We start from the raw sequence: 243793 nt of genomic DNA, 5'->3' as shown, positions 1-243793 counted from the left end.
ATTTTTATGGAACTTCTTTTATCCTGGACCTGGAAGAACCCTTGACCCCAAGCAAGCTCATGCCATCCCCCTGTACCCAGCTCCACTTGTTTGTGAAACAAAGCTGTGTCCCATTGGTTCTCCTGTTTGGTCTACCTTAGTAATTTGGACATCCTCAACAAAACGAACAGTAAGTATGGAAAATTCAAGTCCATGTCAAGTTCATGTCAACGGGAAGAGAAAGTGTCTCATCAGTTTGATACCTGCTACGTGAAGGTGTTAGAGAAGATTTGCATCAATAAGATTTCTTTTTCTGGTCTATTGTGGTTACTTGTGAGTTTAGACTATTCAGACATCTATGAGGGCTGTGATAAGAGAAGGAGAAGGTTTTAGAGATGTTAAGTTTGCCTATACTTTCACAATTTAAAACACTCTAAACGCAGTTACTCCTGCTACAGAACCTGCTGCCTTCTGGTGGTGTCTAATAATCTTAGGCCCCTCCTCAATTCAGAGATGGTCTTTGCCTTTTCACGTAAATGGCCTCCTTGACTCCGCCCTCAAACCAGCATTCCTCCCTGTCCAGGATGTGTACATCCTCATCATTGAAAGAGTGTCCACTGGCCTGTAGGTGTGAATAGACTGCAGAGTCCTGGCCTGTCGAGGTAGCTCTTCTGTGTTGTGCCATCCGCTTCGCCAGAGGTTGTTTGGTTTCCCCGATGTATAAATCCTGGCAATCCTCCTGGTACTTAACAGCGTACACTATGTTACTCTGTTTGTGTCGGGGGACCCGATCCTTAGGGTGGACCAATTTTTGGTGCAGCGTGTTTTGGGGTTTAAAAGCCACAGAGACCCGGTGTTTAGAAAAAACGCATCTCAACTGCTCCGATACTCCTGACACATATGGGATCACTACAGGTTTTCGCTTGGGCAGCGGTTGTCCTTCTCTCCTGGATTGGCCGGAGCTTTCTTTAGGTGCCTTTCCCGCTTTGACAAAAGTCCAGCTGGGATAACCACATTCACTCAGGGCCTTCTTGATGTGCTGTTTATCTGTATCCCTGGCCGCTGTGTCAGTGGGGATGGTGTTCGCTCTGTGTTGTAGCGTCCTGATGACACCCAGTTTGTGCTCCAGTGGATGATGAGTCAAACCTTGGATACTGATCCGTATGTGTAGGTTTACGGTACACGTCAGCTTTTAGATGTACCGCTATTACTGATGGAAATCTCACAGTCTAAGAAGGCTAACCTGCCACTTTTCATGTCCTCCCTGCTGAATTTGATGTGTCTCCTTATCTTTCCTCATGTGGTGCATTTTCCATTGTCTTATGTAGTCTGGAAGATGAGTGGATGGTGGGGTGGGTGCAGTTTTCTCTGTGGTGGGGTTGGGTGGACTGTCCCGGACTCTGTGGGGCCGGGAGGCGCTGCTGCACTGGGCCCCGGTCTGGATGGGCCTGGGCCCCCTTTCCCTGGCGGGTCACGGAGTGTGGGAGTGCCTACTGGGGTCAGCGGGGGAGCTGGCCCCAGGGAGGGGTTACCTGCCCCTCCCTCCCTTCCCTCCCCATCTCCAGCTGCCTCTCTCTTCCCGCTCCACCACAACCACCCACACATGCAGGGCCTTGGAGTAGGGGTATGTCACCAGGGTGCAGAGGAGGCTACCCCCCCCTCTGTCCCCTTCTGGCTGCCTCTGCCTCAATTTTATCCCACAACTTAGACATTCACATTATTCACACTCTCATTACACATACATATAGGATCTTGGGGGTGGGCACAATCACGGAGTCCAAATTACCATCAGGGTGTACACCTCACCCCTGGAGTCGTTGCCCACCTCTCAATTTTAAATACACTTAGACATTGAGGGCTAGCAGGAGGGACCATGCGCTTACCTGCTGCTCCTTGGCAGGTAGCTCCATGCCCTCCTGGGTTTTAATTGCACCTTAGAACACACATGCATCAACACTACAATGAGCGGGTGGAGGGAGGTTTGGAGTCTTCTCCCACCCCCATTCTCTGCGGCCTGCTGGAGCGGGAGGGCTAGGTGGAGTTGGCTGTCCGACTGCGGTCTGGAGTGTGGGGCCTCCCTGCTGCTACGGAGTCGGGGTGGTCTGCCTCTCCCCACCGCAGGGAAAAGGGTAACGCCACCTGGGTCTGGGTGCAGTTCCCCCCTCCAGGGGCAAGGGTACCTAGACCCGGTTTGTAGAGTACGCTTGGGGAGTGTGATCGTGTGTACAGCGTCTCTTTATGTCTGTCTCCACGTTGGTTGAGTGTGGAGTGAGTGCATATGAGAGCATGAGGGGGGGAATGGATGTTTGTGTCTGTGTGTGCCTGTATGTCTGTGTCTATATGTCAGGCTGGGTATCAGACGCCACCTCTCTGGGGACACCTCAGGCCCTCCAAGGTTTGGAGGCCTATCTCCACCTACCACCACTTCCCCTGCCAGTGGCGGACTCCCTCAGGTGTCGGTGCGTTGGTGGTTCTTTGTGTCTGGGGGTGGGCGTCCAGGTACACACCGGCTCACTCCTTGGTGGCCGCTTATCGGGGCCTGGAGCCTGGGGCTCGCTCGGGCCCCTTCGGGGGTGGGGTGCCCCCGGCCTCTCGGCCTGGGGCTCGGTCACTCAGGCACAGCTGGCGGCCGGCGGAGCTCACGGGCGCGTCACTGCAACTCCCCCTGGCTTCTGCTCCGCGGCTGCTGAGTGAGCCCTCATCTGGGACTCTCCTCAGCTCTTACTGGGACAGTGGCGCGGCTGCCCCTCTGTTGGTCTTCCATGGTTTCTTGTGTTCTGGGGGCCTCTGGATGTCTGGAGTTTTGATCTCCTCCATACCTGCTTCACACCCTGGAGGACGGGGCTGTGGCCCCCCCACACTCCCTAGCAGATCGTTACATGGAGAAACCTTTGGAATACAAGCGCGCTGATCCACACAGGTGTGCACACGGGTGTTCACTGCTCGTAGACCCAAATTACACCTTTCTTGGCTACTACTTCGAAGCACATCTGTCCTGCGTGCTGCACAACAACATTGAATATTTAGTATTTACTGCTGTTTACACTTAGCTAGATTAATGCGATGGTGTTGTGTTTAGTATGTTGCTTTGTTTTTTGTTTTTTGTTTGTCTTTTTTTGCTTGTTTTCTATTCTTCTCTCAACAGGTGATCCAGGAGATTTTTATTTTTTTTCTCCCCCCCTTTCTCACTGTCCCTCTCCCCTTCTGTTTTTCCTTTCCTTCCTCTTTCTTTCTCCCTTTCCTATCTCTCACTCATGTCTGTCCCGTCTGTAACATCTGAAAATAAAATATAATAAATAATAAAAACAAAGATCGACCAAATGGACCAATACGGCAATGCCACGATGATCCATTTGGCAAAGTAAATCCATTGGGTATCCTTGTTGGTCTTCAGACAACAATTCTGATGGCTAAAGAACCAAATGGGACAGGCGGAAAAAATAAATAAATGTATGTATGGTTGGAGGGTAAGATGGCGCCGCCCTTGTGTGCAATAGGTTGGCAGCCTTAACATGAAATTTCCCCTTGTGGGACTAATAAAGGTATATCAATCAGTCAATCAATCAACTAGGGAAGCAGATGCAATTTCGGTTGCCAAAGCAATATGTAAGAATATCATCCCAGAACACGGGATTCCGGAGACTATTTATAGTGATGATGGTCCACACTTTATAAATGAAGTGATTGGATTAATGGCACAGCATCTAGGGATAACACTAAAACATCATTGTTCATATCAGCCACAAAGTGCAGGGTTGGTAGAGAGAACTAATGGCACAGTAAAGCTAAGACTTAGGAAGTCAATGGAAGAGACAGGCAGGACATGGTTAGACTGTATAGAACTAGTTAAGATGTACATTACTCCAACAGAGAACGGTCTGACTCTTTGAGATTATATATGGTAGAGCATTTAGAGTTCTAGAGATTGGATGTTGATAAGGCCATGGAGAGGAAGTGCTCCGTTCTTACTGCAGGTTTTCATAGAAAGTATAGAGAATAACACCCTCCCTCCTACTCTTACTCAGGGTCTCATAACACTAATTCCAAAGCCAAACAAAGACTTACTTCTTATTGATAATTGGAGACCCATCTGTCTGCCCAATAATGACTATGGGATTATGGCTTTAGTACTTGATAACAGAATAACATCTGTTCGGGTAACAAAAAAAAAAAATTAACTGCAACCTTCCGTGTGGTCAACAACAGACACACATTATGTCCCTATCGTGGACCACGGCCAATCAGAGATAGTCAGGGGCGGGACCTCTCTGATTGGCCGTGGTCCAGTTGAAAGTACAGGTGGAAGAGAGAGGTGAGTAGCTTGAATAAAGCAATATCCATCCATCCATCCATTCGCTTCTGTTTCTCCTTTTCAGGGTCGCGGGGGGCACTGGAGCCTATCCCAACTGTCATAGGGCGAGAGGTGGGGTACACCCTGGACAGGTCGCCAGTCTGTCGCAGGGCCAACAATCATTCGCGCTCACATTCACACCTAATGGCAATTTGGATTTTTCCAATTACAGTTTTTTTTTATTGGTTTGGCGCAGTTTTCACAAGCAATTGGTACATTTTCAAAACTCTTAGTACTTATATCACAACAGATCATCAAAAGTGCACGTTTTTCAAACATTTCAGCATATTTCCAATTGTGTCAGTACAATACACATAATGACAAAATATCCTTTTCACTACACAAAATAAGTGTTTCATCTAAATAAATGTTTTGTTCACAGTTACTGCCTTTCATAATGTTATCACTATCAAATTTTTGATTTGCACCTCTTATTATTCAGTTTAATACATTTGTCTATCATTTAATTCAACTGATCTTAATGTTTAATCAATGAATCCTTCATTATGTCCATGGATTTTCAACTTGACTGATTGTTGTCTGGTCATTTGTAAGTTACACATTGCTGCAAGAGCTTTCAATCTAGAAATACTAATTGCTAATTGTTTCCCCCTGATGATCACAATTAGTTACCATATAAGTAGAACTGTGTTTGAGACTTTGCACTGTTCAAATATGGAGCAGGATAGACTCGTAGTGAGAGGAAACCTTCATTGAAGAGGTGGTGGTGGTGCTCCTCAACAGAGAGGTGGTCTTCAGAGAAATGTAGGCAGAAGACAACGCACCATCATCTCTAATGAAGTCCGGGCCATCATTGTTGACCATGTGGTTAACAGAGGCTTTACCATGGCTGAGGCTGCCAGGTTGGTACAGCCTAATTTACAAAGGTCAACTGTCAGCTCTATCATCAGAACTTTTCGCCAAGAAAACTGATATGTTTGCTATAGCAACTTCACTTCTAAAATATAGTACTCTATTGTATAGATGAACAACATGTAATTGTCAGTTTACAGTAATGTAATTTGTAATACTTCAATATTCACAGTATATGATTGTCCTCAGAATTAACAGGAGACAACCTGGTGGTGGTCGCCCACGTGTTTTGACTGACCAGCAGGAGTTGGCTGTGGTGGAAATGGTCAGGGCAAGGAATGACATACGGCTGTCGGAAATCAAACAGGCTATTGAGAACAACAATGACACCTTTGCCAATGTGCCATCAATTAGCCTTCCAACGATTGCCCGGCTTTTGAAGAAGCACCAGGTTTCCATGAAACAAATTTACTTGGTTCCTTTTGAGAGGAACTATGTCCGGGTGAAACAATTGCGTTCAGAATATATTCAGGTACAACACTAAACTGGCATGCAATTACTGTAACAGTACTGACAACTATTAGTTGTAAAAAAAAAAAACTAACTAAATTATCATTTTAGAGGGTGATGGAGCTGGACGCTGCTGTGAATCATCACAAGTATATTTTTGTTGATGAGGCCGGTTTCAATCTGGCAAAAACTAGACGCAGAGGACGTAACCTTATTGGACAAAGGGCTACCATCCAAGTCCCTGGACAACCTGGAGGAAACATCTCAATGGGTGCAGCTATATCTGAAGATGGTGTGGTAGGCTGTAGACCAGTTCTAGGGTCATACAACACTGAACACCTGATAGTTTTTTTTTAAATGAACTGGAGCAGGCCTGTCAGGGAGAAGACATTGTCTATGTTGTTGTGTGGGACAATGTCAGCTTCCACCATGCACAGCTGGTTCAGGAATGGTTTCAAACACATCCTCGCTTCATGACACTCTATCTTCCACCATATTCCCCTTTCCTCAACCCAATTGAGGAATTCTTCTCTACATGGAGGTGGAAGGTGTATGATCGCCATCCCCATGAGCATGTCTCCCTTCTTCAAGCCATGTGTGAAGCTTGTGGTGATATAACTGCTGGGCAAAGTCAAGCCTGGATTCGTCATGCCAGGAAATTTTTCCCACGGTGCCTGAACAACGAAGACATCCACTGTGATGTTGATGAAAATTTATGGCCCAATGTTAATGACCGGCTTGATTAATTGTGTAAAAGTGATAAAAATAAAATAAAAAATATATTGTGCTTATGTAAATGACTTGTTGTTTTTTCTCCCTTTTTCGTGTGTGTGTATGTGTATGTTTTTTTTTTTTGGTTTTTTTTTTGTTTTTTTTGGTTATGCCTGAACATAAGTGTAATATTTGCTGTGTAAAGTTTTACAGTTCAGTTACACTCATTCATCACCAAGGACAATTTGAAACGCTTACCTTGTATTATTTGCTCCTGAATGAAATGATTGGTAAAAGTACTACGTTGAAAAAAGATCTTACTGTTTTGTTTGGGTGAGTAAAGCAAATGTTCTCAGAATATATCACAATGACCATATGTTCTGCAACAATGATTAAGTGGAATGAAAATATGTGCAAATACAATGAACCCATGACATCAGATTTGAAAGAATGACTAGTGGTGTTACAAATGTGATCAAATGTGAGTTTTGTACTGAGAGATTTGAAAATGCACACTTTAGTTGTGAAAATAGTACCAAACCAATTTAAAAAAACTGTAACCTATCCCCACAAGCTGCATGTCTTTGGACGGTGGGAGGAAGCCGGAGTACCCAGAAGGAACCCACATAAACACGGGGAGAACATGCAAACTCCACACAGAAAGACCCCGGTGATGTTGGAATTGAACTCAGGACCTTCTTGCTGTGCAGCAACAGTGCTAACCACCGTGCTGCCTAAAGCGATATCGATTCATTACATCCTGAATTGACTTTTAAATATAACTGTGTTTTGCCAGAAATGGCATATTCTCAGATTAAAGCTCACAAAACTATTTCAACAACCAACAAACAGTAAATGAGAGCAGGTACACGGATTCCACACAAAGACATAAACACAGAGCGGACGCATCAGAATCAGCTTTGTCTTTCTCCGCTTTCTCACCCGACGGCCCGCAGACCGAAACGCTGTCAGAGATCAGCGATTCTGATGCGTCGGGTCCGCTCTGTATTTACATCTTTTTGCACTGATTCTGAGCTGCAGGTTTGGTCTCTCTCCAACGAAAATTCACTGAGCCAGCAGCAAAAGAAGCAGCAAACTGCGCTTCACATTGATCAATGTCGTCATGCGTTTTGCTGTTTTGCCTCCACGACTATTAAAATCACACTTCATGCACAGCTAGCTCTCTCTCTCTCTCTGTACTTCAAGAACAGCTTTCCGTGTCAAATCTCTGTTTTCTGCATTATTCATTCGCTTATTACCCACCAGTCTACTGTTGTTCACAGCGCTGTTTTTTTCTTTTCTTTTTCTTTTTTCACTTAAACGACCTCGGACAAGAAAGCCTATTTTTTCTGTTGTTCAATAGTGAAGAAATTTAAACTTTATATGCAGAGCATTGCAGAATATTTTTAAGGTTATCTGCTATAAAAAGTCAGGCCAGAAAAATCTCCTTCATGTTTTTCTGTGTTTTATTCTCAGTTACTTTCACACAAAGGCATCTGCTGTGATGTTCACAATTCTGATGAAGATTCTGATTTTTTGCTTCTTTTTTCATAAATGACTCATCATCATCTTTGTTCAGATGCAAGAAGAATCATATAGAAATGAAAAAGGTATAAATCTTCTGACCGAACCTGCTGAGACTGTGTGAGGTCCTGAGGCTAAGAGTAAGGATTTATCCACAGGAGAGCTGCGTTCTTACAAACCATCCCACTGTGTAAACCTGACATCTGTGGAACAGCTGAGCTGTATGATGTGTACAAGGACACAAAACATTATTTACCATCAGATCCCGAGCCCTCCATGTGTTAATCAAGACACTGCTGCTGTGCTACATCCATAAATAATGAATAAATTAGGAGCTGAAGCTAAAAGGACAGTTTATTTGTACCATCTTCATGTGAATACATTCAAGAACATCACAAATGAAGAAACATTAAAAACTTCCACACTACATGAAGCAAGAAAAATAGTTTTTCTTTCAGGTGATTTCAGAAAAAACAGAAACATCAAACACCTCCAAGACTCTCTTTGAAAGAACTAAAAACCTTTATTCTCATGGTCCAATCATGAGTGAACTCCCCGATGAAGCCTTGTGTGCTAAAACATGTCAGAGTTTAAAGGTTAAACATGAGTTTCCAAAACGTTTTGCTGGAGAACAATGAACTATTTGACTGAGTTTCAATTATTTACAGACGAGCAAAACCAGGACAGAGAAAAAAGGACAAAACTGACTCAGTAAAACGACAGAAAATAAGATCCCATGTAAATCTGTATTATGTAGAAGTTCAGCCCAGCAACCAGTTCAGTTCAACACAAGTTTAAATGATTCTATCTGAACTCTGTGGAGCCTGATCTCAAGCTTTTTGAGTCTGACACTGAAACCAGAGGATCTTTCTGTCTCTTCAGATTCACTGTGATCCAGTGATGGGAGTGATTTCAGCCCTGAGTGATCACGCTGATGTTTGCACAGAGCAGACAATGAGGTGAATGTTTTGGCACATTGGTAACAGTGAAACAGTTTATTAGTAACGTGGGATCGTTTGTGTTCGGAGTATGAACTGAGATTCCTGAAGCTCTTGTCACACTGGTCACAGCTGTAGTTTCCTTTCACGTGTGTACGTTCATGAGAGTTACGACCATATGAACGTGAGAAGCTTTTGTCACAGTGTCTGCACTTGTATGGTTTCTCTCCTGTGTGGACTCGTTTGTGTGTTTTAAGTTCCCATGCAGTGGTGAAGGATGACCCACACTGATCACAGAGGTGCTTTTTAACCCCACTGTGAATCAGTTCATGCTTTTTTAAGTTACGTGATGTGGTGAAGCTTCTCCCACATTCTTTGCAGTATTTCAGTTTATCTCCAGTGTGTCTATGTTGATGTATTTTTAGGGTGTCTCGTCGACTGAAAGTTTTTCCACAAAGGTCACAATGAAAGTCTTTCCCACCACCACAGTGATGACAGGGTTGAGAACTGGATCCATCTGTGTCGCTCTGCTTCTAAACAAAGACACAAAGACAGTGTAAGTCAGTCCTTCAACATTTTTATCCTGAACGTCGCCTGAAATAAAGAGCATCTCTGCAGACGTCCAATTACATTTGACTGTTTCAGTTAACACACTCAGTTTACTTGGCTGCAATAACTACAATACTACCACCATAATACTACAGTAATACTAAAATCATAACTGACATGAAAATCTGAATAATCACTCAGAGCTGCTTCTCCATGCAGTAGAATTGCTAACATGCTAACACAGTTTAATGAGCAGAGTTGTTCCAAACAGTCAGGCTAAAATGACAAGATAACAATATAAATACATACCTCACAGTAACTGCACTTGTAGAGTCTCTTTCTGGTGTGGATCTGTTGGTGTCCTCTCAGGTAATGTGGAGATTTAAAAGTCTTCTCACACAGGTCACATTTATAAGGTCGTCCCTCAGTGTGGGTAAACATGTGTTTTCGTAAGTTTGCGTCTGTTGTAAACTGTTTGCCACACTGTTCACAGCAGTACACATCATGTCTGGTGTGAATGCGTAGATGTATATTTCGGTGCCCTCTCTGGCTGAAAGTTTTTCCACAGATGTCACAGCTGTACGCCTTAATTCCAGAGTGGCTAACTAGATGACTCTTTAAGCTACCACTGTGAGTAAAAGCTCTGCCACACTGATCACAGCTGTACGCTTTAACTCCACTGTGGATGAGTTGGTGTGATTTTAGGTGACCCTTCATGGAAAAAGACTTTCCACACAAGTCACAGCTGAACAGTCTCTCTCCAGTGTGGATGACCTGATGCTGTTTCAGTGAACCCTTCAAAGCAAAACCCCTCCCACACTCGTCACAGGTGTGTTTTTTCTCTCTCTTTCTTGGTTGAGGTTTGTCGGCCTCCTGAGAGCGCTGACTTCTCGCTCCATGTTGGTCCTGCAGTGACAGAGATACAAACAGAGGCAGTGAGTGAAATGCAGTCGTGGAACAAACTCAACCTTCAAACTCCCTCCATTAACACTAGTTTTAAACCTGAAGGTGGAGTGTGGCACCAAACACCTTAAAGGTCTCTTATCCCCACCTGCTGGTAGTTCTGCAAAGAGTGAACTACCACTGGCAAAATTTAGCAGTCTTCGCAAACTTCAAAAAGCAAATGGCCTAGATCTTGGTTCCACTTGCCTCTTACCCGTGACTTCAATTTCAAATTCAGGATCTGACACAGACTGATTCATGTCCTACACAGTTCTTACAAGTTCATAGAAATTTCTGTTCAATTAGAACCAAGCATTTGAGTTGATGGTTGTAATTTTTATACAATGTTGTAATTTGTGTTTCAACAATTTTTTGATTAATGTTTTGTTTCCGTTACAATATTATACTTTAATGTATAGTATTGTAACGGAAACAAAACAGGAAACAAAACATCAATCAAAAAATTGCTCTTTTTTATTTGGCCTACTTAAATTTATTTTGGGCTACCAAAAACTGAAGAGTCTCTGCCCAAAGGGCTACCAGGGATTTTGAAATTTTGCGAGCCCTGGACCCATTTCTGTAATATACTTACATATCTATATTATTGCTAATATATATTGTAATATATCTATATCACTAAAGCACTTCTGGATGGATGCAAACTGCATTTCGTTGCCCTGTACCTGTGACATGTGCAATGACAATAAAGTTTAATTCTATTCTATTCTATTCAAATATTTTATAGTTCAGCAACACTCATCAATCTAATAAACTTAAACCTGCACCATCCTTCCTATTCTGGGATTTTAAAGAGTACTTATCAGAAATATTAAACAACCTAACTAATAGAGTTGCCAACTCCCAGCAAAAATCTCCCAGAACCACCCCCGCCCTCCACCTCATGATGCTTAATTGACATAATCAACTTTAATTTAATGCACGTGTAAATCAAATGCACAGAAATAATCAATTATGTTTCTACAATAATTAAATAGATTCACCATCTTTCTTCAACAGAATTGCACAATGCACAGATGGTACCTTCCCAAAGGAAAAAGGGCTATAGCTTACCAGTAGTGATGGGATTTCTGGCTCTTTTTAGAGAACCGGCTCTTTCGGCTCGGCTCACTAAAAAGAGCCAGCTCTTTCAGCTCCGAACCGGATAATTAATTATTAACAATAATATAAAATTATGCAGAAAAGGAGCTACTAATGTAAAAAAAAAAGTGGTTTTATTTATATATGTTTATATATAAATATATACGGTTGCCCCTAGAGACAAAGCATGTACAAACTCCAAAACACATTTCTAGTGTTAACTGAACTCCCAAAACAGAGCTACCTAGATCACTTAAATGACACAATTGAAAGCATATGTGTATTGTTTGTGTATTTATACACAAGCACTCATATATGGTAAATGGCCTGCATTTGTATAGCGCTTTACTCAGTCCCTAAGGACCCCAAAGCGCTTTACACTACATTCAGTCATTCACCCATTCACACACACATTCACACACTGGCAATGGCAAGCTACGTTGTAGCCACAGCTGCCCTGGGGCGCACTGACAAATAATTAAAAACAAAAAAGTTCATTTACCTGTTACCTGTCGCTGGCTTGTGTAGCCACTAGGTAACAAAAGCTCAACACTGTGCCTAGCATCCTGGAGCACTTCTGTTGTGTTTTGTACGTGCTTCTGAGTTTGTATGTGCTATGGAGTTTTTACGTGTTTTGGAGTTTGTACGCGCTTCAGGGTTTGTACGTGTTTTGAAGTTTGTGCGTGCTTTGTCTCTAGGGGTCATGGTAAATATACTTTTATTTATTCACTCCACATAAAATGTAATAAATAAATCATATAATACAAAAACCAACTATTCACAGTTCAACTTTTAACTATTTAAATTTTCAGGTTTTTCCTTTTAAATTTTTTTAAAGTGAAACAACACAAAACACTGCAAACCACAACACAATTAAATATACATTAAAATATGAAAACAGAAAGAACATGCATATTCTCTGTCATATGGGCCTGCATGAATAAACTTTCTGAATCCTTTACCATCTGCAACTGAAAATAGTTGTGGATGATCACTATACCTTTCTAATGTGATGTTGTTGTCCCTGGCTCTCTCTCTCCCTCCCACTCTGTTCCTGTGCTATTGCCAGTGTGACTACCGCTCCTCCCCCCTCTGCCCAGTGCAAAGCACAAGGCTCACGTGCGGAGTGAAGCGTAAAAAAGTGCGAGAGAGGGTGAGAGAAAGAAAAAAAAAAAACCACGGCTCGCGTCGTTCACGTCAAAGATCCGGCTCTAAGAGCCATTTCGTTCGCGACCGACCCATCACTACTTACCAGGGTGTAAATTAGACTTAATAATTACTATATACAGTAATGGATTTCTATACAATTAATCAGATGACCACTTTGGTTGTAAGATTCAGATAATTATTTATTAAAAGTTAGTCCTTTAAATGAAATAACAAAGAAAAGTATTTTTTGTGCCTCCCTTTTCTTGTTAATGCCATACCTGCCCCCTGGAAAAGCTTTGCTAGAGCCACCCCTGCACAGTTACCAGCTGTCAACTACTTAGAAAACATGAGAGAAGAAGAGGCAGCTACAGCTTAAGGACACAGACTAACTCCAGAGTCTTTTTCCCCCATTCTAGCTGAAGTACGGGACAAATCGCTTCCTTTTCACCTCAGTATGGAAGAGATTAAGATTAAAAATGCAGCGGCTTGGAAGCATGTAGTGAGGCTCCAAATGCTCCACCAGTTCGCCGACAGGTCTCGCAGACAACAGCCGCTCTATCGAGTGACACATACTTCTCTGATAAGCAAAGCTGGGTTACGCGAAGTAGCGCATTTTGTGAGGCGAGGATCGGTCTGTTTTTAATTAGTATAGTATGAACATCTAATCTAGACGCCTTATTCTGGACTAACTGAAGTCTGTTAATATCTGTCTTAACAAACTTCAGACTTCAGTTAGTCTGAAGTTTGAAGTAAACAAAGTGCGTTTCTGAGATACCGACAAGGCCTCCCTTGCAAGTAAATTGATCGATTGCTGTTGCCTTGTTTTTCTTTCATGGGAATAAGTCCTGGAGACAGCGGGGTCTGAGTTTAGACCCAACAGGTTCAGTGAAGAAAAATGTCTGATTGTAACCTGAGGGGTTTTTTTACAATAAGAAAAAGGCACCAAACATCAAACCAATTTAATCCTAAACAGTAACACATGAACGTAGAGCAGGGCGATATGACCAAAAATATTAACAGTGCAAATGCAAATTCCTCGGAGCAAATGTCGGCCAATTTCCACTGGAAATGCCTTTTGGTTAAACTGTCAGCAAGGAATTTGCATTTGCACTGTTAAATTTTTATATAACTTTAATGCACATAAAAAACAGCTGTTTGTTTAAATGAAAATACATTGATGGGTTTTTTTTAATAAAGTTGTGGAGTTGTAAAGTATTTTGTCTCGCGTCACTTGTATCGTCAGTCATATTGTTATCGCACATTTTCAAATGTATATCGTGATAAATATTTTTGGTCATATCGCCCTGCTCTGTCTGTCACCTTCTGTGTTGAGCTCATTGTTTTCTCTGTAGTGGCTGAGCTGAGTCCAAGTAGCTGAAAATGTTCCTCTGCTGCTCCGTCAGACTCTTCTCCTCCTGCTGATCAGCTGGGACACAAAGCAGATCTTTGTTAGGCTCCACACTGCACTGAAGAGTCAAAGTGTCTCATATGTTCATCTCACAAGTAAAAGAACACATTTTTGCTTCCCGAGGTGGGCAACTTATTGGAAACAAACACAAAAGGTTTGAGCACCAATACAAAATTTAGCAGTATAGCAGGAGAGACTGAGGCCTGTTATTAGAATCAAATGCCCAGTGGGCCGACACACCAATACACACACACACACACACACACACACACACACACACACACACACATATATATATATATATATATATATATATATATATATATATATATATATATATATATATATATATATATATATATATATATATATATATATATATCCACACACATATATATATATGTGTGTGGATAGATAGATAGATAGATAGATAGATAGATAGATAGATAGATAGATAGATAGATAGATAGATAGATAGATAGATAGATAGATAGATCCCTTTTGAATGTTGGCAAGTATGTGTATGTGGTGTTAAATAGGCCTATACTACTGTGCTGTGATGTCGCTCGTAAGGGTGAAACTCGTTGTGAAACGCTTGAGAACCACTGCTACAGAACAATGGAGTTTTCCGTTATATGGTAACACCTGCAACTCACGTGACGCCCAGAATTGTACAATACTGATGCTCGAGAGCGCGCGTGTGATGCAAGTATGTGTAGAGTGTTGAGCGCGTGATCAGTGGTGAGAAAAACAACTCATGAAACTTGACCTTTTCTATACTCGTGGCTCACTAACATACCTTATCAACTTCAGCCACTTCCTCTTCTCTCTCTTTTCACAAGGAAACCAGTAAAATGACAGATTAGACTGTTGTTTTGAGCCAGATTGGTTAAAACAACGAGGAACACAGCATTGCGGCATATTGAACACGGGAGCGTTTAGGCCCGGAAGTAGGATTCATCGCATCATCACTGAACTACCGGATACTGATGCTTGAGAGCGCGTGTGATGCAAGTATGTGTAGAGTGTTGAGCGCGTGATCAGTGGTGAGAAAAACAACTCACAAAACTTAACCTTTCTATACTCGTGGCTCACTTGCACTTCTAATCTATTCGTTTGCACACTTACACACACACACCCAGCTGCGGTTTCCTGTTTTGCTACACTCTGGAGAGCCTCGCCTTTAACGGTTTCCTCTCACAGAGAGCAACAGAAAACTTCATTCGGAAAACTTCGAAAAACTCAAGATTGACTGAACTCAGTTCAAAGTTACCTTGACACTAACCTGTAGATGTGAGAGGTAGTGATGGTCCGCTTGAAGCTGACACTCCGGTGCGTGTGTCAGAAAGATTAACTGCTTCAGAAGCACCGTGTCGAGGCTTGATTCGTTTGGCCAGAGTCACGTGATTAGTGACGTCTGAAGCTTCATTTAGAACGTACTTTTTTTTTTAAAGTTTGACGAGCATCTTGACTTTTGGTCTTTGGATATTAACAGTCCTGGGTATGTGACTCCTTGTTTAACAGAAATGTTACAGATAGCATTTGCAGTGCAGTCTTTAATTGCTAGCAATTCACATTTTTTTAGATTTAGACATAAACCAGATGCCTCAGAGAAATCACTAATAACACTAAGGGCTGGACGGATTTGATTTGCATTCTTCAAGAAGAGTGGTGTCATCAGCTAGCTGGCTGATGATGAGCTCCTTATCAGCTATGGTGATTCCTTGTAAAACAGGTCAAATCTTGGGGTGGAGTCTTAATCATTTTATTGCCCAACGGATTTACTTTACCAAATTGACCATCCCAGCCTTGCCGTAATGGTCCATTTGATTCACCTTTTATTGTTTATTTTATTTTCACTTACTGAATACGGGACAGACTTGACTGGGGGAAAGAAGGGGAGAAAGAAAGAGGGAAAGAGAAACAGCTGAGAAGAGGGACGGGGGAGAAGGGCAAAAGACAAAAACCAACAGAATGGGCAGGAAAAAAAAAGACAAAAAATGCATATATCAATCACCTGGATCACCTGCTGAGAAAGAAAAAAGAAAACAAGCAGAAGAGAACAAGAGTAATAGAATAAACAACATCACAATGATATATGGGAATATGACAGTAAATACTAAATATTAAACATTATTGTGCAGCTCATAAGATCAACAGAACACAGTGTGCTTTGAGGTAGAAGCCAAAAAGGGTGTAGTTTGTGGGTGTGATCACCCGTGTGTACACCTGTGAGCATGGACGCGCTTGTTTTTTTTTTAAAAGGTTCCTTCATGTAATGATCTGCTAGAGGGTGTGGGGGGGCCACAGCCCCGTCATCCAGGGCATGAAGCAGGTATGGAGGAGATCAAAACTCCAGACATCCAGAGGCCCCCAGAACACAATAGACCAAGGAAGACTAACAGAGGGGCAGCCGCGCCACTGTCCCAGAAAGAGCTGAGGAGAGTCCCAGATGAGGGCTCACTCAGCAGCCGCGGAGCAGAAGCCAGGGGGAGTTGCAGTGACGCGCCCGTGAGCTCCGCCGGCAGCCAGCCGTGCCTGAGTGACCGAGCCCCAGGCCGAGAGGCCGGGGGCACCCCACCTCCGAAGTGGCCCGAGTGAGCCCCAGGCTCCAGGCCCCGATAAGCGGCCACCAAGGAGTGAGCCGGTGTGTACCTGGACGCCCATCCCCGGACACAAAGAACCACCAACGCACCGATGTCTGAGGGAGTCCGCCACTGGCAGGGGAAGTGGTGGTAGGGGGAGATAGGCCTCCAAACCTTGGAGGGCCTGAGATGTCCCCAGAGAGGTGGCGCCTGATACCCAACCTGACATATAGACACAGACATACAGGCACACACAGATACAAACATCCATTCCCACCCTCATGCTCTCATATGCACTTACTCCACACTCAACCAACGTGGAGACAGACATGAAGAGACGCTGTACACACGATCACACTCCCCAAGCGTACTCTACAAACCGGGTCTAGGTACCCTTGCCCCTGGAGGGGGGAACTGCACCCAGACCCAGGTGGTGTGACCCTTTTCCCTGCGGTGGGGAGAGGCAGACCGCCCCGACTCCGCAGCAGCAGGAAGGCCCCACACTCCAGACCGCAGTCGGACGGCCAACTCCTCCTACTAGCCCTCCCGCTCCAGCAGGTCGCAGAGAATGGGGGTGAGAGAAGACTCCAAACCTCCCTCCACCCGCTCATTGTAGTGTTGATGCATGTGTGTTCTAAGGTGCATTTAAAACCCAGGAGGGCATGGAGCTACCTGGGGCAGCCACTGACAGCTGCAGCAGACCTGACCCTGGCCTCCAAAACCTGAGACATTTGTGCTTGTGATTTGTGCGGCTTTTCTGAGTTTTGTATATAGTGTGTATATTAGCTTTCATTGTACATAGCACATTGTAAATAGCACTGCAACAGAAGGGGTGAGCTGCCGTATTGTTTTTCCTTGCACTGTTTTCTCCTGTTTATTTCAGTTAGGGAGTTAGGTGTAGCGCTTGTCTTTTGTTTGATGTTTGATTTCACATAGGGTTTTAGATAGCACCTCCTCCTGACTTAGCTTGTTTTGTTTGTTATTTTGGCCTTTGTTCACCCTGGAGCTTCATTTTTGCAGTGTAGATAATAAAACACGATTCACTAAGGAATTGGTTTCCCTCTGTGTATGGTTTTGGGGACCAGGGCGGGGCAGTTTTTTCAAACTTATGTTGCGTTCCTATACCGCTAGACTGGGGCGTAACAGGGGGGGTAGCCTCCTCTGCACCCTGGTGACATACCCCTACTCCAAGGTCCTGCATGTGTGGGTGGTTGTGGTGGAGCGGGAAGAGGGAGGCAGCTGGAGATGGGGAGGGAAGGGAAGGGTGGAGTCTTAATCATTTTAATTGAGCTATTGCCATTCGTGTACAAGGTTTTGAAGCTTTACAGAAAAATTATCTAAAGCCAAATTTTTTCAAAGATTGGAAAATAAATTGATGTTCAATTGTATCAAAAGCCTTTTAAAAATCCAGGAAGAGAATGAAGCTATTGTCAGATACCAAATCAGAGTAATCAAGTAGATCCAAAACCAGTCTAATGTTATGAGAAATGTATCTATTTCTCATTAAGCCTGATTGTGTCTCATCGATAATTGTGTCCAAGAACTCTTTAATTCTGTTAGCAAGTACTAAAGCCATAATCTCATAGTCATTATTGAGCAGACAGATGGGTCTCCAATTATCAATAAGAAGTAAGTCTTTGTTTGGCTTTGGAATAAGTGTTATGAGACCCTGAGTAGGAGGGAGGGTGTTATTCTCCATACTTTCTATGAAAACCTGCAGTAAGAACGGAGCACTTCCTCTCCATGGCCTTATCAACATCCAATCTCCAGACTTCAGACTCTGCTCCTGAGGAGAAACAGAATCATCTGGCAGATCATTTGTTGTCATGACTTCTTTACTTTTAAACATTTTGAGCATCCAATCTGCTAATGTGCTCTCTCTTCTGTGTTTCTATCATCACTACAGAAGACTAAAACTCTAAATGCTCTACCATATATAATCTCAAAGCTCACAGCTTTACTGTGCCGTTAGTTCTCTCTACCAACCCTGCACTTTGTGGCTGATATGAAAAATGATGTTTTAGTGTTATCCCTAGATGCTGTGCCATTAATCCAATCACTTCATTTACAAAGTGTGGACCATCATCACTATAAATAGTCTCCGGAATCCCGTGTTCTGGGATGATATTCTTACATATTGCTTTGGCAACCGAAATGGCATCTGCTTCCCTAGTTGATTGATTGATTGATTGATTGATTGATTGATATACCTTTATTAGTCCCACAAGGGGAAATTTCATGTTAAGGCTGCCAACCTATTGCACGCAAGGGCGGCGCCATCTTACCCTCTAACCATACATACATTACACAAAAACATCACATGGTGAAGACAGGTCAGAGAGGTATAACAATGGAAAATGCACCACACGAGGAAGGATAAGGAGAAAAAAATAACTCCCCCCAGACTGAGCTCCAACAGGGAGATCAGTTTGAGAACAGAAAAAAAACACCTCTGCACATGAAAAAACTCTTAATACGCCAAAGAAACACATGGCAAGCAACAGGAGTGGGTAAAGGGTGAGAGACAGACAGTGTAGACGGTACATCCGGGCCTGCAGCCTATGCGCTGGTCTCCTTGATTCAACGTCAGCATCGGAAGGGAATGTGGATCAGGGAAATTATTTTACTGCTATTGTTAAATAATCATCATCATTACCATTGCATTAATAATATAATTTACAGTATTGATATTGCATTCAGATGTTTAAACAGTGTGTGTGTCTTTCAGAAAGACTAAGTTGCAGGCAGGAGTTGACAGGAAGTTGCAGAGAGTTTGCAGAAGTGAAAGCAGAGTTATTCTGAGGAGCAGGTTAGACGAGGCTATTTGAATTATTAGGTTATTCAAATTGTCTGTTATACTTTTATATTCTTTTATTAAGCTTTTAGTAGAGGTTCTTGATTAAAACATTTATTCAACATAGTACATATAGTTTCAGTTAGGTTATTACACATAAGGATGAGCCTCTGGTCTGGTAAAAGGTCAGAAGTGCAACGGGTGAGATGAGAGAGCATTTGAGGACGACATAGACACACACACTCAGTTAGAGAGAATCATTTATAGGTGGAAGTTTAATCATGTTTTGCTTGGGGTTGCAAAAAGAGCAGTTTGTCGCAGAACTGCTGCTGAGGTGTCAAGATGACAAGCGAGCATCAGAATCAGAATCAGAATCAGAAACTTTATTGTCATTGTCATGAGACCAACGAAATTAAGAATGGTCCCCGATCATTGCATCATCCCTAGCAATATCAAAATATAAATAAAACAATAAAATTCAATAAATAAAATAGATAGAATACTTAAAATACTAATAAGATATAACAGTAAAACATTCACATACATTCCCACACACATGCTTCAGACCGTGCATAGATTAACACAAGAGTGGCGTGATGGACATTTTTTTGTAGTATTCAGATGTGTTATTGCAGTTGGATAACAGCTGTGTTTGAGTCTATTAGTCCTTGCTCTGATTGCCCTGTACCGTCTGCCTGAGGGCAACAGTTCGAACAGGGAGTGGCCAGGATGTGAGGTGTCTTTTATGATGTTTTGGGCCTTTTTAAAACAGTGGGCGTTGTGTAGAACTTCCAGTGTGGGCAGTGACAGGATGTACCTGCCATGAAGACGAAGACAACGTTCTTTTAAACTGTGTTAAAAGTCATTGTGGTTTTCATTTGACGTATGTATATATTCTGTCTGTGACGTAAGAAGGGGCGTCATTAATTCAAACCCTGATGCTATAAAAATCTGTGTATGCTTTGATTAAGTCGAAGATCAATCCCTGTCTGCGAACATAGTGGTCTTCCCACGCGTGTATTCATTAAAATCAGTTGTTTGACCAAGATCTTCTGGACCAATGGTTGTTTGTACTCTCCTTCCTCAATTATGTGAACCTTAACAGGAATAAGCGTCGAAGGCGTTTGGAGGGGGAGGGGGGATGAGTGTATATCTGCATGTGTGTATATGTCTGTGTGCGTGTGTGTGTATGTCCAGAGTTCAGCTGAGACAGTGTCCTTCGCTCTGCCAGGCTAAGTAAACAGTCTTCCAGCCAACCCAGGTGGCCTTGCACAGAATGGGAAGAACCCACTACCCACTTTGAAAAGGGCACACTATCACTAGACAATACTTATAGTTATTACAGTTGGACAGCTCTATACAATCCATGTGAATAACTTGAAATGGGTGACTGGGTCAGGGGAATTTCCCTCTCTTAGGTCTCAAATTACCTCGAGAATTGCGCTTGCAACATATCATACATGACCTGCAAAATTTTTCAAAGGTATTAAATCCTAGAGTATGAAAATGTTTCACTACTGCTGCCCACGGCCCATGGCTCAAAATAGCAGCAGTCCTATACAAATTCTATGGCAGTATTGGTTTATCGCACAGACAATAACACCATCCTGCAAGCTCGCTCCTTCTGTAAGCCACAACCGTTTTTCCTGCAGTAGGTGAATAGGCCTGCATGTCCGCCAGTGCATCTTGTATAATAGGCGATGTCTGTTGATGTTGCACTGCTAAAATGTGAACACCATGTGCTCCTAAAGCTGCCTCTTTTGCGATCTTATCTGCAAAAGCATTCCCTAATGCAACTGGATCTGCACATTTAGAAATGGCATTTCTACTGGGCAATATTTTTGCTTCCAGCAGATTTTGCAGGAGTTTGTTGTGTTGTACAGGCTTTCCTATAGAGGCTGTCACACCTCGTCTCACCCACTGCACTACAAAGAAATGTAATGTAGCAAATGCATATTGGCTATCAGTGTATATTGTCTCTCTGTAGCTTTACACCCTTCCGTTAAAGCTAGCATCTCTGCTGCTTAAGCAAATATGAAACATGCTAGTTGTCTTGCACAGATAATTTTCTCACTATCTACTTCAGTAAAACCTGTTTTAGCCTGTCCCTCTGCTGTTGTAAAGCTCGAACCATCAACAAAGCAAACCATTCCCTCATCAAGTGGCACATCTGTTAAGTCATCCCTCGGCTTACACTCCACGTGCTCTCTACACTCATGAGAAGTGCCCTCCTCTTTCATTGGCAAAAGAGTTGATGGATTCAGAATTGTGCACCATTTTATGGTTATGTGTGGTTGTAAGAGTAACAGTAACATTAAAGACAAGTGTCTTGCAGCTGACAGAAATTTAATTTTAGTCTGCAGTAGTAGACATCTACCTCGTGTGGAACTAACAGTGTCAAAAGGGGAAATAAACTATTTCCTGAAACATTGTACAGCTTAAGCTGCTGCAGATACTGATCTCACGCATGGAGGCAAAGCACAAGACTCCTTATGGTTGTTTGCTGTGCAAAGACTCCTCTCGATGATCTCCTGGAAGCCCAGTAGCACAGTTCTCTGCGCGATGTGGACTTGACATGGACTTGAATTTTCCATACTTACTGTTCGTTTTGTGGAGGATGTCCAAATTACTAAGGTAGACCAAACAGGAGAACCAGTGGGACACAGCTTTGTTTCACAAACAAGTGGAGCTGGGTACAGGGGGATGGCATGAGCTTGCTTGGGGTCAAGGGTTCTTCCAGGTCCAGGATAAAAGAAGTTCCATAAAAATTCTTATCCAGTCTAATTCATGCTCCTCAAAGTCTATCGATTTATTGGATTGTGAACATTAGAGTTCAGAGGGTTTCAGGGCTGCTGGGCATTCATAGAGAACAAAATATTTCATCTATACTAATGAAATTTATTTTTTAATATTTGTCACATAGAGCATTGCACAGTGCTGACATGATACACAAGTCCCCCCCAAATAGGTCCACTTGCAGGGTTGTTGTTGGTTGTTGCTGTGTGTCTGTTGTGCTCCTGCTGTCCTCTATATATCACAATGAGTACCACCTCATAAAATATATGGCTCTTGAAGTACCGCCCTTATTGCCGACATTAAAGTACAGTAGTTTAGGCCTATTTAACACCATATACAGTTTACTTGAAACAATTTCATTTCATATATGAATGTTATTCATTTTAACGGTCAGAATGTGACAGGGGTTTAATAATAACAACTGTACTGCATTAAAACTCCACAGCAGGTGGGATATCCAGTCTTTTTTTTTTGCCTGTCCCATTTGGTTCTTTAGCCGTCAGCATTGTTGTCTGAAGATCAACAAGGATACCCAATGGATTCATTTTGCCAAATGGATCATCGTGGCATTGCCGTATTGGTCCATTTGATCGACCTTTGTTTTTATTATTTATTATATTTTATTTTCAGATGTTACAGACGGGACAGACATGAGTGAGGGATAGGAAAGGGAGAAAGAAAGAGGAAGGAAAAGAAAAACAGAAGGGGAGAGGGACAGTGAGAAAGGGGAAAAAAATCTCCTGGATCACCTGTTGAGGGAGAAAGAATAGAAAACAAGCAAAAAACAAACAAACAAAGCAACATACCAAACACAACACCATCGCATTAATCTAGCTAAGTGTAAACAGCAGTAAATACCAAATATTGAATGTTGTTGTGCAGCACGCAGGACAGACAGCGCACAATGTGCTTTGAAGTAGCAGCCAAGAAAGGTGTAATTTAAGTCTACGAGCAGTGAACACCCGTGTGCAAACCTGTGTGGATCAGCGCGCTTGTATTCAAATGGTCTCCCCATGTAATGGTCTGCAAGAGGATGTAGAGAGCCATAGCCCTGTCCCCCAGGGCATGAAGGCAAGGAGGAGATCCAGGCCCCAGACATCCAGAAGCCCAAGTAGGACCACCGCAGGGGCATCCGTGCCACCCTCATGGGAAGGGCTGTGGATCCTCAGACGAGGGGTCACCCAGTAGCCACCGAGCAGAAGCTAGAGGGGGCTGCACCGGCGTGCCCACCGGCTCTGCCGGGGGCCAGCTGTGCCAGAGTGAACCAAGTCGCAGGCCCAGAGGCCGGAGGCCCGAGGGCCCCCCGCGCCCCGGAAGAGGCCTGACTGAGCAACAGGCGCCAGGCCCCGCCAAGTAGCCACCGGGAGTGAGCTGGTACATACTGTACCTGAGCGCCCAGCCCCAGACACCAAGAACCACCAATGCACCGACCCCTGAGGGCATCAGTCACCGGCAGGGAGTGTGGTGAGGGGAGATAGGCCTCCACACTTTGGAGGGCCTGGGAGTTCCCAGAGAGGTGGAGTCTAAGACCCAAACTGACATATAGACACAGACAAACAGGCACACACAGACACAAACATGCATTCCCACCCTCATGCGCACATATACAAACACTCAGCACTAACCTAACGTAAGGATTGACATAAATGGACATGTACACACAATCACACTCCCCAAACATACTCTATACCCCGGGTCCAGGTACCCTCGCCCCCAGAGGGGGAAACGGCACCCAGACCCAAGAGATGTTACCCTTCCCCCCGGGGTGGAGGCAAGCAGACCGTCCCAGGCTCCGCAGCAGCAGGGAGGCCAATTGGACAGCCAACATCTCCTCCCAGCTCCCCCGCCCCGATGGCTACCCCAAGGTGGGTGTATCACCATATACAGTTTACCTGAAACAATTTCATTTCATATATGAATGTTGTTCATTTTAACGGTCAGACTGTGACAGGGGTTTAATAATAACAACTGTGCTGCATTAAAACTCCACAGCAGGTGGGATATCCAGTCTTTAAGTGATGACCTGATGAAACTTGCTTCTGGGTCCAAACTACATTTATAAAGGCTGCTGTGTTTTTAACATGGTTTAATGCTTTGTATTAGGCAATAGTTTTCGACTCACCAACGGTATCTCCCGGGCCATCAGCGTGACAGCGCCGTGCCGTCTTTGCAGTTTTAAGGCTCAGGGAAACGCTCTTTAGCGGCCACGACCGCTGGCAAAAAGGAAAGGCTACTCTTTATAAAAAGGCAACCCTCATCACACTTTCTGACCAATCATAACAGCCCATTTCACACACATCTTTAAATCATCCTCTGCCGAGCAGCCTCTGAACCATGAAAAAACTTTCCTGAACTTTACACTGGTGTATAGTGTTACACAGCATGGTGTTTCACTGTGAGTCTGAAGTTTTGATCATAGTAAACCTGCATAACTCCTGTTGTTTTTTTAAATATAGAAAATAGAAGCATAGGTGGGAATAAAAAAAAAAACACCCCCTCCCAAAAAACCCAAAAAACCCAAAACTCATCTGTTATGAAAAAATTGTATAGTGTGTATAGTGCGGTGCTGCCTTCAACATCCTCCTTTTATTATCTCACACTGTAGAGACTGTAATAAAAACACAGGGAACAGACTTGGTTTTTAGAGAGAAGTTTGGCAAACAAGGAAAACTGAGAACATTTTTTTTAATTTCCATTACTTCACTTTTGTTTCATAGCAGCCACAGGATGGCACCAGAGTCCAGTTAAAAAAACAAAGTTTAAAATCTGTTTTTCTTCACACCCCTTCACGCTCTTCTTTTTGTTTACATCCAAAATGTAATTTACGGTTCCCACAGTTCCCAGGGACAAACAAATCTAACTAAAATCTGCAATGATGAATGAGCAGAGAACCCAACCCCAAATCCTCCAATCATGTACACCTGACACCAGAGCGGTGACAATGAACAGACCAACCAAGTATTTTTTGTCTTTTTTTCACGGATTAGAGCTGAAAGAAGAAATTCTTCTTGCTGGGAGCCATTTTCAGAAGCAGATTACATACTGCACTAAAGATTTCTTGCAGGCAGAAGGCTGGATTAACTCAAAATAAACTACACTGCATGTGTTCATTGTAATAAGACAACGTGACTACTGACTGAGCCCATTGACACAGACTGCCTAAACAAATAGTCCGTGTTTATTTCCAAGAAACCTTTTGACATAACCTCAAAAAAAGCGTGAGCTGGCAGGGGACTCCATAATTGGTCATAATGGCTCAGACTGTGGAGGCAATAGTAGATACGAAGAGTCAGCCATGCTGTTCAGCACAGAACTTACGGAGCACCAAAACTGCACACATTCCCTTTATCATGATGGCTTGTTTGCAATTTATTTAAAATACGTTTTGAGTTAAAGTTTACGTTTCTGAGTTAACCTCGGCTACACCTGACCGTGTAAAATCTGACATTAAAAATCTGAAATTAATCTGATGTTACAGATTATTTTTCAAAAATGATTATCTAATAATTATCTAATAGAGGCAGTGTCTTTTAGCTTGGTTACATCTCTTGGATGAATGGATGACAGGGTGCTACAGCAGAGGCTTTCATCTGATTAATGCCAGATATTCATGATTTTATGCAGGGTTTAATTTTTACTGAAAGAATGTTAAATATCTAAATCCAGCTTTGTGGGTCTTGGTGCTGTCACTGTGCAATGTGGACTGTGCAGCTATGCAGGAGTTTCCTAAAGTGTTGCTTCTATAGCTCTGACACATAGTATAACGTGGAGTATTTGCACACTGTTATAATGATTATTTCTTTGTATCTCTGCAGTGTTTTATGATAAAATAAAAATCAAGTGGAAAACACTTGAAATTGATCCAGTGGTTTGTGGTTAAAAAAAAAAAAGCAGTTTTATAAGCTGAGGTTGTCCATTTTCTGACTTTCTTTATATTCTGATAGTTTGTAACAATCTGAAGTGCAAGAAGAATTGTGAAGTAATTTTAAAATATTGTTCCTAATTTAGGAACAACAACACCTGCTTCCATGTCTTGCATTAATATTTTAATAACTTCTCTGCTTATTGACAATTGTTCCTCAGATCATTATCTCTATTTGTACGATACGACGAAGGGAAAAACAGGGTACCCTTTTGAAAGTCTTTTAACATTTATTGTATTATTTATTTTTGCAAAATAGATGCATTATACTCTGTGCTTTTTCAAAGACAATGACACTTGGGCTTCAAATGAAAGCACTGGGGTGTAACATTATTGGAGACTATGAAGATATTAACAAACTGTAAAGATATGAGTATATGTGTGTTTCGATATCTATATATAAATTTGGATTCACAGAAATGCGTGAAAGCAGTGGAATAAAGGAATAAAAAGATTTCAGATGATTAATTCAGGGGGTGCGTCTAGACATCCATCCATTTTAATATAAGTTAAAATAGAGTCATGAAAGACTCAAATGCAACGTCAAGAATAAAACACAGTGAGACATGGTCAAAGAAAGACACTGTATAAGAAGTCCCACGATATGAGCAAATGTATGTAAGGAGATACTGTAGCAGGAAGGCAGCTTCACATCTTCGCCATGTTCGCGATGACTGGAATGAAAAAACAGACAAACAAGAGCTTTAAGCTTTTCTGCAAATACTTTTCATGTGTTTGTGTTTGCACGTATCTTTTATCTTCTTTACTGTCAGACAGTTAAACACCAGCGAGGCTGCAGCTGAAAGAACAAACGAGAAATGTCTTTTAAACATTACTTTAATGAAATGCTCAATCATGATGAATCAGATTCTCCCGCGTCTTAAGAAAGTAAAAATAAACTAAAAGTAAACTTACTGAAAGTAAAAAACAAAGGGTGAAAACTGACGTATGTGGATAAATCTGGTATATTTACACGATGAATTCAATACACATTCATATCTGACTCTGCTGCTTTGTCAACAGCAGCTGTGTTGCTTCCAGTCAGTATCACGTGCTGAGCTCTTGTGCCCTCCTCCTCCTTTGCATCTTTTCAACATTTTCATGTACAAAAATGGTGATGCACAAAATCTGCCATAAAAATCCTCACACAACAATATTGTTTTTTGCTTCTTTTTTCATAAATGACTCATCATCATCATCTTTGTTTAGATGCAAGAAGAATCATATAGAAATGAAAGAGGTATAAATCTTCTGACCGAATCTGCTGGGACTGTGTGAGGTCCTGAGGCTAAGAGTAAGGATTTATCCACAGGAGAGCTGTTTTGCTGGAGAACAATGAACTATTTGACTGAGTTTCAATTATTTACAGACGAGCAAAACCAGGACAGAGAAAAAAGGACAAAACTGACTCAGTAAAACGACAGAAAATAAGATCCCATGTAAATCTGTATTATGTAGAAGTTCAGCCCAGCAACCAGTTCAGTTCAACACAAGTTTAAATGATTCTATCTGAACTCTGTGGAGCCTGATCTCAAGCTTTTTGAGTCTGACACTGAAACCAGAGGATCTTTCTGTCTCTTCAGATTCACTGTGATCCAGTGATGGGAGTGATTTCAGCCCTGAGTGATCACGCTGATGTTTGCACAGAGCAGACAATGAGGTGAATGTTTGGGCACATTGGTAACAGTGAAACAGTTTATTAGTAACGTGGGATCGTTTGTGTTCGGAGTATGAACTGAGATTCCTGAAGCTCTTGTCACACTGGTCACAGCTGTAGTTTCCTTCCATGTGTGTACGTTCATGATAGTTACAACCAGATGAATCTGAGAAGCTTTTGTCACAGTGTCTGCACTTGTATGGTTTCTCTCCTGTGTGGACTCGTTTGTGTCTTTTAAGCTCCCATGCAGTGGTGAAGGATGACCCACACTGATCACAGAGGTGCTTTTTAACTCCACTGTGAATCAGTTCATGTCGTTTTAAGTGATGTGATGTGGTGAAGCTTCTCCCACATTCTTTGCAGTATTTCAGTTCTTCTCCAGTGTGTCTACGTTGATGTGTTTTTAGGGCGTCTCGTCGACTGAAAGTTTTTCCACAAAGGTCACAACGAAAGTCTTTCCCACCACCACGGTGATGACAGGGTTGAGAACTGGATCCATCTGTGTGGCTCTGCTTCTAAACAAAGACACAAAGACAGTGTAAGTTAGTCCTTCAACATTTTTATCCTGAACGTCGCCTGAAATAAAGAGCATCTCTGCAGACGTCCAATTACATTTGACTCAGTTTAACACACTCAGTTTACTGGGCTGCAATAACTACAATACTACCACCATAATACTACAGTAATACTAAAATCATAACTGACATGAAAATCTGAATAATCACTCAGAGCTGCTTTTCCATGCAGTAGAATTGCTAACATGCTAACACAGTTTAATGAGCAGAGTTGTTCCAAACAGTCAGGCTAAAATGACAAGATAACAATATAAATACATACCTCACAGTAACTGCACTTGTAGAGTCTCTTTCTGGTGTGGATCTGTTGGTGTCCTCTCAGGTAATGTGGAGATTTAAAAGTCTTCTCACACAGGTCACATTTATAAGGTCGTCCCTCAGTGTGGATAAACATGTGTTGTTGTAACTGTGCGTCTGTAGCAAAGTATTTGCCACACTGTTCACAGCAGTACACATCATGTCTGGTGTGAATGCGTAGGTGTCTATTTCGGCTCCCTCTCTGGCTGAAAGTTTTCCCACAGATGTCACAGCTGTATGCCTTAATTCCAGAGTGGGTAACTAGATGCCTCTGTAAGCTCCTACTGCAATTAAAAGCTCTGCCACACTGATCACAGCTGTACGCTTTAACTCCACTGTGGATGAGTTGGTGGTGTTTTAGGGAACTCTTCAAGGAAAAAGACTTTCCACACAAGTCACAGCTGAACGCTTTAACTCCAGTGTGGATGACCTGATGCTGTTTTAGTGAAGCCCTCACAGTAAAATCCTTCCCACACTCGTCACAGCTGTATGTTTTCTCTCTCTTTCTTCTGTGAGGTTTGTCGGCCTCCTGAGAGCGCTGACTTCTGGCTCCATGTTGGTCCTGCAGTGACAGAGATACAAACAGGCAGTGAGTGAAATGCAGTCGTGGAACAAACTCAACCTTCAAACTCTCTCTATTAACACTAGTTTTAAGCCTAGGGCTGCTCGATTATGGCAAAAATGATAATCACGATTATTTTCACTGAAATTGAGATCTCGATTATTTGACGATATTTATTTAACCCTTTAAGACCTACTATAGAACCAAGTCCGCCAGAGCTTATATTATTTTTTTACATGTTGTAGTGCCAATTGTGGGAGAATTTCAAGTTGCTATACAACTGTTATAGCCCATATTTTAATAATATGTATGAATTAAGTCCATAGTAACTACATTAATTGCAAAACAGTGCAATAAACTACAAAAAAAATTGAAAATCGTTTTTGTTTTTTTTACATATATTTCTACTTGGAGAAATTTAAGAGGTTTATCCCTCAAAACTTTAAATACAAAAAAGTTGCAAAAAATAGTTTACAACAACAAGAAATTTATTTTGAGTGTCTTCATAGTTTTATTTTGGAGATACAGCAATTTTTATATACTGCAGGAAAAACGAAAAAACAATCCTATGATGCAAATTTGCAAAGAAAACAGCAGGTGCATCAAAACAAACTATTGTCTTGTGTAGTCTGGAAGATGAGTGGATGGTGGGGTGGGAGCAGTTTTCTCTGTGGTGGGGTTGGGTGGACTGTCCCGGGCTCTGTGGGGCCGGGCGGCGCTGCTGCACTGGGCCCCGGTCTGGATGGGCCTGGGCCCCCTTTCCCTGGCGGGTCACGGAGTATGGGGGTGCCTACTGGGGTCACCGGGGGAGCTGGCCCCAGGGGGGGGGTCACTTGCCCCTCCCTTCCTTCCCTCCCCATCTCCCCCTCTTCCCGCTCCACCACAGCCACCCACACATGCAGGGCCTTAGAGTAGGGGTATGTCACCAGGGTGCAGAGGAGGCTACCCCCCCCCCCCCCCCCCTCTGTCCCCTTCTGGCTGCCTCTGCCTCAATTTTATCCACAACTTAGACATTCACATTACTCACACTCTCATTACACATACATATAGGATCTTGGGGGTGGGCACGATACACGGAATCCAAGTTACCATCAGGGTGTACACCTCACCCCTGGCGTCGTTGCCCACCTCTCAATTTTAAATACACGTAGACATTGAGGGCTAGCAGGAGGGACTATGTGCTTACCTGCTGCTCTCTGGCAGGTAGCTCCATGCCCTCCTGGGTTTTAAATGCACCTTAGAACACACATGCATCAACACTACATATGAGCGGGTGGAGGGAGGTTTTGGAGTCTTCTCTCACCCCCATTCTCTGCGACCTGCTGGAGCGGGGGGGCTAGGAGGAGGAGTTGGCCGTCCGACTGCGGTCTGGAGTGTGGGGCCTCCCTGCTGCTGCGGAGTCGGGCGGTCTGCCTCTCCCCACCGCAGGCAAAAGGGTAACACCACCTGGGTCTGGGTGCAGTTCCCCCCTCCAGGGGCAAGGGTACCTAGACCCGGTTCGTAGAGTACGCTTGGGGAGTGTGATCGTGTGTACAACGTCTCTTTATGTCTGTCTCCACGTTGGTTGAGTGTGGAGTAAGTGCATATGAGAGCATGAGGGTGGGAATGGATGTTTGTATCTGTGTGTGCCTGTATGTCTGTGTCTATATGTCAGGTTGGGTATCAGACGCCACCTCTCTGGGGACATCTCAGGCCCTCCAAGGTTTGGAGGCCTATCTCCACCCACCACCACTTCCGTTGCCAGTGGCGGACTCCCTCAGACATCGGTGTGTTGGTGGTTCTTTGTGTCTGGGGATGGGCTTCCAGGTACACACCGGCTCACTCCTTGGCGGCCGCTTATCGGGCCTGGATCGTGGGGCTCGGTCACTCAGGCGCGGCTGGCTGCCGGCGGAGCTCACGGGCGCGTCACTGCAACTCCCCCTGGCTTCTGCTCCGCGGCTGCTGAGTGAGCCCTCATCTGGGACTCTCCTCAGCTCTTTCTGGGACAGTGGCGCGGCTGCCCCTCTGTTGGTCTTCCTTGGTCTCTTGTGTTCTGGGGGCCTCTGGATGTCTGGAGTTTTGATCTCCTCCATACCTGCTTCATGCCCTGGAGGACGGGGCTGTGGCCCCCCCACACCCTCTAGCAGATCATTACATGACGGAACCTTTAAAAAAACCAAAAAAAACAAGCGCGTCCATGCTCACAAGTGTACACACGGGTGATCACACCCACAAACTACACCCTTTTTGGCTCCTACCTCAAAGCACACTGTGTTCTGTTGATCTTATGTGCTGCACAATAATGTTTAACATTTAGTATTTACTGTCATATTCCCATATATCATTGTGATGTTGTTTATTCTATTACTCTTGTTCTCTTCTGCTTGTTTTCTTTTTTCTTTCTCAACAGGTGAACCAGGTGATTGATATATGCATTTTTTCTTCTTTTTCTGCCCATTCTGTTGGTTTTTGTTTTTTGCCCTTCTCCCCCGTCCCTCTTCTCAGCTGTTTCTCTTTCCCTCTTTCTTTCTCCCCTTCTTTCCTCCAGTCAAGTCTGTCCCGTATTCAGCAAGTGAAAATAAAATAAACAATAAAAGGCGAATCAAATGGACCATTATGGCAAGGCTGGGATGGTCAATTTGGTAAAGTAAATCCGTTGGGCATCTTTCTCTGCCTTTAGACAATAATTCTGATGGCAAAAGAGCCAAACGGGACAGGCACAAAAAATAAAATAAACTATTTCCAGCAGTGCAATTCGAGTTCTAAGAATCCCAGAAACTATTCAGAAAAGTCAAACATGACTTATAAAAACACCAGTATAGGCTTTTAAGGCGTACAAGTAAAAAACTACATTTTCCACGAAAATGACGTCACTTCCGGTTTCGGCCAGGAAATGGCGGACATGCGATAGTTCGCGCTGACGTCTGTTTCACTGTGGGAAGTGTTACGAACAGCTGATCCGATCGGCAAAGCGTGTTTCTGGAATATTATGTTTTTGTTCCTTCAAGCGCTTTTTATGCAATTTTTGCAAAGCTTTATGTGGGAGGAAACCGTGACCCAGGACAAGCTGATGGCATAAGATGTAAGTACAACTCCTCTGGTTTCATATGCAAAAAAAAATATATATATTGCGCTAGCTTACACGGTTCAGGTTCTACAGGGATTTAAAAATAGTTACACAAAACAGAGCGTGCTGCTCTGACCGGCTTTAAAGGGTTAACAATAACAATGTATTGAATAATGACTCTTAATCAGCGGTCTCCAACCTTTTTTGCGCCACGGACCGGTTTATGCCCGACAATATTTTCACGGACCGGCCATTAAGGTTACGCGGATAAATACAACAAAATAAAACTAGTACCGGTACCGAAAAACAGAAGATTTATTCATAACACATGTGAAAAGACCCAGGAAAACCGAGTTAACGCTGAAAACCGATAAAAACCCTGAAAACCATACATTTCACACATGAGCCTCAACTCTCGCGGCCCGGTACCAAACGACTCACGGACCGGTACCGATCCAAGGCCCGGGGGTTGGGGACCGCTGCTCTTAATTGTTGTGATGAGTGTTCGAAATGCAGAGAGGTGCGCTGGATTTGCTACACGGAGCAGCGCGAGAGTAAAGCATGAGGGAGGGGCTAATAATCGGCTCAGTCATTTTTAATGATTGTTGAAAGCCCAGATCGTAATCGTGATTAAAATTCGATTAATTGAGCAGCCCTATTTAAACCTGAAGGTGGAGTGTGGCACCAAACACCTTAAAGGTCTTTTATCCCCACCTACTGGTAGTTCTAACACATTACATTCAACCTGGTGTTAAAAATAATTCATGACTGTTTAAACACTAAAATCATTCCCATCCCTCCTGATTGTACACACACACACACACACACACACACACACACACACACACACACACACACAGAGTTGTTGTTTCTAATGCATATTTCTATGATTTTTATAGATTTCTACATAATTATTCAGTGATAATAAATCCTGTTTGTTTATTTGTTTATTCAAAAGGAACCCCATTAGCTTCCACAACAGATGTTGCTCATCTTCCGTCAAATACAATCACATAAAATATTATACAATAAAGTGGATTCAAGATATCCACATAATTTGCCTCTTACATCCACAGTGACGTTTCACAATTAAAATATAAGCAATCAATAATAAAAAATAATAATAATAATAACAATATCAATAACATTGAGGCACATTACACAAATTTCAAAAACAAATCATCTCTTACAATATTTACAACAACTAAAAGTTCTGTAAATCAGCTTTTAATAATAATAATGGATACTTTATTGATCCCCATGAGGAAATTACTTGTTTTTCTCTGCATTTGACCCATTCACTCAGTGAAGCAGTGGGCAGCCCACTAAGCAGGCGCCCGGGGAGCAGTGTGTAGGGACGGTACCTTGCTCAGGGGTACCTCAGGGTAGCCGTTAAGTGGATTCGAACCGCCGACCTTCCGATCATGGGGAGACCACTTTACTGAGCTATCCCTGCCCCCTTTAAATGTTCATTGAAGTTTTGAATAGTTACTAATTCTCTAATTTTATGAGGCAATTTATTCCACCTGAAAGTTGCTCTAAATATAACAGTTTTACAAAAAGTTACTTTTAACTCGAGGATTTGCTAAATTGTAGTTTGTTGAACATCGTGTAATATCATTATGTATTTCATCTGGATACTGCAGCTGAGCAGAAATAAATGTGGCGTGTTTAACAGAATTGCTTTCTTTATAACTACAAGTAAGCCATAGAATATTTTAGCCTGTACAGGAAGCCAAGAAAGCTGATAATGCATTTTATCGATATTCGTATTAGAGATGGCACGATGCCACTTTTTAATGTCCAATACTGATTCCGATATCATATGGATATCTGCCGATACCGATATGAATCCGATATAGCGTTTTTTGTAATCAATAAAACTGTTTTTAAATAAATATCTTGCTGCATTTTGTAAAAGTTCATACTCAAGTTTTAAAAACAAGACACTAAAGCTATTCCGTTATACCAAATGAGCCCTTTCCTCTACTCCCTCTTCACCCACGACTGCAGACCTGCCGATGGTTCTAACACCATCATTAAGTTTGCAGATGACACCACGGTGATTGGCCTCATCAGTGACAACGATGAGGCCGTCTACAGGGAGGAGGTGGATCGTCTGGCTGAGTGGTACGACACAAACAACCTGCTGCTTAACAGTGAGAAGACCAAGGAGCTCATCGTGGACTACAGGAGGAATGCTGACCCACATCCACCCATCTACATTAAGGGGACAGCTGTGGAGCGTGTGAGCAGCTTCAAGTTTCTGGGAGTCCACATCTCCGAGGATCTCATCTGGACGACCTGAACTGCTCTGCCTCGGACCGGAAGGCGTTGCAGAGGGTCGTGAAAACTGCGCAGCGCATCGCCGGAGCACCACTTCCTGCCATAAAGGACATCTACAGGAAGCGGTGTCTGAAAAGGGCTGGGACAATCATCAAAGACCCCAGTCAACCATCACGTGGACTCTTCACCCTCCTGCCCTCTGGGAGGCGCTACAGGAGCCTCCGGACTAAGACCACCAGGAACCGGAACAGCTTCTTCCCCACAGCTGTCAGACTCCTGAACTCTGCCTCCTGACATCTGACCCACGTTAAACTCATGGACTGAACCACCACTCACAACCACTAGCACTTTATATAGCCTCTGTAGAAATTATCCACATATCTCACTTATCTTAACTGCACCACTGCATAATTCTGTATAAATAATCATTCTGTAAAATACGATAATTTTTAATTCTACAACTGTTTATAACTTGCATATTTCCCATTTCTGTATAGTTTTTTTTTTATTTCATGTTCTGTATAGTTTTTCATATTTATATCCTGTTCATAGCTTGTACTCACCACAGCCTGTACATACTTATAGTTATAGCATATTCATAACTTACTTTATACCGTGTACATTATAACATACCATAATAGACCCATTTCTGTAATATACTTACATATCTATATTATTGCTAATATATATTGTAATATATCTATATCATGGCTAAAGCACTTCTGGATGGAAGCAAACTGCATTTCGTTGCCCTGTACCTGTGACATGTGCAATGACAATAAAGTTTAATTCTATTCTATTCAAATATTTTATAGTTCAGCAACACACATCAATCTAATAAACTTAAACCTGCACCATCCTTCCTATTCTGGTATTATAAAGAGTACTTAGGTTGTTTAATATTTCTGCTGACTAATAGAGTTGCCAACTCCCAGCAAAAATCTCCCAGAACCACCCCCGCCCTCCACCTCATGATGCTTAATCAATGTAATCAACTTTGATTTAATGCACGTGTAAATCAAATGCACAGAAATAATCAATTATGTTTCTACAATAATTAAATAGATTCACCATCTTTCTTCAACAGAATTGCAGACTGCACAGATGGTACCTTCCCAAAGGAAGAAGGACTATAGCTTACCAGGGTGTAAATTAGACTTAATAGTTACCATATACAGTAATGGATTTCTATACATTTAATCAGATGACCACTTTGGTTGTAAGATTCAGATAATTATTTATTAAAAGTTAGTCCTTTAAATGAAATAACAAAGAAAAGTATTTTTTGTGCCTCCCTTTTCTTGTTAATGGCCTACCTGCCCCCTGGCAAAGCTTTGCTAGAGCCGCCCCTGCACAGTTACCAGCTGTCAGCTACTTAGAAAACATGAGAGAAGAAGAGGCAGCTGCAGCTTAAGGACACAGACTAACTCCAGAGTCTTTTCCCCCGATTCTAGCTGAAGTACGGGACAAATCGCTTCCTTTTCACCTCAGTATGGAAGAGATTAAGATTAAAAATGCTGCGGTTTGGAAGCATGTAGTGAGGCTCCAAATGCTCCACCAGTTCCCTGACAGGTCTCGCAGACAACAGCCGCTCTATCGAGTGACACATACTTCTCTGACAAGCAAAGTTGGGTTAAGCGAAGTAGCGCGTTTTGTGAGGTGAGGATCGGTCCGTCTTTAATTAGTATAGTATGAACATCTAATCTAGACGCCTTATTCTGGACTAACTGAAGTCTGTTAATATCTGTCTTAGCAGACTTCAGACTTCAGTTAGTCTGAAGTACCGACGAGGCCTCCCTTGCAAGTAAATCGATCGATCGCTGTTGCCTTGTTTTTCTTTCATGGGAATAAGTCCTGGAGACAGCGGGGTCTGAGTTTAGACCCAACAGGTTCAGTGAAGAAAAATGTCTGATTGTAACCTGAGGGTTTTTTTTACATTAAGAAAAAGGCACCAAACATCAAACCAATTTAAGCCTAAACAGTAACACATGAACGTAGAGCAGGGCGATATGACCAAAAATATTAACAGTGCAAATGCAAATTCCTCGGAGCAAATGTCGGCCAATTTCCACTGGAAATGCCTTTTGGTTAAACTGTCAGCAAGGAATTTGCATTTGCACTGTTAAATTTTTATATAACTTCAATACACATAAAAAAACAGCTGTTTGTTTAAGTGAAAATACATTGATGGGACTTTTAATAAAGTTGTGGAGTTGTAAAGTATTTTGTCTCGCGTGAAGTATATCATTATCGCAAATTTTCAAATGTATATCGTGATAAATATTTTCGGTCATATCGCCCTGCTCTGTCTGTCACCTTCTGTGTTGAGCTCATTGTTTTCTCTGTAGTGGCTGAGCTGAGTCCAAGTAGCTGAAAATGTTCCTCTGCTGCTCCGTCAGACTCTTCTCCTCCTGCTGATCAGCTGGGACACAAAGCAGATCTTTGTTAGGCTCCACACTGCACTGAAGAGTCAAAGTGTCTCATATGTTCATCTGACAAGTTAAAAGAACACATTTTTGCTTCCCGAGGTGGGCAACTTATTGGAAACAAACACAAAAGGTTTGAGCACTGATACAAAATTTAGCAGTATAGCAGGAGAGACTGAGGCCTGTTATTAGAATCAAATGCCCAGTGGGCCGACACACACACACACACACACACACACACACACACACACACACATATATATATATATTAGGGGTGCAACGATATTCGTATCGATATTGAACCGTTCGATACAGTGCTTTCGGTTCGGTACGCATATGTATCGAACAATACAACATTTGTAATTTATTGTATCAACTTTCCTTCTGACGATGCTGTCTGTGTTGAGCGCTCAGTGAATCTGTGTTCGACTACTCCGCCTAGGCTGCACTGTCGAGCGCAGATCCACTGAGCGCTCAACACAGACAGCATAGTCAGAAGGAAGAGCGCAGGGCAAGCTAGCGAGACAGAAGTTAAGCTCTCCTTGCAACAGGCAAATTGAACGTCATTCAGATCTGGCGTTTGGAATTATTTTGGTTTTCATGTGACGTATGACCCTGAAGGTAAGCGAGTCATGGACTAAAGTAAAACAGTATGTTGGATGTGCCATGCAATGCTCAATTACATTGGTGTGAACTAGTGTGTTAGCGCAGTTAGCTCGTTAACGTGTTGGCCGTCTAGCCCCATGCACGGAGTGATCGGCGGTAGCTCGTTAACGGAGATTTGCCGTGTTGTGGCGTTAAGGTAATTTCAACGAGATTAACCTGAAAGCACTAGCGGGAACACAACGAATATGACTGCACATTTACGCCGACATCATCCTAGTGCAAAGACAAGTGGAAGCAGAAAAAAAACAAGCAAGCATGCTACTAACTTTAGCCGAGTCATTTAGACAGCTGTTAGCACATGATTCTCCTTATGCTGCTGAGAATATAGCCCAGAAGAAGCGGATAGTATAGCTTTTATTTTGGAAAGAGACATTTCTCTAGCTAGCCCGACGTCCCGGAGCTAGCGATTTTTTCAGTCGGGCTACCAAAATCTTTCTCTTCCCTGCCCGTCGGGCTATTGTAGGAAAAATATATGTCAATGCTTTTGCATTCTTTCAGAAATGTAGCTGGGTAATTATGTCATTGGCATCGGTGAGCCACTGTCAATATGTGACATATTGAAGTCGCGTTTGAATTTGCGCTTGTTTTTTTGCTTTCACTTTGCAATCCTGCGAACTGTGTATAGAGAGCGACAGCACTGATCTGTGAGTGATGATAATTTGTGCACCAATTCCTCTGACATCGTCTTATTAATCGTTAGCTTACTATGCAAACATGACGCAGCAAGCTTAAACATGTGAGAGGTTGATCGCGCAGAGAATCGCTGAGCTTATGTGAGTGCGTGTGTAAAAGCATTTCAGTTCTGCTGAGCCAAATAAGACAGGTCAGGGTGAAGAAGTGACAGCCAAAGAAAAGCTTACCACAAAACGGAGAAGTTATGACAAATCAGACTATAAGGCAAAAAGAAAGTGCAGCTTTATGGTTTCATGGACAAAAGAATTTCTGTGGCTGCAATATGACGAGCTAAATAACCAGGGCTGCACATAAGTGGTCCGCAGGTGCGCATTCGCTGTCAAAATAAAAAACACGCACAAGGGTTAGGGTTAAATTTAAAAACTGTACTTTTGAGTTAAAATATATATTTATAATTTTAATAAATGACAAATTAAAAATGCATGAACATTTTTTGTATCGAAAAAATATCGAACCGTGACACCAAAGTATCGAACCGAACCGTGAATTTTGTGTATCGTTGCACCCCTAATATATATATATATATATATATATATATATATATATATACACACACACACACACATACACACACATATACATACATATACAACAACAACAACAATCTTTATTTATAGAGCACATTTAAAAGCCTTGGGCATACCAAAGTGCTTTACATAAAACAATAAAAAATAAAACAGTTCACACATTAACATCAAATACATAAAGGTAACGAATTATGTTCACAGATAAAAGCCACCAATAAGAGTAAACTGCAGCACATAGGTTATAGTAAGGTAAGACTGTACCACCATGATAAAAGACAGCAATAATGGAAAGATAGCAGAGAATTTAATACAATAGGTCAATAGGTCACTGCAAGCAAGCCAGCATTTAACTGGTAGAAAAGGCAAGTTTAAAAAGATATGTTTTTAGCTGTGATTTAAAAGAATGAATAGAATCAGACGCCCGGATGCCAATCGGGAGATTGTTCCACAGCTCCGGTGCAACTAGAGCAAACGATCGATCACCTCTAGATTTCAGTCGAGATCTGGGCTGAACCAACAGTAACTGTGAGGATGACCTTAAAGCCCTAGCAGGAGCATATGGATTTAAAAGTTCCTTAAGATAGCTTGGTGCAGTGTTATTGGTAATTTTAAAAGTAAACAACAAAATTTTAAATTGAATACGATATTTGACAGGCAACCAGTGCAGATTAGCAAGGACAGGAGTAATGTGGGCAAACTTCTTGGTTTTAGTCAGAATGCGTGCTGCAGCATTCTGAACTGTCTGTAATCTATGTAAAAGGGAAGAGTGGAGACCACAATAGAGTGAATTACAGTAATCTAGCCTTGACGTTACAAAGGCGTGGATGAGCTTTTCTAGGTCTTTATACGGGATATAGTGCCTGGCCTTAGAAATAAGGCGAAGCTGGTAAAAACTGGATCTGACAACAGCAGACACTTGTTTATCAAGTGTAAATGAGCTGTCAAATAAGACACCCAGATTCCTAACAGTGTCAGAGAAAGAACTAGTGAGAAAACCAAAGGCATCCCGAAGTTTGGCTACATACATACATACATACATACATACATACACACACACACACACACACACACACATATATATATATACATACATATACATATATGCGCCCTTATGCGCCAAGGGCTCAGAGAAGAGCTCGAGAGGATGTGGAGGGTGAAGGTAAAGGTGGTCCCCGTGGTAATCGGAGCACTAGGTGCGGTGACTCCCAAGCTAGGCGAGTGGCTCCAGCAGATCCCGGGAATAACATCGGAGATCTCTGTCCAGAAGAGCGCAGTCCTGGGAACAGCTAAGATACTGTGCAGGACCCTCAAGCTCCCAGGCCTCTGGTAGAGGACCCGAGCTTGAAGGATAAACCGCCCGCAGGGGCGTGCTGGGTGTTATACACACATACATATATATACATACATATACATATACATATATATACACATACATACATACATATATACACACACACACACATGTATGTGTGTGTATGTGCATATTGGTCGGCCTACATATATATGCATGTGTGTTTGTATGTGTATAGATAGATAGATAGATAGATCCCTTTTGATTGTTGGCAAGTATGTGTATGTGGTGTTAAATAGGCCTATACTACTGTGCTGTGATGTCGCTCGTAAGGGTGAAACTCATTGTGAAACGTTTGAGAACCACTGCTACAGAACAATGGAGATTTCCGTTATATGGTAACACCCTCAAATCACGTGATGCCCAGAATTGTACAATACCGATGCTCGAGAGCGCGCGTGTGATGCAAGTATGTGTAGAGTGTTGAGCGCGTGATCAGTGGTGAGAAAAACAACTCACGAAACTTGACCTTTCTATACTCGTGGCTCACTTGCACTTCTAATCTATTCGTTTGCACACTTACACACACCCAGCTGCTGTTTCCTGTTTTGCTACACTCTGGAGAGCCTCGCCTTTAACGGTCTCCTCTCACAGAGAGCAACAGAAAACTTCATTCAGAAAACTTCGAAAAACTCGAGATTGACTGAACTCAGTTCAAAGTTACCTTGACACTTACCTTTAGATGTGAGAGGTAGCGATGGTCCGCTTGAAGCTGACGCTCCGGTGCGTGTGTCAGAAAAATCAACACGCTGCTTCAGAAACACTGTGTCGAGGCTTGATTCGTTTGGCCAGAGTGACGTGATTAGTGACGTCTGAAGCTTCATTTAGAACGTACCTTTTTTTTTTTTTTTTTTTTTTACGTTTGACGAGCATCTTGACTTTTGGTCTTTGGATCAAGGGCGTAGATTTGGCATGGACGGAAGGGACGCGTCCCCACCAATATCCAGCGATTATTGAATTGTCCCCACCAATAATTTGATCTCTTCGAGTAAAGAAAAACAAACCCGATAGTAAGTAAAAACGATCTGTCAGCGTCTTATTCAGTGAGTGGAGCAGAAAGAGTTAAATTACGTTCTCTACCGGAGTCCTACGTCATGTGACAAATATGGCCAATGTGATTGGCTGTGCCTTTCAGGGAGCTGTGTTTAGTTTCAGCAGCTGCAAACCTCCGCTGCGAGGCTCAGAGGAGGATGGCAGCAAAAAGGAAGAACCTGGATATAAGAAATTGTTTTTCAAAGAAACCTGTAAGTCACATAAAGTCAAGTTCACTCATATAATGTGTCCGTCACAATAACGTTACAGGCTATGCTAGGACATACATGCCAACACTCACGATTTTTCCGGGGAATCCCGAATTTCAGTGCCCCTCCCGAAAATCTCCCGGGGCGACCATTCTCCCGATTTTCCACCCGGACAACAAAACTGAAAACCATATCCCAGACTGGCCCAGCCAATTCCAGTTTCCAACAATGGCTACTATTACTGCAGCTACTTAGTTTTAATATTACTCTTATTACTCTTTCTGGGTCGCAAAATAAACTTTTAACACATTTTCAGGCGAGAATGTAGCTGTGTAAACGTCAAATAACTTAAACATGTTATTGTTTGGCCTTTTTCTGTGTTTTATTTGTTGGTGAGTAAATGGTTTTGGCTGAGATTAAAGTTATTAGATTAAATTAGATTAAATAAAACTTTATTAATCCCTCAGGAGAATTCCTCCAGGGTTCTCACACAGCTGAATAAACTGCTGTGTGAAAACAGCAGTTTATTCGACCATCTACACCAGCGTCCGGTTATATTTTAGACAGCAAGGAGCAGACGGCAGGTGACGTAATTCTGAAGGCTAGACCGTCCAATTTCACAGTCGCTCATTTCCGGTCTAGCCGGCTTTCAGAGGACCTGGCCCACTTAGACCACAAAGGCCGGGTTCTCAGGTGGACGCAGCCTCTGAATTTGGACACCCCCGGCCTGTTTCCGGCCGGACAATAATAACGGTGACATTTAAGTTATTTTATCCGATAAATAAACACTGTAAGATTCAAGTTTTTACAGCTGTAATTTTAAACAGTTTAAAAGCATGTAGAATAGCATATGCAGGCAAGTATATTTCTCCTTTTTTTTTTTTATCAAGAAGCAAAAACAAAAAGGAAAAAATAAGAAACGGGGCAGGGGTCGATGGTCGAATCATCCGTCCCCACCAATGCCACAACCAAATCTACACCCTTGCAAAGGCCTTTTAAAACTCTAGGAAGAGAATGAAGCTATTGTCAGATACCAAATCAGAGTAATCAAGTAGATCCAAAACCAGTCTAATGTTATGAGAAATGTATCTATTTCTCATAAAGCCTGATTGTGTCTCATCGATAATTGTGTCCAAGAACTCTTTAATTCTGTTAGCAAGTACTAAAGCCATAATCTCATAGTCATTATTGAGCAGACAGATGGGTCTCCAATTATCAATAAGAAGTAAGTCTTTGTTTGGCTTTGGAATAAGTGTTATGAGACCCTGAGTAAGAGTAGGAGGGAGGTTTTTATTCTCTATACTTTTTTTTTTCTTTTTTTTGTGTCCCGTTTGGATCTATAGCCATCAGAATTGTTGTCTTGAGGCCAAGAAAGATGCCAAGCGGATTTATTTTACCAAGTGGATCATCATGGCCTTGCCATATTGGTCCATTTGATTGACCTTTATTATAATTATGAATTTATTTTATTTTCGGTTGCTACAAACGAGACAGACATGACTGTGGGATAGGACAGGGGGAAAGAATGAAAGAAAGAGAGGGAGAGAAAGAAAACCAAAGGGGAGAAGAGAGGGTGAGAAGGGGGGGAAGAGAGAAAAAAAACAAAAAAAAAAACAAAAAAAAAAACAAAAAACAAACAAAACTCCTGGGTCACCTGTATGGACAAAAAAAAAACCAGAAGAGAAAGCAAACAGCAAAGAGCAACATAATAAAAAAAAACAGCACCATCACAATAAACTAGCTAGCAGTAGATATCAATAGTTACTAAATAATAAACGATATTGTGCAGCACGCAAGATAGACAGCGCACAGTGTGCTTTGAGGCAGCAGCCAAGAAAGCTGTAGTCCGCGTCTGTGAATACCCATGTGTACACCTGTGTGGATCAGCATGCTTGTATTCCAAAGGTTCCTTCATGTAATGATCTGCTAGGGAGTGTGGGGAGCCACAGCCCTGTCCTCTATGGTATCAAGCAGGTATGGAGGAGATCAAAACTCCAGACATCCAGAGGCCCCCAGAACACAAGAGACCAAGGAAGACCCACAGAGGGGCAGCCGCGCCACTGTTCCAGTAAGAGCTGAGGAGAGTCCCAGATGAGGGCTCACTCAGCAGCCGCGGAGCAGAAGCCAGGGGGAGTTGCAGTGACGCGCCCGTGAGCTCCGCCGGCAGCCAGCTGTGCCTGAGTGACCGAGCCCCAGGCCGAGAGGCCGGGGGCACCCCACCTCCGAAGTGGCTCGTGCGAGCCCCAGGCTCCAGGTTTCGATAAGCGGCCGCCAAGGAGTGAGCCGGTGTGTACCTGGACGCCCATCCCCAGACACAAAGAACCACCAACGCACCGATACCTGAGGGAGTCCGCCACCGGCAGGGGAAGTAATGGTGGGTGGAGATAGGCCTCCAAACCTTGGAGGGCCTGAGATGTCCCCAGAGATACTTTCTATACTTTCTATGAAAACCTGCAGTAAGAACGGAGCACTTCGTCTCCATGGCCTTATCAACATCCAATCTCCAGACTTCAGACTCTGCTCCTGAGGAGAAACAGAATCATCTGGCAGATCATTTGTTCTCATGACTTTTTTACTTTTAAACATTTTGAGCATCCAATCTGCTAATGTGCTCTCTCTTCTGTGTTTCTATCATTACTACAGAAGACTAAAACTCTAAATGCTCTACCATATATAATCTCAAAGCTCACAGCTTTACTGTGCCGTTAGTTCTCTCTACCAACCCTGCACTGTGGCTGATATGAACAATGATGTTTTAGTGTTATCCCTAGATGCTGTGCCATTAATCCAATCACTTCATTTACAACGTGTGGACCATCATCACTATAAATAGTCTCCGGAATCCCGTGTTCTGGGATGATATTCTTACATATTGCTTTGGCAACCGAAATGGCATCTGCTTCCCTAGTTGATTGATTGATTGACTGATTGATTGATATACCTTTATTAGTCCCACAAGGGGAAATTTCATGTTATGGCTGCCGACCTGCAAGGGCGTCGCCATCTTACCCTCCAACCATACATACATTACACAAAAACATCACATGGTGAAGACAGGTCAGAGAGGTATAACAATGGAAGATGCACCACACGAGGAAGGATAAGGAGAAAAAAATAACTCCCCCCAGACTGAGCTTCAACAGGGAGATCAGTTTAAGAACAGAAAAAAAAAAAAAACACCTCTGCACATGAAAAAACTCTTAATACACCAAAGAAACACGTGACAAGCAACAGGAGTGGGTAAAGGGTGAGAGACAGTCAGTGTAGACAGTACATCCGGGCCTGCAGCCTATGCGCTGGTCTCCTTGATTCACCGTCAGCATCGGAAGGGAATAAGTGTTGAAGGCGTTTGGAGGGGGAGGGGGGATGAGTGTACATCTGCATGTGTGTATATGTCTGTGTGTGTGTGTGTGTGTGTGTATGTCCAGACTTCAGCTGAGACAGTGTCCTTCGCCCTGCCAGGCTAAGTAAACAGTCTTCCAGTCAACCCAGGTGGCCTTGCATAGAATGGGAAAAACCCACTACCCACTTTGCAAAAGGGCAAAAGAAACCTTTTGACATAATCTCAAAAAAAGCGTGAGCTGGCAGGGGACTCCATAATTGGTCATAATGGCTCATTACCTGTGTGGACTCAGACTGTGGAGGCAATAGTAGATACGAAGAGTCAGCCATGCTGTTCAGCACAGAACTTACGGAGCACCAAAACTGCACACATTCCCTTTATCATGATGGCTCGTTTGAAATTTATTTAAAATACGTTTTGAGTTAAAGTTAAAGTTTCTGAGTTAAACTCAGCTACACCTGACCGTGTAAAATCTGACATTAAAAATCTGAAATTAATCTGATGTTACAGATTATTTTTCAAAAATGATTATCTAATAATTATCTAATAGAGGCAGTATCTTGGTTACATCTCTTGGATGAATGGATGACAGGGTGCTACAGCAGAGGCTTTCATCTGATTAATGCCAGATATTCATGAACTCATGCAGGATTTAATTTTTACTGAAAGAATGTTAAATATCCAAATCCAGCTGTGTGGGTCTTTGTGCTGTCACTGTGCAATGTGGACTGTGCACCCCGAAGTTATGCAGGAGTTTCTTAAAGTGTCGCTTCAGAGACATCTGAAGCTTGGACACAGTATAATGTGGAGCAGTTGCACACTGTTATAATGATTATTTCTTTGCATCTCTGCAGTGTTTTATGATAAAATAAAAATCAAGTGCAAAACCCTTGAAATTGATCCAGTGGTTTGTGGTTAAAAAATTACGGAGCCCCCCAGGGGACATGGGAGAAAAAAAAAATTAGGGAGAAAAAAAAAAATTAAGAGGGACTTTTGCGAGAGCTCGCAAAAGTATTGCGAGATCTCGCAAAACTTTCTCGCGAAAGTTGAATTCCAACAATGGCGGCAGCTACTTAGTTGTAATATTGCTCTTTCTGGGTCACAAAATACACTTTTAAGATATTTTGAGGCGTGAATGTAGTTGTGTAAACGTCAGATACCTGCTCGGTTTACAAGACATCACATATTTGCAAAAGTGCTCCGACGTTTTTGGAGATCTGACACCCACTAGCTCGAAGCTAACGGGAGGTCGAGACCTACTACAGCCGGGAGGAACACCGCTTTCCTGGCAAATCGTGCCTCGACCTCCCGGTCGGCTTCGAGCTGGCGGCCTCCGAAGAATGCGGCTAAAACTTTTGCGAGCTCTCGCAATACTTTTGCGAGAGCTCGCAAAAGTCCGTCTTAATTTTTATTTTTTTCTCCCTAATTTTTTTTTTTCCTCCCTAATTTTTTTTCTCCCATGTCCCCTGCGGGGCTCCGTAAAAAATAGCAGTTTTATAAGCTGAGGTTGTCCATTTTCTGACTTTCTTTACATTCTGATAGTTTGTAACAATCTGAAGTGCAAGAAGAATTGTGAAGTAATTTTAAAATATTGTTCCTAATTTGGGAACAACACCACCTGCTTCCATGTCTTGCATTAATATTTTAATAACTTCTCTGCTTATTGACAATTGTTCCTCAGATAATTATATTATCTCTATTTGTACGATACGATGAAGGAAAAACAGGGTACCTCTTTGAAAGTGTTGAAACACTTATGTAATTATTTATTTTTGCAAAATAGATGCATTATACTCTGTGCTTTTTCAAAGACAATGACACTTGGGGTTCAAATGAAAACATTGGGGTGTAACATTAATGAAATGCTCAATCATGATGAAACAGATTCTCCTGCGTCTTCAGAAAGTAAAAATAAACTAAAAGTAAACTTACTGAAAGTAAAAAAAAGGGTGAAAACTGACGTATGTGGATAAATCTGGTATATTTACACGATGAATTCAATACACATTCATATCTGACTCTGCTGCTTTGTCAACAGCAGCTGTGTTGCTTCCAGTCAGTATCACGTGCTGAGTTCTTGTGCCCTCCTCCTCCTTTGCATCCTTTCAACATTTTCATTTACAAAAATGTTGATGCACAAAATCTGCCATAAAAATCCTCATAAAACAATATTGTTTTTTGCTTCTTTTTTCATAAATGACTCATCATCATAATCATCTTTGTTTAGAAGCAAGAAGAATCATATAGAAATGAAAAAGGGATAAATCTTCTGACCGAACCTGCTGGGACTGTGTGAGGTCCTGAGGCTAAGAGTAAAGATTTATCCACAGGAGAGCTGCGTTCTTACAAACCATCCCACTGTGTAAACCTGACATCTGTGGAACAGCTGAGCTGTATGATGTGTACAAGGACACAAAACATTATTTACCATCAGATCCCGAGCCCTCCATGTGTTAATCAAAAAACTGCTGCTGTGCTACATCCATAAATAATGAATAAATTAGGAGCTAAAGCTAAAAGGACAGTTTATTTGTACCATCTTCATGTCAACACATTCAAGAACATCACAGATGAAGAAACATTAAAAAACTTCCACACTACATAAAGCAAGAAAAATGTTTTTTCTTTCAGGTGGTTTCAGAAAAAACAGAAACATCAAACACCTCCAAGACTCTCTTTGAAAGAACTAAAAACCTTTATTCTCATGGTCCAATCATGAGTGAACTCCCCGATGAAGCCTTGTGTGCTAAAACATGTCAGAGTTTTAAAGGTTAAACATGAGTTTCCAAAACGTTTTGCTGGAGAACAATGAACTATTTGACTGAGTTTCAATTATTTACAGACGAGCAAAAGCAGGACAGAGAAAAAAGGACAAAACTGACTCAGTAAAACGACAGAAAATAAGATCCCATGTAAATCTGTATTATGTAGAAGTTCAGCCCAGCAACCAGTTCAGTTCAACACAAGTTTAAATGATTCTATCTGAACTCTGTGGAGCCTGATCTCAAGCTTTTTGAGTCTGACACTGAAACCAGAGGATCTTTCTGTCTCTGCAGATTCACTGTGATCCAGTGATGGGAGTGATTTCAGCCCTGAGTGATCACGCTGATGTTTGCACAGAGCAGACAATGAGGTGAATGTTTTGGCACATTGGTAACAGTGAAACAGTTTATTAGTAACGTGGGATCGTTTGTGTGTGGAGTATGAACTGAGATTCCTGAAGCTCTTGTCACACTGGTCACAGCTGTAGTTTCCTTCCATGTGTGTACGTTCATGATTGTTACGACTACCTGAATCTGAGAAGCTTCTGTCACAGTGTCTGCACTTGTATGGTTTCTCTCCTGTGTGGACTCGTTTGTGTGATTTAAGCCCCCATGCAGTGGTGAAGGATGACCCACACTGATCACAGAGGTGCTTTTTAACCCCACTGTGAATCAGTTCATGTTGTTTTAACTCACTTGGTGTGGTGAAGCTTCTCCCACATTCTTTGCAGTATTTCAGTTTGTCTCCAGTGTGTCTACGTTGATGTGTTTTTAGGTTCTTTTGCTGACTGAATGTTTTTCCACAGACGTCACAATGAAAGTCTTTCCCACCACCACAGTGATGACAGGGTTGAGAACTGGATCCATCTGTGTCGCTCTGCTTCTAAACAAAGACACAAAGACAGTGTAAGTCAGTCCTTCAACATTTTTATCCTGAACGTCGCCTGAAATAAAGAGCATCTCTGCAGACGTCCAATTACATTTTATTGTAAACTGAAAGGCACGGACGTTTTCATTAATGAGCATCTGACACGAAAAAACGCAGACAACGCGAGGAAGGCAAGGCAACTGAAGAAGAACAGTAAAATACAACATACATGGGTAACAAACTGTAAGATTTTCATTAAGCTAAACGGGACACCAGAAGAGGCAAAAGTACTGATAGTGAGGAACATGGAGGATCTGGACAAGTATAACTGACACCAATGTATCAATTACACCAGGAAATGACATGGACACGTTGAAATTAGTTCTTCAACAGAAAGTAATTGATCTAGATTGTGAATATAAGGAGCATAATATAATAGATCCAGAAATAGATTCTGAAAGTAACTTTCTCTCTTCTTTTGTTAAAAATTGTAATTATTTCACTCAGGAACAATATGAAAAAGAAATTAACCTAGACGGGAAGCTCTCATTAATTCACTTTAACAGCAGAAGTATGTACTGTAATTTTGATTTCATTAAGGACTATTTGCAACAATTTTCTCGCCCCTTTAGTGTTATAGCCATCACTGAAACTTGGTTCAATGTCGATAAAGGAATAGATTTTTGTTTGAATGGATATGATTTAAAATACATGAATAGATTAAATAAGGCGGGCGGCGGGGTTGCTATATATGTTCATAACTCTATAAAATATAATGTTGTAACAACTATGTCTATGGCTATTGATGGAATTTTGGAATGTTTGACTATTGAGAAATGTTATAATAAGTTGCATATATCGGACACCCAGTTCAAGTATTGACACTTTTAATGAATGGATAGAAAAAACGTTTGCTTCGGTGAACCAAAAATTACTATTTATCTGTGGTGATTTTAACATTGATTTGCTAAATCCAAAAGGTTAAAAGCCATTGATGACTTTACTGACACAATGTACAGCTTATCACTATATCCAACAATAACAAAGCCAAGCAGAATAACATTACATAGCGCCACTATTATTGACAACATTTTTACTAATGTCATGGATTTCCAAACTAATAGTGGCCTGCTTGTCTGTGATATAACTGACCACTTACCAGTTTTTACTTTGTGTGACTGTGATTTAAAAAAAATAGATACCAAGATCATGATAGCAAAGCGAACAATAAATGAAGAAGCAATTCATGCCTTCAATTTCGATTTAGCACAACAAGATTGGAGTTCGGTGTATGAAGAGTCAGATGTGGACAAGGCTTATGATAATTTTCTAGATATTTTTACTATGTGGTACAATAAACATTGTCCTGTAAACGAACACATGACAAAGAAAAAAAAGATAAAAAGTCCTTGGCTCACAAAAGGAATTATTAATGCTTGCAAAAAGAAAAACAATCTGTATAAACAGTTTATCAAAGTAAAAACAAAAGAAGTGGAACAAAGATATAAAGCATATAGAAATAAATTGACTGATATTATAAGAACGAGCAAACCACTTTATTATAGAAGAAGATTATATGAAAATAAAAACAATATAAAAGGAACTTGGGATGTGTTAAACAACTTAATTAAACAAGGATCTTCTGGAACATCATATCCTGAATATTTTACTGATGCAAATGGTGAAAATCACAACATGAGTAATATTGTCGATGGGTTCAATAAATTCTTCATAAATGTTGGCCCCGAACTAGCAGCGGACATCCCGTGTCATAAAATTGAAAACAACAGTAATATAAAATCAAATCCCTTTTCACTGTTCCTCTCAGCTACAAATGAGCAAGAAGTAATAAATATCACATTAAAATGTAAAAGTAAGTCTTCAATGGATTATCATGACATAAATATGTCTGTAGTTAAACAGGTTATTCTGAATATTGCTAGTCCCTTAACATATATCTGTAATTTATCATTTCAGTCCGGTTGTTTTCCAAAAAAAATGAAAATTGCGAAAGTAATACCACTATATAAAAGTAATGACAAACACAGTTTTACCAATTATAGGCCTATTTCTCTACTGCCTCAATTCTCAAAAATTCTAGAAAAACTTTTTAATTCAAGATTAGAAAAATTCCTTGAAAAACATCAAATAATAAATGTTGGTCAGTATGGTTTCAGAACGCAAAGAACCACTTCAATGGCGATAATTGAGGCAGTAGAAGAAATTACTGATACACTGGATAAAAATAAATATGCAGTTGGTATTTTTGTTGATCTCAAAAAGGCCTTCGACACAATCAATCACTCAATTTTACTGGATAAATTGGAAAGATATGGTATTCGAGGGAAAGCTGGTAACTGGTTAAAAAGTTACCTAACAGGTCGGGAACAATATGTTAGCATAGGGCATTACCATTCAGAGAAACTTGGTATTACATGTGGTGTTCCCCAAGGGTCAGTGTTGGGACCAAAACTTTTCAATGTATACATAAATGATATTTTTGATGTTTCTCAAGTACTTAAACTCATACTGTTCGCAGATGACACCAACATATTTTTCAGTAGCGATGATTATACTGATCTTGTAATGACCGTAAACAGGGAGCTAAAATTAATTTAAAAAATGGATGGATATAAATAAATTATCATTAAATATAAATAAAACTAAAGCAATGTTTTTTGGTAATTTAAAATATAATATAGAATTACCAATTATCATTGAAGGTGTACCAATTGATAATGTGAGTGAAAACAAATTTTTGGGAGTTATAATTGATAATAAAATTTCATGGAAACCCCACGTCAGACACATAAAAACCAAAATTTCTAGAAGCCTCGCAGTTTTGAAGAAAGTGAAACAATTCCTTGATAAAGATGCACTTCGTACTCTGTACTGTACCCTGGTTCTTCCATATCTTACATATTGTGTGGAAGTGTGGGGAAATACATATAAAAATACAACTAATCCATTAGTCACAGTACAGAAACGAGCACTGCGTATTATTCACAAGGCTGGTTATCTAGATCATACTCACAAACTCTTTCTTCAGGTAAAGTTACTTAAATTCCAGGATCTGGTTAATTACAATACATCCATAATTTTGTATAAAGCTTTTACTAAACTTTTACCGGCAAATTTACAAACTAGATTTGAAATTCGAGAAAAGGTTTATAATGTTAGAGGATTTGGAGAATTCAAATTACCCAGAACTCGAACAACCCGTAAAGGCTTTTGTGTGTCTGTATGTGGTGTGAAAATCTGGAACAGTCTGAGTTTACAATTGAAACAATGCAAAAATATTCATAGATTTAAATTTCTCTACAAAAAGTTGGTCTGGTCACAGTATACTCAATGATGGTTTTTAGTGTGCTCTGTAATGTCTGTCCTCTTACCATTGGTGGTATGGATTCCAAAAAAAAATAAATAAATAAAGTGTGCGTATGTATGTACATATATGTACTTGTGTGTGTAGATATATATGTATGTATATGTATGTGTGTTTGTTACTTGTATTATTACTGCCTGTTACCTGTGGTAATGCAATTTATAATTTATATATTCTGTATTCAGTTATGAAGGCTCTAATTGTTGGTTGCGAGCTGCCGCTTAGATGCTTGTATGTGCCCGGGGCTGTTGATGGGTCTGTATGCAATGATGGGCGTAGCTGCGGGAAGTTTGTTTTTTTTTGTTGATGAGTGAGTATAGGGGTGGGATTTAATAAGTTTTCTTCGTCCCACTCCTTTTTCAGGCAATTTTTGTTTTTTGTTTTGTGTATTTTATGTTCAATATAGGTATTTGTTGTGCCTGAAAATGAATAAATAAATGAAATGAATGAAATTGTTTCAGTTAACACACTCAGTTTACTGGGCTGCAATAACTACAATACTACCACCATAATACTACAGTAATACTAAAATCATAACTGACATGAAAATCTGAATAATCACTCAGAGCTGCTTTTCCATGCAGTAGAATTGCTAACATGCTAACACAGTTTAATGAGCAGAGTTGTTCCAAACAGTCAGGCTAAAATGACAAGATAACAATATAAATACATACCTCACAGTAACTGCACTTGTAGAGTCTCTTTCTGGTGTGGATCTGTTGGTGTTGTCTCAGGTAACGTGGAGCTTTAAAAGACTTCTCACACAGGTCACATTTATAAGGTCTCTCCTCAGTGTGGGTAAACATGTGTTTTTGTAACTGTGCGTCTGTTATAAACTCTTTGCCACACTGTTCACAGCAGTAAACATCATGTCCGGTGTGAATGCGTACGTGTGTATTTCGGTACCCTCTCTGGCTGAAAGTTTTTCCACAGATGTCACAGCTGTATGCCTTAATTCCAGAGTGGGTAACTAGATGGCTCTGTAAGTGGCCACTTTGAGTAAAAGCTCTGCCACACTGATCACAGCTGTACGCTTTAACTCCACTGTGGATGAGTTGGTGTGTTTTTAGAGCACGCTTCCAGGAAAAAGACTTTCCACACAAGTCACAGCTGAACGGTCTCTCTCCAGTGTGGATGACCTGATGACGTTTTAGTTCAGCCTTCCTAGTAAAATCCTTCCCACACTCGTCACAGGTGTGTCTTTTCTCTCTCTTTCTTCTGTGAGGTTTGTCGGCCTCCTGAGAGCGCTGACTTCTCGCTCCATGTTGGTCCTGACAAAGATACAAACAGAGGCAGTGAGTGAAATGCAGTTGTGGAACAAACTGAACCTTCAAACTCCCTCCATTAACCCTTTAAGACCTACCATAGAACCAAGTCCGTCAGAGCTTATATTATATTTTTACATGCTGTGGAGCCATTTTTGGGAGCATTTCAAGTTGCTATACATCAATACAACCATTATAGCCCAAACTTTAATATTATGTCTGCATTAGGTGCATAGTAATTACATAAATTGCAAAAAAGTGCAATAAACTACAAAAAAATTGAAAATCGTTTTTGTTTTTTTAACATGTATTTCTAGTTAGAGAAATTTAAGAGGCTTATCCCTCAAAACTGTAAATACAAAAAAGTTGCACAAACTAGTTTCCCACCACAGGAAATTTATTTTGAGTGTCTTCATAGTTTTATTTTTGAAATACACCAATTTTTATATACTGCAGGAAAAACGAAAATAAATATTATAGTGCAAATTTGCAAAATAACAGCATATGCATCAAAATAAACTATTTCCAGCAGTGCAATATGAGTCCTAAGCATCCCAGAAACGACACAGAAAGTCATAAACTCAAACATAACTTTTTAAAACACAAGTATAGGGTCATAAGGCCCCGATCGTAAAAAACTACATTTCCGCAAAATGACGTCATTTCCGGTTTCGGGCAGGTCATGCGGTCATGTGATAGTTCGCGCTGATGGACGTAGGAAGTGTTACAAACAGCTGATCGGATCGGCGAAGCGTGTTTCTGGAATATCATGTTTTTGTTGCTGCAAGTGATTTTTATGCAGTTTTTGCAAAGCTATATGTGGAAGGAAACTGTGACCTAGGACAAGCTGATGGCATAAGAAGTAAGTACAACTCCTCCAGTTTCATATGCAAAAAAAATGATTGCGCTAGCTTACGTGGTTGCAGAGCTACTGGGATTTAAAAATAGTTACGCAAAACCGAGCGTGCCCGCTCCGATCGGCTGTAAAGGGTTAACACTAGTTTTAAACCTGAAGGTGGAGTGTGGCACCAAACACCTTAAAGGTCTCTTATCCCCACCTGCTGGTAGTTCTAACACATTACATCCAACCTGGTGTTAAAAATAATTCATGACTGTTAAAACACTAAAATCAAGCCCATCCCTCCTGATTGTATACACACACACACACACACACACACACACACACACACACACACACACACACACACACGCTGTTTCTAACACATATTTCTATAATTTTTATAGTTCTATACATAATTATTCAGTGATAATAAATCCTATGTTTGTTTATTTGTTTATTCAAAAAGAACCCCATTAGCTTCCACAACAGATGTTGCTCGTCTTCCATCAAATACAATCACATAAAATATTATACAATAAAGTGGATTCAAAATATCCACATAATTTGGCTCTTACATCCACAGTGAGGTTTCACAATTAAAATATAAGCAATCAATAACTACAACAACAACAACAACAACAACAACAACAACAACAACAACAACACTGAGGCACATTACAGAAATTTCAAAAACAAATCTCTTACAATATTGCAACAACTAAAAGTTCTGTAAATCAGCTTTTAAATGTTCATTGAAGTTTTGAATAGTTACTAATTCTCTAATTTTAAAAGGCAATATATTCCACATAAAAGTTGCTCTAAATATAACAGTTTTACAAAAAGTTACTTTTAACTCGAGGATTTACTAAATTGCAGTTTGTTGAAAATCGTATAATATCATTATGTATTTCATCTGGATACTGCAGCTGAGCAGAATAAATGTGGCGTGTTTAACAGAATTGCGTTCTTTATAACTACAAGTAAGCCATAGAATATTTTAGCCTGTACAGGAAGCCAAGAAAGTTGATAATGCATTTCATATGTACATTGCTCACCGCAATGTACATATAGAGATGGCACGATGCCACTTTTTAATGTCCAATACCAATTCCGATATCATATGGATATCTGCCGATACCGATATGAATCCGATATAGCGTTTTTTGTAATCAATAAAACTGTTTTTTAAATAAATATCTTGCTGCATTTGTGACGCCCACAAGTGTATGGTCACAATTGTAATTTTTTTGTGAATTGTTTTTGATGTAAAAGACCTGATTTTATGGTGGTATTGCACTTTTCATTTAGAGTTATGGACAATGTAATTGCGTGGCATTGCCACAAGGGGGAGATAGTGGTGAGTGCGATAGGCCGTTGCAACGTGTCTCTGCCTCAGACGAGGAAGAGCCTGCAGACCGAACGCAACTGATGTCTCCTGTCTCTGCTTTTCTGTTAAAAAAAACAGGTTAGTAGTTTAAGTTTGCTCACCGCAATGTACATATAAAGGCAAGAAACCTTTTTCCTGTCTTAGTTTAAAGACTGCGAATGTTGTGAGAGAGTGTGTTTTCACCGATGGAGAGAAAGCTAACTATACCGCCATTTGTAATGGCAGCTGCCATTTCACTCGTAGTCTAAATAGGCAGCTGGTCTTATTACCTGTTTTATTTTGTGACAAACGCAGCTCTTAAGACACTTCTTTTATCCTGACATTATTGGAAGTTACAGTTGATTAGGACCTACCCAGTTCTTATGTGTCAAATGTAAATAGTCTGATGTATACTGTTTGTGGATGATTGTGAACTGTTTGTGAGCAATGGAAGAATATTTTTGTTTATTGGTTACAAATGTAATATATTGTTTGAATCTGTTAAAGTATAAGAAAAGTATGAAGGCGACATAAGTGGGTTAACTCATTCACTGCCATTGACGTCTATAGACGTCAATTGAAAAACCCTGGCAGTGGGGAGTTGCCTGATTTGAAAATGGCTGGCAGTGAATGAGTTAATTGCAGTGTTAGTGGTGCTGCACAGAAATGTTTTTGATGCTGAACAGCAGCAGAATTGGTTACAGATTTATTGTAAATAAGGACGTTCATATACAATTATTATTTTGTAAGTTTATTCTTGTGAGAGTGCAAGGTAACCAAAAGGGTTTGAGCTATGGACCTAATTGAATGTTTGTGATGTTAAAAGAGAAATGTGTGTGTCTAAATGAAAAGAAAAGAACGTTGTTAAATTCTGTTAATAAACCAGACGAGGAAGAGCCTGCAGACCGAACGCAGCTGATGTCTCCTGTCTCTGCTTTTCTGTTAAAAAAAACAGTTTAAAAACAAACCCCATCGAAGGCGTGTAACACATTTTGTATAAGTTCATACTCAAGTTTTAAAAACAAGACACTAAAGCTATTCCGTTATACCAAATGAGCCCTTTCCTCTACTCCCTGTTCACCCACGACTGCAGACCTGCCGATGGTTCTAACACCATCATTAAGTTTGCAGATGACACCACGGTGATTGGCCTCATCAGTGACAACGATGAGGCCGTCTACAGGGAGGAGGTGGATGGTCTGGCTGAGTGGTGCGACACAAACAACCTGCTGCTTAACACCGAGAAGACCAAGGAGCTCATCGTGGACTACAGGAGCAATGCTGACCCACATCCACCCATCTACATTAAGGGGACGGCTGTGGAGCGTGTGAGCAGCTTCAAGTTTCTGGGAGTCCACATCTCCGAGGATCTCATCTGGACGACCAACTGCTCCAAGCTGGTCAAGAAGGCTCACCAGCACCTCTTCTTCTTGAGGACTCTGAGGAAGAACCACCTGTCCTCAGACATCCTGGTGAACTTTTATCGCTGCACCATTGAGAGCATCCTGACCAACTGTATAACAGTCTGGTACGGGAACTGCTCTGCCTCGGACCGGAAGGCAGAGGTTGCATTGCAGAGGGTTGTGAAAACTGCCCAGTCACCCATCACATTGACTCTTCACCCTCCTGCCCTCTGGGAGGTGCTACAGGAGCCTCCGGACTAAGACCACCAGGAACCGGAACAGCTTCTTCCCCACAGCTGTCAGACTCCTGAACTCTGCCTCCTGACATCTGACCCACGTTAACTCATGGACTGAACATACACACACCCACAACCACCTACACACACACACACACACACACAAAATGGACAACTGTACCCTCAAACACACAATAATAACATGGACTGAACCACCACTCACAACCACTTGCACTTTATACAGCCTCTGTAGAAATTATCCACATATCTCACTTATCTTAACTGCACCACTGTATAAATAATCATTCTGTAAAATACGATAATTTTTAATTCAACAACTGTTTATAACTTGCATATTTCCCATTTCTGTATAGCTGTATATCTCATATTTCTGTATAGTTTTTCATATTTATATCCTGTTCATAGCTTGTACTCACTACAGCCTGTACATACTTATAGTTATAGCATATTCATAACATACTTCATACCGTGTACATTATAACATACCATAATAGACCCATTTCTGTAATACACTTACATATCTATACTATTGCTAATATATATTGTAATATATCTATATCATGGCTAAAGCACTTCTGGATGGAAGCAAACTGCATTTCGTTGCCCTGTACCTGTGCATGTGCAATGACAATAAAGTTGAATTCTATTCTATTCAAATATTTTATAGTTCAGCAACACACGTCAATCTAATAAACTTAAACCTGCACCATCCTTCCTATTCTAGTATTATAAAGAGTACTCATCAGAAATATTAAACAACCTAACTAATAGAGTTGCCAACTCCCAGCAAAAATCTCCTAGAACCACCCCCGCCCTCATGATGCTTAATCGACATAATCAACTTTAATTTAATGCACGTGTACATCAAATGCACAGAAATAATCAATCATGTTTCCACAATAATTACCACATTTCCCGGACTACAATGTGCACCTGAATATTAGCCGCACAAGCTAGAATCAGGGGAAAATCCTGTTTCGCACATACATTAGCCGCACCTGACTAAAAGCCGCAGGTGTTTCAATGTTGACTTATCATATGTAAGAGAATATGCACAAAGGGAATTGTCAGGAAAGAGATGGCTGTTTGGAGACACACCCTGTGAGGAGAAATTTGTTAGAAGGCAAAGAAACTCACATCTCAGATATCTATTTTTACATGCGCATGGGCGCTCACAGTCTGATCTGCTCTACGCCAACGTGTGTACAACAGATGTGACACAGAAAAACCGCCCAGGGCTTTCAGAGCATCCTTTATTTATACTTCAAGTGAGCTTTCAAGGAAGTAGGAGTGGCATGTTCAGAATACAAAAAACATTTCCATAAAAGGAGAGAAAGACTGTTAACTTGTCTGTTAACACAGGAGGTAGTATCGTATGTCACCGCATTCTTCTACACATATGGCTTCACTCTCTTTTCCTGTGGTGGTTCCAATTCACAAGCTCTTCTTCCTTTAAATGAAGCTACAACTAAACATAATTCACAAAATTAAAAATCTTTCATCACACCCCTTTTATTAATATTTTGAAAAACAAGTTATGGTACATATTTGCATAACTTTTTAGGTATATGTACAAGTAGCGGTAATTACAAGTACGAAACATGTACTGTGCTTCATAAATGAGTAACAAATGTAGTACATAACAATAACCTACAGCACACCAGAAACATCGATTCAGCCTACCTTTTAGGCTCAGGTGCAGTGACACGGCTTTAACTAGAGCTGGGCGATAGAACGATAACGATATGTATCGCGATATAACTTTTACTCGATAGAGAAATTAAACTATCGCGATAGACCTCGCCGCTCTTGTCCTCTTAAAAAAAAAAAGAAAAAAAAAAGTCAGCCAATCCAAATTAAGTAGCGTAGAGCCGAACCAATCACAGCCGCAGCGTCACGTCGCGTGACTTGTTACGTACAGCACAAGTGCCAAGCCGCACGTGTGTTTGTTTGGGAAGCAGCCAGCGGGTAATGGAGCCAGCGGGTAATGGAGGAAATGAGTGTGCCGACTAGAAAAATCAACCGAGCGTGACCGAAGGTTACCGAGGAGAAAACAGATGATGGTTCCAATGCCGGAGAGATTGTCAAACGGAAGAGCCATAGAAGTTCCGTAGTGTGAAGGTATTTCGGCTATTTCAAGTCTGACAAAAAACAGAGTAGCGTGCACTGTAAATTGTGCCGAAAGCAAGTCTGGAAATACAATAAACTGGTGCATGCGTCACACTGTGCGCCACGTTATTGTTTCGGTGAAATGAATTTCTACAATACTGTTACTGTTAATTCTACTCTCTGCAGTGTTTAAATGCTTACATATACACACAGTTACTGTCCCTCCACACATACGACTCGGTTCTGCTTCTATGCCCCAGCTTTGTTTACTTTTTCCCACCGAGGCTTCTAGACTTCTGATTGGCCAACATTTCTGCACGGTTAGGAATCTAGCTCCACCTGCTGCTTTGGCATGTTCATAGCAGCGTTTTCCTTCATTTCTGCCTTTATGTGTGGACGGGATTATTTTTTAAAATGAAAACGGAAAATCTCCGTTTTCAAAAATACCCGTGTACGTGTGGACGTAGCCTCAGTCTCTGACTGGAAGCGCTAATTCGTCATTCGGCTTTTGTCAGACTAAAGTAACTGTTAAAACTGTTTGAAAAGCTAAGCTATACAACAAGGAGAGATTGAGAATTTCCTTTTAGTTCTCAGTTTATTTGATATTGACAAAGGTTAGTCAGTTTTGTCTGTTCTTCTGTAAAACAAACTAGGATTTATTTTTAGAATTAATATTTTGTTTCTAAGTGGAATTGACAATTTAGTCTGTTTCGTTTGTTCTATTTTGAAACTTAAATGCTTTAGCGGCTGCCTTTTGTGTAGTTTGCAATATTTGCCTTTATTTATCTGAAAAAGTCTCATGTTCCTTAAGTACATCTACCCTGTTGAACTTATTATGGGAAATAAATATTTAAATAAAAACAAGCTGCTGATTATTTCACATTTTACTTGTGAGCAACGGCACATTTAAATCTTACAAATATAGTTATTTGGCTTATATCGTGATATATATCGTTATCGCCTGAAATGAAAAAAACATATCGTGATATGAAAAAATCTTATATCGCCCAGCTCTAGCTTTAACAAGAAGAAAAGTCAGTCATTCACCATCTTTCTCTTCTTCCTGCGCACTAAAACCACCAAAGTCCTCTTCTCCAGTGTCGGAAACGAACAGGTTCATGATGGTTTCATCATCCACTCTCCGCTTCTCTCCTTCGTTGTCACTTTCAAAACCAAACAAATCCTCGTTGTCAGTGTCGAACACCCTCTGAAGGGCCGTGGCGGTGTCCTCCTCTCCATCATGCAGCAGTCCAGCCCTTCGAAATCCGTTGGTGATCATGGATGTTTTCACACTTTTCCACGCTGTCAGAATCCACTGGTGGAGTTGGGCATAACTTGCTTTTCGCAAGTTTATCGCCGCTCATCATCCACGCCTCCCGCTGAAGGCGTAGCGCTACTTTGAAGTTTGTTTTTCGCGCTACTTCTTACGGCACTACGTTGCCTGGCGGATGGACATGTGACCAACATACCACTCTTGAACCCCGATCCTTCCGCCAGGCAACGTAGTGCCGTACAAAAGCAGAAGAAACAAAACAAATCATCTTACGATATCACAAAAATCATGGACAATCCTTAGAAAAGCCGCACCTGACTAAAAGCCGCAGGGTTCAAAGCTTGTGCAAAAAGTAGCAGGTAGTAGCCCGACAATTACGGTAAATAGATTCACCATCTTTCTTCAACAGAATTGCAAACTGCACAGATGGTACCTTCCCAAAGGAAAAAGGACTATAGCTTACAAGGGTGTAAATTAGACTTAATAGTTACCATATACAGTAATGGATTTCTATACATTTAATCAGATGACCACTTTGGTTGTAAGATTCAGATAATTATTTATTAAAAGTTAGTCCTTTAAATGAAATAACAAAGAAAAGTATTTTTTGTGCCTCCCTTTACTTGTTAATGCCCTACCTGCCCCCTGGCAAAGCTTTGCTAGAGCCGCCCCTGCACAGTTACCAGCTGTCAGCTACTTAGAAAACATGAGAGAAGAAGAGGCAGCTGCAGGACACAGACTAACTCCAGAGTCTTTTTTTCCCCCATTCTAGCTGAAGTACGGGACAAATCACTTCCTTTTCGCCTCAGTATGGAAGAGATTAAGATTAAAAATGCAGCGGCTTGGAAGCATGTAGTGAGGCTCCAAATGCTCCACCAGTTCGCCGACAGGTCTCGCAGACAACAGCCGCTCTATCGAGTGACACATACTTCTCTGATAAGCAAAGCTGGGTTCCGCCAAGTAGCGCATTTTGTGAGGCGAAGATCGGTCCATTTTTAATTAGTATAGTATGGCCATCTAATCTGGACGCCTTATTCTGGACTAACTAAAGTCTGTTAAGATCTGTCTTATTAGCTGCTGACCAAATGATTGAACAATACTCCAGATGAGACATTACTAGTGCATTAATGACATCTTTCATAATTTTTTTTTTTTTTTTGTGTGTCCCGTTTGGATTTTTAGCCATCAGAATTGTTGTCTTAAGGCCAAGAAAGATGCCAAGCGGATTTATTTTACCAAGTGGATCATCATGGCCTTGCCATATTGGTCCATTTGATTGACCTTTATTATAATTATGAATTTATTTTATTTTCAGTTGCTACAAACGGGACAGACATGACTGTGGGATAGGCCAGGGAGAAAGAATGAAAGAAAGAGAGGGAGGGAAAGAAAACCAAAGGGAAGAGGAGACGGTGAGAAGGGGGGGGGGGGGGGGGGGGGGGGGGGAAAGAAAAAAAAAAACAAACAAAAAAGAACAAAACACCTGGATCACCTGTATGGAGAAAAAAAAACAGAAGAGAAAGCAAACAACAAAGAGCAACTTAATAAATAAAATAAAAAAAGCACCATCACAATAAACTAGCTAGCAGTAGATATCAGTAGATACTAAATAATAAACGATATTGTGCAGCACGCAAGATAGACAGCGCACAATGTGCTTTGAGGCAGCAGCCAAGAAAGCTGTAGTCCGCGTCTGTGAATACCCATGTGTACACCTGTGTGGATCAGCATGCTTGCATTCCAAAGGTTTCTCCATGTAACGATCTGCTAGGGAGTGTGGGGAGCCACAGCCCTGTCCTCTATGGTATGAAGCAGGTATGGAGGAGATCAAAACTCCAGACATCCAGAGGCCCCCAGAACACAAGAGACCAAGGAAGACCAACAGAGGGGCAGCCGCGCCACTGTCCCAGTAAGAGCTGAGGAGAGTCCCAGATGAGGGCTCACTCAGCAGCCGCGGAGCAGAAGTCAGGGGGAGTTGCAGTGACGTGCCCGTGAGCTCCGCCGGCAGCCAGCTGTGCCTGAGTGACCGAGCCCCAGGCCGAGAGGCCGGGGGCACCCCACCTCCGAAGTGGCCCGAGCGAGCCCCAGGCTCCAGGCCCCGACAAGCGACCGCCAAGGAGTGAGCCGGTGTGTACCCGGACGCCCATCCCCGGACACAAAGAACCACCAACGCACCGACACCTGAGGGAGTCCGCCACTGGCAGGGGAAGTGGTGGTGGGTGGAGATAGGCCTCCAAACCTTGGAGGGCCTGAGATGTCCCCAGAGAGGTGGCGTCTGATACCCAACCTGACATATAGACACAGACATACAGGCACACACAGACACAAACATCCATTCCCACCCTCATGCTCTCATATGCACTCACTCCACACTCAACCAACGTGGAGACAGACATAAAGAGACATACACACGATCACACTCCCCAAGCGTACTCTACCGACCGGGTCTAGATACCCTTGCCCCTGGAGGGGGGAACTGCACCCAGACCCAGGTGTTGTTACCCTTTTCCCTGCGGTGGGGAGAGGCAGACCGCCCCGACTCCGCAGCAGCAGGGACCACACTCCAGACCGCAGTCGGACGGCCAACTCCTCCTCCCAGCCCCCCCGCTCCAGCAGGCCGCAGAGAATGGGGGTGTGCGAAGACTCCAAACCTCCCTCCAGCCGTTCATTGTAGTGTTGATGCATGTGTGTTCTAAGGTGCAACTCCAGATGAGACATTACTAGTGCATTAATGACATCTTTCATAATTGAAGAAGTGATACAGAAAGAGCATTTCATAGCCATAGCTATGCCTTGTCTCGTTTTCTTAAAAACAGAGTCGATGTGCTGAGACTAGGGCTGCCACAAACGATTATTTTGATAGTCGACTAGTCACCGATTATTTTTGCGATTAGTCGACTAATCAGATCATCATCCATTGAACGTAAAAGTACAGCTTATTGCACCAGCAGCATCTGCTCTTATATAACTATCATTAGCTTACAGCTTTAAGTGTTTAAGGTCTGTGCTAACTAAAAATAAAGACAAGATGATAGTTAATTGAATTTTAATTAAATGTGCCGATTGTTTCGGTGGAGTTTAATAAACTCAGCTGATTTACTCAGGAACAAATAAAATACTGAAAAAAGCCAAACAATAACATTTTTAAGTTATCTAAGTGACTTGTATATGTTTAACCTGAGTAGGGCGGTGGGTTTGAAAACGATTTGCCGGGAGTCCGGTGTTCTCACGGCTCTAGTTAGCCTTGCCCCCGCCTAGCTATCGAGCTAGTGGGTAACAGATGTCTCTGAAAACGTCGGAGCGCTTTTGAAAATATGTGGTGTCTTGATAAACTGAGCAGATATTTGAGGTTTACACAGCTAAATTCTCGCCTGAAAATATGTTAAACGTTTATTTTGTGACCCAGAAAGAATAATAAGAGTAATATTAAAACTAACTAGCTGCCGCCATTGTTGACAACTGCGCTGGGCCGCGCTATGAATTCTGGGACAGAGCTTCCTCTTCTTCGGGGTTTAACGGCAGCTGGCATCCTTGTACATGCAGTGCTGCCATCTTCTGTTTCAGTCCGTTATTACACTCTTAAATCCTGCTACTTATTCCTGCTTTTGGGATCTTACAAAGCTTCAAACGACGCGTCGACTATTAAATCAGTCGTCGACGATTTTGATAGTCGACCTAATCGTGACTAGTCGACTAATCGTGGCAGCCCTAGCTGAGACCATGAAAGGTGGTGATTTATGGTAACGCCGAGTAGTTTCATCTGGGTGACGTGTTCTAACACTGGCTATGGAAAGACTCAGTTGTGGGCTGTTGACTAATCTGCTTCTAATTAACATAGATTTGGATTTAGATACATTTAAAATCATGTTGTTTTTACTTATCCAGTCAAACACATTCAGCAAATTTTGTTGTGACACGCTGATCAAATCAGAGTTGTCACTGGTTGAATAAAACAAGGTGGAATCTTTGGCATACCCAAGATAAACCCAAGACATATTGCAGATCGTCAGTGAAAACTGAGTAGAGAAGTGAGGCAACCTTTCATCAAGCACAGAGCAGCTGATGAAAATCAATAACATTTTAGTTTATCAATCAAAAGATCAAAATCTATCCAAGAATACCACTTTCCCAACATCTAGATGTTTATACCATATATTATCTGTCATATGAATTAGAGCTGAGCTGGTAAAATGACCAGCTTGGCTCTGTTAAAGTGAATTGTTAAATGTTGTCATTTTTATGCTACCATCTCTACATTGTTTTAACTCTGTGGTGAAAGGAATTTATTTGTCCCCCTCCCCAGCTTCTCGAGGTTCGGGGGGGGGGGGCCTAATGACATTTTAAGTGCCTTTCTGAGATACCGACGAGGCCTCACTTGCAAGTAAATCGATCGATCGCTGTTGCCTTGTTTTTCTTTCACGGGAATAAGTCCTGGAGACAGCGGGGTCTGAGTTTAGACCCAACAGGTTCAGTGAAGACAAATGTCTGATTGTAACCTGAGGACTTTTTACATTAAGAAAAAGGCAGCAAACATCAAACCAATTTAAACCTAAACAGTAACACATGAACGTAGAGCAGGGCGATATGACCAAAAATATTAACAGTGCAAATGCAAATTCCTCGGAGCAAATGTCGGCCAATTTCCACTGGAAATGCCTTTTGGTTAAATTGTCAGCAAGGAATTTGCATTTGCACTGTTAAATTGTTTTATAACTTCAATACACATAAAAAACAGCTGCTTGTTTAAGTGAAAATACATTGATGGGCTTTTTAATAAAGTTGTGGAGTTGTAAAGTATTTTGTCTCGTGTCAATTATATCGTCAGTTATATCATTATCGTAAATTTTCAAATGTATATCGTGATAAATATTTTCGGTCATATCGCCCTGCTCTGTCTGTCACCTTCTGTGTTGAGCTCATTGTTTCCTCTGTAGTGGCTGAGCTGAGTCCAAGTAGCTGAAAATGTTCCTCTGCTGCTCCGTCAGACTCTTCTCCTCCTGCTGATCACCTGGGACACAAAACAGATCTTTGTTAGGCTCCACACTGCACTGAAGAGTCAAAGTGTCTCATATGTTCACCTGACAAGTAAAAGAACACATTTTTGCTTCCCGAGGTGGGCAACTTATTGGAAACAAACACAAAAGGTTTGAGCACCGATACAAAATTTAGCAGTATAGCAGGAGAGACTGAGGCCTGTTATTAGACTCAAATGCCCAGTGGGCCGACACACCAATATACACATACACACGTGTTATATGGGAACACCCTCAAATCACGTGATGCCCAGAATTGTACAATACTGATGCTTGAGAGCGCGCGTGTGATCATAGCTGGACTGGCCATCGGTTATACCGGGAGATGGGAGAGCTGACTTTATGTCATCCATGAGGGATGCATTTGACATATGTTTCACATATTATAGCTCAACAAGTTACTTATAGCAATTCAAATACGAGCAATCAGTTTTTGGCACAACACCGGCTATTGCAGTTAATAATACAACAGCTTCTTGCCATTTTTGTGTTTCTTTTTATCGCTGTGTAACTGAGTTCAATTGAAAGCCTGCATGCGATAGTACCTCTTGCCACAAGTTCCCAGAATCCTTTGCGGTTTTACCCCTGAATGACGTCACATTTTTGGTGGGCCGGTCTCTAGTCAAAATGCTCGGGCCGATTTTTTGGACCAGTCCAGCCCTGCGTGTGATGCAAGTATGTGTAGTGTTGAGCGCGTGATCAGTGGTGAGAAAAACAACTCACGGAACTTAACCTTTCTATACTCGTGGCTCACTTACGTTTCTAAACAGGGACGTGCAGAGAGGTTTAAAGGGGCGGGTGCTCAAAGTTAAAAAGGGGCACATTGAACCATGCTGAATAACAACAACACACATTCATCAAGAATCTAATATGGGAAGGGCAGGGCTGTGTTGATCTGAGACATTAAAAAGTCCACAGGAGAGATGGTAGCTGATTAAACAAGTGTCATGAGATAATAACAAAATGCAAAGATTGGTGACAGCGCTTGGAACCATAAGGCAACAAAAAACTGTGACATAAACTCGGCTCTGCCTGTGAATCACTCTTTGCTTCTCTTCTTCCTTCCTTCCCATCATTTCATATATCACTCTCCACTTGCTGTCTATCTGAGAACAAGGCACAACTTGCTATTGCAATAAACTATAATCTAATTATCCACACCTAACAACTCTTGCACTTAATCTGTAATAAAATGATGACAGAAAAATGTTATAGCACTGCCTTTAGTAGCCTCATACAGCTCCTACTGTTTCCTCCTCATGTCCTTACCAGCCATGTCTGCACAATGTTATATCATGAGTAATATTTTTTTAAATCCAGCTAAATAAAACACACACATGCACACACAGTGACATTTTAGACCTTCTTCAGAATACTGTATATACTATGGGCATCCTTACATTATTATTTATTACTAGAGCTACAATCAGAATCAGAATCAGAATCAGAATACTTTATTGATCCCTGGGGGAAATTATTTTTTGTTACAGTGCTCCATTTTAAACCAACATTAAGACAAGACAGACAATACGCTAACTAAGAATAGTACAATATATACATATATATACATACATACATACATAAGTCACTTATAAATAAATATTTGGAAAAGAAACATGTGTAGTTGTAGCAGCAAACAGTGTGTTAAGTGGATGCGTTGTACAGGGAGATGGCCACAGGCAGGAATGATTTCCTGTGTCGTTCAGTGGTGCTTTTCGGTAATCTCAGTCTCTCACTGAACGAGCTCCTGTGACTGACCAACATGTCATGGAGTGGGTGGGAGGTGTTATCCAACATTGTCTTTATCTTGGACAGCATCCGCCTCTCCGACACCACCTTGAGGGAGTCCAGCTCCATCCCCACAACATTGCTGGCCTTACGGATCAGTTTATTAAGTCTGTTGGCATCTGCGACCCTCAGCCTGCTCCCCCAGCATGCAACAGCATAGAGGATCGCACTGGCCACCACAGACTCATAGAAAATCCTCAGCATTTTCTGGCAGATGTTGAAGGACCTCAGTCGCCTCAAAAAATAGAGACGACTCTGGCCCTTCCTGTAAAGTGCTGTGGTGTTTTTAGCCCAGTCCAGTTTATTGTCAATGTGTACTCCAAGGTATTTATAGTCCTCCACAATGTCAACACTGACCCCCTGGATTGAAACAGGGGTCAAGTGTTTCCTGGTCTTCCTGAAGTCCACGATCAATAATAAAGCAATGAGGAGGGGGAAGTAATAAATATGAAATAATGTATTTATGATGATTCCATTTGTTTCACTATCCACTCTGTGCAGGGCAAAGCTTATTACATGTTTAAACTGTAGAGATACAATCATTTTACTGCTGTAAAATCCAACTTTTGTCTTATTTAAAATATAAATCTAATATAATCTGCTTCTTAATGTATGTTCTTTAAAATACAGCGTGTGTTTTTTAATATATTATAATTATAATAATTATTATGTGGACATTCATATTAGATCGTTTTTTAGTGAAATATAATCCCTCCAGAAAGGCAGGAAATGCCCAGAAACTTACTTTAAAACTAAATATGTTCCCTAAAACGGTGACAGAGCTACAGACCCATGACAGCCTTACACAGGTAGCCAGCAGCTATGACCAGCACTACTTGTGGAGTTAATAAAAGGACAGGTAATGTTTGTCGCGCTGTTGCACACACAGCACGCTCGTTTGTTTCAGTTAGTCAGTTGCAACAAGACAGCTTACCAACGTGTACGTAATAAGCTAATACTCCTGGGTGCTACACACTACAGTGTACGCTGTACACCTACTTACTGGTTTTGTCGCATCAGTCTGTGTCTCTGAGTTAACTTGTGTTTCTCCTACAGCTCCGGACCGCAAAAAATGCGCGTGCTCTTTGTGAGCTCGTTCCCGGCTCGTAACCAGCGCGTTCTGCCGTCGAGGGCGATCATTGGTTAAATGTGATCATGTGACTGATGCAAGCCAGATCCTTTTATTTAGCAAAACTATGATTAATAGTTAAATATTATTGTTGAGGGGCACAGACAGGACTCCACACGCACACACACACATAAAATAAATAAATAAATAAATAAATAAATAAATAAATAAATAAAATTTAAAAGTTGCCTCAACAAAAGGGCACTTTGGGCACTCATCAGGAAAGGGGCGGGTGCTCAAGCCCCTCTAGCCCCCCCCCCTCTGCACGTCCCTGTTTCTAAACTATTCGTTTGCACAGTTACACACACCCAGCAGCTGTTTCCTGTTTTGCTACACTCTGGAGAGCCCCGCCTTTAACGGTCTCCTCTCACAGAGAGCAACAGAAAGCGTCATTCAGAAAACTTCGAAAAACTCGAGATTGACTGAACTCAGTTCAAAGTTACCTTGGCACTTACCTTTAGATTAGTGATGTGTCCTGTGTGTCGAAGCTTCGAATCATGCGTCGGGTAATCGCGGGGGCGTTTTTCTGAAGCGCGTATCGAGGATCGAGGCGTGCTTTGATTACGTATGCAGTGACGTTCGAGGCCTCGCGGGCAGTCCGTACCACGTGACTGATTCAGGGACTGGTTCACCGGTTCGCGCCAGATTCGAAATAACATGGGCAGGAAAACAGCTGATTCCCCATCACACCGTGTTGTGGAATTGGATTACGTACGTGCTACATAGTTACTTGTGCATTTCTTCTTCGATGGAACCAGCAAGGAAGAGATGTTTTTTTTTATTTTGTCTCTCCTAATAAAGTATGCACACAGTAATAAATATCACAAATGATAAACACCAAAATATAAATAAACAACACTACACATCCTATAATCTGATTTCTCTTTTAGTTTATTAAAAAGTGAAGCACCAAACACTAGTTTGTGTCATTATCCAGATGTACATAAGGTTTACACATCATTATAATCAAAGTGCCCGCTTCACTTGAATTGTCCACTTGATGGCGCAGTAGAGCAAATGAATCATCACAATGCTTCGAACCATGAGTCGACCAATTGGATGGAAAGCTTCAGTTCATCATGAGGCTTCATCTCACCATCACTACTTTAGATGTGAGAGGTAGCGATGGTCCGCTTGAAGCTGACGCTCCGGTGCGTGTGTCAGAAAAATCAACACGCTGCTTCAGAAGCACTGTGTCGAGGCTTGATTCGTTTGGCCAGAGTCACGTGATTAGTGACGTCTGAAGATTCATTTAGAATGTACCTTTTTTTTTTTTTTTAAGTTTGACGAGCATCTTGACTTTTGGTCTTTGGATCAAGGGCGTAGATTTGGCATGGACGGAAGGGACGCGTCCCCACCAATATCCAGCGATTATTGAATTGTCCCCACCAATAATTTGATCTCTTCGAGTAAAGAAAAACAAACCCGATAGTAAGTAAAAACGATCTGTCAGCGTCTTATTCAGTGAGTGGAGCAGAAAGAGTTAAATTACGTTCTCTACCGGAGTCCTACGTCATGTGACAAATATGGCCAATGTGATTGGCTGTGCCTTTCAGGGAGCTGTGTTTAGTTTCAGCAGCTGCAAACCTCCGCTGCGAGGCTCAGAGGAGGATGGCAGCAAAAAGGAAGAACCTGGATATAAGAAATTGTTTTTCAAAGAAACCTGTAAGTCACATAAAGTCAAGTTCACTCATATAATGTGTCCGTCACAATAACGTTACAGGCTATGCTAGGACATACATGCCAACACTCACGATTTTTCCGGGGAATCCCGAATTTCAGTGCCCCTCCCGAAAATCTCCCGGGGCGACCATTCTCCCGATTTTCCACCCGGACAACAAAACTGAAAACCATATCCCAGACTGGCCCAGCCAATTCCAGTTTCCAACAATGGCTACTATTACTGCAGCTACTTAGTTTTAATATTACTCTTATTACTCTTTCTGGGTCGCAAAATAAACTTTTAACACATTTTCAGGCGAGAATGTAGCTGTGTAAACGTCAAATAACTTAAACATGTTATTGTTTGGCCTTTTTCTGTGTTTTATTTGTTGGTGAGTAAATGATTTTGGCTGAGATTAAAGTTATTAGATTAAATTAGATTAAATAAAACTTTATTAATCCCTCAGGAGAATTCCTCCAGGGTTCTCACACAGCTGAATAAACTGCTGTGTGAAAACAGCAGTTTATTCGACCATCTACGCCAGCGTCCGGTTATATTTTAGACAGCAAGGAGCAGACGGCAGGTGACGTAATTCTGAAGGCTAGACCGTCCAATTTCACAGTCGCTCATTTCCGGTCTACCCGGCTTTCGGAGGACCCGGCCCACTTAGACCACAAAGGCCGGGTTCTCAGGTGGACGCGGACAATAATAACGGTGACATTTAACTTATTTTATCTGATAAATAAACACTGTAAGATTCAAGTTTTTTGTATGTACATGTATACACCCCCCCCCCCAAAGCCCCTTTGAATGTCTCCCTAATTCTGAGGTCTCAAGGTTGGCAAGTAGGTGCTAGGCTTGGCCCACAGCAGTCGAAATTGTATGTAACCATGAGTAATGTGATGCCATGTCCACCAGGAGAGACTGGAGAGTATAGATGTAAAACAAATATGCCACCAGTTCATTCCAGCTAACGAGAGGAGCAGGCATGTGTTTGTTGTGTGGGGCATGTAGTCCATGTCTGTTGCTGTAACAGTAGTTCATGTTTAGAATAAAACATCTCAGCCCCCTATCTGATAGAGGGCAGTAGTGCCTAAAATGTTGCATAATGTTGCTGAGAGATCTTTTAATTTGTGGTAATCTTAGACGAGTAGTTTTATGGACAAAAACCACCAGATCTTTCAGTGTTCCCTTAGTGCTAATGTGTCAGAGATGTTGGTGTACTATAACTGAAGTAATGTTGTTAAGTCCTTAAAGTCATATTCTTTTATTGTCATGACTGTATTTGAAGCTATTTTTACTTTTGTATGATACCTGATTTATATGATATTTGGCTGAAGTAAACTAAAGCCTGAAATACTTAGTCAGTCATTTGTTTAATAGTAATTTAACATTATATAATTCACATATAAAACTATGAATTGTAATTTTAAACAGTTTAAAAGCATGTAGAATAGCATATGTAGGCAAGTATATTTCTCCTTTTTTTTTATCAAGAAGCAAAAACAAAAAGGAAAAAATAAGAAACGGGGCAGGGGTCGATGGTCGAATCATCCGTCCCCACCAATGCCACAACCAAATCTACACCCTTGCAAAGGCCTTTTAAAACTCCAGGAAGAGAATGAAGCTATTGTCAGATACCAAATCAGAGTAATCAAGTAGATCCAAAACCAGTCTAATGTTATGAGAAATGTATCTATTTCTCATTAAGCCTGATTGTGTCTCATCGATAATTGTGTCCAAGAACTCTTTAATTCTGTTAGCAAGTACTAAAGCCATAATCTCATAGTCATTATTGAGCAGACAGATGGGTCTCCAATTATCAATAAGAAGTAAGTCTTTGTTTGGCTTTGGAAAAAGTGTTATGAGACCCTGAGTAAGAGTAGGAGGGAGGTTGTTATTCTCTATACTTTTTTTTTTCTTTTTTTTGTGTCCCGTTTGGATCTATAGCCATCAGAATTGTTGTCTTGAGGCCAAGAAAGATGCCAAGCGGATTTATTTTACCAAGTGGATCATCATGGCCTTGCCATATTGGTCCATTTGATTGACCTTTATTATAATTATGAATTTATTTTATTTTCGGTTGCTACAAACGAGACAGACATGACTGTGGGATAGGACAGGGGGAAAGAATGAAAGAAAGAGAGGGAGAGAAAGAAAACCAAAGGGGAGAAGAGAGGGTGAGAAGGGGGGGAAGAGAGAAAAAAAACAAAAAAAACAAAAAAAAAAACAAAAAACAAACAAAACTCCTGGGTCACCTGTATGGACAAAAAAAAAACAGAAGAGAAAGCAAACAGCAAAGAGCAACATAATAAAAAAAAACAGCACCATCACAATAAACTAGCTAGCAGTAGATATCAATAGTTACTAAATAATAAACAATATTGTGCAGCACGCAAGATAGACAGCGCACAGTGTGCTTTGAGGCAGCAGCCAAGAAAGCTGTAGTCCGCGTCTGTGAATACCCGTGTGTACACCTGTGTGGATCAGCATGCTTGTATTCCAAAGGTTTCTCCATGTAATGATCTGCTAGGGAGTGTGGGGAGCCACAGCCCTGTCCTCTATGGTATCAAGCAGGTATGGAGGAGATCAAAACTCCAGACATCCAGAGGCCCCCAGAACACAAGAGACCAAGGAAGACCCACAGAGGGGCAGCCGCGCCACTGTCCCAGTAAGAGCTGAGGAGAGTCCCGGATGAGGGCTCACTCAGCAGCCGCGGAGCAGAAGCCAGGGGGAGTTGCAGTGACGCGCCCGTGAGCTCCGCCAGCAGCCAGCTGTGCCTGAGTGACCGAGCCCCAGGTCGAGAGGCCGGGGGCACCCCACCTCCGAAGTGGCCCGTGCGAGCCCCAGGCTCCAGGTTTCGATAAGCGGCCGCCAAGGAGTGAGCCGGTGTGTACCTGGACGCCCATCCCCAGACACAAAGAACCACCAACGCACCGATACCTGAGGGAGTCCGCCACCGGCAGGGGAAGTGGTGGTGGGTGGAGATAGGCCTCCAAACCTTGGAGGGCCTGAGATGTCCCCAGAGATACTTTCTATGAAAACCTGCAGTAAGAACGGAGCACTTCCTCTCCATGGCCTTATCAACATCCAATCTCCAGACTTCAGACTCTGCTCCTGAGGAGAAACAGAATCATCTGGCAGATCATTTGTTCTCATGACTTTTTTACTTTTAAACATTTTGAGCATCCAATCTGCTAATGTGCTCTCTCTTCTGTGTTTCTATCATTACTACAGAAGACTAAAACTCTAAATGCTCTACCATATATAATCTCAAAGCTCACAGCTTTACTGTGCCGTTAGTTCTCTCTACCAACCCTGCACTGTGGCTGATATGAACAATGATGTTTTAGTGTTATCCCTAGATGCTGTGCCATTAATCCAATCACTTCATTTACAACGTGTGGACCATCATCACTATAAATAGTCTCCGGAATCCCGTGTTCTGGGATGATATTCTTACATATTGCTTTGGCAACCGAAATGGCATCTGCTTCCCTAGTTGATTGATTGATTGACTGATTGATTGATATACCTTTATTAGTCCCACAAGGGGAAATTTCATGTTATGGCTGCCGACCTGCAAGGGCGTCGCCATCTTACCCTCCAACCATACATACATTACACAAAAACATCACATGGTGAAGACAGGTCAGAGAGGTATAACAATGGAAGATGCACCACACGAGGAAGGATAAGGAGAAAAAAATAACTCCCCCCAGACTGAGCTTCAACAGGGAGATCAGTTTAAGAACAGAAAAAAAAACACCTCTGCACATGAAAAAACTCTTAATACACCAAAGAAACACGTGACAAGCAACAGGAGTGGGTAAAGGGTGAGAGACAGTCAGTGTAGACAGTACATCCGGGCCTGCAGCCTATGCGCTGGTCTCCTTGATTCACCGTCAGCATCGGAAGGGAATAAGTGTTGAAGGCGTTTGGAGGGGGAGGGGGGATGAGTGTACATCTGCATGTGTGTATATGTCTGTGTGTGTGTGTGTGTGTGTATGTCCAGACTTCAGCTGAGACAGTGTCCTTCGCCCTGCCAGGCTAAGTAAACAGTCTTCCAGTCAACCCAGGTGGCCTTGCATAGAATGGGAAAAACCCACTACCCACTTTGCAAAAGGGCAAAAGAAACCTTTTGACATAATCTCAAAAAAAGCATGAGCTGGCAGGGGACTCCATAATTGGTCATAATGGCTCATTACCTGTGTGGACTCAGACTGTGGAGGCAATAGTAGATACGAAGAGTCAGCCATGCTGTTCAGCACAGAACTTACGGAGCACCAAAACTGCACACATTCCCTTTATCATGATGGCTCGTTTGAAATTTATTTAAAATACGTTTTGAGTTCAAGTTTAAGTTTCTGAGTTAAACTCAGCTACACCTGACCGTGTAAAATCTGACATTAAAAATCTGAAATTAATCTGATGTTAAAGATTATTTTTCAAAAATGATTATCTAATAATTATCTAATAGAGGCAGTATCTTGGTTACATCTCTTGGATGAATGGATGACAGGGTGCTACAGCAGAGGCTTTCATATGATTAATGCCAGATATTCATGAACTCATGCAGGATTTAATTTTTACTGAAAGAATGTTAAATATCCAAATCCAGCTGTGTGGGTCTTTGTGCTGTCACTGTGAAATGTGGACTGTGCACCCCGAAGTTATGCAGGAGTTTCTTAAAGTGTCGCTTCAGAGACGTCTGAAGCTTGGACACAGTATAATGTGGAGCAGTTGCACACTGTTATAATGATTATTTCTTTGCATCTCTGCAGTGTTTTATGATAAAATAAAAATCAAGTGCAAAACCCTTGAAATTGATCCAGTGGTTTGTGGTTAAAAAATTACGGAGCCCCCCAGGGGACATGGGAGAAAAAAAAAATTAGGGAGAAAAAAAAAAAATTAAGACGGACTTTTGCGAGATCTCGCAAAAGTATTGCGAGATCTCGCAAAACTTTCTCGCGAAAGTTGAATTCCAACAATGGCGGCAGCTACTTAGTTGTAATATTGCTCTTTCTGGGTCACAAAATACACTTTTAAGATATTTTGAGGCGTGAATGTAGTTGTGTAAACGTCAGATACCTGCTCGGTTTACAAGACATCACATATTTGCAAAAGTGCTCCGACGTTTTTGGAGATCTGACACCCACTAGCTCGAAGCTAACGGGAGGTCGAGACCTACTACAGCCGGGAGGAACACCGCTTTCCCGGCAAATCGTGCCTCGACCTCCCGGTCGGCTTCGAGCTGGCGGCCTCCGAAGAATGCGGCTAAAACTTTTGCGAGCTCTCGCAATACTTTTGTGAGAGCTCGCAAAAGTCCGTCTTAATTTTTATTTTTTTCTCCCTAATTTTTTTTTTTCCTCCCTAATTTTTTTTCTCCCATGTCCCCTGCGGGGCTCCGTAAAAAATAGCAGTTTTATAAGCTGAGGTTGTCCATTTTCTGACTTTCTTTACATTCTGATAGTTTGTAACAATCTGAAGTGCAAGAAGAATTGTGAAGTAATTTTAAAATATTGTTCCTAATTTGGGAACAACACCACCTGCTTCCATGTCTTGCATTAATATTTTAATAACTTCTCTGCTTATTGACAATTGTTCCTCAGATAATTATATTATCTCTATTTGTACGATACGACGAAGGAAAAACAGGGTACCTCTTTGAAAGTGTTGAAACACTTATGTAATTATTTATTTTTGCAAAATAGATGCATTATACTCTGTGCTTTTTCAAAGACAATGACACTTGGGGTTCAAATGAAAACATTGGGGTGTAACATTAATGAAATGCTCAATCATGATGAAACAGATTCTCCTGCGTCTTCAGAAAGTAAAAATAAACTAAAAGTAAACTTACTGAAAGTAAAAAAAAGGGTGAAAACTGACGTATGTGGATAAATCTGGTATATTTACACGATGAATTCAATACACATTCATATCTGACTCTGCTGCTTTGTCAACAGCAGCTGTGTTGCTTCCAGTCAGTATCACGTGCTGAGTTCTTGTGCCCTCCTCCTCCTTTGCATCCTTTTAACATTTTCATTTACAAAAATGTTGATGCACAAAATCTGCCATAAAAATCCTCATAAAACAATATTGTTTTTTGCTTCTTTTTTCATAAATGACTCATCATAATCATCTTTGTTTAGAAGCAAGAAGAATCATATAGAAATGAAAAAGGGATAAATCTTCTGACCGAACCTGCTGGGACTGTGTGAGGTCCTGAGGCTAAGAGTAAGGATTTATCCACAGGAGAGCTGCGTTCTTACAAACCATCCCACTGTGTAAACCTGACATCTGTGGAACAGCTGAGCTGTATGATGTGTACAAGGACACAAAACATTATTTACCATCAGATCCCGAGCCCTCCATGTGTTAATCAAGAAACTGCTGCTGTGCTACATCCATAAATAATGAATAAATTAGGAGCTAAAGCTAAAAGGACAGTTTATTTGTACCATCTTCATGTCAACACATTCAAGAACATCACAGATGAAGAAACATTAAAAACTTCCACACTACATAAAGCGAGAAAAATGGTTTTTCTTTCAGGTGGTTTCAGAAAAAACAGAAACATCAAACACCTCCAAGACTCTCTTTGAAAGAACTAAAAACCTTTATTCTCATGGTCCAATCATGAGTGAACTCCCCGATGAAGCCTTGTGTGCTAAAACATGTCAGAGTTTTAAAGGTTAAACATGAGTTTCCAAAACGTTTTGCTGGAGAACAATGAACTATTTGACTGAGTTTCAATTATTTACAGACGAGCAAAAGCAGGACAGAGAAAAAAGGACAAAACTGACTCAGTAAAACGACAGAAAATAAGATCCCATGTAAATCTGTATTATGTAGAAGTTCAGCCCAGCAACCAGTTCAGTTCAACACAAGTTTAAATGATTCTATCTGAACTCTGTGGAGCCTGATCTCAAGCTTTTTGAGTCTGACACTGAAACCAGAGGATCTTTCTGTCTCTGCAGATTCACTGTGATCCAGTGATGGGAGTGATTTCAGCCCTGAGTGATCACGCTGATGTTTGCACAGAGCAGACAATGAGGTGAATGTTTTGGCACATTGGTAACAGTGAAACAGTTTATTAGTAACGTGGGATCGTTTGTGTGTGGAGTATGAACTGAGATTCCTGAAGCTCTTGTCACACTGGTCACAGCTGTAGTTTCCTTCCATGTGTGTACGTTCATGCTTGTTACGACTACATGAATCTGAGAAGCTTCTGTCACAGTGTCTGCACTTGTATGGTTTCTCTCCTGTGTGGACTCGTTTGTGTCTTTTAAGCTTACATGCAGTGGTGAAGGATGACCCACACTGATCACAGAGGTGCTTTTTAACCCCACTGTGAATCAGTTCATGTTGTTTTAACTCAGTTGATGTGGGGAAGCTTCTCCCACATTCTTTGCAGTATTTCAGTTTGTCTCCAGTGTGTCTACGTTGATGTGTTTTAAGGGTGTGTTGGTGACTGAAAGTTTTTCCACAGAGGTCACAACGAAAGTCTTTCCCACCACCACAGTGATGACAGGGTTGAGAACTGGATCCATCTGTGTCGCTCTGCTTCTAAACACAGACACAAAGACAGTGTAAGTCAGTCCTTCAACACTTTTATCCTGAACGTCGCCTGAAATAAAGAGCATCTCTGCAGACGTCCAATTACATTTGACTGTTTCAGTTAACACACTCAGTTTACTGGGCTGCAATAACTACAATACTACCACCATAATACTACAGTAATACTAAAATCATAACTGACATGAAAATCTGAATAATCACTCAGAGCTGCTTTTCCATGCAGTAGAATTGCTAACATGCTAACACAGTTTAATGAGCAGAGTTGTTCCAAACAGTCAGGCTAAAATGACAAGATAACAATATAAATACATACCTCACAGTAACTGCACTTGTAGAGTCTCTTTCTGGTGTGGATCTGTTGGTGTTTTCTCAGGTAATGTGGAGATTTAAAAGTCTTCTCACACAGGTCACATTTATAAGGTCGTCCCTCAGTGTGGGTAAACATGTGTTGTTGTAACTGTGTGTCTGTTATAAACTCTTTGCCACACTGTTCACAGCAGTACACATCATGTCTGGTGTGAATGCGTAGGTGTATATTTCGGTGCCCTCTCTGGCTGAAAGTTTTTCCACAGATGTCACAGCTGTATGCCTTAATTCCAGAGTGGGTAACTAGATGACTCTGTAAGTTGCTACTGCGATTAAAAGCTCTGCCACACTGATCACAGCTGTACGCTTTAACTCCACTGTGGATGAGTTGGTGTCTTTTTAGGGAACGCTTCCTGGAAAAAGACTTTCCACACAAGTCACAGCTGAACGGTCTCTCTCCAGTGTGGATGACCTGATGCTGTTTTAGATGACACTTGGAAATAAACTCCATCCCACACTCGTCACAGGTGTGTTTTTTCTCTCTCTTTCTTCTGTGAGGTTTGTCGGCCTCCTGAGAGCGCTGACTTCTGGCTCCATGTTGGTCCTGCAGTGACAGAGATACAAACAGAGGCAGTGAGTGAAATGCAGTCGTGGAACAAACTCAACCTTCAAACTCCCTCCATTAACACTAGTTTTAAACCTGAAGGTGGAGTGTGGCACCAAACACCTTAAAGGTCTCTTATCCCCACCTGCTGGTAGTTCTAACACATTACATCCAACCTGCTGTTAAAAATAATTCATGATTGTTTAAACACTAAAATCAAGCCCATCCCTCCTGATTGTACACACACACACACACACACACACACACACACACACACACACACACACACACACACACACACAAATTATTCAGTGATAATAAATCCTATGTTTGTTTATTCAAAAAGAACCCCATTAGCTTCCACAACAGATGTTGCTCGTCTTCCATCAAATACAATCACATAAAATATTATACAATAAAGTGGAATCAAGATATCCACATAATTTGGCTCTTACATCCACAGTGAGGTTTCACAATTAAAATATAAGCAATCAATAATAATAATAATAATAATAATATTATCAATAACACTGAGGCACATTACAGAAATTTCAAAAACAAATCATCTCTTACAATATTTACAACAACTAAAAGTTCTGTAAATCGGCTTTTAAATGTTCATTGAAGTTTTGAATAGTTGCTAATTCTCTAATTTTATAAGGCAATTTATTCCACCTGAAAGTTGCTCTAAATATAACAGTTTTACAAAAAGTTACTTTTAACTCGAGGATTTACTAAATTGCAGTTTGTTGAAAATCGTATAATATCATTATGTATTTCATGTGGATACAGCAGCTGAGCAAAAATAAATGTGGCGTGTTTAACAGAATTGCGTTCTTTATAACTACAAGTAAGCCATAGAATATTTTAGCCTGTACAGGAAGCCAAGAAAGCTGATAATGCATTTTATCGATATTCGTATTAGAGATGGCATGATGCCACTTTTTAATGTCCAATACCGATATCATATGGATATCTGCCGATACGAATCCGATAGCGTTTTTTGTAATCAATAAAACAGTTTTTTAAATAAATATCTTGCTGCATTTTGTATAAGTCAGTGGTTCTTAACCTGGGTTCGATCGAACCCTAGGGGTTCGGTGAGTCGGTCTCAGGGGTTCGGCAGAGCCTCCACTGCGGAGGTCGCAGAGGTCCAGCCACGCCCGAATTATCGTGTAAATTTGTGATGACACGCCCCCTTCTGGCCATCACTGGCTGCAGACGATCATGCTACACTGCTTGGCCAATAAGGGCTGCGGGGAATGTAGCGCGCGCAGTAGTCAACATGTGAATGTCGTGGTAGTACTTCACGTGATTTTTTTTTTTAACATTTTAATCCATACTAACTATGTCGGGCAAAAAAAGAAAGTGGTTGGACGAATATGTACAATATGGATTTACATGTATCACGGAACGTGATGGGAGTGAGCGTCCTATCTGCATGATTTGCAACGCCAAGTTGAGCAACTCTAGTCTCGCACCGGCAAAACTAAAGGAACACTTCTTGAAGCTGCATGGAGACGGGGAATACAAGAACACAACACTTGCTGAATTCAAGGTGAAGAGAGCCAGATTCGATGAAAGGCCCACTCTGCCTGCTCTTGGATTTGTACCTGTTAACAAACCGATCCTCACAGCATCGTACGAAGTTGCTTACCTGATCGCAAAGCAGGGCAAGCCACACACCATTGGTGAAACACTCGTGAAACCAGATGGCAAATCTGATACTCGGAACAGCGGCCGAAGGTAAATTATCACAAATTCCTCTTTCAAATGACACCGTCAGCGACAGAATAGAAGACATGAGTAAAGACATCTTGGCTCAAGTAGTCGCAGATCTGATTTCAAGCCCGGCAAAATTCAGCCTTCAGCTCGATGAGAGCACAGACGTTGCTAATCTAAGCCAGCTTACTGTTTTTGTGCGCTATGTGAAAGATGACATGATAAAAGAAGATTTTTTATTTTGTAAGCCTCTTACAACAACAACTAAGGCAGCCGATGTGAAGAAGCTTGTGGATGACTTCTTCGGAGACAACAATCTTTCATGGGACATGGTTTCTGCAGTTTGTACAGACGGAGCTCCCGTCATGCTGGGAAGAAACTCTGGTTTTGGTGCGCTAGTAAAAGCCGATGCACCACACATCATTGTGACTCATTGTATTTTGCACAGGCATGCATTGGCAACAAAAACCTTGCCTCCAAAAATGGCAGAAGTATTAAAAACAGTGGTGGAATGTGTGAACTATGTGCGAAATAGTGCTCTGAGGCACCGCATCTTCAGTGAGCTGTGTAAAGAAATGGGCTCTGAATTCGAGGTACTTCTGTACCATTCTAATGTTCGGTGGTTATCCCGGGGACAGGTGCTGAATCGTGTTTTTGCCATGCGTGTGGAATTAGCCCTGTTTTTGCAAGAGCACCAACACTGTCATGCAGATTGCTTCAAAAATCCTGAGTTCATTCTCATTTTAGCGTACATGGCTGATATATTCGCAGCTCTCAATCATCTCAATCAGCAGATGCAGGGTGGTGGAGTCAATATCATAGAAGCGGAAGAACACCTGAAGGCTTTTCAAAAAAAGCTAACGTTATGGAAACGACGAACAGAGAACAACAACTTTGCAAACTTCCCCCTTCTGGACAACTGTGTAAGTAAGGTCGAAGATGTGTCTGGAATCGGAGATGTTTCTGTATCCACGGAACTGAAGCAAACAATTGCAACGCACTTAGATGAGCTTGCAAAGTCTCTCGACAGATATTTCCCTACAAGAGAGTCATATCCAGCATGGGTGAGACAGCTGTTCACGTTTGCTGTTGAGACAGCAGATGTCAATGATGAATACCTTGACGAAATCATTGAAATTCAGCAGAGCCAGGTTCAACAGCAACTCTTCAGAACAACAACACTCTCAACGTTTTGGTGTCGACAAATGGACGAGTATCCAGTTATTGCTAAGAAAGCCGTGGATTTTTTTATACCATTTGTTACAACATATCTTTGCGAGCAATCCTTTTCGACGATGCTGGACATAAAAACGAAGAAAAGGAACAGACTTTTCTGTGAAAATGACATGAGACTGGCACTTGCCAAGGTGAAGCCACGCATATCTGAACTGGTCTCTCAAAGGCAACAGCAGAAGTCACACTGATTTGCAGGTATGTAATTTGTTGTAAGTTCATGCATTGTGTTGGTTTTGTTCTTTGAACAAGGTGATGTTCATGTACGGCTCATTTTGTGCACCAGTAAAAAAACATATCTATGTCTTGAATTTGAAAAAAAAAAAAAAAATTTCACTAAAGAGGGGTTCGGTGAATGCGCATATGAAACTGGTGGGGTTCGGTACCTCCAACAAGGATAAGAACCACTGGTATAAGTTCATACTCAAGTTTTAAAAACAAGACACTAAAGCTATTCCGTTATACCAAATGAGCCCTTTCCTCTACTCCCTCTTCACCCACGACTGCAGACCTGCCAATGGTTCTAACAACATCATTAAGTTTGCAGATGACACCACGGTGATTGGCCTCATCAGTGACAACGATGAGGCCGTCTACAGGGAGGAGGTGGATCGTCTGGCTGAGTGGTGCGACACAAACAACCTGATGCTTAACACCGAGAAGACCAAGGAGCTCATCGTGGACTACAGGAGCAATGCTGACCCACATCCACCCATCTACATTAAGGGGACGGCTGTGGAGCGTGTGAGCAGCTTCAAGTTCCTGGGAGTCCACATCTCCTAGGATCTCATCTGGACGACCAACTGCTCCAAGCTGGTCAAGAAGGCTCACCAGTGCCTCTTCTTCTTGAGGACTCTGAGGAAGAACCACCTGTCCTCAGACATCCTGGTGAACTTTTATCGCTGCACCATCGAGAGCATCCTGATCAACTGTATAACAGTCTGGTACGGGAACTGCTCTGCCTCGGACCGGAAGGCGTTGCAGAGGGTTGTGAAAACTGCCCAGCGCATCGCCGGAGCACCACTTCCTGCCATAAAGGACATCTATAGGAAGCGGTGTCTGAAAAGGGCTGGGAAAATCATCAAAGACCCCAGTCACCCATCACATGGACTCTTCACCCTCCTGCCCTCTGGGAGGCGCTACAGGAGCCTCCGGACTAAGACCACCAGGAACCGGAACAGCTTCTTCCCCACAGCTGTCAGACTCCTGAACTCTGCCTCCTGACAGCTGACCCACGTTAAACTCACGGACTGAACACACACACACACACACACACACACACACACACACACACAATGGACAACTGTACCCTCAAACACACAATAATAACATGGACTGAACCACTACTCACAACCACTAGCACTTTATACAGCCTCTGTAGAAATTATCCACATATCTCACTTATCTTAACTGCACCACTGTATAAATAATCATTCTGTAAAATACGATAATTTTTAATTCTACAACTGTTTATAACTTGCATATTTCCCATTTCTGTATAGCTGTATATCTCATATTTCTGTATAGTTTTTCATATTTATATTCTGTTCATAGCTTGTACTCACTACAGCCTGTACATACTTATAGCATATTCATAACATACTTCATACTGTGTACATTATAACATTCCATAATAGACCCATTTCTGTAATATACTTACATATCTATATTATTGCTAATATATATTGTAATATATCTATATCATGGCTAAAGCACTTCTGGATGGAAGCAAACTGCATTTCGTTGCCCTGTACCTGTGCATGTGCAATGACAATAAAGTTGAATTCTATTCTATTCAAATATTTTATAGTTCAGCAACACACATCAATCTAATAAACTTAAACCTGCACCATCCTTCCTATTCTAGTATTATAAAGAGTACTTAGGTTGTTTAATATTTCTGCTGACTAATAGAGTTGCCAACTCCCAGAAAAAATCTCCCACAACCACCCCCACCCTCCACCTCATGATGCTTAATCAATGTAATCAACTTTAATTTAATGCACGTGTACATCAAATGCACAGAAATAATCAATTATGTTTCTACAATAATTAAATAGATTCACCATCTTTCTTCAACAGAATTGCAGACTGCACAGATGATACCTTCCCAAAGGAAAAAGGACTTTAGCTTACCAGGGTGTAAATTAGACTTAATAGTTACCATATACAGTAATGAATTTCTATACATTTAATCAGATGACCACTTTGGTTGTAAGATTCAGATAATTATTTATTAAAAGTTAGTCCTTTAAATGAAATAACAAAGAAAAGTATTTTTTGTGCCTCCCTTTACTTGTTAATGCCCTACCTGCCCCCTGGCAAAGCTTTGCTAGAGCCGCCCCTGCACAGTTACCAGCTGTCAGCTACTTAGAAAACATGAGAGAAGAAGAGGCAGCTGCAGCTTAAGGACACAGACTAACTCCAGAGTCTTTTTTCCCCCCCCATTCTAGCTGAAGTACGGGACAAATCGCTTCCTTTTCGCCTCAGTATGGAAGAGATTAAGATTAAAAATGCAGCGGTTTGGAAGCATGTAGTGAGGCTCCAAATGCTCCACCAGTTCCCTGACAGGTCTCGCAGACAACAGCCGCTCTATCGAGTGACACATACTTCTCTGATAAGCAAAGCTGGGTTATACCAAGTAGGGCACTTTGTGAGGTGAGGATTGGTCCATTTTTAATTAGTATAGTATGAACATTAATCTGGACGCCTTATTGTGGACTAACTGAAGTCTGTTAAGATCTGTCTTATTAGCTGCTGACCAAATGATTGAACAATACTCCAGATGAGACATTACTAGTGCATTAATGACATCTTTCATAATTGAAGAAGTGATACAGAAAGAGCATTTCATAGCCATAGCTATGCCTTGTCCCGTTTTCTTAAAAACAATCGATGTGCTGAGACCATGAAAGGTGGTGATTTATGGTAACGCCGAGTAGTTTCATCTGGGTGACGTGTTCTAACACTGGCTATGGAAAGACTCAGTTGTGGGCTGTTGACTAATCTGCTTCTAATTAACATAGATTTGGATTTAGACACATTTAAAATCATGTTGTTTTTATTTATCCAGTCAAACACATTCAGCAAATTTTGTTGTGACACGCTGATCAGTTCAGAGTTGTCACTGGCTGAATAAAACATGGTGGAATCATTGGCATACCCAAGATTAAGCCAAGACATATTGCAGATCGTTAGTGAAAACTGAGTAGAGAAGTGAGGCAACCTTTCATCAAGCACAGAGCAGCTGATGAAAATCAATAACATTTTAGTTTATCAATCAAAAGATCTAAATTTATCAAATCAAATGCAGCACTGAAGTCCAAGAATACCACTTTCCCATCATCTAGATGTTTATACCATAAATTATCTGTCATATGAATTAGAGCTGAGCTGGTAAAATGACCAGCTTGGTTCTGTTAAAGTGAATTGTTAAATGTTGTCATTTCCATGCTACCATCTCTACATTGTTTTAACTCTGTGGTGAAAGGAATTTCTTTGTCCCCCTCCCCAGCCTCTCGAGGTTCTGGGGGGGGGGGGGGGGGGTGCTAATGAGATTGCCTCACCTGCAAGTAAATCGATCGATCGCTGTTGTCTTGTTTTTCTTTCACGGGAATAAGTCCTGGAGACAGCGGGGTCTGAGTTTAAGTTTGTCTGTAACCTGAGGGTTTTTTTACATTAAGAAAAAGGCACCAAACTAGAGATGGACCGATCCGATATTACGTATCGGTCCGATACTGACCTAAATTACTGGATCGGATATCGGAGAGAAATAAAAAATGTAATCCGATCCATTGAATATCAAAAAAGCACCTCACAAAACTTGTGACACGTAACTCTGCTCATAACCGTAGGGCGTCGGAGCAGTGTGTTCACGTGATAGAGTGGCTGTGTGTATTTGTAGCCTCAAACCAGCATTTCATCTCCGATGAAGTTATCCCAGAGAGAAGTAAAGCAAGTGTGTAAGTTCCACTCTGAATGTTTGTAAAGCATTCCCACGTTAAGCTTAACAACAGAGCGAGTGCCTCTTCTTGCTGCTACTTCAATCGTGAAACTGCTTAATGATCAGCTGATCGGCTTTGCTGTCGTGAGTCCGTCTCTCTTGTTTGTTTTTGGCCCACTTTGCACCAGAAAGAGGAAACCAGCGGCTGAACAACAGCAGCACGTTTAACCTTGATAAGCTGTTGTTGAATTTATTTAATATTAATTTCTACACCAGGATCTTTTTCTACGTAGCTGACGGCTGGTAACAGTGCAGGGGCGGATCTGGCAAAGTTTAGCCAGGGGGGGCGATAGGGCATGAACAGGGAAAAGGGGGCACAAAGACATACTTTTCTTTCTTATTCTATTTTAAAATGTCTAGCTTTTAATTATCTGAATCTTACACCCAAAGTTTTAATCTGATGTAAAATATATAGAAGTCCATTACTGTATATAGTAACTATTAAGTCTAATATACCCTAGTAAGCTATACTACTTTTTCCTTTGGGAAGATACCATCTGTGCAGTCTGCAATTCTGTTGAAGAAAGATGTTGAATCTATTTAATTATTCTTGAAAAATAATTTATTTCTGTGCATTTTTTTTCCACACTGCATCAAATTAAAGTTGATTACGTTGATTAAGCATCATGAGGTGGGGTGTGGTTCCCTATTTTTTTTTTTGCTGGGAGTTTGCAACCCTATTAGTTAGGTTGCTTAATATTTCTGCTACCGTATTTTCACGACCATAAGGCGCACTTAAAAGTCTTAGATTTTCTTCAAAAAGTACGGCGCGCCCTATAGCGCAGTGCGCCCTGTGTGTTGTAATGAGGACGTAGTAGAGAACACCATGAGAACGCTAAAGGGTGAAGTGTGGCCGAGTTGGAGGAAAGACTCGAGCGGTGGATCATCGAGCAAAGAACGAGCGGGAGAAGCGTTTCGACGGTCACCATTCGGCTAAAAGCAGTTTCACTAGCTGAAGAGATGAACATTGAACATTTCCAAGGAGGTCCGTCTTGGTGCTTTCGTTTTATGAAACGGTGCCATTTTTCCATCAGGACCAGGACTACGGTAGTGCAGCAACTTCCAGCGGATTATAAGGAAAAGCTGGCCATCTTCCGCTCCTACTGCAGCAAACACATCGGCGACAAAAACATCCAGCCCAGCCACATCACTAACATGGACGAGGTCCCGCTCACTTTTGACATCCCGGTGAGTCACACTGTGGAGAAGCAGGGGACCAGCACGGTAGCGATACGCACAACGGGGCACGAAAAGTCTTCTTTCACTGTTGTGCTTAGCTGCCATGCTAATGGACAGAAACTGCCGCCTATGGTGATTTTTAAGCGAAAGACTTTGCCTAAAGGGAAGTTTCCAGCAGGAATCATCATTAAGGCAAATGAAAAGGGCTGGATGGATGAGGAAATGATGAAAGACTGGCTGAGGGAGGTGTATGTAAGGAGACCAGGTGGTTTTTTCCACGCATCACCATCGCTGTTGATCTGTGACTCTATGCGTGCCCATCTCACAGCCGATGTGAAAAAACTAGTGAAACAAATGAACTGTGAGCTTGCTGTCATTCCGGGAGGCCTGACAAAGGAACTCCAACCGCTGGACATCGGTGTGAACCGCCCGTTCAAAGTAAGGCTGCGAGCGGCCTGGGAGCGATGGATGACCGGTGGAGACCACAGTTTCACTAAGAGTGGAAGGCAGCGCCGGGCGAGTTACGCCACAATTTGCCAATGGATTGTAGATGCTTGGGCTAACATGTCTGCTGGCACTGTTGTTCGAGCTTTCGCAAAAGCCGGCATCATTTCCGAGGAGCCGCACGGCACGGAAAGTGACTCTGACAGTGAAGAAAGTGAACTTGGCATGTTTGATGGAGATTTAGCGCAGCTGTTCAATTCAGACACAGAGGATGAGGACTTCGATGGGTTCGATTGATGATAAAAATGTGAGTACCAAACTTTGTTTTGCTCCTGCTTTATTTTTAAATACGCACACTTGTATGCTTGTGTGTTGTTGATGATGACGATTACCAGTAATAAAAATGTGAGTAAGGTACCGAACTCAGGTTTGCTCCCGCTTTATTTTTAAATACGCATACGGTACTTGTATGCGCCCTATGATCCAGTGTGCCTTATGTGTGTGTTAAATACAGTAATGGCACACATAACTGAGACTGCGCCTTTTAGTACAGTGCGTCTTATGGTCGTGAAAATACGGTAAGTACTATTTAAAATACCAGAATAGGAAGGATGGAGTAGGTTTAAGTTAATAGATTGATCAGTTTTGCTGAACTATGAAATATTTTGGGTGCAGTGTATTTTTTACATACAGGTATAACAGAATAGCTTTAGTGTTGTTGTTTATTTAAACTTGAGTATGAACTTATACAAAATGCAGCAAGATATTAAAAAAACAGTTTTATTGATTAAAAAACACTATATCGCATTCATATCGGTATCGGCAGATATCCAAATTTATAATAACGGTATCAGTATCGGACATAAAAAAGTGGTATCGTGCCATCTCTACACCAAACATCAAACCAATTTAAGCCTAAACAGTAACACATGAAAGTAGAGCAGGGCGATATGACCAAAAATATTAACAGTGCAAATGCAAATTCCTCGGAGCAAATGTCGGCCAATTTCCACTGGAAATACGTTTTGGTTAAACTGTCAGCAAGGAATTTGCATTTGCACTGTTAAATTTTTATATAACTTCAATACACATAAAAACCAGCTGTTTGTTTAAGTGAAAATACATTGATGGGATTTTTTGCACTAATAAAGTTGTGGAGTTGTAAAGTATTTTGTCTCGCGTCAATTAGAGCTGGGCGATAGAACGATAACGATATGTATCGCGATATAACTTTTACTCGATAGAGAAATTAAGCTATCGCGATAGACCTCGCCGCTCTTGTCCTCTAAAGACAAAAAAAAAAAAAAAAAAGGTCAGCCAATCCAAATTAAGTAGCGCAGAGCCGAACCAATCACAGCCGCAGCGTCACGTCGCGTGACTTGTTACGTACAGCACAAGTGCCACGCCGCACGTGTGTTTGTTTGGGAAGCAGCCAGCGGGTAATGGAGCCAGCGGGTAATGGAGGAAATGAGTGTGCCGACTAGAAAAATCAACCGAGCGTGACCGAAGAGAAAACAGATGATGGTTCCAATGCTGGAGAGATTGTTGAACGGAAGAGCCATAGAAGTTCCGTAGTGTGAAGGTATTTCGGCTATTTCAAGTCTGACAAAAAACAGAGTAGCGTGCACTGTAAATTGTGCCGAAAGCAAGTCTGGAAATACAATAAACTGGTGCATGCGTCACACTGTGCGCCACGTTATTGTTTCGGTGAAATGAATTTCTACAATACTGTTACTGTTAATTCTACTCTCTGCAGTGTTTAAATGCTTACATATACACACAGTTACTGTCCGTCCACACATACGACTCGGTTCTGCTTCTATGCCCCAGCTTTGTTTACTTTTTCCCACCGAGGCTTCTAGACTTCTGATTGGCCAACATTTCTGCACGGTTAGGAATCTAGCTCCACCTGCTGCTTTGGCATGTTCATAGCAGCGTTTTCCTTCATTTCTCCCTTTATGTGCGGACGGGATTATTTTTTAAAACGAAAACGGAAAATCTCCGTTTTCACAAATACCCGTGTACGTGTGGACGTAGCCTCAGTCTCTGACTGGAAGCGCTAATTCGTCATTCGGCTTTTGTCAGACTAAAGTAACTGTTAAAACTGTTTGAAAAGCTCAGCTATACAACAAGGAGAGATTGAGAATTTCCTTTTAGTTCTCAGTTTATTTGATATTGACAAAAGTTAGTCAGTTTTGTCTGTTCTTCTGTAAAACAAACTAAGATTTATTTTTAGAATTAATATTTTGTTTCTAAGTGGAATTGACAATTTAGTCTGTTTCGTTTGTTCTATTTTGAAACTTAAACGCTTTAGCGGCTGCCTTTTGTGTAGTTTGCAATATTTGCCTTTATTTATCTGAAAAAGTCTCATGTTCCTTAAGTACATCTACCCTGTTGAACTTCATCCATCCATTCGCGTCCGCTTAATGGATGAACTTATTATGGGAAATAAATATTTAAATAAAAACAAGCTGCTGATTATTTCACATTTTACTTGTGAGCAACGGCACATTTAAATCTTACAAATATAGTTATTTGGCTTATATCGTGATAGATATCGTTATCGCCTGAAATGAAAAAAACATATCGTGATATGAAAAAATCTCATATCGCCCAGCTCTAGCGTCAATTATATCGTCAGTTATATCATTATCGCAAATTTTCAAATGTATATCATGATAAATATTTTTGGTCATATCGCCCTGCTCTGTCTGTCACCTTCTGTGTTGAGCTCATTGTTTCCTCTGTAGTGGCTGAGCTGAGTCCAAGTAGCTGAAAATGTTCCTCTGCTGCTCCGTCAGACTCTTCTCCTCCTGCTGATCAGCTGGGACACAAAACAGATCTTTGTTAGGCTCCACACTGCACTGAAGAGTCAAAGTGTCTCATATGTTCATCTGACAAGTTAAAAGAACACATTTTTGGCAACTTATTGGAAACAAACACAAAAGGTTTGCGCACCGATACAAAATTTAGCAGTATATATATTTATTTATTAGGGGTGCAGCAATACACAAAATTCACGGTTCAGTTCGGTTCGATACTTTGGTGTCACGGTTCGATATTTTTTCGATACCAAAAAAAAAATGTTCATGCCTTTTTAATTTGTCATTTATTAAATTTTCACGGCACATTCTACACCACATCTCTGCGCGTTCATCATTTGTTTGAAGCCAGCTCACCTCCTGCAACTACTTTTCCGAGAATACGCGCTTCTTTTGTGGTTCGGACTTCTGACATTTCTTTGGAGGTGGAGGAACATCACAGTAATTGCTTAAAGGAGCTTCTTCAACATCTGTAAGAGTTCTAAACAAATGTCTAACGATTAATAAGACGATGCCAGAGGAATTGGTGCGCAAATTATCATCACTCACCAATCAGTACTGTCGCTCTCTATACACAGTTCACGCGATTGCAAAGTGAAAGCAAAAAAAACAAGCGCAAATTCAAACGCGATTTCAATATGTCACATATTGACAGTGGCTCACCGATGCCAATGACATAATTACCCAGCTACATTTCCGAAAGAATGCAAAAGCATTGACATATATTTTTCCTTCCTACAATAGCCGGACGGGCAGGGAAGAGATAGATTTTGGTAGCCCGACTGGAAAAATCGCTAGCCCCGGGACGTCGGGCTAGCGATTTTGCGAGCCCTGTATCTGATTGAGGAATCACTCATCTTTGGAAAAGAGAGTTTATTACAGAGAAATGGCTCTTTCCAAAATAAAAGCTATACTATACGCTTCTTCTGGGCTATATTCTCAGCAGCATATTAAACATACCAGGTCCCCATAAGGAGGATCATGTGCTAACGGCTGTCTAAATGACTCGGGTAAAGTTAGTAGCGTGCTTGTTGTTTTTGTCTGCTTCCACTTGTCTTTGCACTAGGATGATGTTGGCGTAAATGTGCAGTCATATTCGTTGTGTTCCCACTAGTGCTGTCAGCGTTAATCTTGTTGAAATGACGTTAACGCCACAACACGGCAAATCTCCCTTAACGAGCTACCGCGGATCGCCCCATGCGTGGGGCTGGACGGTGTTCCAGATCTACTGGCGTTTAGATCAACTGGCGTTAGTCGAACAGATGTGTGGCAGTCTTGCGCTTCAGGAGCTGCTACCGACAAACAAGCAAAAAAACGCCAAATGTGTCATCTGTGACACTTGTGAGGTTATCTCAAACACACTCCGTCAGTCGTGATGCTGTTGAACAACAAAATGTTTAAAAATGTGGCGAGTTTACCTGGTGATATCCTCATTCGCGACGCGATTGCGAAAACAGCAAACAATTAACACCACGCCGACGTTGTTCACAGGAGAGCAAGAGTAAACGATCGGGAGACTCTTGTCGTCGTTATCGTTCCCCTCGCACCGTTTATTTCTCCGAATTCAGCGTTTTTGCTTCACAACTACAGCGAGCAGTTTACTTTGTGCACTATGATGGACTCGAGTCAACCGGCGCCACCTCTGGCCAAGTGCCACAGCCGACAGCCAGATCAACCTGTGACACACATCTGCACCACGTTTGAATTCGTGTCATGCACAACACATTTGTACCTTTCAATTGTGTCTGTTTGTGCGTCATGCAAATAAACCTTTGAAAAGAATGAAATGACACTAATATTTCACTAGTGTTGTAACATCACATGTCGTTAGCGTAGTCTGCCTGTGTCTTTTCTCTGTGAACAAACATTTTAGAGTTGGCTGTTATATACAGTCTGTATAAGTGTGGTTAATCTAATAAACATTTGTAAGGAGATGGCAGTTACTGTGAATGTACAGCAGGTGATTAGTAATAAACAGTCAGACAATGACTCTGACAATCTCATTCAGTCTTGCAGATCGAATGCACCTTCTGTGGAAAGTGGTACCACACAGTGTGTGTGGACTTCCCCTGTGCAGAAGGCGACTACAAATGTTGTGGGTGCTAAATAAACAGAAAGAATTGATCCCTGTTGTCTTTGCTTACTGATTGTTTTTAGCGTTGACAATCCACATTGCTGGCATTGCATCTTTCAACATGTTTGTGGGTAGATCTGGATGTACCAGGGGTAAGTGCAGCCACTCAGCCTCTACTTAATGTGATCCTAGAAACAGGTGCAGATGTGTCACAAGTTAATCTAGTAGTAGGCTGTGGTACTTGGCCACAGGTGGCAGCAGTGGACTGACCTCCATTTGAAACTGCTCCAGCTGCTGTGTGATAGTGGATCTGCTACAAATTGAAGATCATAAGCAAGTTTTGGAAATCAACCCTTGTATTATGTTGAAGAACAAACAATTGACATTGATTTTGTTGTGGGTCATTCTGACCCATACTGTGTAAATCCACTCAGGATTATCCAAAAACTGCAATAAAACAATAGCAACTTTATTTTCCATCAGATAAACATGTAGAACACAGACATACAACAGTTAGACTTTCCATAAGTATTTTAGGAACAATTTGGTTTTTCGTTCTTACAAACACATTTCTTTTGAACTTGCCCAAATTCTCAGTTTTTCAATGCTCAACATTTTCTATTTTGTCTACATGATGGACAGAATGTAACTGTGTGCTTTCTGCAGATGTACTTCTTGCATTTCTTACAAAAAGTGCTTGTTTTCAAACAGGAACCTTCCTAACTAAGATTTAAAACAAAAGATTTCTACGTCTCCTCCAGTCTCACAAACAGATGACAAACCAAGCGACACACCTGAGTCACTGACTTTCTTAAATCCACTCACTCTCACTGGCTGTTTATTACTAATCACTGTAACTGCTGTGAATTCACAGTAACTGCCATCTCCTTACAAATCTTCATTAGATTAACCACACTTATACAGACTGTATATAACTACCAACTCTCCAGCCATGTTGATGGATTGCCTATATTGGCTGGAAATACAGGGAGTGCAGAATTATTATTCAAGTTGTATTTTTGAGGAATAATTTTATTATTGAACAACAACCATGTTCTCAATGAACCCAAAAAACTCATTAATATCAAAGCTGAATGTTTTTGGAAGTAGTTTTTAGTTTGTTTTTAGTTTTAGCTATTTTAGGGGGATATCTGTGTGTGCAGGTGACTATTACTGTGCATAATTATTAGGCAACTTAACAAAAAACAAATATATACCCATTTCAATTATTTATTTTTACCAGTGACACCAATATAACATCTCCACATTCACAAATATACATTTCTGACATTCAAAAACAAAACAAAAACAAATCAGTGACCAATATAGCCACCTTTCTTTGCAAGGACACTCAAAAGCCTGCCATCCATGGATTCTGTCAGTGTTTTGATCTGTTCACCATCAACATTGCGTGCAGCAGCAACCACAGCCTCCCAGACACTGTTCAGAGAGGTGTACTGTTTTCCCTCCTTGTAAATCTCACATTTGATGATGGACCACAGGTTCTCAATGGGGTTCAGATCAGGTGAACAAGGTGGCCATGTCATTAGTTTTTCTTCTTTTATACCCTTTCTTGCCAGCCACGCTGTGGAGTACTTGGACGCGTGTGATGGAGCATTGTCCTGCATGAAAATCATGTTTTTCTTGAAGGATGCAGACTTCTTCCTGTACCACTGCTTGAAGAAGGTGTCTTCCAGAAACTGGCAGTAGGACTGGGAGTTGAGCTTGACTCCATCCTCAAGCCGAAAAGGCCCCACAAGCTCATCTTTGATGATACCAGCCCAAACCAGTACTCCACCTCCACCTTGCTGGCGTCTGAGTCGGCCTGGAGCTCTCTGCCCTTTACCAATCCAGCCACGGGCCCATCCATCTGGCCCATCAAGACTCACTCTCATTTCATCAGTCCATAAAACCTTAGAAAAACCAGTCTTGAGATATTTCTTGGCCCAGTCTTGACGTTTCAGCTTGTGTGTCTTGTTCAGTGGTGGTCGTCTTTCAGCCTTTCTTACCTTGGCCATGTCTCTGAGTATTGCACACCTTGTGCTTTTGGGCACTCCAGTGATGTTGCAGCTCTGAAATATGGCCAAACTGGTGGCAAGTGGCATCTTGGCAGCTGCACGCTTGACTTTTCTCAGTTCATGGGCAGTTATTTTGCGCCTTGGTTTTTCCACACGCTTCTTGCGACCCTGTTGACTATTTTGACTGAAACGCTTGATTGTTCGATGATCACGCTTCAGAAGCTTTGCAATTTTGAGACTGCTGCATCCCTCTGCAAGATATCTCACTATTTTTGACTTTTCTGAGCCTGTCAAGTCCTTCTTTTGACCCATTTTGCCAAAGGAAAGGACGTTGCCTAATAATTATGCACACCTGATATAGGGTGTTGATGTCATTAGACCACACCCCTTCTCATTACAGAGATGCACATCACCTAATATGCTTAATTGGTAGTAGGCTTTCGAGCCTATACAGCTTGGAGTAAGACAACATGCATGAAGAGGATGATGTGGACAAAATACTCATTTGCCTAATAATTCTGCACTCCCTGTATTCATTTCCAGGGAAAAGACACAGACAGACGATGCTAACAGGATGTGATGTGACAACACTAATGAAATATTGATGTGTCATATTTGTCCAAGGCGTATTTCACTGTTATGGAAAAAGAGAATATTAAAATCATGATGACCAAGTGGTGATTTCTATGACTTTGTGTATATAATTTGGAATTTTTTACCACTGTAGGCCAATAAGGAATATATGATATCATTTCATTCTTTTCAAAGGTTTATTTGCATGACGCACAAACAGACACAAAGGTACAAATGTGTTGTGCATGACACGAATTCAAACGTGCTGCAGATGTGTGTCACAGGTTGATCTGGCTGTCGGCTGTGGCACTTGGCCAGAGGTGGCGCTGGTTGACTCGACTCCATGTTAGTGCACAAAGTAAACTGGTCGCTTTAGCTGTGAAGCAAAAACGCTGAATTCGGAGAAATAAACCGTGCGAGGGGAACGATAACGACGACAAGAGTCTCCCGATCGTTTACTCTTGCTGTCCTGTGAACAACATCGGCGTGGTGTTACTTGTTTGCTGTTTTCGCGATCGCGTCGCGAATGAGGATATCACCAGGTAAACTCGCCACATTTTTAAACATTTTGTTGTTCAACAGCATCACGACTGACGGAGTGTGTTTGAGATAACCTCACAAGTGTCACAGATGACACATTTGGCGTTTTTTGCTGGTCTGTCGGTAGCAGCTCCTGAAACGCAAGACTGCCACACATCTGTTCGACCAACGCCAGTTGATCTAAACGCCAGTAGATCTGGAACACCGTCCAACACGTTAACGAGCTAACTGCTAACACACTAGCTCCCACCCATGTAATTGAGCATTGCTGGCACATCCGACATACTGTTTTACTTTAGTCCATGACGCGCTTACCTTCAGGGTCATACGTCACATGAAAAACAAAATAGTTCCAAACGCCAGATCTGAATCAGGGTGAGGGAGGTTCAATTTCCCGTGTTGAAAGGAGAGCTTAACTTCTGCCTAGCTAGCTTGCCCTGCGCTCAGTGAATCTGCGTTCGACTACTCCGCCTAGGCTGCACTGTCGAGCGCAGAGCCCCTGAGCGCTCAACACAGAGAGCATCGTCAGAAGGAAAGTTGATAAAATAAATTAAAAATTTTGTATTGATCGATATATATATATATATATATATATATATATATATATATATATATATATATATATATATATATATATATATATATATATATATATATTATAATATAATATAATATAATATACACAAGTCCCCCCAAAATAGGTCCACTTGCAGGGTTGTTGTTGGTTGTTGCTGTGTGTCTGTTCTGCTCCTGCTGTCGTCTATCACAATGAGTACCACCTCATAAAATATATGGCTCTTGAAGTACAGCCCTAATTTCCGACATTAAAGTACAGTAGTTTAGGCCTATTTAACACCATATACAGTTTACCTGAAACAATTTCATTTCATATATGAATGTTATTCATTTTAACGGTCAGAATGTGACAGGGGTTAAATAATAACAACTGTACTGCATTAAAACTCCACAGCAGGTGGGATATCCAGTCTTTAAGTGATGACCTGATGAAACTTGCTTCCAGGTCCAAACTACATTTATAAAGGCTGCTGTGTTTTTAACATTTTTTAATGCTTTGTATTTTTTTCTATTTTACAGTGGCTTGCAAAAGTATTCGGCCCCCTTGAACTTTCCCACATTTTGTCACATTACAGCCACAAACATGAATCAATTTTATTGGAATTCCACGTGAAAGACCAACACAACGTGGTGTAGACGTGAGACGTGGAAGGAAAATCATACATGATTCCAAACATATTTTACAAATAAATAACTGCAAAGTGGTCCAAACTGCATTTATAAAGGCTGTTGTGTTTTTAACATGGTTTAATGCTTTGTATTTTTTTTCTATTTCATATGAACAAACCCCTCCTGGCATTCTCCTGGCTACTGGGAGTTTCGGCATCCAGGCAATAGTTTTCGACTCACCCACGGTATCTCCCGGGCCATCAGCGTGACAGCGCCATGCCGTCTTTGCAGTTTTAAAGCTCAGGGAAACGCTCTATAGCGGTCATGACCGCTGGCAAAAAGGAAAAGCTACTCTTTATAAAAAGGCAACCCTCATCACATTTTCTGACCCATCATAACAGCCCATTTCACACACGTCTTTAAATCATCCTCTGCCGAGCAGCCTCTGAACCATGAAGAAACTTTCCTGAACTTTACACTGGTGTATAGTGTTACACAGCATGATGTTTCACTGTGAGTCTGAAGTTTTGATCATAGTAAACCTGCATAACTCCTGTTGTTTTTTTAAATATAGAAAATAGAAGCATAGGTGGTAACTTGTAATTGGCTAAAAATCTCTTAGCCTACTGGTGAGAGGGGTGTTGCTACCTGTTACCGTAATTGTCGGGCTATAAGCCGCTACTTTTTGCACAAGCTTTGAACCCTGTGGCTTTTAGTCAGGTGTGGCTTTTCTATGGATTGTCCATGATTTTTGTCATATCGTAAGACGATTTGTTTTGTTTGTTCCGCTGTTGTACGGCACTACGTTGCCTGGCGGAAGGGCATGTGATCAGACACACAGTATCGGGGTTCAAGAGTGGTATGTTGGTCACATGTCCATCCGCCAGGCAACATAGTGCCGTACAAGAAGCGCGAAAAACAAACTTCAAAGTAGCGCTACGCGTTCAGCGGGAGGCGTGGATGATGTGCGGCGATAAACTTGCGAAAAGCAAGTTATGCCCAACTCCACCGGTGGAATCTGACAGCGTGGAAAAGTGTGAAAACATCCATGATCACCAACGGATTTCGAAGGGCTGGACTGCTGCATGATGGAGAGGAGGACACCGCCACGGCCCTTCAGAGGGTGTTCGACTCTGACACTGACAACGAAGGAAAGAAGCTGAGAGTGGATGACTAAGCCACCCTGAGCCTGTTCGTTTCCGACACTGGAGAAGAGGACTTTGGTGGTTTTAGTGCGCAGGAAGATGGTGGTGAATGACTGACTTTTCTTCTTGTTAAAGCCGTGTCACTGCACCTGAGCCTAAAAGGTAGTCCGAATCTATTTTTCTGGTGTGCTGTAGGTTATTGTTATGTACTACATTTGTTACTCATTTATGAAGCGCAGTACATGTTTCGTACTTGTAATTACCGCTACTTTTACATATACCTAAAAAGTTGTGCAAATATGTACCCATAACTTGTTTTTCAAAATATTAATAAAAGGGGTGTGTCTCCAAACAGCCATCTCTTTCCTGACATTTCGCTTTGTGCATATTCTCTTACATATGATAAGTCAACATTGAAACACCTGCGGCTTTTAGTCAGGTGCGGCTAATGTATGTACAAAACAGGATTTTCCCCTGATTTTAGCTTGTGCAGCTAATATTCAGGTGCGCTTTGTAGTCCGGGAAATACGGTAGTTCTTTCAGGCAATGTTGAAATTTCCACATTCTGACGCTTCAAATGCCTCAGGAGCTGTCCGCTCAGTGCAGCAACTGTTAATATAGAGCGTTATTAAATTTATTGCTAATGCAATCATATCGCACATTGACTTCTGAGGAAATTTTAGATTGCACTCGTCATCAAAAAGGTTGCCTACCCCTGCTGTAGAGGAAGGTGAGTAACAATTAACCAACTTGAAAGAAGTGTCGTTAAAGTGAAATCATTTATTACACAAACAAATAAAGGTTCACCAGCAGTCCAGGGCTGGTGGATGTCGTCAAATCAAAGAAAAGAAAGTGAACTCCAGTTCTTCTATTAGAACATGTGTGACATTTTGTGTGTGTCTGGTGAGCATTCAAAATATTGGAAAATATTTGCTCAATAATACTAAGATTTATTCTTATATTGTTTTTTACAGGTAAAAATTGTTTTGCAGAAATGCATAAAAAAACAGAAATAAAGTGACATAAGAGCAAGAAAAAAAGAAAATAAAGCCAGAACTCCAATGATGGATTAAAAATATTTGGTACAATGAAAAACTGATGTCAACACAGAGATTAAATACAGGGCTTCTCCACAGATTAGACTACACAATAATCTGCAAATGTAAAGAACATTTCTTAGAAAGTTATGCTAAGAAATGCTTTGGTTTAAATAAGCCTTTAAAAGTGATTGAAACACTGGAAATTTTGAGCTAGACCGTCACTGAGTAGCTTCTCTGACTTTTCGCTAAACAGGAAGTGACCTCTGCCCTTACCTTAAACTTATTAAATTAATTGATTATTTCCCTAAATGTCAAATCAACAGTATGCTAATCCTTTATAAAAACAGGAATATCAAATGCGTTATTTACACTTATGAAGTCTCTTAATGGCATTAGCTTTACAAGAGCTCTGCCTATTGGTGAAACAGAGACACTAGCGTTTCCACAGCTGTGTGTGTGTATACATACATACATACATACATATATATATGTATATATATATATATGTCTTGTGCTGCGACCACAAGACACTGATTTAGTAAAAGGACTAGATGTTTAATCCCTGATAATGCATTGCTTTGAATTGAGAGAATCTTGAAGGATTGCTGTTATGAGGAAAGGCAGCCCAGAAACTCCATCAGCAGCTTTTGGTTTTTTACCCAAGCTAATCTGCCGTTGTTTCTTCCTTGGTAAGGCTGAGACACCCTCATCCAAGGAGACCCTGCCAGGGTTGATCAGGCCCCGGAGTGTTTCACTGGTTTATGTTAAATTGTTATTTCTCTTCTTCTTTCTTCTGTTTAGTTTTCTACAGTTTACTTTCTTCTGTCCACTCACTGCACTTACTTAGTACTTAGTTCCTCCTACGCCGGGCGGCGCATTGGGCAGCTAGTGATCTCCATCGATGTCGGTCAGCAGCAACTGCTTCAGCTTCGTCCCAGGTAATATCGACAGTTCTCAGATCGTCCATGAATGTTCGACGCCATGTGGTCTTTGGTCGGCCTTGCTTTCGCTTGCCAGTGCGTGGACGCCATGTCATGGCAATCTTAGCTGGGCGATGAGGGGGTAGGCGTAAAATATGGCCCGCAAAGCGGAAGCGCCTTTCTGCAACAACATCGGCTAATGGGAGGGTGCCTGCTCTTCGCAGGACCTCCTCATTTGTTATTCGGTCCCAGTAGGAAATTCTCAGGATTCGCCGCAGGCCACGTTGTTGAAGAACGTTCAGGTGTAGAATAATTGCACTTGTTGAGCGCCAGGTTTCACTAGCGTAAAGTGCAGTAGGGAAGACAATAGAGTTCAGTAGTCTGATCTTGACCCTAACATTCAGGGAGGTCGAGTTCCAAATAGGTTGGAGACGTCGCAGGACACCAACTGCCTTCCCTACTCTGGTGTCGACATCCCGATCAGAGACCCCGTCATTCGAGATGATGCTGCCAAGATATGTAAAATTCTCCACCTCTTCAGCTCTTCTTCTTTTCTTCTTCTTCCACTCACTGTTTAACATTTATGGAGCCTCACTTCTTCAAAGGGATAGAAAAGTTGATAGAGAGAAGTAAGACAAATTGGACAAGATAGCAGAGAGGAGAGCCGGAAGGGGGGCGCCTGATCTGGCTTCCCACTCCTCCCCACCGGATCGGGCTGTTCGCTCTACCTCCCCACTGCCTCCCAGAAAAGGAGAGAAGAGCAGAATATTTACTTTTCTCGCGCAGTTAGCTGACTGCCTTAGCTGCTCAAGTGATGTCAGCCCTTTTTAACCATAGCCAGTGACTGGTCCTCTCAGCAGTGTTAGCTAGTTCTCTTATAGCCTGCCTGTTTTTCGCAGGTAAAATTTGTTTTGCATAAATGCATAAAAAGCAGAAATAAATGCCTGTCGTCTGATCCAAATCTCTCTAAGGAGTTTTGCTGTTGTGCTGGCAGCAAAGCCCCTGCACTCATCTTCCACCGGGCGTACATTGATCTTCTGATCTGTCCTCTGCTCAGCTGCCAAGTTTAGCTTTAACACCCCACTCACACAATGTACATTCTAAGATTTCGAACTGCAAATTTCCAGATTGTTTTATTTGATTTCATTTATATAATGTATATAACTCACTCACTTACTGCACATAATGTCCTTTTTCTATATATTCACTCACTGTATATAATGTTCTCTCTGTTTTTGTGCACAGTCCTGGAGCATATCAGGTCACATTTCAATGTGTGTTGTACTTGTATAACTACGCATGTGACAAATAAACAATGTTGAATCTTGAATATATATATATATATTTCGTTTTGCTACTCGGGCCCAATAATGTTCTTTGTGGGCTGCATGAACTTTTTAAAAGTCTACTCAGTGAGCATCATCTACTAAAACACTAGTGGAATGCAATAGGCAATGTGTGTGACTATTTGTGAGAGTCTGGTGGGCACTGAAACAACAGAAGAAAAAAAATTGCTCAATAATACCAAAGTTTATTTTTGTATTACCACATTGCACTTCACATAAACACATGATGCACAGAAAGAGATTCACAAATAAGACAAAAAAAAGGACAAATAAAACCTGAACGCCAATGATCAATTAAAAAACAATGAAGTCAACAGCATGAATAAAATACAGGTTTATGCCACAGGTTAGAGTAAAAATTAATCGACAAATGCAAAAAAGAAAGTTTTAAGACAGTCAGGCTGAGAAAGCGCTCTGGTTTGAATAATCCTTTAAAGGTGATGGAAATACTGGAAATACTGATGCAGCAGACAGACTTCACACCTTCTTCATTTTGGCAGTGACTACAGAGGAAAAACAGACAAGCAGCAGCTTCAGTTTTTTTCTGTAAATACTTTGCATTTATTTCTGTGTGTTTCTTTTTAGCACGACTTACGATCTTTGACCCACTGAGCGTCTGGATCAGCACAAAGTTGTTTCCTATCTTTTGTGTTAAAACTGGAAATAAAAGACAGAAAATTATAGAGATTGTATATGTTTGTATGTAGGACAACGTGTGCTGACTTACATTATAGCCTTCACACAGCTTCCGCTTGCAGCCTGCTCACGATATGTTTCCCCCACCACCTCAGCAGTCTTATTGCCTTTGGTGATGTCAACGCAGCACGGTGGTTTCAGTCCAGGATGACGATGACGAGTACCTGGGAGATAAAAGGTTAAAAAGAGATTTTTCTTACTAGGGAGAAGTATAATTAGAAGGAAAATAAAAGTTAGATCTAGTTTTAAAATATGAAGCTCCTTACATCACTAAACAGAAGATGACTTTTAAAATGTGACCTGAAATTATGTTACAGTGCACAGGCATTTTTTGTGCAAATCAATCATCAAGTTTAACAAATCAATGTTCTCAACACAATTTGGGGCCCTCGATTACTTTTTGGGCAATTCTGGCATTATGTTAATTAAGTGAAAGGTGAAAAATATTTTCTCGTAGCTGCAAGATATTATCTTATACTCTCTCTGTGTCTCTCTCATTTTCTGCTTTCATGCCTTATGCAATGAGTCACAATGTATGCACCCCTCCAAAAACCCACTGAAATGATGACTTTGCTAAAAACTAAAATGAAGCAGTGAGATGTAGTTACAGAGTGAATTTGTTTGAAGGAAACCACTGCACCAACTGTGCTACACTAATAAGTTGGCAGTTATGATAGTTTAAGTGTCAACATATGCCTGGCATGCAACGCAGCGTGAGACATAACCCCATAAGTGACAGAAAACAAAAGTAGAAAACATAAATAGTACAAACATTGTTAATGGTAAGCAGTATAGCGGGAATGGATATGGTGTGGCTGTCAGTCAGTCCAGCAATCGAACACAAAAGTCAGGTGAATGTCGTGCTTATAAAATAAAAATCTCCAAGACTTCTTCTAAATGTCGATGTAAAGGACGCCTTTAAAATGCTATCACTGACTAATGAAACTTAGCCCAGAAAACAGCTTCCAGGGTGTCTGGAGCTTTGTGGGTAGAAGTCAAGTAAATGCTGGAAAACACATGTGCAATTATAGACTGAGCAGATACCAGAATATGACTGATGTAAAGGTTTGTGGTCTTTACACAGTGGTCCTGCCCAATAAAACACCAAAATGTCAGAAGTGAACCTTATTTGCAAACAGGCAGCAGCCATTGTTGGAGATATTCATTGCTGTGATCAAATGATCTATTTTATCTCTTTTTTTCCTCATTTTTCTTTATAAAAGTAAGAGCACAGTTACCTTCAGAGGAGTGGCAGCACACACACACCGAGAGCAGGAGGAGAGTGATGGAGAGGATCTTCACAGTCATTTTCACCGGCGGTCTGGCTCACTGATCAAGTTGAAACTATACGCTGACCAATGCTTGGTTATTTATTGGTAAGTGCAGGAACACATGCAGGCACAACTGATGAGGTGTGATTATAGGTCTGTGTATTTGTGTGCAGGGTGTGGCATATCACGCATATCTCAGTATTTCAACCTATAGACACCTCACTGAGAGCTTTCTGACAAACAGCCTCACATACACGAAGTTCACAGATACTCAGATATGGTGTAGAGCCTGATGATTGATATCAACAGTCATGAGTAATGAATCTAAATCACCCACTGACTTTTGTTTGTCAGTGACTCATGATGCCCCTTAACAGTCTTGATACACATGGATGCTTATTTTTTCTTATAAATTCCCACGACTTAAACTTTTTCTTGTAATTTCACATAAATTGTTTAAGGTTTCTTGTTTGCATCAAGCTGTTTTACTACTGGAAACACAAAAGAACTCACTCTTAATGTTTATTTTATTTATGTTAACTTTTGGCAGATGATCAGATAAGTTTCACACTCTGCTCTGCAGGAAATGTGTGGCAGAAATGTGATCATGTCGACTGTCTTTATCTTCCAACACACACGCAAAGATCAACAGTTTCTAACACAGACTAAATACATCACATGAAAAATGGTTTGTGTATGCATTGCTAATTTCCAGAGGTGGGACCAAGTCATTGTTTTGCAAGTCTCAAGTAAGTCTCAAGTCTTTATCCTCAAGTCTCAAGTCAAGCCTCAAGTAATGTCAGGCAAGTCAGAGTCGAGTCTCAAGTCACTGGTGTAAAAGTCCGAGTCAAGTCTCAAGTCTGAAACTTTGAATTTCAAGTCCTTTCGAGTCTTTAAAAAAAAAAAAAAAAAAAGCATGTTGCAGTTATGCTAAATGTAAATATTAGACCATGTAATTTTAAAATCTGTGTTTTTCTCAACACATGACAAAATAGTGAACTTAGAAAATATACACAAATTGTGAAATTGCACCTCTTTAAAATGCAGCTCAATTAAACCTAGCTCCAAGAATAATTTTCACCGACAGTTCTGAGATAAGCTGCATGTTATTCTTGGATGCGGTTGTAGGACTGGCTTTAAAATCACATGACAAAAATATCATACATATTAAAAAAAACTGCATCACCAACATAGCCTGGACAACATTTGCTAGTTAGATGAAGTCAGCTATCTCATTGTAGCATATTTATATGCATATTTATAATCATACGGTTCTTGGAGTGAGTGCATACACTCGTGAAGTTTAGTAACTTCAGGTCACTGCAACAAGCCCAGGTACAGTTTACCGACGGATGGGTACAGGACCTTGAAATGCACCGTGTAGAACGAAAGACCATCGTACATATCATAAGTTTACCAGTCTCACAAATCGTCTTCATAAATACACATTCGTTAACAGTTTATTAATATAACCTTTGAGCTCAACGGTAATTAATTAGTAGTGGAAATAATTTCTGGTTCGCATCACAGAAATGTAGCAGTGACAACAATATTGGATGCTGTAATCGTACTGGGCAATTAGTGATACAAAAAACCTGTTTTATCCTGTGAATAAAAGTATATGTTTTTGTCAATGTACCATAATAACAGAAATGAAACGCAATATTGTGTCAGGACAATTCACTATTTATGCACAATAAATAAAGGAGCATAGCGCGACAATTTCTGTTCAGCGCCAGACTTGCTTGTAACCTATATCTGTCACGGCTCAACGGCACGAGGGAACAGGGATGGACACAGGCGCAGAAACCAACCCGGAAGCGAGGTGACAGAAAACAAATGATTTATTTCCGCCCACAGGTAAACAAAGGTGAAACACAAAGCGACGCCACCACACTAGTGGCGCGTAGGATTCGTCGGTGATAATGAGGGCGACCTAGACACCTCTAGGAGACGGCTGAACAGCGGGGACAGCGGGGAGGTAGAAACAGGACTAGGTAGGGGCCGGGGGCACTGGAACAAGAGGAGATCACGATCAGAGGGATCCAGCAGACAACCAATAATCCTCCGCAGTTGAATTGAATTGCCTTACTTGGTTTCAGATGGAGGGGACAGGTGGAGCGGAAAACCCGGAAGCGGTCGAGGCGTGGGGAGGCAGGCAGGTGAGCGGTGGGCCGGCAGGCCACGTTGTGTAAGCAGCTGGCGGCCCAGGTCCAGGAGGACGGGAGCGAGGGGAACAAGATCTCCACTCCGGGTGCTATCGCTGAGGACAAGAAAAGACAGGTCAGTCATCACACGGCGTTAAGACAAGGTTTAGGATGCTCCACTGAACTAACATGGGAATAGCAGATACTCAGGCGATGAGTGGTTGAGAGCGCAGGTCTGATATACCGCTGGCACGATTGCTCACAGGTGGTCAGCCAGGGAGGGGCAACCGGACTCCGCCTAAAGGAGGAGGAGCCGCTGTCTGAGACCTGCAGGTGCCCAACCAGACCATGACAATATCACCAATTATGTTAAGAAAAATGACGCATTAACTACAACAGCAGACTGACCTTTGTATAAATGCTTGGAGCAGACTAACCTGTGAGCTGGAGGGTTCTGGGACGTTATATTTGATCTTTGAATGGCTGCAATCCAGGCCACCCGTCGCGTCTTTGTTACTTCGGAAACATGGCTCGAACAATTTCTCTTCAACGACGTAATCCGATAACAACCGATCTCTTTACCCGTCGGCTTCCCGTAGCTGTCATGTGACCGGCTATTGCAGTTAATAATACAACAGCTTCTTGACATTTTTGCGTTTCTTTTTATTGCTGTATAACTGATTTTAATTGAAAGCCTGCGTGCGCTAGTACCGCTTGCCATGAGTTCCCAGAATCCTTTGCGGTTCTACCCCTGAATGACGTCACATTTTCAATCTCTATATAACATGCATGTTAAATTTTATATTTGGGGTAAAATATCAAGTCTTTTCAAGTAAACCGGTTCAAGTCCAATTCAAGTCCCAAGTCATTGGTGTAAAAGTCCAAGTCAAGTCACAAGTCTTAGAACATTTTTTCAAGTCAAGTCTAAAGTCATAAAATTAATGACTCGAGTCTGACTCGAGTCTGTAAAATTATGATATTATTTTATGCCATGTTAGACCCCGAAATAAAGATTGTGAATTATTATGTAGTTTAAGTTGGCATTATTCTCCTGAATTAGAAGAAGGTGATAATTATTGCAGTATTTAAACTGATTTGCATTGCATTAGACTGCTGATTTATTGTGAATGAATGATATTGTTTATGATGCATTATACTGTTGAGTTATAAGGAATACTGTTCGCAGAAAGTCATCGCCTTATTTGTCTGATTAGAAGAGAATAGAACATGCTGGAGTTTTCTGCCCCATCTCAGCACGAGCAGATAAACAGGGAGCCAAGGTCGTAGCTTAGGCGCCGTGTGAGAGAAAGAATGTGAATGTTTAGGCTTTTATGATAAGATGGGAGAACCAGAGGCTATAAGAGTTTGAGCAATGCTCCACCACTTTGAGATTTGAGGCTGTCTGCATCAGTGTCCATCTCCCACGTGTGTGATCATTAAATCATCGTTTGACTCAACCCGACCGGACCAGTGTTGTTATTGTGGTTTTTCTCTTGTCTCCATCCCCAATATTTTGAACCTTAACATTTTGGGGGCTCGTCCTGTGGTATTGGGGTGGAATTTAAAAGTTTGGACGGTCCGAGGTTGTCGAACGGACAGGCACGAGCCAGTGGTCTGATTTGAGTGGACAAAAGCCGGCTTATCTAAAGGTAAGGCACTACCTGTTGAATTATTTCCAAAATGTGCCAAATTGGATATGACTAAATTAAAGTCTACTCACTGAAATTACTGGTAGAGTGTCTGTTTTGATTTTGATGAGAATCACCGTGTGTTATGCAGTTAAAGTTGCTTAAGAGTATTTAATGAAGTTGAGGAAATATGAAACTGTTCCAGAAGTAACAGAGAATGTTGGGTTTGAGTCCCTGGATAGTGAGCTGAAGGCTCAGGTAGTTTAGTAGGGAAATTAGGACAAACTGTTCCAGAAGTAACAGAGACTGGTTAATAGTTTTACAAATTAGGTCAGAAACTGTTCCAGAAGTAACAGAGACTGTTTAATTGGTCGTAAAAAAGTTATCTTTCTTCGGTTGGACCCGTTATGGTAAAATTTCTCAAAATCGGTTAGGTGAAAATTATTATAGGACGGCACCAGAAGTTGCTAAGAAGCACATAGCCCGGGGGTTACGCCCCCTCCTAGTCGTGGACGCGCGGCTTTGACCTGTCGGCGAACAGGGTTAGTTCAGTTTGGGTTATCTGTGGGGTACAGGGCATCCTGAAATAAGCTAGGAGTTACCGAGTCTCCTCACCGTTTTAAACGGTGTCATGTGCTTGTTTGGATACTGTTAAATTGAGTTAGGGATTTTAGAAATTAGGTCAGAAACTGTTCCAGAAGTAACAGATACTGTTTAATTGATTACAAAAAAGTTAACTTTCTTCGGTTGGACCCGTTATGGTTAAATTTGTCGAAATTGTTTAGGTTCTTTAGAAATCAGGCCATAGGCTGTTCTGGAGGAAACAGATACTGGTTAATTGATTACTCGTTATTTTAAATTTGTCGAAATTTCTTAGGTGCTCAATCTGTTAGGCCTGTCAGTGATTGTAAATACAAGACGTCTTTTGTAATATAAAATAATAGAGTTTTGCCTGAGCTTGGTGTGAGACTGTGTGTGACGTGCAGCTGCGGCGCTGAGGGCTATTTTTAGACTGTGTGTGAACATGCAAATGAGCTGTGAACTACACAGAGGACTTTTGCTTCCTGTTTAGTGTGTTTTGTGGGATTTGCAAATAATGATACAAGCTTGTAATAAAAACGCTGATTTTGTTGATTATAATATTATAAATAAGGATTTGAATGACTACGCTGAATGTTTGATGTTCGGCTGGATTTTAATATAGAAGAGATAAATTGTGTTTGAGTAAGACCGGCACTTCAGTCGGCAGAGTGTGATTGTGATGAAAATGATATTAAATAAATCTCTTAGTGTGTTGATACAGGTGGCTACGGGCCTGGACCACCCGGCCCCATGAGCAAACAAAAAGTTAAGTTAACCCACCTACAAACGCACATACACGCAATGAAGAAACAGCTTACACCCATGAACATGTGAAGATTTTCCAGCAAGTTTAAAGCAGTGAAGCTTAACATACACCCGCCGTTACACAATAAAGTTTATCCACTACTAATGAATAAACTCTCTGGGTTGCAGGACAACATCTTAACTTCAAAAAAAACCAAAAAAAACCCACTGGTCTGACAAACCAGTGAAGATATGACAAATTTAGTGGTTAGAAAAGTCAAATTGTGACAAGTTTTCTGCCGATTGATAAATATAGGTGATTACTGAATGAAAGAAAATTCCATTTTGAACTTTAAATACAATCTTAAGAATTTTAAAATGTACCTGTGTCGTCCTGTCAGCTTGGTGGGTTATGAGAGGATTATATGGAGAGAAAAAAAAAAAAAAAAAAAAAAAAAAGGGGGAGTGAAGGCTGACACAGGGCCTGGCCCCGGTGTTTCTCCCCTCTCTGACTGATATAGCCAATACAACATCATTAGTTTTGTTTTGTTTTGTTTTTGTTTTGTTTTTTTTGTTTTTTTTCTCTTTATGTTTGATTACAGGTAGGGAAGCCGAGGCTGACCTGGACGCCTGCTCTCCCCTCCACCATCGTTGCTCACTCCTCCACCATCTTTGAAGTGACCCTGACCAAATGCTACAGCAGCTGGACCTATAACAACAGCTTGAAAATGTCAACAGTGCTGCAGGAAAACGATATCAGGCTGCGGAGATGGAGAGTGTTAAATCCAAGGCCCGTTTCACTACACGGGGAGATTTCCGTCAGTCTCTCTTCTTAAATGAGAAGATTGAGAAAGGTCCGGCTCCCACCAATGACTTTGACCACCTGCTATAGAGGAACTATCGAGAGCATACTGAGCAGCTGTATCACTGTCTGGTTCGGGAACAGCAACATGCCGGACAGACGAGCTCTACAGAGGGTTATGCGAGCAGCTGAGCGCACCATCCGCTCCGAACACCTTGACCTGCACTCAATCCACAGCAGGCAGTGCCTGATCGGACACACCCCTCTCACACACTCTTCACATTCTTGCCATATGGAAAAAGACAGCTTCAGCGGACAGAGCTGTGACGACACGCCCATTAAGCCCGGAGGAAAAGTGAGGCCGAGCAAAACAATGCTGACCTTAACAACTCTGCATTAAAACTGTGCAGGACAGTGACGGACCAACACTGATGATCGGGCAGCAAAACAGGGCGTGCCACAGACAAAGGAAAACTGAGGACAGGAGGCACCTCAGAATGGAGAAAAACACCAGGAGAAAATAAGCTGAAGGCACAGGGGTCGGGGCTCAGACAGGAGCTGACCTCTGGGAAGAGCCGAACAGCAGAACCACAGAAGGTCCAAGGGAAACATCAATGGACTTTAATCTGATTTCTACGGAAAAGACTCTGAGGTTTCTGCCCTCAATAAGACCTCGAGGCATCAGAGCAGAAACTGAGCATGGCCCAGGAGGAGCTAGCTGAAAATCGAACCCATCAGGCTTGGAGTCCAAGACACCGGACTTGAAATCAGGCCGGAGCATCCTGGAGCTAGATGAGCAGTGTGATTTGTCCGGTCTGCTATGGAGCAAACGTTAGGGGGATGGCTTCCTGTCGCCTCTGCCGTCCTCCGATCGCTCAGCGTCCTGGGCTGCCCAGCTCCGGACTGAACGCTCGGGCCGAGACACCCAAACAACCATGGACTCCATTCCCCTGGAATGGGACCACGACTACGACCTGAGCCGTGGGCTTGAAAGTGCAAGCAGGGATCCCAGAGAGCCTTGAGGCCTGTGTTAAACTAACAGAACAAAGATTAAGGTCTTCCACTGGGGAGGTGGAAGCTGCAGACTCTCCTATACACCTTCTGGATGTCAGCCGTTCCACCTGCAAACAAACGGACAGCAGTCGCACTTCTGCAAGCAACAAACGGACATCCAGACAATTGAGCTGCGTATCAAAACCCTGAAGGAAGACCGAAGCAAAAGGGTCAAGTTAAGGAGGAGCGAAATAAGGAGAAGATGCTGGACACTGGAGAAAAGGACTGCCTCAATTGGGGCCAGAACCAGTATGGACAGAACTCTGAGCAGCAGCACCAATGGATGCAAACAGACTGAAAAGGAGGAGGGCAGGACCCAGGGCACGCTTCAGGCCGTGGTTTACCCAGAACACTACAACAGGAAAGTGATGAACACAAACACCCACACAAACACACACATCTACATGCACCGACTCAGAGTGAAAAGAAACATACATATGAACATATGCACTCGTTGATTGAGGGAGAAATGACACACACACACACACAAATTAAAATGTTGATTCAATGAACTGAGAAGTGATCCACACACACACACGCTGATGCAATGAAGAATGCTTTACTAACAAATGCTGCACACAAACATCCAAATACGGAGTTGGTTACAACAGCAAGAACTGATTGATTATTTATTGCTTAAATGTATTTCATGCCACGCAGAGGGCATTTGTGTAGATTTAGAGGACATGGTCTGAAGCACTTTGATAATGAAAACAATGTCTGTGCGTGATGTCTGTTTATGGCTCAAAGCCTCCACTGAATTGTTTACTGTGCTTCACACAGTCTAACAAGGAGCAGTGGTACAGAGCGAAAATGATGAATGAATGGTGTGAGTTTTATTTCGAAGAGATTATGAAAAGGTTGTGTTGATTCAACTTAGTTGTTTACGTTTTTGCCAAAGTAAAGAGTTGGTGTGTAACTAGTGTCCACTATTGAGTCAAGTAAATCCAACATGTTTTGTTGGTGCAAAAAGGAGTTTTGGTTGATCTTTGGGTTTTGTTTGATACTAGGTTGATTCTATCAGTGAGGTTTGGATTGTTTTCTTTCTCTGAGAGAGAAAAGGATGGTTTTATGCTTGGGCATGTTTGTAATGGGCCCCAGTATCTGTTATTATATGAGTGTTTAATTGGTTACGTCTGTGTTTGCTTTCGTTACAGTGCACTGAGATAAGAACATCTGAGAGGTGTGATCCACCGGTGGTGATATTTTGGTATTTTGTGAGCTCCTGATTTAACAAATCGGCTCCTTAATCCAGGCCTGAGAGAGTGAATTTTAAAGTGCTATAAAATATTCTTACTGAAAACAGTCGCGAAGTATTTTTCTCCATGATTATAATGGGCTGAGGAGAAAAGTCCTGATCCTAAAAGGATTGCAGCGAGTCAATCCAGTCCAAGAAAAAGCAATAAATAAGGAATTGTTTCCTTTAAAATGATGACGTCATCTTGCTGGTGAAGGAGCCTCGAATAGGTTGCGCGTGAGACTCCATTATCAGCAATATCTGGTATGAATGTGTGTGGATGTATGTATGTGACTGGACTGTTATGGACTGACGACTAAAAGCTTTAACTGACTTGGTACTGAGACAAAGACGGTACCGACTTTAGGATTAGTAAATGTCCACAGACAGTTCACCCAGCCTGTAAAAGAAGGGTGGATGTTTTGTCTTGCTTTGTTTTGTTTTTGCAAGAGCAGAAGGTTGACAGAGACTGAGGGGGGAGGCTGTAGCTTCACAGGAGTGTGAACTGCGGATTTAACCCTTGGGTTGCCAAGTTGGAGTTACTGATGCTTACATAAAAAATTGTGTTTTAGTAGCTGTGTTTCGATTAGGGTACCATTATAAAATGGTTGGGAATGTTAAATGCTAAAATGAAGAAAAGGTTTGAATTCACTTATGACTGAACATGTTATTAGTATTAATCATAGTGGGTCACTGTAAAGAGTCAAGTAACTTTTATAGAGGAAAGAAAGAAAAAAAAAAAGAAAAAACCCTCTACCGAGGCCTATAAATAACAGGGAATGATAGACTTGCCACACGCAAAATAGAGATAATGTAATGATAAATACTGGTCCCCGCCTTTTGGGTGACATCTTGAAATAGTCAGCAATTTAAAAGTAAGATAGAACCGACAGGGGTGGTGCTGCACAAGAATGAGAGTAAGATAAAGTAAAATATTGTGTTTAGCTTTGAGAAGTTTAAAGTAAAATGTACCATTACACTCAGAGGATCAATATGAAGTTTGATATATGCTAATTTTGAGTGAAGTACATGACTGGTGACTGTTCTGTCCTGAGCTTTTGTTTTTACAGCACCCGCTTGACCACACCAACAGTTTTTCGCCACCGAAAAGGAGTACTTGTAGAGAATAGAGAATGGGGAGGAAAATCACCAAAACTGGGAAAGGTAAGCCCCAAAGGGGGTGATAACACCATAACTTTCACTTATGGTCAAATTCTTAAAATTTGACCCCGAACTTGAAAAATTCTTCAAATATTTAGAGACAAAGTAGGTTGAAATAAAATATAAAGTTATAAACCACAAAAGGATGAAGCAAATGAATTGATAAGATGGTGAATCGATACGCAGTAAGCTGTCGATCACGTTGATTATGTTTATTCTAGTGAGCAGAGCAGGATTATTATTACTAAAGAATACAAATGAAATAGCAAAAACTAGAAGTGGAAAAACATTTGTGCTAACGGAAATAAAATCAAAATAAGAAAAGTGTTTACAAAACTAATTAAAATCAATTGGATTTATAGCAAAATGTGTGTAGCACCATTGTTGTGTGTATGCCCTACGATAGTCAAGTCATTTAAACTTTACATAGTGCACAAGGGGAGTTCATTGATCACTACTGTGAAACTAATAAGATTTAGGAGCTATGTAAGAAACTTACAGGTTCCACTGAAATTTTTATAAGCAGGATATTAAAACTTATTTATATAACAATATCAAAAATGTAGATCAGGGACCAACTTAGAAGTCACTGACACTTGACTAGCTGTAAACCATTGGTTTAGGAATAAGTGATTGCACTGGGCTTTCTATTACACAAAAGTCAACTCATTTATGATATCTGAGGAAGTATTGTGATTTAATTTGGAGACACAAAGGAACATTTGGCACTTCCCACATCTCACATATGTTTACTGTTGCACCCAACCATTCCACAACTGAAATGCCTGTGACTCCTAATTATTTCAGGCAAACGGAGCGAACCATATTCTGTTATAATCCCATCTGATTGGGGCTTTTATTCTTGACGTTTGGAGAGAGCTCTTCATTACTAGTACTAGTCAGGTTTTGTTCACATGTTTGTTCCAGGTCTCTCAGTCAAGAGGAGTTTGAACTCCAAATATGGTGAAGTCTTTTCGCACATTGAGATCACTAATAACTCTTAGCAAAAATGTGATCTTGTAGAAACAATCAGGTGACATGGAGTCAGTTATAAGTGCGACTCTCAGTTTTACTTTATTGGAAAATATTTTTGCATTTTATCCATATTTGTTTTTAACAAAAATCAAAATTCCACATTCTCCTGCATATCAGTTTTGAACCAGATAGGACGACAGATTGTGGCCCTGTGTTTTCCTCCATTACACCTGCCACTGCATCTCGATAATCTTTGTGTTGTTCCTCCTGGGGTGTCACTCTCCCCTATCTGGCTCACATGACTCTTACCTTTTGAAAAATTATGTTTGAATCTCGCTATTCGGTCAAGAATTCTCTATGCCCTTGTTAAAGAGTTGTCTACTAGGAAAAAGTGAAATGAATATAAGTATAAAGTCCCGACGTGCACTACAGTATAAATTAATAGGTTAGGCATGTTCTCCGTGAAATTAAATAAGCTTAAAATAAATAAATAAAAATAATAAAATAAAACTCTGAGTTTAACAAAATGTTTCAAATGAAAATATCAGGTCTATCTCTCTGGCTTTCATAAAATGTAAAAAGGGTGGGAAAAAACAATTGGTAAGACCACCACCCCACACATGTGATATTATTTAAAGGTACGGTTGTCCTCTTTAAGAAACATCAGGACTTAGAAGAGTGGTAAGTAGAGTATGAGAGCTACAAGTGAACACTAAATGTACACTATGGTGTGTTAAAATAAATTAGAGGGCCGTCAGGGGGTTATGAGGGACATTTATAAAGCAAAAATCCCACAAATCTTGAAATGCACTTGAAAAGCTCACACACGAAGGTTAGCTTAGCTGACCTTGAAGAGCTCATCAGGGGGAGCATACTCCCCCTCCTTGAAGAGCTCCCCCATTCAACCCACATCACCGGAAAACAGCTAACACCAGATAAGGCAGCGTGGTGCAGCCCGAGACAACAGGATTGGAACATCTAAATAATTGTGCGAGCACCTTCAAAAGGTTTGTCGATTGACCAAAATTATGAACACGCAGTGCAGCAGGAGTTAATAGTCTTAATACCCAGGGATAAGCAGGGGAGCATGGCTGATGTGTTGAAACTGGAATTTTGTGACACTTAGTTTTGGCAAAATACAACTAAAATTATAACTGGCACTAATCAACGTTAACCTGAAACTGAGGATTTTCGGACAATATAAATTAGACTAAACTAGCAAAGACTTGGTAAACATTGATTACACCTGGTACAAACATCAGGACTGATGACTATTGTAAATCTGGAGTCGAAACTAAAATAAAAAATAAGAACTAATGAAAATAGTAAAACGATTTGAACCCTGGTGTGGAGTTTTGCAACTCTGACCAGGAAGCAATATAAAATGGATTGTTGGAACAGTTGGCGTTAAAGTCTCTTTTGGCACTCCAGTCTACGATGGCATTGAACATCTTTAGCCGTTGAACATCTTTAGGGCGGAAAAGGGTTGGTGTGACCAACGGGTGGTTTGGCTTGTTGTAAGTATATTTTGAGATCAGGTGGCTCTGGATAGACCAGTTACCAGGTCTTGGAAAGAGGACAGACTCATTAAATGAGAAGAAGGAAGTTCCTGGGATTGAAGATCCTCTGGGTGAGTGGTTGATTGAAAACATTCATAAAATAAAAGCTATCTGTTGTTATTGATTGGTAATAGATTGATAATTGGCCACATTTACGGCTGTGTTGACTTGTTGTGGACGTAGTCTGCCTCATGTTTGAGCACTCTGACTAAACAGGTTGAAAATAGACACATTAGATGAGAAGAGTATGCAGCGCCACCCTGTCAGACCCCAGTGACGATGGAGCTCAGTGATGAATCAGGTGAGCTGCATTTATGGCTGTATCATGGCAGAGTTTCCCCTGCTGTGGTCAGTGAAGAAAAATCAGGAGAATGTCAAATTTAAGAGAGCCATCTATAAACGTTTATGTGTCAGGTTGAATGGGACAAAAGGGGGTGTTTTACTGTTGTTTTAATATCAGCATTTTATTGTTGTATGAGACTTATGCAACGAGCATTTATAGAAGCTTTTGACCGTATTCTAACATTTGTGTCCCTGTGATTGTTATAACCTCTGATTAGTCTTTTATTTACAGGTGTTAGGATATTGATTTAATTTTTCTTTGCAGGGGTAATCATGATAATTTATATACATATGGCAGTTTGTTGCTCATTATAGAGTTGCGCTCAAGTTAATAAGGGTCAAAAGCTACAGTCAGCGCGAGGTCTGACTGATCTATGGTGTGGAGTGACTTCGAGCATGGAGGGCTGCACGCGCTTACATAACACTAAGATCATGTTATTCTTTGTGATTTTTATTCAATTATGTCTTTTGCTAGGTATAAGTAGTGGCAGTTAATTAGACGATATTCATTAAAATATTAAAAATACTTGAGTCAGAACATTGCACGCAGATCAACTTAATATTCTGGGTAACGTGGTGCCTGCCTCACCTTTTCTTTTAATGTTCTAGTTCTGTTGATTTGACACATTGGAATGTGTCAAAAAAGGGGGGGGGGGGGGGGAGTTGGGTTTCAACATCAAACAAGGATTGTTTGAACATTTTTATAACTTGATTTGTGTCTTTAATAACTTAGGAATGGTAAAGCTTAAGCTAATGGTGGCCCGAGAAGTTTACGGTCTTTTGTAGAGAATCAGTGAGAAGCATAAATCATTATTTATTTATCATTATTTCCATCCACTAGAAGGTCAGTAGATAATAACATTAGATTATTAGGGCTAGGAAGGGGGTGTTTTGGTTTTCTGTCTCTTACAGAGAAAGGAACAGACACCAGACGAGGCCACAGAGATACGAGGGTCCTTCGCAGCAGAGACAGATACAGTGACTGCCGAGACACCAACTGGGTCCAAGGGTCATGGCGTTTGGGCTCCAGCTAGTCACTTCAAAAGGATGAATCCCATAAATACAGCAATAACCATGAAGGGGTTGACGGAAATCCGGAAACACCAGACCAACGAGGTTCGAGAGGCTCTTGGGCAAAAGGGGGACGCCTTCCTGTTCTTTTCTGGAGGATACACGGGAGACACAGGACCCGAGGATACACAGATCGTTGTTTGAAATAGGGGCAGAATAATCCCCTGATCTGTGTCACGACTGAAGGGTTGTCTAACCCCTGAGGTTGAAGTAAGAAGAACAGAGGATCACGCAACTGGACGACACTGGTAGCTGCAGCAATAAAATAAAGGTTAAGAGCTCTTCGGACAGAGGTTCTAGTCTACGTCTGAATGGTATAAGGGAACACCAAATAAAGCTGTGGGAGAACAGGGGAGTGTCATCTGGACCTGCTATCCTTGTAGTAATAGTTTGTCTTGCACCTGACTTGCGCAAACACAGAGGTCATCTTACATATGGTTTGCCCGTCAGGGGGACAAAGGACCTCAGGAGTGAGAAGAGATGAACCCGGCCACACTGGGCTACAGGGTGTTTGTGAGCTCATTAGAATAATGAGCTCATCAGGGGGAATATTGGAAAATATTTGCTCAATAATACTAAGATTTATTCTTATATTGTTTTTTACAGGTAAAAATTGTTTTGCAGAAATGCATAAAAAAACAGAAATAAAGTGACATAAGAGCAAGAAAAAAAGAAAATAAAGCCAGAACTCCAATGATGGATTAAAAATATTTGGTACAATGAAAAACTGATGTCAACACAGAGATTAAATACAGGGCTTCTCCACAGATTAGACTACACAATAATCTGCAAATGTAAAGAACATTTCTTAGAAAGTTATGCTAAGAAATGCTTTGGTTTAAATAAGCCTTTAAAAGTGATTGAAACACTGGAAATTTTGAGCTAGACCGTCACTGAGTAGCTTCTCTGACTTTTCGCTAAACAGGAAGTGACCTCTGCCCTTACCTTAAACTTATTAAATTAATTGATTATTTCCCTAAATGTCAAATCAACAGTATGCATTAATGGCATTAGCTTTACAAGAGCTCTGCCTATTGGTGAAACAGAGACACTAGCGTTTCCACAGCTGTGTGTGTGTATACATACATACATACATACATACATACATACATACATATATATATGTATATATATATATATATGTCTTGTGCTGCGACCACAAGACACTGATTTAGTAAAAGGACTAGATGTTTAATCCCTGATAATGCATTGCTTTGAATTGAGAGAATCTTGAAGGATTGCTGTTATGAGGAAAGGCAGCCCAGAAACTCCATCAGCAGCTTTTGGTTTTTTACCCAAGCTAATCTGCCGTTGTTTCTTCCTTGGTAAGGCTGAGACACCCTCATCCAAGGAGACCCTGCCAGGGTTGATCAGGCCCCGGAGTGTTTCACTGGTTTATGTTAAATTGTTATTTCTCTTCTTCTTTCTTCTGTTTAGTTTTCTACAGTTTACTTTCTTCTGTCCACTCACTGCACTTACTTAGTACTTAGTTCCTCCTACGCCGGGCGGCGCATTGGGCAGCTAGTGATCTCCATCGATGTCGGTCAGCAGCAACTGCTTCAGCTTCGTCCCAGGTAATATCGACAGTTCTCAGATCGTCCATGAATGTTCGACGCCATGTGGTCTTTGGTCGGCCTTGCTTTCGCTTGCCAGTGCGTGGACGCCATGTCATGGCAATCTTAGCTGGGCAATGAGGGGGTAGGCGTAAAATATGGCCCGCAAAGCGGAAGCGCCTTTCTGCAACAACATCGGCTAATGGGAGGGTGCCTGCTCTTCGCAGGACCTCCTCATTTGTTATTCGGTCCCGGTAGGAAATTCTCAGGATTCGCCGCAGGCCACGTTGTTGAAGAACGTTCAGGTGTAGAATAATTGCACTTGTTGAGCGCCAGGTTTCACTAGCGTAAAGTGCAGTAGGGAAGACAATAGAGTTCAGTAGTCTGATCTTGACCCTAACATTCAGGGAGGTCGAGTTCCAAATAGGTTGGAGACGTCGCAGGACACCAACTGCCTTCCCTACTCTGGTGTCGACATCCCGATCAGAGACCCCGTCATTCGAGATGATGCTGCCAAGATATGTAAAATTCTCCACCTCTTCAGCTCTTCTTCTTTTCTTCTTCTTCCACTCACTGTTTAACATTTATGGAGCCTCACTTCTTCAAAGGGATAGAAAAGTTGATAGAGAGAAGTAAGACAAATTGGACAAGATAGCAGAGAGGAGAGCCGGAAGGGGGGCGCCTGATCTGGCTTCCCACTCCTCCCCACCGGATCGGGCTGTTCGCTCTACCTCCCCACTGCCTCCCAGAAAAGGAGAGAAGAGCAGAATATTTACTTTTCTCGCGCGGTTAGCTGACTGCCTTAGCTGCTCAAGTGATGTCAGCCCTTTTTAACCATAGCCAGTGACTGGTCCTCTCAGCAGTGTTAGCTAGTTCTCTTATAGCCTGCCTGTTTTTCGCAGGTAAAATTTGTTTTGCATAAATGCATAAAAAGCAGAAATAAATGCCTGTCGTCTGATCCAAATCTCTCTAAGGAGTTTTGCTGTTGTGCTGGCAGCAAAGCCCCTGCACTCATCTTCCACCGGGCGTACATTGATCTTCTGATCTGTCCTCTGCTCAGCTGCCAAGTTTAGCTTTAACACCCCACTCACACAATGTACATTCTAAGATTTCGAACTGCAAATTTCCAGATTGTTTTATTTGATTTCATTTATATAATGTATATAACTCACTCACTTACTGCACATAATGTCCTTTTTCTATATATTCACTCACTGTATATAATGTTCTCTCTGTTTTTGTGCACAGTCCTGGAGCATATCAGGTCACATTTCAATGTGTGTTGTACTTGTATAACTACGCATGTGACAAATAAACAATGTTGAATCTTGAATATATATATATATTTCGTTTTGCTACTCGGGCCCAATAATGTTCTTTGTGGGCTGCATGAACTTTTTAAAAGTCTACTCAGTGAGCATCATCTACTAAAACACTAGTGGAATGCAATAGGCAATGTGTGTGACTATTTGTGAGAGTCTGGTGGGCACTGAAACAACAGAAGAAAAAAAATTGCTCAATAATACCAAAGTTTATTTTTGTATTACCACATTGCACTTCACATAAACACATGATGCACAGAAAGAGATTCACAAATAAGACAAAAAAAAGGACAAATAAAACCTGAACGCCAATGATCAATTAAAAAACAATGAAGTCAACAGCATGAATAAAATACAGGTTTATGCCACAGGTTAGAGTAAAAATTAATCGACAAATGCAAAAAAGAAAGTTTTAAGACAGTCAGGCTGAGAAAGCGCTCTGGTTTGAATAATCCTTTAAAGGTGATGGAAATACTGGAAATACTGATGCAGCAGACAGACTTCACACCTTCTTCATTTTGGCAGTGACTACAGAGGAAAAACAGACAAGCAGCAGCTTCAGTTTTTTTCTGTAAATACTTTGCATTTATTTCTGTGTGTTTCTTTTTAGCACGACTTACGATCTTTGACCCACTGAGCGTCTGGATCAGCACAAAGTTGTTTCCTATCTTTTGTGTTAAAACTGGAAATAAAAGACAGAAAATTATAGAGATTGTATATGTTTGTATGTAGGACAACGTGTGCTGACTTACATTATAGCCTTCACACAGCTTCCGCTTGCAGCCTGCTCACGATATGTTTCCCCCACCACCTCAGCAGTCTTATTGCCTTTGGTGATGTCAACGCAGCACGGTGGTTTCAGTCCAGGATGACGATGACGAGTACCTGGGAGATAAAAGGTTAAAAAGAGATTTTTCTTACTAGGGAGAAGTATAATTAGAAGGAAAATAAAAGTTAGATCTAGTTTTAAAATATGAAGCTCCTTACATCACTAAACAGAAGATGACTTTTAAAATGTGACCTGAAATTATGTTACAGTGCACAGGCATTTTTTGTGCAAATCAATCATCAAGTTTAACAAATCAATGTTCTCAACACAATTTGGGGCCCTCGATTACTTTTTGGGCAATTCTGGCATTATGTTAATTAAGTGAAAGGTGAAAAATATTTTCTCGTAGCTGCAAGATATTATCTTATACTCTCTCTGTGTCTCTCTCATTTTCTGCTTTCATGCCTTATGCAATGAGTCACAATGTATGCACCCCTCCAAAAACCCACTGAAATGATGACTTTGCTAAAAACTAAAATGAAGCAGTGAGATGTAGTTACAGAGTGAATTTGTTTGAAGGAAACCACTGCACCAACTGTGCTACACTAATAAGTTGGCAGTTATGATAGTTTAAGTGTCAACATATGCCTGGCATGCAACGCAGCGTGAGACATAACCCCATAAGTGACAGAAAACAAAAGTAGAAAACATAAATAGTACAAACATTGTTAATGGTAAGCAGTATAGCGGGAATGGATATGGTGTGGCTGTCAATCAGTCCAGCAATCGAACACAAAAGTCAGGTGAATGTCGTGCTTATAAAATAAAAATCTCCAAGACTTCTTCTAAATGTCGATGTAAAGGACGCCTTTAAAATGCTATCACTGACTAATGAAACTTAGCCCAGAAAACAGCTTCCAGGGTGTCTGGAGCTTTGTGGGTTGAAGTCAAGTAAATGCTGGAAAACACATGTGCAATTATAGACTGAGCAGATACCAGAATATGACTGATGTAAAGGTTTGTGGTCTTTACACAGTGGTCCTGCCCAATAAAACACCAAAATGTCAGAAGTGAACCTTATTCGCAAACAGGCAGCAGCCATTGTTGGAGATATTCATTGCTGTGATCAAATGATCTATTTTATCTCTTTTTTTCCTCATTTTTCTTTATAAAAGTAAGAGCACAGTTACCTTCAGAGGAGTGGCAGCACACACACACCGAGAGCAGGAGGAGAGTGATGGAGAGGATCTTCACAGTCATTTTCACCGGCGGTCTGGCTCACTGATCAAGTTGAAACTATACGCTGACCAATGCTTGGTTATTTATTGGTAAGTGCAGGAACACATGCAGGCACAACTGATGAGGTGTGATTATAGGTTTGTGTATTTGTGTGCAGGGTGTGGCATATCACGCATATCTCAGTATTTCAACCTATAGACACCTCACTGAGAGCTTTCTGACAAACAGCCTCACATACACGAAGTTCACAGATACTCAGATATGGTGTAGAGCCTGATGATTGATATCAACAGTCATGAGTAATGAATCTAAATCACCCACTGACTTTTGTTTGTCAGTGACTCATGATGCCCCTTAACAGTCTTGATACACATGGATGCTTATTTTTTCTTATAAATTCCCACGACTTAAACTTTTTCTTGTAATTTCACATAAATTGTTTAAGGTTTCTTGTTTGCATCAAGCTGTTTTACTACTGGAAACACAAAAGAACTCACTCTTAATGTTTATTTTATTTATGTTAACTTTTGGCAGATGATCAGATAAGTTTCACACTCTGCTCTGCAGGAAATGTGTGGCAGAAATGTGATCATGTCGACTGTCTTTATCTTCCAACACACACGCAAAGATCAACAGTTTCTAACACAGACTAAATACATCACATGAAAAATGGTTTGTGTATGCATTGCTAATTTCCAGAGGTGGGACCAAGTCATTGTTTTGCAAGTCTCAAGTAAGTCTCAAGTCTTTATCCTCAAGTCTCAAGTCAAGCCTCAAGTAATGTCAGGCAAGTCAGAGTCGAGTCTCAAGTCACTGGTGTAAAAGTCCGAGTCAAGTCTCAAGTCTGAAACTTTGAATTTCAAGTCCTTTCGAGTCTTTAAAAAAAAAAAAAAAAAAGCATGTTGCAGTTATGCTAAATGTAAATATTAGACCATGTAATTTTAAAATCTGTGTTTTTCTCAACACATGACAAAATAGTGAACTTAGAAAATATACATAAATTGTGAAATTGCACCTCTTTAAAATGCAGCTCAATTAAACCTAGCTCCAAGAATAGTTTTCACCGACAGTTCTGAGATAAGCTGCATGTTATTCTTGGATGCGGTTGTAGGACCAGCTTTAAAATCGCATGACAAAAATATCATACATATTAAAAAAAACTGCATCACCAACGTAGCCTGGACAACATTTGCTAGTTAGATGAAGTCAGCTATCTCATCGTAGCATATTTATATGCATATTTATAATCATACGGTTCTTGGAGTGAGTGCATACACTCGTGAAGTTTAGTAACTTCAGGTCACTGCAACAAGCCCAGGTACAGTTTACCGACGGATGGGTACAGGACCTTGAAATGCACCGTGTAGAACAAAAGACCATCGTACATATCATAAGTTTACCAGTCTCACAAATCGTCTTCATAAATACACATTCGTTAACAGTTTATTAATAGGACCTTTGAGCTCAACGGTAATTAATTAGTAGTGGAAATAATTTCTGGTTCGCATCACAGAAATGTAGCAGTGACAACAATATTGGATGCTGTAATCGTACTGGGCAATTAGTGATACAAAAAACCTGTTTTATCCTGTGAATAAAAGTATATGTTTTTGTCAATGTACCATAATAACAGAAGCGAAACGCAATATTGTGTCAGGACAATTCACTATTTATGCACAATAAATAAAGGAGCATAGCGCGACAATTTCTGTTCAGCGCCAGACTTGCTTGTAACCTATATCTGTCACGGCTCAACGGCACGAGGGAACAGGGATGGACACAGGCGCAGAAACCAACCCGGAAGCGAGGTGACAGAAAACAAATGATTTATTTCCGCCCACAGGTAAACAAAGGTGAAACACAAAGCGACGCCACCACACTAGTGGCGCGTAGGATTCGTCGGTGATAATGAGGGCGACCTAGACACCTCTAGGAGACGGCTGAACAGCGGGGACAGCGGGGAGGTAGAAACAGGACTAGGTAGGGGCCGGGGGCACTGGAACAAGAGGAGATCACGATCAGAGGGATCCAGCAGACAACCAATAATCCTCCGCAGTTGAATTGAATTGCCTTACTTGGTTTCAGATGGAGGGGACAGGTGGAGCGGAAAACCCGGAAGCGGTCGAGGCGTGGGGAGGCAGGCAGGTGAGCGGTGGGCCGGCAGGCCACGTTGTGTAAGCAGCTGGCGGCCCAGGTCCAGGAGGACGGGAGCGAGGGGAACAAGATCTCCACTCCGGGTGCTATCGCTGAGGACAAGAAAAGACAGGTCAGTCATCACACGGCGTTAAGACAAGGTTTAGGATGCTCCACTGAACTAACATGGGAATAGCAGATACTCAGGCGATGAGTGGTTGAGAGCGCAGGTCTGATATACCGCTGGCACGATTGCTCACAGGTGGTCAGCCAGGGAGGGGCAACCGGACTCCGCCTAAAGGAGGAGGAGCCGCTGTCTGAGACCTGCAGGTGCCCAACCAGACCATGACAATATCACCAATTATGTTAAGAAAAATGACGCATTAACTACAACAGCAGACTGACCTTTGTATAAATGCTTGGAGCAGACTAACCTGTGAGCTGGAGTGTTCTGGGACGTTATATTTGGTCTTTGAATGGCTGCAATCCAGGCCACCCGTCGCGTCTTTGTTACTTCGGAAACATGGCTCGAACAATTTCTCTTCAACGACGTAATCCGATAACAACCGATCTCTTTACCCGTCGGCTTCCCGTAGCTGTCATGTGACCGGCTATTGCAGTTAATAATACAACAGCTTCTTGACATTTTTGCGTTTCTTTTTATTGCTGTATAACTGATTTTAATTGAAAGCCTGCGTGCGCTAGTACCGCTTGCCATGAGTTCCCAGAATCCTTTGCGGTTCTACCCCTGAATGACGTCACATTTTCAATCTCTATATAATATGCATGTTAAATTTTATATTTGGGGTAAAATATCAAGTCTTTTCAAGTAAACCGGTTCAAGTCCAATTCAAGTCCCAAGTCATTGGTGTAAAAGTCCAAGTCAAGTCACAAGTCTTAGAACATTTTTTCAAGTCAAGTCTAAAGTCATAAAATTAATGACTCGAGTCTGACTCGAGTCTGTAAAATTATGATATTATTTTATGCCATGTTAGACCCCGAAATAAAGATTGTGAATTATTATGTAGTTTAAGTTGGCATTATTCTCCTGAATTAGAAGAAGGTGATAATTATTGCAGTATTTAAACTGATTTGCATTGCATTAGACTGCTGATTTATTGTGAATGAATGATATTGTTTATGATGCATTATACTGTTGAGTTATAAGGAATACTGTTCGCAGAAAGTCATCGCCTTATTTGTCTGATTAGAAGAGAATAGAACATGCTGGAGTTTTCTGCCCCATCTCAGCACGAGCAGATAAACAGGGAGCCAAGGTCGTAGCTTAGGCGCCGTGTGAGAGAAAGAATGTGAATGTTTAGGCTTTTATGATAAGATGGGAGAACCAGAGGCTATAAGAGTTTGAGCAATGCTCCACCACTTTGAGATTTGAGGCTGTCTGCATCAGTGTCCATCTCCCACGTGTGTGATCATTAAATCATCGTTTGACTCAACCCGACCGGACCAGTGTTGTTATTGTGGTTTTTCTCTTGTCTCCATCCCCAATATTTTGAACCTTAACATTTTGGGGGCTCGTCCTGTGGTATTGGGGTGGAATTTAAAAGTTTGGACGGTCCGAGGTTGTCGAACGGACAGGCACGAGCCAGTGGTCTGATTTGAGTGGACAAAAGCCGGCTTATCTAAAGGTAAGGCACTACCTGTTGAATTATTTCCAAAATGTGCCAAATTGGATATGACTAAATTAAAGTCTACTCACTGAAATTACTGGTAGAGTGTCTGTTTTGATTTTGATGAGAATCACCGTGTGTTATGCAGTTAAAGTTGCTTAAGAGTATTTAATGAAGTTGAAGAAATATGAAACTGTTCCAGAAGTAACAGAGAATGTTGGGTTTGAGTCCCTGGATAGTGAGCTGAAGGCTCAGGTAGTTTAGTAGGGAAATTAGGACAAACTGTTCCAGAAGTAACAGAGACTGTTTAATTGGTCGTAAAAAAGTTATCTTTCTTCGGTTGGACCCGTTATGGTAAAATTTCTCAAAATCGGTTAGGTGAAAATTATTATAGGACGGCACCAGAAGTTGCTAAGAAGCACATAGCCCGGGGGTTACGCCCCCTCCTAGTCGTGGACGCGCGGCTTTGACCTGTCGGCGAACAGGGTTAGTTCAGTTTGGCTTATCTGTGGGGTACAGGGCATCCTGAAATAAGCTAGGAGTTACCGAGTCTCCTCACCGTTTTAAACGGTGTCATGTGCTTGTTTGGATACTGTTAAATTGAGTTAGGGATTTTAGAAATTAGGTCAGAAACTGTTCCAGAAGTAACAGATACTGTTTAATTGATTACAAAAAAGTTAACTTTCTTCGGTTGGACCCGTTATGGTTAAATTTGTCGAAATTGTTTAGGTTCTTTAGAAATCAGGCCATAGGCTGTTCTGGAGGAAACAGATACTGGTTAATTGATTACTCGTTATTTTAAATTTGTCGAAATTTCTTAGGTGCTCAATCTGTTAGGCCTGTCAGTGATTGTAAATACAAGACGTCTTTTGTAATATAAAATAATAGAGTTTTGCCTGAGCTTGGTGTGAGACTGTGTGTGACGTGCAGCTGCGGCGCTGAGGGCTATTTTTAGACTGTGTGTGAACATGCAAATGAGCTGTGAACTACACAGAGGACTTTTGCTTCCTGTTTAGTGTGTTTTGTGGGATTTGCAAATAATGATACAAGCTTGTAATAAAAACGCTGATTTTGTTGATTATAATATTATAAATAAGGATTTGAATGACTACGCTGAATGTTTGATGTTCGGCTGGATTTTAATATAGAAGAGATAAATTGTGTTTGAGTAAGACCGGCACTTCAGTCGGCAGAGTGTGATTGTGATGAAAATGATATTAAATAAATCTCTTAGTGTGTTGATACAGGTGGCTACGGGCCTGGACCACCCGGCCCCATGAGCAAACAAAAAGTTAAGTTAACCCACCTACAAACGCACATACACGCAATGAAGAAACAGCTTACACCCATGAACATGTGAAGATTTTCCAGCAAGTTTAAAGCAGTGAAGCTTAACATACACCCGCCGTTACACAATAAAGTTTATCCACTACTAATGAATAAACTCTCTGGGTTGCAGGACAACATCTTAACTTCAAAAAAAACCAAAAAAAAACCACTGGTCTGACAAACCAGTGAAGATATGACAAATTTAGTGGTTAGAAAAGTCAAATTGTGACAAGTTTTCTGCCGATTGATAAATATAGGTGATTACTGAATGAAAGAAAATTCCATTTTGAACTTTAAATACAATCTTAAGAATTTTAAAATGTACCTGTGTCGTCCTGTCAGCTTGGTGGGTTATGAGAGGATTATATGGAGAGAAAAAAAAAAAAAAAAAAAAAAAAGGGGGAGTGAAGGCTGACACAGGGCCTGGCCCCGGTGTTTCTCCCCTCTCTGACTGATATAGCCAATACAACATCATTAGTTTTGTTTTGTTTTGTTTTTGTTTTGTTTTTTTTGTTTTTTTTCTCTTTATGTTTGATTACAGGTAGGGAAGCCGAGGCTGACCTGGACGCCTGCTCTCCCCTCCACCATCGTTGCTCACTCCTCCACCATCTTTGAAGTGACCCTGACCAAATGCTACAGCAGCTGGACCTATAACAACAGCTTGAAAATGTCAACAGTGCTGCAGGAAAACGATATCAGGCTGCGGAGATGGAGAGTGTTAAATCCAAGGCCCGTTTCACTACACGGGGAGATTTCCGTCAGTCTCTCTTCTTAAATGAGAAGATTGAGAAAGGTCCGGCTCCCACCAATGACTTTGACCACCTGCTATAGAGGAACTATCGAGAGCATACTGAGCAGCTGTATCACTGTCTGGTTCGGGAACAGCAACATGCCGGACAGACGAGCTCTACAGAGGGTTATGCGAGCAGCTGAGCGCACCATCCGCTCCGAACACCTTGACCTGCACTCAATCCACAGCAGGCAGTGCCTGATCGGACACACCCCTCTCACACACTCTTCACATTCTTGCCATATGGAAAAAGACAGCTTCAGCGGACAGAGCTGTGACGACACGCCCATTAAGCCCGGAGGAAAAGTGAGGCCGAGCAAAACAATGCTGACCTTAACAACTCTGCATTAAAACTGTGCAGGACAGTGACGGACCAACACTGATGATCGGGCAGCAAAACAGGGCGTGCCACAGACAAAGGAAAACTGAGGACAGGAGGCACCTCAGAATGGAGAAAAACCTGGCTGCCCCTGGGTGGGTCCGGGATGGGCGTGAGGTTCTGGGGGCGCTCCGTCTCTGGGCTGGGGCCCGGGCCGGGCCTCGGGGGCTTGGGTCCTGGTTGGTGTGTTGCCGGGGTTGTGGGCGGGTGGGTGCATGGGGGCCCGGCCCTGGAGCAGGGTGCCGCCGGTGCGTCGAGCCGCCTGGGGGGCTCTTCAACTGGTGGGGGGGATGGTCACATCTTGCAGGAGCTTTCTTCTCTTCAGGAACTCTCTGCAGGAGGGGGAGATACAGGAGAGGTGGAGGAAGATCTCAGCCTGGGCGTTTACCGTCTTATGTAGTCTGGAAGATGTGTGGATGGTGGGGTGGGTGCAGTTTTCTCTGTGGTGGGGTTGGGTGGACTGTCCAGGGCTCTGTGGAGCCGGGGGGCGCTACTGCACTGGGCCCCGGTCTGATGGGCCTGGGCCCCCCTTCCCTGGCGGGTCGCGGAGGGTGGGAGTGCCTACTGGGGTCAGCGGGGGAGCTGGCCCCAGGGAGGGGTTACCTGCCCCTCCCTTCCTTCCCTCCCCATCTCCAGCTGCCTCCCTCTTCCCGCTCCTCCACAACCACCCACACATGCAGGGCCTTGGAGTGGGGGTATGTCACCAGGGTGCAGAGGAGGCTACCCCCCCCCCCCCCCCCCCCCCCCGGTCCCCTTCTGGCTGCCTCTGCCTCAATTTTATCCCACAACTTAGACATTCACATTATTCACACTCTCATTACACATACATATAGGATCTTGGGGGTGGGCACAATCACGGAGTCCAAATTACCATCAGGGTGTATACCTCACCCCTGACGTCGTTGCCCACCTCTCAATTTTAAATACACTTAGTCATTGAGGGCTAGCAGGAGGGACTATGCGCTTACCTGCTGCTCCTTGGCAGGTAGCTCCATGCCCTCCTGGGTTTTAATTGCACCTTAGAACACATATGCATCAACACTACAATGAGCGGGTGGAGGGAGGTTTGGAGTCTTCTCCCACCCCCATTCTCTGCGGCCTGCTGGAGCGGGAGGGCTAGTAGGAGGAGTTGGCCGTCCGACTGCGGTCTGGGGTGTGGGGCCTCCCTGCTGCTGCGGAGTCGGGGTGGTCTGCCTCTCCCCACCGCAGGGAAAAGGGTAACACCACCTGGGTCTGGGTGCAATTCCCCCCTCCAGGGGCAAGGGTACCTAGACCCGGTTTGTAGAGTACGCTTGGGGAGTGTGATTGTGTGTACAACGTCTCTTTATGTCTGTCTCCACGTTGGTTGAGTGTGGAGTGAGTGCATATGAGAGCATGAGGGTGGGAATGGATGTTTGTGTCTGTGTGTGCCTGTATGTCTGTGTCTATATGTCAGGTTGGGTATCAGACGCCACCTCTCTGGGGACACCTCAGGCCCTCCAAGGTTTGGAGGCCTATCTCCACCCACCACCACTTCCCCTGCCGGTGGCGGACTCCCTCAGGTGTCGGTGTGTTGGTGGTTCTTTGTGTCTGGGGGTGGGCGTCCGGGTACACACCGGCTCACTCCTTGGCGGCCGCTTGTCGGGGCCTGGGGCCTGGGGCTCGCTCGGGCCCCTTTGGAGGTGGGGTGCCCCCGGCCTCTCGGCCTGGGGCTCGGTCACTCAGGCACAGCTGGGGGCCGGCGGAGCTCACGGGCGCGTCACTGCAACTCCCCCTGACTTCTGCTCCGCGGCTGCTGGGCGAGCCCTCATCTGGGACTCTCCTCAGCTCTTACTGGAACAGTGGCGCGGTTGCCCCTCTGTTGGTCTTCCTTGGTCTCTTGTGTTCTGGGGGCCTCTGGATGTCTGGAGTTTTGATCTCCTCCATACCCGCTTCACACCCTGGAGGACGGGGCTGTGGCCCCCCCACACTCCCTAGCAGATCATTACATGGAGAAACCTTTGGAATGCAAGCATGCTGATCCACACAGGTATGCACACATGGGTATTCACAGACGCGGACTAAAGCTTTCTTGGCTGCTGCCTCAAAGCACACTGTGCGCTGTCTATCTTGCGTGCTGCACAATATCGTTTATTATTTAGTAAATATTGATATCTATGACTAGCTAGTTTATTGTGATGGTGCTTTGTTTTCTCTATTATTATGTTGCTCTTTGTTGTTTGCTGTCTCCTCTGTTTGTTTTTTTTGTTTGTTTTTTTTTTTTTTCTCCATACAGGTGACCCAGGAGTTCTTTTTTTTTTTCTCTCTCTTCCCCCCCCTTCTCACCGTCTCTTCTCCCCTTTGGTTTTCTTTCTTTCTCTCCCCCTCTTTCTCTCATTCATTCCCCCTGTCCTATTTATTAAAAAAAAAAAAAAAAAAATGACAAAGGATGAACTGAAGCTCTGCCATCACGTAATGTCGCATACTGCTGTTTCTGATGTCATTTAAGAAAAAAAAGAAAAAAAAAAAAAAGAAAAAAAAAAGAATGGAGAAAAACACCAGGAGAAAATAAGCTGAAGGCACAGGGGTCGGGGCTCAGACAGGAGCTGACCTCTGGGAAGAGCCGAACAGCAGAACCACAGAAGGTCCAAGGGAAACATCAATGGACTTTAATCTGATTTCTACGGAAAAGACTCTGAGGTTTCTGCCCTCAATAAGACCTCGAGGCATCAGAGCAGAAACTGAGCATGGCCCAGGAGGAGCTAGCTGAAAATCGAACCCATCAGGCTTGGAGTCCAAGACACCGGACTTGAAATCAGGCCGGAGCATCCTGGAGCTAGATGAGCAGTGTGATTTGTCCGGTCTGCTATGGAGCAAACGTTAGGGGGATGGCTTCCTGTCGCCTCTGCCGTCCTCCGATCGCTCAGCGTCCTGGGCTGCCCAGCTCCGGACTGAACGCTCGGGCCGAGACACCCAAACAACCATGGACTCCATTCCCCTGGAATGGGACCACGACTACGACCTGAGCCGTGGGCTTGAAAGTGCAAGCAGGGATCCCAGAGAGCCTTGAGGCCTGTGTTAAACTAACAGAACAAAGATTGAGGTCTTCCACTGGGGAGGTGGAAGCTGCAGACTCTCCTATACACCTTCTGGATGTCAGCCGTTCCACCTGCAAACAAACGGACAGCAGTCGCACTTCTGCAAGCAACAAACGGACATCCAGACAATTGAGCTGCGTATCAAAACCCTGAAGGAAGACCGAAGCAAAAGGGTCAAGTTAAGGAGGAGCGAAATAAGGAGAAGATGCTGGACACTGGAGAAAAGGACTGCCTCAATTGGGGCCAGAACCAGTATGGACAGAACTCTGAGCAGCAGCACCAATGGATGCAAACAGACTGAAAAGGAGGAGGGCAGGACCCAGGGCACGCTTCAGGCCGTGGTTTACCCAGAACACTACAACAGGAAAGTGATGAACACAAACACCCACACAAACACACACATCTACATGCACCGACTCAGAGTGAAAAGAAACATACATATGAACATATGCACTCGTTGATTGAGGGAGAAATGACACACACACACACACAAATTAAAATGTTGATTCAATGAACTGAGAAGTGATCCACACACACACACGCTGATGCAATGAAGAATGCTTTACTAACAAATGCTGCACACAAACATCCAAATACGGAGTTGGTTACAACAGCAAGAACTGATTGATTATTTATTGCTTAAATGTATTTCATGCCACGCAGAGGGCATTTGTGTAGATTTAGAGGACATGGTCTGAAGCACTTTGATAATGAAAACAATGTCTGTGCGTGATGTCTGTTTATGGCTCAAAGCCTCCACTGAATTGTTTACTGTGCTTCACACAGTCTAACAAGGAGCAGTGGTACAGAGCGAAAATGATGAATGAATGGTGTGAGTTTTATTTCGAAGAGATTATGAAAAGGTTGTGTTGATTCAACTTAGTTGTTTACGTTTTTGCCAAAGTAAAGAGTTGGTGTGTAACTAGTGTCCACTATTGAGTCAAGTAAATCCAACATGTTTTGTTGGTGCAAAAAGGAGTTTTGGTTGATCTTTGGGTTTTGTTTGATACTAGGTTGATTCTATCAGTGAGGTTTGGATTGTTTTCTTTCTCTGAGAGAGAAAAGGATGGTTTTATGCTTGGGCATGTTTGTAATGGGCCCCAGTATCTGTTATTATATGAGTGTTTAATTGGTTACGTCTGTGTTTGCTTTCGTTACAGTGCACTGAGATAAGAACATCTGAGAGGTGTGATCCACCGGTGGTGATATTTTGGTATTTTGTGAGCTCCTGATTTAACAAATCGGCTCCTTAATCCAGGCCTGAGAGAGTGAATTTTAAAGTGCTATAAAATATTCTTACTGAAAACAGTCGCGAAGTATTTTTCTCCATGATTATAATGGGCTGAGGAGAAAAGTCCTGATCCTAAAAGGATTGCAGCGAGTCAATCCAGTCCAAGAAAAAGCAATAAATAAGGAATTGTTTCCTTTAAAATGATGACGTCATCTTGCTGGTGAAGGAGCCTCGAATAGGTTGCGCGTGAGACTCCATTATCAGCAATATCTGGTATGAATGTGTGTGGATGTATGCATGTGACTGGACTGTTATGGACTGACGACTAAAAGCTTTAACTGACTTGGTACTGAGACAAAGACGGTACCGACTTTAGGATTAGTAAATGTCCACAGACAGTTCACCCAGCCTGTAAAAGAAGGGTGGATGTTTTGTCTTGCTTTGTTTTGTTTTTGCAAGAGCAGAAGGTTGACAGAGACTGAGGGGGGAGGCTGTAGCTTCACAGGAGTGTGAACTGCGGATTTAACCCTTGGGTTGCCAAGTTGGAGTTACTGATGCTTACATAAAAAATTGTGTTTTAGTAGCTGTGTTTCGATTAGGGTACCATTATAAAATGGTTGGGAATGTTAAATGCTAAAATGAAGAAAAGGTTTGAATTCACTTATGACTGAACATGTTATTAGTATTAATCATAGTGGGTCACTGTAAAGAGTCAAATAACTTTTATAGAGGAAAGAAAGAAAAAAAAAAAGAAAAAACCCTCTACCGAGGCCTATAAATAACAGGGAATGATAGACTTGCCACACGCAAAATAGAGATAATGTAATGATAAATACTGGTCCCCGCCTTTTGGGTGACATCTTGAAATAGTCAGCAATTTAAAAGTAAGATAGAACCGACAGGGGTGGTGCTGCACAAGAACGAGAGTAAGATAAAGTAAAATATTGTGTTTAGCTTTGAGAAGTTTAAAGTAAAATGTACCATTACACTCAGAGGATCAATATGAAGTTTGATATATGCTAATTTTGAGTGAAGTACATGACTGGTGACTGTTCTGTCCTGAGCTTTTGTTTTTACAGCACCCGCTTGACCACACCAACAGTTTTTCGCCACCGAAAAGGAGTACTTGTAGAGAATAGAGAATGGGGAGGAAAATCACCAAAACTGGGAAAGGTAAGCCCCAAAGGGGGTGATAACACCATAACTTTCACTTATGGTCAAATTCTTAAAATTTGACCCTGAACTTGAAAAATTCTTCAAATATTTAGAGACAAAGTAGGTTGAAATAAAATATAAAGTTATAAACCACAAAAGGATGAAGCAAATGAATTGATAAGATGGTGAATCGATACGCAGTAAGCTGTCGATCACGTTGATTATGTTTATTCTAGTGAGCAGAGCAGGATTATTATTACTAAAGAATACAAATGAAATAGCAAAAACTAGAAGTGGAAAAACATTTGTGCTAACGGAAATAAAATCAAAATAAGAAAAGTGTTTACAAAACTAATTAAAATCAATTGGATTTATAGCAAAATGTGTGTAGCACCATTGTTGTGTGTATGCCCTACGATAGTCAAGTCATTTAAACTTTACATAGTGCACAAGGGGAGTTCATTGATCACTACTGTGAAACTAATAAGATTTAGGAGCTATGTAAGAAACTTACAGGTTCCACTGAAATTTTTATAAGCAGGATATTAAAACTTATTTATATAACAATATCAAAAATGTAGATCAGGGACCAACTTAGAAGTCACTGACACTTGACTAGCTGTAAACCATTGGTTTAGGAATAAGTGATTGCACTGGGCTTTCTATTACACAAAAGTCAACTCATTTATGATATCTGAGGAAGTATTGTGATTTAATTTGGAGACACAAAGGAACATTTGGCACTTCCCACATCTCACATATGTTTACTGTTGCACCCAACCATTCCACAACTGAAATGCCTGTGACTCCTAATTATTTCAGGCAAACGGAGCGAACCATATTCTGTTATAATCCCATCTGATTGGGGCTTTTATTCTTGACGTTTGGAGAGAGCTCTTCATTACTAGTACTAGTCAGGTTTTGTTCACATGTTTGTTCCAGGTCTCTCAGTCAAGAGGAGTTTGAACTCCAAATATGGTGAAGTCTTTTCGCACATTGAGATCACTAATAACTCTTAGCAAAAATGTGATCTTGTAGAAACAATCAGGTGACATGGAGTCAGTTATAAGTGCGACTCTCAGTTTTACTTTATTGGAAAATATTTTTGCATTTTATCCATATTTGTTTTTAACAAAAATCAAAATTCCACATTCTCCTGCATATCAGTTTTGAACCAGATAGGACGACAGATTGTGGCCCTGTGTTTTCCTCCATTACACCTGCCACTGCATCTCGATAATCTTTGTGTTGTTCCTCCTGGGGTGTCACTCTCCCCTATCTGGCTCACATGACTCTTACCTTTTGAAAAATTATGTTTGAATCTCGCTATTCGGTCAAGAATTCTCTATGCCCTTGTTAAAGAGTTGTCTACTAGGAAAAAGTGAAATGAATATAAGTATAAAGTCCCGACGTGCACTACAGTATAAATTAATAGGTTAGGCATGTTCTCCGTGAAATTAAATAAGCTTAAAATAAATAAATAAAAATAATAAAATAAAACTCTGAGTTTAACAAAATGTTTCAAATGAAAATATCAGGTCTATCTCTCTGGCTTTCATAAAATGTAAAAAGGGTGGGAAAAAACAATTGGTAAGACCACCACCCCACACATGTGATATTATTTAAAGGTACGGTTGTCCTCTTTAAGAAACATCAGGACTTAGAAGAGTGGTAAGTAGAGTATGAGAGCTACAAGTGAACACTAAATGTACACTATGGTGTGTTAAAATAAATTAGAGGGCCGTCAGGGGGTTATGAGGGACATTTATAAAGCAAAAATCCCACAAATCTTGAAATGCACTTGAAAAGCTCACACACGAAGGTTAGCTTAGCTGACCTTGAAGAGCTCATCAGGGGGAGCATACTCCCCCTCCTTGAAGAGCTCCCCCATTCAACCCACATCACCGGAAAACAGCTAACACCAGATAAGGCAGCGTGGTGCAGCCCGAGACAACAGGATTGGAACATCTAAATAATTGTGCGAGCACCTTCAAAAGGTTTGTCGATTGACCAAAATTATGAACACGCAGTGCAGCAGGAGTTAATAGTCTTAATACCCAGGGATAAGCAGGGGAGCATGGCTGATGTGTTGAAACTGGAATTTTGTGACACTTAGTTTTGGCAAAATACAACTAAAATTATAACTGGCACTAATCAACGTTAACCTGAAACTGAGGATTTTCGGACAATATAAATTAGACTAAACTAGCAAAGACTTGGTAAACATTGATTACACCTGGTACAAACATCAGGACTGATGACTATTGTAAATCTGGAGTCGAAACTAAAATAAAAAATAAGAACTAATGAAAATAGTAAAACGATTTGAACCCTGGTGTGGAGTTTTGCAACTCTGACCAGGAAGCAATATAAAATGGATTGTTGGAACAGTTGGCGTTAAAGTCTCTTTCGGCACTCCAGTCTACGATGGCATTGAACATCTTTAGCCGTTGAACATCTTTAGGGCGGAAAAGGGTTGGTGTGACCAACGGGTGGTTTGGCTTGTTGTAAGTATATTTTGAGATCAGGTGGCTCTGGATAGACCAGTTACCAGGTCTTGGAAAGAGGACAGACTCATTAAATGAGAAGAAGGAAGTTCCTGGGATTGAAGATCCTCTGGGTGAGTGGTTGATTGAAAACATTCATAAAATAAAAGCTATCTGTTGTTATTGATTGGTAATAGATTGATAATTGGCCACATTTACGGCTGTGTTGACTTGTTGTGGACGTAGTCTGCCTCATGTTTGAGCACTCTGACTAAACAGGTTGAAAATAGACACATTAGATGAGAAGAGTATGCAGCGCCACCCTGTCAGACCCCAGTGACGATGGAGCTCAGTGATGAATCAGGTGAGCTGCATTTATGGCTGTATCATGGCAGAGTTTCCCCTGCTGTGGTCAGTGAAGAAAAATCAGGAGAATGTCAAATTTAAGAGAGCCATCTATAAACGTTTATGTGTCAGGTTGAATGGGACAAAAGGGGGTGTTTTACTGTTGTTTTAATATCAGCATTTTATTGTTGTATGAGACTTATGCAACGAGCATTTATAGAAGCTTTTGACCGTATTCTAACATTTGTGTCCCTGTGATTGTTATAACCTCTGATTAGTCTTTTATTTACAGGTGTTAGGATATTGATTTAATTTTTCTTTGCAGGGGTAATCATGATAATTTATATACATATGGCAGTTTGTTGCTCATTATAGAGTTGCGCTCAAGTTAATAAGGGTCAAAAGCTACAGTCAGCGCGAGGTCTGACTGATCTATGGTGTGGAGTGACTTCGAGCATGGAGGGCTGCACGCGCTTACATAACACTAAGATCATGTTATTCTTTGTGATTTTTATTCAATTATGTCTTTTGCTAGGTATAAGTAGTGGCAGTTAATTAGACGATATTCATTAAAATATTAAAAATACTTGAGTCAGAACATTGCACGCAGATCAACTTAATATTCTGGGTAACGTGGTGCCTGCCTCACCTTTTCTTTTAATGTTCTAGTTCTGTTGATTTGACACATTGGAATGTGTCAAAAAAGGGGGGGGGGGAGTTGGGTTTCAACATCAAACAAGGATTGTTTGAACATTTTTATAACTTGATTTGTGTCTTTAATAACTTAGGAATGGTAAAGCTTAAGCTAATGGTGGCCCGAGAAGTTTACGGTCTTTTGTAGAGAATCAGTGAGAAGCATAAATCATTATTTATTTATCATTATTTCCATCCACTAGAAGGTCAGTAGATAATAACATTAGATTATTAGGGCTAGGAAGGGGGTGTTTTGGTTTTCTGTCTCTTACAGAGAAAGGAACAGACACCAGACGAGGCCACAGAGATACGAGGGTCCTTCGCAGCAGAGACAGATACAGTGACTGCCGAGACACCAACTGGGTCCAAGGGTCATGGCGTTTGGGCTCCAGCTAGTCACTTCAAAAGGATGAATCCCATAAATACAGCAATAACCATGAAGGGGTTGACGGAAATCCGGAAACACCAGACCAACGAGGTTCGAGAGGCTCTTGGGCAAAAGGGGGACGCCTTCCTGTTCTTTTCTGGAGGATACACGGGAGACACAGGACCCGAGGATACACAGATCGTTGTTTGAAATAGGGGCAGAATAATCCCCTGATCTGTGTCACGACTGAAGGGTTGTCTAACCCCTGAGGTTGAAGTAAGAAGAACAGAGGATCACGCAACTGGACGACACTGGTAGCTGCAGCAATAAAATAAAGGTTAAGAGCTCTTCGGACAGAGGTTCTAGTCTACGTCTGAATGGTATAAGGGAACACCAAATAAAGCTGTGGGAGAACAGGGGAGTGTCATCTGGACCTGCTATCCTTGTAGTAATAGTTTGTCTTGCACCTGACTTGCGCAAACACAGAGGTCATCTTACATATGGTTTGCCCGTCAGGGGGACAAAGGACCTCAGGAGTGAGAAGAGATGAACCCGGCCACACTGGGCTACAGGGTGTTTGTGAGCTCATTAGAATAATGAGCTCATCAGGGGGAATTGTAAAATTATGATATTATTTTATGCCATGTTAGACCCCGAAATAAAGATTGTGAATTATTATGTAGTTTAAGTTGGCATTATTCTCCTGAATTAGAAGAAGGTGATAATTATTGCAGTATTTAAACTGATTTGCATTGCATTAGACTGCTGATTTATTGTGAATGAATGATATTGTTTATGATGCATTATACTGTTGAGTTATAAGGAATACTGTTCGCAGAAAGTCATCGCCTTATTTGTCTGATTAGAAGAGAACAGAACATGCTGGAGTTTTCTGCCCCATCTCAGCACGAGCAGATAAACAGGGAGCCAAGGTCGTAGCTTAGGCGCCGTGTGAGAGAAAGAATGTGAATGTTTAGGCTTTTATGATAAGATGGGAGAACCAGAGGCTATAAGAGTTTGAGCAATGCTCCACCACTTTGAGATTTGAGGCTGTCTGCATCAGTGTCCATCTCCCACGTGTGTGATCATTAAATCATCGTTTGACTCAACCCGACCGGACCAGTGTTGTTATTGTGGTTTTTCTCTTGTCTCCATCCCCAATATTTTGAACCTTAACAAGTCCAAGTCATGTGACTCGAGTCCACACCTCTGCTAATTTCCCCCCTCATAGCCGCATTAGCTATCCCATTTCTTTTATTCAGACTTAAATATACATAAAGCATAAACTTTCCGACAGATGGCCTCATATTTGACTCTAAAATACTGTTCCTGTGGTTGCTGTGCTCTATTTGTGCTCACCTGCTGTGTTTAGTTTCAATAGATGTGATGCTGTGCATTATAGCTAAAAACTGTCTTCTCTGGTCTCATTGGTTCAAAGTTCCAGAAGTGTTTATTGCAGAAAGTCAAGGCACCTTTGGTGAAGGTGGATCTTGGCCAGGTCTCCCTTGAAAAAGAAGATTTTAATCTCTTCCTGGTTAAATAAAGGTTAAAATAAAATAAAAAAAAGTCCCCTCACCAAACACATTACTCTATTCCATTTTTCAGTAACATAACATGTTTTTGTACTACATTCAGTAATAGTAAAATACAGACTAAGTGCCCATGTATAGATCATTTCCCCCTCATAGCTGTATTAGTTGTCCCATTAGGATGCTGTTATTTATTGGCTGCTTTGACTGACAGATATCCTCTCAGCAGATGTCTGATAGGCCTCATCTGCACTAACTGAACTTGTCCTCTCACCATGGTTGTTCTGTTGGTGCCTTTTTAGAGCATTTTGAATGTAAATCCCTGACAAGAACAGCAAACCCTCATCCCTGAACGATTATCGGCCAGTTGCACTGACCTTGGTAGTAATGAATGTATTTGAGAGGCTGCTGAAGAAAATCATCTCCTCCTCCATCCCAGACACCACAGATCCGCTCCAGTTCGCCTACCGATCCAACAGATCCACTGAGGACGCCATCGCCCACGTCCTGCACACCACCCTCAGCCACGTGGACAAGAAACGGGGTAACTATGTGAGAATGCTGTTTGTTGATTACAATTCAGCATTTAACACAATAGTGCCCTGCAGACTGTTCACAAAGCTGAGGGATCTGGGACTCAACAGCCGTCTGTGTGTATGGGTGTTGGACTTCCCCACTGGCAGAACTCAGGTGGTGAGGGTGGGTAGATGCGTCTCTAACAGCACCTCAGGGATGTGTCCTCTCGCCACTGCTCTACTCCCTCTACACTTCAGACTGTGTGGCCACCCTTGGTTCCAAGACCATTGTGAAGTTTGCTGACGACACAGTGGTGTTGTGCGTCATCTCCAACAACGATGAGGCGTCCTACATGGATAAAGTGAAGAATCTGGCATCATGGTGCCAGGACAACCACCTCCAGCTGAATGTTGGCAAGACCAAGGAGCTGGTGGTGGACTTCAGAAGGAGTCAGCACAGAGACTACAAGCCCATTATCATCAATGGAGCTCCAGTGGAGAGGGTGCAGTCCTTCAAGTATCTCAGTGTCCACATCTCCTCAGCGCCTGTAACACCTACAACAACTGAGGAAGATCAGAGTCTCTCCAAAGATCCTCAGGATTTTCTATACAGGCGCTGTGGAGAGCATGCTCACACAGAACATCACATCCTGGTTTGGGAACAGCTGTGTGAAGGACCAAAAAGCTCTTCAGAGAGTGATCCGTACAGCAGAACGCTGCTGCAGGATTGCTCTCCCCCCGCTTCAGGACACCTACACCAGGAGATGCCGGACTAGAGCAGCGCAGATACTGAATGACCCGTCCCATCCTGGCAACAAACTGTTCCAACTTCTGCAATCTGGTAGAAGGTTCTGCATCATCCAGGCAAGGACAGAGAGACTCAAGAGGAGCTTCTATCCCCAAGCCATCTGGGACCTACCCCCCACCTGCATTACTAAACAGTGATTTTGTTTGTGAGAGTGTCTCATGACAATGACATAAGTGTGTGTGACATCAGTGGCAGCAACAGACGTGTGCAGATCAACAATGAATAATATGGAGTGCGGAAGAGGGTACGACTATGCAGCATTTAAAGTAGAAGTACTGACATTACTTTGAGCTTGATTCCATAAAAAGTGACAAAAACAATAGTGTCCCCTGTACACTCTTTCTACAGCAAAAAATTAAACTTCAAATCTGAGCAAGCACCTAGCATGCTTCCACAGGAATGTGAAATTCACAGAGAAACCCCCCGATCCTCCCACTGACATGACCACTGCAGCACCAGGCAAACCTCTGCTGGCTCCACTCCTGCTAAACAGGTGACAATAGATTTAAGAACAAAAGGATTTATTGCTGCTTAATCTTAGATTTTATTTATTTTCTGCTGCGTTTTACTTGCATCTATGAAAAACTCAGTGTAAACACAAAAAATTATTTTATATATGTTGGAATATGCAGAAAATAGGTTTAAATGTTAAACAAATTTCTTCAAGTCAGAGACTGCTGCATATAATTTAATTTTTGCTTGATGCAATTTGCATAAAGTTAAAACTAATAAAATCAATTTTAAAAAGAGACTTTTTCATTTGATTCAATTTTACATGATCCATTATGCATAAAAAATAGAAATGGGCTGTATGTATTTATTACATATTCAGGTTGTGTGTCATGTTTTTACAAAGTCAAAGTTATAAAGTAACACTTTACTTTCTTGGAGAAGTAATCAGTAATTAGTAACGAATTACTTTTTTCAAGTTAAAAAAAACCACTAAACCAAACCACACAGTATTTGTTGTAATTCAATTAATTGAAAAGTTTCTGTTTTTCAGTGTGGATTTGTTTTGCCTGGTACTAGTGAGCCTGTGGGCCACTAAAGTGCGTTTTAGTTCTTGCTTGTGTTTTCCCTCTCTTTAGATTTGTGTTGTGTTTTCTTTTTCTTTTGATATTGATCTAGCGATGTTGCTCTCTCTTTGTGTTAAGAATAAAGTTTACAATTTAACAATTTCTGCTTTATTCATTCTTCCTCCTCACACACTCCCCTACATTTCCATCTCATGGATGTAACAGGAATCATATAAGCAGAAAAAAAGGAATAAAAGATAATTCCTAGCTTAAAATAACATAAGAACTCAATGGGTCCATCTAAATTTCAGCGTTAAGCATCACTTTCAAATAAAGTCATACATGACTTAAATCCGACATCAAGAATTTCCTCTTCAGTAAGAAGAGGGTGATGTAACCTTAAAAATTTAAAGTGCAAATATTAAAAAATTCATAAGTATAAGTGACTATGAGCAGATCCTGATGTGGCAGAAGAGCTGCAATGTTTCAGCCTTTGTGGGAAACTCCCTGGTCATGTTGCCAATGACTTGAGAGGAAAGAGACACGAAGAGGAGTTTCAGTTCATCTCCACAAATATTTGTTTTATATGTGTGTGTATCTGTGTTTGAATAACTTACGGTCCTTGACCCACTGAGTGTCTGGATCAGCACAAAGTTGTTCATATTCTGTATTCAAACTGGAAATAAGAGACAGAAAATTATAGAGAGAACTGAAAAGGTCTGATTAGAAGGAAAATCAAAGTTAACTCCAAGTTTAAAATGTGATGAAACTCCTTACATCACAAAACAAAACAAATGTTACTTGAAACTATGTGACAGTGAGCGAGCCTTTTTCGTGCTTCACTCTGTAAAATTTTACAGTTTGACAGATAATGAAAAAATGACTTTCAGTGATCAAAGTGCATGAAGCAATCAACAAGTAACAGTATGTTTGTTGTACTGTCTTCCACCCCTCAGCCCAATAGGTATTATTGTATCTTTAATTCACAAGTCAAAACATCTTTAGGTCACTTCTGCTGTGATTTGATGTTATATAAATAAAACTAGATTATATTGAAAGTTAACAATGTTTAATCATACAAGGCAGTGCTCTAGAGTGCGACCAGTTTGGTCCCAAATGCGACCTTATTTCTCAATAGTGCGACTAAAAAAAATCCTAGGTTGCACCGGTGAGACCAGCCATTCGAGTAAAAAAAAAAGTCGATAACAATAACACATTATGCCCATATTGTGATCTAAACCAATCAGAGATAGTCAAGGGCGGGACCTCTATGATGCCCATGCCCAAGGTAACATGTTCAGATATTGAGATATTTTAAGTTTAAATTTCAGCTGAGGCACTTTAAGCACAAGAACGTTTTCATATTTTTCGTCGTGCGTCCACACTGAAACAGATGAAAACGCTTACGTTCCAGTCCTGCGCATGCGCAAAAGCGAGTGAGAATTAAAAAATTTGAAGAAAAGCTAGCTGGAGCATGTACAAACTGATATTCATCCTTTTTAGGGCTGTCAAAATTGAGAGCAATCAAAACGACCGCTGTATAATGCACTTTGCTATCTTTGTTTATTTGGTCACATGACTGCATCACATGACTAAAATATGTATTTGTTTTATAAAGTCTGCGTTTTTGTGTGTCCACACTGCGACTGCACAGCTGCAGTTTGAAATGTATGCGTTTTCAAAAATGCTGCGTTTTCAAACGAACACCCATTAGTGTGGACCTAGCCTTAAATATAGTGTATAAAACAGTTTGTGTATTGTCACAAATGATGGATTTAAATCACACGTCGATTATTGTTTTTCCATTTTAACTAACTGTGACTGTTTATCTCTTGCAGTTGTGCATTAGGCCTCAAGTGCAAAACAATAGTGACTCATGATGTCTCTTAACGATCCTGATGCACATCTATTCACATTTGCATCATTTTTTGATGTTTGGCTGCTTATTTTTCATCCATAAATCCCCACATCTTAAACTTTCGCTTGTAATTTAAGCCATTAAACTCCCACTGAAAACTAAAGCAGTGAGACGCTCCCACTTTTATTTCATTTAGGTGCATTTTTGGCAGATGGTAACTTTCACACTCTGCTCTGGAGGAACTGTTTTATACAAATGTAATTGTGTTGACTGTTTAATCTTCCAATACACACATGCAAAGATCAACATTTCTAATGCAGACTAAAAGTGGTTTGGGTATGCACTTCTAATTTCTCAGTTGAGGTGTTTGTGCTCATATGCTGTAATTGGTTTTCACCAAATGTGGTGTTGTGTATTATCACCAAACATCCCTACTTTGGTATACAGCTTTTTGAGGAATACAGACATGGTGATTACTTTTATTTTTTATCACACAAAGCATATGCGTATGATGGAAAAAAGAGAAAAACTCAATGAAGTTGCTAACATAACTTGGGCTCTTTGCAAGCATCTGCACAGACAGCATGCTAACACAAAGCTAGCTAAGAAGTTGTGAGCATGCTAGCTGCTGATCTTCAACAGGTAAGAAAGGCAGTGATGAACAGTCAGTCGTGCAGCCTTGGGTTCTGCCTGTTCATACTCCTAGAAGTAACTTAACTTTCTTTTGTGTTGTCAGCTTTGTGTTCATAAGTAAATAAACAAACAATAATATGTGAGTCCTCATCAGGGTAGGGATTGGTGCTGGTGTGTGGAACTGTAGGCTAAGTTAGGTTTATATTGTTAACTGGTTATTAAGTGAAACTTTGTGTTATTACCTCATCTATTACTACTTCATACAAATCTTTGTGACTTTTTATTCACTGGAATAATGAGAGGTTGTTTAAAGTCACATTTCCTGGGGTGCAGTTCCCCTGGTAGTGGTGTTGCTGTCTTTCCCATTTTCTCATTTTTCTTGCACCAAGAGGAATGTTTAGTGCACATACCTGCCTTAAAAAGTCAATGAAAGTCTCTCAACATAATCAGACTAAATTTTTGTGAAACTTGCTTTTCTTCTTTCTTCGTATTTTACTTGTTCCCACAAAATTTTATTCAGTTTTTGCTAAGGTTGCATTCTTTATCTGATGAGTGACGAGTTTATATTACTTCCTGTTTAAATTACACTTCAAGAAATAGTCAAACCAAAGATAAGACAGCCACAAAAAATTATTTCCTGTTTATTTAGTAGGAAATGGGTTTGAGAGACATGTTTCTTAATTTGATGGTGTGAGTGTCTAACTCCCCAGTATGACTGCTAAATGACAGAATAATTGTAAATATTTCTATAAGTATATTTATGATTGTCATATTAATAAAAACATTTACTTGATTACTCCCAAGAGAAAGTAATCTGATAGACTACTTGTTACATTACTTTTACTCTGTAAAATGTCCTGAAATGCACATCATATAATTAGCATTTAACTATATAAACCTAAAGCTGGTCCCACATACCAACACAAATTTTATTAAAGACACACATATGATGTTTCTCTTAGCATTTAGGTATGAACACAAAGGAAATGGACTACTCACTGGTTCTCTACAAGAACGGGTTCTCGATTCCCATCCCTGTACCTCGGATACTGTACCTGTCTCCGCCCAACTGCACATTTCTTTGTGTTGACCATGAGCCCCCCCTACCTCAGGGACTCCAGCACTGTAGTCTGTTGCACATGCACTGTGGATGATGGGAAAATCCAGATATGTTGTGGTATATGCAGCATGCAAATGCACAACCCTATCCATGAGGTGCAAGAAAGTAGCTGGGGCCGCCAGTCCAAGTCACTCCATCTCAGGACCTGTCTGGAGCACACTTAACCCAAATAAATGTGCATAATACTGGATTATTGAGCTCAACTGAAAGCACCAAGGAAATCAGATTCTGGGAATGCATAAGGAGATTTTGTGTGAGTCTGGTGTATATTCAAGCAACAGCTAGAACAAGTAGCCCCTCCCTTCCTTCCCTCCCCATCCCCAACTGCCTCCCTTTACCCGTTCTACCACAACGACGCACTCGTGTAGGGCCGTGGGATGCAGGTGTGTCACCAGGGTGCAGGAGAGGCATCACCCCTCTGTCCCCTTCTGGCCTCAATTTATTCCACAACCTAAACATCCACATTACTCACACTTTCATAACACATACATATAGGCAGTATTGGGACTAACGCGTTATTAAGTAATGGGTTACAGTAACTACGTTATTATTGTGGTAACGAGCACGGTAACTTGTTATGCCAAAATGAGGAACGCTGTCATGGTCCCCGTGCCTGCCTGGCTGGCCCTGTGTGGCTGCATGTGTGTTGCTTTTGTCTCTCTCCTCTCTCTCTCTACTTGCTGCCTGGGCGGAGCTCATTATGGGCTCCCGCCCCTGGCCTTCACCACCTGTGGCTCCTCACCTTGTTTGCTCTTGCTACTTAAGGCAGTGACTGAGAACACCTCGCCGCTGGACTATTGAGTAACGCTCGTCAGTGCTACTTTAGCCTAAGCCAGTTTTGAGCTCTCTTCGTGAAAGTTTTCCGTGTTAATTCCTGATCTCTGTATACAGATTCTTCGTGCTCGGTTTGGAAGTTTGGACACCGAAGCCTGTTCGTGAGAGTGGTGTGTGTGAGGAAAGGACCTTTCCAAGTGCATTGTTCTGTTCGTGTGGAGCGGAGCAAGACAGGACACTTCCAGATTCTTCCTTGTACCCCTGGGAACCTTGGCCCCCTTCACCTGTATATAGAGCACCGGGAGTGTGTAAATAAAATTCAGTTTTCTGTGTTTTCAGTCTGCGCCGAGTCCTCCCTGTTCCCTCGTGACAAACGCGTTAATCGTTACTGGTATTTAGATAGGCTCTTTATTCGTTACTTCGTGTGGTGGCTATCATGGAGCTTCCACAGATTCAGTAACATTAGCAAGTGGTGGAGGCCAGCAGGTGGATGAGGGAAAGGGGAGGCAGGAGGAAAAGAGACCCGAGGCGGCCGTCGGTTCGAGTGTGAACTGAACTTCAGGTAAGAAGTTATGACCTGCAGTCTACCTGGGTCAGATATAAACCAAGTTTAGGGGTAGTTTATTTTCGTTATGCTGACTTTTTCGTACTGGCTACTAGCTAGCATGACTGAGTTTGTATACAGCTGGGTGGGTGCTATGATGTTACTGATGTTGAATTTTATTTTGTTCATAACGTTAATTATTATTAATTCTTCTCTTTTGGCTCTCAGCGAAGGCGGTTGCACTTTTCTCCTCTCCTGCCCTTATCTTCCCTGCTTAGCTTCTTATGTCCTTGTCTTGTCTTGTCTTGTGTTTTTACTTAGGGCCACCTGGGTTGGCTGGAAGACTGTTTACTTAGCCTGGCGGGGCGGAGGACACTGTCTCAGCTGAACTCTGGACACACACACACACACACACACACACACACACACACACACACACACACACACACATACACACATACACTGATATGCACACACTGATACCCCCTCCCTTTCCAAATGCCTTCAATGCTTGTGCCCTAAGATGGCAGTCGACTGGACCAGCGCAGACATGCTGCAGGACCGGATGCGCTGTCTACACCGGCTCTCTCTTACCCTTTACCCGCCCCTGTTGCTTGTCTTGTGTTTCTATGGTGTATTGATAGTCATGTGCTTTTTGTGCTGAGGTGTTTTTTCTGTTATCAAACTGTTCTCCCACTAGGAGCTCAGTCTGAGTGGAGTTTTTTTTCTCCTCCTCTTACCTCATGTTATGTATTTTCGTTGTTTTTTTCCTATCAGCCTACCTTTCTGACATGTCTCCCCAATGTGATGTTTGTGTAAAGTTGGTCAGAAGGTTCCTTTGTAAGTGCACATGCGCCATTAGCGTGCTGCCTGCTGTAACCCTAATTTCCTTCGGGATTAATAAAGTATTCTGATTCTGATTCTGAAGCTGATTAGAATTGCCAGCCATCCCATAAAAAACGCAATCGTTCCGTATTCAGAGAAAATATTACGCGTTTCGTATTGAGGTGAAAAGGAACACAGTTTGTCCCGGACTTCAGCTAGAATGGAAAAAGACACAAAGCTGGATTTATTCTGCGTCTTTATGCTGTCAGCTGTTTCTTCTTCTCTCATTCTCCCCCCTCCCTCTCCTTTTTCTACTTCAATCATGAAACTGATCAATGATCAGCTGATCGGCTTTTCTCTCTTGTTTGTTTATCGCCCACTTTGCGCCAGAAAGAGGAAACCAGCGGATGTCGCGCTAAACAACAGCAGCACGTTTAAGCTTGATCAGCTGTTGTTTAAATTTATTTTATGTTAATTTCTAGTATCAGCCGATGTTTGCTGGAGCCACAGCTGTAAAAGCTGCTGGTCGGTTTGGATATCTGGTGAGAGGGAAACATGAAGATGAAACCAGGAGATGTCCTTACTGAATCATCAGAGCTGAACAGGTGATGGAGAAACAGGTTTACCTTTGAGGTGACATGAATGAGTTGAGGGGAAGTTATGAACTGTTTCTGAGAGACAAATAACACCAGGATCCTTTTCTAAGTAGCTGACAGCTGGTAACTGTGCAGGGGCGGGTCTAGCAAAGTGTTGCCAGGGGGCCAGGTAGGGCATTAACAGGGAGAGGGGGGCACAAAGAAATACTTTTCTTTCTTATTCTCATTTAAAATATTTAGCTTTTAAAAAATAATTATCTGAATCTTACAACAAGCGACTGATAGATTTATATATATATACCATCAAAACAGCCCTCTGGGCGACACCTCCGCTGCATTTCCTGCAGGACTGAGAGGAGGAGAGCCATATTTGTCCCCAAAGCCACTCTGCTTTTTAACTCCAGCCAATAAGACCATTTCCCACACCAGAAACATAAACTACTCTACACTCTTTTTATATACCGTAATTGTCGGGCTATAAGCCGCTACTTTTTGCACAAGCTTTGAACCCTGCGGCTTTTAGTCAGGTGCGGCTTTTCTAAGGATTGTCCTTGAGCGGATTTGTTTTGTTTGTTCCACTGTTGTACGGCACTACGTTGCCTGGCGGAAGGATCGGGGTTCAAGAGTGGTATGTTGGTCACATGTCCATCCGCCAGGCAACGTAGTGCCGTACGAAGTAGCGCGAAAAGCAAACTTCAAAGTAGCGCTACGCGTTCAGCGGGAGGTGTGGATGACGAGCGGCGATAAACTTGCGAAAAGCAAGTTATGCCCAACTCCACCGGTGGATTCTGACAGCGTGGAAAAGTGTGAAAACATCCACGATCACCAACGGATTTCGAAGGGCTGGACTGCTGCATGATGGAGAGGAGGACACCGCCATGGCCCTTCTGAGGGTGTTCGACTCTGACACTGACAAAGAGGATTTGTTTGGTTGGTTTTGAAAGTGACAACGAAGGAGAGAAGCGGAGAGTGGATGACGAAGCCATCCTGTTCGTTTCCGACACTGGAGAAGAGGACTTTGGTGGTTTTAGTGCGCAGGAAGATGGTGGTGAATGACTGACTTTTCTTCTTGTTAAAGCCGTGTCACTGCACCTGAGCCTAAAAGGTAGGCCGAATCTATTTTTCTGGTGTGCTGTAGGTTATTATGTACTACATTTGTTACTCATTTATGAAGCACAGTACATGTTTCGTACTTGTAATTACCGCTACTTGTACATATACCTAAAAAGTTATGCAAATATGCACCCATAACTTGTTTTTCAAAATATTAATAAAAGTGATGTCTCCAAACAGCCATCTCTTTCCTGACAATTCTCTTTGTGCATATTCTCTTACATATGATGAGTCAACATTGAAACACCTGCGGCTTTTAGTCAGGTGCGGCTAAGGTATGTACAAAACAGGATTTTCCCCTGATTTTAGCTTGTGCGGCTAATATTCAGGTGCGCTCTGTAGTCCGGGAAATACGGTATTCACTTTTAGTCACTACAGTTATTTGTTCACTTATTCAGTCACTTTAATTTTAAAACGGTGTATATACTGTATAATTTAAGTATTTTTTATCTCTTATTACCTGTTTATGCCCTGACCTTATTTTTAATGTCATGCTGCTCTGTTGTATCTTAATTGCCCCTTGGGGATAAATAAAGTTTCTTTGATTCTGATTCTGATTAACATAAATAATGAATAAAAAAATACAAAGACTCTCAAGTCCTAACTAATAATTGCAATAACAAGAACTCTTCTTCAATACACTCGGCGCTTCACACACATGCCCGAAAAACTAACTGGCTATGGCTGTGGCTGCTCCATCTGGGGCAAGTGCACAGAAAGTTTTCCACACCCCACAAACGCTGCGGCTCTTCCGTCGTCCTTTATTGGTTACGTCCACATCGGGAGCCAGTTACACCAGGCCGATCCTTCCGTCCACCAAACCAGCTGAGCCCCTGCACAGGTGAATTGGGCTATATGGCGATATGAATAATATACAAATATCTTACTTGAAACCCACTCTCAGCATGATGTTGGTGGTTTGAAAATATTAAAGTCTCACTGATAAGGGGTGGATGCACACTGAACTACACAGACCTATAAAAAATAGCATTAGCCCTGCCTTCGGATGTTCCTGCACTTAGCAATAAATAACCACAAACCCCTCCAAATGCTAAATACTATCCAAGTAATAGCACCTGTTTTTACAGGAATCGGCAATGTCGGGACTGCATGGCTTAAGCTGGTACATCTATGATGTGACACAAGGCAGTAGCCTTCACCACAAGGACTGGTTTGTTAACCATACCACCAGAAGGGCTGACATGTGGTGGTTTTGCAGTGATTGAAAGCAAAGAGCTAAACTCTCCCCTGTATGGAAAAGAATCTGTGCTGTAGTTTACCTGATGTTCACCCTCCCAAACTTCAAGCAACTAACAACTGCATGTTAGTTCTTTGATGGCCTTGCAGAGTAGAATGACTTCAGATATGTTACTGACAAAAAAGTTTTGTGTCATCTGTTATGACCTAGGTCATGTGTTGTTTGAGTTCCTCACACCTGAGGGTGGTGCTGTTCTTTCTCTGTGTTGTTTGCGCTTGTGTAAGCTGCAGGTGGAGGCTGAACATTGGTGGAAAACTAAATGAGGCTATAAATTGGGACCCGTCCAGACCAGCAGCCCGACCAACTTCCAGCTTCCAAGCAAGTTGGGTATTTAGCCCTGTGTCTTATAGTGTGCTGTGTGAGCAAGTTTCTGTGATGAGGAGAGCTTGGTTGCCTGGTATATATCTTGCTGTCTGCTAAAATTCTAAAATTCGACTTCATTTTCTTATATGGAGATATCTCAGGGATAGAATATGCAGTTAAACAAAATGAAACTGATAGAAAGGTGAGTTTATAAGTAGCTCTGCTGTGGTTGGAGCAGTTGGGTTAGGAAGGCAGCCTGAGAAGGTCCAGCCATCTCCAGGAGGGGGCTGCGTAAGCTAATTATAACAAAAACGATTAACCAAAGGAAGGGGCCCAGCAGCTTTGGGCTGTAACACCCCTCAGTTTAAATGTTCGATCCCATGATCTTCAACATGAGTCCCAGAGGAAGAGTCTGCACAACAAAAATTCCAGGTCTTCTGTCACAGACCTGCCCATGGCCGTTCATGCTACATCAAAGTAGTTAAGAAGCAGACAAACATTTAAAGAAAAGACTACTATAGAAATTTCTTTTTCACAATGGGTCCAGAGGAACAAAAAAAGAGAAAAAAATAAGATATTTTCTGTGAAATAACAAAACTTTTCTGTCTGGAGAATTGTGCTGATACATTTTATTGATTAACTAAAGGAGTATTTCTTTAACATACTGGCAAACTGAGATGAAGTTTTTCATTGTGCTTTTTTCATATAATAAGATTTTTCACTGGGCCGACCCACTTATGTTCATCGTGGGCCGCATGAACTTGGGTAAAAGTTTTATAAAAAACCTGGACAGTGTTGCTCAGCGAGCATCCTCAGTTGAAACACAAGTGGAATGCAATAGGCGATTCAAACAACAGCAGGAAAATATTTGCTCAATAATACAAAAGTTTATTTTTGTATTGTTTTTCACAGCCACATTGTGCTTCACATAAACACATAATGCACAGAAAGAGATTCACAAATAAGAAAAAAAAACACAAAAAACAAAAGACAAATAAAACCTGATCAATTAATGTTTTAAAACAGTCAGGCTGAGAAAGCGCTCTGGTTTGAATAAGCCTTCAAAGGTGATGAAAATACTGATGCAGCAGACAGACTTCACACCTTCCTCATTTTGGCAGTGACTAGAGAGGAAAAACAGACAAGCAGCAGCTTCAGTTTTTCTCTGTAAATACTTTGCATTTATTTCTGTGTGTTTCTTTTAGCACGACTTACGATCTTTGACCCACTGAGCTTTTGGATCAGCACAAAGTTGTCCCTTTTTTGTGTTAAAACTGGAAATAAAAGACAGAAAATTATAGAGATTGTATATGTTTGTATGTAGGACAACAAGTGCTGACTTACATTATAGCCTTCACACAGTGTCCTCTTGCAGCCTGCTCATGATATGTTTCTCCCACCACCTCAGCAGTCCTATTGTCTTTGTCGACGCCAACGCAGCACGGGCGGTTTCTTCCAGGTCCACGGACTCGAGTATCTGAGAGATAAAAGGTTAAAAACTGATTTGTCTTACATCACTAAACAGAAGATGACTTTTAATATGTGACCTGAAATTATGTTACAGTGCACAGGCATTTTTTTGTCCAAATCAATCAACAAGTAAGTGGAACAAATCAATGTTCTCATCACTTGGGGACCCTCAAGCACTTTTTAGGCAGTTTTGGCATTATGTTAATTAACTTTGATTTTTATAGTCGTTGGGATTCAAAGAAAAAATGAATGAAAACCAATCCAACTTTGGCCCAGAATTAAGTTTAGCTGTTGCAGGGCTCTTGCACAGATTTTAAAGAATGTTTCTGTCTTGAAATGTCTCTGATTAAAAAAGCATATTACATACTCCTATTTGTGCAGCATGTGGATATTTCTTAAAGAAACTCCGGCTAGCCTGCCCATGCTCCACAGCATACCTATGAAATAGCTGCATAGACATGAAATCAGTGATGGTTTGATCAGAACGCGTCTCCAAGCAGCCTGAAGCTGGACAGATAGTCTCGATATGATAGAGAAAGGTGGATTACGTTGAAATATCCACACGCCGTGACCAAAGGGGAGTCATACGTCTTACATATCGAATATGTAACTGAGTGGAGACAGTCTTGGTATGATAGAGAACATATTCTCAATGTTCTTATGTTAATAACAGACGGTACGTCACTGTTTGCTTTGTGCTGTTATCAGGATCACTCAGAAAGTTTCCATAAATATATTTTAACAGAGGCGAGACTTGATCCAACATTTGGAGATATCATCTGGAATCTGGTTCCTGGAATTTTGCAAGGATGAATTTTTACTTATATTTATTTTCTTAACCAAATTGAATCAAATAGAAATATGAACGGTTGGGAAACATTGTCTTTATGTTCTGAAGATGAAATCTGCTGTACCAAACAAATCCAAACTGATTCTGCCTTAAATTGCTTTTTTTGTTATTATTTGCAAACAAAGCATGTTGATTTCTTTTACAGGGGATGAGAATAGGAACCAACATTAAGCTCCATTTATTAACAATGATTAATATATCAAATGTTTAATCATAGATTTCAAAGTTCAGATGTGCTGATAACTGAATGGTGAAAAATACTGTCCCGTAGCTGCAAGATATTATCTTATACTCTCTCTGTGTCGCTCTCATTTTCTGCTTTCATGCCTTATGCAATGAGTCACAATGTATGCACCCCTCCAAAAACCCACTGAAATGATGACTTTGCTAAAAACTAAAATGAAGCAGTGAGATGTAGTTACAGAGTGAATTTGTTTGAAGGAAACCACTGCACCAACTGTGCTACACTAATAAGTTGGCAGTTATGATAGTTTAAGTGTCAACATATGCCTGGCATGCAACGCAGCGTGAGACATAACCCCATAAGTGACAGAAAACAAAAGTAGAAAACATAAATAGTACAAACATTGTTAATGGTAAGCAGTATAGCGGGAATGGATATGGTGTGGCAGTCAGTCAGTCCAGCAATCGAACACAAAAGTCAGGTGAATGTTGTACTTAAAAAAAAAAGGAAATCTCCAAGACTTCTTCTAAATGTAGACGTAAAGGACGCCTTTTAAAATGCCATGACTGACTAACAAAACTTAGCCCAGAAAACAGCTTCCAGGAATGCTTGGTGGGTAGAAGTCGAGTGTGAATGCTGGATAAAAAATGTCACAATTATAGACTGAGCAGATACCAGAATATGACTGATGTAAAGGTTTGTGGTCTTTACACAGTGGTCCTGCCCAATAAACCACCAAAATGTCAGAAGTGAACCTTATTCACAAACAGGCAGCAGCCATTGTTGGAGATAGTCATTGCTGCGATCAAATGATCTATTTTATCTCTTTTTTCCCTCATTTTTCTGTAGAAAAGTAAGAGCACAGTTACCTTCAGAGGAGTGGCAGCACACACACACCGAGAGCAGGAGGAGAGTGATGGAGAGGATCTTCACAGTCATTTTCACCGGTGGTCTGGCTCACTGATCAGAGTCAAAATCTACGAGTTGATTTGTGTTTGGTTATTTATTGGTAAGTGCAGGAACACATGCAGGCACAACTGATGAGGTGTGATTATAGGTCTGTGTATTTGTGTGCAGGGTGTGGCATATCACACCTCCCCCTCTTATCAGGAAGAATTCAGTATTTTAACCTATCAACACCTCACTGAGATCTTTCTGAGAAACAGCCTCATATACACGAAGTTCAAAGACACTCAAATATGGTGATGATTATGATAGAGCCTGATGATTGAGAACAACGGTTTGTGCATTGTAATGAGTGATGAATCTAAATCACCCACTGACTTCTGTTCTTCAGTGATTCATGGTTTCCCTAAACAGCCTATATGTACATCTATTAACATTTGCATGACTGGCTGACTTTTATGCTGCTTATTTTTTCTTATAAATTCCCACGACTTTTGCTCGTAATTTAAATTTAATTGTTTCTTGTTTGCATCAAGCTGTTTTACCCCTGAAAACACAAAAGAACTCACTTTTACTGTTTATTTTATTTATGTTAACTTTTGGCAGATGATCAGATAAGTTTCACACTCTGCTGTGCAGGAAATGTGTGACAGAAATGTGATCATGTCAACTGTCTTTATCTTCCAACACACACTTGCAAAGATCAACAGTTTCTAACACAGACTAAATACATCACATGTTAAATGGTTTGTGTATGCATTGCTAATTTCCCCCCTCATAGCTGCATTAGACGTTCTATTTCTTTTATTTAGGCTTAAATATGAGGGCATGGCTGTTTGGGGTACTTGGGTTCATTTCCCCGTTTATGACCCAACAGGCCAAGCATAAACTTTCTGACAGATGGCCTCACATTTGACCCTGAAATACAGTTCCTGTGGTTGCTGTGCTCTATTTGTGCTCACCTGCTGTGTTTAGTTTCAATAGATGTGATGCTGTGCATTATAGCTAAAAAATGTCTTCTCTGGTCTCATTGGTTCAAAGTTCCAGAAGTGTTTATTGCAGAAAGTCAAGGTACCTTTTCCTGCACCTCATGGATAGGGTTGTGCGTTCGCATGCTGCATATACCTCCACATATCTGGATTTTCAGTATGACTTAAAGCAGTTATGACATGGTCTGATTTTCTCACCCAATAAAGGAATATTTAATATATCAGTCTACTTGTCACAGTCTGGCGAGGGCAGACTGTATGAATTGAAAAAGGACCCAAAATGCAGACTCCAAGGAACAGGGAACAAAACTTGAATGTTAACAAAAAGCAAGCCGTTTAATATGGCTGGTAAAAAAGGTACAAACAAAGGGCAAGGCAAACTGAAGCAAAATTAACACAAACCTAAACTGGGAAATCTAAACAAACAATAAGAAAAACCTAGACAAGAAACTTGGAAGCATGGCATAGGAAACATGGCGTGGACAACAGACAACCTGACAATCACACACTGAAAACAGAGGACTTAAATACACAGGAGGTGATTAGGGGAAGTGGAGACACATGAGGAAACAGCTGGCACACATGAACATAATGACGTCACAGTGGGAGAGTAAAACTGAACATGATGAACACAGAACACCAGACCTCTTCACAATAAAACAGGAAACATAATGAGACATAGACATGACAACCCGAACTTGACAACGTAAGACACAGACATGAAACGCATGAAGAGCAGGGGAGATTTAACATGGTTGGAAACACGAGGGGAAAATAATAACTAGAAACACTTAGGCATAATAATACAAACTTGATAACATAAGACACGCAGCATGAAACACGAAGGGTGAGGGGAAGCTTAAATACAGGGGAAGAGAACACAAGGAGTCTAATAACCAAATGAACTTAGATAACCTAATGAACAAAATAAACTCAAACTTAAAACGCTGGGTCAAAAGACCCAGGACCATGACACTACTCTTCATTCTATCAGACACAGTTATCACAGCTCGTACATTTGCTTTTTACACATATATGTAAGCATTGAGCCAAATTTAGTAATGCCAACAAATTAAAGGAACAATATTTGTCTCTTATATATGATACATCTATATATACACTGTCAAAGATACTTGTTTTTGAGTGAAGATTTAAGGTGATAGGACATATAAATAACTGCAACTTGAATCTTTGACACAGAGTTCAAGCTCACTGCTGTAATATATCATCTGCTAAAATTCTGCTTCTTTCTTTCGTCAGCTGCATGAACTTTGGTAAAAGATAAAGGTTTATTAAAAACCTGGACAGTCTACTCAGTGAGCATCCTCAATTAAAGCACTAGTGGAATACATTCAGCGATGTGTGTGACATTTTGTGAGGGTCTGGTGGGCACTGAAACAACAGCAGGAAAATATTTGCTTAAACGTTTATTTTTATATTATTTTTCACAGCCACATTGTTCTTCACATAAACACACAATGCAAAGAAAGAGATCCACAAATAAGCAAAAAAAAAAAAAAAAAAAGACAAAGCAACCTGAACCCCAATTATCAATTAAAAAACAATGAAGTCAACAGCGTGAATAAAATACAGGTTTACTCCACAGTAAAAATTAATCTACAAAAAAAAAATGTTTTGAAACAGTCAGGCTGAGAAAGCGCTCTGGTTTGAATAAGCCTTTAAAGGTGATGGAAATGCTGAAAATACTGATGTAGCAGACAGACTTCACTCCTTCCTCATTTTGGCAGTGACTAGAGAGGAAAAACAGACAAGCAGTAGTTTTAGTTTTTCTCTGTAAATACTTTATTATTTATTTATGTGTGTGTTTATTTTTAGCACGACTTACGATCTTTGACCCACTGAGCTTTCGGATCAGCACAAAGTTGTCCATATTCTGTGTTGAAACTGGAAATAAAAGACAGAAAATTATAGAGATTGTATATGTTTGTATGTAGGACAACATGTGTGGACTTACATTATAGCCTTCACACAGCGTCCGCTTGCAGCCTGCTCACGATATGTTTCCCCCACCACCTCAGGGCTCATATCGATGTCGGTGACATCAACGCAGCACGGGCGTTGACTTCCAGGACCAGGTGGACCTGAGAGGTAGGAGGTTAAAAACTAATTTATCTGACCTGAGAAAGTCTGATTAGAAACTCAAAAGTTAACTCCAGGTTTAAAACGTGATGAAACTCCTTACATCGCAAAACAAGACAAATGTTACCTGAAATTATGTGAATGTAAGCATTTTTTTTTTACACTTCGACAGAAAATGAAGCTCACAGAGAGGCAAAAAAGGATATGAAAACTAATAAACCATGTTTCTGTCTTCTAATGTCTCTGATAAAAACAGTGCATGAACATTGTTCTGAGGTTGTGAATCACATATTGTCAATACTCTCTCTTTATATACATTTCTATTATTTCTATAATGGAGGGTGTGTGATCGTTTCCTTTGTGTTTGTTTCCTGGATCACTGAGAAAGTTTCCATAAACACTTTTTAACAGAAGTCTCAGATTGTTCTGGCTTTTATTCTCCAGTACAGCACACCAAATTCCTTTCCAGAGGATCAAAATGAGAAAACACATTAAGCTTAATTTGCTAGCAACGGTTATTATATGAAAAACATGACATGTTAGTGGCTTCCCATGATGCACTCAGTGTTTCTTCAGAGTCTCACGTATTATGTGTTTAAACATCAATTTCTGTTTAATGACGCATTTTTAAATCTCTGGATCTCTTTCACAGTATGTTTGTAGTACTGTCTTCTACCCCTCAACCCTATAGGTCCCTACAGATGGTTGCCCCTCCCTGACCCTGGTTCTGCAGGAGGTTACTTCCTTACTGTTACTTCCTCATGGGGAGTCATATAATTTTATCTGTATTATTGTATCTTTACTTCACAATTTAAAGCACCTTGAGGTGACTGCTGCTGTGATGTCATATTATATGAATAAAACTGGATTATACTGAAAATTAATAATGTTTAATCATACAAGACAGAATTAAGAGGTGCAGGTAGCTGAACGCTGAACAGAATTATCCCATAGCTGCAACATATCATGTTATACTCTGTGTCTCTGTGTCACTATTTCCTGCTTGTAGATCACACCATCACACTTAACCAATGGGTCACAATGTATACACCCCTCACAGAAAAACCCCCCATGAAAACTGCATCAAGATCTGGCTACAGATTTAGCTTGAAAGAAACCACTGCACACTGTGCCACCATAGTAAGGTTTGAGTTATGACAGTCAAAAGGGCGATGCAAATGATGCCGAGCATGCAACATCCCATAAAACATAATTCTCTAATGTCACTGGAAATAAAATATATATAGTTTAATTATTGTTAATTTTAACCAATCAACCAAGTCCTTACAGAGCGGTCATACCCAATAAAACCGCCAAAAAGTTAGACGTGTACCCCAGCATCACAAATAGCTAGAAGCCATTGTTGGAAAAAGTCATGCTGTGATCAGTTTTATGTATTTTATTCTTTTTGTTTTCCATTAGAAAGTGAGAGCATAGTTACCTGCAGAGTAGCTGAAGCACACACACATTGAGAGCAGGAGGAGAGTGATGGAGAGGATCTTCACAGACATTTTCACCGGTGGTCTGGCTCACTGATCAGGTTGAAACTATATCAGTTGATTCGTGTTTGGTTATTTATTGGTAAGTGCAGGAACATTCACAGGCACAACTGATGACGTGTTTTAACAAGTCCTTGTGGTGCATGGTGTGGCATCTCAGACCTCCGCCTCTTATCAGGGAGATCTGAGTGTTTCAAACCACCAACAGACTCGCAGCTTCCAAAGAAGCACACACAAAGTTTGCAGACACTTAAATATAGTGTACAAAATAATTGATACAAACAGTTTATGTATTGTCACAAATGATGGATCTAAATCACACGTTGATTATTGTTTTTCCATTTTAACTAACTGTGAGTGTTTATCTCTTGCAGGCCTCAAGTGAAAAATAATCGTGCGTCATGATGCCTCTTAACGATCCTGATGCACATCTATTTACATTTGCATGATTTGTTAATGTTTGGCTGCTTATTTTTCATCTATAAATCCCCACAACTTAAACTTTTGTTTAAGCCATTAAAGTCTCACTGAAAACTAAAGGACCTCTGTCAGTGCACCCCAGGGCAGCTGTGGCTACAATGTAGCTGCCATCACCAGTGTGTGAATGTGTGTGTGAATGTGTGGAGGACTGAATGTAGTGTAAAGCGCTTTGGGGACCTTAGGGACTAAGTAAAGCGCTATACAAATACAGGCCATTTACCATTTACAAAGTAGTGAAACGCTCTCATTGCTTATTTCATTTAGGTGTACTTTTGGCAGATGATCAGGTAACTTTCACACTCTGCTCTGGAGGAAGTGTGTGACAGAAAAGTATTTGTGTCGACTGTGTTAATCTTCCAACACACACACATGCAAAGTCAAAATTTTTTGACACAGGATGTGCACTACTAATGTCCCACCTCGTGCATCAGCGCTCTTTTATTTCGGCCTAAATTTGTGGACATGGCTGTTTTTGGGTGTATGGGTTCATTTCCCTGTTGCATGATCAAATTTCAGGCAAACATTAACTGTCAAACAGATGGCCTCACATTTGACCGTATACAGAGGAGGTCATGGTTGATTCAATAAGTGCAAGGGATCCTGGTCCTGTGGCTACAAAGCGAGCTCAAGTCGCTCCTCCACTGTGATTGACAGTTGAGGAGTTTGTGCTTATATGCTGTATTTGTATCACTTTGTGGAGCATTGGACTGCCACTACCTCATAAGACTTTGTTGTTATACTATCTCTTACCGTATATTACTAAATCTCCATTTGCACTATTTGCCTATTTGCACTACTCTGCCTGGTTTACACTCAATGTCATTTACCCTTACCTGAATATTGTATATTGTATATTGCATAGCTTTCTTGTTAAATTGTATTGTATTTATTTAAATTTTTACTTTTTAATTTATTTTATTTGCATTTTTTAATCACTCTCTTATATTTAAATGTTCATTTGCTATTTCATCTAGGGTTTGAGAGTGACGAAATTTCTATTCTCTGTATGTCCTGTACATGTGGCAGAATTGACAAATAAAGTTGACTTTGACTTTGACTTTGATTTGGTTTTCACCAAATGTGGTGTTGAGTATTATCACCAATAATCCCCACTTTGGTCTCATCTGTCCAAATGACATTCTTTCTGGAATCTTTTAGTTGCTTATAAAATAACATGTTACACCGCATTACTGAATTGCATTTTTTCAATAATGCTGCAATGTAACCCGTTAATGGACTACATTCAGTAATTATTTTGCGGTTACAATTATATTGATTTATATGCAGCTATCGGCAAACAAAATGCTTTTTTCTTTCTGTTTACTTGTGCTGCAATCATCTGATTTCAGTTTGTGTTTGGGAGGAGGAACTTGGTGGTGCAGTACAGTGATACAGCTTTTGAGGAATACAGATATGGAGATTACTTTTATTTTTATTGCACAAAAGCACAAAAGTATGGAAAAGTGCAAACTGCATCCAGGACAGAAGAACTGCATTAAATTGCCAACGTAACTTGGGCTCTTTGCAAACATCTGCACAGACCACATGCTAACACAAAGCTAGCCAAGAAGTTGAGAGCATTCTAGCCGCTGAGCTTCAGCAGGTAACAAAGGCAGTGATGAAAAGGCAGTTGTGCAGCCTTAGGTTTTACCTGTTCATACTCCTAGAAGTAACTTAACTTTTTGTGTTCAGCTTTGTGTTCATAAGTTAAAATCCAAACAATACTATGTGAGTCCTCATCAGGGTAGTGTAACAGCCACTATGGTGTGGTGTCCCTTTAAGACACCCAAGTCGAGGGTTGATGGTGTCATCAGTTTGTGCCACTGCTCTCTCTCTCTGTGATTGTGGGGACACGTGCCTTCACGCTCGTGCTTAACGAGGAACGGACTTATGTTTTCTTTTCCAGACCCTTTTTTTTGTTTTGTTTGCAACGCTTGGGTTGTATGAACGCTGGGCATTTTGTTGTTGAGCCGCAGCCGTTCAGCCGGGCTTTTATACGGTTGCTGAAGAGTGCGTATTGAAGAACCACCGTGGATTACTGATGCCAGCGTGGGTGTGTATTCTTCCGCCTAGCCAGCTAGGCGTTTTGCCGCCTCTTCTCAACCACACAACACAACCCAACGTTACAAAATGGCGCCCGAACATCTTCTCTTGGACCTCAGTATGCAGTATCTTCGAGCATCTGATGATTGGTACATAAAAAGGTACGACGCGGCAAAGTGGCTGTCCGCCATGTTTCGCGGGAACGGACCAGGCTGGCCTGGACGAGGACGTCGGGAGGATCAAAGGGTCGCGGTGGTGCATTTCCATGGCAACGACTGGAGCTGCTCCAGCATGGTTTGTGGACTGTGGCGCCGTTCTCTGTTTGGCCTCTTCGTCGTGGCTCCATTGGATGTGCGTGGACCTGCGTTTCCCGGGCGTGGGTTCGATGCAGCTTTGCCATAGTTCCTGAATTTGCATTTTTTTTCTTATGTATTTCGTGTTGGTTACTGTTGTAACATGACTGTTGTTTGGGTTTTCTACAGTACTTTCTGGTACTGTTTTCACATATTATGCTGTCTGTTGCAAGTTTGTGAAGTAGAAGAAACGCAATGAAAGAAAAAGGGAATTTCATTCTGTAATTGTCCTGGCTATGCTAAGTTTATTTTCTTTCTTTAACATTTATTTAAATGGACATTCACCATGTGGGACACTGTCATGTATGCCAGTTTGTCAATATTGCACTGTACATTTCCCTGTTTTGGTTTTAACTTCTTATCCTGCTGACCATGTATGGAGGCTGGTTAAGTCTGGACTGTACCAATGCTGTACAGGTGTGTAACAATTCCTCCACGACCTGCTTACTACCTAAAGTAGCTATGTGTAGTGAAAGGGGGTAGCGGGAGGAGGGTCACCTGGGTCCGGCTGAGGGCAGCCTTTGTTTAACCCGGGGGGAATATGTAACAGCCACTATGGTGTGGTGTCCCTTTAAGACACCCAAGTCGAGGGTTGATGGTGTCATCAGTTTGTGCCACTGCTCTCTCTCTCTGTGATTGTGGGGACACGTGCCTTCACGCTCGTGCTTAACGAGGAACGGACTTATGTTTTCTTTTCCAGACCCTTTTTTTTGTTTTGTTTGCAACGCTTGGGTTGTATGAACGCTGGGCATTTTGTTGTTGAGCCGCAGCCGTTCAGCCGGGCTTTTATACGGTTGCTGAAGAGTGCGTATTGAAGAACCACCGTGGATTACTGATGCCAGCGTGGGTGTGTATTCTTCCGCCTAGCCAGCTAGGCGTTTTGCCGCCTCTTCTCAACCACACAACACAACCCAACGTTACAGTAGGGATTGGTGCTGGTGTTCGGAACTGTAGGCTAAGTTAGGTTTATATTGTTAACTGGTAATTAAGTGAAACTTTGTGTTATTACCTCATCTATTACTACTTCATAACTGGAATAATTAGAGGTTGTTTAAAGTCGTGTTGCTGTCTTTCCCATTTTCTCATTTTTCTTGTAGCAAGAGGAAAGTTTAGTGTACATACCTGCCTTAAAAAGCCCGTCATGAAAGTCTTTCAACATAATCAGTTTAATGATTGTGAAACTTGCTTTGTGCCATTCCTCTTTCTTTTTATTTTGCTTGTTCCCACAAACGTTTATGCACTTTTTTCTTAGGTTGCGTTCTTTATCTGATATGGTAATACATATTTGAGTTTATGTTACTTCCTGTTTAAACTACACTTGTAGAAATAGTCAAACCAAAGATAAGACAACCACAAAAGCATATTTCCTGTTTATTTAGTAGGAAATAGGTTTGTAAGAGACATGTTCCTTAATTTGATGGTGTGAGTGTCTAACTCTCCAGTACGACTTCTAAATGAAGATTAAACTTAATAATTCAATAAGTATATTTATAAGTATCATATTAATAAAAACATTTACTTAAGTACTCGAAAGCGAAAGTAATTTGTTGCACTGCTTCTTACATTACTTTTACTCGCATATCATATAATTAGCATTTAACTTTATAAATATAAGTCTACAGTCCCACATACCAACCCAAATCGCTATCTTAATATCGATTTAACATATGATGTTTCTGAGGTTTCCTGACAAACAGGAGTTCAAATGGAGAAAATCCCATGAAAGCCAGGGTCACCTCCTGCACTGCAAATAACAGAGGTTCTAGCCAGCGACCCCAGTGGCATCGACCCTCTTGAATTAATGTATGAATCATGGACTTCAAGGTCTTTTTCAGCTCCACTAGCTCATCAATGTCAGCATAGTATATACTAGTCCAATTAGATTTAATGTGCCTCCTTTATTGGTCAGATGAATGGTCACTGAGTATCTCTACATTCTAATTGGTTCAGAGTATTGTGTATGATCTACTAAAACAAAACAATAGCCCTGTGCATGCCAGTAAATAGGCCCAATGAGGTCCATACCAATACACTCAAACAGGACACAAAGGCCCTTTGGAATGGTCATTTGGTTTACTAACTGCTATCCAGGCTGGATGCACACCTCTGACACCCATCTCCTGGAATGCCTGGCCAATACAATTGACCTTTAACTCGATCCAGAGTTTTCTCATATCCTCTGTGACCAGATATCAGGTTATAATGAGCTGCCTGGAAGATTAATTCCCAGTGGGCTTTAGGCTCCAAAAACTGGGTGTGTTTCTCTGCAGTGGGAGTGTAACGCCTCACTCTGTACAATCTATCCTTCATTACAAAATGGGAGTTGGCTATGCTACATTAGGGCTGGTGCTACTTCCCCAGTAGAAGTGTCGGATAGCCTGGCATTGCTGCTGAACACAGCACAGATACCATCCTAGCTATCGTAAGCATATCCCCAAGGATTGTCCCACCAGTTTGTTAAACCCGTGCCAATCCGTCTCAGGACCCCTAAGGGGCAAACGTAACTCAAATAAAAGTGCATAATACTAGATTATTGAGCTCAACTGAAAACACCAAGGGAATCTAATTCTGGGAATGTATCAGGATATTTTTATGAATTTGGTGTGCATTCAAAAAACAAGAACAAACTGGTGCTATAAAACAAAAGTTTATTTTCATGTAGTTTTTTAAAGCCAAAATGTACTTTGTGTAAACACATAAAAACACAACAAGAAATTCATATATGAGCAAGAAAAAAGACACAAAGCCAGAACTCCAATGAGTTCACCATCTTGCCTTTAAAGATGGTGAAAATACTGATGTAGCAGACAGGTGCTTCCCTGGTTCACCTTTATCATTTTGGCAATGACTGTAGAGAAAAGAAAGAGAAAGGAGAGCTTCAGATTTTCTCTGCAAATATTTTTTTTGTGTATTTCTGTGTGTCTGTATTTCTATGACTTACGATCCTTGACCCACTGAGCGTTTGGATCAGCACAAAGCTGTCCTTCCTTTGTGTTGAAACTGGAAATAAAAGAGAGAAGGTCATACAGATTGTATGTGTTTATGTTTTTCTGGAGGACAACATGTTTTGACTTACATTATAGCCTTCACACAGCGACCTGATGCAGCCTGCTCACGATACGTTTGTCCCATCACCATAGTGCTCAAATCGCGTTGGGTGACGCTAGTGCAGCATGGTCGCGGTACTGTAGGAAGACGATGAGCTGAGAGGAAGAAGGTTAAAAATTAATTTCTGGATTGAGAAAAGTCTTTATGAAAATCAAAGTGAATGCCAATGTGACCATTAAACAAATATTAGTCATGCAAGTTAATGGTCTTTTTTGTTCCCAACATTAGGTACTTTTTGCAGTGATCTCGCATAGAAAACTATGCCGCACGTATATAAAACAGGTCCGCAGCTCCGAACCGTAGTAAAGGGACCTCTGGCCAATACATCGGGTTCCGTGTCGGGCTCGTAGCCAAAAACTAGCTTTACTTTGTTGTCTGGGTCAACTTTGCTAGCGAGAGACAGAGAGAGGCGTTGAAAGGCTGCTCCAACGTAACTTATTGTTTCGGAGGAAAACACGAACACAGTGTACAGACGAGCCTTAACAGCTTACTGACAACTTGGCTCGTCAGGCACTCTTTTTGGCTGCAGTGGTTATCATTATACAGTGGGATACAAAAGTTTGGGTAACGTTGTTAATAGTCATTATTTTCCTGTATAAATCGTTGGTTGTTACAATAAAAAATGTCAGTTAAATATATCATATAGGAGACACACACAGTGATATCTGAGAAGTGAAATGAAGTTTATTGGATTTACAGAAAGTGTGCAATAATTGTTTGAGTTTGATGAAAAACAGCTTCATGAGTCCGATTTTCTGAAGTTGTGAATCACATATTCTCACTATTCTGGTAGTTACTTTTATAACTGAGGCTATGTCCCTGTTCACTCAGAAACAGCATCAACATCTGCCTACAGAGTGAATTAGCTTGAAAGAAACCACTGCACACTGTGCCAGCATAGTAAGTTATGGAAACATAATATCCATCCATCCATCTTCATCCGCTTTATCCGAGGCCGGGTCGCGGGGGCAGCAGCCTAAGCAAAGAGGCCCAGACGTCCCTCTCCCCAGCCACCTCCTCCAGCTTATCCGGGGGAATACCAAGGCGTTCCCAGGCCAGCCGAGAGATATAATCTCTCCAGCGTGTCCTGCCCCGGGGCCCACCTCCCGGTGGGACGTGCCTGGAACACCTCACCCAGGAGGCACCCAGGGGGCATCCTTGTCAGATGCCCGAACCACCTCAGCTGGCTCCTTTCGATGTGGAGCAGCAGCTGCTCTACTCTGAGCCCCTCCTGGATGGCCGAAATTCTCACCCTCATACATAATATGTATACTTTAAATATCATGATGATTAACCAACAAGAATGTGACTGATATAAAGATTAATGGTAAAAGAAACTATGAGAGTCCTTACAGAGTAGTCATTTCCAATAAAACCAAAGAAAGCTAGGCGCCTTAGTCAATGGTGTAATCAGTTTTACGTACTTTCTCTCTTTTTGTCCTTTAGGAAAGTAAGAGCACAGTTACCTTCAGAGGAGTGGCAGCACACACACATTGAGAGCAGGAGGAGAGTGATGGAGAGGATCTTCACAGACATTTTGACCGGTGGTCCGATTTGCTGATCAGGCTGTAACAAAAAGTTCATCAGTGCTTGGATATTTATTGGTAAGGGTAGGAAGATTTGCAGGAAAAAGAAGTGACGGCGGGTTATTTTAATACGTGTTTATTTGTGTGTGTGGTTGTATCATAATCACACCTCCGCCTCTAAATAGAGAAACTTTAATATTTCAAACCGCCAACTGCTTGCTGAAAGCTTTCCGAGAAATAGCCTCACATTAGGAAATGCACAGACATGTCTTATGGTCTACAGCTTGATTGATGCCAACAGTGTGTGCATTGTGATTATTGACGAATCTAAACCACCCACTCATCTGAGTAGAGTCCTTTTTTTCTCCTCCTGTACCCGATGTTGTGTATTTTATTTTATTTTTTTAAATGTTACCTATTCCGACCTGTCTTCCCTATGTGATGTTTGATGTTTTGATGTTGGCTCAAAAAATCTCTAGACCCAGCAGTCTTAGCTAATTATAGGCCAATCTCCAACCTTCCTTTCATATCAAAAATCCTTGAAAGAGTAGTTGTCAAACAGCTAACTGCTCATCTGCAGAGGAATGGTTTATTTGAAGAGTTTCAGTCAGGTTTCAGAGCTCATCACAGCACAGAAACAGCTTTAGTGAAGGTTACAATAATCTTCTTATGGCCTCTGACAGTGGACTCATCTCTGTACTTGTCCAGCTAGATCAAGGGTCGGCAACCCTAGGCACGCGAAGGGTTAACTGATGGCACGACCATAGCTGGACTGATCATACTGGGCATTAACTCGGTGGGCCGATGGTGATTTTTCGTTTTTATGAGCCGATGTTTGTTTTTTTTTTTTTTTGTAACGTTATAAACAATGAAAGGTGGTGGATTGGCCAGATGCTGGCTGGTGTGTAAAACTAACTCAGTTGTTTGGTGGTGGCTATGGCGGTGCTTCCACAGACTCAGTAACATTAGCAAGTGGTGGAGGCCAGCAGGTGAGGGAAAGGTGAAGCAAGAGGAGGAGAGACCCGAGGCGGCCGCCGGTCCGAGTGTCAGGTGAACTGAACTTCAGGTAAGAAGTTATGACCTGCAGTCTATCTGAGTCAGATATAAACCAAGTTTAGGTGGAGTTTACTTTCGTTGTGCTGAGTTTTTACAGTCAGTTACAATAACTCTTACTGCGTACTAGCTAGCTGATCAGCTGATCGGCTTTTCTCTCATGTTTGTTTATCGCTCACTTTGCGCCAGAAAGCGTAAACCGGCGGATGTCGCGCTAAACAACAGCAGCACTTTTAAGCTTGATCAGCTGTTGTTAGAATTTATTTAATATTAATTTCTAGTATCAGCTGATGTTTGCTGGAGCCACAGCTGTAAAAGCTGTTGGTAATTATGTTGGTTTGTATATCTGGTGAGAGGGAAACATGAAGATGAAACCAGGAGATGTCCTTACTGAATCATCAGGGCTGAACAGGTGATGGAGAAACAGGTTGTAGTGGGGGGGGGCCTACGGTGCTGTGCAGGGAAGGCGGACGCACCTGCACGGCATCTGCAATCACGCCCCGCCGACTTAAATTTTGTAATGGGTCTTGTGTTTGTTGTTGTTGTGATAATGTTAAGCGGGCAGCGGGAGAGCTCTGTGTGCATTGTGAACAGCAAGGAGACCAGAGATCAGATTAACATGTGTATCCCTGTATTAACAAACATGCCATATTGGCTTAGTTTATTTTTCTTATCATTGTTGTGAGGAGACCATAAATAGCATTTGCATTTTCTGTTGTACAGTTCGTTTGCTCTCATGGAGTTCTTGTTATGGATAAAAAGTGTCTCTTTTTGTTTTAAAATAGCTGATAACTATTCGCTGATAGCTGCCAACATCTGCAAACAAATATAATTCTATGAAGTTGTTCTATATAGTGTGAACTGTTAATATAGAACATTATTAAATTTATTGCTAATGCAATCATATGGAACACTGACTTCTGAGGAAATTTTAAATGGCACTCGTCATCAAAAAGGTTGCCTACCCCTGTGCTAGACCTTAGTGCAGCGTTTGATACTGTTGACCATAATATCCTATTAGAGCGATTAGAACATGCTGTAGGTATTACAGGTATTGCACTGCAGTGGTTTGTATCATATCTATTTAATAGACTTCAATTTGTGCATGTAAATGGAGAGTCCTCTTCACACACTGAGGTTAATTATGGAGTTCCACAGGGTTCAGTGCTAGGACCAATTCTGTTCACATTATACATGCTTCCCTTAGGCAGCGTCATTAGAAGACATAGCATAAATTTTCACTGCTATGCAGATGACACACAGCTCTATCTGACCATGAAGCCAGATAACACACACCAATTAGTTAAACTGCAGGAATGTCTTAAAGACATAAAGACCTGGATGGCCGCTAACTTTCTGCTTCTTAATTCAGATAAAACTGAGGTTATTGTACTCGGCCCTGAAAATCTTAGAAATATGGTATCTAACCAGATTCCTACTCTGGATGGCATTACCTTGGCCTCCAGTAACGCTGTGAGGAACCTTGGAGTCATTTTTGACCAGGATATGTCCTTCAACGCACATATTAAACAAATATGTAAGACTGCTTTCTTCCATTTGTGCAACATCTCTAAAGTTAGAAATATCCTGTCTCTTAGTGACGCTGAAAAACTAGTTTATGCATTTATTACTTCCAGGCTGGACGACTGTAATTCATTATTATCAGGATGTCCAAAAAACTCACTGAAAAGCCTTCAGCTAATCCAAAATGCTGCAGAAAGAGTAAAAGAGTAAAAGAAAGAGTAAAACATTGCTCTCACTATGACCTCAACACTAGAAACAAGCATAGAGGACACAACGTTGGTCTGCAGTGGAGTAATGTGTTGTTTGCGAACAAACTACTTCCTTGTGCCATCAGGGAGACGGAATCTTCAGCCAGTTCTGCTGAGAATCCATGCAGGCAGAGAATGTAGTTTGATGGGCGCACCATGTTGTCAGTCACATGCAGACAGACGTAAAAGAAGGAAGGGGGGAATGATGCTCCGAGGAAAGCGAATGTTGTGGTACAGGCGTGTTGATAAAAAGTGAATAAATGAGGAAAAAAAGAAAACGGTGCAGCATCTGATTTAAATGGTAAATGGTCTGTATTTGTATAGCGCTTTACTAGTCCCTAAGGACCCCAAAGCGCTTTACATATTCACACACACATTCACACACTGGTGATGGCAAGCTACATTGTAGCCACAGCCACCCTGGGGCCCACTGACAGAGGCGAGGCTGCCAGCAGCTGTGATGTATGAGACTGCAAAGCTGAGTCCAGAACTGTAAAATGAGGAGCTAGCTAAAAAAGTCCACACTTTCATTTTAACTGTTTTCCCGATGCAAAGGATAAAAGACTTTTATCCAGGCCTTAAATCCTCCCTAGTAGCACATGCATAAAAGGCTGTAACTCTTCACTGTAGATAATCTCCCCACGTGGCCCACAGCTCAGCGAGAGGAAGGCTCAGTGTACCTGTCTACATAATATTAATAAATGTAAAACGTGTTTTGTCTCATTCCTCTTCCGTGAATACTTTATTTGGTTACTTTGTTTACTCCAGTTTAATATTTCTGCACCTTTTGTTAACTTTGCTTCCTTCATTTGACGTGGTAGTACGGAGGTACATTTATCTTACTTTCTGTCTTAACGAAACCTTGAGAGCTTCTAGGTAAAGCAAAGATAAGATAACAGGAATAGTTTCTTTTCAGTTTTTTTATTATTTGAGTGTAAGAAGTGGTTTTTTGTGAAGTATCTTTCTGAATTTGATGGTGTGATGGGGTGACTGCTTAATGAATGAGTGGTTGAAAAGTTCACATTTTGTATGCTTACAAATTTCCCCACCGTGGGATCAATGAACTCTAATCTTACATCTCATAATATATGAACGAAACCATTAATAATGGTTGAAAAAATATCAAGCAGGTTTCATAATAAATAATATGAGTGTGCAGAATCAAATTTCTTTCTCTGTATCATAAACCATGTGGTTCCTCAGCTCCTCTCAAAATAGGAAGGTGTAACTCTTTTCATCTATGTGCCAGGAAGTTTTCAGATATGACACCATTGGTAGATGTTTGTCAGTCTTTATGATCACACTTCCTTTCCAAATATGTTGTATGAGTCGGTTAGTGGTTTGTGGTTATCAAAACGGGTACATGCACAAAACGAGAATAAAAATCCAACTTAAATTACTAAAGATTCCACAAACAATAAAAATAAAGAAATTCAAAACCTACAAATATGTAGAAAGACAGAAAAGAGATACAAAATGACTTCACAGACAACCCTGCTAAGAGGTGCAAAGCTACGACAGACAGAAAACAACCATGGACATAGTCAAAAAAGACAAAGAACACGCACAATGTTGTGATGTGGTTTTTAATGTGTAAATAAAAATGGCCCAAAGCTTTTTAATACACCCTAAAATTGTTCTCCGAGAGCCAGAGCAGAGCTGTGCAGAGATGATTTTCAAAGTTAAAATTGGGCACATGGAACCAGACTGGATAACAGCAAACTGCATTCATCACGAATGTTATACTGAATCACATCGTGCTATATCACCATCATCAGGCGGCGATGATTGCAAAGCAAACGTAGCCTATATTTTGCCTGATGGTTACAATGTTGCTGCTGGGGGGTTGCTGCTGCTGCTGAGAGGGCTGAAGGATCATTTTAGTGAAATATAAGTCCTCCAGAAAGGCAGGAAAAATCCCTGGAACTTACTTTAAAATGAAATATGTTCCCTAAAAAGTTGGACAGAACTACAGACCCATGACAGCCTTACCCAGTTAGCTAGCAGCTAATGACCGGCACTACTGTGTAGTTTATAAAAGGACAGACATTTTTTGTCGCACTTTTGCACACACAGCACGCTCATTTGTTTCAATTTGTTGTGAGGTTAGATACCATTGGGCGATCTTGGCATTGGCATCTTTGATTCGATGGTTGAACTGCAACAGAACGTGGTTCAGGAAGATGGTGAATGAGCATCTCGGGAAGTAAAGGATTTTTTTAACATAATCTTAATAAATGTAAATCCTCTTCCGTGAATACTTTATTTGGTTATTCCAGTTTAATTTTTCTCCAGTTTTTGTTAACTTTGCTTTCTTCATTTTACATTTGACATGGTAGTACAAAGGTACATTTATCTTACTTTCTGTCTTAATGAAACTTAGAAAGCTTCTAGGTAAAGCAAAGATAAGATAGAAGCAATAGTTTATTTCCTGTTCTTTTCACTATTTGAGTGTAAGAAGTGTTTTTTTTTTGTGAAGTATCTTTCTGAATTTGATGGTGTGATAGGGTGACTGCATAATGAATGAGTCATTGGAAAAATTCTTTAAGCACATTTTGTATGATTATGAGACTTATATAATACAAGAAACAATACAAACACAGTGCTAGAGAGAGTGCTGGAGCTATACCAGTAATGTAAGAAGCCAGAGTGACAGTGTAATGGTGCAGCTACTGTGGAAGCACAACACATATAGTCTGACACACGCAGTCTGACACACCCCCCCCCCCCCCCCCCCTCCCCTGTACAGTGTCGGATAATCTTGGCTCACCATTGAGGACAGCACAGACACCACCTGTCATGATACTTCCCAAAACACTGTCCACACAATTTATTAAACCCAGATCAATCCATCCCAAGGGTTAAGGGATGCGTATTTCTCCACCCATTCTGCTTCATTCTGCTGCATACGCTGTGGGTCTGACATCCAAAGTGTAGGGGACACAGCTCATGGACCATGGACACAGCGTTTCTCATTTAATGCACGTTTCTTTATTAACACTGTTTACTGCTTTGTACAGTATTGCCCAGTCAGCTCTTGTAATTACACAGCTTGGTCCCAGCATGCGTCTGTCTGAAATAGGAGAGGCACAATATAATGATGACTCACAGCTGTGCCAGACACCTTTTTTATTTTTATTTTTTTAAATCACATAAACACAGAGTAAGCAGGGGGAAAAGCTGGAACTCCATTTAAAAATAAAGATCCCTTAAAAACAATTTGTTTCATGAAAGTCGACGCTAAGAATAAAATACAGGGTTACTCTACAGGTAAGAGTAAAAATCCTAATCTACTAATGTGAAAAAGGTTATAATAAAGTTACAATAAGAAAGTTCTCTGGTATGAATAAGACTTTAAAGGTGAGGCTAAAGAAAACACTGATGTAGCAGACAGGCAGCGATGCTTCACCACAGACTTTATGCTTCACACCTTCGTCATTCTGGCAGTGACTGAAGAGGAGAGAGAGACAAAGGGGAGCTCTAGATTTTCTCTGCAAAAACTTTTCATGTATTTCTGTGTGTATTATTTGAGTGTGGGAAGTTGGTTTGCGAGAAATATCTTTCTGAATTTGATGGTCTGTGACTGCTTAATGAACGAGTGGTTGGAAAATTCCTTTAAGAACATTGTATACAATTATGATGCTTAAAAATCATAAAAATAAAAAGTGACAACGTTGGTTAGATCTTTGTCTGTCTTTAATGATCACGCTTCCTTTCCAAACATTTTGCACAAGTCTAAAAACGTTCCGAGCAATCAGATCTTGTGGTTTGTTCAGACGCAACTTTGCCAACCTGAGATGTACCAACATGTTTCTCTCTCTTTCTTTTTGTTTTTGTGTGACTTTAATATTGATATGTTAGCAAAATGGGAACATGTACAAAAAAAGAATAAAAACATACTACATACGAGACTACACGAAATAAACACAGACAGCACAATGACATAAAAAACAACTCCGACTGCATTTCAAAATGTACAAACATGTGGAAAGACAGCAAAGACACTGAATTTACTACACAATCAAACTGGTTACGAGGTGCAAAGCAACCATAGACAGAAACAACCATATACAAAATCGAGAACGGCAAAAAACACGCAAAATATTGTGTTTTGTTTTTGAAATGTTGAAATAAAAATATCATAAAAACCATTTTACACACCTTAAAATTGTTCTGCATCATTCTCTGACTGAACTCCAGGCTCTAACTAGGTGTTTATTTCCCTGCAGAAATATCAGCCAGCTATAACTGTAAGCATACTGGACATCGTTCAGATGCTAAATCATGTCTGGACTTTCTTAAGTTCATTTCAGTTTTCTGCAAACTTCAGGTGGGTTACATTTACACCTGACATAAACTATTTGTATCTCTGTGCTTTGCCTGTGTCATTTTTCTGTTGTGAAGATGGCAGACACTTGTTCAAGTGTACTTTTTCATTAATAAATGCTTCATAAGGCAAAAATAGGTCTCACCTTAGATGAGGTCAAAATAATTAACTAGGATCTAGTAACTCTCTGAATTAACCATGAATTACAATATGAAATAAATATTAATAAAACCTCTATCAACAGACACACACATTTACTAATACTTTACTAATGCTTGATGGTGTGACATTAATATAAAGTCTTGTGTTGACAGTTTTAATTTTCCAGTGTGCACATTATAAGATCAATGACTTCTCATTTCAGAAATACATTTCAGGTTTCTGACAGAAACTAAATATCCTCAGGAAAAATTGATTTGGATGTTCACAGCTAATTTCCTCCTTCATAGCAAAATTGGTATGGCCTGGATCTGACCCACACAATGTGCTTACACATGGCTCACGTACCACAAAGAATGATGGCCCTTTGGTGGCTCAGATCAACATGCTATATTCACCCAATCAGTTCCACTAAACTGAGTGCTTCCTAACTACATTCATACACAGTCACACTCTGCTGGATGCATCAAAGAGCGACTTTGGGTAGTATCTTGCCCGAGGATACTTGACATGCAGACTGGAGGAACCAGGGATCGAACCACTAACCTCCCAATCAATAGGGGACCTGCTCTACCTCCTGAGCTACAGCCACCCGGTGGTAGACATGAGTAAACCCTCACTAGTAGTGATGGGTCCAGCAACACTGACGCACCGACGCATGTATCAAGCTCACAGAGCGAAACCTGTATCGGTGCGTACGTCGCTTTAAGAAAAAGTCAGGTGATCGACACAGCTGCTGTATCGCTCATTGCCAACGCACCAAACTATCTTTAAAGGGTACCGCATCTGCATCTGCCAACGGAATGAGTCGCCACCAAAAAACCCACAAAATTACTCTCACAAAGGTAAAATAAAATAAAATAAAAAATACACATCTCTCCATAACAAAATGGAGCCCGAAAGAAAAAGAAATGTTTCTGCTGTGTGGGATCATTTTGATCTTTTAACTGCAAATGTGGTAACTGTTTGTCTGTCTTTGTTTCAGTGTAACCTATCATAATAGGAAAAACAGCAATGTGACTTGAAGTGTAAATTATTTATTTCATTTTATGCAGGTTAAATGTCGCATCTGTTCTGCGGAGCTTTCTTACACAAACAAAAGCACCTCCTCAGTGTTTAAGCATTACAGAGCCAAACATGAAAATGAGGAGACAAACACACCGAGAATGAACACTGGTGGGCCTATATTGACACTGAACAGCTTTATCATCATTTTTTTTTTTTATTAATATGTGTTTTATTATTTTGAAATCAGGCATCTAGGAATTCTGTTCTGGACCAGGCAGGCTGAATTTTATTATAAAGGACTGCCAACCCCTTAGTATTGTGAAGAGTGTCGGAGAGAAACATTCCAAGATCAGAGGATCGCTCTGTGAGCTTGATACATGTGTTGGTGCATCAGTGTTGCTGGACCCATCACTACCAGCAGGTGTCAGTATGGAGCAACACAGCAACACTGTGTCGACACAGTATCGATACAGTTTGGGGAATGTGCTGAAACGCTTCACGAGGCCTCATCTACCCATCACTACTCACTATGTTTTGTGTACACTCACAAACCTGTCAAACCTGCATTTGAAACGTTGGCTACCAAGCAGTGTAGTATTGCAACACGGTATTTAGGTTTCTAACAAAAATAACAAAATAGGAACATAAATAGTGTCATCATTGCCAGACCTGGCCCACATCTAGTTGACATACACCCTGCCATAACACCAGTCAGTCAGAAGTGACAGCTTGATCCCGGATCTGGGCCAGACCTGGGCCACATAAACCAAACCACAATCAGGCCAGATATGGCATGCCATCACACACACAGTGCCATCTATGCCAGGCCTGGCCCATATCTGGATAAAATACCACTTACCATGCCAAAAGTCAGCCAGCAGTGCCGACTTGACACCAGATACGGGCCAGACCTGTCTGCTATGTGGGATAGCTGTATTGGCTGTCCCATTATGACACTTTTATTTAGGCTTATATTTAAGGATATTTTGGTTGCTTATAGTTAAAAAGCAGCTTGATACTGACCTCATTACAGCTGATATGTATAGAATTTTTACAAACCATCCAAAAAGTTTCAATCAATGCAAAAAGCAGTGGAGTATCACATACCCCACACATACATGTCCGATTGAAAGCATTTATTTGTTTGTTTGTTTGATTGACTGTCATTGTTATCATGTTTTTGATAGAAGGGTTTAACACAATAAATAAAGGTTTTTTTCACATGCTGAAGAAACACATTTTTATTTTACTTCACTGGTTTCATACCATTGTGGAGGAAATTTCAGTTTAGAGTTCAGGTTGCAGTTGCAATAAAGAATTTTTTTTTTAACATTTTTTATTAAGTCTTAATAATTTGTCATAAATTTCATCAACAACCCTTTTTATGACAAGCACAAGGACAAAAATTATAATGAAATGCATGTCGATGAAAACGTTTAGGTGAGACAAGATCCAATCAGAATTCAATAAGTTCTGTAGAGTGAGCCAATCCTTGTCCAGCAAGACGTGCACAATTTGATCCAATGAGCAAATTTTCTTGATCTGAAAATTCTTGGATGTTTAAGAAAAATTAAGGCAAATTAAAGAGTGTTGACATTTGTTTGTAGAGTTTGGAGGACATCATTCCCACAGCTCTTCCATCTAAGGAAAGTTTAAATATTTATATATTTGCCCTGAGAAAAATTCCATAGGAAGGAAACTTTCAGATGTCATAAAACTGCTTAATACTTACAAATAAACACTGACTTCTGAGCTGTTACCAGACTCCTAATTGCCCTCCTGTGTATACATTGTCCCTGCCTCCACTTGTCCTTTGTCACAGTGTGCTGCTCAGTTCACTGGTCTTAGTTCAGCTAAGTAAAGGGCTTGCCTTTTGTTACTTCCAGCTGCCTTCCTGTGTCCACATTTTAGTTGCTTTAGTGGAAAAATCATTTTGCACAATTGATGTAGAATTATCAAACTGATAATTAATCTCATAAATCATAACACACTGCTCTCCCCTATGCCTTTATAAGTTAAAAGCCTTGGCATCAGCAATGCTGGCGCTGCATTTGCTTGGTATTGGATCACTTTGAAATAATGTAAATAACTAACTATTACCAGTTTTTATTCACTTTTTAAAAAATGTAATTAATATAAATTTGTAACTGTACACACTTCTGTTATTACTGTTGCACACCTACAGTACCTTTACAGTCCACCAGAGGGCCCTTGTCAATACTTTGGATATCTCTGGTCCAAGTTATAACAAATCTGAATCCTTTCGTGGTAGCTGGTATACTTTTGAACCCAGGGTGAAATTCCCAGGGAGATGTTGTTGGGAATTCCGGTGTAATCTTAAACCTTTCAAGCTCTCAATCACCCTCTCACCATATTGTGTGTGTGTGTGTGTGTGTGTGTGTGTGTGTGTGTGTGTGTGTGTGTGTGTGTGTGTGTGTGTGTGTGTGTGTGTGTGTGCGCAGCATAACTGACACCTTAGAGAAGCATTGACTGGCATCAGTGTCGAGTGACAGAATATAGAAAACCTATTCCAGCCTCCTGATGTTTTATCACAGTTTATCACAGAGCACAAACGTCCTGCAGGGATTTAAAAATATCAGACATTGACTGGCCTTGCACTAGCTACGATCAAAAAAAGAGTTATGAAATCAGAGTTGCTTTAAATCAAAATCCATTTAAAACACCTTCTATGCGTAGCACTGCTGTGGGTGGAGCAGGGAACCAGGAGGAGCAGTCAGAATAGGAAGGTAGGTTTATGAACACGTGCAGGCACCTATCTGCAGCAGGGGCTGCACACACGAATTGGCACAAACAGTAAAAAAAAAGGGAAGGGGGCCCAAAAACCCTGAGCTGTAACACCCCTCGCCTTAAAATACAACCTACAAGGGGTTTGCTTTTCTTTCACATGGAGCCATCAGATATATCTCAGACACTTACTGTAATTATCTATGCTGAACAGCATATGAGGAAGTTATGTCTTTAGGAAGTGTGGGTTTCTTTTTAAGTGGTGGAATATTTGATGTTTATTGAACTCGGATGTGCTACTTCTTGAGCATCCTCCTGCATGAAAGCAGCGTCTGATTCTGTTGTGTTGACATCCACTTCTAGTTTAAATGTGCCAGATGTGGAGTGCAACAGAAGGATGATTTTGCACTCTGAGACACGCTCACGCTACAGACTTTACTTAAAGTTCATCATTGGGCTAAGACATGGCTTAAATAGGTTGGAAAAAAACATTCTAGTGTCCTACCATTCCTAAGACCCCGAGAAAAGAGCTCCTAGTGATCAAAGTGGGCTTCAAAAACTACTGCAGAACCTGCAGTAACTCTGATAACTTAAACAGTGTATCATATGGGGTTATACAGTTTGAGCTCAGTTGAAAACACCAGGGGATACCTGTTCTGGGAAATTATTGGGATATGTGTATGACATATTGTGAGAGTCTAATGGGTATTTAAATAGCAGGAAAATATTTGGACAATAATAAAGTTTATTTTTTTGGGTTTTTTTCACATAAATACATAATAAACTGAAGTGCACATATAAGCAAGAAAAAGGTCAAAGAAAGACAGCGCTTAAATGCTAACTTTTAAAAAAATGGTTGGCACCATGAAAGACTGATGTCAAAACCAAGAATTAAATACAGGGTAACAGTAATATAATTAATCTGAAAGGTTTTTAGGAAGCATTCTCATTTGAATATATCTTTGAAAGTGAGGCCAAAGATGATACAGACAGGCAGCAATGCTTCACCAGAGAACTTGTGCTTCACTGCACCTTCTTCATTGTGGAAGTGACTGAGGAGGAAAGAGAGACAAAGGAGAGCTTTAGATTTTCTCTGTAAATACATTCAATGTGTTTGTGTGTCTGTGTGTTAGCACAACTTACGATTCTGGACCCACTGAGCGTCAGGATCGGCGCAAAGCTGACCATATTCTGTGTTGAAACTGTAAAAAAAGAATGTTTTAGAGATTGCATGTGTTTATGTTTGCGTGTAGGACAACATGTGCTGACTTACATTATAGCATTCACACAGGGATATGATGAAGCCTGCTCGCGATATGTCTCCCCCACCACCTCAGGGCTCATATCGAGGTTGGTAACATCAACGCAGCAAGGGCGTTTCTTCGTAGGACCACGGATACCTTAGAGGAAGGAGGTTAAAACGGATTTATCTTACCTGACAAAAGTCTGATTAGAAGGAAAACCAAAGTTAACTCCAGGTTTAAAATGTGATGAAACTCCTTACATCACTAAACACAACATAGCTGTTGAAATGTTACCTAAAATTACGTGACAGTAAGCAGGCTTTTTTGTGCATCACACATTTTACACTTTGATTATTCAAAGTAATTTTAACATTTTCATTCAAAGTGCATTGAAAATAGTAACTCATATGGACCTATGTTTTCGCAAAGTATGTTCTTCAACATCTTCATAAAACAGAAACAGTGGGCCAACAGAGTATTTGCAGTAGAAGGTCTCACCGCTTGGGGCTCATCTTAAGAATCTAGTAATTACGTTCATCATTGACAGTGTGTAACTGTTTTTGTTACCAGGACCATATTCCATAAATATAATTAAACAGAGGTGAGATTTGACTCCTGTTTTATATCTGAGACACTTACTGTAATTTTACATGTGGAACAGGAATGTGAGGATTTTATATCCCTACGAAGTGCGAAAGCTTCTTTTAAAGTGGTGGAATATTTGATGTTTATTGAACTTAGACATTCCACTTCTTGAGCGGCGTCTGATTCTGTCGTGTTGACATCCACTTCCAGTTTAAATGGATGTGCCAGATGTGGATTTGATGAACAAAAGCTGGATGTTGTTCCAGAAATTACTTTTGCTTTCATTTTTTTTACTTTACCCAACTCCTACCCATCAAATTGAAATGTAAACAATTGGTAGACATGATCTTGCAAATGAATTTTCAGTCTTGAATTGTTCTTATTGTTATTAATTGTCAATAAAGAACATTGGCGAGAATATGAGGCAATAAGCTTCATTTATTAACATCATTCTTTTATCAAAGACAAAATTCAGATATGCAGCTAGCTGAATGGTGAACATCATTATCGCACATTTGCAACTTATCATGCTGTTCTGTCTCTGTGTCTTTCATTTCCTGTTTGTATTAAGACATTATCATAGTTATGCAATGAGTCACAATGTGCACCTCTCACAGCAGAAAGCTTGAAAACTAAACAGCATTAAGATTTGTTTACAGAGTGCTCATATAGCTGAAATGGAACCCCTGCATCCACTGTGGTATTTTGTATGATAGTTGAATGGGTGGTGCGAGAGATGCTTAGCATCATGAGACAGAACCCATAAATCAAAGGAAGTACACATTTGCATGTAGATATGCATAAATGTATAATCACTATACATCAAATGAAAATATTTCCCAATCAAAAGAAAAGTCAGGAGAATGATGTAAAATCTCCTTCTCCTAAATTTCAATGTAAAGGACGCCTTTTAAAATGTCATGCCTGACTGCACGTTCAGGGATGTCTGGAGTTTGGTGGATAGAACGCAAGAGTGTAAATGCTGAAAAGACTGTTTAAAAGTACTGAATGAGCAAATACCAGAAGTAAAGGTTTGTGGTGAGAGAAACTAGCGGAGTCGTTGCCTAGTGAAACCCATGAGAGTCCACCCCCTTTCACCAAAAAGTAAGTAATTGCTGTAAAAGTAGCTACTTAATCAATTTTATATATCTTTAGATATAGTTACCTGCAGAGGAGCTGAAGCACACACACATTGAGAGCAGGAGGAGAGTGACGGAGAGAATCTTAACAGACATTTTCACCGGTGGTCTGGCTCACTGATCAGGTTGTAATTATGCGAGTTGATTCCTTAGCTATTTATTTATAAGCGCAGGAACATCTACAGGCGCGACTGATGACGTCTTTCTATAGGTTTGTATATTTGTGTGTGTGTCGTTGTGACATATCACACCTCCGCCTCCTGTCAGGAAGATTTTTCTATTTCAAACCACCAACATCTCACTCTGAGCTTTCCGAGAAACAGCCTCACATACACAAAGTTCACAGAAACTTGTGTACAGCCCAGTGACTGACTCACCTGCATTGTCATGAATGATGTCTATCTAGACCCCTGAAGATTTCAGTTTTTCGATTTTCACTGACAGTGACTGTTTATCTGTTGGAGTTCATAAGAAAAATAAACATGAATTGTTGTGATTGTTATGAATCAGGACTCAAATGGAAATAAAAGTAATGCATGATGACTCTGATGCACATTTCTCCACATTTGCATAACTGACTGACTTTTTGGGTCCTTATCGAGATACATTTAATCTTAAATCCTCACAACTTGAACCTTTTCTTGCAATCTAAACCATTAAATTAAATTCTTTTGATTTTCTTGTTTACATTAAGCTGTTAAGCTGACCCATTTGGATTCTTTTATTTAGGGTTGAATTTAGTGCTACAGGGGCTTGGGATCAATGTCCCTTTGAGTGAGACAAGCTTTAGTATTCAGACTGATGGCCTCTAATTTGACTGTAGAATACGTTGATGTACAGAGAACTTCATGGTCAATTCAATGACTGCACAGTGTCCACACTAGCGTTTTCAGTCGTTTTCACAGAGTTGTGCGTCCACATTGAAACAGATGAAAACGTTTATGTTCCAGTACTACGCATGCGGGATACGCAAGAAGATTTGACCTGCCTCATTTCTGTCTGCCTTTTTATTTACTTTCTGGCTCTTTGCAAAATGTCGAGCAAAAGCCCCGAGTTGGTGGAGACAATGAGGTGCAGTTGTTGGTGTGAGTAACACAAAACTACAAAGTTGCAAAAGCGAGTGAGAATTATAGAATTTAAGGAAAAGCTATCTGGAGCATGTACAGACTGATATTAATCTTTGATAGGGCTGTCAAAATTAAGAGCAAACAAAACAACTGCTGCATAATGCCCTCCGCTATCTTAGTTTAATTGGTCACATGACTGCATCATATGACCAACATGTGTCATCATTTTAGAAAGTCTGCGTTTTCACTGTCCACACTGTGACGCGAAAGCACCGTCTTCAAATGTATTCGTTTTCGAGTGCGTTTTCAGAACGCTGTGTTTTCGTCTCAGTGTGGACGGGAGGCCAAAACGGAGAGAAAACGATGCGTGTTCAAATGAAAATGCATTAGTGTGGACGTAGCCTTAGTGTAGACTGACTCCCCGTGTGGCCCACAGCTAGCACTAAATGTTGTAAGTTAAGTTGAGCTTTTTAATATAGTTTCTTTAGACCTTTGCAGAACTGTGTTCTAATAAAATCGATTAAAATCATTTATCTATCTAAGTTTCAGTTGTTTTTATCAGGTTTTCCCATTTTCAGCATCTCCAGCACTGTCTTTAAATATTAGATTTTTTACAATTTGTTTTTGTGAAATTGACTACTATAATCAGTCTATTACACTTCTACCTTCTAGTCCCTAAGGACACCAAAGCGCTTTATACATTCAGTCATCCACACACTGGTGATGGCAGCTACATTGTAGCCACAGCTGCCCTGGGGCGCACTGACAGAGGCGAGGCTACCGGACCCTGGGGCTACTAAGCCCTCTCTGACCACCAGTAGGCAACAGGTGAACTGTCTTGCCCAAGGACACAACGACCAAGACTAAACCTTCCGTTTACAAGGCAAACTCCCAACTCTTGAGCCACGAGCGTGGATATGTATTTGGTGTTTCTGCAGAATACCAAATGTAACAAAAAATGTTCTGAGATGTTTCCAGCAAGTTCAGTAACCTTTAAAATTGAAGACTTGCTGAAGTTGATAACAGAGAATCTGAAATATTCATTTTCAATTCCACTTCTCTGCCTCTGGCCCATCATTACAATATACTACTACGTCTTTAATCATCAGCATATTACTATTCTTAAACTGTCGTTATGAGTTCCAGTGTAGTGCTCTGTCACTTAGTCACTTCTGTTTTATAATAAATGCTGACGAGTTTCCAGAATGAACATCTTTCCTCTGTATCATAAGTCATGTGGTTCCTTAGGCCCCCTCAAATCAGGAAGTGGTAAATCTTTTCACCTATGCACAAGTTTTCAAATATGATATTCGTGGCATTTTTGACAGTCTTTCTTTATATTGCTTCCTTTCCAAACATGTTGCATGAGTATAAAAACTTTGCAAACTTGTGCTTTGTTTCCACGTTCTTTCTTTTTTAAATACTAAAAAAATACAGGCATAAAGCAGAGGTACAAAATGACTACATTAAAACTGCTAAGGAGTGCAAAGTGACCACAGACAAAAAACATGCAGATGCAAAATCAAGAAATGCAGAAAACATGCAAAATATAAAGTTTGGGTTTGGAAATACAACAATAAAAATAGGTGCCATGTATCTTTAAATTAAACCACATCATTGTCTGACTGAAGTTTGATCTCTAACCACCTCAGCCATCTTTCACTCTCTATATATAGCATTCCTTCATTGACACAATGCTTCATATTATACACAAAAAGGACAGATATGGAGTCAAAAACTCTTGTGTGTAGTCCATGTCTGACTGTATGGTGGTGATGTCTCAGGCTAGGTTCACTACACCCCACAGCCACAGGATCTGTAGTTCTGAACCTGGAGGACAGAAAGCCTTGTTGGCAGTGGGATACAAGTTGATGAAATCACTGGTCATTGGACAGGATGAGTGCCATAAAATAGTAGAAAGAAGCCTAAAACGTGTAGTCTAACAAAGTTTACTGCAGTTCACAAAGAGGATTTTCTTCTTTTCCTTTGCTGCTTTACACACTCACCAAACATCGCTCTGACTGTTGCTTGTCACTATTATGCTCTAGCTTCGTGGCTGTCATCCAAGCACAACACACTATGGTCCCCGTGTGATACTGTGTGATAATGACATCATCCAAGTAGGCAGTGGCATATGCAGTGTGCGGACACAGCACCCTAGAAAGTACTGGGGCTCTGAAAAAGCCAAAAGTAAGGTTGACAAATTGGTATTAACTGTACAGAGTGCAGTTTATAAATAGTCTCTGTAGTCTCCGGAGATAAGGCAATCTACCAGCAGCCCTTGGTTAAAACCACTATCTTGAAAAAGCCAGCGGTTATTCACCAGTCCAGGTGATAGCTGACCAACTGAACTGTGAGACCTCATTATTCTTGCTGTAGATTGAACACACAGAACTGTATAGGCCTGTGTTTCTTTACTATAAGAACTGTGCTTTTGTGCATGACCCTCATGACTCTTGGTTGCAACTGGAATCTGTTGTGGAGTAAATTGTCTCGTAATCCCTGGATTAATGGGTCAATCACTGGTGCCGCCACATGATCCCAAACAGACCTTTATAGGTGCTTTTAAACTGAGAATGTTAAAACATGCAGGGTAATAAACATCTGAGTGATTTTCCTATGGTGCTCATATGTGTGCATTGCTTAGTCTTTCACATGCTCACAGCTAGGCATATTGTAGTATTTCTTAATATTCACCAGCTTTCATGCAAAATAAAGTTCGTTTTGTTTGTTTTCCTGAGACTGAATTGGTGACTTAAATGTCAGTAAAACTGAAACTCTGCACGGAAACTAGAAAGATTAAGATTAGCACTGTAGTACGCCAACACCATCCACCATCAGTCTGTGGTAACAACAAAGATGATGATGACTGCTTTCATCGCTGAGAAAAGAGAAATTCGAATCAAACGGCTGTTTTAACTGTCTCTGCACACCAGCCAAAATAGGAAACTGCACTCAGGCCACTGATTCACATCGAGTGCTGACTGAACATTTTATTTTGTGTTTATTTCTGTTCATTTAGAAATGGTAGCAATGGTGGTATGGTGTTATTCTTGTGTGCACAGAGCAGTTGTATTGTTACAATATTGGCAGAAATGTTTTTAGGTAAGGTTTGAAAAATGTACATGACCCACTTTCTAGTGGAAGTTGAGTAACAATCAACCAAGTGGAAATAAGCTTAGTGAGAGTTAAATCACTTCTATGAACTTAATCTTTAATTATTTTTTTAATGTATTTATTAGTTTGCTTTTTTTTATTTAATTGGAAAACTGACTATGGATGAAGTTTAGCTGCTTCCTCAACTGTTCTCATTAAGAAGAACAATAAATAAGTCCTGTGTTACTGGCCATCCTACATTAAACAAAGAAGACACAGAGAATAGCATCCCAAAGACTAGTGTCAGTGAAATACAGCTGCAATAAGTACCTCTGCTGTGGTTGGAGCAGACAGGTTATGGGCACGCTGACGAGCAGGAGCAGGCATATATTTGCTACAGCAGGGCTGTACCCACATAGCAAAATTGGTATGGCCCAGATCTGGCCCACACAATATGCTTACACATGGCCCACATACTGCAAAGAATGACGGCCCTTTGGTGGGCCAGATCAGGTTTGCCAGAGGTGGCCCACACCTGGTCTGGGCCACCAAAGGGCCGTCGTTCTTTGTTGTATGTGGGCCATGTGTAATTTGTGTGCAGCCACGGGCCAGTTCCAGACACACTGCTGGTCCAGAACAGTTTCAGCTCTGGCCCCAGATGTCAGCCTAATATGTACCTTATTCAAGCCATGTAAAAACAACATGTGCCGGAACATAATAGTGCAAAAGTAACACGACAAAACTGTTCATACAGTGAACAGACTGATTCTTAAATGGCACTTTTCTACTCTACATAGCAGGGTGTATGTCAACCAGATGTGAGCCAGGTCTGGCAATGATGGTACTATTTATGTTCCTGTTTTCCTATTTTAGATAGAAGACCGAAATGCCATGTTGCAAAACTATACTGCTATGGTAGCCAACGTTTCAAATGCAGGTTTGTGAGTGTACACTTTATCTAAAACCTAGTGAGGGTTTACTCATGTTTATCACTGGGTGGCTGTAGCTCAGGAGGCAGAACATCCTTCAAGGTTTTTGTTTGTTTGTTTGTATCCCTGTGTGTGCAGCCGTATCAAACAGATGGAGCGATTGAATGTTCTTTTCAGTGGTGGAATGTTTTGGCCTGATTTTTTTTAACTTGACTGACAAAAAATTATTGGAGATTATCTATCAGAATTTCAGGAGCAGGACCACGCCTCCAAACACACTCCTTCCGGTTGTCATCTATATAGGTTCCCCCAGTTCTGCAAGCTGTTCATTCTCATCTACGTGCCCCACCCTCCCTCACTCCTTGTTTTCCATTCGTTAACTTCTTCATTTCTATTTAGTGCATTGGGATCTGCCAGGCCCGGGAGCCATCACCAGTCCCCTTCAAGGCCTTCCCCAAACCACAGCTCAACTCATGTCAAAGCATTCACTTTTACCTACTAAAACAATATCAAACCTAAATAAGACTTGGGCCCAGCTAGTGAATAATAAATTAAAAAAACATGGATGTTCGACTCTTTGAGTGTCAGGAGCAGCTGATCCTTTTGCGCCCACTTCTCTGAGTAAGGAGCTCCTAGTGGCTGAAGTCAAGCTCTCCAACCACTACAGTAACTGCTTTGACCTCTATTAGAAACTCTTGATGATGACTCAAATAAAAGTGTATCATATTGGCTCATGCACTGGTGGAATCATGCACAATTCTGGGAAATTACTGGGAGATATGTTTGTTGTCTTCTGTGAGTAGACAAGAGTAAACAAGACTAGAAAAAAATATTTGCTCAATAATACAAAAGTTTATTTTTTTATATTATTTTTTGCTGCCAGAATGTGCTTCACATCAACACATAATACAAAGAAAGAAATTCATGAATAAGCAAGAAAGACAAAAACAAAGGAAGTCAAAACGTATCCATTTGAAAACAGCTGGTCCAAAAAAAGACTAAAGCCGTCACCTAGAATAAACAATAGGATTACTCAACAGGTTAGAGTAAATGTAAATGAAAGCAGAAAGAAACAGTTACATTAAGAAAGCGCTCGAGTTAAAATACGTTTTTAAAGGTGATCTCAAAGGAGACAGGCAGTGATGCTTCACCAAAGAACTTCACTTCACTACACCTTCGTCATGTTGGCAGTGACTGAGGAGGAAGGAGAGACAAAGGGAGCTTCAGATTTTCTCTGCAAATACTTTTCATGTGTTTGTGTGTTAGCATAACTTACGATCCTTGACCCACTGAGCGTTAGGATCAGCACAAAGTTGTCCTCCGTTTCCTGTGTTAAAACTGTAAATAAAAGACAGAAGGTTATACAGATTGTATGTTTGTATGTAGGACAACGTGCTGACTTACATTATAGCCTTCACACAGGGTGGTCTTGCAGCCTGCTGACGATATGTTTCCCCCACCACCTCGGCGCTCTTATTCATGTAGGTGACGTCAACGCAGCATGGTCGTCTCTTTCCAGGATGAGCTGGAACTGAGAGGTAGGAGGTTAAAAATTTATTTATACAACCTGAGAAAGTCTGATTAGAAGGAAAATCAACGTTTTACAGATTTTCATTAAACAGAAAGAAATGGAGGCAACAGAGTTTCTGTAGAAGAAAGTCTCACACTTGGGAGCCATCTTGAAACTCTTTTTTTAGGACAGTTTGGTGATAAACAAACAAAACAAACATAAATTCAAATTTGCAACCCACAGATTTCAAAGCAGATGGGCTGAGTGCCATGTTTCTCACATGTGTCTCTGACAAAAAATGGACTCTGTTTAAAATTGTCTGAGGTGTTTGTTATGAGAATCACAAACAATCAGAAACTTTCAATAAATATAGATGAGAGAGTTCACCAAATTTTCGAAACTTTTAAAAGGATTCATTTTCACTTTGTCTTTAACTAAATAAATAACTCATTTTGCACATCAAACTGAAACATAAACAGTTGGGAGCCGTCGTCTCCATAGGGTACGGTGAGGCTCTTCACAAACAGCTAGGAGCCAACATCAGAAATTGTAACTGCTGTTATCAATTTGATATATTTTATCTCTTTTTTCCTTTAGAAAAGTAAGATCATAGTTACCTTCAGAGGAGTGGCAGCACACACATATTGAGAGCAGGAGGAGCGTGATGGAGAGAATCTTGACTGACATTTTTACCGGTGGTCCGGCTCACTGATCAGGGTGAAAGTGAGTTGATTCGTGTTTGGTTATTTATTGGTAAGTGCAGGAACATCTGCAGAGTGTTTCTGTGCATTTGTGTGGTGTGTGGTACATAACATGTCTGCCTGTTATCAGATTTTAATATTTCAAACCACCAACGTCTCTGAGAACTTTCTGAGAAACAGCCTCACTCAACATTCACAGGCACTTAAATATGGTGTTCAGCCTGACGAATGATGACTGACTAATTTTTGTTTTTCCATTTTAACTGACAGTGGCTGCTGACCTCTTGCAGTTAAATGGAAATTAAACAAACCCATCCAGTGATTGTTGTAGTGCACAAGTCAGGTCTGAGGTGAAATTAAAAGTAGCTGTTAATGCCTTTTAACATCATCTGTTAACTGACTGACCTCTGGCTGCTTATTTTTCCAGTTTGTTTGCAGGAGGAGGAAAAGGATGGAGCAGTTAAGAACATTTCCTTTATATTTATCATACAAAAAAGACAAGAACACTGCATCCAGGATAGAAGCATGTGCATTCATCTTTGCTTTGTCTTGTTGGCTTTGTGTTCAAACATAAAAACTAAAAGAAAGACCATATGTGTGCCCTTATTAGTATATGGATTTGTGTTGGTGTGTGGAACTATAGCCTAAGGTTTATATTGTTAACTGGTAATTAGGAGACGGTCGAGTGTCAAACAGGTTATATAAATAAAATACTCAAATCCTCAAAAAATGTTGCCAACTGTTGTGTTTAAACATCTGCAGAATATGAAATATAACATACCGAGATGTTTCCAGCAAGTCAAAAGTAAAGACTTCCTGAACCTGATGACACAGAATCTGGGATATTCATTTCTACTTCCACGTCTCTGCCTCTGGCTCATCGTTACAATATTACCTCGTCATTCATCAACATATTACTACTGTCAGACTGCCTGGATGAGTTCCAGTGTAGTGGTGAGTTACTCAATCCCTTGGCTTTTTCTAATAAATGCTGACATGACTTTGCAAAGTCAGCATTTTTCCTCTGTGTAATAAATCATGTGGTTCATCAGGCCCTGTCAAACTAGGAAGTGGTAAACCTTCTCCCCTATGTGCCAGCCAGTTTTCAAATATCGCACTGACGTCGTCTTTCTCGATTACGCTTCCTTTCCTATCATGTTGCACGAGTGTTAAAAAGAGCAATCGAATCTTGTGGTTTGTTAGGTGCAACTTTGCAAACCTAAGCTGTGCTGCCATGTGTTTCCTCTATCTCAGGTTCTCATCTCCTTTTTAGTATCCCTTCACTTATTTGTAGTTCATGTCTGGCCATGTGGAGACAACCCAGGCCGGGCCGACAGTGCCGACATCAGGTTCACAATCGACAGCCACAGAATGTGTTGTTCTCAATGTGTCTCATTGGATACAGGTGGATTCAATCACTGGTTATTTACTGACTGTGGATCAGAACTATAAAATACAGGAAAGAAGCAAGAGCTACAGGGTCCAGGGTGAAGAAGCCTCTCAGAGCCGTGGAGGGCTTGACCAGGTTCACTAGCAGGTGGTACTGCTGCTGTAGACTGGGGAGCATGATCATCTGCTCACCATCTAATACATACACAGGAATGAGGTTGCACACTATGGGTGGAGAATACATCACAGGACCATGTTAAACTGGTTTCCTGCCAGTTGGAGAATCTTTCAGAGATGCTATGTTTCTAATGTTATGTTTCTGATGACTGATGTTTCTTGTAATAATAGTGGATTCATTCTGCCCTGTTCTCTTTGGAAAGAAGAGCCTTTCTCCTGTTGGCCATTACAAACAAGCCATACATTATCAGTCTTTTTCTACTTGCTATGATGTATGGTTTAAAGCGATGATGGCATTAACAAAAAGCATGAGGGTAAGCTGAAGATGCAAAGATTTAATTCAGAGTGGCCAGCTGGTCAGAGTTAAAAATGAGTATATCAGAGGAGAAGTTCGATTTGAGCAGTCCGGAGATAAAGGCAAGGTTGAGATGATCTGATCGTGTGTAGAGCAGAGATAGTGGACAAAGGATTTTAAAGCTGCAAGGCAAAAGAAAAAAGGAAGGTTTGATGGGTGAGGCCTAACCGGTTATTTTTGTGCATTAGTTTGTGATTAAACAAAATTTGATTGAAGAATGTTTTAAACGATAGCAGAACAACAACATAAGTCTTCTAAAAGAGACGATCTCACAGTGGCACACACTTTATTCCAGCTACTAATAGTAATTATCTTGCAGTGAACCAAGAACCTTTTGTGTTGAACCTTGGGCTGGAGTGCACATTTTAACACTTTTGTCACAGCGCGGTCCGCCAGTGTGTTAGTTAGAGCAAGGCCCAAGAGCAGACATAGGCAAGGAGACGTGACATGACTTAACAAAATGCAAGCCTTTATTATGCCTGATGACAGAAGGCAAAAACAAAAGCTACGATGAGTGCAGGGAAGACAACTAAACTGGAAAACAGACTAAGAAAAACCTATGAAACTGTGATAAAGCTATGAAACTTCGAGAACTCATGCTATGACTGTGGCTTTGAGAAACGTGACAACTATGGCGAGACATAACTGGGACGCTTACACAGACGACACGACATACACTGAATGAAACACAGAGACTAAATACACATAAGGGGTAATCAAGGGAAGTGGCCACACATGGGAGCACAGCTGGCACACATGAACCTAATGACAGGACAGGGGAAGTGAAACTAAATACAATGAACAAAGAACACTGGACTCTTTCAAAATAAAACAGGAAACATGGAGATGTTGACATGACACAAGGGAACCTGATAAACCATGAACTAAACTGCAAACTAGGCCTCACAAAATAACTAGATAACTAAAAAGAATACAAATGAAATAACAAAATAACATAAAACTCAGAAACACCGGGCGGCATGGCCTTTCCTGTGCTGCATGCAGGGACATTAAAGATAGCTGGCTGTTTTCTTTCCCCCACGTGATGGCAGCAAAGGTGTAATAAACACTGACCAGTTGTCACCATGATGGCTGAATTGTTACAAAAGGTTTATGTTGTATACTCTGTGGATGATGTTGTGTGCAGCTGAACTTTAGGGATTTTTAGTTTTATTGTTAATATTATTTCTATTGATTTCCTTTATTACTCCAAAAGTTGATTCTGTTCATCTGGACGTAGCGTTTTGTGGCATCATAGATGGTCTTTCCCTGTTCACATAAATGGCCTCCTTGACTCCGCCCTCAAACCAGCGTTCCTCCCTGTCCAGGATGTGTACATCCTCATCATTGAAAGAGTCCACTGGCCTGTAGGTGAAAATAGACTGCAGAGTCCTGGCCTGATGAGGTAGCTCTTCTGTGTTGTGCCATCTGCTTCGCCAGAGGTTGTTTGGTTTCCCCGATGTATAAATCCTGGCAATCCTCCTGCCACTTAACAGCGTACACTATGTTACTCTGTTTGTGTCGGGGGACCCGATCCTTAGGGTGGACCAGTTTTTGGCACAGCGTCTTTTGAGGTTTAAAAGCCACAGAGACCCGGTGTTTAGATAAATGCGTCTCAACTGCTCCAATACTCCTGACACATATGGGATCACTACAGGTTTTCGCTTGGGCAGCGGTTGTTCTTCTCTCCTGGATTGGCCGGAGCTTTCTTTAGGTGCCTTTCCCGCTTTGAAAAAAGTCCAGCTGGGATAACCACATTTACTCAGGGCCTTCTTGATGTGCTGTTCTTCTGCCTCCCTGGCCGCTGTGTCAGTGGGGATGGTGTTCGCTCTGTGTTGTAGCGTCCTGATGACACCCAGTTTGTGCTCCAGTGGATGATGAGAGTCAAACCTTGGATACTGATCCGTATGTGTAGGTTCACGGTACACGTCAGCTTTTAGATGTACCGCCATTACTGATGGAAATCTCACAGTCTAAGAAGGCTAACCTGCCATTTTTCATATCCTCCCTGGTGAATTTGATGTGTCGGTCCACCAAGTTAATGAGAATTTGCATAATTAAGATTAAGGAACTGACCTCCCAGCCCATTGTTCCTTCAGTGGGCTGGTTTCAGTCATTATGCAAATGTACTGTTTATAAGATCGGGGAAACCTGCAGTCAGCTGAGACTGAAGAAGTCACCTGGATGAGTGACGAAACGTTTCTCCCACAAAACGCTACGTCCAGATAAACAGAATCAATGTTTGGGAGATTTACTTACCTGGATGATTGAGCATGCATCAAGACATTTCCTTTATTAATTAAAAAATCTCATCAAACACACAGAGGTAATCAGGTTGATGGAGCAGGCATCCAACCACCAGTCCAGGGATTATTAGAGAACCTGCTCCACCACTTGAGTGCCTACTGTTTTTAATTTCTAATGTCTCGCACGTTTTTCTTTATTGTTTTTACTGCAACACAGCCTCAAAAGGCAGCAGGTCTTAATTTTCACCTGCAGGGTGAGACCAAGAGTCATGAGATTCTAACTTCACAGGTCAATAATAAAAAAGTTTAATTAACATTATTTCATTATTATTTAACTTTATTGTTTATTTTTAAGGATTGTAAAAGTAACACCAGGTATCAAAGTGATTCAGTGGCTGTACTTCTCACAGTATTATGTTTACATGCTTACAACTTCAGTCACCTTTCTCAATCACTATGTGTTAATAGACCTCTCTGCATTGACTTATTGCTTGTTATTAATCCCTGGCTCTCTTCCACAGCACGTCTTTATCCTGTCTTCCCCGTTTCACCACAACTGGTCGCAGCAGATGGCTCCGCCCCTCCCTTACATCAACACCAGCAAATGGGAACTAGTGCAATATGAAAACAATTGTGTCTGTTGTTTATACAGTAGACATATTTGTATATATATTGTACACATATATTTTAGATATATGTTCTGTGTTTGTTCCTTTTCGTTATTGAGTGACTGTGTCTTTCTTTGCACAGAGAGAATTGCACCTCAGTTTCGTTTTGTTTCTTCTAAGATTCTGATTCTGAATGTTAACCTCGTGAACGGTTGCTGCTGATGTTTGCTGCTGTTGCTCTGCTATTCCCTGCTACACGTTACGCAATAATGTAAATTTATTGAGATCTGTCATTTAAATCGTAGCAATTTAAATGACAGATCTTGTTTTAGAACTTAGTTTTTGTATTTATTTTAATGTTTATTTATACTTTTGAACCTGTTGTTTAGCAGAATGCTGCAAATACCAAGACTTAAGAATTCGTGTTATTTTTTCACATCATGTCAAATGTTTGAATGACATTAAAGTCCAATTCTAATACCAGACATGGATATGGATCTATCCAGGTAAGAAGAAGAAACCATCAAAAATCAATTTCACCTCCTTTAGTGCAAATTGTTCTGCTAAGGCAACAACAAGAAACCCACAAAACAAAATGGTTTGGCAGGTGTGGGCCACAGACCATTACTTTCTTCTCCTCCTGATTATTTGCTAGGGTCCTTATTACATTTGACAGCTTGTGATGGCATCTGCACCCTGTACACGTTGCACAGGTAGTCCAATTCCCCCAAGTCTGCAAACCCTTTGTGCCCTTTGTGATTCACCTTCAGATCCACTAGGCCCCAAAAAGCACACTGCTGCCACACCACTACTAGAGGTTTAAAAACTTAGACCAAATACAAACACCCACAACCTGTGCTGAGAAATGTGATATAGACTGTTGTGCAAAATCTTTTTACTGGGTTGCAGCTGGAATTTTCACACCCATTTCCCACAGTTACTGTGTGGAATTAGGTTTGTTAGATTCAGAAAGTCACAGAAAGGCCAATACAGAGATTCAAGCTGACACTGGAAAAGTGTGTGTGTGTGTGTGTGTGTGTGGGGGGGGGGGGGGGGGGGGGGGGGGTTAAATCAGAGTAAGGTCAATGTCATTGGGAAGCAAAAAGAACAAAGCAGAAATGCAAAGCTGAAGTTCCACAGTGTGGATGCTATGTACCCCTTCTACACATTAAAATAGCTTCAGTTACAGTAAGCAGAGTTACTCCTGCACAATAAGACTCATACGTGACATTAAGAAACTAAACATTTCACAAGATGCGGGCCTCAGGCAGACATTCAGTCTGATTTCACTTTCTGTTTCCCTGAATTTGTGCAATTTCATCCTTCATCATCCAGTCCACTTAAAGATATTCGTGTTTTTCTCCTTTTACATACAAAGTCATTATTTCAGAGTATTATAGCAAGAATTTATCAAAAGCACTAAACTCTTCTGTCAGCCATTTATACAGAATTTCTTGCATCAACTCTGTGCGTGTGGTTAACCACAAGTTATATAGACGTGGCAAAAGTTTGAGCGTACGTGACAGAAAAGGAAATCATATGTGTTCAGCTGCAACAGATGCATTGAAATTGTGTATTTCATCCCTGCACAGACTATTTTTTTTGTCTTTCACAGGAAGGGCTGGCAGAAGCATCTCCACGAACTACTAAGCTTCTGAACTGAGGATGCATGCAGCACAACGGGGCAATGAACACGCACATCAACAGCAGGATTTCTGGTTGTTCTGGGGGAGACAGGAAACACTCATTTCTAGCTAAATCGTTACCACGACTCAGATCAGTGCCAGCAACAGGCAGCTGATCTGGCACACCCACTCACTCTGTGCCAGACATCAAGGTTAGAAGAGCATAAATGTGTGACACACATCAAAAAAGCTTGTTGTTATTCCCCACACCAACAAATCTGTGTCACAGTATGACTGTGACAGTATCCCAGCAACATCTTCAGTCCAAAAAAATTTGTGTATTTATTCTTATCTTTTAGACCCTTCACTGTAACTCTTAGAGATGCTAGATGAGTAGTTTCTGAACTCCCAAAGCATTTTCAGGGGGAGAAATATTAATAATGACAGCAACATTATCATCCTTCTGGCAGTCAAGGGAGGGTGCACAGTTTTGCTAAAACAGAAAGACTATCGTGAGAAAATTTTGTCATTGTTCAGTGAGAAAAATTGTATGAGCCCCTGAAATGAGACCCAGGAAGTGGTTACAGGCAGGGGGTGATAGATTGTGTGAAGCAGTTAGAACAAGACAATGCCACTGATGGGGCCTCATACCACAGACTATACCCAAGTCTGTATGGTTTAATGAAGATACATAAAGACGGTGTACCTTGAAGACAAACTGTCTGTATGATCCACTCAGTCACCTATAACATTGCAAAGTTTCTGGCTTCGATCCTCAACCCGTTGACAGGCAGCCCTAAACACCACATCCACAACACTTTGCTGTTTCTTGGGAAGGTGAGAGATGTTGTTATGGAGGCAGATGAGTCAATGATCTTGTACAATGTTACATCTCTCTTTACTTGTGTAACAGTCACTGAAGCAGTGGAGGTAGTTTGTAAGAGATTACAAGATGACCCCAACATCAGCAACAGAAACAACATTACAAACAAAAACAGGCGCAGACTCTTAAATGTGCTGTACAGTCTAATTACGGATTTTTTGTGTATTGTCATGATTTTTGTTTTTCCATTCTAGCTGACAGTGACTGTTTTTTTTTTCTTGTAGTTGAATAAAAAACAAACCACACAGTGATTGTTGGCATCTGTCACAGAGGCTGGCACGTTTGAATGACAAAGAAAAAGGACTATTATGCTTTTAATTTTATTTAATTTGCTGGTAATTTACATTTGACATTAATTTGACATTAAGTTATTTTGTCCTTTGAAACAAATTAAAACTCACTTCAAAATGTAATATTGAAATCTATAGATTGTAATTTCAACACATATATGCAAAGATTAGAAAAAAAAACTTCAGGGTGGCTCGTTTTTATTTAGGCATTAAACTGGACGTCTACCACATACTTGTGTTGTTGCTGCCATCCGGAGCATTTTAATGGCGTGGAATTAACATTTACGTGACACAGCACCTAGCTGTACCAGCTTTACAGAAGCACATAAGCGCAAACATAAAATAAAATAAAATAAAATAAAATAAAATAAAATAAAACTAGAATGTTGGCATCATGACAGACTGAAGTCAACAGCAAGAATAAATTACAAGGCTACACCAAAGGTAAGAGTAAAAAAATAAAGAACAGTTATAAGACAGTTATATTAAAAGAAGGCGCTCTGGTTTAAATTAAAGGTCATTTCAAAGGAGATATAGATGATGCAGAAAGGCAGCGATGCTTCACCAGAGGCTTCGTACTTCATACCTTCGTCATGTTCGCAGCGACTAGTGAAGAAAGAGGAAGTGGAGCTTCAGTTTTTTGTGCAAACACTTTTACTGAGTTTGTGCCTGAGTCTGTGTGTTAGCATAACTTACGATCCTTGACCCACTGAGCTTTCGGATCAGCACAAAGCGGTCCGTCATTTGTGTGGAAACTAGAAATAAAATGAAAAAGTTATGGAAATGTGTGTGTTTATGTTCGTGCGTAGGGCAACATGTTCAGACTTACATTATAGCCTTCACACAGGGTGATCCTGCAGGCTGCTCACGGTATGTTTGCCCCACCACGTCAGCGCTCATATTGCGGCTGGTGACCAGAACGCAGCACGGCCTTCTCCTTGGAGCATGGCGAGCTGAGAGAGAAAGTCGATCAGACATTTATGTATTTGGCCTGAGAAGTGTAATTGAACAGAAAATCCAAGGGAACTCCAGGTTTAAAATAAATAATAAAACTCCTCTAAATAATAATAATGATAAAAAAAAATGGTTGTTGAAATGTTACTTGAAATTTTGTAAATGTTTCTGTGCTTAACGCTGTAACCATTCTGACACTATGGAAACAAATAAGAAAATGAGTTGATGAAACATCAAAGTGCATTACACATAGTAATTCAAACCAATCTGTTTCCACTAACAGATGTGAAGAATTTGTTATTGTTCATTAACCCTGTTTATAAACAGGAAAAGTGGGCCAGCTGAGCAGAAGAAAAACTCACCACTTGGGGGCCTTCTTGAGGCATTTCTACATATTTATTTGGTGTAAGAGGGACAATGTGTTACAATGTAGCCACTGAACAATACTGCAGACATAACTATGCCAGATTTCTAAATAGCAAATGTCTATAAAGACGGTGTTTTGAATCTTTGTGTCACCCTTAAAATGTTGGCAGTATTAATTAGCCAGAGGCTTGTACAAGTCAGCTGACAGCATAAACTGCATAAATATGGTTTATCAATCCAAAAGATATATAATCTGAAAACTTCTACTAAACCTTCACTTTAAAAAAAACAAAACAAGAAATTTAGACATAAAGGAGCATCTTTTAAAAGGCCATGACTAACTGAACAAATTTATCCTGGGAAACACCGTCTACTACAGACATCTGGTGCTTGGTGGGTAGAAGGTGAGAGTGTAAAAAATGGACAGAATACAACTGGTGTCAAAGTTTATATAAACCATTTTTTGATAGTGAGTTACAGCTACATATGAAATAAATAAAAGGACTGGGTAGTTAGGATGTGCAGTAATAGCAAGCTAGTGAAGCTATATCCACTCCCTGTCACTCCTACTGTAAGATACACAAACTGTAAGATATGTGTTTGATGTTACAGTAGGTAAGCTCTATTACTTCTGTTTTACCCCCAAAATAAGCAAAGCATATCACACACATGCTCAAAAGCAGAGCTGTATAGTGTATGTGTCAAACATGTCTCGCTAAAGCATAAAAATGCAGTGAAGCCTTAAAAGTCTTCAGTTTGCTACACAGGCATGACAGTTTGCAGAAAGTTGCAAGTTTTTCTAAATCTTGCCAACTTATTTTTAACCATTAAGAGTAAAAAAAAAAAACCCCAATGCAAATGAATGTTCTGTGCTTTTCTAAGTCCACTGTGATCTGTAATAATCATGTAGTGAGACCCACTGTTGGAACTCCACTATCTCAGCGTGTAAATGTTTACTTCTTTATATTAAAATGAGAGTTGGTTACTATGCAATTGTATTACTGTTTGCGCAAACTTGAGATCGACTTGGCCTAATTGTGGGCCATGGACACCCTTCATGTAGACAAAAATAAATGTATGTGTACATGAAAGCAGGCCTAAGGAGCAGTAACGTTGTTACGAAACTAGCCTGAGATGAAAAGCTAAGCTCTGCAGTGAGGTAATGACAAATTCAGTTTAACTCCTTTTTATTTATATAGCGGCAAACCACAACAACAGTCTCTTTAAAGTGTTTCATATTGTAAGACAAGGACCCTACAATAATATAGACAATATTCAATCAGTTTAATACATCTTATCTCTCTTTTTTTCTTTAGAGAAGAAAACACAGTTACCTGCAGAGAGCTGCCAGCACAGATAGAGCGAGAGCAGAAGGAGAGCGATGGTATGGATCTTCACGGACATTTTCACTGGTGGTCTGGCTCACCGGTCAAGTTGCAACTAACACAAGTTGATTAATGTTTGGATATATATTAGAGAGTGAAGGAAAATATGCAGAGAGAACTGCTGACGTGCTTCTGTCTGCCTGTGCGCTTGTGTGTGTGGTTGTGGTACATCACACCTCCACCCCTTTACAAGTTTGAACTTCTAATGTACCAGCTTTCCGAGAAAAAGACAGAGATGTGCAAAGACACTTAAATGTGGTCTACAGTCACATGATTGATGCTGCCAGTTTGTGCATTGTTATTAGGGACCCCTGATTATATTTGGTTTTCCATTTTGACTGACAGTAAATTCCTAGCCCTTCCTTCTAGTTAAAATAAAAAAACAAACAAACCACAACATTTCCACGTTGACAGAATTTTTTTGCCTGCTTATCTAGGTATCAACAAATCCTCAAACTCTAAACCTTCTGCTTGGAATTTAAGCCATTTAATTGAACTACAGGGAGTGCAGAATTATTAGGCAAGTTGTATTTTTGAGGAATAATTTTATTATTGAACAACAACCATGTTCTCAATGAACCCAAAAAACTCATTAATATCAAAGCTGAATGTTTTTGGAAGTAGTTTTTAGTTTTAGCTATTTTAGGGGGATATCTGTGTGTGCAGGTGACTATTACTGTGCATAATTATTAGGCAACTTAACAAAAAACAAATATATACCCATTTCAATTATTGATTTTTACCAGTGAAACCAATATAACATCTCCACATTCACAAATATACATTTCTGACATTCAAAAACAAAACAAAAACAAATCAGCGACCAATATAGCCACCTTTCTTTGCAAGGACACTCAAAAGCCTGCCATCCATGGATTCTGTCAGTGTTTTGATCTGTTCACCATCAACATTGCGTTGCTGCACGCTTGACTTTTCTCAGTTCATGGGCAGTTATTTTGCGCCTTGGTTTTTCCACACGCTTCTTGCGACCCTGTTGACTATTTTGAATGAAACGCTTGATTGTTCGATGATCACGCTTCAGAAGCTTTGCAATTTTGAGACTGCTGCATCCCTCTGCAAGATATCTCACTATTTTTGACTTTTCTGAGCCTGTCAAGTCCTTCTTTTGACCCATTTTGCCAAAGGAAAGGACGTTGCCTAATAATTATGCACACCTGATATAGGGTGTTGATGTCATTAGACCACACCCCTTCTCATTACAGAGATGCACATCACCTAATATGCTTAATTGGTAGTAGGCTTTCGAGCCTATACAGCTTGGAGTAAGACAACATGCATGAAGAGGATGATGTGGACAAAATACTCATTGCCTAATAATTCTGCACTCCCTGTATATAAGGTTTCCTCTTTAAGTTAAACTGTTTTGCCCCTGAAACAGGTATAATAAAAGAAATCTAGAGACAATACAACTGCTTCTTTGATCCTTCTAATATACTTTTTAGCAGAAGATCAGAAAAGTTTCACACTCTGCTCTGGAGGAAATGTAAATTGTGACAGAAATATAAAGTTGTTGATCGTGTTAGTTTGATGAACCACACACGCAAAGATCAAAATTTTCAGACACTTTTCTGACTGAGTAAATCCCCCAGTTAAAATATTCCTCTTCAGCCATATTCATCATCATCATCATTTATTTATATAGCACTTTAAAAACACACCTGGTAGACCAAAGTGCTGTACAATACTAATATGCACATAGTAATAAAACCAGACATAGCAAAAAAATTATAAAAATAAATAAATAAAAAATAAAAATAAAAAAAGTCAGTTACCCACAGAGTTAAAAGCCAGGGAATAAAAATAGGTTTTTAATAATGACTTAAAAACTGGCACTGATGTAGCCTGTCTAATATGGAGAGGAAGGTTATTCCAAAGCATCGGCGCGGCAACAGAGAACGCTCGGTCTCCTCTAAGTTTCAGCCGTGACTTTGGCAGTTTATCAGGGGAAAATGGTGTTGGCGTGTTATTTAATTTGCCCTCCTCGTAGCTATTGCTACAGCTGTATTCACTTTTATCTGGGCTTAACTTTAGGCCCATGGCCCTAAATCAATGAACTGGACCTGTCTAGGTTTGTGTTGTGTGTGCATTTTTTTGAGTATTTCTATTGGAATTATTGGATGTGATTATAATATTGTCAAGACTTGAGTGAGAGTCTGGTGTTTCTCCACCGGCTTCCTGTGTTAACCCGTGTCTGCTTCCTGATTCCACACTTTGCCCTACTAACCTGGCATCTGGTTACTCAGTGAGGCTATATTTAAGACCAACACTGTCATCATTTCTCCACCAGTTCGTCAGCTACCTCATGGTGGTAACCAGGCCTCATTGCTTCTTCTGTTCATGCTCATGGTTTTAACTTACCTGGTTTTCTTGTGCCTACAGTTTCCTCATCAAGTCACCGCTTTGCTCACCTGCAGCTCAATGACCTGGATGCTGGTCTGCTTGGTAAGATTCTCCACACCTCTCTGCAATCTGTTCCTTGGGATCAAAACTACTCACTGTTTCACCCACCTGTCCTCCTGCCCATCATCTCCTCTGGATCATAAGAATAAAATAGGGTTGGAAGCTCATTTACTCACCTCACGGATCCTCACTCGGTTTCCCTCCCCAGAGTCTTACTACCTCCATCCACAGAATCAGTATTCCTCTCACCTCCTTATATTCACTCCTCACTTCCAGGTCCATTTCCATGCACTGGCCTCCAGGGCCCTATGACAAATATGGCTTCCATATTGGACTCCTCTGCACTGAGGAGTTTCTGCTTCAGTCCTCGTGTGAAATTAAAATTCTATTTGTCTCTTACTAATGATAGCATCTTGTTAACACACACTTGCTGTTAGAAAACATACCACCCCATTATCCACATAATGTGAGCACTTTTTTGACTGAATGGGTCAAGGAAATAGATATAGGTTATAAGTTCTGTAAGAATTACAGAAATAATTATACCATTAAAAAAACATACATTTACATTTTGATTTGAGCTGAGCATAAACAGAGAATTTGTAGCAGTGGCCTCCTGATAGCACCTTCAGCCAACACATCCAGCTGTTTCTTGTACACAAACAGATGTTTCTGTTGTCGTTTAAAGGCATTCTTATGCATCACATCCTCAGAAGCAGGAAATTAGAGGTCATCCAGGTCTTCATGTTGTTAAGTTGTTGGTTGGTTTATAAAACTGGTATGTGTATTCTGGCTTTGTGGATAGATAAAACTAGGTATCGTCTCTGTCATAAGACTATAAGGGAAGCAGGTATAATATACATACATACATCTGTGAGCGCACTGAGCAGCTCCTTTAGTCAGACACTGAAACAACCTCGCTGCAGGAAGGACCGCTTTGACAGACCATTCATCCTGACAGCAGTTACGCTCTATAACTCCTCAGTCACAATGTCATGAGTCACTTGGACACTGTGGTCATCCACAATTACCACCTCATGCATAAAATGCATCTTTCACATATATGGACCTGTGCATGTATATGTGTATGTATATTTATATTTATTGTGTATGTATGTATGTGTATTTGTGCTTGTGTGTGTGCATATACATGTCTATACTTATAGATACTTAGATACTTATAGATATCTATTACTTACATAGTAATAGTAATAGTAGCATAGTTTAACTTTATTACTTGCATATCTCCACAACCCTCCATCCATAACACATACTGTGTAAGCGTGTACACAGAACCCCAGCTACTGTTGTATATATTGTATTATCTTATTTATTTTCTATTCCGTGACTTTATATTCTTGGTATACTCTTTGTATTCTTCTGCTACCTGTCCGTGAGCTGTGGTAATGCACAAATTTCCCCACTGTGGAATAAAGTCTTATCTTATTTTAAACTTAAATACATGCAGTACTGATCAAATGACCTGATAAAAAGGACCACGTGGCTCTGGTGACTGAGCTGCACTTCTGACACAGAAGTGCAAAAGATATTAAATGATAAATATTATGTGCTACAAGTGCAGCCTGATGGAGGCTCAGTACTGAAATCGAGACTTGAGGTCTGTTATTTGACAAAAGGCTCTAAGAATACAATCATTTTTAGCTAGACGACAGCAAACCTTGTGATTGCTCAGGCTTCTTTAGAGTCATGCACTAGGTCTGGAAAAGAAACGTGACCAAAAAGGACTGACAAAAACCAAAAATGACAGCGGTACTGTACCATATTTAAAGACTGGTCGGCACATGAGTGAAAAGGCTTACCACTTCCTAGTTTGACAGGGCTTCAGGACCCACATGACTTATGATACAGAGAAAAGAAATGACTGGGCTCTGAATCAGCAAGCTGATGTCAGCATTTAGTAGAAAGAAAAAACTGTTAGGCAGCCCACAACTAAACAGCAACTCCTCCAGACAGTTCAGAGGACAGAAATACACTAATAAATGAAGAGGTGGTGTCATATTGTAATGGAGGTGGAGAGGTGGAAATAGAAAGGAATATTCCGTACTCTGACATCAAGTTCAGGAAGTCTTTACTTTCAAAAGATTAAACTAAACTTTGTCGAAACATCTCAGTATGGTTGAGCTGTATTTGGTATTCTTTTGCATTTCAGAAAGAAAAGGGTTCCTCCTTTTCAGTCGTTTTCTAACTTTACTGTCATGAACATCTTTAACATCTTGTGAACTTTTTTTTGGCAGCTATCTGGACTGTTTCCACTTCTCACTGTAGAGTGGGCGGCCTTCAAAATGTTTGGAAAGTACCCCATAACCCAATATTAAGCACCAATTGCTTCCCTGAGATCACAGCTGGTGTCTTTCATACACAGCGTTGTGTTAACACCCATTGAATAGACACTGCTAAAACCTCTGGTTTCACAATGGTGCACACACTTGCTGGTGATTAAGTGCGTTTGGTTAGCAGGACCTTGAATCGCTAGTTTTTTACAGACTGCTTCTGCATTTTGGCTACGTGGGTGTTAAAAAATGATGGTGCTGTGTAATATGTCATGTTTTGTTGTTCATCTTGCATTTAAATAATTTAGAAACTGTTAGAAACCAGATTGCCTTTTTAAATAGCATTCTGACATGTAAAACCTCAGACTGAATGGGGGAGTAGTTTCTTTTTCACATGATTGTAGGAGCGTAGTGACGCACAGTCACAGGCTCCCACAGTCTGCAGGTGGTTTTCAAAGTGGCATCACTGTTTTTAAAAACTGTTTTTATGTCTTTGATCAGGTATTCTGATACTTTTTTGACCTTTTGCAGAAGAAAATGTCAGAAACATACATGATGAGACGCAGATTGAAGAAGAAGAGAAACACTGAATGCAAGATGGCATTTACATCTTTTATTTCTGATCACTGGTGCTGCTCCACATCTCCCATTTAGATTCAAAGTTGTGACAGGGTTGCCAATAAATACATTTCTTCTAAAGACAATTAAATAAACTAGTGGACTGTATTAGCAAACAAAATGTTGTACACTCAATACTGAGGGAATGAATATGCTCAGTAATAAATATTTATTCCGGTGGATCAAGTCAATTCAACTAATGGTCCCACCAATAAATGAATTGAAAGACATTAGATATTCAACATAGTAAATTAACATAACTATGTCCATCAAGTGTATATTATTATACACCAATATATTAGTTTGTATCAGATTAAGATTTGAACAAACATTGTTCAGAGGTATTTTCATCATCAGATGTCTCACAAGTGCTCATCTCAGAGGTAGATGAAGAGGACGGTAAACCAGTGGAGGCTGATGGAGGAAAGGTGGTGCATGTGATTGTCGAGAAGAGCTAGACTCGAGATTTAGATTTTGCTCTTCTGAAAAAAAAAAAGCAAAAACATTTATAAGACAACAGATTAGTAACTGAAGGATTGAATACATGAGTGAAGAAAAGTCCAAGTGAGCATGTGAGTGAATTAATGGTGATGTTAAACTCACTCAAGTTCTACAATCTTGGCCTGAACCCAGTGAGCTCTCCCATTAATGCAGTAAAGGCCAGACTGTGTCTGAAAGCTGCAGAAATGACAAACACATTAAATATTTGTACTTAATACATTTTATTAAATTCACTCGGCTCATTGTTCAGTCGAGTGTGTTGCTTTAAATGTATTGAAAAGTGACTTGAGGGAACTACTGTTGCGATTTAGCAATATATAATAATGTGCTCAATTAAAAACTACACATCTTTTAATTAATCAAGAAATAACATTAACATGGGTCTTTCAATCTATAACTTTGTACTAGCTCTATGTACCCAGTTCTTTAAATTGAAAAACTAAGGCCTCGATTGATTCATTTAAATTAGGAGGGATTCTTTAACAAAAAAAAAGATCCAGCCATTTGTTAATTAGTCTTTCAGGACGCTAGCCATTGCTTGAAGTTGTTGAAATATTACTTACATAACTGCATTGACACATGGAGGGTTTTTTCTCTGGACTCTGTATTCCAAGATTGGTTCTATTATCTTCTTACTGGTGACTGTTTTACAGCATTCAAACACCTTTGAAACTGCTGAAAGTTTTTATAAAGGCATTTTTATGTAAAATAAATTCATTTGAAAGATATTAAACAGAGTCTATCTGAAATTCAAACTTACCATCTGATCCAGACACAGCCACAGCCACCAGGACAACAGCGACCAGCGCAAACAGACTTACAGATTTTACCATTTTCAAACAGCTTGAAAGTTATTAGATTAAATAGTCAAGAAAGGATTATCTGTTGGTCTTTCCTCTCCCTTTTGTCTCTGAAGATCCTGGTGAACTGACAAACATCTTGAGATGCTGGATACTTAAAGGCCTTAAAGCAGAAGCAATCTTTTAATTAGTCATCTTACTCATTCTTCATGTGATTGACTTTCTTTGACTCTAAAAAAGAATTCCAAGACATTTCAAGCCAGAAACACTCATTGCACAGTTTTAATCGGAAATTTGGCAATAGTTTGAGTATCTGATGGGGGGTGTTAGGAGTTCCACAGACGCTGCGAGTCACACTAATGACACGACTTATTTTATTAATAGACTACATAAAGTAAATGAATTTAATGAAGAATATATAAAGAAATAAGACTGTAGATCAGTTATTTATTGCAAACTAAAACACAAAAATTCTCTCAGTTACTATAAGTTAATAACTTATGATGCTTTTTTTAAAGACTTTTCACTTAACCATTGTCATTTGATGAAGGTCACCTCTGTGGCATTCATGACACAAAATCTTTTGCAATATTTCTGGGCAGGGCACGTTAAGTATGCAGTCATAAGTATGTTCCAGTGCTGTGACGTACGGACATGTCTCACCAGCTCCACCCATGTGCAAGAAAGCTCCAGGGTTCAGGGGAAACAGAAGAAAGTTTTTTTTTTTATTAATTAGAGGAAGTAAGTGAAAGCAATGGTGAAACTAAAGTGTGTCCTATTCACTGAGTTAAAGCAGGAGCACACTCCACAATCCCTGTAGATTTATGTAAAATACTGTGCCCTGAAAGTAAAAAAAATAATGACATCGGTAAATCTGTAGAAAACAATGAACTTACTGTAAAGTACAATAAAGATCAAAAACTCAGCTGAATATCTGGTTTGACACTGTTTTAAAGTGGCACTTTTTTTCAAGTAGACTCAGACGCAGGTGGCTGGAAAATTTAGGTGGCAGTAGTTCACAGGAAAAATATCAAGTCTGGAGTTCTGTTGTTGTTTCATTTTTGCCAAAAAAGCCAAATGAACAGAACACCATGACATACGGAAAGCAAAAGGTAATCCACACATCTTCACGTGTTAGCACTTTTCTATTCCTATCATTAATCCATGATTTCCTCCACTTTCTCTGCTGTATATGGAGCCTCCCAAGATCCATCTGTCTGACTATCCCACTTTTTCTTTGGTAGCCTCTTCCTTTGAATTCAACTACCAAGTCCCCTTGTCTTCTTTCCTCTGTAAGGAGGATATATTTAAAACAATATCAATAATAATCCCTCAACTTCAATACACTTCTCCAAATAAAACCAAACAGTCATTCCAAAAACAGCATTGCTATGTTCGTTTAGTTAAAAATCAGGCACACAAACCAATAGCCAAAATTTTTCTCTATACACATTTAGAGTCTCCAGAAATTAGCTGCAACCCTGAATTTCTCAACACATAAATCAGTCAGAAGATACACTGAGCCGTCTTTGCCCTGCCAGCTCCCTGGTACAAAGCCTAGTTAATATCCAGCTGAGTCCACCAGAGAACAGAGCAGGTAGCGGTCAGCAGAATTCACAGTAAGAAAGTGGGCATCATTCAGACTTCCTGCTGCATGATGCAGCCAAATCCAGATTGAGGTTTTCTTTCAAACATGGACTGTTTCTATTAGATAGATATGACAATATCTATCTAACAGACCCAAATTTATTCATGTAAATGGGGAGTATTCTGCACATATTAAGGTTAATTATGGCGTTGCACAGTGTTCCATGGACTACATCTATTTACATTGTATATGCCTTCCCTAGGCAATAGTCTGCTATGCAGATCATGCCCAATTTTTTCCATCCGTGAAGCCACATGACACACAGCAATTAGTTAAACTGCAGGAATGTGTTAAAGGCATAAAAATGTGGATGACCTGCAATTTCCTACTTTTTAATTCAGATAAAACTGAGCTTGCTGTACTTGACTCTAAAAATCTTAGAAATATGGTATCTAACCAGATTCTGACTCTGGATGGCATTACCTCGGCCTCCAGTAACATTGTGAGGACCCTTGGAGTCATTTTTGACCAAGACATGTCCTTCAATGCACAAATTAAACAAATATGTAGGACTGCTTTCTTCCATTTGTGCAACATCTCCAAAATTAGAAAAATCCTGTCTCAGAGTGACGCTGAAAAACTAGTTCATGCATTTATTACTTCTTGACTTGACTACTGTAATTCATTATTATCAGGAAGTCCTAAAAACTCCCTGAAAAGCCTTTAATTAATCCAAAATGCTGCACCATTAGTACTCACTAATTTAATTTAATATCCTGTTCATCACATACTGGTTGTTGAATAATCAGGCAGGCCCCCATCATATTTTAAAGACCTCATAGCAACTTAGCACCCTATTAGAGCACTTCGCTCTCACACTGCAGGCCTACTTGTTGTTCCTAGAGTATTTAAAAGTAGAATGGGAGGCAGAGCCTTCAGTTTTCAGGCCCCTCTTCTGTGGAACCAGCTTCCAGTTTGGATTCAGGAGACAGACACTATCTCTACTTTTAAGATTAGGCTTCAAACTTTCCTTTTTGAGAAAACATATAGTTAGGTTCGCTCAGCTGACCTTGAACCCTCTCTTTGTTATGCTGCAATAACGCCATTCTACTGGGGAATTCCCCTAATTCACTCGCCTCTTTTTGCTCTCTTTGTGTTTAAAATATTTCTCCACAGAGTGTCTTTAGTCTTGTCTTCCTCCCCTCACCTCCAAACGGCCATGGTGGATGGCTGCCCTTCCCTGAGCCTGGTTCTGTAGAAGGTTTCTTCCGGTTAAAAGGAGTTTTCCCTTCCCACTGTTGCCAAGTGTTTTGTTAAAGGGAATCATGTGATTGTTGGTAATTTCTCTGTATAACTGCAGGGTCTTTAACTTACGATATAAATCAGGTGACTGATGTTGTTGTTTACTGGCTTTATATAAGTAAAATCTAATTATATTTAAGTAATTGTGTTTTCTGGTGCCACACTCTCATGATTAGTAGTGGCTTTTGCCCAGTCTGTGTACATGCACCTGCAGGAACTCTCTGTTTGTCCTGATTCCCCTTTTAAGGTTAATGCAAAACTGCATGAGCCAGTGAAGGTGGCCTGAAGGGAAAAAGACAGGCGTGCAGGTCTAGTCTGTACCTTTTTGCTTATTTTACATAAAATAATGTCAGAAGCTCACACATGGAAATAAAAAGGTGGATGCAAGATCACCATTAATTTAGTGTTTATTTCAGTCGATCACAATTTAATGAAGATTTCAAATAAATAAATATCTCATGACACTTTCTCAGAATACTGGAAAAAGGAATATATGGATTATATCAGAATGCAATACTGAATGCAAACTCAAACTTGTAACCATCATGGTTGCTCAATTTAACCTTTAAGTCATGACAGTATTTCAAATAAATAAATATCTTTATTTATCATCAAGACACGCCTGCATATAGTAATAATAAAAGCATAAAACTCTTCTAGATGTTGAATAAAGTAACATATAAATACTTATAAATACACTTTCTGATATTTTTTTCCTCTTCTGCATCAGCACAGATTAATTCAGTTGTTCTGTCAAATAATTTCACTTCTAACAAACTGAAAAAAACTACATATACAGCCAAATAATTTAACAATACATTATTAACAATGTACCAGTGATTTTAACATTTATTTAAAAGGCCTTTTCTGGGTTTATTTTTGTTTGTTTTACTAATATCCCGGGGTTTGCAGAGGTGTTTACATCAGATGGCGTCCTACTCGTTCTTGCTTTCTGAAAAGGTCTCGCCAGCTGACATCTCAGAGGTCGCTGAGGAGGAAGGGAGAGCCATGGAAGATGATGAAGGAGAGGTGGTTGATGTTATGATGGAGAGAAGGGAGACTGGAGATGTAGTGGCCACAGACGGTGTAGTGGACTGGGCTTTAGCTTTCCTGAGGGAAAAACAAAAAAAGAAAAACATGAGACTTCAGGTTTGTAACTGAAGGACTGATTCCATTAGTGGCGAGAAGTCCAAGTGAGCATGTGAGTGAATGAATGGTGATGTTAAACTTACTCGAATGCAACAATCGTGGCAAGAACCCAAGGAGCTCTCCCATTGATGCAGAAAAGACCAGACTGTGTCTGAAAGCTGCAGAAATGACAAGCAAATTAAGTATTTATACTTCAAAAACATTATTTTTTCATATACAACTAACTCATTATTAACAAGCGAGTATGTTGGTTTTTGCTTTAATTCTTTTAAAGTTTTGAACAACAAGCTTAATTTAAAACCACACATTTTAGAAAATTAAATGAAATACCATTAAATTTTGGACTAAGTCAAAGTATGTTAAACTGGAATAGCAAAGGTCTATTAAATGTTAACTGTCTTTTTGTACCGTAGTCATTGCTTTAAGGAGTCAAAATATTACTTACATGACTGCGTTGACACAAGGAGCGTTTGCTTTCTGGACCAAGTATCCCAAGATCGGCTCTGCGATCTTCTTATTGGCTACAGATGTGCAGCAGGAGGCCAGCTTTACTGTTGAAGCAGGAATTTCATTTTACTTAAATGCATTTTTATATAAAATAAAATTCAAGGAACTTTATCAGAGTTTATCTGAAATTTAAACTTACCACCTGACCCGGACACAGCCACAGCCAGCAGGACAACGGCGACCAGCGCAAACAGACTTCCAGACTTCACCATTTTGAAAAGCTTAATAAATATGAAGTTAAATAGTCAGTAAATGATTATCTGTTGGTTCTTCTTCTCCCTTTGTCTCCGGAGGGATCGATGTACTGACAAACGTCTTAAGAAGTTGGATACTTAAAGGCACCGAAAGCAGAAGTGATCCTTCCGGGTTAGTCATCATCCTTCTTTTTTTCTGATTTTCTTCTCTTTTTCTTTTCATTCACGTGAATGAGTTTAATGCTGATTTAAGAGGAATTCTGACGAACTTACATCCGAAAGCACTTTCATCACACTTTCAGACGGAAATTTGGTCAATGGGGTTTTCTAAGTATCAGACTGTGGCTGTTAGGAGTCCTGCAGGAGCTACAATTTAAATGAACAGACATCCAGGAAACATGAGATACAGACAGCAGAAGACATTTCATTTTAATTAAAGGAACAGTCCGTATGCTTTGCTTCTTCATCCACTTTAGACTTGCTCTCACTTGTTTCTTACTAATCCTGTGCACTCCACTCTCTTTACTCCAGCTGTCCTCCACTTTCTCATTTTCTTCATTGATCAGTTCCTCAAACTTCCACTTTCCAATTCCACTCCTTCCTTTCCACTGCTCTCTTTTCTGTACACCTAGCCTTCCAATAGTCCATCTTACTATCTATCCCATCTTTTTCTTTGGCAGCCTCTTTCTTTGAATCCTGTTCTGTACTTCCTCATTCTACCACCACCTTTTCCTATTTACTTTCCTCTGTCAGCAGGACATTCTTTAAAAAAATAAAAATAAGGATCTAAATATCCAAATGGCCATTAAGATATCATTGGCTGCTGCAAAGATATAATGAAGTAAATACTACTAGATTCACAGAGAATTAGTTTCGCTGAACAGTATGTAGTTCTTCATCAAAGAGATTGGTCGTTCTTACCAGCTGTGTTAGGATATCAGCATGTTACACAACAAAACGTGAAATGATATTTAACTCATAATAAATCCAAAGAAAACGAATAAAGCAGTAAAACAACTGAAGAATCCAATAAAGCTGGTACAGTGGGCAACTAAGAGGTGACAGGACTATAAACACACATCCTCACACACACACAAATATTCATTAGGTACAGATGGGAAAGAACCACAGATATTGGGAAAGTAAGCAGCAGAACAGATCTTCACAAAGAGAACCAAGAAAAAAAAAGACAAAAATAACTTTTAAGATGAAAAAGGAAGTAACTTAAAGATAAATATGAAAAAGACAACAAACCCACACCAAGGTGGGCAAAGACAGGGGAACACAAATAAATTGTTATTTAAACTCGATAATTTCCTACAAATTTGTATTTTATCAACAATATCCTCAGATTTACCCTAAAATAATAAGCATGTAAATCAAGCAGGATCTTCTGGGATTGTCAGTTTCTTGAATAGCCAAAAAGCGAGTCGTGTGTTAAAATGCTGATTTCTGCTGTAGCAGATTCAGGCTTTAAACAGGTTTACAAAATATAAACACATCTGATTAATGGAATGGTTTGTGGCTTTACAACTAATTTCTTCCTTCAGACCAGCTGTAAACCAGACTCTCGTTTTTTCGTCGGTAGCTGTCTGTTACACTTCCCTTCCACTGATCTGAGTAACTAGGCTGGGCGTGTTGACTTTGCTTATACACATTTTTATTTAGTGCTAATTAGCATGTGTTTGCAGCTGTTTAATGCATCTGTATGTGTCATAGGTTCAGGGGGACTGCTGAGATCCAGGTGTTATTAATTACACCACCATACAATTAGACAGGATACTACCCGAAAACAAAAGACATGAAGGAGGACTGATGACAGACAACACTGTTACCTCACTACACTCTGAGCTGAGCCATCTTTACAGAGGACGATAGGGGAATAAAAAGTGAATGCATGTGTGCTGAGATAAAAAAAAATGTGATTATTTGTCTCCCGTTGTGTTCAAATTACCCAGAATAGTTTCAGACAGTTCTGATACTCTCACAGTGTTTGAAATATGTGAAAACAGCTACAGTCATATGAAGCTGCAGCTGCACAACTGCATGAGCCACTGAATGTGGTCTGAACAGATAAAGAACGGTTCTGCTAAAAAGGAAATAAAAAGATGGATGCAGGATCATCATTAATTCAGTGTTTATTTCTGTCCGTCGCAATCTTCACAACAAAATTATTCCATTAAATGAATATCTCATGACACTTTCTCTGAAATATTACACAAATTAATTTCACCAAAATGCATTTGTTTGGTCTACGTATAGATCATAAAAATGGATGAATACTTAATGCAACATCAAAATTCTAACCATAGTGGTTGCACAACTCAGTTTTAAGTTACAATATTTCAAGTAAATAAATATCTCTATTTTTCAACAAGACATGCCGGCATGTGGCAATAAAAATGTAAAACCTTTCCACACAGTAACATGTAAACACTGACGAATTCACTTTCCTATAAAATGTTTCTCCTGTACTGTAGAAGCACAGATAAATTAAATTAGACTAAAAAAATTACTTTTAATGAATGGATTAAAATACATATTCAGCCAAATAATTTAACAATAAATTATCAGTAATTATTACTAATTTTTGACTTTGTTCTTTCTTCATCAGATGGCGTCCTAATCATTCCTGCTTTCTGAAAAGGTCTCACCGGCTGACATCTCAGAGGTTGCTGAGGAGGAAGGTAAAGCCGTGGAAGATGATGAAGGAGAGGCGGTTGATGTTATGATGGAGAGAAGGGAGACTGGAGATGTAGTGGCCACAGACGGTGTAGTGGACTGGGCTTTAGCTTTCCTGAGGGAAAAACAAAAAAAGAAAAACATGAGACTTCAGGTTTGTAACTGAAGGACTGATTCCATTAGTGGCGAGAAGTCCAAGTGAGCATGTGAGTGAATGAATGGTGATGTTAAACTTACTCGAATGCAACAATCTTGGCACGAACCCAAGGAGCTCTCCCATTGATGCAGAAAAGACCAGACTGTGTCTGAAAGCTGCAGAAATGACAAGCAAATTAAGTATTTATACTTCAACAAATACATTATCTTTAAGTTTGTTTAATAGTATTGAATTTGATTGATTAAAAGCAATTAAGAAAATTATTGGAAAAACTACTAAAATGGGTCTTCAGACTATATAAAGTGCATCAAGCTGAAAAGGCTGCTATTTATTTATCTTTAACAATCTTTAAGGAGTCTAATTGTTGCTTTAAGGTGTTTAAAGTGCTGCTTACATGACTGCGTTGACACACGGACGCCTTGCTCTCTGGACCAAATATCCCAAGATCGGCTCTGTAATCTCCTTATTGGTGACAGTTTTGCAGCAAGTGGCCAGTTTTTCTGTTGAAGCAAGGATTAAGTTTTAATTGAAATGTATTTTTATACAAAACAAAGCCTGAAAGATTATAAACAGAGTTTTTCTAAAGGTTAGCTTACCATCTGATCCAGACACAGCCACAGCCAGCAGGACAACGGCGACCAGCGCAAACAGACTTCCAGACTTCACCATTTTTAAAAAGCTTGATAAATACGAGATTAAACAGTAAATGATTATCTGTTGGTCTTTCTTCTCCCTTCGTCTCCGGAGAGCTGGATGTACTGACAAATGTCTTGAGATGTTGGATATTTAAAGGCGCTAAAAGCAGAAGTGATCCCTCTGGGTTTTTTTATTCCTTCTCTTTTCCTATCCATGCTCCTTTTTTCATGAATGAATAAGTTTAATGCTGATTTCAGGGGAATTCCAAGACACTTACATCCGAAACCACTTTCATTGCACAATGTCAATCCTAAATTTGGTCATGGCTTTTCCCCAACGATCATATTGTGGGTGTCGGGAGTCCTCAAATCATGCTTATAGCAAGTTTTTTTTTTTTTGATGACTTGATTTATTCGAAGAACTAATAAAGAGGAAAGACTGAATCTGTTGTCTAACGTAATTCAAACAAATCATTTCTTAAGTGCAAAAATTCTCAGTTATATAAATTCATGATTAAAAGCTTTTTTTTAAAAAACATTAAGTGATTCTTATTTTTTGAAAGTCACCTCTGTGGCATTCATGATACAAAACCTTTGGTCATCATTGTAGGCAGGGCACATTAAAGTGTGCAGTCACAAGTGTGCTCGGGTACTTTGACGCATGGGCATGTCACAACATCGACCTCTGACCTCCCACCCATGTGCAAGAAACTGTGCAACGCCACGTCTGGGGAAAACAGAAGAACGTCTTCCTAGGTTTGAAAAGTTTGCAAATAACAGGAAGTGAAATTGAAGAATGTCCAACTCATCCAGTTAAATGGAAAGACACGTTTTTCTAGATCTATGTAAAATACTGAGCACTGAAAGTAAAGTGAGGATGTTTTTAAAACTAATGAGATTAATACATTTGTAGAAAATAGCAAACTACATGTAAAGTACAATAAATATCAAGAACTCACATCAGTATTTGGTGTAATACCACTAAGGGTCATTTTTTTCCAACAGTTTTTTTTATAAAAAGGCAAATGAACATTCACTAGCTGGGCCCACGTCCTCAGTTTAGGTTTTCACGGCGTTTTGGTAGGTAAGAGTGAATGCTTTGACATGCTGCAGTTTGGGGAAGGCCTCAAAGGGGACTGGCGACAGCTCCTGGGCTGCCTGATCCCCATGTAAAACAAGTAGGGAGGGAGGGTGGGGCACGTAAACAAGAATGAACAGGTTGCAGAACTGGGGGAACCTATATAGATGACAACAGGAAAGAGCATGTTTGGAGGCGTGGTCATGCTCCTGAAATTCCGATACATAATCTCCAAAACATCCAGAAAAGATGAGACACAAGAAGCAACAGACAAGCCATTTATCTTAATCACACCAAAGGAAGTCCAACTTCAGACAAAAGTAGGAAAAAGAGAAGACAAGAGACAAAAATAACCACTAATCCATCCGGATTCATGATGGACAGGGACAGGACGTTAGCCTGAAGCTGGGCTAACGCAGATAGACATGCAACTCACATTTGCACCCTGTGGTTACACCAAACTCTAATTTGCCATAAATGTGTATTTCATCAACCACAACAACCTAAATAAGCAGGTTTACCAAACAGCAGCTTCTGGGACTGTCAGTTTCTTGAAAAGCCAAAAAGTGAATCCGTGCTCAGACGTACTTCTGCTGTAGTAAAGTCAAGCTTTAAGCATGTTTACCAAAGATAAACACATTTCATCAGGAAATACTTTTGGCCTTTATAGCTAATTTCCTCCTTCAGAACAACTGTAAACCAGAGTTTTTTCTTTCTTTTTATCTGTAGCTGTCTGCTGCACTTCTCTTCCGCTAATCTGAGGAACTCAACTGGACGCGCTGACTCTGTGTCGTTAGTGCAGCACACTTTCATATTGCATCCGGAAGTATTCACAGCGCTTCTCTTGCTTCAGAGTTTGTCATGTTACAGCCTGATTGCAACATGGATTAAATTCATTTTTTACCGTAAAAATTCGACACAATACAGCGTATTACTTACATGACTGCATTGACACATGGATACGTTGCCCTTGGCTACTTAACGGTGACGTTTGTACTGCAAGTAGTCAGCTTTCCTGTTTAAGCTTAAATTATATTTTAATTAAATGCATTTTTTAAATAAAACACAACTATCTGAACCATCAAACAGAGTTTATATGAAATTTAAATTTACCGTCTGACCCATACACATTCACAGCTACCAGGACAACAGCGACAAGCGCAAACAGACTTCCAGACTTTACCGTATTCTTAAAGCTTGACAAATATGAGATTAAATTGTCACTGTTGGTCTTCCTTTTCCAGTTGTTTCTGGAGAGCTCAGTGAACTGACAACATTTCAATAAGGGGAGATCATTAGAAGGAATTGAACATGATTTATTACATTTGAAAAAACTGAATTCAGTTTGAAATATTTGGCGGTTAGACTTCAATGATCCATCGCAGCAGAATGGATTCCCAGCTGTGATAGGGATTGGGGCGGATGCCCCTGAATCTAAACACTGATGGTGGAGATGAAGATGGAGGCTTGAATGATGAGTGATGAGGGAGAGACGGTGATCAGGAGGAGGTGGGTTGCATGAAAGTATCTGCAAGGGAGAATGACAGATGCTCAGCAAAGTACGCAGAGTGGAGGCCTTAAGAAGGCTGAGAGAAAGCTGATTGGACTAGAACAATGATTTGAGTGATGTAAAGTTGAGATTAGCTACCAACACCTCAGAAGCAGACAGCTGGCTGTAGCTCAGGAGGTAGAGCAGGTCATCCCTGTCTGCTCCAGTCTGCATGCCAAATGTCCATGGGCAAGATCCTAACCACAAGTTGCATCCATCGGAGTTAAAATGTGAGTGAATGTTAGTTAGAAAACACTTAAAAGCATAGAAATAGTACTTGTGTGAATGTGGCATGTTGTATAAAGTGCTTTGAGTGCTCCGGGAGAGTAGAAATGCGCTATATAAGAATCAGTCCATTTAACATTTGTGTGGTTACAGATCTTCCTCTTACGTTCTCTTTCTCTTATGTTGAATATTAAAGTATATTAAAGGCCTGAAAGGAGAAGCGATCACTCTCTTCCTTCTTCCTGCTTTTTCCTTATTCTTTCTCTTATTTTTAAATTCTGATCTCAGGGGAATTTAGAGACGGTTAAATTAGAAAAACTTTCATTGCACAGTTTCAGTCCTCGATGTGGTCATGGGTTTTCCAGACTCCTCAAATATATTCTTATGGCAAGATTCATTTTACTGACTGAGGATTTATTGAGGATTTGATAAAGAACAAAGACTCTGGATCAATAATTAAATTTCATCTAAACTGGACTGTAAAAGTAAAAAGGAATCTCTGTTTTAAAAAAAACAACAACTTATGGATCAAAACTAATCTCATTTTGTGAAATTACCTCTGAGGCATTCGTGACACATAATCTTTGGCAATCATTCTGGGCAGGGCATGCTAAAGTATGCAGTCACAAGTGTGCTGTGGTCTCATGATGCACCGTCACAATGTCAAAAGAGCCTTCAGTTACAGCATAAACATGATCTGCAGTCTCTGTAGATCTATATCTTGTACATATCTTTCTTGTGTAAATGTAAATTTGTCTGTTATTGTGCAAATACTTACGTTATTGTGTACTTCACACACATGGAGAAATGGCAAACTGCCTTTCATTGTTCTTGTAACATGACAATAAAAAGCTATTCTATTCTTAACTACTGACCACTGAAAATAAATTAAGGGCACTTTTCAGTACAATGACATTGATAAATTTGTAGAAAACAACCCCCGTCATTCTACAAAGATATGATTGGACTGCAAATGCAGACACACACATCATATATTTGGCACAGATGGGAAGGAAACAGGTGGGAACAAACAAGACACTGAGACAGCAAAACCACAATAAAACCTCAGGATTCCCCAGGATCCAGCTTAAATACACGAGTCAAGGCTTAGTTACTCATTTGTTAAAATGCTTATTTCTGTTGTTGTATTGGTTTTTATTTTATATACAGTGAAATTACAGGGGCGATCGTGGCTCAAGAGTTGGGAGTTAGCCCCGGCTTGGACAGTCTCGGTCGTTGTGTCCTTGGGCAAGACACTTCACCCGTTGCTTACTGGTGGTGGTCAGAGGGCCCGGTGGCGCCAGTGTCCGGCAGCCTCGCCTCTGTCAGTGCGCCCCAGGGTTGCTGTGGCTACAATGTAGCTGCCATCACCAGTTTGTGAATGGGTGGATGACTGGATATGTAAAGCGCTTTGGGGTCCTTAGGGACTAGTAAAGCACTATACAAATACAGACCATTTACCAAAATACTATGGCCATGTTACATACACTAAAAATAATATAGTAACTGTCTGACTTATATACTCAAGCTTTAGTGTCTTGTAATTTATTTACATTTCATATGATACTTTACAATGATGATAAAGGGCTATTTTATTCTATCTATTCTCTATTTCACACTATATATTTTGCATATGTACCAATTCTATTTTTGACCTCAGAATTTGTATTAATGGTTGAGCCTCACAGCTTATGCATCATGATTTGTATTGATGGCTGGCTGTGACAAGTTTACACCTCTTACACATCTCAAGATCTCAAGATAGACAGCTGATTTCGACTATACATACTGGCCCAGATGTAAAAAGGTTCGCAATAATAACTGCCCCTAACTATACACTTGTCATAGCAAGCCGTTGTTTCTGACCATATACAGTGGCTTGCAAAAGTATTTGCCCCCTTGAACTTTCCCACATTTTGTCACATTACAGCCGCAAACATGAATCAATTTTATTGGAATTCCACGTGAAAGACCAACACAAAGTGGTGCACACGTGAGAAGTGGAACGAAAATCATACATGATTCCAAGGAGGAGCTTCTTCCCGCAGGCGATACGGTCTCTCAATCACACCACCACACAGTACTGACCCACACATATGGTTCTTACACACACACTGGACTTTCTGGACTTTGGTTTTGCACAACACTGGTCACTATATTCTTCATTTCCGGTTAATACTTGTACAGCTGCTGTTATTGTGTATATATTTATTTATATTTAGATTTCTTCATACATTCTTATATAGTTCTATATTGTGTATTGTGTATTTTGTTGTACAGTTATTTTATTTTCAACTTTAATTTATATATTTATCTTTATCTTATTCTTCCCAGTTAAATTTACCCTTCATTCTAATTTGTGTTGTACAGTTATTTCATTTTTAACCTTAATTTATATTTTATTCCTTCCTAGTTAAATTTACCCTTTTTAATTTTTCATATTTATTTCCTATCTTATTCATAGCCTTTTCCTTTTTTGTTCTCTTTAGGTCACGAGCAGTTGTCCAAGCATTTCACTACATATCGTACTGTGTATGACTGTGTACGTGACAAATAAAATTTGAATTTGAATTTGAATTTGAATTTGAAACATTTTTTAGAAATGAATAACTGCAAAGTGGGGTGTGTGTAATTATTCAGCCCCCTTTGGTCTGAGTGCAGTCAGTTGCCCATAGACATTGCCTGATGAGTGCTAATGATTAAATAGAGTGCACCTGTGTGTAATCTAATGTCAGTACAAATACAGCTGCTCTGTGACGGCCTCAGAGGTTGTCTAAGAGAATATTGGGAACAACAACACCATGAAGTCCAAAGAACACACCAGACAGGTCAGGGATAAAGTTACTGAGAAATTTAAAGCAGGCTTAGACTACAAAAAGATTTACCAAGCCTTGAACATCCCACGGAGCACTGCTCAAGCCATCATTCAGAAATGGAAGGAGTATGGCACAACTGTAAACCTACCAAGACAAGGCCGTCCACCTAAACTCACAGGCCGAACAAGGAGAGCGCTGATCAGAAGAGCAGCCAAGAGGCCCATGGTGACCCTGGACGAGCTGCAGAGATCTACAGCTCAGGTGGGGGAATCTGTCCATAGGACAACTATTAGTTGTGCACTGCACAAAGTTGGCCTTTATGGAAGAGTGGTAAGAAGAAAGCCATTGTTAACAGAAAACCATAAGAAGTCCTGTTTGCAGTTTGCCACGAGCCATGTGGGGGACACAGCAAACATGTGGAAGAAGGTGCTCTGGTCAGATGAGACCAAAATGGAACTTTTTGGCCAAAATGCAAAACGCTATGTGTGGCAGAAAACTAACACTGCACATCACTCTGAACACACCATCCCCACTGTCAAATATGGTGGTGGCAGCATCATGGTCTGGGGGTGCTTCGCTTCAGCAGGGACAGGGAAGCTGGTCAGAGTTGATGGGAAGATGGATGGAGCCAAATACAGGACAATCTTGGAAGAAAACCTCTTGGAGTCTGCAAAAGACTTGAGACTGGGGCGGAGCTTCACCTTCCAGCAGGACAACGACCCTAAACATAAAGCCAGGGCAACAATGGAATGGTTTAAAACAAAACATATCCATGTGTTAGAATGGCCCAGTCAAAGTCCAGATCTAAATCCAATTGAGAATCTGTGGCAAGATCTGAAAACTGCTGTTCACAAACGCTGTCCATCTAATCTGACTGAGCTGGAGCTGCTTTGCAAAGAAGAGTGGGCAAATATTTCAGTCTCTAGATGTGCAAAGCTGGTAGAGACAGACCCTAAAAGACTGGCAGCTGTAATTGCAGCAAAAGGTGGTTCTACAAAGTATTGACTCAGGGAGCTGAATAATTACGCACACCCCACTTTGCAGTTATTTATTTGTAAAAAATGTTTGGAATCATGTATGATTTTTGTTCCACTCACGTGTGCACCACTTTGTGTTGGTCTTTCACGTGGAATTCCAATAAAATTGACTCATGTTTGTGGCTGTAATGCGACAAAATGTGGGAAAGTTCAACTGGGCCGAATACTTTTGCAAGCCACTGTATATTGACCTTGTCCATAAACATATCAAAATGACTCTGTTTGTAGCTGATGATGATGATGGTTCATGGAAAGACACTTCTGCTAATCTGAGTAACTGATCTGAAAATATTGTCTGTGTTTGCGCTGTTGGTGCTAAAAACATTTATCGGTCTGTAATGTATGATTGTTATATTTTATTAGCTTTTAAGTGCTGATTGGCTTGTGTCTGTATCTATGTAATGCATGGAAACAGTGTTTGTAGGCCTGCACCACAGGTTCCATTAAAATGCATTTAGACATGCAAACTGTTAATTCACTAAACTGAGATTTTTACTGGACCTGAGCAATCTCAGCAAAGGCCATTTTTGAGTGAATTGTGTCTACGTGAAATTTAAAAATTTAAAAATAACAGAGTGGCTGGGGAATGTCATTATAGTCAACACTGACCAGCTACCTTTAAAGTAAAAACATTTACACCAGCCCGGTACAGAAAGGGTGAAAGGTGGGGCATAAAAAATCTCCAGAATGTAGAAAATGAATTTTAAAATCTGCCTGATTTAACATGACTCTCCAGTGTGGAACACTGTAATCCAAACTTACTTCATTTAATTAAGTTTGTCCAAATATGGCCAGTTCTTGCTCCAAAAAACACCATTGCTATAGTCAACCCTGGAACAGAGCGGGCTGTTATCAGGAGAGCTCATAGTGAGGAAGTGGGCCTCCTGCATACTGCACGATGCTGCCAAACAGAGGTTTTCTGTCACACATGGACTATCTCTTATTGTGTGCTAGTTACCTGGACTTGTTTCAGACACTGTCCACTCCTGATTCTCCCACACTGTTTCAAGTAATTGTGGGATAAAACTACAGCTGCACAACTGCATGAGCCACTAAAGGTGGTCTAAACACACAAAGAAAGGTGCTGCCAGTGTGAGGCAGACGTGTGTTTTGCACATACACACAGTTAGATTGAAATGAAAAAGGATGCAATCTCACCATAAATGTAATATTTATTTTTCCCGTCACAATCCTCACAATAAAAGCTTTTAATAAATAAATATCTCATGACACTTTCTCAGAATAATTAAACAAATGAATTTCTGGATTTGGTCAAAATGCATTTGTTTGATCTCCAAATAGATCATAAAAAACTAACGAATACTAAATGCAATTCACAACTTCACTTTTAAGTTATGACAATATTTAAAGTAAATAAATATCTCTATTTTTCATAAATACATGCCTGCATGTAATAAAAACGTAAAACTCCAAATATTGTGCACATTAACACATCAATGCTGATAAATACATTTTACAATGAATATTTGCCTTCACTGTATCAGCACAGATCAATTAGACTTAACAAATAAATATCTTTGCTTTAAATTAATTGAAAGACACTTAATATTCATCCTAATAATTTAACATCAGTTAGTTCCCCCAACATCTTGGGGGAGGTTACAGCTTTCTTCATCAGATGGCGTCCTACTCATTCCTGCTTACTGAAAAGGTCGCACCAGTCGACATCTCAGAGGTCGCTGATGAGGAAGGCAGAGCGGTGGAAGATGAAGAAGGAGAGGCGGTGGATGTTATGATGGAGAGAAGGGAGACTGGAGATTTAGGTACCACAGATGGTGTAGTGGACCTGGTTTTAGCTTTCCTGATGAAAAAAAGAACAAAAAAGGAAAAATATATGAGACAACAGGTTTGTAACTGAAGAACTGATTACAAGAATGAGTCCAAATGAGCATGTCAGTAAATAAATGATGATATAAAACTCACTTGAATGCAACAATCTTGGCACGAACCCAGGAAGCTTTCAAATAAGCGCAGAAAAGACCGGACTGTGTCTGAAAGCTGCAGGAATTAAAAATAAGGTTAAAATTAAAAAACGTCTTGCCATTAAATCCATTTCATCTAATATCAACAGGTCATTAAGTTAATTTTCAATATAATAGAGTCACTTTCATTTACATTTGTACACAGCTTATGAAATTAAAATGTTATGCAAATGAAGTCAGTATTAGATGGTTAGAAGCATATTCAGAAAGTTCTTAATTACTGAAAATTAACAGTGATTTGTCCATTTTTGTGGAGTCTATTCGTTGCTTTAAATTGTCAGAATATGACTTACATGACTGCCTGGACACATGGAGGGTTTGCTGTCTGGACCAGGTATCCTGTGATCGGTTCCTTAATCTCCGTTGTGGTGACTTTTGTGCAGCAGGTAGCTAGTTTCTCAGCTAAAGACAAACACAGAGCGGCGTGAGATTTAAATGAAGCTGTCTGAAACTGAAGAAAAGCAATGTGGAAAACTTCCACAGAGTTTGAACTTACCTGATGAGCCACACTCGACCACAGCCAACAGGACAACGGCGACCAGCGCAAACAGACTTCCAGAGTTTGCCATTTTATAAAAAATCTGATATAGTATCTGTTATTATCTGTTGTTCTCTTCTCTTCTCCAGAGTGCTCGATGAACTGACTGATGTGTGGGGATACCGGCTATTTATGCAGTGAGGTCTAGAAAAGCAGAAGTCACTCAGTCAACTTCCTGTTTTATTTTTCCCTCCTCTCTCTCCATGCTAATGAATTTAGGGAAATTCCACCAGCCTGCCTTAAGGAGTCACTTTTATCAACCAATTTCCTGCTGATAATTTGGTAATGGTTCCTCTTGTGAGACTGTGGGAGTGCTAGGATTCCTGCAGTCAGAGGTCATTCTCCTAGCTTGGTTTATTATATCAGCAACTTCGTTAAGGAATTAATAAAGAACAAAGGTTAAAAGTGAGTTATTTTACTTAATGCAAGCTGATCACAGCCTAAATGCAATGACTGAAAGTAAATTGTTTAGTCATTTTTTAGTCATTACTAATTTTTCAATTTTTCTCCTTTAAAGTAAATTCTGAATGTTTTCTAAAGTCAGTTTAGTTACAAAAGATTTCTTTAGCAATCACTTCTGGGCAGGACATATGAAAACACAGAGTCATAATGACCGTCCCAGTGACACATGTCACATCATTAACGTCTGTGCTCCCCCTCCTATGTGCAGCGTTTGAGCTATATAAGGAAATAATGTACACATGATAAAAAAAAATGTGTCTACAGAGAATAGTCTGTTTTTATTTGAAGGAGACATAGATAGAGACAAGATGAAGTCATAGAGTTCAAACAGGTCGGATAGAAAAGGGAACAAAGAACATGAGTGATGCTCAGAAGTGACATTTAATAAACGGATCTTACTAGTTAAGCTGCTGATGAAAAGAAAGCAAGTTTTATTTACAGAGGTGTAAAAAAAACAAAGTTAAAAAATGAACACATACAAGTGTTATGGCGGACAGGCCCGAGCGAGAGGGTGGACCCAAACTGCAGACTCAGATGGAGGCAGTTAATGTGGCTTGGACGTGAAAACTTTACTTCACAAAACTCAATCCTTAGGTGAGCAGAGTCCCTGAAACAGAAGGAAAGAGGAGTCAGATGGCTCACTGGTGGGAGGTCCAATATATGAGTGAAAGTATCCTTTTGCTCTACTTGGAAAAAGAACGGCTTGGGTGGAGAAGCTGATGGCAAGGTCCAGGTGAGTGCTGGTTAGTCCCGAGAGTCGAGTGGATGGAGGCAGGCAAACGAAACAGTGAACCAGAATAGCAAGGATAGTGGCTGGGTTAGATTGTGAGTGCAGTGTCCAGGTGAGTGTTACCAATGGTTAGACGTGGAAGGATGATCCGAGGAAAGGAGTGTTAGCAGATAATCTGGAGATGATTCATTGATGATGCTGGACTTAAATACAATCATGTAATTAGCACCAGGTGCTTCGAGGGGCTGCCGAGGCTCCATCTGTAGGCGGAGAAACCCATCATTCACCGCGACCATAACAAATAAGAACCAAGTGAACAAAAAAGAACACAAAAACATCTGACTATGAATCTGTTTTTTAAATGAAGCCACAGACTCAATGATCTGATCTTCTCAATCTGTACACCCCTTGTCGTGCATTAAGATCATCAGGTCACTTACTCCTGGCCCAACCTAAGTTTAGACTGAAGACCAGAGGCGATCGTGCCTTTGCTTCAGCTGCACCCAACCTTTGGAATAGCCTCCCTGCTTCTATTCGTGCTTTGGACTCTATCCAATCCTTTAAATCAAGATTGAAAGCATATCTGTTTGACTTGGCTTTCCTGTCCAGTTAATACCCTTTTAAACTTTTATTAAATGAATTATTTTTCTACTAATTTTACTGTGGTTTTTGTCTTCTTAATGGATTTTTTATTCAAGATCTGACCTTCCCTCTTTATTGAGGTTGATGCCTATTTTATTTAACTCTGGTCTGTTAGTGCCTCTATTCTGTTTGTGCTCGTGCCTGATCTGTAGCCTGTCATTGACTTATGTTGATTCTCCATATTACTGTGAAGCAGTTTGGTGTGCCTTCGGGTTTTTAAATGTGCTATATAAATAAAACTGTGTTGTATTGTATAGTATTGTAATATTTACCATTTAATAAATATATTGACATGTACTGCATGTTGTTATCTATAAGTTAATGCCAATCTACGCGTGGCATTACATGTGGTACCTGGACGTGCCACATGTGGTCCAGGCTGATGCCCTTGTCCGTCTGTGCGTTGGTGGTTCTCTGTGTGCAGGACTAGGCGCTCAGTTACGTGCTGGCTCACTCCCGGCGGCTGCTTGGCGGGGACTGGCACTCATGGCTCAGTCAGGCCCCTTCTGAGAGGTGGAGAGGCCCTTGGGTCTCCAAGCCTAGGGCTCGGTCCGCTCTGGTGCAGCTGGCTGCCGGCAGAGCCTGTGGGCATGTCACTGTCCCCTGTAGCTTCTGCAACATGGCTGCTTGGACCCCTTGTCTGGGGATCTCCTCAGCTCTTTTCAGGAGGGTGGCATGACTGCCCCCCCGGTGATCCTCTGGTGGATGTCATGAGCCTGGATCTCCTGCATGCCTGCTTCATGTACTGAGGGACGGGTTATGGCTCCCCACACCCACTATCAGATTGTTACATGGAAAAACCTTTTGAATACAAGTGCTCTCACGCACACAGGTGTGCACACAGATGTTCACGGACACATACTATCTTCCTTGGCTGCTGCCTCAAAGCAAACCGTGCATTGGTGTTGTGTGCTGCTCAATAACCTCAGTATTTATGATTTACTGTTACTTATACTTATCTAGGTTGTTTCTGTGGTTTCCTTAATGTGTTTTCTTTATGCTTGTTTTCTTCTTTTTCTTCCCAGCAGGTGATCTTGCAGATTTTGTCTTGTCTCTGCACACCTCTTCCCCTCAGTTTTTTGTTTATCTCTCCTTTCCTTAAACTTCTGTTGTTTATGTCTCTCTCTTTCCTATCCGTCAGTCATGTCTGTTCTGTTTGTAATAAATTAAAAATAAATAAATAAATAAATAAATATCAAGTTGACCATTATGGCAAAGCCATAATGACCCACTTGAAAAAATAAATTTGTTGGGCACTTTTCTTGGCCTTCAGACAATAAATCTAATTGCTACAGTGCAGAACGTGACAGGAAAAAAAAAAGAAAAATAAATAAATATGTTAATAACGTCTGATACAGTATCTCGGCGGCAGCACGGAGGCACGGTGGTTAGCACTGTTGCCGCACAGCAAGAAGGTCCTGAGTTCAATTCCATCATCAGGCCGGGGTCTTTCTGTGTGGAGTTTGCATGTTCTCCCCGTGTTTGCGTGGGTTCCCTCTGGGTACTCCGGCTTCCTCCCACCGTCCAAAGACATGCACTTAGTGGGGATAGGTTAATTGGATAATCCAAATTGTCACTAGGTGTAAATGTGCGAATGAATGTGAGTGCGAATGGTTGTCTGTCCCTGTATGTTGGCCCTGCGACAGACTGGCGACCTGTCCAGGGTGTACCCCGCCTCTCGCCCTATGACAGCTGGGATAGGCTCCAGCGCCCCCCGCGACCCTGAAAAAAAGGATAAGCGGAAGCGAATGGATGGATGGACAGTATCTCGGCTTCAAATAAACTGCAACATCTGCATGCGTGTCTGTTTTATGCTTTGGAGAGGCAAAGCATGAAAAGGACACGGTGTCACGACGTGTCTGTTACACACTTTTCTGTGCTGTCAGGATGGAGCAGCGACATTCAGTACGCTACATGTTACTGGTCACAATACAGAATTTACTGAAATTAAAACTGTATTTTTACACACAATCAGCCAAGAATTTGAGGTTAGATGGGAAATGAGTGGGAAATCACTGATACAGTATATACAGAGATTTTTGTCCATAGTTACATGAGGTAATCACACAGATACTGTTGTGTGGTCAGCAGCATTCACAAGTGGGTGCTCGGGCCTAATGCATGCAGAGACAATACCCCAGCCCCATTACACCACCAGCAGCAGCAGCCTGAACCAATCTTCTGATTTTGGTGAGTCTGTGTGAAGGTTTCCTGATCTAAGCTGACAGGAGTGGCAAGTGGTGTGGTCTTCTGCTGCTGCAGCCCATCTGCTTCAAGAACTGATGTGTCATGAGATGCTCTTCTGCATACTTTTATTGAGTGGTTATGTGAGTAACTGTTGCTGCCAGTTTCTGAAATACTCAGAAACGCCTAGAACCATGCAATGTTCAAAGTCACTTTAATCACCTTTTGCCTGAAGCTCAGTTTGAACTTCAGGGGGTCGTCTTTACTATGTTTAAGTGCATTGAGTTGTTAGTGGGCAGCTGAACAAGAGCACCTAATAAAGTTTCATGGTTAAGAACGTTTTCTCAGGGTAATGCACTAGTGACTAATTTTAAATGATGTCGTTTTTATCTTGTTTGTTAGTAAGAATATTACAATTATGACTACTTCCAGTCACAGTTTCCTAAAACATTCTCAAAAAGGGATACGGGACAGTGAGACGCTGACAATTCTGAGAACAATTTTCATCATCATTTTGTTGGATGCTTTCTATGCTCAGTCATAGTATGAATAGGCAGTTGTGACTGAAACATAGCGGCAAGAGAAGCTTTACTCGTTCATATAACACGAATCAGTGATGCGATGATGCTATTTCAAAATAATGCCATGACTACAATTCACATGACCTCTTGCTCCTTATGTTCATCACATGAAACATCCACTTCAGAGGCAAACACGAAAATATTTTTTAAGAAATACAGCAAAACAAAAATTGCACACACACACTCACATACGTTTGAAAATAAGGAAAATAAAGAGAGAGAGTTACTACTTTTAACAGCAATGGCTACATTGCTAGCTTCCTTCTTACAGACTATTAGCGGTGGAATGACAGACCAATGAATATCTAAAAACAGATGTTATCTAAAGTGTACAGTGTTAGAAAAAGACTGAAAACAAGCTCAGACTTTACTGCAGTCAAAGGAATATGAATATACAGTTCCCTGCAGTTCCCAGAAGGTGCTCTTTGCTGCCACTATTTTAAACAAGATTAGACTACAGTATTTAAGACTTGTTTACACTTGCAAAGCTGTATAATTTTCATGGTAAACAAAAAAAATTGTAAACAAAACTGCAGAAACATGCGCGCCCTCCAAACTATGACATAAAGGAACAACTGAAATAAGGCAGAATGAGGAAATGCTGGTCATTCTGACAAAATGGAAAGAGCAAAGAAGATGGGGGGAGACAGGATGTGACTAACATCACGGTAGAAAGCAGAACTACGGACACTTAGACTTTCAGTTTAAAGTGTTCTCGTAAGCCTTTAAAACCAAAAGCATCCTTGGCCGCAACCGTTTGTCTAGAAAACAAAACTGCTGACAAAAGGATTTTTTTTTTTTTAACCACAGTGTGGAGGGATTTGGTTAGTGGATCGGCTGCAAGGGGAGGAGTGGAGCAGCAGGTTCAGGGTGTAGTGTCAGGGAAGCCTCGTCTTCATAGCCGGCAAACATCACCTGATCATGCCTTGCCTATTTCAGTAGTGCCGGGCCAGAGAAGAAAACGGAACAGCGAGCACTGCAAAGTGTCAACGAAAAGTGTCAAATGAAAAAGTGACAACACAGTCATTGTGATTAAAAGATAACAGTGAGCATTCTGAGCCGTGTAGGGTCCTTCAGGGTTACACACAGTTACAGCCAACTGATCTGAACCTGATGTGGTTTACTCTTTTAAATTAAAACTGTTATTTTTGTTCAGGAACTTGATTGTCTTGATGAGCAGCTGTTATGTCACCACAGCCTGTTTGGTCATCCTGAAGTCACTTCATGATTCACTAGGGCTGCATTTCTTGTTAGTTTAAGTGTTTGAGTGAAATGGTTATTAGCTTCTCTGTAGCAGGTGTGAGAAGCACAGGCAGGTTTGCAGAGTTTTCTGAGAAGTAAGTGTTGGTGGGCTGCCACGGAAAGTGTTGCAATGAGAGAAGACAATTGCACTGCGGTTCTCTAATGTCTACACAAACTTACACACACGATAAATAGCGAACTTGATTGTATTTCAGTTGCTACTTCAGGAGGGAAGTTTGCATATTTATGTAAAGCTGATTCTCTGAAGCCCTTATTAAATTGCATTTGAAATTTTTCTTTGAGTCTTTGAGTGGTACGCAGCACTTTTAGAATTCAAAGGAGCTTGCAAAGAAAAGCGTCTGTACTTCTTTAAGTTGCTTCACACCTTGGCTCAGGTGATTAGAGGATCATCAGTGGGTCCTTTTGTCCCTCTGTGGGGGGAAACTCCCACTAGGTTTAAATCTGGGACTCTCCACCATTTGACCTTAGAACTGAAGAAGCTTCTCGGATGAGAGGTGAAACATCTTCAAGCAACTTAAAGAAGTCCAGACGCTTTTCTTTGCAAGCTCCTTTGACTACGATGACCTGGATGACTGAGAACCTTCACAGACATAGCACTTTTAAAACTTAACTCACATAAAGAGCACTCCCCTATATTCCACAAAAAAAAAATCTAAATTAGGTTTAAAAGTTGACACAAAGGCCAAGATAAGCAATATTTAACAGCAACTGCATTTTATTTTATCCACTTACAATCAATATGTTCTGATGTTTTGCACTGAACCACCTCTAGAGGCCTAGAATAGGAATGAATGAGGCCAGGAAAAGATGTTACTTTACAAAATGGGGGTCAGTAATTCCTCACTAGGGGATTTAGTTGCTACAATAAAACGGTTGCTTGAAAGCTGAAATGGTCACTGTTTCAGCAAGCTGGCTCTCCTGAGGTTGGCTGTTCAGTACTGTGACCCCAAAGAGGTCAAATACACTGCAGCTTAAGAAAACACCAGCAAACAGAAAAACACTGAAAGGCGCACAAATCACAATGGAATTTGAATTAAAATGAGGAAATGGGAAAAATGTTGCCCCCCCAAAAGAAACAACAACAACAAAAACAAACGAACAAACATTAAACCACTCACAAAACACAACAGAGGTGTTTGTGGGGAGGCAATAAGGTGACGGACCTGTTGGAGACGTGACAGTCATCAAAACATGTGAAGATTTGCACTGAGTGTGCTTAAAAAAGCAGATGGGTCATCAGTGCTGTGAGAGAGATGCATAAAGAGATGCTGGTATTGTGCGTTTTAATTGCATGATTCATAAAATACTGTAGATACATTTTTGCTATTAGCTCTTTATTGTTAGCTTGTTACTTTCACAGCTTTTGCAGCAGTTTTTTTTTTTTATTTGTTGGTGTTTTCTTAAATTGCAACCCAGATTTGAGCCTCATAATAATAATAATGGATTGCTTTAATTCTGTTTATTGAACTTTTGGAGCGTTTCAAAATGTAACTTTGAAATCAGGTTTCTGTAGTTCAAAAAGGCTTTATTTTTCACTAGAACAGATCAGAGCGTTAGTCATGCTCATCAGGAACCCTGCTGGTGTTTTTCAGCATGTGATGCACTGTATTTTGGACTTTGACCCAATTAACTTTCAAGTGAGAGCACAGAAACTGTTTGAGGAAATAAGGAGGTGAGACAAGACTCTTAAGCCTGAGTTCCCCAGAATTTACCATATCAAGATAAAAATAAACTTCCTTCCTAAGTTTCATATGACCTGCTTCTCATTTTCTGTTTCATCATGCTGGATGTTTTTCACAGGCCTCCAAATGCAAAATGGACTGTCTCTTTTTGCGTTTTGAGAATTTCCCATTCAAAAACTCTGCTCTGAAAGAAAAAAGTAGCCCAGACTGAAGAAAAATAGTCTAAAAAACCTTTTTGTTATATAAACATCGAGCTTGTACCATAATAGGAGCCAAATACTGTGTGACTGTGGCTATTTTAATAACTCAGATTCAGCACATGACATTTTTGACATTAGCAACATGGAAAAAATGTGAAGCTTCCATCTGACGCAATTTCAAAAATTCAGGGAGTGCAAATGTGGTTGATTAAAAGTTTGACCTGTTATAAATTAATGTATTTTATTAACGTAGACTGTAAGTGCAACCAGCTAGGGCTGCAGCCCCACACAGTGGCTCTCTGCAATTATAAATTCTAAGTTACCAAGCTGGAAAGTTTTCCCGTTCAAAGCCATAAAACCAGCAAAGTTTGGCAGTAATATTTATTATTTATAAAATAAACCACTGTACGTAGGGGGTGTCAGAGAAAACTGACATATAATAATCTAATCAGACCAATGTGCAACCAAATATAGCACATGCAGGTGTTGCACCAAGCCCATTAGTTGGTGGCAGTGGCTCAGAAGGTTATCTGCTCCAAATGTTAGCGGTTCCATTTCTGCATGCCGGTGTCCTTGAGCAAGATACTGAAGCCTGAATTTCTCCAGGTGTTTTCATTAGAGTGTGAATGTTAGCTATAAACCACTTAGACATAGAAAAATACTTGAATGAATGTGTGGGTGAATAAGACATGTCAGATAAAGAAATTTTAGAGTAGTTGAGTAGGTCCAGTCCAATTCTCATTATAAGTCTTCTTCTGGAGTATTTTAATTTAGTGCCATGTCACAAACCTAGCATTAATATGATGTATAGCATTCACCTGTGCTTTTCCAACTGAATATTTCTATTCTTGAACAATAATCCTCTTTAATCTTTATCTTATACTGGGCCTTTGTATACCCACTGTCTGAAACAAGCTTAAAATATAGAAAATGGAAAATAAAGCAGAAAATGAAAGGAAAGAATAATCGGTCTTCTTCACACTCCCGGACTCATTCATTGATAGGACCCTCCCTTCCATCTGTATGACAAAATATCCTGCTATGGTCCATAAAATTCAAGGTATGAACTGATGGAGTGATCTGAGACTGTGGTGCATGAACAGAGAGAGATACATTTACAGAGCTTGAGTCCTCCATCAGAGGCCTGAGAGTTTGAGGGTTGTGTACAATATCTTAGCTTCCTAGAACTGCAATCTTTTGGTCAGAGACCTCTGATGTTGTTTCTGGAATCTGCTGGAGCTGCAGTTTGGGAGTTACAGCTGCTAATCCTCCTATCCTCCACTTTTTACTTTCCACATCTAATACGTTCAATTTCGGGGCGCAAAAGTCATATTTCACAACATCTTGGCTGGTTTGCCAGCAGCTGTCTATCTGGAACTCAAAGGACAATGCGATATGTGCATGTATGCATTTTCTTGAGTAAACTAAAGTTTCCCACACGTAGTTTCACTTTTCAGTTTAATAACTTGAGATTAAAGAACATTTTAATTTTCCCACCTTCACATAAACAGGACACATCTGCTTCACTTGTATCCTTTTTGCTGTACACTAACATACATCATCTCTTTGAACTTTTGCCACGTCTACATAACTTGCGGTTTACCACTTGTGTAAAGTTGATGCACGAAGGCCTGTGCAAACAGCTGAGAGGTGAGGACAGTGTTGTTGACACACACCGACTAAATCTTTGAAAAAGGGGGAAATCAATAGATTCTAAATGCACTGTGGAATAACTTAAAGTGGATCAGGTCATAAAGGAGGGAACTGCTCAAACTTAGTAAAGTAGAAAATTAAATCAGGCTGAATGTCTGCAAGACGTCCTGATCTTGTGAAATCTTCAGTTTTTTCATGTGAAAATGTGTCTCATTGTACATCAGTAATCCTGCTTACTGAAACCAAAGCTTTTTTAGGTTTAGAGGGGATGTGCTTTGGCCGGTTAGTGTGGCTTCTTTGTTTTTCCTATTTCTGCTTTTTGCTGATGTTCTTTTGGCTTTCTCGTGGCATTCACCTTTCGCTTATTTAACACCTCCCCACACCCTTCCAGTGTAAGACTGGTGAGGAATTGTTTTGGCCCTGCTTTGACGTTGAAACCAACAAACTGACATTCATACAGATACTGTGGGAAATGGGTGTGAAAATGCTGGTCGTGCCCCAGTAAAGAAGGGACAACACTCTTTGGTACATTTCTCAGCACAGGCCGTGGGTGTTTGAAACACTCATTTGGTCTCGGTTTTTAAACCTCTAGTACTGATGTGGCAGCAGTGTGCACTTTTTTGGGCAACTGTGGTGTCTTGAAGTCAGCCTGAAACTAATCTCTCCCACTTCTCCCTTTCAGTGTGCTCATGAACTCGAGTAGTGACAGAAAGAAACAGGTGAAACATATTTAGGATTCTCTTTTATACCCATGAAAAGTTTCTTAATTTAGAGTTCCTGATGAATCCCATTTAAGTCTAAAGTGAAAAATATAATTTTATTTTCATGTCAAGCACAGTTTCCTTACTTTAATTGGAAAAGACCTGCAAACAGATTTGTCACAACATGCAGTAATGTGATTACACATTTGCATTCAGTTATTATATACTGAGAGGAAACCAGAACATTCAATAGTAGGGCTGCTCAAGAATATATTTATAATTTTTTTTAATGCGATTATTAATCTTAGTTATTTAACACATTTACAGCTGTTAAACTTAAAACATTTTTTAGGGGATTTCTCTGAACTTGACACTTCACTTATATTGAGTTAGCACCCTAAAAATGTGTGTTTATAGCCATAAATTCCACCTAGCAAGGGCAGTGCCTATTCCTGGTGTTGTTGGTTATCTTTGGGTACATACGTGGGCAACAAGAGTCCCAAGCTGCACTCCCTGGCAGCCAGGGGGTGGGGGATGATGGGGGAATAAAGCCAACGATCAACCAACACTGGTTGTGTGCAAACACGAAAAAAGCACCTGCAGCCAACACATCCAATATTTTTAACTGAGATCCTCTGTAATAAGATGTTCATTTTGGTACCCCAAGTAGGTTAACATTTAATAGAAAAGGGGGAAACAGAAAACAGAAAGTTGTTAAACTGGACGATGTTAAGGGGATAAATAACAAGTGATACATTTTTGGATTCTTGGTTTTCAAAGAATTTCCACTGACAGTGGAAACTGTGACTTCATAGTTTCCACGTACCATGAAGGAAAGGATTTCATTTAAAGCTCTTGGTAACTTCCTGCCTTCTCTCTAGTGTCTGCTATATAAAATGCAGGAAGGGGGAAGTAATTATGCCCAATAAGACAGATAACCAGAAGAACTGCTGGGTCATGAGCCACATGCTCAGACAAAGTCAGCTTTTCAAAGGGCATTATTATTCACCAAGAAAGATCACACCTTTAGTCATGCTCACAAAGAGCTACACAGGATATGATGAAATGATGGTCACTTTGTTGCAAACATGTTAAGGCAATCGCCATGACAACCACCTGTTAGGAAACAGTCTGTGGCAGGCTGAGCTGTGAAAATAGCCACCGGATGAATCTATTAGAAGCGTTTGACACAGAGCAGGTGCACGCGCTCAATATGTTTCACACTATTGCTGGTTAATCTAATTATATATAACAGGCCACTTCATTAGTGGTGATGAAAATGTTCCACCGATTTTGGTCTAAGTTGACACGTCAATCTCGTCTCCCATCACATCCCAAAAGTGTAGTAGTCCTTTGACTAAAGTGAACTCATTATCATGTTTAAGATACCAGTTAAGGAGAATTTGAGGTTTGTGACATGGCATATTATTCTGCAGGGAGCAGCCATCAGAAGATGGGTACACTGTGGTCATAAACGGAGGTATATGTGGTCACCAAAAATCAGACAGGTTGTGGCATTTTACTGATGTCACAAATGAGCCCAAAGTATGTCAAAAAAATATCCCCCATACACTTACACCACCAGCAGCAATCTGAACTGTTAATATAAGGCAGGCTGGAGCCATTCTTTCATTAAATTTACACCAAATTCTATGGTAAATGGACTGGTTCTTATATAGCACTTTTCTACTCTTCTGAGCACTTAAAGCGCTTTATACAACTTGTGCATTCACCCATTCACACCAGCACATTGTTCTAAGTAACATTCACACACATTCATAGTCCGATGGATGCATCGGAGAGCAATTTGGGGTTAATATCTTGCCCAAGGATATTCGGCACGCAGACTAGGGGAAGCCAGGAATCGAACCAACAACCTTCCGATCAGTAGATGACGTGCTCTACCGCCTGAGCTACAGCCACCCCAACCCAAACGTTGCAGCAGAAATCAAGACTCATCAGACCAGGCTTTTTTTTTTAATGTCACATTTTCCAATTTTGGTGAGTGAATTATACTCTCAGTTTCATGTCCTCATCTGACAGGAAAGGCAACCACGAGTGGTCTTTTGTTGCCATCTAATCAGTTTCAAACAGTCTCCCTATTCTCTTCTGGTCCCTGGCATCAACAAGACATTTTTGCTAACTGTCGCTAACTGTATAGTTCCTCTTTTTCAGACCATCCTTTGTAAACCTCAAAGACAGTAGTGTTGGAAAACCCAGTAGATTTTTGAAATTCTAAAACCAGCATGTCTGACAACAAGTCTATTACATCACTTTTCTTCCTCTTTCTGATGCTAACTTTAAGCTTCAGCTGGTCAGCTTGAACATATCTACATGCCTAATTACATTATTTAATGACATGTGTTTGGCTGATTAGATATTTGTATGAACAATCAGTTGATCAGGTGTAGCTAATAAAATTCCTGGCGATTGTGTGGTTCTCCAAGGACGTACAAAATAATTGTAATAAAACAAAAAAACAATGTCAGGGACCATATACAGCTTTTCATATGACCTCTGAGATGTGGTTTCTATCTAGTTTATCACATCCATTATTTGTCATTGATTTGACTTGTGATCCAGCCCTGAGCTGTTTTTCAGATCAAATTTTAAATAACACAGGGGGATGGCATGAAGTTTTGATGTTCACATTTAGTGCTGCCATGTCTTTTTTACTCTAATGACACATTAATGTTATCAATATTTGACATGAATTAAACCACTGAATCCACAGCAGGTGCCACCTAAAAAGTGATGCTGTTTTTATGATGTTACCTGCTGTTGACGCAGCCTTGGAATCTGTGTACTGCTAGATTGGTTCATCTGGGCCGAGGTATGACTATATTTGGTCAAAGTGCTACGACCCATTAGAAACCAGAAAATGTCATGTAAGCCACCCAGTCTTAAATATCCACGCTAATTAAAATACAAGCATCATGGGCACCAGTTTAGCTCAGTGGGTGTGCAGGGAACCATATGCTGCCAGCATGGAGAGCAGGAGGCCTGGGTTTGAGTCTGACCTGCAGCCCTTTGTTGCATGTCTCCCCTGCTTTCCTGTCTCTGGCCAAAAAATATATATGGGAATAAAGTGTTTCCTTCAAGAAACGTAAACAACACAATCTGTTGTCCCTAAATTGCTAATGCTATGCAGTCATAAGCAAGGTAGTATTGCATGTGACCTACCTGCAATGGGATGCAAACTTCAATACAAGAGCAGTAATGAGTAAAATCACAAACTAATCACCTGCTATCAGCAGTATTTACTCACTTTTCATATAAATGTATCTAAATATTTAACTCTACATACTTCTGAGTAATTTCATGCATCTGTGCTTATGGTGGATGTATTAACTGATTTGCCTTGTGAAGTGTTTTTGAGATCAGATTTTAAAGAACACAGTGGGATAACACGAAGCTTTGATGTTCACATTTAGTGCTACTGTGTCTTTTTTTTTACTGTAAATACACATTGTTATTAATATTTGATAGGAATCAGAATGAAACCACCAAAAGCACACCAGGTGCCACCTCCATAGTGATGCTGTTCACATGTTGTTATCTGTTGTTTAGAGAGTTTGAAATGACTCATCATTGGAAGTCATGTACTGCAGGCTAGGTTGTCTCATCAGGGCCGAAGTATGACAGTTTTTCTATTTTTGTAGGAGTTGGGTGTTAGTGTGAAAAACTTTTTTGTCAGTTTGCTGAAAACTTAATAAGTTGATGCCTGGTTTTTATATATATATATATATATATATATATATATATATAAAGGAATTGCTTTATAACCAGGCATGTTGTTAGACAGGCTGCAAACTAAAATTTTTCGCATCCTTCTGCATGCACACAGAACGGTGGGGAAGTCCCAGAGCAGATGCCATACTTTTGACTACAGAGATCCTGCCACCTGACAGAAACACGGTCTTATCTTTTCATTCATAAAGTCACTTAAAAAGGTGTCTGATATGGTTTAAATAAAAGTACTGTGGCATCAAAGAAACTCATCTCCACACCTTGTAAAAATCTACAATTCTACAAAAGTGAAACAAAAGTATTGTACAGTGAAAATAAGGCTGATATGTTCAATAAAGATCAAACAAAAAACCCTCACATTTTAGCATTGTATATTCCTAATACTCCATGATAGCTTAAACTTTTCATTTAGTCAACATTACATAATATTATTGCTTTGGAGCCTATATTTAAAGTGCCCATATATAAAAACATTAGTTGAGATGAGGGAATTTCCAAACATCAAGTTATTAAAAAAAACCTGCTTGCTGCTCTTGGTGCTCTCGGTAGCTTTGTACAGAAAATAACGTAAAATCTCTGTGTTTTTAAAAACGACGGACCAGTTGCAGGAACCCAAAACATGGTAGGTGTGTTTTATCATGATTCATATAATACTGATGACAGATTTTTATGCTATTATGCTAACACACTTACCTCTCATCTTTTCTTTCCTCACCAAACCGAGAGATCCTCCACTTCTTTTAAGTGCCTCCCAGCGCAGTTCTGAGCATATTTTGGTTCCTGCAACTGGTCCGTCGGGTTATTGTCTCCCCAGAAACACTTCCCTTGTGCTTTTGGAAATCTGTTTTTTTCCTATTTCCGTTGTCGTTTTTCCTATTTACATTGTGTTTTGTGCACTTTTGCAGCATTTTTCTTATTGCTGGTGTTTTCTTAAGTTGCAATCCATTTAGCCTCTCAGAGCTACCGTAGAACAATCTTAAGCAGTGATTGAAGTGGCAGTAAATCTGAAACTCTGCACTGAAACCATGAAGATGAAAATCTTTGAAAGTAAGACCACACAAAGGCCGTCCACACAGTATACGGCATCAGTCTGAGGTAACAACACACTGCAGCATTCATGGTAAGGTTAGTGTTCAGTGGTCAGTGTTTCTCACAGTTTTTCCGCCATCTAGTGGAGAAAAGAAAACCTTGAATCAACCAGTCGTCTTTACTGACTTTGCATACAGCACAACAATGTGGACAAAGTGGGAAACTGCACTTCTTTAATTATGAAGGATATTCTTAAACACAGGTTTAATAAATCAATAAATCAAGATCAGGTAATCTAAATTCAGAACAATGTTTGGTAAAATAATCTGCTTTGTGTTGTCTGCTGTGGACGCAGGATTTAATTTGGAGGATGGCTATAAATTGCACAAACTGGTTAGATCCTGCCATGCATGTATCTTCTGCTTCCCTGCACAACTACATGTGCTATGGCAGTTTAATCCATGTCTTTTTTGTTTGTTTGTTTCTAAGATAGACGGACACAAAATATCGGACTATAGACTAATATAGATAATATATATAATCAAGGCCCTGGGACTAAATCCACCCCTTTTTAAATTTGTCCAATCTATCAGTTTTGGCTCTGAAAAACTGCAAAGTTAGGGATTTGAAGACGGATGACACAAATCAATATACCCACCTAGGGTGGCTGACATGATAAATGCCACTTTAATTAATCAGCATGGCCCTCTGAACATGGAAAATTGAGTTCAGGCAATCATTAGACTAACAATAGTAACTTTGTAACAGAGCATTCCAAAATCTCCAAAAAATTGATTCTGTTCATCTGGACGTAGCATTTTGTGGGAGAAATGTTTTGTCACTCCTCCAGGTGACTTCTTCAGTCTCAGCTGACTGCAGGTTTCCCAAATCTTATAAACAGTACATTTGCATAATGACTGAAACCAGCCCAGTGAAGGAACAAAGAGCCGGGAGGTCAGTTCCTTAATTTTAATTATGCGACATCGAGGTTGTGGACAAGTGGGTGAAGAATTTGTCTGACAGACAGCTCACCCAAACAGAGAAAAACATCCTTGCTAAAGGGTTGGATTTTGCTGTCACACCGAGACAAATCCCGCTAGTGGAACTAATCACAGCCACAGACACAGCAATTCGAAACAACAATATTGCAGAAGTGGAAGCAGAGCAACTACGGAGGAAAGTTTCGGCCTGTCTCAGCAATGCAAAGCCCCCAGCATCCAACATCACCATAGAGGAGAGGAAGGCACTCACATCACTTAGTAATGACAACAACATATGATCCTTCTGGCAGACAAGGGTTGGTGCACAGTTTTGCTAAACCAGAAAGACTATCATGAGAAAATTTTGTCACTGCTCAGTGATGAAAATACTTACGAGCCCCTGAAACGAGACCCAGGAAGAGGTTACAGGAAGAGGGTGATAGACTGAAGCAGTTGGAACAAGACAAGGCTATTGACCGGAACTGATACCACAGGCTATATCCAGGGGGATCTACACCAAGTCTGTATGGCTTACCGAAGATACATAAACAGGGTGCACCTGTAAGACCAATTGTCTGTATGATTAACTCTGTGACCTATAAAATTTCCAAGTTTCTGGCTTCGATCCTCAACCCGCTGGTAGGCAGCTCTGAACACCACATCCAGAACACTTTGGATTTTGTTGAGAAGGTGAGAGATGTCATTATGGAGGCAGATGAAACCATGGTCTCGTACGACATTACATCTCTCTTCACTTGCATCCCAGTCACAGAAGCGTTGGAGGTAGTCCGTAAGAGATTACAGGATGACCCCAACCTCAGCAACAGGACCACTCTAAGCATCGACCAAGTGTGTTTGCTTTTGGAACTGTGTCTTCATTCCACCTACTTCACATACAAGGGTCAGTTCTACAGGCAGAAACATGGGTGTGCCATGGGCTCCCCAGTTTCACCCATCGTAGCCAATTTATACATGGAAGAAGTGGAAAAGAGGGCTTTGCTATCCTACTCTGGAACACCACCAGATATGTGGATGACACCTGGGTGAAAATAAAATCTGAGGACGTACCACAATTCACAGATCACATTAACTCGGTGGACCGACACATCAAATTCACCAGGGAGGATATGAAAAGTGTCAGGTTAGCCTTCTTAGACTGTGAGTGGGACACCATCCCCACTGACACAGCGGCCAGGGAGGCAGATGAACAGCACATCAAGAAGGCCCTGAGTGAATGTGGTTATCCCAGCTGGACTTTTGTCAAAGCTGGAAAGGCACCTAAAGAAAGCTCCAGCCGATCCAGGAAAGAAGGACAACCGCTGCCTAAGCGAAAACATGTAGTGATCCCATATGTGTCAGGAGTATCGGAGCAGTTGAGACGCATTTTTTCTAAACACTGGGTCTCTGTGGCGTTTAAACCCCAAAACATGCTGCACCAAAAATTGGTCCACCCCAAGGATCAGGTCCCTCGACACAAACAGAGTAACATAGTGTACGCTGTTAAGTACCAGGAGGATTGCCAGGATTTATACATCGGGAAAACCAAACAACCTCTGGCAAAGCGGATGGCACAACACAGAAGAGCTACCTCGTCAGGCCAGGACTCTGCAGTCTATTTACACCTACAGGCCAGTGGACACTCTTTCAATGATGAGGATGTACACATCTTGGACAGGGAGGAACGCTGGTTTGAGGGCGGAGTCAAGGAGGCCATTTATGTGAAAAGGGAAAGACCATCTATAAATCGAGGAGGGGGGCTAAGGGTACATCTTTTGCCATCTTACAGTGCTGTGATTACAGCCATTCCCTAACTCTCTGTGAATGGTACTCATGGCCATTGATCAGTGGTCTTTGATCAGTGGGTTTTGGTCAGTGGGTTTTGGTCAGTGGTTGTTGATCAATGTTCATGAGAATTTGCATAATTAAGATTAAGGAACTGACCTCCCAGCCCTTTATTCCTTCACTGGGCTGGTTTCAGTCATTATGCAAATGTACTGTTTATAAGATTTGGGAAACCTGCAGTCAGCTGAGACTGAAGGAGTCACTTGGATGAGTGACAAAATGTTTCTCCCACAAAAACGCTACGTCCAGATAAACAGAATCAACTTTTGGAGATTTACTTACCTGGATGATTGAGCATGCATCAAGGAGCATTCCAAAAGTTCTCTAAAAGCATCCAGTACCCCATTATGACAAATTGAAGAAAAAAAAAGTGTACTTAAAATTATTGGAAATTTCAAGTAAACAAGATGACAAAACAAGTGAAGAGCTTTGAATACCCTCTATGAAACCCTCTGAATGACCTCCAAGGCTGAGCCCACATTCTTCAGAGGAAGCTCCCTCCTGCTCCTTGTTCCTCTCACAATCCACAATCTTACTCTTTGAGTAACTACACACAACTACTAAACCACTACTTTCCCAAAATAAATTCCATATAAGACATGAAAGACACCATGTGGGAGTGTTTGTCTGTGGTTGTGTTTCTTAGTACATCATTTCCTCAGAATAGCCTGTTTAGTTTCCACATTTCCTCTTTTTGTGACAAACTACAGTATATAAGATCACACAAGCGTCAGCCTAACAAACTTGCTTAGAGCACTGATCCAGAGTCAGATTTGACGCCTTTCAGCTCGTGAAGATGAGTCCCACTCTCTCCATCAGCTGCTGGATTTTTCTGTTCTGTCTGCCTGTTGTGATGCTCGTCCCTGTGGAGAAAGGTACAGCTCTTCTTTTAATGGTGTTTGCAGTGTTTAAAGTATCGAGAATGAAAAACTATCATTATTGTAGTACAGATGGTAATCCAACCAGAAAAATATTTAATATTTTACTTTATAGTGACTAAAAACATCCTCAACACAGCATTTCAATAAATAGCAATTAAATAAATCTTTTGAGATAAATAAGGAGCTGAAGGTTTTGAAACTTTGAAAAGGTTGAACTTCTCTGAGGAGAAGCTTTGCTCTTGTTTGCTCAGTTGTCTGTTTGTTTTTTTCTTTTTGAAGGTGGCTGATAGAAATTAGTGGACATATAAAGGATCTAGAGTTGATAGAGATTATTTTAGTTACAATATATTTTAGTTACAATATATATTTTTACAGACAAATTTACATTAAATTACCGCATAGGCCTAATTAGTTTGCTGTAAATTTATTCCAAGTTTTATCGTGCTGTTTAATCTCATACGTGTCCTTTTTTTTCTCTTTGTCCCAGACTATAAAGCCCATTTCTCACTTCGAAGTTTGGGTTTGCCGTGCTGCCGTACGGTGATCACCCAGGAAATAACGATAATCACAAGTTGTTTGGAACAACAACCACGTTATGGCTGCAGTCAACACGCATTCCTGTGAGCAAGATGTGATTCAAACAAAGTCAAATATTTTCCATATGTAATCATGATTAGCTCTCTTTAAAGGCTTTGTAGTGAATAGATGTACTCATAGATGATGTATTACCAGATAATCTGTAAAATAACAGATGATGCATGATTTTGATAAGAATGAGAGAGGAAAACTAAGACTTAGTGTCTCAAGGCATATATGTAAAAATGTTTAACTCTTTCACATTTCTTTAGGATAAAAGACAATAAAGATAAAACATGGTGCATTGATCCAAATTCTGAGTGGCTCAAAGACAAAATAGAGAAGGTGAGTAAGGCATGGCGTTACACAAAGTTACTCTTCTTCAAACAAATGAAATGTATATTACTGGATCATGTTGTACTAATCCGACTAATCAGAAGTGCCATACTTTTGTACTTGCATTTGTTATTTAACATTTATTAATGAACAATACTTTCCCTCATAGTTGAGCTACTTGCTGTAGTGCCGAGTCTTCAGCTGCCTCAAATCTCAATGCAGTCATTAAAATTTCCAAAGACCCCCTCATTCTTCACTTTTAAATCATTTTTAAACACGTTATAGATTGTTGAATTCTTACTGCCATCTTTACTCCTAGCTACCACTGGAACGATTAGTATTAAAAACCTTTTCAACCAAAATTCCTTCAGATAACAGACAGTCTGTTTCAGTGGAAAGACCGCCTATAATCGATCTATCTGAAAGAAACTGTACCAATAAAACATTACAAGCCCTCAAAACTTCTGTTTTGACTCTATCTTTTTTCTTCTCTTGCAGGAAGAATTGAACTGTCCTCCGGTGATTAGTGAATAAAGTAACAATGAGACCAAAAAACATCAGCGTAAAGAAGCTGCAGACAACAATTATGTTTTTTTTAAATAATTAATAAATTTTATATATATTTATACATATTTATTCATAATGTTTTTTCCACATTGGGCAATTGATGTTATTTTAATTTATTGTGAATACAGTAATAAAAAGTTCTTTGTGACTATAAATAAAATCAATAGTATTGGACAATAAATAAATATGGAGCATATTAAAATCTACTGGTTGTTGTAATTTCTTTGACATGAATGATGGGTGGCAGTGCAGCAGGGATTTTTGTTCTGATTCAATGTCACATTTCTTTCAAATTGTAAGGATTTCAAAGCATTACAGGTAGAAATAAATAAATAAAGGAGTTAAAGTAAAAGCATTATTTATCAAAACACAGAATGCTGATAATGAAGGGAAACTTGCATGTAAGAAGAAACTAGGGATAGTTTTTTATATAGTTCATGTAACACGAGGCATAATTACATCTAATTCAGCCAATTATAATTAAAATTGCAGCACATTATGTATGAGCACAGATGAGACCTGCATCTGATATGGGTTTATCTGATGTCCCAGTTTTTTGCCCATTGAGTCAAACTATTTTTAAATTCCAGGATAACGTATTTATACAGATCAGGAGATGTGCTATGAATGTTTGCTATAGTCCTTCTTACGCAAAAAAAAAACAAAAAACCAGTGAGCAGTATCTAACCAGTTTAGGAGCTTGTTGACCCGGGGTGTAGGTTAAAGATCAACTCGTGACACTTCATTCATCTTGCACCAATCCATACAGAACTGATGGACCCATCTTTCTTCACAACAAGAACTACACCATGTGCTGTGAAATTCTTCTCTCACCCTCCAGCACACCCGCCAATTCCTTTTGAGGTATTTGGGTTTGTTTTTTCTTTTATGTAACGATAGAGGCAGGAACAAACCATCATGACAGGTAGTCAGGGACAAAATAATTGAGCAGCTGGTGTTATTTGTCTCACAGCAATGCAGCAGATTTATTATTTTATTATTTAACAACACAGGAGACACAGACAACTATTTACACTGATATCAATACTTATTGGCAATTTAGAATCACCAGAAACATGCACCATATATATGTCTTTGGGAGGAAGCAGGAGTACCAGGATCATGCAAACTCCACACAGAAAGACAGTCCTGGATTTGAGGCCAGGACCTTCTTGCTATAAAGCAACAGTACTAACCACCACGCCACTGCAAGACCCTTACTGGCATCAAGCACTGTAGAGAAGTAGTTATTAAAAGCTGTGCACATGTCTGAAATGTTACCTCGCTTTCCAACATAGTGAAGTTCTTCTTTTACTGTTAAAAACAAGTTGTGATAGAATTAAAAATATGAAATTTCTTGGTCTGTAAGAAAAACCAACCAAGAAGTAGTGCAGGCAGATAGATAACAGTGTTTGCTTGGAATAAATGAACCAAGTGCTTCAGTTTATCTAACTACAACTTCTCCTCTCTCTCCACTTTTGCTTTCCTCTCTCACTCTCTACACCACAGGGAGAACTACAGTGTCCTAAAGGCATCTCCTACAAACACAGATATGAATTCCTGGATGAAGATGAAACTGTGACCACAGAGAAGCATCAATAAAATAAAAAAATGCTGATTTTCAGGCTCATGTCAAAAGTTGTTACTGAGAATAAATGATCAATTTAGAAAGGTGACTCTCTTTTTCCTTTGTATTGATGATTCACTGTATTTCTATGCTTACTGTCTGCAGCAGTGACAGAAACACCGGAGTTATAAATAACTGATCAGCTAGTTCACTGACCTCAGAGACCATGTCAGCTCTGACATCAGAGGTGTGCGACTGACAGTGGTTTTACTAATACACATGTTATAAATAGAGTCATTGCAGACCTGAGCTTGTAAAGCTTTGCATGTTTCACCTCTGAAACATCTCATGACACAGCTTGAATACACACAGGACCAAATGTGTCTGAATTTCCACAAGAAATGACTTTGCACAGCCAACAATGAGCGCCATGGTAACGGTAGTGGTGATGAAAAACATATGAACGAGTGAAGAAACAAATTTAATTTCTAATGCGAGTTATGGACATCACATGTTGGTGTATTTTGTCGACAGCATAACACAGATTAAAACCATAACCTGACTGGTCAGCAAGAAAATGTAGCTTCTGTTGTGATGTCACTGTAAAATCACATATTTTATTCTAATATTTTAGACTCGTTTTGGCAAGACGGGATGTTACCTCAGCTTTAGAGCCACAGACACCTCTGGTATCATAACGCCTCCATCATTCAACATCAAACTGGATAAATCTGACAACAGCTTCCCATCTGACCTCTTCAAAGTTTTTGGTTATTGACTTATTTACTTATTTTATATACAATTTAATGAAGGCATGTAAAATGAATCCTTCATACAGTTTCATTTTGACTCTGTTGGATTTCTATGTTCAGCCTTCAGATTATGATGAATAAACTAAATGTGGGACAAACACAGTGTTTGTGTGGGACAACAGCACATTACCAAAGCAGGGAGGCTGTCAAATATCTTATATTTTAATGCAATGTTTTAAATTCTCTTGCTAAGTCAATACAACAGGAAGAAAAGGAGGCTAAACTTTGTTGTTATGATCTCACACAATAGGCTGTATTTTATTCAGCTGTTCTGCCTGGTAACAGTCTTTGGGTTTCAGCAATGATGTGTCCATAGATCAACATGCCTTTTTTAGCCATTTCTGTATATTTTAGCAATTTTTAGCCAAGTATGACTTACAAATAATGTCACATCACATCATATTTTCCCTCAGTTTCTCAGAGTATATTGCTGCATCATTTTCTTTGTGTTCATTTCCATCATATTTACCAAAATCTGCACAGCGTGTAACTTTCGTGACTTTCCCTGTGAGTCTCCGTGGGTATAGAATTAGACAGGCTAAACTTCATTTAAGTATAAGAAATGTTTCCATTCAGCTGCACTGACTAAAGCCAGACCTTATGAAAGTGCATGTCCTGCAGAGTCGGTCAAAATGTGGGACAGGGGGACATAAAATGTTGTGCAGCTGCGCTTAAAGAGGGACATCAGGTCACCCTATACAGATACAGGTTTCATGTCCCAGTGTCCTCATAAATGCACATAATGTACATGATCCAAAGCAACACTTTTCCTCAGTTTCCTCTTACGTGAAAGTTTTCTTTCATTATCAGCTTTTCGTTAATATTATTTGTAAGGATTAATAAAAATAATGGTTTTGCCTCAGCTCTGTTATGAACTGATTTCTACCTG

The 243793-nt window shown here is 40.7% G+C and overlaps 12 protein-coding genes and 4 long non-coding RNA genes across 22 annotated transcripts; 1 reads left to right on the top strand and 15 right to left on the bottom strand.

The window, feature by feature from the left end:
• Window positions 1-8287: 8287 nt before the first annotated feature.
• On the bottom strand, window positions 8288-42789 carry LOC146662574 (uncharacterized). 2 transcript variants are annotated; one of them, XM_085419260.1, is made up of 5 exons: window positions 40832-42789; window positions 36809-36914; window positions 28825-29160; window positions 9685-10197; window positions 8288-9359 (listed from the first exon to the last, which is right to left on the bottom strand). In XM_085419260.1, the coding sequence occupies exons 2-5, from the start codon at window positions 36824-36826 to the stop codon at window positions 8667-8669; spliced, it is 1560 nt and encodes a 519-aa protein (XP_085275386.1). In that variant the 5' UTR covers window positions 36827-36914; window positions 40832-42789; the 3' UTR covers window positions 8288-8666. The 2 variants fall into 2 exon arrangements, with proteins under 2 accessions (XP_085275386.1, XP_085275385.1); XM_085419259.1 differs by lacking the exons at window positions 8288-9359; window positions 9685-10197 and adding an exon at window positions 26918-28241 and having other exon boundaries at window positions 28564-29160.
• Window positions 42790-47247: 4458 nt separating this feature from the next.
• On the bottom strand, window positions 47248-95902 carry LOC146662573 (uncharacterized). 5 transcript variants are annotated; one of them, XM_085419258.1, is made up of 5 exons: window positions 95299-95902; window positions 90136-90259; window positions 89675-89780; window positions 77779-78375; window positions 76318-77453 (listed from the first exon to the last, which is right to left on the bottom strand). In XM_085419258.1, exons 3-5 carry the CDS (start codon window positions 89690-89692, stop codon window positions 76761-76763), a joined length of 1308 nt encoding a protein of 435 aa, XP_085275384.1. In that variant the 5' UTR covers window positions 89693-89780; window positions 90136-90259; window positions 95299-95902; the 3' UTR covers window positions 76318-76760. The 5 variants fall into 5 exon arrangements, with proteins under 5 accessions (XP_085275380.1, XP_085275381.1, XP_085275383.1 ...); XM_085419254.1 differs by lacking the exons at window positions 76318-77453; window positions 77779-78375; window positions 89675-89780; window positions 90136-90259 and adding exons at window positions 47248-48384; window positions 52429-53025; window positions 65171-65276; XM_085419255.1 differs by lacking the exons at window positions 76318-77453; window positions 77779-78375; window positions 89675-89780; window positions 90136-90259; window positions 95299-95902 and adding exons at window positions 47248-48384; window positions 52429-53025; window positions 65171-65276; window positions 68674-68808.
• On the top strand, window positions 55266-129141 carry LOC146662568 (uncharacterized). Its single transcript, XR_014913397.1, has 2 exons — window positions 55266-55325; window positions 128836-129141. It is a non-coding gene; the product is annotated as an uncharacterized LOC146662568 (long non-coding RNA).
• Window positions 101097-102685, bottom strand: LOC146662572 (eotaxin-like). The gene is made up of 4 exons (XM_085419276.1): window positions 102554-102685; window positions 101347-101479; window positions 101215-101276; window positions 101097-101122 (listed from the first exon to the last, which is right to left on the bottom strand). Exons 1-4 carry the CDS (start codon window positions 102621-102623, stop codon window positions 101097-101099), a joined length of 291 nt encoding a protein of 96 aa, XP_085275402.1. The 5' UTR covers window positions 102624-102685.
• Window positions 104489-105058, bottom strand: LOC146662571 (uncharacterized). The gene is made up of 3 exons (XR_014913395.1): window positions 104923-105058; window positions 104679-104849; window positions 104489-104599 (listed from the first exon to the last, which is right to left on the bottom strand). It is a non-coding gene; the product is annotated as an uncharacterized LOC146662571 (long non-coding RNA).
• LOC146662570 (eotaxin-like) lies at window positions 119265-120794 on the bottom strand. The gene is made up of 4 exons (XM_085419277.1): window positions 120722-120794; window positions 119515-119647; window positions 119383-119444; window positions 119265-119290 (listed from the first exon to the last, which is right to left on the bottom strand). The coding sequence occupies exons 1-4, from the start codon at window positions 120789-120791 to the stop codon at window positions 119265-119267; spliced, it is 291 nt and encodes a 96-aa protein (XP_085275403.1). The 5' UTR covers window positions 120792-120794.
• On the bottom strand, window positions 122656-123225 carry LOC146662569 (uncharacterized). The gene is made up of 3 exons (XR_014913394.1): window positions 123090-123225; window positions 122846-123016; window positions 122656-122766 (listed from the first exon to the last, which is right to left on the bottom strand). It is a non-coding gene; the product is annotated as an uncharacterized LOC146662569 (long non-coding RNA).
• A 21024-nt stretch (window positions 129142-150165) lies between the features above and the next one.
• Window positions 150166-152788, bottom strand: LOC146662567 (C-C motif chemokine 24-like). The gene is made up of 4 exons (XM_085417859.1): window positions 152628-152788; window positions 150599-150731; window positions 150470-150528; window positions 150166-150378 (listed from the first exon to the last, which is right to left on the bottom strand). Exons 1-4 carry the CDS (start codon window positions 152695-152697, stop codon window positions 150353-150355), a joined length of 288 nt encoding a protein of 95 aa, XP_085273985.1. The 5' UTR covers window positions 152698-152788; the 3' UTR covers window positions 150166-150352.
• A 2370-nt stretch (window positions 152789-155158) lies between these two features.
• LOC146662566 (C-C motif chemokine 2-like) lies at window positions 155159-157343 on the bottom strand. Its single transcript, XM_085417858.1, has 4 exons — window positions 157195-157343; window positions 155629-155755; window positions 155500-155558; window positions 155159-155404 (listed from the first exon to the last, which is right to left on the bottom strand). The coding sequence occupies exons 1-4, from the start codon at window positions 157262-157264 to the stop codon at window positions 155379-155381; spliced, it is 282 nt and encodes a 93-aa protein (XP_085273984.1). The 5' UTR covers window positions 157265-157343; the 3' UTR covers window positions 155159-155378.
• Window positions 157344-159487: 2144 nt separating this feature from the next.
• On the bottom strand, window positions 159488-166732 carry LOC146662565 (monocyte chemotactic protein 1B-like). Its single transcript, XM_085419224.1, has 4 exons — window positions 164703-166732; window positions 163205-163331; window positions 163070-163128; window positions 159488-162976 (listed from the first exon to the last, which is right to left on the bottom strand). Exons 1-4 carry the CDS (start codon window positions 164818-164820, stop codon window positions 162906-162908), a joined length of 375 nt encoding a protein of 124 aa, XP_085275350.1. The 5' UTR covers window positions 164821-166732; the 3' UTR covers window positions 159488-162905.
• Window positions 166733-176568: 9836 nt separating this feature from the next.
• Window positions 176569-178962, bottom strand: LOC146662564 (uncharacterized). The gene is made up of 4 exons (XR_014913208.1): window positions 178821-178962; window positions 177100-177226; window positions 176970-177028; window positions 176569-176878 (listed from the first exon to the last, which is right to left on the bottom strand). It is a non-coding gene; the product is annotated as an uncharacterized LOC146662564 (long non-coding RNA).
• Window positions 178963-185054: 6092 nt separating this feature from the next.
• LOC146662563 (eotaxin-like) lies at window positions 185055-186083 on the bottom strand. 2 transcript variants are annotated; one of them, XM_085417855.1, is made up of 4 exons: window positions 186014-186083; window positions 185291-185417; window positions 185163-185224; window positions 185055-185080 (listed from the first exon to the last, which is right to left on the bottom strand). In XM_085417855.1, the coding sequence occupies exons 1-4, from the start codon at window positions 186081-186083 to the stop codon at window positions 185055-185057; spliced, it is 285 nt and encodes a 94-aa protein (XP_085273981.1). The 2 variants fall into 2 exon arrangements, with proteins under 2 accessions (XP_085273981.1, XP_085273982.1); XM_085417856.1 differs by having other exon boundaries at window positions 185291-185411.
• A 7611-nt stretch (window positions 186084-193694) lies between these two features.
• LOC146662562 (C-C motif chemokine 3-like) lies at window positions 193695-196518 on the bottom strand. Its single transcript, XM_085417854.1, has 4 exons — window positions 196325-196518; window positions 194500-194623; window positions 194367-194425; window positions 193695-194276 (listed from the first exon to the last, which is right to left on the bottom strand). Exons 1-4 carry the CDS (start codon window positions 196392-196394, stop codon window positions 194251-194253), a joined length of 279 nt encoding a protein of 92 aa, XP_085273980.1. The 5' UTR covers window positions 196395-196518; the 3' UTR covers window positions 193695-194250.
• Window positions 196519-206307: 9789 nt separating this feature from the next.
• On the bottom strand, window positions 206308-207837 carry LOC146662561 (uncharacterized). The gene is made up of 4 exons (XM_085417853.1): window positions 207692-207837; window positions 207491-207596; window positions 207129-207203; window positions 206308-207006 (listed from the first exon to the last, which is right to left on the bottom strand). Exons 1-4 carry the CDS (start codon window positions 207762-207764, stop codon window positions 206832-206834), a joined length of 429 nt encoding a protein of 142 aa, XP_085273979.1. The 5' UTR covers window positions 207765-207837; the 3' UTR covers window positions 206308-206831.
• A 2051-nt stretch (window positions 207838-209888) lies between these two features.
• On the bottom strand, window positions 209889-211329 carry LOC146662560 (uncharacterized). Its single transcript, XM_085417852.1, has 4 exons — window positions 211182-211329; window positions 210980-211085; window positions 210666-210740; window positions 209889-210543 (listed from the first exon to the last, which is right to left on the bottom strand). The coding sequence occupies exons 1-4, from the start codon at window positions 211252-211254 to the stop codon at window positions 210369-210371; spliced, it is 429 nt and encodes a 142-aa protein (XP_085273978.1). The 5' UTR covers window positions 211255-211329; the 3' UTR covers window positions 209889-210368.
• A 7757-nt stretch (window positions 211330-219086) lies between these two features.
• On the bottom strand, window positions 219087-220563 carry LOC146662559 (uncharacterized). Its single transcript, XM_085417851.1, has 4 exons — window positions 220425-220563; window positions 220222-220330; window positions 219870-219944; window positions 219087-219747 (listed from the first exon to the last, which is right to left on the bottom strand). The coding sequence occupies exons 1-4, from the start codon at window positions 220495-220497 to the stop codon at window positions 219573-219575; spliced, it is 432 nt and encodes a 143-aa protein (XP_085273977.1). The 5' UTR covers window positions 220498-220563; the 3' UTR covers window positions 219087-219572.
• Between the last annotated feature and the right edge of the window lie 23230 nt (window positions 220564-243793).

Source organism: Rhamphochromis longiceps, linkage group LG9 (assembly GCF_057381845.1).
Source record: "Rhamphochromis longiceps isolate RC_006_pf linkage group LG9, R_longiceps_female_GT1.1, whole genome shotgun sequence".
NCBI classification, from domain to species: Eukaryota; Metazoa; Chordata; class Actinopteri; order Cichliformes; family Cichlidae; genus Rhamphochromis; species Rhamphochromis longiceps.
The sequence above is the reverse complement of the archived record's forward strand: the minus strand, read 5'-3'. Positions and strand labels throughout refer to the sequence as shown.

Bases quoted from the DNA above. Each gene is read 5' to 3' on its own strand.
- LOC146662560 (XM_085417852.1), bottom strand. From the start codon at position 211,254: ATGGTGAAGTCTGGAAGTCTGTTTGCGCTGGTCGCCGTTGTCCTGCTG. The intron at 210,741-210,979 runs GTAAGCAGCACT...TCATTTCTGCAG, and splicing joins CCGTGTGTCAACGCAGTCAT to CTTTCAGACACAGTCTGGTC. The intron at 210,544-210,665 runs GTAAGTTTAACA...TTTTTCCCTCAG, and splicing joins GCCAAGATTGTTGCATTCGA to GAAAGCTAAAGCCCAGTCCA.
- LOC146662574 (XM_085419260.1), bottom strand. The intron at 10,198-28,824 runs ATCTGTGGGAAA...CACACCTGTGAC, and splicing joins TTAAGGCATACAGCTGTGAC to GAGTGTGGGAGGGGTTTTGC. The intron at 9,360-9,684 runs GTATGTATTTAT...GTCTTTGTTTAG, and splicing joins ACAAGTGCAGTTACTGTGAG to AAGCAGAGCGACACAGATGG.
- LOC146662561 (XM_085417853.1), bottom strand. From the start codon at position 207,764: ATGGTGAAGTCTGGAAGTCTGTTTGCGCTGGTCGCCGTTGTCCTGCTG. The intron at 207,204-207,490 runs GTAAGTAATATT...TCATTTCTGCAG, and splicing joins CCTTGTGTCAACGCAGTCAT to CTTTCAGACACAGTCTGGTC. The intron at 207,007-207,128 runs GTAAGTTTAACA...TTTTTCCCTCAG, and splicing joins GCCACGATTGTTGCATTCGA to GAAAGCTAAAGCCCAGTCCA.
- LOC146662570 (XM_085419277.1), bottom strand. From the start codon at position 120,791: ATGACTGTGAAGATCCTCTCCATCACTCTCCTCCTGCTCTCGGTGTGT. The intron at 119,648-120,721 runs GTAACTGTGCTC...TTTATCTCCCAG, and splicing joins GTGCTGCCACTCCTCTGAAG to GTACTCGTCATCGTCATCCT. The intron at 119,445-119,514 runs GTAAGTCAGCAC...TTTTATTTCCAG, and splicing joins AGCTGTGTGAAGGCTATAAT to TTTTAACACAAAAGATAGGA.
- LOC146662565 (XM_085419224.1), bottom strand. From the start codon at position 164,820: ATGAACTTTTTGTTACAGCCTGATCAGCAAATCGGACCACCGGTCAAA. The intron at 163,332-164,702 runs GTAACTGTGCTC...TCTTCCTCTCAG, and splicing joins GTGCTGCCACTCCTCTGAAG to CTCATCGTCTTCCTACAGTA. The intron at 162,977-163,069 runs GTAAGTCATAGA...TTTTCTCTACAG, and splicing joins CGCTCAGTGGGTCAAGGATC to TCATTGCCAAAATGATAAAG.
- LOC146662572 (XM_085419276.1), bottom strand. From the start codon at position 102,623: ATGACTGTGAAGATCCTCTCCATCACTCTCCTCCTGCTCTCGGTGTGT. The intron at 101,480-102,553 runs GTAACTGTGCTC...TTTATCTCCCAG, and splicing joins GTGCTGCCACTCCTCTGAAG to GTACTCGTCATCGTCATCCT. The intron at 101,123-101,214 runs GTAAGTCGTGCT...TTTCCTCTGTAG, and splicing joins CGCTCAGTGGGTCAAAGATC to TCACTGCCAAAATGAAGAAG.
- LOC146662563 (XM_085417855.1), bottom strand. From the start codon at position 186,083: ATGTCAGTCAAGATTCTCTCCATCACGCTCCTCCTGCTCTCAATATGT. The intron at 185,225-185,290 runs GTAAGTCAGCAC...TTTTATTTACAG, and splicing joins CCCTGTGTGAAGGCTATAAT to TTTTAACACAGGAAACGGAG. The intron at 185,081-185,162 runs GTAAGTTATGCT...CTTCCTCCTCAG, and splicing joins CGCTCAGTGGGTCAAGGATC to TCACTGCCAACATGACGAAG.
- LOC146662559 (XM_085417851.1), bottom strand. From the start codon at position 220,497: ATGGCAAACTCTGGAAGTCTGTTTGCGCTGGTCGCCGTTGTCCTGTTG. The intron at 219,945-220,221 runs GTAAGTCATATT...TAATTCCTGCAG, and splicing joins CCATGTGTCCAGGCAGTCAT to CTTTCAGACACAGTCCGGTC. The intron at 219,748-219,869 runs GTGAGTTTTATA...TTTTTTCATCAG, and splicing joins GCCAAGATTGTTGCATTCAA to GAAAGCTAAAACCAGGTCCA.
- LOC146662566 (XM_085417858.1), bottom strand. From the start codon at position 157,264: ATGTCTGTGAAGATCCTCTCCATCACTCTCCTCCTGCTCTCAATGTGT. The intron at 155,559-155,628 runs GTAAGTCCACAC...TTTTATTTCCAG, and splicing joins CGCTGTGTGAAGGCTATAAT to TTTCAACACAGAATATGGAC. The intron at 155,405-155,499 runs GTAAGTCGTGCT...TTTCCTCTCTAG, and splicing joins AGCTCAGTGGGTCAAAGATC to TCACTGCCAAAATGAGGAAG.
- LOC146662562 (XM_085417854.1), bottom strand. From the start codon at position 196,394: ATGTCCGTGAAGATCCATACCATCGCTCTCCTTCTGCTCTCGCTCTAT. The intron at 194,624-196,324 runs GTAACTGTGTTT...TTTCTCTCTCAG, and splicing joins GTGCTGGCAGCTCTCTGCAG to CTCGCCATGCTCCAAGGAGA. The intron at 194,426-194,499 runs GTAAGTCTGAAC...TTTTATTTCTAG, and splicing joins CCCTGTGTGAAGGCTATAAT to TTTCCACACAAATGACGGAC.
- LOC146662567 (XM_085417859.1), bottom strand. From the start codon at position 152,697: ATGACTGTGAAGATCCTCTCCATCACTCTCCTCCTGCTCTCGGTGTGT. The intron at 150,732-152,627 runs GTAACTGTGCTC...TTTATCTCTCAG, and splicing joins GTGCTGCCACTCCTCTGAAG to ATACTCGAGTCCGTGGACCT. The intron at 150,529-150,598 runs GTAAGTCAGCAC...TTTTATTTCCAG, and splicing joins CACTGTGTGAAGGCTATAAT to TTTTAACACAAAAAAGGGAC.
- LOC146662573 (XM_085419254.1), bottom strand. The intron at 48,385-52,428 runs GTATGTATTTAT...GTCTTTGTTTAG, and splicing joins ACAAGTGCAGTTACTGTGAG to AAGCAGAGCGACACAGATGG.